The sequence below is a fragment of the Cryptomeria japonica genome, chromosome 2 (assembly GCF_030272615.1).
Source record: "Cryptomeria japonica chromosome 2, Sugi_1.0, whole genome shotgun sequence".
Classification (NCBI taxonomy): domain Eukaryota; kingdom Viridiplantae; phylum Streptophyta; class Pinopsida; order Cupressales; family Cupressaceae; genus Cryptomeria; species Cryptomeria japonica.
Genome location: NC_081406.1, coordinates 114467700 through 114756057, shown reverse-complemented (window position 1 = coordinate 114756057; position 288358 = coordinate 114467700). Strand labels below are relative to the sequence as shown.

General features: G+C 36.9%; 1 protein-coding gene across 1 annotated transcript; it reads left to right on the top strand.

Moving 5' to 3' along the window:
- Window positions 1–37876: 37876 nt before the first annotated feature.
- Window positions 37877–40367, top strand: LOC131049754 (LEAF RUST 10 DISEASE-RESISTANCE LOCUS RECEPTOR-LIKE PROTEIN KINASE-like 1.2). Its single transcript, XM_057983817.2, has 3 exons — window positions 37877–38685; window positions 38842–38871; window positions 39004–40367. The coding sequence occupies exons 1-3, from the start codon at window positions 37905–37907 to the stop codon at window positions 40173–40175; spliced, it is 1983 nt and encodes a 660-aa protein (XP_057839800.2). The 5' UTR covers window positions 37877–37904; the 3' UTR covers window positions 40176–40367.
- Window positions 40368–288358: the final 247991 nt, after the last annotated feature.

Here is a 288358-nt window from a genome sequence, read left to right as displayed (position 1 = left end):
GATCCCGAATCGCATAGCCCCGCACTCACGCTACTTGTGCCCTACAAGAGTAAAATATGATATACATGCAAGTTACTACATAATCTAATTAATGCCAATATAAATGATGAGCATGTATGTACAATAAAATACAAATGACTAGATGCAATAATATATGTACCCTAAAGATATCAAGGCCAAATGAAATGGTCGTCAAGGTGCCCTCCTAGATTTGTGTCAACTCATCCTCTATCATCAACTATTAAATAGACCATGTAAATAAACATTAGTACTTAATATTATCTAGATTATAAATATTCATTTAAAATATTAATGAACTATGAAAATGCAAATCTTACCACTACATCATCAACGTATGATGAAGGTGCCTCCTCGCCTCTAGCATGCAAGGACTCTCCAGGGTATCCTCTAGTTGCTATCATAACATCTAGTGCATCATGCATCTCATGCACCTCATAACCTACAGTGTGCGCAGGAGGATCAACAAGCTGTCCAACTGGACCCAAGCATAGGTGCCCACACATAACACAACTATGGAGCACACAAATGTGTGGAGCCGAAGAGGACGTGTCAGTGCCACCAGATGCACCATTACCATCAAAAGAAGGTTGAGCTACTGCCCCAGCCTAAGAAACCAAAAGGCTACTCAAAGAGTGAATAGCCAATAAGGTCTGTGACGCCGCCTCACAGATGATATATGGATGTTTCACTAGAGATGGGAGATCAACGGGAGGAGGGGGGACATATGGGCCCTAGACTACTCTGACTGCCCCAGGTCTATTTTGGGGCATACCTAAACCCACACCCTAGAAGGTTTGGATGTCAAAGTAGTTCACATGTTTTCCTAAAATAAACTCAGCATACAATATTTTGATGAAGTAGAAGGGGACATCAAGATTGTTGTTGGGTGATTTATTGAAAACCATCCACCAACAATCCCCAAAAAATTTCACAATATCATCATTTGTGCACCATTTAATAGAAAGTTTTGTTTTTTGGGGGTCTACGGGTTGACCAGTGCGGGGATTCACAAACAATGCGGCAATATCATCTTTGGATATCTCGAGATCCTTAATCTCCTTATAGGACAAGTCATCTGCATATTTTTCCCTCATAGAATCTTGCCACAAAAGAGCAGCATTGTGCTCCTCAGTGACGATTTCTATACTCTTTATTATGGCCATGAGGGGATCAAACATTGGGTTTAGGCGAGGGATCCTACAATAGACATCTGTAATCCCCCTCAAATGGTTCAAATTTTGTGCAATTAAATCCTAAATTGAGGGGGGGTTTGGCAAAGGAGGGTTTTGTGTAGGAGGGTTTGGTTCTTGCGGTTGTGGTTGATCAATGTTTTCACTGTTATCCCCCATTTTTTACCTAATTGAATGTAAACAATTGAATTTAGTTAACAAATTTGAACAATTTTGTATTTGATTTAAAAAAACCTAGTTTAAATGAAAAAAAACATATTTTGAATGAAAAAACAAATAAAAATTAAAAAAAAGGCAAAAAATTGAATGAAAATGATGAAAAACAATAAAAATCCTACCTTTTATTGGCTTTTTTTGCAAATTTGGGTCACGAAATTGGATATCGGGTCCAACCAGATATCAGATTTGCTTGAATTCACACAGCCCGTTGGTAAAAAATAACCCATGGGCTATCACAATCCTCTTTTATTGTCTCAGAGAAATCAGATATCTAATTTTTAGAGTTAAATTATTTTAAAATAACAATATATTATATTATATAATATAATATTATATTATATAATATAATATTATATTAAATATTATGTATTATATAATATATAATAGAATATAATATAATAATATATTATATTATATATTATATATTATATATAATATATTATTATATTATATTATATATTATATATTATATATAATATATTATTATATTATATTATATATTATATAATACATAATATATAATATAATATAATTATATAATATATATATATATATATATTATATAATATGTAATGTATAATATATTATATATAATATATTATTATATATTATATAATATATTATATCTTATATATTATATAATGTATACTGTATTATATAATATAGAATTTATTTTTTAGTTTAAAATTACCTATAAAAATCGGATATCTGATTTGCCTAGGTGTTTACCATGCCAAGGTGTACTGACACCCAGGCCAAGCAAAAAGTCAACATGGATTTTCACATTTTTAGGCGAGTAGAAAAGGCTATTTTTTCACATCGCCACTGTTTGTCCCCCCATGATCCTGCACTAACCCTATTATTTGCTTGACATTATTTTTGTGATAACACTAATTGCCAAGAGGTTTTTGGAATATTTTTTTAATAAGTATCATTTTCGAGATTATTGATTGCATATTAGTTAAGATTGACTTTTCAATAAATTTCTTAGTAGTCACCTTGGTATTCAATAACATCTTAAGATACTTGATTAGGGATTGCTTGAAGAAGAAATAGATGGCAATCAAATCATAACTAGAGAAAGATATTTTATTTCATGGAATCCCCTTAATGCATATTATAGTTACAATCTTGATTGTAATGGATAAGATGTGGGCTATCTTTATCACCTCTTGATGACTTGTTCTTTGTATTTCTTGGGTTTGAAGATGTGGACATTCTCTTAAAACTATCATGTTTGGCGTTATTTACAAATATTTCTAATAGACATGTGAAAATGCATAGACAATTGCACTTGTATACCTTCATGAGCTAAAGTATGCTTATTCGTGTGTTTGTAAGATTTCTATACATTTTGTGTAAGATTGGAAAACCTTGAAATTAGTTTCTTATGTAACAATATGCTTTTTATGTGTGAATTTTATTATTGAATTATTATTAATAAACAAGTGCTTTTGTAAGCTTATGAGTTATTTTGTGGACTTGTGGATACACATAGATTGCTGCACTTTTATTTTCTATGTGATCTCATATGCATGGATGTATAGATGTATTTTGTGTATTCAATGTGTATTATTGTTTGTTGGATGTGTCGAATATGGAGCTAAGAGAAGAGTAAGTTTCCATAGAAGAGTAAATCTCTTCTTTAACTAATTTGTCGATAGTCGACTCTAAAAGTGCTTTGGCCAAATCTTATTACTTGATCTTTTAGTACATTCTTACTTTTTGAATCACCATGTTTCACACTCTCTTCCATATCATAGCATGTCGATACATTAGTATCTTAAAATGTAGATACACTATGCTCCACTAGATTCCATCACCCTGCTACTTTCTAGCTGCTAGGCATCCTCATGCAAGTTCAATGGTTTTTCATGACATGAAGAAATTTGGGGAAGTATAATTGCTTCGTAGTTGGGTGGTAAAGAGCTCTAACAATGTTTTTGCATGTGTTGTGCTTGTGGGAAGTAGATGTCATGAGCTCCTACCAAGGGTACCATCATCTATGTAAATTATGTATTATTGCATCTAACCTTATGGTTGCTTGTAAAGGAAATAGTTCCTTATATTTGCTAATCTTGAGATTATGTACTTAGACATTGTCTTGAAATATAATTTTGTGTATCTATTCTTTTGTATATTAAACAAGTTGCTTAAATTAATGATTAATTATGTGTGTTATGTGGATTATGTTAATTTAATAATATGGAGGTCCTTGCAATCGATGAACTATTGATGAGAAACTATCTCAAGAGAGGAGGATGTCTTAAATTCTTTAAGTAAGCTTCTTTGAACCCTGTCTTCAATATTGCTCCCCAAAACATCAGCCAGGAGAATAAAAAATCAAGGGTAGAAGGGGTCCCCTTGCATGATCCACCTAGAGACCTAGAAGTGATCATAAGGGGGATCCATTGAACAAAACAAAGAACATTTGAGAGGAGAAGCAAGTCTCTATCCACTTTAATATTTTCCCTTGAAATCCAAACTGATGTGGGGAAGTGCACCAAGATGGTGTGCAAAAAGGGGGTATAAGTGGACACTTTTTTTTCTTCTGAAATCAAGTAAATATGAACTTGGAGGAGAAATTTGAGAGCCATCCACTCAAGATATGAAGATACTCAAAGAACAAATATTGTATTACTCTAAATCTAGTTTCCAAATTACTAAATTTTTTCAAAATTGGATAAGATTAAGGGTGTCAAATCCTTCATGCATGAAAAATAGGCCCTCATTTTTTTCTGAAAAACATAACATACTGTCTGACATGCGCATCAAAATAGTCATAGTTAGATTTAGTATTTTGACAAATCCTTTGGCAGAAAGATAGTTAAGAGTGAGCACTAGAAGTTGTGTATTTTTTTGTAATTTTTTGTTGAGTATTTTTTTTTTATAATTTTTTCAATCGAGCACATCCTGAAAATCAGGTACCTATTCATGCACAAAGCATAACTTGCACCAAAACAATCGAAAACACGATTTTGTTTTTTAAATTGTAAACAATCAAGTGCACTACAATAATATATAAAGTGTTTTAAATTTGGATAAGTAGATTAAAAGACATTAAAAAAATGGTACATGTATGTCTCTGAGAACTATGGAGACACTAGTAAAAGAAATTCAATAATAATATGTTATTGTTGTTCAAATTTTTAAAAAATTATATGGTTAGAAAGCTCAAAAGATGGTTGAAAATATGGTGGCAATTTTAGAAACACCCACTTGATGAAGTGTAAACCTGATGATGACAAAGTTGAGAAACCAAGTTGATAAAACAAAACACATCAAAAAGGAGGTAAATGGAAGGAAATCAAATTTCCAACCCGCAACTTTGTCATCCAGGCCTATTCACAAGCCTAAATAGTCAAAAGCGTGTATGGGCTCCCTGTACTATAAACAACGTGTACGAGGTAGTTTTAAAGCAAAACCGTGTATGGGGTGTCTTTACAATAGACAATGCATACACGGTGTTAAAGCTAAAACAATGCATACGCGCTTTTGCCCGTGTTTAAAATGTGGGTGTGTGCATACATATATGTATACATGTATAATATGTAAAATATGACATTTCATGTATATATGTATATATAATGTGTATATATATAATATATAATATATATTATATATATGTATATAATATATAATTATATATATAGGTATTTTTAAAACAAAACCGCGTATGGGGTGTCTTTACAATAGAAAACACATACATGGTGTTAAAGCTAAAATAATGCATACGCGCTTTTGCCTGTGTTTAAAATGTGGGTGTGTGCATACATATATGTATACATGTATAATATGTAAAATATGATATTTCATGCATATATGTATATATAATGTGTATATATAATATATAATATATAATATATATATAATATATAATATTATATATATTATATATATGTATATAATATATATAATTATATATTATATTATAATATATAATATATTATGTATATATACACACACATATGTGTGCATGTATGTGTATTGCCTTTTGATATTTTATGTGTATTATATGTATATGTTTATGTACGTATATTGATATATATTGTCTTTTGATATCTTATTGTATTGTATTGTATTCCTCTCTCTCTCTCTCACTCACTCTCTCTCAGGACCCCACATAACACCATGTACGATATCTCAAGGGGTCAAATGGTGTCTTAAGGGGTCATATGGTGTTGTAACATATGTGTGGCTCAATAGGACCCCACGTGACCCCTAATGACATCATGTAACATGTCTTCCTCTCCCCCCATCTCTCTCTCTCTCTCTCTCTCTCTCTCTCTCTCTCTCTCTCTCTCTCTCTTCCTTCGGATCCCACATAACACAACATAACCCTTTAGGAGCATATGATGTCCTAAGGGGTCATACGATGTCTTGAGGTGGCAAGATGAGCCATTATTACAATATAAAAAGTAGTGTCAATACTACTTACAATATTCAACACCTAAGGGGTCATATGGTGTCCTAAGGGGTCATACGGTGTTATAAGGGGTCATAGGACACCATATGACCCCTTAGAACACCATACGACCCATAACGACACCATATGATGTCTTAAGGGGTCATATAGTGTCTTAAATGGTGGTAGGACACAATATGACCCCTAAGAACACATTACATGACCCATAACAACACCTAAGGGGTCATATGGTGTCCTAAGGGGTCATAGGACATTGTATGACCCCACATAACACCACATGACCCTTTAGGAGCATATCACATCCTAAGGGGTCATACGGTATCCTAAGGTGTCAAGATGAACCATTATTACAATATAAAAAGCAATACCAATAATTTTTAAAAGAATAACAAATCAATATGCTCCCCCTCTCTCCCTTCCTCCATACCCCATTCCTCTCTCTCTTCTTCTCTCCTTCCCTTCTCTTTCTCTCTCCTTGCCCCCTTTTATCTCTCTCTCTCTCTCTCTCTCTCTCTCTCTCTCTCTCTCTCTCTCTCTCTCTCTCTCTCTCTCTCTCTCTTTCGATTCTCTCCCTCCCTCCCTCTCCCTCCCTCTCCCTTTCTCCCCCTCTCCCTCTCTCTCTCCCTCTCCCCCTCTCCCTCCCTACTCTTTCCCTTCCCCTACCCCCTTTATCTCCCTTACTTTATATTGTTGTATTGCAATTAGGTCTGCCATATAGTGGTCACCATTTGGATGAACAATAGACCTAATTGTAGCGTCGTAAATTGTATGCACTTGCTAGGGTGGTACAATTTCACACCTAGTTTAGCACCCGCCTTAGTGCATTTTACATTCTGCATTGCATTTCTCCTTAAGCACTTAATTAATCAAATTAATTAGGTCTAAGGTCCTATTTCATCGTCCTCTACATCATAAAGTTGGGCCCTTTCGCTAAAGCGTGCCCTTCGCATTTTATTCTTCCAATACACCACTTAATCAAAAACCCTAATTAAGTCCTATTTCGAACTTGGGGTCTTGGTTTCGAGGTCAAAACATCTTGAAATCACCTGTAACTTCGAGATTCTCTCTAAAATCATCATATCCGACGGCCCTGAAAATTTGGTGAAAAGTTGTCAAGACCGTCGCGCCCGGAGTGCACATGGTCCTGGACATTTTTCCTGAAATTTTGGGAGCATGATCCAATCATAAAATAAAGCTTAACCCCAAGAAATTGGTGGGATATTCAATCTCTAGGTCAGCCAAAAGACGAATTTACGATCTAGGGTTTCCTACATAAGAGCTCTCTTTCTTCATTTGAAGGGATCCGATTTTTGTTTTCAGGAACTTCATATGCAGCGAAAGAGAAGATCTTTGAAGACTTCAACAACATTCAACATCCTTCTATCAAGCATCTATCAAATTCATTCATCCACTTAGGGCTTGGAAGACATTGAAGAACAATAGGAGATTACCGACTGAAGATTGGCTTGTACTCCTCCCTTGAGGGTTGGGTATGATTTCATGTTGTTTTCATGTCTTTACATAAGCTTCAATACATCATTTATTCATGCTTTAGATCACTTTGCATCTTGATTTAGAGCATTTACATTGTCATTTACAAGCAATTAGGGTTTACTTTCTAGGTTGCTCTAGTTTGCTTTCTTGCATTTTAGGACCTTGCACACACACTAGGTCTGCACACACAATACATTTTACAAAACAACTTGGCTATTCGTGGAGGTGGAAATCACCGAAGTGGGGGTTTGACTAAGGCAAAACCCTATATAGCCACCCATACACCCTTTTTCAGATATCATTGCAGGTTTCGGGATTCGGACGACGCCGCGGGATACAGATCCAGAGAGAGAAGGTCGAGATAGCACTCTGTATCAAATTGCAGAGCAGAAGACTGGGACAGGGGCACTGGACGCCCTGGTCCTGCCAGGACAGGGGCGCTGGGCACCCTAGTCCCTGGGACAGAGGCGCTGGGCGCCCTGGTCCTCCGAACAGACAGCTTTCAGACAGCTTTCCGACAGTGTTCCAGAGTGCTGAACAGCAGTTTCCGGTGCAGTTTTCAGGACAGTGGCGCCCGCGCCCCCGTCCCGAACATTTTCAGTCCGATTTTGACTCCGGGTACACATCTGCATTCTTATTTCATCCTTGTATTTACAGCTGTTCATTGTTTAATCTCAATTCTGCAATCTTGTTATTAGTTCATACTTGTATTTTGGGATTAGGGTTTGAACTTGCATTACTTGATCTTACAATTTCAACAAGGGAATAGAAATCCTAATAGATATCCCGTGGCTCTCTCTTTCACAAAAAGAAGTAGCCAATTGTGCGATATCTCTAAGCTCTTTCGTATTCCGTAATGTGTGTCAAAAGGTAGGATTAGGGCATGATTCACCTAGTCTCGCTTTTTCCCCTACACATTTTGGTGAACCCGACGTGAATCTATCATTGCTTCCTCTTGCATTACATTTGTTAGATCTAGATCTAGATTTAGTGTGTTTTCATTTCATTTTCATTAAAAAGAAAAAGAAAAAAAAAAGTGTGTTTCTTTGCATTGTGTGTTTAAATTTTATGCAATCTTTTCAAAATGTCAGATTTTTATTTGCAAAATGTTCATGCTTTTGATGATTATTATGAGTATAGCCAAGATGAATTAGATGAAGCTTTAGATGAGTTTTTAAACCCTAAGGATGCCAAACCTTCATTTTACCAAAAACTCATAAACCTTGTTACTATGCCATTTAGGTGTGATGAGAAAGATAAGTCGAATGATTCCTCTCAAGGATACATTCCTATCAACTCTTCCCCTAAATCTAGTAACATGGTTGTTTTCAATAATCCCCTCTATGAGGAGATGTCTCCTTTTGAATCAAAAGACAAATCTTTTAACCGATATGATCATGCTTTGTTGGATGATGCTCTTGATGACTTTGTGGCTTTATCGAAATCTTTAAACAAGAACAAGACCTCTAAATTGGTTAACATGATAAACTTGAATGAACATAATAAGCCTCTCTTTGAAGTCCAAGGTCCTTCTCCTTCTCCCACCTTTCAAGTTCCTAAATCACCTCTCCTTACTGTCCAAGGAAGGTATGATCATGATTCCTTTCGTACCCCGAATAAACCAATCATCACCATGCAAGGAAGAAAACCTATGTGTCCTTACAGTTATGCTAAACAAATAACTAGAGAGAGTTATCATGCGGTTGCCCATACTTATCACACCAGAAATAATAGGCAACCTAATCCTCCTCCTGTTATTCTAGTCTCTCTTCCTAATCCTCAACCAATTCTTCCTCAAGCTCCCCGTATTTCGCAAGTTATGGGTAAGGAATATGATCTCATAGAACAACTTAAAGCTACCCCTGCTAAGATATCCCTTTGGGATTTGATTCAAACTTCTTCCGCTCATCATGGAATGTTACAAGATGCCTTGAAAGATTTGAATGTTCCTCCACCGAATACATCTAGTAATATAGCATCTTTGGTTAACTCTGTGATGAATCCTAAAGCTCAAATTGTGTTTACCCAAGATGAGTTGCCTACTAGTGAAATTCAACAACAATATGATCCCTTGATGATTGTGGTTATCATGAAAGACACTGCTATAAGACGAACACTAGTAGATAATGGCTCTAGCCTTAATGTGTGTAGCATTAATCTATTGCATAAGATGAATGTGGATACGTCTCTTATTGAGCCTGACTCTCATCCCATTCGTGGCTTTGACAATGTGGCTAAGACTTCATTAGGTATCATCACCTTACCTCTCACAGTAGGACCTGTTACTTTGCCTACTCTTATCCATGTTATGCCAGGAAATTTAACATATAACTTGTTATTAGGGAGGCCTTGGATTCACAGCATGCAAGTTGTCCCCTCTACATTGCATAGACAAGTTAAATTCGTTTATAACAATAAGACATATACTTTGATAGGTGATACTAATTTTCAAGCTTGTCTACAAACATCTAATTCTAAAGGAGATTCTTCTAAGCCATCCTCGTCTAGTGATGACTCTTTAAACAAGAAACCTATCGTTGAGTCCTCGCTCTCCGATGATCAAAATTCTTTGGATGAGTCTGGAGCTCCTGAAGAGGATCCTTCTCGACTTGAAATTACACATAAAAAGGATTTTGATCCTGAGAAGGTTCTCGCAGAGGATGATTGGGGATCTCTTGATTTTAACCCTACCTTTGTAGGTGAATATAAGGTTCCTTCTAGAGAAATTAAAGTTGAAAAGAAGGAAGAAGCTGAAAATCATAAAGTTGAAAAGAAAGAGGAAGCTAAAAATCAATCAACCTTACCTGAATCTATGAGTAATAATTTTGTGGCCGCCTCTCAAACTTCTTCTCCTCACATCTCTAATTATGAAGAGTTTGATTCTTTGTCTTATGAAAAACCACCTTCTCTTCCTGAAATGGCTGATCATTATGGTCATGGTTTTCGCATTTTTGCTAAGCATGGGTATCATGGAAAAGGTTGTGGTGCTCATGAACAAGGGATAAGAGTTCCTCTAGAGACTAATTTTCACAATTATGCCTTTGGACTTGGCTATAATCCCTGCAAACGTACTAAAGCTTCTAAAAGACCATGCATTAGTGTTAATGCTATTTCTACATCTCTATCAATGCAACACCCTGAGTATATTGATGGGGATCCTTCGGGTGACTATGCTTTGGATATCTTCCCTACCGACGATGCTTTAGCTAAGTTCTTGGGAGCCTATGACACTCTTCCTCGTTATCATCACAATAGGGGACTCCCTTATTGTTTGAACACTGAAGCCTATTTTGGAAAAGAGATTGATAATGACGAGATTGTGAAAGAATTCCCTCAATTAAAGGACACTCCTCAACAAAGTAATCTTCTCACAAGTGATACCACTGATGTTAAGATAGACCTTTGCAATAAAGAGAAAGTTATTAAAATTGGAAAATGTTTGGATGAAGAGGAACAGAAACAATATGAAGAACTATTGCATGAATTCCCTGAGATCTTTGCTTGGACATATTCTAACATGCCTGGTATAGATCCTAAGATTGTTACTCATAATATTGTCTTAGCTCCTGATGCTAAGCCCGTGAAACAAAAGATTCGAAAAATGAATCCTAAGGTGGCTCTGCTTGTTAAGGCTGAGATTGAAAAATTATTGGAGGCTGGATTTATCCGCCCTATTGACTATTCCCCATGGATTTCAAATATTGTCATTGTGGCTAAACCAGATAACAAAATAAGGATGTGTACTGACTTTCAAGATTTGAATAAAGCTTCCTTGAAAGATGATTTCCCTCTTCCAAACATTGACATGATAGTTGATTCTACGGCAGGACATGCCTTGCTATCCTTCATGGATGGTTTTTCGAGATACAATCAAATTTTTATTAACCCTCAAGATCAATTCAAAACTGCTTTCACCACTCCTTGGGGTATGTTTTGTTGGATAATGATGCCTTTTGGACTTAAAAACGCCGATGCAACTTATCAACGAGCGATGACCCTTATCTTTCATGATTATATGCATAAGATTTTAGAGGATTATGTTGATGATATTTTGGCCAAATCCTTTCTTCGCATGGATCATGTTAAAATCCTTCATCAAATCTTTGAAAGAATTCATAAATATCACATGCGCTTGAATCCCCAAAAATGTGTTTTTGGTGTGGATAGTGGAAAACTATTAGGGTTCATAGTTTCGCATCGTGGGATTGAGGTGGATACTAAGAAAATAGATGCTATTGTCAACATGCCACCTCCTAGAAATGTGTCTCAACTTAAAAGCTTACAAGGAAAGATTCAAGCTATTCGTAGGTTCGTGTCTCAGCTTGTGGATCGTACCTTTCCTTTTACTCAACTTCTTAAAAAGGATATCACTTTTCAATGGAATGAGGATTGTCAGCAAGCATTTGAAGATTTAAAAGTGTATTTGGCTAGTCCTCCTATTCTTCAACCTGCTGAACCTTCTAAACCCTTCCTTCTGTATACAGCTGCTTCCTCTCATGCTCTCGCAGCATTGTTGGCACAACATGATAAAGATGGTAAGGAATGTCTGGTTTATTACATAAGTCGTACCTTACTCGATTATGAGACCCGATATTCTGCGATAGAAAGACAATGCTTGGCCTTGGTGTTTGCGACTCAGAAATTGAGACATTATCTTTTAAATTCAGAAGTCCATGTCATGGTAAAGTTTGATCCTTTGAAGCATCTTTTCTCTAAAACTGATTTATCAGGATGTCTAGCTAAGTGGGTTATGATGTTAACTGAATTTGACCTTAAATTTGTTTCACAAAGAGCAATTAAAGGACAAGCGTTGACCAGTCACTTAGTTGAGGCCCCTTCACCTTTCTCCTTCCCTAACCCTGAGTCTTTTCCTGATGACTTCATTCTTTCTATAGAGAAAGATGAAACTTGGGAGTTATACTTTGATGGCTCTAAGTGTCGTACGGGATCGGGGGCAGGGGTTGTTCTAATTTCTCCTACAAAGAAGTCCATTCCTTTATCATATCGTCTAAATTTCCTGTGTACCAATAACATTGCTGAGTATGAGGCTCTTATAGCAGGAATAAAAGCAGCCTTAGCTCTGAATATAAAACACATACATATCTATGGAGATTCGCAATTGATTATAAGACAAGTAACAGGAATATATCAAGCAAAACAAGACAAATTATCACAATATAAAGACCTTGCTATCTCTTTATTACAAAATTTTGATTCTTATACTATGGAACCCGTTCCTCGAAAAGATAATTGACATGTGGATGCAATGGCATGTGTGGCATCTCTGGTATCTTTAGAGGACCCTGTGGTTGATCTTAAATTCGTTATTCACAACCTCATTTCTCTAGCTATTGTAGACGATTCTAGCTTGGTAACATGTTGTGATTTTATAGACTCAGATGAATGGTACTCGCATATCGTAAGATATTTGACCGATGGTACCTTTCCTGATTCCGCTAATAGGAACGCTAGGGCTAGAATCCACAAGCTGTCTGCTAGGTATATCATTCTTTCTAATGTCCTTTACCGAAGGGGTTATGATGGTCTTCTCCTTTGTTGTCTTAACAAGTTGGAAATCCCTGTTGCTCTTGAAGAGGCACATTCAGGTGCCTATGGGGGGCATTTTGGGGGCAAATCCTTGGTTCATAGATTGCTTCGTATGGGATACTATTGGCAAACTATGCTGAAGGATTCCTTTTCATTTGTTAAAAAATGTCATCAATGTCAACAACACAATAATCTAATTCATGCTCCTACCCAAGAACTTCGTTCTCAAGTAGCTTCTTGGCCTTTCTCCGCATGGGGTTTGGATCTTATCGGAAAAATCTCTCCTCCTTCATCTCAAGGACACACCTTCATTATAACCGCAACAGATTACTTTACGAAGTGGGTAGAAGCTATTCCCCTTCGCTCTACTACTGCTGAAGTGATTTGTCAATTTCTTCTAGAAAACATTATTTCTCGATTCGGGATACCTTCCACTATAATCTCAGATAATGGGACATCATTTAAGAACAAGGACGTGAAGAAATTCCTCAAGAAGTATCATATCAAACATCGATTTTCTACACCATACTATCCTCAGTCAAATGGTCAAGCCGAATCATCCAATAAGATAATTGAACAAATTCTTCGCAAAACCGTGAATAAGCATGGTAAGGATTGGAGTAACCAGCTAATCTATGCTCTTTGGGCCTACCAAATGAGTGTACGAATTGCTATGGGAACTACTCCTTATAATCTTGTTTATGGTGCTGACGCTATTATGCCCTTAGAATTAGAGATTCCATCACTTAGGGTTTCTCTCAAAGGTATAGTAGATGATGACTCTTATAGAGAACAACGACTTCAACAGCTTGAGATGCTTGATGAACAGCACATAAACGCTCTTGAGCATATTCAAGCGTATCACAAAACTCTACAACGAAGCTATAATGATAAGGTCATTCAACGTTCCTTCTCAGTAGGTGACTTAGTCCTTTATGAGAATCAGCGCAATGTGAATGCCTTACCTGCAGAAAAGGGAAAATTTAGTCCTAATTGGCTTGGACCATATATCGTTATTGAGGATTATGGATCAGGTGCTTACAAGATAGCGGATGTAGACGGTATGCCTCTTAAAGAACCTATCAATGCTATGCACTTGCGTAGATATTATGCTTAATTCTTCATTCTTCATCTATCTTTTCAATTCTTCAAACATTGGATAATATGTTAGTGTCTCTTAATTAAAGCAAAATAGAATTAAATGTTATGTTGTTTAATCTATATTGCTTCATTCCTGACAAAGCGTGTCTTCTTACTTTATGGTTTGTCTTGAATTCATTTATGTAAATTGTGAAAGATTTACATTCCATTATGCTAGCATAGTATACAGTGTCTTTATGTGTTAAGTAGAATCGTATCATGTTGTGTTTAAGTTCAGAATTAAATCACATTAGTTATATGATTCTTAGACTTAATGCATATGTCTTCATTATCATCAATGTAGTACTTGATTAAATATTTAATTAAGTCACACATGTATCAATTTAATCATGGAGCATTGAGAAATCAATCACATGGAAATTAAATTCTAAACATACATGTACATTTACCAAATGTATTAGATTTAATCAAAACAAAATATACATTGTTTTAAGCATCAAAGATAACACATTTGAGACAAAAGAGAAGCATGTATATATACATATATATATATATATATGTGTGGATCGTATACAAATATAGGTCACTGTATATCCAAAATGTGACCTCTCTTTTACATCATAAAATCATCTCCTATCCCTAGGGCTAGTGGCTGGAGAGTGTCGACTGGACGCTCCCTCCTGATCTGGCCATGAAGGTGGACCCATGGGTGTGTAGCGCGATACAGACCGTGAGTGACTCTGAGAGGAACTCCTACGATCCCTATCCATAAGGATCGCGCGATAGGTGGTAGCCTTGGCCTGAGCCGCTGCTAGATCTCGCCGTGCCTGTTGGAGGTCCTCTGATAGGACTCTCTCTCTCTGCCGCGCCTGCTGAAGGTCCTCTGATAGGACTCTCTCTCTCTCCCTCCATATATCTACCTGTACTCAGAATGGGGAAAACAAATCCTCATGCCGACCCGCATTCCCCTAAGGCCTATAGGCAATCTGTGAGGAACTGGGGATCTGTGCTATCATGAAAATGTCTGTCATTGCCTGTTGAATCAAGGAATGCCATTCCTGTACATTAGCTGTGGCAGTCGAACAGATTTTTTGTTAGTACCATTCTATATCATCAAAACATTAATCAATCAATATAAAACTACTATACTTGGATCTCCCTCACGCCAGTAGGGATCATGGTATGGTAGCATCTGTGCCTGGGCACCACTAGGCTCCCCTCACTCGAATAATCTATGCACGATGGGTGTAGGCTGGATGGTACTAGGAACAGGTCTCCGTATTGCCTCATGTTCCCCCTGTTGGGGAATAAGAGGTAGATCCAGAGCTATGGTATCGTCTTTTGAATGGTGGGGAGCTGCATCCGACTCCTCCTCATCATCTCTATCCTCCTCGTCGTCATCCTCCTCATCATCCTCATCCTCGTCCTCATCCGCATCCTCACCTGCATCCTCCTCGTCCTCCTCTCTATCTGTATCCTCCTCCTCCTCCTCGGCACTGGGTTGATCGCCTGTAGGTGGATCAGGTTCTCCCGCCTCCTCATGACCCTCTCCCTCTTCTGGCTCCTCTAACCTGGATCCCTGGTCCTCATCTTGGTCTCCATGTCTCCATGGGCATGGATAGCCTGTCGGATGATCTGGTGGAAAGTTAGGACCTGGATATGATCTCATAAACCATGAGACGTACCTGCGTTGTGCTCCAGGCTCTGCAGAGTAGTCAGTGACTACATCCTGATTAGATCCCTCTAAGTCTGTAGTCTCAATGTCATCTACCGTTGGTCTCGCTACTGCTCTAGGTCTGGGAAGGACCTGTGAGTGTCGAGTATAGATGGGCACATCGGCTGGAACACACTGCTCTAGCCCGAACTGCCTCCATACTCGGTCGAAGTAGAAAGGGACTATGATGTGTGCATATCGTCCCCATAGTAGGCGGTTCCTCTGTAGGCATGCTAACTGTCTCTCCATACCATCCCATCTGTGCATCCGTAGGTAAGGTCTCCACACTGTCACCTTGGCTGTCAATCTGTCAAAAATCACTCTCCAATATAACAAATCTCCAAATCTCCACTCGCTGGTAAGTGGATAAGCGAACACCCTAGGTCGCTCGCTCGCTGTACTCAGTGGAAAGCCGACGGGCCTGGTGCATGTGAAGTGCTCTAAAATCCATACCTACAGAAGTGTGCATGTCATCAAACTGAACCCCTGTCCGAATACATACTCCTCAAGGTTGTGATAGAGATGTGCAAGCATACTCCGACCCCAAGCATACACTCTCCTGTGTCTCTCCATCGCTGTGATACACCATGTGAGACCCCCATGCATGTGCGTCCCTTGCCCATTAGGGCAGACGGCTAGTGCTATGATGGCTATCATAAGGCATCTCAGAAGGGGTACCTCCCCTGTAGGATGTAAGATCCAGCTGACCATGATGCGACCTCTCGTCTCGCTCGGCATGACTCTCCCTATGCAATACACCTGCTCTCTCTGATGATCCTCTGCTGACCGATCAGTCGCGTATGTAACAGTCGCTCCTCTGATAGGAAGATGAAGTATACGGTACACATCCTCGAGTGTGATTGTCAACTCTCCTACTTGAAGGTGAAAAGTGCATGTGTCAGGATCCCATCGCTCCATCAATGCCATCAGCATCGCAGGATGGAACCGAATGGCTGGCATGAGGATCACATACCACAATCCCACAATCGATAGTGTGTCTCTCTCTGCCTGAGTCAGCTGTGGAATCTGATCTCGCAAACTGCGAAGAATATGTCCCGCTGTATGCTCTCTCATGTACGGGAGACCCTACAACACAAAAACATAACCGTAATCAGTACTCGATCATCAAAATCGCTAATGCAAACTGTCGAACATTGTGTGCTAGTCCTGAAACCCCTCACCAAGCCCTGATTGGGGACCATGGCGCCTTGTCAGGGACCATGGCGCCCTGTCAGGGACCATGGTGCCGTGAGGGGACCATGGCGCCCTGAAGGGACCATGGCGGCCCTGTCAGGGACCATGGCGCCCTGGGGGGACCAGGGCGCCCCACAGGGACCATGGTGCCCTGGGTGGGCCCCGGTCAGCCTTCAAGGCCCGCATACGATCACAAAAAGTCAAAGTGCGAAAAAATCAAAAGTCAAACGTTCAGTCAACTCACCTCGTCCAGTGGCTCGTCGTCGATCACGGCCTGGCACAGGATCTCGATTCTCATGGGACGCTCTGGTCGTCATGAAGGCATGATGATGGCTATGTGGGCTCCGCTGCACTGAATAGTATTCTGAAATCAACAAAGTGACAAATGTAAGTGTCACTTTCAAAGTATATACTCTCATTTGTTTATCTTCACTTTTGAAACCCTAACTTTCCTCTATCATTCATTTTATCATAACTTGAGTTTGGGAGATGCGATTTTCGATCCGTTTGTTGCATTGGAATCGTATTTTCCTTCTTTTACTCTCGGGATGTTCTAAAAAGTGCTCTGATGAAGCCTATTTAGTGAACACCCCTCATCAATACTCTCTTACACAATTTGTCGCAAGTAAACATGCTACCCTGTTTCACCTCCCTAATAAGCAAGTCGAAACAGGGGGGGGCATATAGCTACTCACAGATTTCATCACTTTCCCTAGTAAGCATTAGGTGATTTTGTGATCTAACGTGTGTTTCGTAGGGTGCGGTTCCTAACTGTGTACTGCAGATACCGCTGGGGGCTTCGTCCGACAACTTATGGATATATCCTTTTTCAAATAATGTTTACTTTTCTGTACTTTAGCTTGCATATGCACGTAGTACTCATATGACCGCTAAAGTGGGGGCTAAATGTAGCGTCGTAAATTGTACGCACTTGCTAGGGTGGTACAATTTCACACCTAGTTTAGCACCCGCCTTAGTGCATTTTACATTCTGCATTGCATTTCTCCTTAAGCACTTAATTAATCAAATTAATTAGGTCTAAGGTCCTATTTCATCGTCCTCTACATCATAAAGTTGGGCCCTTTCGCTAAAGCGTGCCCTTCGCATTTTATTCCTCCAATACACCACTTAATCAAAAACCCTAATTAAGTCCTATTTCGAACTTGGGGTCTTGGTTTCAAGGTCAAAACATCTCGAAATCACCTGTAACTTCAGGATTCTCTCTAAAATCATCATATCCGACGGCCCTGAAAATTTGGTGAAAAGTTGTCGGGACCGTGGCGCCCGGAGTGCACATGGTCCCGGACATTTTTCCCAAAATTTTGGGAGCACGATCCAATCATAAAATAAAGCTCAACCCCAAGAAATTGGTGGGATATTCAATCTCTAGGTCGGCCAAAAGACGAATTTACGATCTAGGGTTTCCTACATAAGAGCTCTCTTTCTTCATTTGAAGGGATCCGATTTTTGTTTTCAGGAACTTCATATGCAGCGAAAGAGCAGATCTTTGAAGACTTCAACAACATTCAACATCCTTCTATCAAGAATCTATCAAATTCATTCATCCACTTAGGGCTTGGAAGACATTGAAGAATAATAGGAGATTACCGACTGAAGATTGGCTTGTACTCCTCCCTTGAGGGTTGGGTATGATTTCATGTTGTTTTCATGTCTTTACATAAGCTTCAATACATCATTTATTCATGCTTTAGATCACTTTGCATCTTGATTTAGAGCATTTACATTGTCATTTACAAGCAATTAGGGTTTACTTTCTAGGTTGCTCTAGTTTGCTTTCTTGCATTTTAGGACCTTGCACACACACTAGGTCTGCACACACAATATATTTTACAAAACAACTTGGCTATTCGTGGAGGTGGAAATCACCGAAGCGGGGGTTTGACTAAGGCAAAACCCTATATAGCTGCCCATACACCGTTTTTCAGATATCATTGCAGGTTTTGGGATTCGGACGACGCCGCGGGATACAGATCCGGAGAGAGAAGGTCGAGACAGCACTCTGTATCAAATTGCAGAGCAGAAGACCGGGACAGGGGCGCTGGGTGCCCTGGTCCTGCCAGGATAGGGGCGCTGGGCGCCCTGGTCCCTGGGACAGAGGTGCTGGGCGCCCCGGTCCTCCGGACAGACAGCTTTCAGACAGCTTTTCGACAGTGTTCCAGAGTGCAGAATAGCAGTTTTCGGTGCAGTTTTCAGGACAGTGGCGCCCGCGCCCCCGTCCCGAACATTTTCAGTCCGATTTTGACTCTGGGTACACATCTGCATTCTTATTTCATCCTTGTATTTACAGCTATTCATTGTTTAATCTCAATTCTGCAATCTTGTTATTAGTTCATACTTGTATTTTGGGATTAGGGTTTGAACTTGCATTACTTGATCTTACAATTTCAACAAGGGAATAGAAATCCTAATAGATATCTCGTGGCTCTCTCTTTCACAAAAAGAAGTAGCCAATTGTGCGATATCTCTAGGCTCTTTCGTATTCCGTAATGTGTGTCAAAAGGTAGGATTAGGGCATGATTAACCTAGTCTCGCTTTTTCCCCTACACACTAATAATACCAAGGTCCAAAGTTTGAGCAGCAGAGGCCATGCTTTCCTTGATATTCTTAGCATTTGAATCAGTGTACAAAACTCATTGTGCATCATCCCTCAACCACACTCCTCCTGTTGTTGGGCTTTGGGCAATCTTTGGTAATGCACATTTTTGCTTTCCAATTTGTTCCCCTACAATTCTTAGAATACTAAGAGCCACACGACTGTGTTGTTTCCAAGCTGACGGTCTAGCTAATAGTCTCAAATAAATATTCTCACATTTTTGCAATCATGTCAAATAAATATTCACATTTTGCAGTCATGTCAAATAAATAAGAGTTCTTTAAAATATGTGTGTATAGATATTTTATTAATGATAATTAAACTTAATCTCTCTCTCTCTCTCTCTCTCTCTCTCTCTCTCTCTCTCTCTCTCTCTCTCTTTTCCATTCTCTCTCCCTCCCTCCCTTTTCCACCCTCTCTCTCCCCCTCTCCTTCCCTCCCCTTTCCATACACTCTCTCTCTCTCTCTCTCTCTCTCTCTCTCTCTCTCTCTCTCTCTCTCTCTCTCTCTCTCTTTCTCTCTCTCCCTTTTCCACCCTCTCTCTCCCTCCCTCCCTCTCCCTCCCTCTCCCTCTCCCTCTCCTGGTGAATACTAAGAGGGGGGGTGAATTAGTATACCAAAAAATACTGAACTCAAACTCTTAAACAGTTTAGCAGTTAACTAGTATAACAGATTTACTAATAAATCGGTTAAAACAAATGCAAACCAAATAGAAAATAAAACATTCACCCACAAGAGCACAATCACCATAACACAAGATATTTTGACGTGGAAACCCAAATGGGAAAAACCACGATGAGCAGAAACTCACAAGTAACTATCTACAGAATAGAAACCAGTCCGGTTAAGGTCAGACCGGATAAGGTCATACAATGTTCTTCACCAGAATAGATCCTGTTAGGAATCTAGATCTTTGTTAGGAGATGAGTCCTATTAAAGACTACCTTGTGAGAGGATTTTAGATTCATAGTTGTGAACCACCTTGTTAGAGGATTTACAAAGGCTTTGCTAGGCCTACTTGGTTAAGGGTTTCAGACTTGTCGAAGATATGAGTAATCAACAAGTAGATGATCTAGATACTAGCACAGTATGCTTGGTTAGATCCTTGATATCTCATTGTTAATGCACATTTAGCATTACTTTAATCTTCAAAATATCCACACTTTGTTTCTTCACACAGACCTAATCTTGTCTTCTATGATCGCACATACAAAACCCTCATCTTCGCCTAAAACACTAGACATGATGTCCTTATAAAGGAGTCCGATTTCATGTCGGTCCAATAGGATTACATTACAAGTTCCTAGGTTCAGTGCATCTAGACACATTTGGTAACACGACACAAAATCACCGCCAAAGTTTCGGTGGATGATAACTCATCACAAAAATACCTGTTGGTAACTCATCACAGAGTAATACCGGTTCATACATTTTACCGATTACTGGTTGTCAAAATGAAGACTAGAAAAGTGTTAACTACCGCTTTGTTCCTTCATACAGCTTTGAGTTCCTCGAACCACTTGAGGTCTTCATACTGCTTTGGGTCTTCAGTCAGTTTGTGACCGGTAAATACCTTCTACAAAACACCAATAGTCTAAAGACTATAATACATAATACCGGTTGGAACAATTATCGGTTGAGCATAACTCATACATAAAGAAAGTGATCACAAAACAAGTGTGTGTCCATCAATGACAATCACATCATCAAAAATGCCAACATCTCCCTCTCTCTATCTCCATCTCTCCCTCTCCCCCCTATCCCTCGCTCTCCCTCCCTCTCTCTCTCCCTCTCTCTCTCCCTCTCTCCCTCTCCCTCTCTCTCTCTCTCTCTCTCTATCTCCCTCTCTCCCTCTCCCCCTTCTCCCTCTCTCTCTCTCCTCCTCTCTCTCTCTCCCCCTCTCCCTTGCTCTCCCTCTCCCCCTTTCTCCCCCTCTCCCTCCCTCCATTTTCCACCCTCTCTTTCCCTTTTCCATTCTCTCTCTACCTCCCTCTTCCTCTCTCTCCCTCTCCCCCCTCACCCTCCCTCCCTCTCTCTCTCCCTCTCCCCCTCTCCCTCCTGCTCGCTTCCCCTCTCCCTCTCCCTACCCCTCTCCCTCTCCCTCCCTCCCTCCCTTTTCCTTCACATTTTCTTTACTACAAAAAGCGCATACAAGGTACTAGGACTATTAGTTCACTGGTCTACTAAACATTTTTAAGGCCTAATAGTATGTACAGGGTACCAAAAATATTAACATTGGTCTGCAAAAAAAAATGGCCCTAATAGCGTGTACGAGGTTACTAAAAAGACTGCATACACAGTATTGGGACATATACTTTTAGTTTCCCAACTGCCTCAATTGCCTCAAAAGAATTTTTTGAGGTCATTGAAGGCCTCATTGCAACTGTGTCTGCGCTTCTGTGACTGTTTTATACATAGAAGTAAGTGATTTTTTTTTGCATGATTTCAAATGATTGAATTGTTGTTCTTATTAGTTTTGTCAATGTTATTGTGATTGTTTAATAGTTTTGATTCAAAAAAGATAATGATAATTCTCAAATTTATGGTTATTTGATTGTTTATGAACTTTTATTTACATATATATGCAATATGATTCTATTTGGGACAACTGATATCAACCATGGGAAAGAACAAGCGAAGAACAATGGAACAATGAGAGGCTAAAAAGGAAAGACAAAGGCAGTGTATGAAGAAATTATGTGACATAAGAACAATGGGACAAGAAGGTATGTCATCCTCAACATCTCAATTCAATTTACCAAATGAACATAATGCACCTAATACAATTGAAGAAGAGACATTTGATTTACCATATGAACCTAATGCATTTGAAGAAGAGACCACATTGAATAATCAATTAAATGATGGACATACACCTGCTCTATTTGATGAATTGAATGCACACAATGCACCGATGTTAACACCTCCTAGAATCATTTGTAGGAAACCCAAGTATCTAATTGACATTGATGAAAATATATTGAATCCAATGCTCAATAAAATGAATGAATGAACTTGTAGGATAATGGTTAAAAGAATATGGCAAAACTATTTTTAAAACTTAAATCAAACTGCAAGATGTCAACTAATTGTTCAAATGATTAAAAATTTGAATTTTAGAGAGACAATGAAAATTCTAGGCCTAAGATCATCCTAAAAGTAACATCAAAAGAAATATTGTGAGCAATATATATGATGCATATCAAGCTATTGGTTCAAAATCATGTACTAAAGATTCTAATGTTACTCGACGTGTCATTACATCAATCATAGTGAGCAAGAAAATAAAAAAAGATCGTTTGATAAGCAAAATAAGTAAGTCATTAAACATTAGTAGAACAACATTAAGTAAAGCATTATAGAGGCGGGAAAAATAGAGGAACCTAACAATAATTCTTTTTGGGCATTCTCAGGTAGACTACCATGCAAAGACAAGGTTGTTGTTGATGCACTAAGAACATTAATTGAAAATTTTTGGCCTGACAACACAAGAGTTTTTCCCAACCAAAGAGATTTTGTTAGAAGACGAATTGGGTCTACAAATCCTAAGACACATGCCAAACACTATTTGGATATGACTCAAACAAAATTTTATGAAAGATTCCTTGATAAGTTTCCTCAAATAAGAATTTGTCAAATATTTTTTGAAATGAAAAAACTTTTTTATATTAAGATTAATCATGTACGCACCATGTGTTGTTGTAGGATGCATATTGAATTTTACATGCACTATGATATTTTTCGTCTTATTTGTTCTACTTTGCATACTAACGATGTTTTGCAAGAATGCGATATACAAGCACCTCCTAAGTTGGCAAGAGAATTTATTTCAAGTGTGCTATGTAATAGACATGATGGTTGCATTTATTATAAGATGCCTTGTTTGGAAGGTTCTTGTGCTATTTGTGGTGGTTTGCAACGTTTACCAAGATGTGTACATTTGGAGAGCACACATGAAATTGGTACGACAATAGTTTCTTTTGGAAAATACAAGACAATCACATATGGAGTTAAAGATGGAAAATATTTGAAGAGATGTGAGTTAGTGAAAAATGATATATGTATAACTGAATTTATAAAAATGTTTCAAGAGAAACTAGTTTATGAGTACATAATGCATACACATAGAGCTCGATGGTTAGATGAGAAATTAAAGTTATTTAAGGACACATTTTCTCTTAGAACCATTGTCTCTATCGTTGATTTTATTGAAAATTATATGCTACAACCACAAAATGAATTGCAATCTATGTATTATCATTCTACACAAGTTTCTATTTTTGCACGCATAACATTCATGCATGCAGATGATAGCATAGAGGAGGATAGAAAGGTTGTAAGAGAGTATCACTTCTAAATAAGTGATGATCATACTCATTCATCAGAGTTTGTACAAGGATGCTTTAAAGTTTTCTATGATAATTTAAAGGAAAGAAACATACAATACAACCGACACTTAATATGGTCAGATAATTACACCACACAATTCAAGAATGCAAGGATGTTTTATTGGTTGACAAGGATGCATATGACAAGTGGTGTACAACATTTTTGGAATTTCATTGAGGCTGGAGATGGTAAGGGAGAGCACGATGGTGTAGGTGCATGTGTAAAAAGAGCCCTAGCTAGAGAAGAATTGAATTACAAAGGTGGTGTTGAGTTGATAGATGCAAAAACAATTGTGCGATGGTGTAACTCTACGATGGGTCTAGGTAATCCAGGTACATCAATGGTTCATAGATATTTTTAAATGATCATTGAATCTAACATTGAAAACTATCTAGATTGTTGTACAGTTGCAGAATCGAGTGACATGCACTCATTTATGAGTTCAAATGCAAGTTCACTAGTAATTTATACAAGACAAATGGTATGTTTTTACTCTTAATGCATGTAATTTTTGTGGGAAGAATGTGAATCACAAGAGTGGGTTGACACATGGTCTTGTAGACCATTGGTTTCCATTGATACATATCAAATTCCCAAAGCACTACAATTGAGCTAGATAGAGACATCAATGGATTTTGACCATGTATCTGACCTAGTGGATTCAGGTGATTTTTTGAGTTATTTTTTTTGCAAGTATTCTTTTTGGTTCATTTTTTTATACATCACACTTTATTTTTGGTATTAATTATCACTTTATAAAATGTAGGTCGTGTATGCAATTGTTGCAAAAGAGAACAATGACGAAGGAACAGATTACTTTTTGTGTTGCTGTGTTGAGCCTAAAACAAAATTGACAACCACAATCATTGATGAAGAGGGTATTGAGTACCCAATAGGGTCTTTTTTCATGATAGGAACATGGCTTAGGAGATACCCTATCAAGAATTCTAATGTTTGGTTGTTCGAGGACTTTGAAACACACAAACATATTCTTCATTTCTCTAACCTTGTTGTTGCAACAAATATTCATTTGATGAAGTATCGTGGTAGACCTCATAACAAGATTTTATGGAAATTTCATGAATTTGACCACAAGGCAATACTTGACACAATACGGGTTAGAGCCGATCCTGAAGGCTCACTTGATTGATTCTACGGTTCAGAGTAGAATGATTTTGAGAATTTTGTATATATCGTCGGTGAATTGTTCTATATTCATTTTTTGTATATATAAATGCCCATGAGCTGATTTGTACATGTTTAGGGGCATAATTTTGTATATTTAAATGGCCATGAGTTGATTTGTACATGTTTTGGGGCATAATTTTGTATATTTAAATGGCCATGAGCTGATTTCTACCTATTAAGATGCCAAATTTTGTATATTAAAATGGTGATGAGCTAAATCACGCATATTTAAATGCCAAATTTTGTATAAAAGCCCATGAGATGATTTGTAACACATTTTTTTGTATATTTAAATAGCCAAGAGCTGATTTATCCATATTTAGAGGCAAAATTTTTAATAATATGTGACAATGTTTTGTGACTATGTTTTGTGACTATGTTTTGTGATTATTTTTTGTGACTATTTTTTGTGACTATGTTTTGTGAGTATGTTTTGAGTTTATGTGATGTGATAAGGTCCATCATGACCATTCTTGATAAGGTCAATCATGAGTATTCTCGATTCTTGTATAATTGTGGAAAATTATTTGAGTCATGGGAGTCATAGATTGAGTCTAGATACAATTTGAGCAAAAATTGTCATTATTCTCAAAAAAGCTGTCAAGCAACTTCTACATCGAGCCGGTAGGGTATAGATCTCGACGTTCCAATGCTTTGGGAGGCACAACAGGAGCACACCTAGCGTAAACCTGTCCACTCGAATGCGCTAGTGATGTTGGTTTGTGCACACGACGAATGGAATCAATTCTAGTCTATCTTGCAACTTTGCACTGCATGCCAATGACGATTTTTGTAGCAGGTGAAAAAATGCTACCATTTGAAAGTGGCTCCAAGTCGTCAGAAACTGAGATAGGTCATTGTAGAGGAGCCTCCCGTGACCTTGTAGGTTCAAATGGATTGATCATATGCATCCTGAATTGGGATAAATAGTCTATCAAAGTTTGATAATTTTTTGGACTCAGGGCACTTGAGAGATCGTGTCAGTAGGGTATGGCCCTCGACGTTCTGACACTTTGGGAGGCACGACAGGAGCATGGCTAGCGTAAACCTTCCTACCCAGACATTCTCATGATGTTTGTTTGTGCCCACGATGAACGAGATCAAATCTAGCCTATCTTACAACTTTGCAGTGCAGGCCATTGACGATTTTTGCAGTAGGTGAAAAAATGCTACCATTTGAAAATGGCTCCGAGTCATCAGAAACTGAGATAGGTCATTGTAGAGGAGCCTCACATGACCCTATAGGTTCAAACAGATTGATCATATGCATCCTGGATTGTGAGAATTAGTCCATCAAAGTTTGATAATTTTTTGGACTCAGGGCACTTGAGAGATCGCACCAGTAGGGTATGGCTCTCGACGTTTTGGTGCTTTGGGAGTCATGATAAGAGCATACCTAGCATAAACCTACCCACCTGAACATGCTCATGATGTTGGTTTGTGCACACGATGAACAAAATCAATTCTAGCCTATCTTGCAACTTTGACAACTTTGACAACTCTGACAACTTTGACAACAAGTGAGAAACTTTTACATCTTTTATCCAAATGAGCCCAAACTTTGACAACTTTGAGAACAACTAAGAAACTTTGACAACAATTGAGCAACTTTTACATCTTTTATCCAAATGACCCCAAACTTTCACAAATGTCTTAAAATGATCATTAATGGTCCCAAATTACCTTATTTAGATAAAACAATGGTAAAACAAGATGAGAACCAAAATTTGACCATTGCGAGCATGAGGGTGCTGTCGCACCACACACATTGATAAATATAAATGAAAGGAATCAAAAGAATCCACTGATCATTACCATGGATCAAATATGACCATTACCATTGAATTTCATATTCATTGAAACAAAGAGTTTTGTAGGGTTAATTCAATAAATTAGAAAGTTTATCAAATCATATTCCACGATTACAATGTTTTATATCATATATTTTTGTTATTTATATTTATATTCTTGATTACATAGGCAAATATTCATTTAATTTTATAAAAGGACAGCCACCAAATACAATGAATACACAATAATGAACTCAATACAAGGAGTTTTGTAGGGTTAATTCAACATTTTAGAAAGTTTATCAAATCATATTCCACGATTGAAATGTTTTATATCATAGATTTTTGTTATTTATATTCATATTGTTGATTACATAGGCAAATAATCATTTAACTTTATAAAAGGGTAGCCACCAAATACAACGAATACACAATAAGGAACTCAATACACATTTATTGGATCAAATATCAACATTTATATATATCAAAAAAGGCATGTATGCCAAGTCAATACAAGTATTACAAAAATGTGGCATATGCCATGTCCAAATCAATATACAATAAAAATATAGAATATATCTACATGTATTGGTCATTCAATGACCACAACTAACACTATATGATCCTATACTTGTGGTGGATCATCAAAATCGAGCCTCTTTGATGTATTATGTGGCTTTGTAGATGACTGCGAAACCACAATTCAAAAGACAAGTTAGAATCCTTTTGTAGAAAATAGTTCACAATTATCAACACAACTATGCATTTAACTATAATTCCTCTTCGATGTATTATGTGGCTCTGTAGATGACTGCAAAACCACAATTCAAAAGCCAAGTTAGAATCCTTTTGTAGAAAATAGTTCACAATTATCAACATAACTATGCATTTAACTATAATTTCTTTGCAATTGAAATGTAGAATACCTCATCGACTGATCTCAGATCTAATGTCTTCGCTCTCTTCTCCTTGTCAGTCTTAGGAGTTTTCTCATACACAAACTCAAAGGCTCCAAGCCAAACCGTGAAGGGGGTTATTGTAGATTAAATGTACAATTAATACGATGTACTAATATATACATTGAAAACACTAAAAATCTATAATATAGAGAACAAAAGTGTACCGAAGCCTGAGATGCTTCTCCAATAGACCAAGGAGGGCTCACCATTGATGGAGCAACTGTCGCTATTACCTATACGAAAAATGATCAAAGATTAAATATAATTAATATAATGATAAGTATTGTAGATTAAAAATAATTAATGTAATATATCAAACAAAAGTGTACCAGAGCCTGAGATGCTTCTCCAGTACACGGAGGAAGGCTCGTCGTTGATGAAGCAGCTATGGATATTTCCTGTACGAAAAAATGATAAGATTATAATTTATCACAAGTTCACTTGTACATGTGTGTATAATCATAAAATCAAGAAAATAAAGTAAGATGCATACCTCTGCCCTCTCTCGATCCTCGGACGTATCAGGTGCATTCAACATATCTACATAGCTCAATGGGCATTGTACATATAAAACAGACAAAAAACACTAATCAATCTACAAATCCCAACTAAGACAATTTCAAAATTTTCAAACAATTGTACAACTAAAAATATGTTCAATTACCTTCTTCCCACGTTTTGCCATCCTCGAGTATTTCTTTTGTTGAGGACGAGGCCTAGACATAGGTGATGGGGGGTACCCTAAAAAAACAAAATTAACGTGAGACATTATTATAAATAATATTAAACATAATTTAACAAATCTAAAATGAAATGACTTGCATATTTCATCAAAAGAATACATAAAATAAGGTGTACAAAATATGATACCGTATAGCCTTGTAGGCCAAAATCAATGGCCGAGAGCATGACATCATCAATCTGGGACATTTGGTGCCTTGACAACACCTACAAACAAAAAATTGTCAAGCATTAAAGAGAGTTAGTATATCTTGTAATTTGTTTGAATTCAAAGTGTACTATTCTATTTTAACATGTTACAAAATTTATACCTCAGACATCGAAGTTGTTGTTGCAGTAATTGTTGGAGGAATATCAAATATCGTTACTACATCCTAAAATGCCTATTATTTGTATCAATTTAAATTGATATATAAATAAAAATTCATTTACAATTACAAATTTAAGTGACTGATAAATAAAATGCTATGAATTCAAATCAGCACACCTGTGTTTGCAGATGACTGCCAAACAACATGTCGATCAACTCATCTGTCAGTGCCACATCCTCAGTTGTGCGGGTCTGACATCTACTCTCGCAAATCATGCACGAATGGGACGTGGATCCATCTGCAGTAGCCTCGTCATCCGTCCCTATGCATATCCCTGAGCAAGTGGCACACACATGCTGAATGGGCTCACTAGTGTCACCTGCAACAACTAATGGCTCATCATCTGGTACAAGAGGGTATGCTAACTGTGTCCCATTTTGGATGATCACATCAGTCAATGATGTGGCCACCTAAAGAGTTTGTATCTCCATCAAATCTTTCAAGTCTATTGGGACAGTCAAATGCATCTTGGGTTTGGGTGCTAGGGGGCAACGACTCTCTTGGGCTACTCGCCTACGAGCTCCAGGTCTATCTTGGCTAGAGCTGCTACCTCTACCATGGAACTCTCTCATGTCAAAATAATTAGGCAGCACATTGAGGACAAAATCACAGTATACTTTCCTCAAAAAATACAATGTCACCTCAAAATTATTACAAGGTGGTTCATCAAAGACCATCCATCACCTCTGCCAAAAAAGATTCTTCATCTGTAGATTGGTACACCAATGTATGGGAAACCTCTTTGCATTAAGAGGTAATGACTGACCAGTTCTAGGATCAACAAAAAGGGCACATATTTGTTGTTTTTATTTTTCACTCCCTCATATGATAACCCACTAGCTAATGTTTCTAGGCTAGTGGCGAGGGATTTATGATGCTCAAGCTCAAATGTTTTTAATTTATTAATGTCTATTTATTTTAGTTGTGTTTTTCCCTAATTCATTAAGCAATTGATCCTATGTATCAGGTGTATGGTCAAAAGGAGGAGCTGGAGTTGTATTATGTGGATTTTGTTTAGGGTTTTGAGGAGGTGCATCTTATTGTTGTTGTTGTGGATTTTCAGAATCTGGTTTGTGTAACAAAAAATAAAAAAACCTAATCAAAATAAATGAACTTAAATTCAAAATGTAAAAAATATTGAACAAATGCGAAAGAAAAACAAAAATCAAGCAAAACCAACCTTGATCCATGGCGGTTGGGTGAGAAAAGAGTGAACCCATGCACAGTTTAGAAAGAAAAGAACCCAATTATCAACTCGCGGCCACGTGAAAAGTAAAACACAATCGGCCAAACAAAAAAAAATTATTGATAGGTACCGCATACGTGCTCTTTTAGGACTTAAAACCACGTATGGGGTGCTAAGTCCTAAAGCAGCGCGTACGCAGTTTTTTTTGTAAAGGAACCCTGTACACGCTTTTGTCCCTTTAGGCTTAGGAACAACGAACCTTAGCACGTATGAGGTGATTTGAATTTTTAGTACCGTGATTGCAGTGCCTGTTTTTTCAAGTTTTTTTAGGTGTGTCCACTTTTCTACACACCATCTTTATGCACTTACCCATGTGAAACTTGAGAGGACTTCCAAGACACCATAGCATAGGCTTTGGATATATTCAACTTAAGAACCATACTTTCCTCATTGCTTTCTTTCATTGAATGAAGGGTCTTGTGAATAAGAGGGACAAAATTAGGGATTTGTCTATGAAGCATGAAGTCTTTCTAGTTCCCATGAATTGGTTTCACTAGGTAAGGATTGATTCAATCGACAAGAAGTTTGGGAAATATCCTATAAAGAGTGTTATAGAGATTAATAGGCTTGGACTCTGACATCTTGTTAACACTTATCCTCTTAGGGATGAGGACAATGAAAGTGCTATTTATCTCCTTTTAAAGGTTGATTGCAATGCCTGCCAAAATACCCTAGAGAAACTAACCAACTAACAAGGAATAGAGATAATTTTTTAATTTTAATGATCCATTACCACACATATATAACTATCATAATCTCTAACAAATGCATACATCAATTAATTAAGAACCTATGAAAATAATTAAGCAAGCAGAAATAAACTCACATCACATAGATTAACATTCCCTAGGGTATCTCAATGCTATTACTTACATAACAATAAGAACATAAACAACATCATATAACACTACCACTTCTTTCACTACATTAATCCCAATATTCATTACAACTATTATCATAGGAAAGTAGCCATTTGACTAAACCATTAGACATGCATAAGATATATTCTTCCAACATTGTTTATTTCTCACAATAACATTGATTATGTATTTAAGACATAGTAATGCTACTAATATGGAAGGTTCATTTTAAATAAGTACATCCAAATGTTCCTACTCAATAATCCCAACCACAAGATATCCATAACCTCTCTAAGCATTATCATTATCCATTTACTAATAGAAGAATTCATACAAATCTAATACATGATTCACATCTCAATAAGGTAGTTCGAGGTTCATTATCGAGGAACTCCAGGGAATTAATAATAAAGCGATCTAGAAGAATGTTGATCTTATGAAAGCTCTTTCTTAGTTTGTTTTTCTTGTGCACCTTTCTTTGGTTTGTTTTTTGTGGTTTTTTGTTTTGGGGTGAATCCCCTGAATCTGTTGCTATTTAGCAACTGGTTAGACTCTGGTTACTATGTTTAATTTTTTAATGGATTTAGGTTTCAGGACCCTATAAAACCCATTTATCTTAATCAAAAACATATGATACAAATATTACTAGTTCAAGTAAACATCATTTATTTAAAAAAGGATCCATAATCTATGTCTACAAAAATAACAATCATCCAATATTCATATCATGTCTTACAAGAGTATCTTCACCTATATACAACATCTACTACAATGATGAATCATATTCTCAAGCTACAATATTAACATCTAATGTACATATGATAGAAATGATGTTTCCAATAATAAAGATACATGATAATCCGCTCCAAGAATCCAAGCTCAAAATAAAGAGATAAAGAATCCTCATTATGCATACAAACATTGAACGAAGAGAAAATCCCAATGGAAGAAGGCATCAAACCACCCAACCATGTGGAACCAATAAGGTCCACCCATGTGCTCTAAAGAATGACAAGAGGTCCCACACACACTATAAACCCAAGTGAGAGAGAGGGAGGAAGGGATGGAAAGAGAGGGATAGACTAGAGAGAGAGAGCTTAAGTGAGAGAGGGAGGGAAGGGTTGAGGCAAAGAGAAAGACCAAGTGAGAGAGATGGACGAAGGAAGGTAGGAGTTAAGGAAAAGAGAGGGAGGAAGGTAGGGGTTGAGAGAGAGAGAGAGGAGGGGTTGATGGATAGAGATGGATATACCACTTGGAGAGAGCACAAAGGGAGAGCCTAAGTGAGAGAGGGGGGAGAGAGAGGGAGGATAAGGTAGTGGGTTGAGCAAAAGAGAGAGAGAGAGAGAGAGCCCTAACTTCATCCCTCCCTCTCTCTCACTTGGGCTCTCTCTCTCTCATTCAATCTCCCTTCCTCCCTCTTTCTCACTTGGGATCTCTCTCTCTCAACCCCTTCCTTCATCCCCCCTCTCTCTCACACATGGGCTCTCTCTCTTTGGTCTATTCCTCTCTTTTCATCAACTTCTCTCTCTCTTAGGTCTGTCTCTTTCTCTACCTCCCTCCCTCCCCTCTCTCTCTCTCTCTCAGGTCTCTCCCTCTCTTTTCCTCAACCCCTAAATTCCTCCCTCCCTCTTTCTCTCTCTTAGGTCTCTGTCTTTCCCTCCCTCCCTCTCTTTATCTTGGTCTCTCTCTCTCTCATGTCTCTCCCTTTCCCTATGAATGGGTTTAGAGAGAGAGAGAGTGCCCAAGCAAGAGAGAGAGGGAGGAATGGAAAGGGAAAGAGGAATGGAAAGAGAGAGACATATATCATGAGTGAGAGGGAGGAAGTGATGGAAAGAGATGGAGAGACTAGAGAGAGAGGAGCCCAAGAGAGAGAGAGAGGAAGGGATGAAAAGAGAGGAAGATACCAGAGGGAGAGAGAGACCAAGTGAGAGAGCATGGAAGGGAGGGGTTTATGTAGAGAGAGAGAGAGAGAGAGAGAGAGAGAGAGAGATGGAAGGAGGAAGGTAGGAGTTGAGTGAGAGAGGGGGAGAGACTTGAGAGAGAGAGGGAGAGAGAGAGGATTTGAGGAAGAGAGAGAAAGAGGGGGAATGCAAGGGAAGAGAGGGAGAGACCAGAGAGAGAAAATATTGATACGAGCACGTTGATTAGTGAAATTTGACTGTCTAAAATTTATATAAATATTCTAAAAACTAGAATCTACATTATAACTCCTAGAGATCTAAAACCACTCTCAAACATATTGCCAATAGATACATAAAATAAAATGCGACTTACACTTAAATGTTATATTTTATGTATATATTGCATTGTCGAATAGAGAGATAGAGAGAGGGATTGAAAAATTATTGATTGAATATATTTGGCGTGTACCTTATTTGTTGTGCACCATATTTGGCGCACGCCAAATGCAAAATTTGCATTTTTTGAATTTGGCACATGTCAAATTTGCCACACACTAGGGTAAAAGCACAATGTTGTGTCACACTTTTATAAAGGAAGTGGCCAACACAACTAAAATTGTCTAACTTCGATTGCATAAAGTGACATTTCTAAATTGAATTTCAAAATGATGCAAAATGATCAAATATACAAATATTAATGAAATTTATGTCTGTTATTTTTTAAAATTTTTTTGAAAAATTGACATTTTTTTATACATTCAAAGACATTTTTTATTGCTGAAATTTTTTGAAAATCAGTGGTTCTAGTCACCATCACCAAACAAAATGAAAACGAACTTATTTTTTTCTGATTTTAATTTTCCAAATAGAGGACATATATATGCAGTGTTAAAAAAAAATTTTAAAAATTGATGTATATTTTTCTTGTAATAATATTTTAAAGTCCAACATAGCTGAATTTGGTAGTTTTCATTTGGCGTCACCTTTTTTCTACTAAAATTATGATTATCAAAAAAACAATTATACCCTTTTGGAGAAGATTCTCTCATCTAGTGAAAAATATATTTTTTAAATTTTTCTAATATAATTTAATATTTTTCTTTTAATTTCTAATCATCTTCTTTTTGAACTTAGAAAAACTACTCGCAAGGTTTAATTAATAAAAAATATTAAAATTAATCAAAATACTAAAAAATTATATGTCTAGATTCATGACTTCGAGCTCTACAAAAGGGTATTTTTATTTTTGTAAAAAATATAATTTCTTGAAAAAAATTGAGCAGAAGTGAAAAGTTTAAAAAATACAGACAAAATAGGTGATTTGGTTGCCACATCACTTGCCACATAGGCAAGTTCGACCAAACTATTTTAATTTGTTTTAAAATTCTAAGCTCGAGCGCTTACAAAAATCGGGATAATGTAGCCAATAGTCCAATTGAACTGAACTCGCCGAGCTCTTGGCGTCATTTATGCACCATGCCAGCGACATGGGGCACCACGTGGTTGGGTGGTAGTCCGATCAAACTCGGTCCAGCTAAACTCAGTCCGACCAAACTACCCCCAGTTAGCCCCAAGTGTGACACAACTTCATGCTTTTGCCCACCATATTTGGTTTGCGCCAAAGTAATTGCCTTGGGAAACACCAAGCCTTTGGCTTGGATTTTCCTTAAGCATCCAACCCAAAGACTTGGATGTCCTTCTTAGGCTTGAGACATGTTTTTCATCAAACATTAAAAATTTTCTAACATTTTTGTTCGTTCTCTTCATCAAGTTTGCACGTGTTTCAATGCAAACAAAAATAAACACCATATAATTCTTTTTAAATTTTGATTATGTTAAGGTCTTCATCTCTAATTTCTTTTGTTAGCGGGTTCGTTTTTTGTCAAAAATTATGTTGTATTTTGGGCATAGATTTTTACTCATTTATCAAATTTTAAACAAATTACATTTTTAAAAACTAGACTCCATTCTACATAATTAAAAAGAATAATTGTTTTATGATTAGTTTTCACAAATTTTTGGGGTGAGCAGGCTCAAATTTTCGTTTTTCAGTATGTGTCCACTTTGAAAATTTGTAAAAATTCATATATTCATAAAAAAATTAGCTGAAAAGTCCAGCATAAACTTCAATGTGTTAGCTACTTTCTCACTAGAGCAATTTGCAAAATTTTAAAAAAAGTTAACATTTAAAGGCACCACATTTGGTGCTATGTTATGCTTTTTCGATAAAAACAAGACCAATAAATGTGGTGCCCCTTTTTGAAACCCTTGATCTCCACCATTTTTAAAACAAATTAGTAGTTTAGAAAGTAGATTCAGAGTACTTCAGCTTTTATTCTTGTTGCATCTTCAAATTTTGAGTGTACCTATCTTCAATTTCTCGTCCAAGTTCAGACTTTGTTGATTTAAAAAAAAAGTGGCATCTTAAGACCCCTTTTTGGTCCCCCATCTTTGTGCACTTACCCAAATAATTAGATAATTGTCGTAAAATTACTCCAACAATTTCAACTAATCATTATCTGATGCAGAATTTTAGTTTTACAATAACTTAACATGCAATCTATGACAAGACCATTTTGGTATTCTCTTAATCAGTAAAAAGATATAACACACACACACACACACACACACACACACACACACACACACACACACACACACACACACACACACACACACACACACACACTTTGAAGCACTCAATGGACTTTATGGTCTAGGGACTCAAATTTGAGGAAAAATGAATTATAATAGCATGATATAGTAGCACTTTTATAATTGAACAATAAAATTATATTTTATAATTTAAATCCAACTATTCTAGTTAGCCTAATAGTCGTGCATAGGGCTAGACTAACTAGTGGTCATTCATCAATGATTGCATCTCTTCAACACTAGAGGAGACTATAAGCTTTGTATGGACTTTAGCCAGAGGTAGATGTACTGGAACCATTTGATAATTGTGTAGTGTGTTTGATTATGATTTATTGTTTACAAGATCATTAAGAAGTATGTTCATATTACTATCAAATTTAGCACTTTTATGGTTACTAGAATTGCACATACACATATTTATTGTTGCATTATGAATAATGGATAATAAAGTCATGGTGTTATTGGATGCTTAGATTTATGCTAGAATGGTTCAAAGTATAATGGAATCGAATTTTTTGTTGAATATTAGCATTTGGGTGTTTGAAAGTCCTCTTAAATATATAACCATTTATTGCTAGAGAAATTCAATGTGGTAATGTGATCGGATATAAATCCATCTAAATATGGTGATGAATGTAAGCATTTGAATCTATCTTTGAAAGTCCTTAAGGAAGAAAAAGATATTGTGTGTGAATATAGCACTATTGTAAAACCCTAAATCATCCAATGATTGATTTGTGCTAGCCTAAAATTATTGACAATGATAAGGAAGTGCATGGCTTGTTCAACACTTGCCAACTTATCATGTTCATGGCTTTGCAAGGTGCTTGATATCACACAAACACATGTAGTAACCAACAAGCTCAAACATCTAATCGTCATCAATAACCCCTAGTAAAAGGAGAGCCCCATTCAATGACCTACATTGTGCCTCACTTGCCACCTCTTAAATATGTTTTCAGCTTAACCTTTTTTATTTTTAATCTTCTCTTATTCTTGTGAATTGATCCACACAAATGAAAACTTTTTTTAACATTTTTTTTAAAGATTAAAAATTTATAAAAAAAAACATATCAAAAAAATTTGAACACTTTTTCTATTACTTATGTATTCTATCCACATAATTGTTGCATAGGTCCTTCATGCAAATGCTAGTTTTTTTTAAAAGGAAACAAGGTGACCCTATTCTCACATCTTATGTGCGTATGTCCACCTCTGAGGGAAAGAAGAGGGTAGGCCTGAGGTAAAGTTTTAACTTGGTGTGATATTCCATTTGGAAAAAGGTAACATAGAATTAGGGGAATCATACCAATACCAATTACAGCTAACTTCGTGTACCCACAAATTCCAAATGGTACATCGGATTTTGACAACAAAAATTTGGTTGTCTCTACATGCGACTTAACTACTTATAGCCATTATTCTGACTTCTGGGTAGTAACGATGCATGCTATATGATCCGTTATGTGTGCAAAGGTTAAAAAGTACACATTTCAAAGTGTTGCCCAATACCTACTTAAAGATGGACGCCTCTATTCTGGCTCCAAAACGGTAGTACGGATTGACTAACACGCGTGTTAGTAGCATGTTTTACACCATCGATTTTGCAATAAACGGCTGTGATTGACTAACACGTCGCTATCACGTTGTACTAACGGTCTGTTTTGGAGCCAAAATAGCTTCAGCGCTTAAAGATGTCCCAATAACTATGCACTTAAAATTGTCAATACCTATGTACAAATGCCCTAATAGTCATGTGCTATGGATACCAATAATAGTGCACAAACGGACCAATTATGATCCAAAAATACTAAAAACTAAACAACTATTGATACATGTAAAATTTATTAATGAACTGTTATTTTTTCTTGTTTGTTAAAAATTAATAATTAAAAAATTAAGTGGACAAAGATTAACGATTATTAAAACATGGAGAATGCTTCTCTTTAAAGAGGTCATAAGTTCAAATCTTACTAGGAGGTAAGGTCTGTATACTTCGTTTGTAATGTGGTTAGGTACCTCCCTCAAAGAGTACGAGGTAGTCCCATACTGCTCTAACCCATCTGTAGACCCATAGAAAGATGACTCGACTATATAAATTTGCGAATGCACAAAGTCTAACGCGACAAAAGAAAGCGCGTAGAATTTAACGAGTGATAGAAGCCGGTAAGAAATAACTCCAAGTCCTAAATTTGTTTTTCCGACTTGAGGGGAGTCAAATTGGCGTATTGACTCCGCTACTTTTGCCATCGTCTTTCTCTGGGCTTTCCCCCACCTACTTTCTATGCTATTAAGCAGCCATTCATGCTCCCCTCTATTCCATTTCTACATGTCTCTAGTTACTCATCTAAAATATATGGACATGGAAATGGAAGGGCTACCAGCCCCCAGCTTCCTCTTTCTCGTCTTCACAGTATTCATATTGTGCCTCGCTTCTTCATCACGAGCTTGTCCAGAAGAACCCTTCCAATGTGGGGATTATTCCTTCGCACATCCTTTCGGAAGAAAGGACAGTGGCTGCGGTGACCCTGCTCTTCAGGTGGAGTGTGATGATGGACCGATGCCATTACTGAATATTAATGGGTACGACTACTACATAATGAAACCCCCCGAAGTCTATAAGAATGGGGATTCCGACCATCATATGACAATAATTGAAAAAAATGTGTGGGAGGGTAAATGCAGCCCATGGACCAGTAACCTTGCGCGGCAATCCTTGCCTACCGATCAATTTCACATTGAGGAGCAAAACATAAAGTTGGCTCTGTCGGAGCAGTGTAATGCAACGGCTAATTTCCCCCTTCTACAATGTAACGGTAGTTGGCATTACAGTTCAGATCAAGAGTCCGATTTCAGTCACGTATGTAAGCCAGAAATTATGCTGCTGGTTGAGAGCCTGCCAACAATTGTATCAGATCGAATTCCAGGGTTCCAAGTAGAATGGAATATCAGCCAAAACTGCAGTAAGTGCAGCTCGAGTGGTGGATATTGTACCCATGATCCCTTTACGACGCAGTTTTCGTGCCTCTGCAAAGGCGGCTTGTATCCAGAGAAATGTCCCGCTCGTAAGAGCACGAACTCGAATTATTTTCTAATCAATTCTAAAAAACTTAATGCTTTATAAGACGAATGAGCTGAAAAGTTAGGAATCTATATTTGAAATTTACGAAATGATTGCTTTGTAAATGTTACTCACAAGACTTGTCTGGGTGCCGTTGCAGGCAAGTCCCATTCCAAGCATATTATTCTAGGTGAGCATCCTGGCCATAAAATCTCCACTAATTTTGATCTATTTGGGCGAAGGATTCTGTTTCTCCTTACACTTCAACCTCGTTTAGTTAAAATAAGATTATCTGAGCATCTATCTGTGCATTCTACTACAGGTTGGTCCATCGGAGGCGCTGCGCTCGCAGCAGCAGCAGTGATGTTGTTCATTTATTATGTGAGAAGACGAAAAGCATCTCCCACCCGGGGAATTGGTAGCGATTTCAGCCATTATGAAGGAACCGACATAGAGAAAGACCAGAAAGGGTATATGGTAGGTCCTTTGCGCATATTCTCTTATCAGGAACTTCAACAGGCCACAAATTTCTTCGACGAGAAGAACGAGCTTGGAGATGGAGGATTTGGCGCAGTCTATCTGGGTAAACTTGAAGACGGACGGACTGTAGCAGTGAAGAGGCTTTATCAGGATAACTCTAGAAGATTTGAACAATTTATCAACGAGGTACAAATCCTATCGTCTCTTTACCATCCGAACCTTGTTCGTCTTTATGGTTGTACAAGTGCGGAGAGTCCGATTCTGCTGCTTGTTTACGAATATGTGTCGAATGGGACCCTAGCCGATCATCTGCATGGGAGCCGAAGAAACCCAAGAGGCTTGCCTTGGGAAACACGTATTAAAATTGCCCTACAAACTGCCCAGGCCTTGGCGTACCTCCACAGTATAGATCCCCCCATATTTCATAGAGATGTGAAATCCAATAACATTCTTGTGGACGAATATTTCGAGACAAAAGTTGCAGACTTTGGGCTTTCCAGATTAATGCCTGTGAATGTCACCCACGTCACAACTGCTCCGCAAGGCACTCCAGGATACGTTGACCCAGAGTACCATGAATGCTTCCAGCTTACCGAAAAGTCTGATGTCTACAGTTTTGGGGTTGTTTTGGTGGAGATCATCTCTGCCAAAGTAGCCGTGGATATAATGCGAAATAGAAACGAAATCAGTCTTGCTATTATGTTCATAGACAAGATTAGAAGAGGTGTTTTAGATGAATTGGTGGATCCTGATTTGAAGATTGAAAAAAACCATGAGGTTAAGGCCATGGTTGCTGCAGTTGCCGAATTGGCGTTTGAATGCCTTGCAGGAGAACGGGATTTGAGACCATACATGAAAGAAGTCGTTGCTCGTCTCGAACAAATCAAGGAAATGCAGCAGCAAAGCAGTGAGTCTTCCAAGCTCACGAGCATCTCACCCATGGCCTCTCCACTTTCAGCCCCAATCATGGGTTCGGAAAGGAGTGGACCATATTGGGCTCCTTTGTCTTTGTAGTTTGTATGCATGTAAGCCATACATTTTTTATGTATTCAGTTGTTTGTAAAGGTGTGAATGTGGAATATATGGGCCAATAACTGTTTCCGTATGTATGTATAGTAGAGTTCTTATTAAGTAAACTACGCATTTCAGATGTTTTGAAGATCTACCTCTTTTGAATGAATATGCCATGGAGCAACAGTGAACTTATTTGATTATTGTTTTAGAGAGTTTAAATTGAACTGAAGGAGCTTTCGACCAAGAATGCATAGAAAAACTTTTATTTGTATCGAAGCCATTAACGACCCTTATGAGAAGAGTTTGATTTGTAATATAAGACTACTTGGAGCACGAAACAGATGAAATATCTTTCATTTAATGTTAACACGGAATAATAAACTTCAATTTCAATTTCACACGAATCTATTCCACACATCCCCAAAATGAAAGGCAATAAAAGGAGCCGTACGAAGGCAGCACATACGGAGCCAAGGTCGGGACACGTCTCTTCTTTGTCCGTTTTTCATTTGGATTTAGGGGGACAAATCTTAGTGTGGTGGTAAGAACGTCGAGTCGATATTGGGCCCGGCTTTTGACAAATACTTTTGGGGTTATAAACAATACACGGCAAAAACGAAATTTTCTTGGTACTTGTCCATAGATTGGTAGGATATATACTAGAAGAAAATAGGTAGGTAGAATACCCTATAGGAAAATGTTTTAAAAGGGTGTTAAAATTAAATATAATTTATAACTTGATATTTTTAGAGTTGAGTGATAATAATAAATAAATTAAAATAGCAATGAAGTGTGTTTTTAGCTTGTTTTTATGGATTAAATTGTGTAGAATTTTGATGTCTAATGTTTCGATTCAAACTCTATGAAAAAAACAAATTACAAAGATAAAACATAATAGATATCTAAATAGATGGAGGGGGTAGGGAGCCAAGGTTGGTAGGCACAAGAAGCAAATTACAAAGATAAAACATAATAAATTAATAAGCCACAAAATAGGAGGAAAGAGAATTATTAGAAGAAAGGATGGAATTATACAAATAGAGACAACGAAAATAAATAAAATACATGAGATACAATAATTAATAAATACAACATAATTAATTAATGCCGATAGGCATTCTACAATGGCAACAAGGGGTGGAGTGAAATGGCGTGAGCATGTTAATGTTAACTTTTATTTGTAGCTTAAATTTGACAACCATTCACATGTTAAAATATTAATATTAATTATAAACTAAAGATTTTTAAATGAACACCATATAAAATAAAATATAATGTAAATAAAATATAATTTAAATATTTTTATAAGGTAAATAAAATAGTTTCAATTGATATCTATTGGCATTTCTTTAGATAGATCTATTTAAGATATCTATACTAGTTAATAAAGAAGTTATTGCTCATCTTGAAAATATCAAGGAAATGTTTAGACAACATAAAATCTTCCAATGTCATAAGCTTCCCAACTCCCCACTTTCAATATTGATATTAAGTTTAAATAAGAATGTGCAATTTTGAATTGTTTTATCTTTATAATTTATATACATATAAATCATATGATTTTTATGTATTCAATTGTTTGTCAAAATATATGAACTAGCATACCTATATTTAAGACAATTTATGCAAAAGACATCAAAAGATATCATTATAGAAGAAGTCGTTCTATTTTTCTATTATTTCGCTTAACAATTTATTATATTATTTATTGTAGTTAATATAAATCACTATTATATTATGATATTGTAATTAATATTAAATTATTATTATATGATTATATATATTTATATTATTATATTTTGATGTTCTCATAAATTCTTGACAAAATCAAAAAATTATTCAAGCTAAATTATTATTATTGCTATATTATTATATCATCGTATTTTTTAATATTATTGTTATTATTATATTACCAACATTACATTCTTATTCTTATCTTTGAAAAAAAAAAAAAAAAAATTTTTATGTACATCCATTTTCATACGATCATTATAAAAAACTTTTCAACACAATAAAATATATAAAATAATTTTTTAATTAATTAAATTATATAAAATTAAATTTTAAAAAATTCTAAATTTTCTAAAAAATATACCTATTTTATTTACATAGCCTGAAACAAACCTAAAATTATTTAATTATTATTCTCAAGTTTTCTAAATTGAATTGATAGGAGTTTTTGACCAAAAAATACGTAGACCATAGAGGTGAGAAAGACTTTGATATGCATCTCTCAAAGACCTTAACGACCTCGTGACTTGACTTCTATTTATAATTGAATAAATAGTTTAGACCCATACTAATAGACGAAATATCTCTGTAAAATAAATAATGTAGACTTCAATTTTGATTTAACATGGACTGGCATTAAAAAAGCCAACTTTAGAGCACATCGTTTCTTTATTGGAAAAGTATATTTATGTGGAAATTATGTGAGGAAGGCAATTCTGAGTGGGGCGCTAAGAACATCAAATCAATATTAAGCACAGCTTTTGAGGATTATTCTTCAACTTATCGACAAAACGTGTAGGGCATGGATGGATGTGTAGGCACTAGACCAACAATAATATAACCATACTGTCTCTTCAGACGTCAGAATGTAGTATTAATTAAAAATAAAATATAGGTTTTTATTTTTAATAAATTAATAGATATGATCAAATGTGTATTTTCAAAGGATGTCATCCAACACAATCATTTTAAGGAAATAGTAATAAAGTATGTATAAAATTAAAATGAGAGGTATTAGGGTTTTATATAATTTGAAACAAATTACATATGATAGTATATGTGAAACAATAATGATTGAGATTTTGATATTAAATTATGGATTTGAAGGTCAAGTGAACCATGATTAATTGAGTATCTTAGATAATTTATTTTAATGGTATTGATTTTCAAATCTGCAATCCATGTGTTATTGTAATAGGGACATATAGTTTCTTGGTGTTAGGTTAGAGTAATTCGCAAATGTGGTTGGGAGAATTGTCAAGAAATATAATTTAATAAGAATGTGGTTGTTTTTACAAATTTTGATAAATTTTATATGAATGTTGTTGTGTTTGCTTGTGATGTTATTCTATGGTATTGCTTTGGTAGGAATTAAGATTGTTTGATTACTATTTTGGTATACCAATAGCTTGAAAAAGATATTTGTTTGTGTAAAAAATGAAATCAACAATTAAATACACTTAATATATCTAATTCTGATCTAAACCAAACTTTAAACTAGATTGACAATTGATAAAATCTAATTAGCAAATAAACTACTCTAACAAAAAATAACCTAAAACAACAATTACACATAAACCTAAACCTACACATGGTTCTTATATGTCTAGAATAGGGATAATTTAGACGATTTATCCTTATATTATCATCCTAATTTGAGTCTATCATGAACAATAGGATCTTTTGAGGGGAGGGATTTAGATTAAAATCAAGCATCTCCTTCCAAGGTAAGATGATGGTATCTTATGGTGCTACAAAGGGACCATGATTATTGTTGTGTTGATAGATGTTGGTAAGAAAACCACATTGATTTTTAAGGTGACTACTCTAAAATGTGAGCATGGTACCATCATAGCTTGAATATTATAGGATGCTACCAAGGCAAAATGGATGGCAAGGTGGACGAAGGATGAATAGTAATTTATGTGAAAGCATAGATTAAAGAGATGTGATATGGTGGAGGTATATTGGATAGTGGATAGGTTTTGGAAGGACAAGTGGATAGATTGATGGGGAAATGAAGGTATCATAAAATGTCATTTCATTGAGGGTAACTATGACCAATAGTTGCACATAACATGATGAGTATTAAAGATTGAGAGAAGAATGCAAGGCTTTGGGTGTATGAGATTTAGATGAGAGAGTTTGGATTGTGGATTTTGGGATGTAAAGACCCAAAATAGATGTAAGATTATTAGGTTGGGGATGCTTGGATTTAGATGGAGGCTAGTGAGATCGAGATGGGAGATATGGATTTTTAGATTTGGGGATAGTGTTAGATTTTGAAGTTACAAATCTGGAGATGGATTGAAATGCTCCTTTTCATTTTGGATGTATTTTCTTACTTTATTTTTACAACCCGTTTTTTTCTTGTATTTTTATTTTGAGTGGTGGGTCAATGTGGCCATTTTTCTCGAAATTAATTTTTGGTCAAATTGTGAATTATTCTTGTATGTCGATGTATCATAACATGATGATCTTTGAATTTCTGTGGATTCTTTGCTTTAAATGTCTTATGAATTCAAATTGCTTCCAAATCTAATTGTTTGGTCCCATGGGAAGATACTATCTTGACATTCCATGAATTTAGTGGTGGCTTCATCATTTTGAAACAAGTACAATGATGAGTGCTTGTATTGATCTAGATTGGGGATTTTATGGGATGGATGGCGAAGGTTAGTGGGAAGGTTGATGAATGGATTGATGACAATAAACTCGTGAGAGGAGCAACATGAGACTTTCTTTTTTAGAAGAGGTTTACTTAGTACTCAAAGAAGTTTTCTCATCATTTTCATGAGATTTATTTAACAAAAATTATTAGCTTTTCATAATTATAAGATTTCTTTATTTTCATTTTAAGAAAAAAAATCATCTTTACAAAATAAAAATAATAATAAATAATAAAATATAAAAAAAAATCGAAGTATTTGCCTATTCAATACCCATATTTTAAAGTGACACGTCATTTCACGATTAATTGATATCTTAATTCTCACGAAAATGGAAAAGGACCTAACATCTAAATGTGGTAAATTATTTATGGTCATACCAAAATTTATTATTTAATAATAAAAAATCTGTCAAACTTAACGTGTTTGACTGTGCATTTAGACAGAGAAAAGTCTTGCTAATTCCAACATTTAGATTAAATAATAATTAGTGGTAAATAAAAGATTAAGTCAAATCAAGTGGTTGACCGGAAAGTGGGGTCGCTAAACGTTTCTGTCTCAGCCCTCAGGTATCTTTCTATTCACGTTTTCTACGCCCTCCACTTGCGCACCCAGGGGCTGAGCTTTCTTATATCAAAATTAGTTTTCCGATGAATTAGACTTAAATATTAAAATGAATTTAAAAAATACACATTTTTAAGCAATAGTGGGTGCTCTTTAAGTCTGAAAATACCTTTCTTAAATTTCAGATCTTTTTCCCACTATGAGAGTTGGGGTTTTGTCATCAATAAGGGAAAAAGAGAATCATCAACACACTCCAGACAATTAAAGATCAAGTTTGAGAGTGGGTTATCTTTCCTATACTTTGAGTTTATTTTAGATTCAAGAGGGTGTTCGAGTTTATCTTGATAGGTATTGGAATCAAATAAAATGAACAATTAATAATAACAAATAAAATACGATTGCATATTTGGCCCCAAATTTTGTCATTAGGTCAAGTAGGACTAGTTGTATTAACCCCTAGGTAGTTGATCAAAAAGTGCAAATATAATCCACATTAAATTAGTTCATTTAAAGTTCTTACAAGATACTTCTTGTAGTTAAATTAAGGATCATGAGTGCACAACATTGATTATAGTTCCTAACATAGTAATAAATGATATTATATGTTTAAAATAATAGGAAAGGTTTGGGTTTTCAAGGTTGATGTCTTGTTGGGTAACAAAATTAAATACGACCACAAAATATCACATAAGACGATGTAATTGAATATGATATTATTCAAGAATATCTATTTAATAATCCTTAGTTAAACTTACAAACATTCTCATATGACACTTAAATGACAAATATAAATTCAATTACATTGATTCAAAATGCTATGACATTTATCACATAGCTATTACATTTACCCAATCAAATATGGTGAATAAAAAATTAAAATAGTAAAAAAACCTATCATGTTTTTCTATTAAAAATCATTCAAAATCTTATAACTAGTTGTGTGCAAGAAAAGCGGGTCAATGAAACTTAAAATGTGAAAAATGTGTTCAAAGAGACTTGTCCACACACCCACAAGACTTCTTGGTGCAAGTTATGGAGTCATGAAGAATGACTCAACTTCCCAAGGTAGGTTCCATGGTTCTCTATCTCACAAGGTCCCTCAAGTCAATGCCTTTGCTCTCAGATCACTGAGCAAAGTGACTTAGGGATGACAAATGCAAGAACGAGGGATGCTTTAGATTTATTTTAGCATGAAATGCATCCTATCTATGCATGATTTTACAAATGAAGTAAACTAGATTATAAGATGACAAGATTAGTAACAATACTATCCTAACATGATATACTGGTTAATGATTTAAGCTAATGATAAAGGAAATAGTCTAAAATGTTTATTAGATTAATTCCTATTACAAAGAGAAGCTATAGATGTATTGATAAATTTGAGCATAAATGAGATATTAAAAGCTTGCATGGATCCTCAAAATGGAAGAATGAGAGCTCTATTTATAGTGAAAATAGGGCAATGGATGGTCAAGATTGAAGGAGTTAATCAAGGGTCAGGATTGAAAGTTATCAATCCATGTTTACAATTTTCACCAATGAAATGGTGACAATTGTCAACATAAGACTGCTTGAGAGGAGATGAAAGAAGCATTAAATGTTTGAGAAGACCTTATGGTTACCTTAGGAGGTAAGGGTTAAGGTTAGGTTAGGGTTATCCAATGGATAAAGCTTTTACCCAAAGGGTAAACTCTTGTGCAAAGGTTAAAGGGGTAACCATGGTCAAAGCAATGAATGCTTGATGAGACCCCTGGGTTAGAAGGAGGTTAAGTTAGTCAAAAAGTCTCTAACCATGCCACTAAGGGTTAGTTAACCATTAATGGTTTGAAGACTTTTGTGAGGCCCCACCTCGACTCAGTCTAACATTTCAGTGGTTTTTATATTGAGACTATTACGGATACTTTATTTTTATGCATTTTTGATTTAGAACTTATATGATTTCATGATTTGGATAACATTGCTATATATTGAGGATTTATTTATGTGCTTTATGATATAGAACACTACATGATTTTTGAATAGGATGAATTTGCGGTGATAAATGTCGTTATGGGATTTGCAGGACTTTACTATGATAATAGAATTATGATGCATGTTTAAGTGTGGATCAACATTATGAGAATTAGGATGAATTGCTTATGTGAAATTACTTGGATAAAAGATGTATTTAAATTGTTCAGATGTAAATTGTATGCAAGTGATGATGTGTATTATTATTCCTATGTGGATATTTGAAAGTTACTAATGTGTAAATTGAGCTACGCAAGAAGTTATCAATGTGACCATGGAAATATTACGCAGAACCAAACCTAGACCTATGTATGTTCGTAACCCAGGGTTTGTCTATTTGGAGAAACAACACCCCATTTGTGTTGTATTTTATTCGTAACAGTAAATGATGCATGTGTATTAAGTGTTATTTAATTGATTTATATAAAATCCACAAGAGAGGATTTCATGTATTAATTTGTAAAAGTGTTTTCTTGTGTCACTTGACACGTGTGGATTTAAGTTTGAAATTTTATTTTTGTCTCTTGGTGGGAAAGTGTTTAACTATAGCTTTTTCAATTAATGTAACGTGATGTCATAAATGCCTTGGGTAAAGAATCTTTGGGATGGTCAACATAGGTTTGACCCGAAAATAAACTTCAGAGGGGTTTAAAAAGGGTTAAATGGACACCTAGGGGTAGTTTAATAGGGTTTCCTAAAGCCCATAAGGTATACCTAAGGGTTAGGGGTAATTTAAGGCAAGTTTCTACTCTCGTGTGACCTTTTAAACACCCTAAAAATTGACTTTTCTAAGTTGTGCGAAAATTGAAATTAGAAGATTTGAACCTAGTTGTAAACCTTCCTTTTCGAATGAGAGTTCCCTTTCCCATTCTATCGTAACTTCCTCTTTAGTTTTTAGAAACTTGTGAGAACTCTCACAATGGGCTTTTTAAGCAAGAATTAGAAAATTTGTGGGTAATCACCCACTTTCCATTTTTGGAGACGAGAGAAATTTTGAAAAGAATAGACTAGATTTTGAATAGAGAATTTTGGCTAAGGCTAGAAGGAGAAGAATCGTGGAATTGGGCTGCTCATCCTCAACAAAACTAACCTACCTTTGGGCAGATTAAGGTTGGTTGCATTCTTCTTAAAATGACTTTCTTATTGCATGTGTTTGAAAGTAATGTTGGTGTAAAAGATTGGCTTCCTTGCATGTTCTCTTGGAAATTTCATTTGGTATTTTGTGTTATGTATTGTATGTGTTTTCGGGAGTCATCAAGACATCTTACTCTTGGGAGAGAGGAGGATCTTGTGGGTGTTAGAAGTGACATCCCTCGAGTGAGAGACTCTCATTATGAGAGCGATCATAAGGGATTTTGTGTGACCCTTGCTGCATGGCTTGTTTGTGCAATGGGGGTCATAAGGAGGGAAATAAGGCATGAATGCCTTGGGGGGCATAAGGATTTAAGGGGTTGCTATTCTTGATGTATTTGGTTTGCCATGAGGTGGCTACATGTTCTTTTTCATACTTGCAGTTCTCCTCAGGGTAACTGGTCCACTACCACCCTTAAAAAGGTCATCACCAAGGTGTGGTGCAGTGTAGCCGGGATGGGAGTGTGTTTGTATTTGTGTGCATTCTGTCCTTGGTGTTTGCATGTTTGTTTCCCATCTAGGGCTTGGTTCTCCTAGCTCGGTGGTGGCTACCAGTTAGCCTAGGCTGGGAGGTGAGCACTCCATGGTCATAGCTTTGATTTAAAATGCAGGTTGTAAGAAGAAAAGAATAGGACAAGTGGAAAGTTGCAGGAGTTATTTGTTGCAGGAAATTATTTGTAAAAGTAATTATTATTTGAAAACGTCTTCATTTATTAGAAATGAGAGACCCATTGTAAAGTGACAATAGTGTCTTTGAAATACGTTTTAAAAAGTTATAATATTTTAGTATGCTATTTATTGCAGAAAAGAAATGAGTATTCCTAAAATTGTTTTTCCAAAGTTCAAAAGAAAATTTTATATCTGATGTGTTTATGATAAATTGAATAGCAAGAAAGTTATATAATTCTTATGCGTTCAAAAGAGAAAAAAAAAGAAAAAAGAAACAAATAGATTTGAGTTGCATGCATATTATAGGCTGCATATAAATCATTTAAATTCCATTTTCTGTAAATGCATTTTAGTACATTATAGTTCTGGAAATAGTACATTTTAGATCTATACATGAAAATGCTAAACTTAGTATTTAAATATGATTATTTAAAGTATTTGCAGAAAATGAAATCAAGGATTTTATAGCCATCTCTAAGGTTTTAATTAATAAATTATAGGTTAAAATAGTTGCTATTAATTTTATTAAATATGGTCATTTGAATAGTTGCCGAAGAAATATCAAACTCTGTCATTTGTTTATTGCAGAAATAAGTCCTGTAGTTAATCAGATTTAATGGAAGTAAATAATTTATGAGCATGCGCAAAAGAAAAAAAACAAAAAACTTGCTTGTTTAAAAAAAATATAAATACAAATTCTTATATATCTAAATTTATTTCATTTAAATAAACAAAAAAAAAATATATATTGTTTAAAAAAAAAAGAAAAAAAATAAAAAACTATATAAAAAAAAGGGGTTATTAACATGGGGGAAAAAGGGCCGAAGGGCCGAAGCCACTGTGTGGACACATGGTGGTCGGCCGCGGTCTCCACTGTGTGTACACACAATGGTCGGCCCCGCGGCTTCCACTGTGTGGACACACAGTGTTGGCCCGCAGCTTCCACTATGTGGACACACAATGTCGACCGTTGCGGCTTCCACTGTGGACACACAGTGGTGCCGCGCCCGCCACTGTGTGGACGCACAGTGGTGCGGCGGGTTCCACTGTGTGGACACACAGTGGCGCCACCACCTCCCCTCCCCTTGCCGTGAGTTTCCATGGCCGTCGCCCAACCCTACCAAAGATTCCCCCCTTGCACAAAAAAAAGGGTTGAAAGAAAATAAAAACCCTAGCCGAGTAGGGCTAGGATAGATAAATAAGATGTTATCAAAAAATAAAAATAAAGAAAGAGCATTTATATAATAATAAAAGAATGTCAGGGTTTGCATGGTGGTTAAGTTTAATGTTAAAATATATTTATGAATTTTATATATATATATATATATATATATATATATATATAATTAGATATACTTTTACACATAGAGTCAAAAGGTAAGAGAATAAGACAAATTTTAAATTGTATAATTTATTAAGTGTTATAAACTATATAGGTCTTAATAAATATATGGGTTAGTAAGGGTTTTGATAGCCATAAGGATATTTTAAAGATGTTTAAAAAATATATATAATAATAATATTTTCGAGGTCTAAACATTTAGAACTTTTATAATAAATGGGGTAAAATTAATTTTGGTTATGGGGAGTTATTTAAACTTATAGGTAAGTATTCATTATAAAAAAATTTATTGGCCCTTTTGTCAAATTTAATTTAAAGCATATTTTGATTATTGATTAAGATAAACTTTTAGACATTTTAAACAAAGTACTAGGACTAATTTAATTAGTTCCTTTAAGTAGTAAATGACTTTTGGAGACTAATTCTATCTTCGTCAATTATATTTTAGGCAGATGATTTAAAATAAGTTATGGATTAAAATTGAGAAAATGATATAACATTTCTTTTAGAATTCAGCATATGATTTAAATTATTTTTGATTACTTGAGTTAGTGGTTTAAGTTAACCCAACATAGTTAAGACAAAACATGTTGGTGTTTTTCTCTATATTCGTAAATTTAATATTTAAGTTATGATTTTAAAAAAAAATTATCTCGTTCTTGCCCTAAATTTTGGGCATGACATTTTGGTATCAGAGCAAGGTTTCCACACTAGGAACCTTACTCCACTTATGTTTCGCTTTAGATTATTTAAATTATTTTTGTTAAATTGATTTTATAAGACATATAAATTTAATTGAATTAATATTATTCTAAAAGAAATTAGTTATTTATTTTACTTTATTTTCCTCTTAGGATGCCTCCAACGACGCGACAAGCTTGCAAGCGCGGAAGGGGTCCTAGGCGTGTGCGCATAGCATGCGAAGAGGTAGCGAGGGAGGAATCGTTTCCAGAAGAGAACCCAGGAGCACCTCTCGAACAACCAAATGAACCTAACTGAAACCTCTTAGAAGCAATCCAGAATCTAATTGGCATAGTTCAGGAAAGGATTCCAGTAGAGAACCCTCAGGTTAGAAATCAGGACTCTGGGAGTCATAGATCAGTTGATAGAGAATGAAGTAGGAGCCCAGCTCCTATTCTTGTAGAGAGTCAAGGTGGAAATGAGCCAGAGTCGGTGCACATACTAGGACCACCTCTAGTTGTGGAAACAGTTTATTTTGAGAGAGCTTGTCGGGATCCAGGGGATCTTATCAGGGAGGTCATGTGCCTCTAGCCACCGTCTTTTGGAGGTTTTACCGACGGGGTAGAGGCTAAGGCATGGCTTTTGAGTCTTGAGAGGTGCTTTGCGTTGTGTTCTTACAAGAGCAACCTAAAAGAATGTGTCGCAGTCCATCTGTTGAGAGGGTCAGCCTCCACCTGGTGGAGATAGGAAGAGTACAAATGCAGATTAGTTCCTGATACTCTCACTTGGGAGATTTTCACAGAAAGGTTCCAGGAGAGGTACCTATTAGAACATTTCAGACAGCGTCGTATAGACGAGTTTCACGACCTCCAACAAAAGGGCTTATTAGTAACCCAATATGAGAGAAAATTCTTTGAGTTGTTGCCTTATGTAGATTATCTAAAGGACGAGAAACTTCTCGTAAACCTCTTCATCAGAGGGTTAAATGCCGATATAGCTGGGCCAGTGAGGATGTCCGCTCCAGAGATCCTTCGGGTTGCCGTGGAGAAGGCACTGATAGCCGAGGAAATTCAGGTCAGACCATAGGACAATAGGGATCAGTTTCAGAACCGAAAGCCCACACCTCAGACTTATGGATTCCAGAAACCACATTGGAAGGGAAACAACCGAAACTCATAGGGGTTCTCCAAACCTCCTCCTCCACAACAGACACCACAGAACCAGAGGCAGAAGCCTCCACAGTATCAGTAGGGCACCAAGCCCAAGCCGTGGTAGACTCAAGGACAGAGACGAGATCAGAGAGCGCAGGTGCCATACACACCTCCGGCGAGGACTCAGCAGACTTCTAGGGGTGGGTATAGTGAATCCAGTAGGACAAGAGGACATGCTTTCTCTAGGCCTCAAGGTATCCAGTTTCAGGCATGGGGTGCTTGCTTTACATGTGGAGCCATGGGGCATATGGCGAGGGATTGCCCTTAAGGTCAGATGGCAGGGAATCAGCGGATGGCCACTTCAGAGCCGATAGTTGGTGATATGGGTAGGTCCCATAGAGTATTCGTAGCGATTGACAACTGCCAGGCTAAGCATCAGGCCATGGCCATCGAATTTGCAGGTATGATCAAAGGTAACAATGTATCTATTTTGTTTGATTCAGGAGCTACTGACTTCTTTATATCTCCATTGGTTGTGGAGCGTTGTGGCCTAGTGGCAACTAGACAGGGTGTCAGTTGGGAAGTGGAATTAGCTTCAGGGGCTAGAGTGTCAGTGGAATCAGAGGTTAGGGCATGTCAGTTGCAGATTGGCAAGACCACCACTTTAGTAGACCTTAGAGTGACACCACTTGGATCTTATGGTATCGTACTTGGCATGGATTGGCTTTATGACCACAGAGCCAAGATGGATTGCCGCTTGAAAAAGATCGAGTGTGAGGATGATCATGGTTCACCCATAGTTATCACCAGGATTCAGAGACCCATGTCTCTTCGTATGATCTCCACAATGTAGCTCAAGCGGAGCATGTGAAAGGGATGTTAGCTTTTAGCTATCACTATCAGTGATAGAGGAGAAGAGGAAGAGAATGAAACATCGCTTGATGACAATCCTATCCTTAAGGGATATTCAAATGTGTTTCCTTCAGAGTTACCTGGAATGTCGCCCCGTGGAGAGATTGACTTTCATATAGACTTGGTACCAGGAGCTGAGCCAGTTTCTAGAGAACCTTATAGGATGACCACAAACGAGCTTAATGAACTCAAAATACAGCTTAAGGAACTCCTTGAGAAGGGTCATATTCGTCCTAGCGTATCCCCTTGGGGTGCACCAGTCATCTTCATTAAGAAGAAGGACAAATCTCTTCGATTATGTATGGATTATCGACAGTTAAATAAAGTAACCATTAAGAACCGATATCCTTTGCCCAGAATTGATGATTTATTCGACCAACTTTAGGGTGCCAAAGTCTTTTCCAAAATTGATCTGAAGTCAGGATACCATCAGCTAAGAATAGTGGAGAGTGATATCCACAAGACCACATTTCGCACTAGATATGGTCACTATGAGTTCACCATAAGTTCCATTCGGTCTTACGAATGCCCCAGCTATTTTTATGAGCCTCATGATGGGGTATTCCGTACATTTCTGGACTGTTTTGTAATTGTGTTCCTTGATGACATACTGATATATTCTCAAAATGAGAAGGAGCATGAGGAGCACCTGAAACAAGTATTGTAGTGTTTGCGTGATAACCTGTTGTTTGGCAGTTTGTCAAAGTGTGCTTTCTTTCGATCAGAGGTCAAGTACCTTGGGCACGTTATTTCCAATGATGGGATCTCAGTTGACCCATCAAAGATTAGGGCTATTATGGATTGGCTAGCACCAACCAGTGTGATAGAGGTCAGGAGTTTCATAGGTTTAGCAGGATATTACCGACGTTTTGTTGAGGGATTCTCCAGAGTTGCACATCCTATTACTTCTCTTCAGCGTAAAGGGAAGAAATTTGAGTGGACAGAGAAGTGTGAGAAGGCCTTTCAGGAACTCAAGAAGGCACTTACTAGCGCTCCTATCCTTGTTGTACTAGATCCCACAGCTGACTTCATGGTTTGTACAGATGCTTCACTAGAGGGTTTAGGAGCAGTTCTTATGCAAGATGGTAGGGCTATAGCTTTCGAGTCTAGGAAACTTAAGACTCATGAACTTAATTATCCTCCTCATGACCTTGAGCTCGCAGCAGTAGTGCATGCACTTGTGAGGTGGAGACACTTCCTTTTAGGTCATCACTTCGAGTTGCATTCAGATCATCAGAGTCTTCAGTACATTTTCACTCAGCCGAACCTTAATGCACGTCAGAGGAGATGGATGGAGTTCTTGTGCGAATATGATTTTGACGTTCACTACATCAAAGGAAAGGAAAACATAGTTGCAGATGCTTTGAGTAGGAGACATCACGAGGTTTACACCATATCTATGGGCACGGATTTGAGAGACCATATACTACAGCACTTGCCAGAGGATGGATGGTATGCAGAGGTCGATCAGGTAATACGATCTCAGGTTACTCTAGAGGGGAAATATGTGGATTATTCTTTTGAGTCTGATGGACTATTACGCCACAGAGGGCACATTTATGTACCTTCCTCCGGGGGATTGCGAGAGTTCATTGTCATGGATGCTCATAGAGCTCCTTATGCAGTGCATCCCGGAGTAAAAAAGTTGCATGCTAACTTGAGGCAGTTATATCATTGGCTAGGAATGCGGTAGCTCATTGCTGAGATAGTAGCTCGATGCCTCGAGTGTCAGAGAGTAAAGGTGGAGCACCGACATCCAGGTGGGTTGCTCCAGTCTCATGCTATACTAGAGTGGAAGTGGGATACTATATCCATGGATTTCATCATTGATCTTCCTATGTCTTCTCGTCGCCATGATGCTATCTTGGTGACAGTTGACAAGTTGACCAAAGTGGCCCACTTTTCACCAGTCCGGACTACATTCACAGCACCAGCAATAGCACAGGTGTTCTTGTGAGACATTGTTAGACTTCATGGCATGCCCTGCAAGATTATTTCTGATACGAACTCCCTTTTTACTTCTTCCTTTTGGAAGTCATTACAGGTAGCTATGGGCACTAAGCTCAATTTTAGTACAGCCTATCACCCGGAAACAGATGGTCAGACAGAGAGGGTTAATCAGGTGTTAGAGGACATGCTTCACATGTACATCATGGATCATTAGACCAGGTGGGAAGAGTACCTTCCCTTAGTGGAGTTTGCCTATAACAATGGGCATCACACTTTTTTGGGGATGCCACCCTACCAGGCATTATACGACAGACCTTGCAGGACACCGTTGAGTTGGGATCGCATAGAGGACAGAGTTGCTATTGGTCCTAAGATAGTTCGGGATATGGAACAGCAGGTGAATTTTATTAGGCATCATCTTAGAGAGGCTCAGGATAGACAGAAGAAATATGCTGATGCAAAGAGGATAGATCGTAGCTACTTGGTTGGAGACAGAGTCTTCTTGAGAGTGCGACCGCATAAGAGTCCAATCCATTATGGAAAGGGTTCTAAGCTCGCACCTCGCTTTGTAGGACCTTTTGAGATTCTTGAGAGGATAGGCCCAGTCGCCTACCATTTAGCATTGCCACCTAGCCTGTCACGCATCCACGATGTGTTTCATGTATCAGTTTTGAGGAAATATATCTATGATGAATCTCATATTTTAGATTGGGATGCCTTGTAGGTGGAGTCAGACGGGCAGCTAGCTTTGGAGCTCATTCGCATTTTGGCATGCTGGACACTAGCCCTTCGAGGTCGAGAGTTGGACCAGGTTAGGGTCCAGTGGGATTGTTATGATGAGGTTACGGCTTCATGGGAGGATGCAACACGTATGAGATCATAGTACCCCCACCTCTTTGATGAACTCCAGGAGGAAGTTCATGCCTAGAGGGGAAGGGTGTGAGGCCCCACCTCGACTCAGTCTAACATTTTAGTGGTTTTTATATTGAGACTATTACGGATACTTTATTTTTATGCATTTTGGATTTAGAACTTATATGATTTTATGATTTGGATAACATTGCTATATATTGAGGATTTATTTATATGCTTTATGATATAGAACACTACATGATTTTTGAATAGGATGAATTTGCGATGATAAATGTCGTTATGGGATTTGTAGGACTTTACTATGATAATAGAATTATGATGTATGTTTAAGTGTGGATCAACATTATGAGAATTAGGATGAATTTCTTATGTGAAATTGCTTGGATAAAAGATGTATTTAAATTGTTCAGATGTAAATTGTATGCAAGTGATGATGTGTATTATTATTCCTGTGATTTATATTATATGTGGATATTCGAAAGTTACTAATGTGTAAATTGATTTGCGCAAGAAGTTATCCATGTGACCATGGAAATATTACAGAGAACCAAACCTAGACCTATGTATGTTCGTAAGCAAGGGTTTGTCTATTTGGAGAGACAACACCCCGTTTGTGTTGTATTTTATTCATAACAGTAAATGATGCATGTGTATTAAGTGTTATTTAATTGATTTATGTAAAATCCACAAGAGATGATTTCATGTATTAATTTGTAAAAGTGTTTTCTTGTGTCACTTGACATGTGTGGATTTAAGTTTGAAATTTTATTTTTGTCTCTTGGTGGGAAAGTGTTTAACTATAGCTTTTTCAATTAATGTAACATGATGTCATAAATGCCTTGGGTAAAGAATCTTTGGGATGGTCAACATAGGTTTGACCCGAAAATAAACTTCAAAGGGGTTTAAAAAGGGTTAAATGGACACCTAGGGGTAGTTTAATAGGGTTTCCTAAAGCCCATAAGGTATACCTAAGGGTTAGGGGTAATTTAAGGCAAGTTTCTACTCCCATGTGACCTTTTAGACACCCTAAAAATTGACTTTTCTAAGTTGTGCGAAAATTGAAATTAGAAGATTTGAATTTAGTTGTAAACCTTCCTTTTCGAATGAGAGTTCCCTTTCCCATTCTATCTTACCTTCCTCTTTAGTTTTTAGAAACTTGTGAGAACTCTCACAATGGGCTTCTTAAGCAAGAATTAGAAAATTTGTGGGTAATCACCCACTCTCCATTTTTGGAGACAAGAGAAATTTTGAAAAGAATAGATTAAATTTTGAATAGAGAATTTTGGCTAAGGGTAGAAGAAGAAGAACCGTGGAATTGGGCTGCTCATCCTCAATAAAACTAACCTACCTTTGGGCAAATTAAGGTTGGTTGCATTTTTCTTAAAATGGCTTTCTTATTACATGTGTTTGAAAGTAATGTTGGTGTAAAAGATTGGCTTCCATGCATGTTCTCTTGGAAATTTCATTCGGTATTTTGTGTTATGTATTGTATGTGTTTTTGGGAGTCATCAAGACATCTTACTCTTGGGAGAGAGGAGGATCTTGTGGGTGGTAGAAGTGACAACCCTCGAGTGAGAGACTCTCATTATGAGAGCGATCACAAGGGATTTTGTGTGACCCTTGCTGCATGGCTTGTTTGTGCAATGGGGGTCATAAGGAGGGAAATAAGGCATGAATGCCTTGGGGGCATAAGGATTTAAGGGGTTGCTATTCTTGATGTATTTGGTTTGCCATGAGGTGGCTACATGTTCTTTTTCATACTTGTAGTTCTCCTCAGGGTAATTGGTCCACTACCACCCTTAAAAAGGTCATCACCAAGGTGTGGTACAGTGTAGCTGGGATGGGAGTGTGTTTGTATTTGCGTGCATTCTGTCCTTGGTTTTTGCATGTTTGTTTCCCGTCTAGGGCTTGGTTCTCCAAGCTCGGGGGTGGCTACCAGTTAGCCTCAGTTGGGAGGTGAGCACTCCATGGTCATAGCTTTGATTTAAAATGCAAGTTGTCGGAAGAAAAGAATAGGACAAGTGGAAAGTTGCAGGAGTTATTTGTTGCAGGAAATTATTTGTAAAAGTAATTATTATTTGAAAATGTCCTCATTTATTAGAAATGAGAGATCCATTGTAAAGTGACAATAGTGTCTTTGAAATACGTTTTAAAAAGTTGTAATATTTTAGTATGCTATTTATTGTAGAAAAGAAATGAGTATTCCTAAAATTGTTTTTCCAAAGTTCAAAAGAAAATTTTATATCTAATGTGTTTATGATAAATTGAATAGCAAGATGTTATTTAATTCTTATACGTTCAAAAGAGAATAAAAAAAGAAAAAGAAACAAATAGATTTGAGTTGCATGCATATTATAGGCTGCATATAAATCATTTAAATTCCATTTTCTGTAAATGCATTTTAGTACATCATAGTTCTGGAAATAATACATTTTAGATCTATACATGGAAATGCTAAACTTAGTATTTAAATCTGATTATTTAAAGTATTTACAGAAAATGAAATCAAGGATTTTATAGCCATCTCTAAGGTTTTAATTAATAAATTATATGTTAAAATAGTTGTTGTTAATTTTATTAAATATGGTCATTTGAATAGTTGCCGAAGAAATATCAAACTCTGTCATTTGTTTATTGCAGAAATAAGTCCTGTAGTTAATCAAATTTAATAGAAGTAAATAATTTCTAAAGATGTTGTTCTAAGAATATTTAGTACTATTAATTTCTTTATTTTTACAGAAAGAAAGGCCATATTTAGATAGCCTAAGTAATTCCATTTGGCAACAAGGATATTAATAAAAAGGAAATAATTAAAATGACTAAACTTGAAGAAAATATCTAATATGTTTTATTTGTTCATAATAAAAATAAAATAAATGCATGAGTATAATAACCAATTTATGAGCCTACGTAAAATAAAAAATAAATAAACTTGCTTGTTTTAAAAAAATATAAATACAAATTCTTATATATCTAAATTTATTTCACTTAAATAAAAAAAAAAAAAAAATTATTTTAAAAAAAAGAAAAAAAAAAAAATCTTTATAAAAAAAAGGGGTTATTAACATGGGGGAAAAAGGGCCGAAGGGCCAAAGCCACTGTGTGGACACATAGTGGTCGGCCGCGGTCTCCACTGTGTGTACACACAGTGGTCGGCCCCGCGGCTTCCACTATGTGGACACATAGTGTCGGCCCGCGGCTTCCACTGTGTGGACACACAGTGGTGCCGTGCCCGCCATTGTGTGGACGCATAGTGGTGCGGTGGGTTCCACTGTGTGGACACATAGTGGCGCCACCGCCTCCCCTCCCCTTGTCGTGAGTTTCCATGGCTGCCGCCCAACCCTACCAAAGATTCGCCCCCTACACAAAAAAAAGGGTTGAAAGTAAATAAAAACCCTAACCGAGTAGGGCTAGGATAGAGAGAGGAATAAGATGTTATCAAAAAATAAAATAAAGAAAGAGCATTTATATAATAATAAAAGAATGTTAGTGTTTGCATGGTGGTTAAGTTTAATGTTAAAATATATTTATGAAATATATATATATATATATATATATATATATATATATATATATATATATATATATATATATAAAATTAGATATACTTTTACACATAGAGTCAAAAGGTAAGAGAATAAGACAAATTTTAGATTGTATAATTTATTAAGTGTTATATACTATATAGGTCTTAATAAATATATGGGTAGTAAGGGTTTTGATAGCCATAAGGATATTTTAAAGATGTTTAAAAAATATATATAATAATATTTTCGAGGTCTAAACATTTAGAACTTTTATAATAAATGGGGTAAAATTAATTTTGGTTATGGGGAGTTATTTAAACTTATAGGTAAGTATTCATTATAAAAATATTTATTGGCCCTTTTGTCAAATTTAATTTAAAGCATATTTTGATTATTGATTAAGATAAACTTTTAGACATTTTAAACAAAGTACTAGGACTAATTTAATTAGTTCCTTTGAGCAGTAAACGACTTTTGGAGACTAATTCTATCTTCGTCAATTATATTTTAGGGAGATGATTTAAAATAAGTTATGGATTAAAATTGAGAAAATGATATAACATTTCTTTTAGAATTCGGCATATGATTTAAATTATTTTTGATTACTTGAGTTAGTGGTTTAAGTTAACCCAACATAGTTAAGACAAAACATGGTGGTGTTTTTCTCCATATTCGTAAATTTAATATTTAAGTTATGATTTTTAAAAAAATTATCCCATTCTTGCCCTAAATTTTGGGCATGACAACTTTGGGGACAAATTTGTAAGAGTCCTTCCAAATTTGGGGGTATTCAACAAGTTAGCATGTTGAAGGCATAAATCCTTTAATGCCTTTTGAAGACTTTACTCCAAATTTGAGAAGTGACCTCCTCAAATTTACGGAAAAGGGATAATGGATGGGTTTAGGTTAATTGATTAGGATTAGATGGATTCTAGAAGAAATTAAGAATAGGGTTAGGATGCAAGTGGGAGATGTAGGAAAATGCAAGTGGATGAGGGATAATAGGATTAATTAAAATAAATTGCTTTATTTCAATTTGGTTGCAAGTTGGGAAATTAAATAAATTGGTTTTATTCAATTTGGAGTAAACTATTAATTAAATGTTAATTTAATTAAAAAGTAAGGAGAAGGGATTTAATTAAATAAAATGATTTATTCAATTAAATGACATAAAGGGCTTAAGTGAATTTAACTAAATAAATTGAATAATTTATTTAATTAAATAGAAGAATGTGGGTGATTTAATTAAATTAGATTTAACTAAATAGATGAATGAGAATAAAATGAGCATTGAATATTCATTTAGGAATATGGTCATTTTTATACGTCTACATTTTGCCCCTCTTTGAAGTGATGTGTGTGTACATGTTGATTCAAAGAAAATGATGTGTCGTCATGATTTGGTTATGATCAATGTGATGTCATGTCAAGATGTTCATGTCATGCCCCAGATTTGATAAATGATGCCCCAGATTTGATGAATGATGTTGATAATGCCCCCTCGGGAGATGAATAAAAAATTTTGAACATTTGATTTGATTTGGATAAATTTGATCAGTTTCATTGCATTGTAAAATTTTTGGCTATGTTGAATGCGGTTATTTGATTCATCTCTCGATAATGATGTTTGGTAGGGTTGTATGAGACACCATGAGCAATTTATGCATTCCTCCACGTAACCCTAATTTCGATTTACCCTATAAAAGGGAAAAAGTGATCTCTTTTTGTCTTATTTGTGCTTGTTGACCTTGGCGAAAGTGACACTTGGAGAAAAGTCAACATGTCGGTTCCCTATTCTTTGCATCAATTTGAGTGCATTCAGAGGTATCGGAGGCCCGCCATGTATGGACCACCGGTAAGTTAGCCCTTTTGACCCCTTTTGGATTTTTATTTTATTGTTTTTAGGCATGTTTTCAATTTTGTCACATGGATTTAACGGTTTATTGCGTTAGGTAAAACCCGTAGCACATACGATAAGTTCTATAGCACAGAGGGTGCACATGATAGCGCATAGGAGAGAATGGGTAGCGCATAGGTTAGACCTAGCACATAGGGTTCCTAGGGGGTCGCATGGGTAGGCATAGGTAGTGCTTAGGTGTGACCTAGTGTAGCAACGTAGGGTTACAGTGCAGGAACCGAGTAGGATAGCGCATGGGGGGTTTCAATGCTCAGGGTAGGTTAGGTGGGGCATTGGAGAAAAGGGATAGCGCGTAGGGTAAATTGGGTAGCGCTTTGATAGGACAGGGTAGCACATAGGTGTAGGCTAGCATGTAGATAGGATTTTTTAACACATGGCAGAAAAAAGTTTGGCAAAAGTGTGATTTTTGGATGAAGAAAATTGGTAGGTTGATGCCAGTTTTTGTCGGGATGGGTGCAAATTGTTAGTCTGCGTGTCTGCTGTCATTGTTTTGATAAGTTGTCCAATAGGAGTTCTGATATAACTTGATTTGATTTGCAATGTTTCAAGTTGATATGATTTTTGATCTGATGTTGATTTGATATGGATGGTGGATATGAACTTGATTTGATATGAATTGTTTCAAGTTGATATATATGTTGAACTTGAGTTGTTTTACAAGCTGCAATGGTTGTGGAACTTGAGTTGTTTTACAAGCTAATATGAATGTGAAACTTGAGTTGTGTTACAAGTTGATATGAATGTGAAACTTAAGTTGTGTTACAAGTTGATTTGATTGTGGAACTTGAGTTGTGTTACAAGCTGATATGATTTGATATGAAAATGGATTGATATGATGTGGAACTTGATTAGATTTTCAAAGTTTCAAGTTGATATGAATTTTATTTTGATATGAATTGTTTTGATGAGGAAACTAATATTGGACTTTTTTTTCTTTGTGACAGGAGTGCATTGGAGTGGTTCAATCACGAGAGCGATTTCCAAGACCGTGGTTATTTATACCACAATTGACATAGGCTGACAGGGCTATCATTGAGAGGTGTGGCCTATCCTCTTTGTTAGAGACGCCCCAATTTATTGTTAACCGGGGTTTATTGACAACATTGGTTGAGAGGTGGCATAGTGATATGAACACCTTTCATTTGGTGGCAGGCGAGATCACAGTGACGCCTGAGGATTGTTACCAGATTCTACGGATTCCTATAGTAGGTGCATTGTTACCCTATGAGAAGACTGAGGAGGGCAGGACAGAGGCACTTCGTGGAATTCTGCAGGATGATACAGTTTGCAGATACGAGATCCCTTGGCAGGAGTTCCTAGATTTGGATTACACTCCTCTACCATTAGTGTTGGCAAGATATATAGGTGGTTTCTTATGTCCCAACCGTAGGTCAAAGGGACTGGCAGTGGGATGGGGGTTGGTTCTAGAGGACATGGTGACATAGGGTCGCCGATTTGCATGGGGGTAGGCTATACTGGCCCACTTATATAGGGATCTGCATCAAGTGGTGTACTTGGGGTATAGCAGTCTATCTGCTGGAGTTACACTGCTATAGGTATGGGTGTGGGAGCATATTCCCACAGCTAGGCCACTGGTGGACAGAGATAGGCCTATTGGGTGCGCATATGCATGTGGATATCGAGGGATAGTTGTCCAGATGGGGGTTGGTTCTAGAGGACATGGTGACACAGGGTCGCCGATTTGCATGGGGGTAGGCTATGTTGGCCCACTTATATAGGGATCTGCATCAGGTGGTGTACTTGGGGTATAGCAGTCTATCCGCTAGAGTTACATTGCTATAGGTATGGGCGTGGGAGCATATTCCCACAGCTAGGCCACTGGTGGACAAGATAGGCCTATTGGGTGCGCATATGCATGTGGATATCAAGGGATAGTTGTCCAGTGTAAGCTGGGCAGACTAGAGCATTAGAGGAGAGTGCTAGATGACATTGATACGATCGTCTAGTAATCATATATAGGTTGTGAGGTATGGGCAGAGGATGGGATGGAGATGCCCTATGTATACATGTCTAGATATCTGATAGGGCGGACGCCCTTTGTTATTGAGAGATTTCTGCATAGCTAGGTGTTGCAACAGTATGGTCGATAGCAGGGGATACCATAGGGAGCATGTTTATATGCTCGACAGAGACAGGATGTTCCAGATTGGGGACCCACTATTTATAGTGCGGTGATAGTTGGGGAGTTCTTTCACTTAGCTAGTGAGATATGGGACTATGCCCCTGAGATAGTAGATGCAAGGATGACTGATGAGTTTACAACACTCTTTGTAGTGCATGCAGTGGCTAGGATATCAGATCCAGTAGAGATAATTCTCACTTTTGATGATGATGAGGATGATCATCCCAAGAGGCTAGGGAGATGGGGATAGGCTGGTGAGGAGGTGGATGAGGGAGGTGGTGATGGTGGAGGAGGTGATGGTGGAGACGGTGGAGGAGGTGGTTGAGGTCAGTGAGGGGATAGGGGGAGATTAGATCAGGGGGTAGAGGGGATAGGGGGAGATTGGATTGGGGGAGGAGAGGGGATAGGGGTGGAGATGGTGGTGACATAGTGATACGGGTTGAGAGAGTAGTGCGGTAGGCTTCAGTGGATAGAGGGAGAGGAGGTTTGGCTATTGGAGCTGGGGGCGAGGAGAGGGTTGGAGAGGTGATAGTGGCAGTGGGAGGGCATGATGATTTAGACGACCAACCCAGAGGAGGAGGTCACATGTTTTACCTCCACCAGCACCGAGAACAGGTAGAGGGACAGGGGGTACCCCTTCACAGGTACCCTTGCAGATGCGGATTCTAACGCATTGGGAGGACGAACAGATTAGATCTCTACGGTTATCAGTGCAACATTTGCAGACACAGTTGTTGGCACATCAGCGTCAGATTACTTAGCTTACCATAGAGCAGGATATAGAGATAGAGCGTCGAGGTTGAGCAGAGGAGCTTGCAGAGAGTTTGCAGAGAGCGATAGCAGGTGGCCTGATGAGAGACACCTTGAGAGAGTTGGCTTTGAGAGCCAAGGAGGTGGAGTACTACAGGAGGCATTATGAGGATGCGGTGCCCAAGGAGCATCGAGTGCCGAGTTTCATAGCATCAAGATCTAGTCGATCCTGAGAGACTAGGTCGAGGACAGAGAGCAGAGGCGTGACAGGGCCTCCTAGACAAAATCCACCTGGAGATCCAGGTGCTGGGACATCTGCAAGAAGACTGTCCCCCTCAAGAGATAGTCATACTTGAGAGACATTGTCTCCATTTTATTTTGATCATTTTGTTGTATTGGCACAGACATGACATATTTGTACATTTGATCAGTTTTGAGATATATATATGACACCATTTTCTTTGATCCTCATGTGACATGTGATGTTTGATGCTTTCTATATGATTTTTGATTTTTTTATGATGATGATGCGATGCTTTGATGTATGTGATGAATATGACGTGTTAATGCATGAGGTTTATGAGATGTATCTTGAAAATGAGATGTATGATATGATATACTGTGAGATGTATCTTGAAAATGAGATGTATGATATGATATGCTATGAGATGTATCTTGAAAATGAGATGTATGATCTGCTGATGATACTAATGCAAGATTAAAATGATATGCAACTAATTATAAAATGACATGCAACTAACTGATTTGATATGCAACTAATTGTAAAATGATATGCAACTAATTGATTTGAGCATCCTCATTTTGCATTGGTCATCCCTATATAGTCACATGTTTTTGCTTTCTTTGTAGGTATCATCATTGAGCATTTATTTGTTTGGGATATGTTGAAAATTTATACAAACATAATGGTATAATTGAACCATAATGACCTGAGAAAAATTTACATGATTTTTGAATTTGCAAGATAGCACAAGCATCAAGGTATAATTGAACTAGGACGACCTGAGTGCGGATTGTGTATAACAAGATAAGATTAAACCATTTGTATGTGCAAAGTGGAATCATGTCTTTAGTGATATGCTGTGAATCACATTTCAAGACAAGTATCTGCATAGTACAAATGATCGCCTCACAGACAAAAAATTAAAAAAATATTGGAGTCCTCACGACTTTCTCTAGCTTGAAGCATTGTTGAGAAAATGTAGAGGATCCAATAATTCAAAAAGTTTAAGTGAAAAAATAGTCAAAACTTTATGCAAGATGCAAACATTTGATACTTCAGAAAATCATCCATCATGTTTTGTGAATCCTTTAAGTGATCAATGTTTGGTTTTGTGATTGTTGATTTGTTTGTTGGATATGATGTTTTGAGTTTGCTACAAGTTTTGACGTCTTGAATTTGCTGCAAGTTCTGATTGATGCTGCCTCTAGTTGAGTTTTCCTCTTAATGTGGATATGTACAGTGATTACCAAGCCATGGTGAGATATGGTGAAAGAATATGATGAGAAACTAGGATAGTGACTACACTAAGTATGTCCTGGATGGATATTGTGATGAAAAAATGTCTGGTGATGGCCGATAGTGCTTAATTGTGGATATAACAACATGGTAGTAACAGATAGATAGAGGAGTTGTCCTTTCACAATAGCGTATGTTGCCATATTTTCACCAGTTATTTTTATTGTACCTTTTTATTTGATTTTTTCTTGATTTTTCCTTTTTTTTATTTTTTTATTTTATTTTATTTTATTTTTTTATTTTTATTTTTTTTCGTGCTTTAGATTGTTCAAGTGTAGTATTTCTTCAGATGGATGCTGTTAGTTGGTTCATCAAGCACATCTCCTTATGAAGTTGTGAGCTGATAAGCGCCTGATCCATAGGCTGATATGATGACATAGGGACCTAACCAGTTAGGGTCAAATTTCCCTTTCTTTTCCTGATCTTGCTGATTTCTAGGATTTTCCTTGAGTACTAGGTCACCAATTTTAAATGTTTTGGGAATGACCTTGTGGTTGTAGCTTTTGCACATGCGTTGTTGATATGCTTTGAGATGAGTGTAAGCATGTTGGTGTCTTTCATCTATAAGTTCGAGCTCCTACAGTCGGTTGACTTGATACTCTTCATCTAGAATTAGGCCTTTAAAAGAGACTTTGAGATGGAATTTCTACCTCCAATGGTAAAATTGCTTCTGATCCATATACCAATGAATATGGTGTAGCTCCCGTAGGTGTGCGGATGCTAGTTCTGTATGCCCAAAGTGCTGGATTGAGTTGTACATGTCAATCTTTGCTTGCATCATTCACTATTTTCTTTAAGATTTTCAATATTGTCTTGTTGGATGCTTCTGCCTGACCATTCCCCTATGGGTAGTAAGGTGTAGAGAAACGATGTTGGATTTTGAATTTTTCACATAGTTCTCGAACATCTTGGTTCTTAAAAGGTTGTCCATTATCTGTGATGATGGAACTTGGAATGCCATATCTACAGATCAGAGAATTAAGGATAAAAGAGGCTATTTTTTTTTCAGTCACTATGGTCATGGGGACCACTTCAATCCACTTGGTAAAGTATTATGTGGTAGTTATAATGAACTTGTGTCCATTTGAAGATGAAGGATGAATTTTGCCAACTAAGTCCAATTCCCACTGGCAAAAGGGCCAAGATGTTGTGAATGGTTGCAGTTCTTGTGCTGGTGCATGTATAAGATTGCCATGGATTTGGCATTTAGGTCACTTCTTTGCAAAGTGATAAGAGTCTTTTTCCATTATCAGCCAGTAATATCCCATTCTTAGAAGTTTTTAGCAAGAGTAGGACCACTTGAATGTGTGCCACAGATACCTTTGTGAAGCTCTTGTAAAGCGAAGTCAGATTCATTACGAACAAGGCAATGAAGAAGAGTACCATCTAGACCTCGATGGTACAAAGTATCAATAGTGAGAGTATAATGGGCAACTTGCCGAATAAAGTTGCTTTTTTGGTTTCGGGATAGGTCAATGGGTAGGATATTGCTCTTAAGATAGTCGTATATCGGTCCATATAATGGAGAGTCAGAACCGGTCAAGGCATAGATAACATGGGAATCAGAATGGTCATAGGCTGGGGAGAATAGTTGCTCTACCAGAAACTTGTAACGATTCTGTTGCTTTGGAATTTGCAATAGTGAAGCGATAGTAGCCATTGCATTGGTTTCTCTATTGTCCAACCTTGGTATTTTCTCGAAGGAGATGTGTACAAAATATTGTTTAAAATCATCCACCATTCGCTTGTATGGTAGCAGCTTGTCGTCCTTCATCTGGTAGTCATTGTTGATTTGATTGATGACTAGTTGTGAATCTCCATTGACTTTTAATTCTATGATTCTCCATTCCATGTCCATCTTGATGCCTATAACCAGTGCCTCATATTCAAAAACCTTATTTGTGCATGGAAACATAAGCCTATATGATCTTGGTATGGTGTGCCCTTCAGGAGTGATGAATAGAATGCCAGCACCTGAGCCATGTTGAGTATAGGATCCATCAAAGTATAAGGTCCATTGTTTGGGGGAAATAGCAAGAACATCTCTATTTGGAAATTTGATTTCCATAGGTTGTTTTCCAGGTAGTGGTGCTTCAGCCAGTTGATCTGCAATTGCTTGTCTTTTGATAGCTCGTCGCTCTGTGTACTAGATATCAAATTCACTAAGAATCATGACCCATTTAGCCAATCTACCTGTAAGAGCTGATTTATTGAGTAAATATTTGAGAGGATCAATTTTTTCTATGAGGTTGATTGTATGTGCGAGCATGTAGTGTCAGAACTTTTGAGAGGCAAATACAACAGTTAGACAAGCCTTCTCAATGAATGTATAGTTGAGTTAATATCCGTTCAATGTCCTGTTGATGTAGCATATAGCTCGTTCCTTGCCTTGTTGATCCTCTTGTGCTAATAATGCCCCCAGTGATATATATGTTGTTGAGATGTAGAGAATGAGTGGCTTCCCTGCTATTGGTGGTACTAGAGCTGGTGGGTTCATTAGATATTGCTTGATTTGATAGAATGATTTTGCACATTTGGCTTCCCATTTGAATGAGAGACTTTTATCTACTAATTGAGAGATGAATCATCTGATTGATTGGAGCCATCCTTGTAGAGATCTGAGCTGGCTGATGTTCTTTGGTGGTGGCATCTCCATTATGGCTTGTACCTTTGCTGGATCCACTTCAATACCCTTAGCTAAAACTATGTAGCCTAGTAACTTGCTTGATGTAACCCCAAAGACACAATTCTTAGGGTTGAGCATGACTTGGGATTTCTCCAATCTATCAAAAATCTTTTCCAAAATGCTTAAATGTTCTGCTTTGGTGAATGATTTAGCTAGTAAATCATCCACATAGTCCTCCATGAAGGTATGCATCATGTCATGAAAGATTGTCACCATTGCTCGTTGATAAGTTGCCCCTGCATTCTTTAAGCCAAAAGGCATGACATTCCAATAGTATGTTGCCCAGGGACAGGTAAATGTTGCTCTATCTTGATCTTCCAGGGCTATCTTGATTCGATTATAGCCTGAAAAACCATCCATTAGTGATAGCATTGCATGGCCTACTGTGAGGTCTACAATTATGTCAATACTGGGTAAAGGAAAGTCATCCTTGGGAAAGGCTTTGTTGACATCTCTAAAATCAGTACATATTCTGATACTGCCATCTAGTTTTGATACTGGTACAATATTGGAAATCCATTCAGCATAGTCGATAGGTCGAATGAATCCGACATCTAATAGTTTCTTCAGCTCAGCTTTAACCATGAGTGCCACATGTGGATTCATCTTTCGCAGTTTTTGCTTGACTGGCTTAGCTCCTGGAGCAATGGATAAGTGATGCATGATTAATTATGGATCAATCCTGGGCATATCTGCCTATGACCAAGCAAAATTGATTTGCTTTTCTTTAAAAAATTTGATAAACTCTGATCTTTCTTCCTCTGTCAAAGATTCTGCAAGGTGTATATTTTTGGCTGCTTCTATAGTACCAATGTTGATTGATTGAGTGGACTCAATCAATATGGGTGATCGCTCATGATAATGATCAGGAAGAGTGTCAAGTCTCTCATCTTTAGGTGCCTTAAAAAGGTTTTCACCCTTAGATGCGTCCTTTATTTTTATTTTTTTGTGATCTATTGCTGCCATTGATTGGTTTTCAACAGTAGATCTTTTATGTTGTTCATTTTTGCGACTGAGAGACTTGGCACTCCCCTGATTGCAAATGTCATTACTTTGTTCACTGGTAGAGTCTGTTTCTGGGTTAACGGTACACAAGTAATGGATAATGGATTCGTCATTTGGGAAAATTGGTATATCATGAGTTTCAAGTTCATCCCAGTCTATGAGGTCAGGAAAGACAAGTGGTAAGGAGTCATTAGGTGGATCAAGTTCAATTGCTATAAGTGTCAGGATGGAGGTATCATCGTGGTTGGCCTGGGTGTTAAAGAAGTTAAGGATTTCGTCGAGGTATTCGATGGTATCATCTTCTTTATAGACTTGTTCGTAATGTCGTTGCTCATTTTTCTTGGCATCATAGATATTTTGTGGACCAAATTCAAGTGGTCTAGATTCTGTGTCGTGTTCTTCTTGAGAGATGGGTGTATGACTGTCATTTGCACAAATATCTTTAGTAACATTAGATCAGCTACCCCATTCATATTCATTGGAATCAGTCTCAGAGGTATTATCCTAGATCCTAGCCGTGCTATGGACTGGTATGTTGTAGGGTGAGAACAGGTCTTTGATGATCGATACAAGTTTGATAGTTTTCTCTGATTCTATGTCAGACCCTGCTTGCACTCTTTGCATTTGTTCATATACTATCTCTCCTCGGGGAGGAATGATGTTATCAAGAGGTGATTCCTCTTTGTTAGATATTGGTTCTTGAATATGATGTGCTTGTGCAGTAGATGCTTCCTTCTTTTGTTTGATGGCCTTCTCTTGATGTTGCTTTTGTTCTTGATTTTCATGTTCTTTGCGTATTGTCTCAGCTGACTCAAATAGTGCCTCCTGCTAGGAGTCCTCCTTGTATTTCATCTTTGCTTTCCACTAAGGTTTTTGGTATTTGCTTGGTGTCTTCCTTGGTGGTAGAATATATTCATAGACCAGTCCTTTTTTGTCTTTACTGAATTGTGGAGGATCCAATGGTTCTGTGATGCCTTCCTGACGCTTGCCGATAGGTCCTTTGCCATGGTATCCCATTCATTGCATGATTAGGTAACCTTTTCCATACAGGTGTGCTGGTATAACTACCTCCATATTAGCCACTCTGTCTTCCTCCTCATCCTTGCATAGCCAACTAAGGATGTCCTTTTCCTCTGATTCATGTGGTAGAGTGCCTAGTTGGATAAATTTGCCATCAAACTTGGTGATGGGCTGTGTTGCTTGATGTATTGATGTTGAAGGCAGCCCATGAGATTTAGGTGATACTGGTAAATTGGCTAAATATAATGGCTCCAAAGAGTATTCTCCCATGCCCTGCTCTTTAATTTTCAGCTTCTATTTGAAATCCATAGATAGTGATGAAGACTTTTCTTGCTGAAGATCTGGTGCTGAGTAACTTTGTTTTTCTCTATTATGTGGAACCAAGCTGTCTTGGGTTGTCCCCATAGAATTAAAATGTTGAAAAGGATTATGATCTATTGATATAGAAATCTCCTACCCATTGCAGGGGAACTTAACACACTAATGATAAGTAGAAGGTACTACTTGCATTTCATGTATCCAAGGTCGACCCAATAAGATATTGTATGTGAGGTCTATGTCTAAGACTTGGCACATAATATCCTTTTGTATTGGTCCCACTTGAATTGGCAACATTATTGTTCCTTTGGATGATCTCTCTTTGTCATTATATGCTTTGATAGTGATCTTTTTGTGGATCAATAGATTGCTCAGAGAAGCCTAATGCACGGATAAGTTTCAAGGTACTTATATTGAGTCCAGTTGCTCCATCGTTTAATACTCTTTTGACTCAATGCTTGTAGACCAAGACTTCAATGTGGAGTGGAGTATTGTGTGGATGGCTTAATGAGATATTATCATGCTCAGAAAAAGTGAGGTTATGAGGCCCTGTCATATGAGCTACCATGGCTTGGAATTTGTCAGCATCTAGATCTTGAGGTACATTTGTTTCCAATAACGGTTGTTCCAAGATGTCTTTGTGTTTTGGTAAAAGTTTCAATAACTCCAGTATAGATATTTGAGCAAGAGTTTTGCATAGTTGACTGACTAGATCATATTGAATTTTGGGTATCGTGTTTGCCATTGACATATGCCCCTTCAAGACATATTTTTGAGCTTTGGTTGTTACGTTGATGGATTCATGTTCACGCTTGTCCTTGATTGTGATAACGTTGACTTGATTGTCCTCAGCTGATATATGATTGATGGTGTTATTGTATATGTGATTGATATGAGCTCTGTGTGTATCATTTGAGGTTGAAGCTCCATCCTTGTTGTAGTTTGGAAGAGGATTTTTAAAGGTTCCATGGTCACCATTTGTATTGAGACCATCGACTATTAAATCACCTCTATTAATCATGTCTTGAACAATGTTTTTCAATCTCATGCAATCATTTGTTTGATGTCCCTTGTTGCGATGAAAGTCACAAAAGTGTGAGTCATTCCACCAGGGTGGTTTGATTTGTGGTTCAAAGTTGTTGATTGTTGGTAATGAGAAAATTTTGTTTGCCAGGAGTTCTCTGAATGTTGACTCTAGTGATTGTCCCAGTGGTGTGTAAATGTGTTTTGGAAAGTTGTTTGCATTACCTCGTGAGTTTGGATTAGGTCCTCGATTGGCGTTATTGTTTTGGGTATTGTTGGTTTTTTTTTTGTGTTGAGTTGATCTTGATTGGTACATGGTGCATAAGTGTTACTACCTTGGTTAGCACCTTTGGGATTCTTTGTAGCTTGAGGATTACCTGATAACGCTAACATGGGTTGCTTGGATTTTGGATCATTTGATTCATTTCCTCCTTCATTTCCAGTGTTTTTGTTTCTGGTCCAAAATCTAGATTTGTCTAAGTTGTTGTTGTTTTGGTTGTTGTAATTGGATGAACTTGTTCCTTCTTTGAAAATTTTTAATGTTACTATCTTGACACATGGTACTTCTACTTGGATGCCATTTTCAATCAATTTGGCAAAAGATGATATGCATTGAAGTTTGAGTATGTAACTCATCTCACTATTCAAGTTGTCGATGAAAATCTCCATCTTTTCCTTTTCAGGCACATCTTGAGGATATCTCAAAACCATACGCCACCAACGTTGAAGGAATACCATGAATGTTTTATTGTTTTTCTGTTTGGTGTTACAGACATCTAGCATGGTGATAGTGTGCTGAATGTTATAGGAATATTGAGTTATGAATTTGCTGACTAGTTCATTGAATGATTTGACGGGGGGTGTGATTTTTGATAACCATTCCTTTGTTTTCCCTCCCAAGCTTCTTGGGAATAATGTCATCAAATAGGTGTCATCATAAGCGAATTCAAGACTCATGGTACAAAATTCCTGAACATGATCATGGGGATCTCTTTTCCCATCTTATTTGTCAAATTTCGAAATATCTGAGTTTGGGGGAAAAGGCACCATGTTTAATTGTCTGTCAAAAGGATAAGGACAAATTTTAGTTGAGAAGTACCGTACTGTTGTCCCTTGTTGCATGTCTTGCATTTTTTGTTGTAACATTTGCATTTGTTGAGAGCAGTCAAAGGTGCATTATTTTGTTGAGGGAAGAGTTCTTCCCTTGTATTAGTTCTAAGCTGAAATGGTGTGGAAGGGTATGTTTTTCTTGGGGACGTCTTGCTCAAGGATGTGTTGCTTTGGCAAGTTCTGTTCTGGTAGATTTTGGCTGTCTATGTTTTGTTCAGGGTCATGGGTTTCTTCCTCTCTTTGCCATTCTTGATATTCATAATGTCGAGATCTTGTTCTAAAAATGTCAGTGTCCAAATCTTCTGGAAGTTTAACTCCTTTTCTTGTGAGCATGAGCAGATATTTTTCTTTGTCATTTTCCATGAGCCTTTCCACAAGCCTTTGAAATGAAGCCCTTTCTTGACACTCTTCAAGGAATTCCTCAGAAATTTTGGTTCCCTCTAGATGCGGACCCTCGAAAGGATTTGATAATCTTTGATTCATGCTGGATTCTGGTTGCAGTTCACTTTGTTTGTTTTGTTGAGAGCGAGTAACAATGGGCATCTAGTAAAAACTTTTTGTGACAAAGGGAATGAACTCCTCTTCGATGTGTTGCTTAGGGGTTGGTGGTTCAAATCGAGGTATGTTGTAAGTGATGCACTCTTCGGGAAAGAAGGCTGGATTGATCTTTCCTCCTTGATTTATGCATTGATTGAATGTTGATTTTTGATAGAATGCTCTACTCCTCAATGGTTCTTTGTCAAATTGGTTGTTTTTTTCTTGAAGATACAAGCGTATATGACGAAGGAATGTACAATGAGATTTGAAGAGTTGGCTATTGATGTATAAAAACTTATTCCATTTGAAAAGTTTCAAAGAACTAGGTTGTTGTTTCCTCAACTTAGGGTTATGATAAATACTTTTTCTTCTCAGAATATGAGGATTAGTCATGCACAAGAGATCAATGGTTTCCTTTGATTTGTTTTGGATTTAGTTTAGCTTGTTTTGAAAACTCAAGTTTTACTTTATCAAAATGAAGATTTAGATGCCCCCTCATGACAAAGCATGTCAAATGATATGGAATATGAGCTTTCCCGATATGGAAACTCAATTTGACAACTTGGAGTTTTAAAGCAAGTGTGTTTTGGGATAGAAATCCGTTTGATTGAAGGAGCTATTTGATACTTGTGATGAGGTTTCCTGATTTTGATAGGAGAGATGTGTTATCTTGCGACTAGTTTTTCAGATTTTGACAACTTTGTTCGATGGAAAACTTGTTTTGAGAATAGTTTTGGATACTCTGTTTTGGTTTTCTGTTTGATGAAGTTCAGGCTGAGGAAGGAAAAATCCCGAAATTGTTTTTAAATTTTTCAAAAATGACCTTTGTTTTGCCCCCTATTTTTTCCTGGTTTTGGCTACGCGCTAAGACAGAGACACAATGCGCTACAGAAAGTCCTTAATGCGTTAGAGAAAAGACCCCATGTGCTACACTGCCCCCTATGATGCACTAACTGGATTACTTTGATTTTGTCTTGGTTCAAAAGGTTATGCGCTAATATGGGCCGCCAACGTGCAAACAGTTGATCTCTATGCACTAAATTTTGATCTCCACATGCTAAGCTAATGCTTCAACATGCCAAACTATTTTCAAAATGTGCTACTTTAAACTGCCAGTTTTGGATTTTTACAAAGTGCTAACGTTAAGCCCTAACGCACTAAGGTAAAGGTTGAATGTGCTAAAAGATGGTTTCTACATGCTAAGAGGTTGCTCTTACACGCTAAACTGCCCTGATATTTTGAATTGGTTGCTTTTCTGCAAGTTTTGCAATTTTGCTTTGAGTTTTTAGTGATGATAGATGATTCTCTGAAGTAACAAATGAAGACACAACACCAAAGAGACAACCATTTTGCTTAATTTAAACAATGAGTTTATGTTTTGCGAGGATGTGTTCAAATCCTCAATGTTTTGACAGGTTTAGATACAACATGCACTTTAGTTAGACTCTTTATTCAAGGGTCACAAGCAATATCATAGCCCACTAGTCTCGATACTCCGTCAACTCAAACAACTGTGTCACCCCCTAGGGGGCACCCATTTTTTTTGCCTTTTGCCAAAAATTAACCCAAAGTGAATTGCTTCACAATCAAGTAGTTATCTTGGGAGATATATGGTGAGCAATCTTGGTGGCAGATTCTTCCCCACCCTTGCACTATGATATTACAAATGTCTGGATACTAATTCGGATCAAAGTTTCTATGCTAAGGTTCGTAATTAGGCTTCTCGTTCGTCCGTCAGTGATAAACTCCCTCAGGAGGGTTCCCAACCTTTAGAACAAAGGCTTTATATATCTCAAGGAGACTGGGGGAAGGATAATCACTGTGCGCAACCGTTGAAAAGGACTTTCATCACTTTCCACTTTTGATTATAGTGGGTTGGAACACTTGGCTTCAAAGTCGTTTCCCACTTAGGTCATTCCCTTCACACTGGCCAAAAATGGCTTTAAGATTTTTTCAACCCCTCGGGAAGGCAGGCCTACTAAAGGATTTAATGCAATATCACTGAAAGCGTAAGAGTGGTCTGGCTTTTTGATCACCCAGTTAAGTGGAGAGCATATTCCTTCCACTTTCGAGACAAGGCAAACAAGGTTCTTTTTAACTTTTCATGGCAATAATTTGCTAAGATCTATATGGAGATGTTGCTCCAAAAAAATATGGTGTTTATTTTACTCTTTTAAAGCAATGATTTTCTGATCTATGAAAAGGAACCTGGTCAACAAAGCAAATTCGATGTTTGGTCAACAAAAGAAATCGATCAAAAGGGGAAGATCTTCCCTCTTTAGTTGTAAATGACTTTTGGACATGTGTGATTATTTACTTTGCAAAAACTTGAAGTGGATCCTTTTATGCACCAAAGGATGGTGAAGTTCTTTTTAAACACCTTGTTTGGAAAAATGGAAAAATTGCTTTGTTCTTTTTAGAGTCCAATTGAAAATTTCTCTCCTAGGAAAGCAAGAAAAGATTGTTTTTGTGGTTCTTTTTATAGCCCAAATAAGGTGAGTTCAATTTTATTTAACAAGAACTAAAAAGACTTTAAATTCTAACTAACTTAAATAAGTTAGTAAAAATTTAAACTATTTATAATTCTGAAATAACATTAAGCTCCTTCCTGCAATAAGATGTCAGAAAACCCTGTAAAATACCCACCAAAGTAGTTAGAAAAATACAGGCTTTTGTGGACTTCAACAAGTCTAAATTTAAACTAGGTTACAATTTTTATTTTTACCTTCTGTCTATGATGCGCTATAGAAAGGACTATATGTGCTACAAAACAACTGGGATGCACTATCAGACAGACTTGATGTGCTAAACTATTTTCGGAATGCGCTGCTATATTATTTTCCCGTGCCGAGACCTACATGAAAATGTTAGTAAAATTGATGCACTAAGTTATGGTCTATACGCACTAGGGAATGAGTCCCACACGCTAAACAATGAGCCATATGCGCTGGAAGATTGACTAGACACGCTAAGGGATGTTCCCTATGCGTTGATTCCTGTTTCCCGCATACTTGTAAAAGTGATTATATTTAAAAACTGATTTGATTAATGGGGTAGAGCCCCATGGTGGGCGCCATAAATGTGTGCGAGAAAAGCGTGTCAATGAAACTTAAAATGTGAAAAATGTGTTCAAAGAGACTTGTCCACACACCCACAGGACTTCTTGGTGCAAGTTATGGAGTCATGAAAAATGACTCAACTTCCCAAGGTAGGTTTCATGGTTCTCTATCCCACAAGGTCCCTCAAGCCAATGTCGTTGCTCTCAGATCACCGAGCAAAGTGACTTAGGGATGATGAATGCAAGAACGAGGGATGCTTTAGATTTATTTTAGCATGAAATGCATCCTATCTATGCATGATTTTACAAATGAAGTCAACTAGATTATAAGATGACAAGGTTAGTAACAATACTATCCTAACATGATATACTAGTTAATGATTTAAGCTAATGATAAAGGAAATAGTCTAAAATGTTTATTAGATTAATTCCTATTACAAAGAGAAGCTAGATATATTGATAAATTTGAGCATAAATGAGATATTTAAAGCTTGCATAGATCCTCAAAATGGAGGAATGAGAGCTCTATTTATAGTGAAAATAGGGCAATGGATGGTCAAGAATGAAGGAGTTAATCAAGGGTTAGGATTGAAAGTTATCAATCCATGTTTACAATTTTCACCAATGAAATGGTGACAATTGTCAACACAAGACTGCTTGAGAAGAGATGAAAGAAGCAATAAATGCTTGAGAAGACCTTATGGTTACCTTAGGAGGTAAGGGTTAAGGTTAGGTTAGGGTTATCCAATGGATAATGCTTTTACCCAAAGGGTAAACTCTTGTGCAAAGGTTAAAGGGGTAGCCATGGTCAAAGAAATGAATGCTTGATGAGACCCCTGGGTTAGGAGGTTAAGTTAGTCAAAAAGTCTCTAACCATGCCACTAAGGTTTAGTTAACCATTAATGGTTTGAAGACTTTGGGGACAAATTTGTAAGAGTCCTTCCAAATTTGGGGGTATTCAACAAGTTAGCTTGTTGAAGGCATAAAGGCTTTAATGCCTTTTGAAGACTTTACTCCAAATTTGAGAAGTGACCTCCTCAAATTTAGGGAAAAAGGGATAATGGATGGGTTTAGGTTAATTGATTAGGATCAGATGGATTCTAGAAGAAATTAGGAATAGGGTTAGGATGCAAGTGGGAGATGTAGGAAAATGCAAGTGGATGAGGGATAATAGGATTAATTAAAATAAATTGCTTTATTTCTATTTGGTTGCAAGTTTGGAAATTAAATAAATTGGATTTATTCAATTTGGAGTAAACTATTAATTAAATGTAAATTTAATTAAAAAGTAAGGAGAAGGGATTTAATTAAATAAAATGATTTATTCAATTAAATGACATAAAGGGCTTAAGTGAATTTAACTAAATAAATTGAATAATTTATTTAATTAAATAGAAGAATGTGGGTGATTTAATTAAATTAGATTTAACTAAATAGATGAATAAGAATAAAATGAACATTGAATATTCATTTAGGAATATGGTTATTTTTATACGTCTATGCTAGTATGTTAGAAATCTGAAACAAATGATTAACTAAGATTTTTCTACGAGAGAGATAAGCTATAAAACTGTAACTGAAATAAAGCAATTATAAACCCATGATGTCAAGATGATAAGATTTCATTAGGAGTTCTAGATAAAAATTGCAAAAGAATGACTGCATGCATCAATGTACATGAATGTCAACTTTTGCAAGAGCATCACAATGTAGGCAATAGAATGACAAGGGATAGATGGGTAATATCAAATATAAGTTAGAAATGGATTTTATATAGAACTAGGAAGAGGATAGAGGTGGCAAATCCAACCGATAGGGTGTGACCTCCAAGTAATCTAAAAATAGTGAGCACTCCACACTTTAATGATGGGGACACCTCAACATCTTAACCTAGTTATTAATTAATAAAATTACTTTTTTTTTTACCTAAGAAAGCTTAATAAAAGTGTAAGGAAAGCTTAGGACTAAGTAAAAACAAATAATACACTAAGAAAATAAAAACCTACACTAACATAATCAATGAGACATATCATTACAAATATATGTAGTTGTGGCTATATTTTGGTAAGTTCTTAGTTAAACTTTGATGGAAAAATGATTGGTAACTATGAAAAGATTAAAAAAATTCTACACATTTTTCTAGAAATCATGAAATGAAAAACCTTTTAAACCTTTAGAATCAATGATAAAAATCCATAAATACACCTCCAACTCTAGGCTATAAGCTACAAAAGGGAGAATGTGCAAATCTAGAATTGTAGAAATTTTTCATGGCTAATCATTGTGTTTCATCAATGTCTTGCATGTAAATTCTATTTTGAACATTGCAAGGCTATAAAAATTAAAGGAATCATTCTACACATTAATGATTTTCTAGTTTGGAGTGTCATAACAAGAATATACCCATAAAATCCACCAAATCAGCCATAGAGATAGCATGGAAGCTTGGGTTTTGCAACTTCAACCACCATAATAAATTTTGGACAAGTGTAGGAACTTATACGAGCCTTAATCATGAAAACATAAACACTAAGGTTGAAAAAAACATCAACTGTTGTGGGATGTCACCATAAAAACATATCATTAAAACCTATACTAGTCATTGTCCAAATCCACATGTGACACAACAAAAAAATTAATGAAATTTATAGTAAATTTTTCTATAATGACATGAAAATCATCCTTCTAAGATATATGTGTCATTTCATTAAATTTAGCATGGTCACATTGTAGTTCTACATTGAATCTATGTATTCTAGATAAAAATGGGTCATTTTAGGTGTGAATGAGCAAAATAAACAAAATATTAAAACCCTGAACACTTTCCTATAAATCACCATTGAAACCACTTGAATTCCATGCCAAAACTATGCTCAAGTCTCCTTAGACAATGAATAATATAGTGTTGTCTAGTTTATTATACTTTTCTTCTCATTTCAAGTCCTTTCCAATGACCATATGGCCTTGTAGGATATTATGGTGTTATAGAGGATTTTGGTGAAAATAGTGAAACTTGTTAGATCTCGAACTTCGAGAAGAAATTATGATAGAAGCCCATGGTTGAATTTTTATACTTTAGAGTTGGTTTGAAAGTCATACCTAAATGAGGTGCAAAGGGTTATAAGTATGAAGGGTCAACTCCAATAATGAAAAGACTTTAAGGATGTTAGGGTTATGGTATTAGAATGAGCCTATAAGGGGTACTCACTTGTATGAGATAGTTGAAAGTCTAACTCCAAATTATTTTTATGGAGTGATGGAGCTATGATATTTTAGGGATGAAGAAACTAAATCCTAAAATTATGGTTGGATCACAGTCCAATATTGATGGACAATGAATTTTTTGGGTGAATATGGGAAAGTTAGAGCTGGGTGAGAATGATTAGAAGCATAAAATTCAAAACACTTAGAAATTTTTTCAAAAGCCTAAACCAAAATTTCAAGAAATAATGAATAGAGAAAATTGGGTTGGGGATGACATCAACATAATGTAAATAACTATAGAACTAGGGGATCAACCAAATTTGAAGGGAGTGTATATAGATGATGAATTTTTGTGAACTTCAATTGAAAATGAAAATTCCATAGTTATAGTTCAAATGACAATTTTAGAATTATGTATTGATGATATCATCATGACATCATCTAAACAATGAATTACTTTAAAATAATGATATAGTGACTATATAATGATGATATCAATAGGTGGGCATGACATTAGAATAATGTTAGTAATGGAGTGGTTGTGAAAAAGCCCATCTAAATGGAAGTTTAGATGTGCAGTTGCAAAGTCTACTTTATTAAATGGAGCTCAAGTTTTAGATCTGTAGTGAAGATGATGTCAAGGTGATGTAATTTAGAGGAGAGAGAAAATGACTATAGCATTCCTAAAGGAAATTCTATTTGCCTTAGAGTGGGGAACTATAATTAGAAGTGAAGCTAGAGGCTTGTAGGGATTTTTTTAAAACTAATGTTTCCAATTATAATTAGCCACTAAAGTTTAATAATTGAAGTGGAGCAAAGAAAAATCTTTTTGTACTTTTCCAATTGAACCAGATGTGTAATTGAAAGGTAGTTAAGTATAGAGTTTTTGTAAAGGGAAAATAACTACAAAATAGGGTAAGTGAATTGAAGCTTAGAAAGTATAAATGAATGTGAAAGGAATTTGAATGTGTAGCATCATCAATTGTACACCCTTGATTAGGGATGTCCAATTTCACGCTTAGGTTAGCACTTGCCTTAGTGTGTTGCATTGCATTTTGCATTTTCAATGCTCCTTTAAGCATTAAATTATTAATTTAATTAAATCCAAGGTCCTTTCTCACCAATCCACATATTATAAAATTGGGCTCTTAACCCTAAATGTGCCTCTTTTTATTTCATTTTAATTAATCATAATAAAGTCTTAATTTTGATCTTCAAAGCACATTTTTGCACATCTAAACACCTTGGATTGACCCACCAAGCTAGATTTAACTTTGTAATCATGATATTTTGCATCCCTAGAAATTTGGAAAAAAGTTGGTCAGACCAGTATGACCACCGGTCCCAACTTTTTTCTCCCAGGATTTTGGGATCTTATTCTGGCAGTACTATAATGTTCAAATCTTACTTTGTATGAAATTTGATCAATTATAGGTTGGCCTGTGATCAAAATTAAAGTTAGGGTTCCATATATATAACATTTTCTTTCCTCATTTGAAGGATCCATTCTCTAGCAATTGAAGGAGACCTCTTATGAAGTGAAAGTGTAGGTTTCATGTGGAGTCTACAATCAGAAAATTCATCATTCATCAAGTCTTCATCAACATTTTTTGGAATCTTAGGAGATATTGAAGAATAATAAGGAGATCACCAACTGTTGATTGGCTTGTCCTTCTCCCTTAGGGTTGGGTATGGTCTCATGTTATTTTCATATCTCTATGCAAGTTTCATATCATTCATTTTTAAATTTACTTTATTGCTATAGATCTACATTGGGTTTGTGATTTGAAGCATTTACATTACAATCACTTAGGGTTTTTACTCCAAACATAGGGTGTAACTCTAGTTTTTCATTTTAGCTCATAGGAATCTTACAAACACATGAGATTCTAGGGCCCACACACACTTTTCAATACTTTATTGGCTATTTGTGGAGATGGAAATCACAAAAAAAGGGGTTTGAATAAGGTAAAACCCTATATAGTCACCTACACACCATTTTTCAGATCATAGATGTAGGTACAAGTTTTCATTAAACCTATGAATTCTTGGGAAGTCTCAATTAATAGGCACAGATCCAGATCTAGAATTTGGACCAAAACCTCTGAGATCAGAGCGCCAAACACCCTGATCCTAGGATGAGAGTGTCCAACACCTTGGTCCTCCTCATTCAGTTGCAAGTTTTGGCAGTTCAGGCCTAAAGCACTTCAATTTACATATTTCTAATTTTTGGTTTAATTTAGTGTTAGGGACCAAAGCACCTAGCACCTCGGTTCAGCTCAATCAGGTGCACATCAGAATTCTAATGTCAAATCTATACTCTATGTTTCAGTTTCATTCCTATATCGGTCTGTTAGTGCAATTATCTTAGCTGTTTTCATACATTTCATTAGGTTAGTTTGTTATCACTTTACATTTGACTCATTTACCTTTCATATCAGCAAAGGAATAGAAACCCTAAAAGTATTATTTGAATCAAAGTGAATCACTTCCTTAGGCTCTTTCATATTCCAATGTGTGAATGAGAGTGGGATTAGGTCCTAATCTACCCGATTCAGTTTTTATCCAAAACAAATTGTAGATTTTTGTAGAAGGAAATTGTAACTTCCATTCATATTCAACATAGTTTCATGCATACATTTTTGGCATGCCTAATGGAGCCCATGTCATGGGTCTACTAATCAAGATTTTGTATTTTTTCATTTTTCATGTTGGGAAAATTTCTTGCTATTTAGTTGAATGGGAACTACAAATGAGAAAAAGTGTTTATAAAAGGTGAATTTGTGTTTTAGACATCCTGAATCAAAAAAGTTGAATGCGTAGTACTTAGGAAAATGCACCTCCTAGATAGGAAAATCTAAACATGCTAAGGTGATTTCATACTAGGATGTATAAATTGACCTCATTTAGGAAAATGTAGTTCAAAAAAGTGAATGTGTGAAAACTAAGGTGAATGTGCAAAGATTTAGGCAAGTATGATCAGTAATAAGTCAAACCTAATGCTAATTGGCTAAATTTGCTAACAAGTAGTTTATTGGATTATTGAGGCGAATGTGTTGAGAGATAAAGTGAAACTAACCCTATGTTGACAAATGCATTACAGGACATCCTATAGATGAGTTAAGGAAGGTGAATTTGTGACTATTTGAGTGAATTGTCTCTATACATTGACAATTTTTCTCTATACATCAATGACCATGTAAGGTGTAACAAAGTTATTGTAGGTTAAATTTTCTAATTTTTTCTTTATCTTTTAGCTTACCAAAAAAATTCTTTAGGGGCTACATACCCAAACCATTATAAGTGAAAATTCACAAACATCCCTACACATCCTTGTTTATTGCGGTGTGTCCCAACCTTCTCCAAGCGAACAATCATTTTCTTTGATCACTTTTGACATCTAATCATTTTGTTGTGTAGTTTGAAATTATTTGTCAAAGATAGATCATGAAAATACTAACACCATCTTTTGCAGTTTCTTGGTCAAAGACATCCTTACTATTAATAATCTACGAACTAAAGTAGCATAGAGGGTCAATTAACTTGTGTGTTGTGTTTGGGATCACTTGAAGTTGTATGCTCTTCCCTTGCACTATTTAGCAAGATTGGGGATCAAAAGCCTTTGTTTGATCTAATTATTTTTATGTTGACCTAGTGGCATTAGCCATGCATATACTGTAAAATACCCCTAGCCCTTCAAGAGGCTAATTTGGGCTCTCGAAGTGGACACTTTGGAACCAAATCATTAGTAATAAATTGTTGTGCATGAGATATTATTGGAAAATAATAGAACAAGACTCATTTACCTTTGTTAGGAAATGTCCCCAATGCCAATAACATAAAAATCTTATTTGAGCTCCCACACAAGAACTTTGTACCCAAGCTCCTCCTTGGCCATTTTCAATATGGAGTTTAGCTATTTAAAAAGAAAATACCTCTTATAGGATTCACCTTTATCATATAGCTACAAATTACTTTATGAAATGGGTGGAAGCTATTCATCTTTGATCTACTAATGTTAAAGAAATCTATAAATTTTTCTTATTTCAAACTGCCTTCTACTCTTGTTTTTTGCTATATCATGTTGGGACCTCCAAAATTTTGTAAAATTTTGAGGGCCCATGTTGAAATTTTGTTTGTGACACTCAGAAACACCCCTACAAAATCAATCCAAGTAGCCCACTTTGAGGATCAATATTTTGACAACCCTTGATTTTCATTAGAAACTACTTGCAAAAACTTATAACCTCTTATTAAAGATGGCATATGTCCATTTTCGGCCTCCTAGGATCTGTTTTGATGAGATTTTAAAGTCCTTGTTTTGGGGTCTTGAGGTCGGTTTGCTGATTGCAATTGTCAAACTTTTTTGACTAGCCATCTTTGGAGATTTGCATTTATATGCTAGTTGAGTGTCATGTCAAACCAATCATTTTTGGTGATTTTTTGCATTTATATGCTAGTTGAGTGTCATGTCAAACCAATCATTTTTGGTGATTTTTTGCATCTTAATGAACTCCTATTTCATTTTTTATAGACCCATGAATCCGTTTGATAAGTTTTCTATGTCAAATCCATTTGCAAATTGTTCAAATTTGCTAATTGGATTGTATAAAATATGCTAAAGTAGCCCAACATTCTGATTTTTATTTCATGGTCTAACGAATTGCACATAAAATTAAATGTTCCCCATGATTCCATATTTTTTTTATCTACCTCTTTGCCAATTTGCAGCACCCCATCACCTCATTTGATATTTTTTCAAAGTCAAATCTCAAAGGACTTTACATAGGTTGGAAATCAACATTTTCAGAATTTTTAGAGAAGGCAAGTTTGGATTTTAATATTTTGCTCATGCGATCAATTCAAATCAAAACCCTTTGGACACACGCTCATGGTATTCATATGTATCATTTTTCCAAGTGACGGCTTTTGAAACAAAAGTTTGTTATTTCACAGATCAGTGTTTGGATGGGTTTTACAAGGGTTTGAAAGGTGCAGTTTTAGAGCCTAAGTTGGGAACTTTGAGGATTAAAACATTTCACCTTAGGTATCATCATGAGTAACTCTTTAGCATTTTGGATTCCTCATATAACGTTCTACAAGTGTGCTAGTTTCCAGGTTGGGGAGGTGATTTGGTTGGTTTTTGAAGCTAGTCTTGGAGGCTACTCATGTTGTTTTGATTAGAACTGAGAGGCATCAAGCGTCAAAATTAAATGATGACCTACTCAATTTTTAAATCCAATTGGCGTTCCAAAGAATTTTCAATGGCCAATTGTCCAGGAATGAATTTTTTTTTAGTCAGGCCCACTAAGGACCCGATTAATGATGAGGACTAGTAGGACCAATTGGAGCCCATTAAAAGAAATGCATATTATTTGAATCATCTTTTTTTTTTTTTTTTTTGATCGATAAAAGGCCGAAGCCCTGAAGAGTTTTTTTTATTAATATAAATAAATATTTTACAATGTGACCCCACTCGCTGTAGGCGCTGGTAGGAAAGAGCGGGGTTGAGAAAACCTCCAGCCTAGCCTGGGACCATAGGTCCTGTCCTTATACAAAATTAACATGGGCATACCCATGAATCATATCATGATGAGATTTATTAAATACAAAATTTCCGTAGGCATACCCACGGTTTGATATTCATTAAGATCTATGCTTTCATACATGGGCATACCTATGTCCCGTATATTCTCGATAAATGTTATCCTCTTGCTTTGTCGAGAAAGGTTCTTGAGTATCAGACAAGAAGTCTCCTCCTCCAAAAGTTAGCCATTATCACAATAACAAAGTGATGCATATTAATTTAAAGAGACTATTAGCCCATATAAGAAAAATGAGTTAAAAATGATAAAGAAATGATTACCTCATCAAGATATCTGAATTAGCAATGGATTGTTTATCCATTCTAATTAACTATCCACTATCTGCCCATGTTAGTAGAGAATAGAATTTAAATAATAGCAATCCTATTTTACAGAGCTCCATACTTATTCTGAAAGCCGGCTTGCCATAATGGGCCTGAATTAACATTATTACCTTACATTTATATGTGCTACCAAATAGAACTCAGTGATAATCTTTACCTTAGCTAGAATGAAAAAACATTCAACTAGATTAAATCTAGCTCTGTTCTAATAAGTAAGGAAATATAAAGATCAGAAAACACATAAGTCTTGTATAAACATATGTGTATGTAAAAGGAAGGATGCATGAATGATTACATGATAAAATTCTAAACATATATCAGTATATATATTTCAGCAATATATATAGAAATATATGTGTCTGATAAAAACAAAGCTGGAAAGACAGAGCTAGAAGATATATATATATATATATATATATATATATATATATAGCCAAATGTGTGTTTCAAATGTGAGAATAAAATAGGATATAGCTGAGGATATATAAGTCACTCTATGTATATATATAAAGATGTATATCTATATACCCAAATGATATCTCAAAGTATACAAATACCTATACTATACATTAATAGACCTATTAGACATATATTAATATATTTGAAAGCTAGAATTAGAACTAAAAAAGAAACTAATAAGCAATCATTCCATAATGTGGTTGCCGTTAGCACCTAGATTTGCTAAGGAGTCAGCTTCAGTATTACCCTCTCGGTAAGTGTGCTTGATAATTACCTCAGAAAAGGTTTCTATGATAAGATTGATTTCCTCAATTTTAGAATTCATAATCCAATTAGGAGTCTTCTTTGTGTGGATAGCATTAACGATAATTTGGGAGTCTCCTTCAATCACAACTTTGGACAAGTTTAGATTTTTATAGATTTTGAGGCCTTCCAGAGCGGCAAGGCATTCCGCCATGTTATTCGTAGTAGGCTTGATGGGGTGGGAATACTTGGAAATTGATTCTCCCTTCGAGTTCCTAATAATCCCACCGATGCCTGCCACTCCAGGATTACCCCTGGATGCTCCATCAAAATTCAGTTTTACCCAACCTTCTTCGGGGGGAACCCAAGAGCAATTAGCTCTGTCAACTTGAGTCTTTGTGCCTCCTCTGCCAAAAAGATTTGGAATGATTAAAGAGGGCCATTTAAGTCTGATCTTATTATCCCAGGATCTAAATGAATCCTCATAGCATCCTCATAGCAAAAGATATTCCGGAGTTTGCTATTGACGTTTTCCGTAATTGAGGCCTCAATTTTGTTAATTATGTTTTTCCAATCTAATTTCTGGTTAGTAAAAATTTTGCGATTATGTTCCTTCCAAATCTCCCATGCTAATATACATAGGGAAATGGTCCAGATATCCTTATAAAGATTATCTTTGTAAAGAGTAGGCCAGGCTTTTAGGAGGCTTAGTAGGTCAAACGGAAGGGCTGTCTTCCAATCTAGACATTGCTGAAGCCCATTTTGAGTGTAGGGACAGTTAAGCAACAGATGATTCACATCCTCCTCCTGACTTTCACATAAGGGGCACCTTGTAGGACCCTCAAAGCCTATCTTACGAATCCTATCTGATCTTAAAATTCTGTCCTGCAGAGCAGCCCACAGGAACATCCCAGCCTTGGGAAGACAGGCTTTGTTCCAGCATAAATTAAGGGGAATGTCTAGATTGTCCATTTTCTCATCTCGAATAATGGTTTTATAGCCATCTTTAACTGTGTATTCTCCATTATTAGAGCCAGCCCATACAAGGGAGTCAGGCCTATTTTTAATAGTGATATTCCTATCTTTTAAGATACTAAATAACTTTTGACTTTCTAGATTAAACAATATTCCTCTTGAGGTTAAATTTGTATCATAATCGTTGCTAAGGCTAATATAATCTTTAAGATAAGTACCGATGGTGTCTTTACACATTTCAATGAAATTTGGTGAGAAGCCCACTGTGTTAAGCGCCGGAAAACCTACCCAGGAATCTTCCCAGAATAAAGCTTGATTCCCAAGTCCTACATCCCAAGTGAGGAATTTGCTGATTATGCCTATAGAGTCTTTGATAAAGTTCCAAATTCGTGAACCCTTGACATGTGAATGGGCTCTAAAAATATTTATAGGGTTAGCCCCGGGAACATACTTGTGCAGTAGAATAGAAGCCCATTTTGAGTTGTATTCCTTGAAGAGTCTCCAAGCTAACTTAGCGCCTAGGGCACGGTTTTGCCAAGTAAGGTTTTTAAACCCCAGACCCCCCATAGAAATAGGTTTGCATAAGTTGTCCCATTTGATTAGGGCCAATTTCTTATCCTCAACAGAGCCTTGCCAATAGAAGTCACGCATAATCTTATCTAGGTCCCGCTTGATGTTAGTCAGGAGGGGAAGAATGGACATATGATAAGAAGGGATAGCTGACAAAACTGATGTAATCATAGTGGATCTACCAAGCTTAGTGAGCCATTTATCTTTCCAAGAGCTTTTCTTATCTTGAACCTTCGATAGTACTTGTTTCCAAAGTTTGGAAGAGTGTTGACCCTTATCCAATTCTATACCTAGATATTTACATGGAAAAGTGCCCCATTGATAACCAAGGGTATCACAGATATCCTTTTCCAAATCATGGGCCATGTTGATAAAGAAGATTTCTGATTTAAGAGGGTTAACTTGTTGGCCTGAGGCCTTCTTATATGTGTTTAGAACTGCTTTGTAGGCCATAGCCTCATTACAGTTGGCGGAACCAGGAAGAATGGTATCGTCTGCAAATTGTTGGTGAGTAACGAAAGGGATATTGTCTGCGGCTTTTAAACCTGAAATCTTGCCTTCTAACTGTTTCTTGGAGATGGTTCTACCCAGTGCTTCTGCCATGATGACATAAAGGAAGGGCGATAGTGGGTCACCTTGCTTGATACCTTGGGAAATCCCAAAATAACCTTCTGGGGTACCATTGACAAGGACCGAGATCTTGGGGGTAGATATACATATAAATACGAGGTTGATCCACTGTTTCGAGAAGCCGAAGGCTTCCAAGCATTTGCACAAAAATCTCCAGTCCACCTTATCATACGCCTTTTGGATATCTATTTTTATAAACATGCTTGGTTCTTTGGAGATTTGTGCAGTGTGTACAAGTTCTTGGGCGATGATAATGCCATCTAGGATTGACCTTTTGGCTACAAAGCCCGTTTGTTCCTCTGAGATTAAAATCGGGAGTAGAGTTTTAAGTCTATTTGCCATACATTTTGATAATATTTTATAGATAGTGTTACATAGTGAGATAGGACGAAAGTCTCCTGGGTCAATACAGTCATTTTGTTTTTTCAGTATGAGAGAGAAAAAAGTATTGTTAATTTCTGATAGAATAGCTCCAGAATTCCCGGTTGCTTCCACTGCTTGCCATATGTCAGTTCCCATGAAGTGCCAGCATTTTTGGAAAAAATCGGCCTGAAATCCATCCGGGCCTGGGGCTTTGTCAGGCTGCATTTGAAATAAGGCAGTCTTGACTTCTTCCAAAGTAAATTTGCTGTTCATCATGGTATTATCTTCATCCGAAATTAACTTAGGTATAGCCTTAATCATTTCAGACTGCTCTTGAAGGTTAACTGCTTCGAAGTTATTAAGAAGATAGTTGTAATAGTTAGTTATATGGTCTGCGATGACTTTAGGGTCTTCCGATAGTTGCCCTCTTTCATCCTTAATCTTGGTTATCCTATTAATAATTTTCCTTATATTGGTTGATTTATGAAAAAAATTAGTGTTATTATCTCCTTCCTTCAGCCAGATTTCCCTGGATTTTTGTTTCCAATATATTTCTTCTTTAAGTAAAATTGCATTATATTTAGCCATAAGTTCCTTCTCTTTAAGATAGCTCGTTTCATCCATACCCTGGTTTATGACTAAGTTATTAAGACTTTCTATCTCCTGTTCTATAAGAAGTTTTTCTTCGAAGATATTGTTGAATTTGTTCTTGTTCCATTCCAAGACTTTATTTTTAATAATTTTGAGTTTGGTTACTAGGCTATACATTTTGGATCCTTCCACTATTGTCTGGTTCCACCATTGTTCTAAGAGATTAATGAGATCCGGATCCTGAAACCACATAAATTCGAATTTGAACGGATTTCTATTGGGTTTACTGTCCTCAGTGATTGTTAGTCTAATTGGGAAGTGGTCAGATCCCACTTCTGGGAGAATCTCCGCTGACAAAAGTTGGTTAAAATTATCCGTATTACCTGAAACTAGAAATCTATCAAGTTTTTCCACGATGTGGCTAAAGACCGACCTTCTATTGTTCCAGGTGTAAGTTCCGTTGATGGTCTCAATGTTAATTAAATTATTGTCTGACACCCATTGGGTAAAATCCTTTTGTGATTGTGATATGAATTTAGAACCACCATATTTTTCATTTGTATTTAGTATAGCATTAAAATCTCCACCTAAGATGAAAGTCTCACCTCTGTTTAGGTGAAGGAAAGCTTGAACTTCCTGCCAAACTCTTCTTTTGTCTGTATTATGGATTGGACCGTAGATGTTGATTAAGGTGAATCTCAGATTTGATTTGAGGCTGCATATCCTCATAGCCATCCAGTTGCTACTGCTGCTCACGGTTGAGGAGGAAATTTTCCGGGGGTCCCATAATGCTGCTAGGCCTCTTGATGCGCCTATTGCTGGTACAAAATCTGAATTCCATAAGCCGAGTTTGTTACTTAATTTCTTACTATCTTCATTATTTAACTTAGTTTCTTGTAAGATTATAATATCAGAGTCAAAGTTTTTGAGATATCTCTTAATTAGTCTTTGCTTGTTAGGGGCGTTTAGGCCCCTAACATTCCAAGTAGTCACTCTCATTGCTCCTTGGGAAGGCTCTTCCCCTTCCTGCTATTCAGAATGTCAGATATTTTCATTTGGTTTTTCGCATTACCTGCTAAGGATCTAAGCTCTATGCACGATTTCCTTCCTCTTTTCTTCTTGACCTTGTCAATTTTGGGGGAAGAGAGGCCAGCCAAATTGGTAGCAATTCCCAGTTGTCTGTCCTCATTAGTGATACCAAAAAGACCATCCAGGATATCTACATTATCTCCAGCAGGGGAGGATGGGTCAGGAAAGTTTGTTATTGCTTCCTCATCATATTCTTTTTCTAGTTCAATACCATCTTCTTTGACCTCTAAGGCTTCATGTTCAACAGAATTAATCACATTCTCAGGGTTATTGGAAAGGTCTACCTTTTGAACCTCTATTACTTCTTGTTGCATCTCTATTGTGTCATCATTATCTTCTCTAGAGTTTCTAAGGGACATAATTTCTTGAATCAAGACTTCCTTCTGATATTCCAACTCTTCTTCATCAACAATTTCACTTATAAACAGATCCAAGAGTTCATCTGGTAGTGTTTTTCCTATGTAGTCTGTTATAATTTTGACTTCTTTAGAGCATTTTTCATCCTCCGAAGGAGATGCTTGTACTGAGTTCATAGGCGGTGTGGTAATCTGAGAACATATCAGGTCTTCCTTAGTACATAAAGTCTCCTTAGTTGGCGAGTTCATATCATTAGACAGAGCTATGGGTTCAAGGGGTAGCACATTCTCTGTTATTTCTGGAATATTTCTTTCTTTCTCAGGTGTAAGGAAACCTCCCGACTGTGCTAATTTCTGAGGATAGTCATTGTTGTTTATCAGTGGATTGCTAAGTTGGAGGGAAATTTTCATATTCGTAGGGGGAGATGATTCCATAGATATTAATTGATTGTTAGTGATTCTTGTTTCAAATGAAGGCTCGCAAGGGGGATCAGAGATAGGTTGGGGAAGAACATTTTTTGTGAAGCAATCATCTATATCAGTAAAAGTGAATCCCCCTCTATCTGAAAGAAAATAAATGTTTGCATCCTATCTTTTATCTAGAAGATTAGTTATACTCTTAAGTTCCGATAAAGCAACCATATAATTATGCTTTGATTCCAAAAAGTTGTCATTAATGATTGGATTAATGATAATTGAGTTGGCATTGAATTTTAGATGCATATGAGGAATGAACTTTCTATGAATGCTCATTTTGACAATAATTGTTTTCTCTGTTGCATTGTTTATATTATCACTAATTCTAATAAATTTGCCTAAATTGCTGCCAATAGTCTTTATAGTTTCTATGCTTGTGAGTTCAATTGGTAAATTTTTTAGTACTATAGCTTTTTCTACCTCAAAATCCTCAAGATATAGTGGGTTGAATAGGGGTCTCCATTTAGTAACAAAAAAAGATTCATGTCTATATTTCAGATCCAAGTTATCTAATATCTTCTTTTTAGTTTCTAAATTTTTGCAATCTAAGAGAAGGAAAGAATCGACAAGGTTAGAGATACTTACCTCTCTAGGGAGCATTTTAGCCAATGCTTCTGTGATATCCAAGTTGCTCGCTCCCACTCCTTTCCATCTGACAATTAAACCTACATCCTCATAGTATTTCTGCAATCTTGCTATATGGCTATCCTCTAGGGATACTTTGTTAAAGTCATTGTTAGAAAAAATATTTTTATTGTGCATGTGCATATGATTATAGTTTCTCCTGTGCGGCGGAGTATAAACAGGGGAGGAAAACTTCGATTGCAAAGTATTAGCTTTGAAGGAAATATGATTGGAAACAAACTTTAAAGACTTAACATTCTCCCACCGATGAGGAGGAGTGTAGTGCTTACCACTGATTGTAGGAGACTCCAAATTGTCTTGTGCAATATTCTCCCCTGCCCTAGCCGGCCCTTCATTGCTGGTAAGGGTTTTGGAGAAGGAAGGTGTGGTGTGGAATTGAGCTGCATTTTCATGCACTATCCGTTTAACCCTAAGATTTCCCTTGCTTCCCAAAGCCCTAGGTCGCCTATGAAAGGGGGAATACTGGCTTTTGGTTAGGGCATTCTCCTTTTTCTTTAGTAAATCAAAAGAATTCCTCAGAGGAATCTCAATCCTTTCCACCTTTTGTGATCTTGCCTTTTTATATCTTTTAATCTCTTGCCATTCGTAGTCTTTTGACCTGGCCTTCCTGGGATCCTCCTCGGACACAAAAAATCCACTTCTTCCCAAGGCAGAATGGGGTTCATTAGCACGTTTGACTGGATCAAATCTGAATTTTGGGGTCCTTTCGATCCCAGGAAGGCTCGTTTTCTGCAAAGCATATTTTGTTTTAGCAAACCTAGTGATTTGCCCATCCAAATTGCTGACAGTGAAGACTTTAGGTAGTTGAAAGCTGTCCTGTTCCGAAAATTTGCTTCTTGTGGAAGCCCTAGTTTCCCCAGGAAGCTTATTTATCCGGAGATCCTTAGCTTTGTTAACCTGAGTATCAATAGCTAACTTATCATCTTCCAAACTTCTTCGTTTTTGTTCTGCAATAAAGGGTTTCCAATGATCATAATCTGGTTGGGCTCTTACAATCCTTTGTCTGCAATCAATGTTTTTATGCCCGTAAAGCCAACATTTAGAGCAATATCCAGAGACTCCAGTATCGCTGGTGTCCTCTGCTTCCTTCTGCTTCGCATGAAACCCAAGATCAGAGCTTTTAAATGATTTATCTGCTTTGATATTATGTTTTTTTCGTGCGTTTACAGGCTTTTTTTCGCTCGCCATTATTATTTGAATCATCTTGATTTAGATAATATTGTAACTAAATTAATTCAGATAAAAAGGGGCAGGTGAAATCATTTAAATCCTTTTATTGATTTAAATGTTTGATGGTGTTGTAGACACCTAAAATTGTCTTGACTATTTAAATAAATATTTTATTTATTTACTTATTTTACCCTAAGTCTTCTATTAATTAAATAAATCTTTATTTATTTAATTAATTCATTAATCCTCTTCTAAGCCTTTCCTCATTTAAATAAATACTTTTATTTATTTAAATTGTCCTTTTCCTAAATTACATAAATATTTTGTTTATTTAATTGATCCCACTTCCTTAATTAATTAATTAATCCTCTTCTAAGCCTTTCCTCATATAAATAAATACTTTTATTTATTTAAATTGTCCTTTTCCTAAATTACATAAATATTTTATTTATTTAATTGATCACACTTCCTTTATTAATTAAACAAATTATTTATTTAATTAATTCATTAGCCTTTTCTACCCATGACACATGTCACTCATCTCTTAATTCTTCTCTTACCTACCCCCCTTTATCATTTAATTATTTCCTCTACCTACCCTTTAATCCTAACCAACCATTTATCTTTACACCTCTCAATCTTATCTCTTCATTTCTTGCAATGTTCTCTATATAAGAGGTGTAGTGTCATAAAATTGCGACCCCTGCAATTTTAACCACATTTGGGGTCCTCACCTTGGCGATGGTATCTTTTTCCCTAGCTGGGACCTATTTCTGCATTTCCACCCCTTCTCTCTTCCTCCTTTATGTCTTGTGTGTGCTCTAGACCCTATCTGGGCCCTAAAATAGGATAGGACAGTGGTGTGGCGCCCCTATCCCCACCTCTTAGGGTGGTCCTATGTGCGGGCTGCCCGATCTTGTTGGAAATTGACACTCAATTGGTTGGTTTCACTATGTTGTCATTGATGACAACATGGTATTGTGTTTCAGCTTCATGTTTTAGTTCTATGGTGTATTGACAAGCACTTCATAGATACTACACCGACACCAGTAGGACAAAAAGATTTCTTTGGTCACCGACAATACAAGCCGACATGGTTTAGTAAAGGTTATCGGTATTGGAGGTTGACATATCTTGGACCCAACATCAACAATTGATTTTGATATCTATGCATTTATGTTATCTAACCGACATGTAATTTGATATTGTAAATATCTTTGTAAGCCAACATAAGGCATGTAAAGTTGTATAGGGTATATATGACAGTTTGATAGATCATTTTTGATATAAAGATAGAAGAGACATGAGATAGGAGATAATGGATATGCGAATATAATATGATCGGAAATATATCAGAGAGATCATGTATGTGAGGAAATTCATGTAGGGGTTATTCCGGTAAAGGGTTTAGGGTTTCAGATCGGAACAAACAGAGCTCAAACTAGAATTGTATACTGGCATAAAAGATGCTATCTTAGTAGTTCACACTTCTCCAGATTATAGTATGGAATTTTATGTAGTCAGTGAGCCTCCTTTTGTGATTGAGCAGTGTGCTCTAGGCTGTAAGCCTTCCTGCAAGTGCTGGCCCCTCATATTTTGTAATATCTCTTCATATGACCAGTGGATTGATATTGTGGGTCATAAATCCCACTGTGGTTTTTCCTCTTTGAGGTTTTGCAGGTATAAATCTTTGTTTTATGGTTCTCATTTATGTGATTCGCTTATTGGTTGTTTTACTTCTTTCAATTCTATATGTACCGATATACCAGTTGGTGTATGCATGTTTTAATAAGGCTAAAAATTATCATTTTGGTATAACATTGATTCAGCCCCCCCTCTCAATGTTATTGGTTTCCAACAATTGGTATCAGAGCCTTGCGCCTTGGAGGAAGTTTAATAGCCTGAGGAAGATCTTGAAACCGGAATCCATGGATATGACTTTGGAGAAGCAACTTGAGATGGCACTTGAAGATTATGATGCTGAAAGGTTGAAGAACTTAAAGCTACATGATGAATTGAATTCTGCTAAGGAATTCATTCTTGTCCTACAAGAGAGGCTATCATTTGTTCAAGCTAGGAGGAAGGAACTTTTGCAAAGTCGAGATGATGAAGAGAAAGATGCACTTAAGGAACAATGTCAGAAATTGAGTCAGGAGAACATGGTTATGAAAAATGAAATCCAAGTTATAACTATGAGGATGTCTAAGGAGATTGAGGACAACAAGAAGAAGGAAACAAATCTTGTTGTATCCCTGAAGAGAAAATTTGAAGAATATGGTAGGTTGGTTCATGAAAATGATATGTTGAGAATTGATTTGGTACAATTACAGATTAATGAACAAGAAATTGAGAGACAAATGATAATTCTAAGAGAAGATTTAACTACTGCAAGTGAGCACAAAGAAAAATTCAAGATCAGCTTAGCACAATTTGATGAGTTATTGAAGATACAAAGATAGATTGCAGATTCTCATGGACTTGGATTTGAGAAAGGATAGAGTTTCAGTGCTGCTAATGAAGATCAAAACCATAAGGCACCAATAAGGCAATTTAATGCTTATAAATTCAATGGTCGATGTTTTGTTTGCAATAGATTTTGTCACATGGCTAGGCAATCTAGAAACAAAGCAAATCAGAACCCTGATTTTGCTCCTGATAAATGTTCTAAATGCAATAAGTTTGTTCATAAGACAAAAGATTGCAGAATGAATGTTAAATGATGTGCATGTGGAAAATTTGGACATATGGCTAATCAGTGCAGGTCAAGAAATTTCATCAATTTTAGCAAAGCAATTCAAAAGAAAAATGCTACATGCTATGCATGTAATGAGGTTGGACATATTTCTAAGTTCTATAGAAGCAAAAATCCATCGGTTAGTAATGGAGGATCAAATGAGAAAGGAAAAGAGAAGGTTAGTGAAATTCAACAAGATTATACTTAGAGATGGGTTAGAAAGACTGAAGAACAACTGTCAAATGGGAATGTCCCAGTTACTTATTCGACATAAGAGGCTGCTCCTGCACAAGCAAGGAGCTCATCTGGTAATTGAGGAAGATGCCTTAGGGGTAGGAAAAATTCATGAAGATGCTGCATATGCCTCAGGAAGAGATTCTGGAAGATGTTCCAAATATTGGAGATGATTATCTGGCATGGATATGTTGTGAGCAAGATCTGGTATCTTTGACCGACAGTCATTTATGTCAATAGAATATTAGGGTTTTTCTTGAAGGTTAAAAGGTCAAATACACCTCATTGTTAATCACCTTGCATTCTAAGTGATTTTAGAGTGATTAAGAGTGACTAAGTGTGATCAAAGGTAATTCAGAGCAGTCAGATTTCTTCTTGAGAGATCTCATCGTCGTCTAGAAGAATTTGTTGGAGGTTTTCATCGAGAGCAATCAAAAGGTATTTCTCTTTAACGTGGAAGTGGGATCATCATCCATTTATGTTTTTGTTGCAAACTTGACTGTAGTAGAGGTCAAGGACTACCCCAGGCCAATTCTCAAGTAGTATCCACATGCAACTAATCTAGAAGATTCGGTTGGAGCATTTTCACGCATTTGGGAGGGAGTTGTCTATGTAGAGGATGTTAGGGAATATATTCACTATCACATCGAGTACTTGGGAACTTAAAAACTTAAGGGAATGTATATGAGTGAGCTGATGGGAGAATATGGAAAGATCAAAATGACATTCAAGCATATTGAAGACCTATGGTTTACCAATATTCTAGATATTCTAGAGTTTGAGGATGAGATAATAAGATATGTTCTTAGAAGAGTACATGGAGAATTTATATGGCTAAAAAGACCTTACAAAATCACCAAGGAATCCATCCAGGCAATCACTAGTTTACCATCAGTTGGGTAACATCTAGACAAGAAGGTCTTAAATGATTTCATGAGAGAAATCACCGACACAACATCTGACAAAAGATCCATGAAAGTGAGCACTATCATCGACACAGACATCAAATTTGGTAGCATGGTCATCAGGTATAAGATAACTCACTCGAACCGACTAAATTTTGTTTCTAGTTCATGCATTTTGGCTGCATACAAAATGATGAGAGAGAATGTAAAATTAGATCTATGTAGTTGGATGCTTGATGAGTTGTTGATAAATCTAGGGAAGATTAAGGGTGAAAAGAAGTGTACATTCTGGTATGGCAACTTGATAGTTTTCTTGATGTTATATTTCATGAATGATACACCCAGTTCTAGTAAGAGGGAATGGGCATTTGACATCATGGTAGGGAGACAATTGAAACAATAAATTGTTGCTTTAGGAAGCCAAAGGGATGATAATGTATGGGGGTATTTTAAAGCATTCCAAAAATCTATGAGGTCTAGGGTAAGGGTACCTTATTATAAAAAGATATTCTACCGACATATGCTTTATGGTAAAGAAGGATGAGACACTCATGGAAGTAGTTAAGCCCCAAAAGATTTGGATTGAAGAAATGGGCTATGAGGTGGATGCATAGATTCTTGATGCCTATGCAAAAATGTTGATTGATGCACCAATAGATGAGGCATAGAAGCCCTATGGTACTATACAACAGAAAACTCAAGAGGTTGAAACAGAGTTCAACTAGAAGAAAAGAGAGAAACAGGAAGGAAAAGAAAGCAAATTTGTACAGAAGGTCTCAAAGGACATCAAAACACTAATTGATGTTGTCCTAGAGAAAGGCAGAAAGTGGAAGGATCCTGAAGTTCATATTGAGCCTGTTACTGAAAAATTAGAATCTGAGGATGACACACCATTAGCATTTAAGAGGGTTGTTAGGAAGAAACCAGAGGGAAAAAAAGGCAAAAGATAAGAAGCAACAGTTAGGAAGGTTACAATCAGAATACTGACACAAAAGTAAGCACCTAAAGCTACACCTACAACTACATCTGGTACTGCAAAGAGGAAGAAGAAGGATGACACTAATTTTGGTAAGGTTCCACCTAAAACTTGTGCAAAATTAGTAGATGAAATCACTAAAGATGGCATGTTGAAGAATGTTCAATTTTGCTATGATCACTTAGAGGAGGATGAACAAAGAGAGGTAGAGGAAGCAGTCCTATTATACTTGGATATTTATAAGAAAGCCTTAATAAAAATATAAAATCAAATATCGGTTGAGTTGTATAATATGTTAGATGCTAGAAGACTATCAGCTATGCAAGAGGATACACACATTAAAATTCAAGAGCTATTATCTATCTGTGTTACTATTGCTCCTGATGAAATGGAAAAGACACTTGAGGTGGCAGACAAAAAAGTTTTCAATATAAAACATAGGATAACTAGTCTGATGCTAGGAAGAGTAAATGAAATAATAAGAGAGACTCAAAAAGCATGGGTTAAATTTCTTGGAGAAAATAGGGGATTCTTTACTTCACCAGAAACCAAGATAGACACTCTAGATACCCCAGTTGAAGGAAAAGGAAAGGGGATTATGGGTACTTCACCCTAAGTTTTGAAAAATATTAAGATAGTGGAAATTGAGCCCCCAATAAATACAGATGTTGTAGCGTCCTAAAATTGCGACACTTGCAATTTCGACGGCATTTCAGTCTTCACGATGGCGACGCAACACACAACCTGAATGGAGACCCTGAAACCTGATTACGACACTGAAAACTGCATTTTCTAGCACCCTGGCCTGAACCTCCTTGCACCCTGCTGTCCCGGGAGGTGGGACCAGGGTACCCAGCGCCCTGGTCCTTCAGGACCAGGGCGCCCAGCACCCTGGTCCCCAGGACCATGGTGCCCAGCGCCCTGGTCCTTGGGTCCTATTTTGGGCCCGGTCTCCTAAGGGGTCTCGGGTCTTTTTTGTTTGCAAATTGGAAATTAAACTTTCCTGGTCGGCCTAAGGTCGGGAAAATCAATCTATCAGCCCTAATTGACAAGTATATAAACTACATTTTTCTCTCTCATTTGATATAGATGGATGAAGAGGACATATGTGTAAAAGCATGGAAACTATACTCAAGCATTCAAGCATTCAAGCATTCCTTCAAGCAATTGATCATTTCAAGTCTCCATTCAAGGCTAAGTGTTGCATTCAAGACAAGGATTCAACCATTGAAGAGGAGATCACATACAACATACTACAACAACATACAACATCTATACCTTCGCACATAAGGATACAAACATCCTTAGAACAAGGTATTAGTACTTGTTTTATAGTCATTTACATTTATAGCACTTGCTCATTTCTTGGTTAATTCCAAAACCGGGGTTTGACCTAAAGGCAAACCCCTAATCCCTAACCCCCCAATCGTCTTCGCTTTTCTGTGTCTAGGTTGCAGGTACGCGGCTGAAATTGAAGATCTGGAATCCTTGTGCAGAGACGAACAGATCCCCCTTCGTTTCGCGGATTTTTCGGAGGACCGTGGCGCTCGGGCACCATCGTCCCGACAACTTTCGCTCAAATTTGCAGGACAGCGCCGTATCGACATTTTACTACTAATTCCAGGTCCGCAGTTTCATCCTATATCCCTAACTCAGTTTATAAGTGAATCTTTCTCACTTTCTATGCATTCCTGGCTTAATTCTTCTATGCACATTCTTTACAAAAGAGGGTAGCCTTGCTTTCTTAACCCTTGAAACACATTTAGCATCCAATCTTGCATTGTGTGGGATTGGATCTTGTGGGTTTCAACCCCTCTTTTGAATGTAAAGTCTCTCCCCTAAGTGAAAACCATCAACCCTAGTGAACCTCCCTTCTCTCTCCTTGGAGTTGGAAGAGGGGAGAGCAACTAGGGTTCGATCGCGATTTTCCGCTTTACATTTTGGTGAACCCGACGTGAACATCCTTTCTGATTATTCATAGTTAGATCTAAAAATTGGATTCCTTGATTACATTTCCATGTTTGATCTTTGGCAAAATTTTAGAGGTTAATTGCATAAAAACCCTAAATTTTCTTTTTTTAAGTAATTAAACTTGCGAAATGTTTAATTGTTGATGCTTGTTTCAGATCTGCCCTTCTATTACAAATTATCAATTCATATTTGTGCTTTAATTTTGAAAATTAAGTGGTTAAGTGTCAAAACCCTAATTTTTGAAACCCTCTTGATTCAACCTTTGTTTGACAATTTCACTGATCAAAACATCTCCAAATCAGCTGTAACTTTGGATTCCGCAATAAAATCACAATATCTTTCATCCCTGAAAATTTGGAAAAAAGTTGCGAGGACCGTGTGCACTCCGAGCGCCATCGTCCCCGACATTTTTTCTGAAATTTTGGGAGCTAGATCTTACTGTATTTTCCTGCTAAAATCCAGAATTTTGGCTGATTTTATCAATTTTAACACCTTCAAAATTACAGTCAAAGTTGGTCTTGTGATTGCTTGGATTAAGGCTTCTAAACATTCAAAAATCATCGAAACTGAAATTTTGTGTCAAAATTGTGTTCTTACTGTCCTAAATCTGAAAAGTGTGTTATCATTCATTAAAAATTTTAGTGCTTTATTCAAATTCTTGCAATTTGTGACTTTTGAAATTAAGTGCTTAATTACAACAACTTTAATTTCCGCTTTCAAAATTGAATTTTGCGTGAAATTGAGTCAACTTTTGAATTTCAAAATTTGCATTGCTTTTGACATTCCCTCTAAAATCATAAAATTCAAAATTTCAGTTTCCCTCTCTTTTTCAAAATTCAAATTTTTGCATTTTTCGACAATCTTGGTAGGGTTCAATTTCGAGATTGCAACTTTAATTTGGCCTATCTATAGATCATAAAATCACTCAATTTTTTCAGATTAGCTTTAAAATCATCATACCTTTCATCCCTGCAAATTTCAAAAAAAGTTGCAAGGACCGTGTTGCACTCCGAGCGCCACGGTCCCGGACATTTTTTCCGAAATTTCGGGAGACTGTCGTGATTGCATTTAACAGCTTAAATCCAGAAGATTGGCTGATTTTACTGAAAATTGCTACCTCTAAATTCAAAAGCCCTACTTACACTATTCTCGTTAGACAAAGCCGTAGAATTAAGTCTTTCCAAGGTTTAACTACTGAGGAGATGGAACCTAATTTGAATAGCCTTTTTTAACGAGGACATGGGTAATTCTTCTAATCCTCCTAATGATGAAGAAGCTCTCCATGAGGTTTCTATAGAACAACTTTCGAAATTGGATAACCAATTTGATGATTTTCGACAATGGATGTCTCAAGAATACCCTGATAGTCAAGCTCTTCCTTTAATTGAGGGTCTAAAATGTATGCTTCAAAGTGATAAGAATGGAATTGATATTTTGCGTGGTATTGCACACATCGTGGATTCGAATGTGATGCCTATGAAGAGTTGTGCTGAAAATTTGGGTTATACACAACCTCCTACTCAAGTCAATCATTCTATTCCTTTGATGACCATGGCGCCTAGTGCCCTAGTCCCTGGGTCCTATTTTGGGCCCGGTCTCCTAAGGGGTCTCGGGTCTTTTTTGTTTGTAAATTGGAAATTAAACTTTCCTGGTCGGCCTAAGGTCGGGAAAATCAGTCTATCAGCCCTAATTGACAAGTATATAAACTACATTTTTCTCTCTCATTTGATATAGATGGATGAAGAGGACATATGTGTAAAAGCGTGGAAACTATACTCAAGCATTCAAGCATTCAAGCATTCCTTCAAGCAATTGATCATTTCAAGTCTCCATTCAAGGCTAAGTGTTGCATTCAAGACAAGGATTCAACCATTGAAGAGGAGATCACATACAACATACTACAACAACATACAACATCTATACCTTCGCACATAAGGATACAAACATCCTTAGAACAAGGTATTAGTACTTGTTTTACAGTCATTTACATTTACAGCACTTGCTCATTTCTTGGTTAATTCCAAAACCGGGGTTTGACCTAAAGGCAAACCCCTAATCCCTAACCCCCCAATCGTCTTCACTTTTCTGTGTGTAGGTTGCAGGTACGCGGCTGAAATTGAAGATCTGGAATCCTTGTGCAGAGACGAACAGATCTCCCTTCATTTCGTGGATTTTTCGGAGGACCGTGGTGCTCGGGCGCCATCGTCCCGACAACTTTCGCTCAAATTTGCAGGACAGCGCCGTATCGACATTTTACTGCTAATTCCAGGTCCGCAGCTTCATCCTATATCCCTAACTCAGTTTATAAGCGAATCTTTCTCACTTTCTATGCATTCCTAGCTTAATTCTTCTATGCACATTCTTTACAAAAGAGGGTAGCCTTGCTTTCTTAACCCTTGAAACACATTTAGCATCCAATCTTGCATTGTGTGGGATTGGATCTTGTGGGTTTCAACCCCTCTTTTGAATGTAAAGTCTCTCCCCTAAGTGAAAACCATCAACCCTAGTGAACCTCCCTTCTCTCTCCTTGGAGTTGGAAGAGGGGAGAGCAACTAGGGTTCGATCGCGATTTTCCGCTTTACAGATGTACAGACAAATATTGAGATACTGGTTAATATAGAGAGTGAACCAGCTAATATTGTGCAGGATACTAATATTGAGGATAATAATCCCCCGTATACAAATGTATAGGTTGAGGTTACTATTCATATAGAGGAACCGATAGTTACATATATTGCACTAAGTGGCAAAGCCACCAGTGCAAGTGAGGAGGTTGTAAAGGATAAATCTTTAGAAGAGAAGGCTGGGGAATCTAGCAATGAACCAGTTGTTGGTCCATCATTATTGTCAATTGACACTTTGCAGGTAGAAAAGAAAAACATCATAGAGATGAGTCCCACTGAACTGATGATGATGGCTGCACAAAAACTGATGAAGGAGGGATCTACTGATAAAGAGATTATAGAGCAATCAATCGTTGTTTTACACAGATTGGTCCTAGAGTGTAAGATTGAAAATGAAGTGAGCCCATTTAGAAAGCTTAAGGTAATCACTAAGCATATCTCAAAGGACTTTCAATCCTTATAGCAAATCTCAAACCGAAAAGTACTAGAAAGGTTTACTTAGGCTAAGAGAGCTACATTTGATCAGGTAATTGGAACTGAGAAGAAAAATATTGAGAAGAAGTTGATCCTAATAGAAAACTCTTTGAAATAATGTACAAATATATATAGGGTATGTTGTAACATTGAAATACTTACAACTAATGTGGATAAAAAGATAAAAGAGATTCAGGAGAAAATTGCAAGTATAGCTAACTCTTTTGATGGACTGATTTCATTGACTACATCAATTGATGGTCAAATTTTAATTTTGGAGAACCAAATTTCTATTCTTGAGAAGGAAAGAGACAAAATAATCAGAAGATCTAGAAGTCTGAGAGGCTTGGTGAGTCCCTGGTTGGATTTACTCAGTGTACACAAGAAAGAATACATGGATATGGTGGGAAATCCCACACTACACTAGTAAATGAAAAATATTCTTTTGCACATTTATTGAGTGGACTTGTATCTATTTCTGACACATTCAAAACCAGTTGGGATACTTATTTGGAGTTACTGGAGAAGGCTTATCCAAAAATTTTGAAATTTGTCAAGCTCCGGTAAGACATTTTGGAATATTCATTGTACAATTCTTATTCTTTGACATTACTTTTAGAATTTTTGGATTGCATTGATGTCAAAGGGGGAGTAGTATAGATGTGAAAAAGAATAAAAGGATTTGTATACATCAAGGGGAGTTATGGAGTCATGGAGTTTTGGAGATATGGAGTATTTTATATATTCAACTTAGGGGGAGTAGGTTAGGATGAAACCGACAGATGAAACCTTGACCATTTTTCACATGAGTGTTGCCATCAATGCCAAAAGGGGAGATTGTTAGAAATTGACACTCAATTGGTTGGTTTCACTATGTTGTCATTGATGGCAATATGGTATTGTGTTCTAGCTTCATGTTTTGGTTCTATGGTGTATCGATAGGCACTTCACAAATACTACACTAGCACTGATAGGACATAAGAATTTCTTTGGTCACCGACAATGCAGGTTGACATGGTTTAGTAAAGGTTATTAGTATTGGAGGCTGACATATCTTGGACCTGACATCAGCAATTGATTTTAATGTTTATGCGTTTATGTTATCTAGCCGACATGTAATTTGATATTGTAAATATCTTTGTAAGCCAACATAAGGCATGCAAAGTTGTATAGGGTATACATGACAGTTTGATAGATCATTTTTGATATAGAGATAGAAGAGACATGAGATAGGAGATAATGGATATGCGAATATAATATGATGGGAAATATATCAGAGAGATCATGTATGTGAGGAAATTCATGTAAGGGTTATTCTGGTAAAGGGTTTAGGGTTCCAAACTGGAACAAATAGAGCTCAAACCAGAATTGTATACTGGCATAGAAGATGCTATCTTAGCAGTTCACACTTCTCCGGATTGTAGTCTGGAATTTTATGTAGTCAGTGAGGCTCCTTTTGTGATTGAGTAGTGTGCTCTAGGCTATAAGACTTCTTACAAGTGTGGGCCCCTCATATTTTGTAATATCTCTTCATATTTTGTAATCCCACCGTGGTTTTTCATCTTTGAGGTTTTCCATGTATAAATCTATGTGTTTTGGCTCTCATTTATGTGATTGGCTTATTGGTTGCTTTACTTCTTTCAATTTTGTATGTACCGGTATATTGGTTGGTGTATGCATGTTTTAATAAGGCTAAAAATTATCATTCCAGTATAACACTGATTCAACCCCCCTCTCATTGTTATTGGTTTCCAACAAATCTCCTATGCATTTCTTGTCTTCGGGGTTTGTTATTCCTCTTTTTCGACCTTCAGTGGTTGAAAATTAATCCTTGAGGCATGTATAAAATTATGAAAAGAGACAGATAGAGAGAATAAGGAGAAGATACAATATTTCAAGGTCATCATCAAGCATTGAAGCATCTAAGTCTTCTTCATTCATCCATTGGAGCAACATTACAACATTCAATTGCAAGCATGTGTGTGTGTTAGGGTTTTGTCACATTACATGCCATTTCATACAACATTTGAGGTTACATTCAAGAAGCAAAGCAATCATCATCAATAAGTTGCAGATCTACAAGGTATACATCTCCATTGTTTACATTCAAGCATTTGCAATTAGTTTCTTTCTAGTTTGATTCCTCAACCGGAGTTTTTACTGAGGCAAATCCCTATCCACAACCCCCTTTCTTCTCTTTTCTATGTGTAGGTTGTAGGTGCGCAACTGTAATTGTAGGTTTGGGCTTCATTTGCAAAGATGGGAGAACCCTTTTCATTTCACAGATTTTGTGGCGGGCCATGTACATTCCTGCCACAGTCTTGACGAATTTTCTCTAAATTTGCAGGGTAGATTTGTATTGGTTTAATTAGCTTAGATTTGAAGTTACAACATGATCCCAAACTGGTAGTACCTCATTTCACTCATTTCCTCTCTTTTTCACATAGTCAACAAGTCAAATTTCTCATTTATAAAAGAGGGTTAATCACACTTCAACCACTTGCAATCCACTCAGAATTCACCTCCTCGAATTTGGATCTAGTTGATTCAACCCCTCTTTTGAATGTAAAGTTCTTCCCAAGTGAAAATCATCCTAATGGCCTCCTTTCTCTCTCCTAGGTGGGGAGTCACTAGGATCCAATTTTCCACTTTACAAGAGGATCCCCTGTCTATTATCAACCCTAACAATTACTTCAATTAAGCCTTCTTGCAATCAAGCTATCAACCACATTTCTGGTCTTTGTTGAGATCTTATGCACACATAAAATCTGAGAGGAAATATATCAATGGAAATAGGAGACAATGGAGATTGAAGCCCTATTTGACATGTGAATGGTAATATTGATTTATTTTGTTGATTTACAAGATATTAGGTATCTCTATTGGTATTGGTGGATGTTTCATTGTAAGAACTTAGATTGTTTGTGGTTGAATCTTTTTGGTTTTACAATAGCTTATCATCATCACTTTTCACCATACATAGGTGTAAAAGGGGAAAATGATATAATCATTGTTCAATGATTTAATGGGAGTCCAAGATAAATTTATTTAAAATCATTTGAAAATATTTTATATTTAATGCTAATGTTCCCTTTGGTTTCAAAAATAAAGGTGGATCCATGAAATAAGAGGAAAAATGAAATTAAAATCCCTTAAGGCTTCTATATTTCTACCTTGCATGGCATGGAAGGAAGGTGAGATGAATGTGCGGGGAAGTGGGAGAGGGGAGTATTTTTCCCTCCGTCTCACACGTTGTTGAGAACAAAGAAAGGGCGGATGCAGGCCCACAAGGAACAAGGTTTATTTCCCCGCTACCTCACAAGGGAGATCAAAACAATTGAAACAAGGCATGGGGATGCAGAAAGTAAAAGGAGTTGGGGCAACAAAATTGCAATATGGGTAAAACCCTAATTCCTCCATTATGATGCATCTTGGGTCATGAATGAAAAAAAAGGTAGTGATAAAATTTGGGAACCTTCTCATACGAAGATAGAAAAGCCACCAATGTATTTGACTCATCTTAGAATCAAGGTGCCGTCAGAACTACAGACTCTTCTGAATTCCTCAAAATAGAGATGGCATGTTGTGTGTTACGCCTTGCTCTCACTGTTGTGTAGGATATGGGAGGGTTATGTATATGTTTATATTATTTATATAAGCAAATAATGAGCACAAATGAGCTATGGGATTGGTTGTTAAATTCATGTATCAAATCTTCATCAAGGGTTTGGACGGAAAGACAAAATGCTTGCATATATCAACATTGAATTTTAGAGTTTCAAATTTGATGAAGAAGATCTTTGAGTCGGTAAATGATCCAGGTGGATATGCTAAACTAGTTTCAAATTCAATGTGGCACCTCATAGAAGTAAATCAAGATTTGGCTGGTTAAAATATTTGTTATAGGATTCAAACCCCTAACCTCTCTCACCTCCTATTTTCAATGTCGAGCATTGTATTGCGAGATCTTTGTTGCCTTATTTTAGAGGCATGTTTTATATAACAAGTAGCAATCCACATAAAGGGCATCGTAGGGGATGAAACCCCTAACTGCCTATCTCCTGCACTTGTCTCCAAACTAATTAGCTGCAATTATTTCATGATTAGTATAGGCCTTGTTTATATTTAAACAATGTAAAACTTGGAAAGGCTAAAAAAAATGCAATGCTTGTTAAATAAGCCAAAAATAGTATGTATCCCCTACTAATAATGTAAGGCTCAGGATTTAGGGGGATATATTTTTAAAAGATTATATTGTAAGCCCGAAATTATAAGGGCCATTGTTTTTAAAGCGACAGGTTTATTTTTTGAGATTTATGGATGTAATTGGGAGATGTGGGGATATTGTAAAATATTTTTGTTTAACGCCATTTTAACATGTAAAATTGTTAAAATGGGGTTAAACCTCCTCTCTTCTTTTGGTTTTTCCTCTAGAGTTGTTGACCTCCTCTCCCAACTTACCACCTCTACTACTTTTGTTGTTCTTGTCAATGGTTCTCCCTCACCCTTTTTCCAAGCTTCTAGAGGTCTAAGGCAAGGGGATCCTATTTCCCCCATCCTCTTCATTATTATGGCAGAATACTTTGGAAGGACTATGGAAAATATGGTGTTGCAAGGCTCCTTTAAGGGCCTCCAACCCTCCTTTGCTGACCTTATCTATTCCCACCAATAGTTTGTTGATGATACTATTATTATGGGGGAATCAAGTATATCAGAAGATAAAATTTTGAAGAGCACCCTTTGTAAATTTGCCTCTACTTCTAGTCAGCTTATCAATTGGGCTAAAAGCAAAGTTTTTTTCGTTAATACTCCTGAGAGAAGACAATAGAGGATCAATAGAATCCTGGAGTGTAGGATTGCTGATCTTCCTGCTACCTACCTTGGTCTCCCCATGAGCATTGTACCTCTTGATCCCTTCTAGAGTTCTCTAGTGGAAAAATTTCATAAAAAACTTGCTGGTTGGAAAGGAGCCCTTTTAAGTCAAGCTGGCAAGCTCCAACTCCTTAAGGCTACTCTTTAAAGTATTCTGATTTATGCTCTAAGTCTTTTCAGAATTCCAGTTAAGTATGCTGATGCAATCGAGAAAATTCAAAGAAGATTCCTATGATCTGGGGTTGCGGATAAGCAAAGAATGTCTTTGGTGGCTTGGGACTAGGTCTATAGGCTAAAAAGCAAAGGAGGTCTGGGCCTCAAGAGGATTCAAACCTTAAATGAAGTTCTCCTGTCCAAAAAAATTTGGAGAATGTTTCATTCAGATTCTGAATGGTGTAAAATTTGGTGAAGTAAGTACTCTCTTCTGTCGTCCTCTCTCTCCTCTTTTATCAATTTGGATCTTAGTATTAATGGATCCCACATATGGAATCATGCCTCTAAATGTAAAGAAGGTATAGCCAAAGGAGTGATCTAGAAACTAGGAAATGGTAGGAAAGTTAAATTCTGGGAGGATCCCCGGCTTTTTGATAAACCTTTGATAGACATCAATGAATGTGCCCCCCATGCTCCCTCTTGTATTAGAACATTTGGCTCCTTAGTTGTTGAGTACTGGGTTGGTAATGAATGGCAGAACATTGAAAGCATCCACCCTAGCCTTTCTAAGCTCAAGATCTATCTGTCTGCGGTCTGGCTAAATAAAGAAGATGACTCCTTGATTTGGAAACATGATCCCAAAGGTACTTTATATGTGTCCTCTATGTATTGTGTCCCTTCCCCCCCCCTTCTATCAACCCTTATTGGTCTAAAGCCTGGATTAAGGGTCTAACCTCCAAAATCAATTTTTTCTTTATGGACCATCCTCCAAAATAAGATCTTGACCCCTGACAACCCTAAAGGCAAAGGCTTTGCCCTCCATAATAGATGTGTGTTGTGCCTTCAAGAGGAAGAGTCTGTGGACCACCTTTCTCTCCACTGTTCCTTCTCATCCTCAGTTTGGGAAAGTTTTCTCAAGAGCTTTAGTATTGCTTGGGTGTTTCCTAATAACATTAGTGATCTGTTCTCCTCCTGGAATATTCAATGGACTAACTCTTTTTTGAGATGTTTGTGGCAGCTCTCTCTTCCTCACATCTTGTGGGGACTATGGAAAGAAAGAAATAACCGAATCTTCAGGGATGTCTCCCTCAATCAGGATATTGTGTTCCAAAAAATTCAATGGTCGATTTAGGAAAATATAAGGATCATTGAGGGTCCTTATTACTCGAAAAACTCACTAGAATCAAATATCTTAAGGGTATGGAAGATGAAGATCACTGATGGTCCTAATCTCAACCACAATAAAAGGCTTGAAGCTAAATGGCAAACCCCTCCTCATGGCTGGTTCAAAGTTAATTTTGACGGTGCTACCAAAGGTAACCCAGGTCCTTCAGGTTGTGGAGCTATTCCATGAGATGACATAGGAATTTGCAAGGAAATGGTTGTTGTCCCTATTGGAACCCAAACCAACCATAAAGCTGAAGCTATGGTAGCTCTTCAAGGCATCCTCCTAGCCAAAAAATGGAACTGCCCCTATCTATGGATTGAAGGGGATTCAAATAATATTATAAAGTGTCTTAAGGGGACTTCAAAACCTTCATGGTTGATTCACAACATAATCAACTCTGCTATTGACCTTATTAGCACCTTTAAAAAATGCCATATTTCCCACATCTACCGAGAGGCCAATGGCTCTGCTGACTGGGCTGCCAATGCGGCGATTAAAAGTGAGGAAATTACCACGTGGATGGGTGAACATGGACTCCGCAAAGATGTCAGGAAAATCATTAGTAATGAACGATATAGAAGCACTCCAAAGATTCTTGATGGATAGGATAATTATGAAAAGTACTAATGTGAGTACTTCAAGTTATTATAATAATGAGAAAATCACTCATTATAATATCAATGCCATTAACTCTCATGCTTTCTGGGTAAATTTTATAGTTCTGAAAAGCTCTCTGGTTAATTTTCTTTGCAAGTTTCAAAATTTGGCCGTGAGCAGTGACAACATGGGTGGAAATAGGAGGCGATATGAACCAAGTAGCTGTAAAGAATGGAAACAGAAGAAAGAAGTTTGGGGTATCCTATAGAAGGGTGGTCTCTTGATCTTCATGGAGAGACTCCATGGTCGAGATGGTATGGTTACCAGTCTTTTCTGCAAGAACTGGAAGAAGGGCATGTTAAAAATGGGCGATCAAATGGTTGAAATCAATGAAGATTTAATTGCTCAAGCCATGGGCCTCATAAGAGAAGGTTGCAACTTCTACAAAGATAGGAAGGTCAGCAAGGAAGCTATTGAAAGGTACCCAAAAACTAAGAAAGAGAAAAAATGACTAGTAAAGCTGAGCAAAACCTACTACGCGCCTAGGGCTTTTGCCAAACCCTGGCGGGAGGTCCTCTTTGTTTTAATGCATTATATCACTCTAGATGGTAGGTTTACGAAAGTTTATGGTTATCACTTTGTTCTATTGAATCACTTTAGGCACAATGATAAGGTTAATTTCCCTTATTTCTTTCTTTGTTCAATGAATGCATCCCTTAAGGCCTACAAAGAGAACCCTCTGGGTGATACTGCTATGCATCAAGGCCTAATGGTCCTAATTTATGACCATTGAAAGGCCAACCCAATTGTTCGGATGCAACCCTCTATGGATTCTGAGGATGAGATGTCTGATTCTACCTTTTTTGAGGAGGAGGAATCTGATAGTGACCCTTCAACTGACACACAGGATAGAATGGATGTCTTGGAGTATGAAAGTGGGAAGAAGAGGAAATACAACAAAACAAGACCCTCATCCTCTAAGGGCAAAAAGCCAAAAAGTAGACCCCTGATCAGCATCTCTTTGGAAGAGGACTCAAATGATTCTAAGAAGGAGAACCCTAAAGGGATACTAAAGAAGAAAACAAAAGACCATACCCAGACCCAGAAAAAGCACAAGAAGAAATAGGAGACTGGTAAGAAACCGGAAGCTTACAAGCAAGTAAGGGCCCTGGAAGTTGATCGGAGTCTAGAAAAGGAGACCATGGAAGAGACTCTTAGGGTTGCCAACACAATTTCTGCCCTCCACACCCCTAAAGAGGAATAGGTTACCCCTGGAAAAGCTGCCCCCCCCTCTGGTCCTCCTCCTGAGGGTTTGCATGGTTTCATGGAAACTATGGAGTGGCTCATTAATGGTTACAAGAAAGCTATGGATGAAAACAAAAAACTCTGCAATAGAGTTGAGTCTAGAAACCATTAATACTAGAGAAGGGAATACTATGGCCGACTATATTGAGGACCTAAAAAACACCATTGCCAAAGATGAAAACATCAGAGATGATTTCAACCCCAGGTTTGAGAAGATTGAGAAGGATTTGCTGGAAAGGAAAAGCCTTGCTGACACTAGCGATAAAACCCTCTCAGACACCGTTAGCAAAATTGGTAAAATTGAGGAGTGTCTAAAGAACATTGCTAAACAAAGCCTAAGCATCCCAAAGATCTCAACTAACAACACCCACACTCTCATTAGCAAACTAGATGATGAAAAGGAAATCTAGGACATAGACCTAGAAGCTGAAGGAACAGGGGAAGCTCAAGGTCGTAGAACTTGCACTAGAGGCAAGAGGAAGGAAAAGAAACCGAACAAGGATATGGAAGACCTGAAAGTTGTCGAGCCACCTATGATGAGCTAGTGATTAAAGCAGAGGATCTACTAAAGAAAATTACTGTGTAGTGCCTTCTCTATTTCTTTGTTGTTTTTTGTTATTTAGCTGCCCTTTCTGTTCGCTGGTCTTTTGGCCAGTCTTTTTGTATGCAGACTTTAAAGCACTAATCTTCTTGGTGCTTTTTCTCTATCTATGTTGTAAAGGTTTTGGGTCCTGAAAACCTATTTTTTAATTAATCAGAACATGTAAAATTGAATAAAAGGGGGTATGTTGTGAGTTTGAAGAGATGGAAAATTTGGTGAGATTTTGAAGAGAGAATTTTTGGAGAGCTAAGCGATTTGGAGAGTTAGTTTGTGATAGTAAATTGTTCATCTCTATGCATTGGGAGCTTAAGTCAAGCTTGTTGTACTTGTTGGAGAAGGACTTTTGTAATTCATTATTGTCCGAGGAGACATGAGGAGACTTTGTAACAATTTGAAGGCCTTGTAACCTTTTTCTGGAGCATAATCAAGGATTGGTCACTCTGTTGGAAAGGAACCCAGAGACATAGCTGTTTGGTGAACTCCATTATCAACTTGTTATTTGTCTTCTCTCTTCTTTCTCTCTTCTGTTCAATCTATCATTATTTGATTATTATGTTTATTTAAACAATTTGATTGTAATTTTAAGACCTTCATTTAATCATTGCAAAAGTTAACATCTCACGTGCAATAGTCATAGATCCTAACATCAGATCAAGTGGTATCAGAGCTTGTTTGACTAGTGTTTGCAGAGGTGGATGTTAAAGCGATCTAAGAGCTAGCAAGGTGAAGGCACACTTGTAGAGTATAATCTTGAGATCGGTAAATGAAGGATATTTCCACTAAAGATGTTAGAAATTGCAACTGAACAAGAATAGCCAGAGCTCAGTGAAAGAGACTTTCGGAAAGAATTTTTTGAAATGAAGGCTATGGTAGAAGTTCTCTACAAAGAGAGGCAAGAATGGATGAAGCATGAAAAAGGAAAGTCATTGAAGGACCATGGAGATCAAGAGGATAAAGAAAAGCAACCGAGAGGTGGTGATTCACCACCAAAAAATCCTCCATCTCATTCTCCTCCTTCTTCCCCTTCTTTTTCCTCTAATTTTATTAATCCTTTCAAGAGAACATCTAAGCCTGTAATTAAACTAGATGTAAAATTTGAATTACCTAAGTATTGTGGGGAGTTAGATGTTGAAAAGTTAGATGATTGGGTCCAAAAGGTAGAGGTGTATTGTATGATACAAGGCCTAGTAGAAGATGCCTCTAGGATCCAGTTAGCCACTCTCCGGTTGGCAGGAACAACTCTCACCTGGTGGGAGAGTAGGTCTAGGGTAGAAAGTGCTCGCCATGGTAATGTCGGTATGACTTGGATGGAATTTATTTCTGCCCTCAAGAAGCAATTCTACCCTTTAGGACATATGCAACAATTGACAATGAATTGGCAAACCTTTAGGCAAGCTAAGGGTCGGTCTATCCAGGATTACACCCATGAGTTTAGAAAATGGGCTATTGGTTTGAATGTGCCATTGTATACTCAGGATACACTGCTTAAGTAAATAAGTGGTTTGCATTCTTACCTAAGACATTCTATTTTGATGTTGAATCCTAGTAATTTGGATGAAGTCAGTGTTCAAGCCACACATCTAGAGTCCAGGGGTAAGAATTTTGACAATGATAGTTTTGTACAAAAGTCATCTAAGGTTGTAGAAACAAAAAGAGAAAAGAAGATAGCTACTGTTAAGAAAGAGTTCACATGTTTGCATTGTGACAAGAAAGGTCATGATGAAGAAAATTGTTGGCAGTTGCATCCAAAGTTGAAACCTAAGTGGGCTCAGAAACAAAAAGGTAAGGAGAAGACCACAAATGTTGTTATGGATCTTGGTTCAAAGTCTAAAGATGAAACTAAGATAACAACAATGGGTTTGAAAGGTAAGGCTCCTATTGCTAGTGTTTCCTGTGATAGTTGTGCTTCTACTTCTCAAGTTAATGATGTCCTTGAAGATAAGAAAAGAAATGAGCTTTTTCATATAAGGGTTGTTGCTAAACACACTAAAGTTGATGCACTCATAGATAGTTGATCCTAAACTAACTTAATCTCGAAAGATGTTGTAAGGAATTTGGGATTGAAAACTACTCCACATAAGAGACCTTATCAATTATGTTGGGTTTGCAAAAATAGTAAATTGCAAGTAACAAGGCAATGTACTTTAAGGTTTGCAATCTCAAGTAAGTATGTTGATAAGGTACAGTTTGATGTGGTTCCACTAGATGTTTGTGGAATAGTGTTGGGTAGCCCTTATTTGTATGATCAGACAACTATTTTGTACAGGGAATTTAATTAGTATCATTTGTTTAAAGATGGCATTAGGTATATTGTAAACTCTCACAAGGTTAAGACTAATGAGTCTTTTGCAAACAAAGGGTAGTTGAAGAGGGTGATTAATGCAAGTAAAGATTTGTCTCTTATGTCTGTCAGATCAGGTGATCCTAGGCATGAACTTGAAGAAATCAAGGCCAATCAAGATCAGATGTCGCAGGATATGCCAATGGTACATCATGAGGAGACAACAAATGAAAGCATTGATGATCCAAGTCCTCAGCTTATGGTTGAGAGTTTGGAGGTTCCCTTGGGTAAAAATGTTCCTATTGTGAAAGATAGACATCTTGCTGATTCATTCACTTTTATATCTATATTGTTACTCAGCTTAATATTAATCATTGGTTATTGTTTAGTAGTTGGAGCAGTTGATGTAGATGTTTATGAAAGTGATAGAATGATGTATGTGTTCAACAATATTGTTGTATTCTTGATTGTGGTGATGAGCCAAGTGTATAGATGGACATATGATACAAGACAAGAGGGGAGGCCATGCCCTCACTTAATTTCTAAATAGATGCAACTTTTGGAGGTCCAAAAGTTCTCCAGTGGGGAGGATTGATCCAGGAGGATATGCTCAAACTAGTTTCAAATTCCATGTGGCACCTCATACAAGTAAATCAAGATTTGGTTGGTTAAAATGTTTGTTACGGGATTTGAACCCCTAACCTCTCTCACCTCCTATTTTGTTCACCATTGTACTGCAAGATCTTTGTTTCCTTATTTTAGAGGTGTGTTTTATATAACAAGTAGCAATCCACATAAAGGGGATCCTAGGGGATGAAACCACTAACCGCCTATCTCCTGCACTTGTCTCCAAACTAATCGGTTGCGATTATTTCGTGATTAGTATAGGCCTTGTTTATATTTAAACAATGTAAAACTTGAAAAGGCTAAAAAATGCAATTCTTGTTAAATAAGCCAAAAATAATGTAAGGCTCTGGATTTAGGGGGGATATATTTTTAAAATATTATATTGTAATCCTGGAATTATAAGGGCCATTGTGTTTAAAGGGGCAGGTTTTTTTTTGGAGATTTATGGATGTAATTGGGAGATATGGGGATATTGTAAAATATTTTTATTTAACACCATTTTAACATGTAAAATTGTATAAAAGGGGGTATGTTGTGAGTTTGAAGAGATGGAAAATTTGGTGAGAGTTTGAAGAGAGAATTTTTGGAGAGCTAAGCAATTTGGAGAGTTACCTTGTGATAGTGAATTGTTCATCTCTGTGCATTGGGAGCTTGAAGTCAAGCTTGTTGTACTTGTTGGAGAAGGAATTTTGTAATTCATTATCATTCGAGGAGACATGAGGAGACTTTGTAACAATTTGAAGGCCTTGTAACCTTTTTCTGGAGCATAATCAAGGATTAGTAATTCTGTTGGAGAGGAACCCGAAGATGTAGCTGTTTGATGAACTCCATTATCAAATTGTGTTTTGTCTTCTCTCTTCTTTCTCTCTTCTATTCAATCTATCGTTATTTGATTATTATGTTTATTTAAACAATTTGATTGTAATTTTAAGACCTTCATTTAATCTTTGCAAAAGTTAACATCTCATGTGCAATAGTCATAGATCCTAACATCAGATCAGTAAATGTCTCACATCATTTCCAATTGATAGCTTTGGGTGCTTGGTATATTTCTAAAGATACCCTAGTGGTCATGACCAATGATGGATTATTTCTACCAATTAATGTTCTTTTGAGGCTTAGGGGTGGGAAAGGAGGGTTTAGATCTTTGCTTCATGAGGCAGTGACAAAAGTTTGTCAAAAGAAGACTAGTAATTTTGATGTCTGCAAAGACATGAGCAAGAGGTGGCCTAGGCATATCAATGATAAAACAAAAGTGTGTAATAAATGAACCTATGAATGTGAGAATTTCTAAATAGTATGGCCATAGGTTGCATGGGGAGAGACAAGACATGGCTACAATAACCATGAACTTGTTGAAGCAATGATATTATAAATAGAGTTAAAGATTTTCCTTATTTGATATGATGTAGACAATGTTTTGAAGTAGATTTCCCTTGTATACTAGTGCTTAGTTTTATCAAAGATGATGTACTAATTTTTTTTTCCTAGAAGCTTAAATGAAATTGTAGACACCCAAAAATTGTCCAGTCTAATTAAATAAATAAATATCTTTATTTATTTATTTAATTACTTTAGCCTAATTCTTCTATTAATTAAATAAATCTTTATTTATTTAATTAATTCATTTATCCTCTTCTAGCCTTATTTCTCATTTAAATAAATACATTTATTTATTTAAATTATCCTTTTCCTAAATTAAATAAATATCTTATTTATTTAATTATCTCACTTCTTCTATTAATTAAATAAATCTTTATTTATTTAATTAATTCATTAACCTTTTCTACCCATGACTCATGTCATTCATCTCTTAATTCATACACTACCTACCCCTTTCATTATTTTATTATTTCTTTTACCTACCCTCTAATCATAGCCAACCTCTTTTTACACCTCTCAATCTTATCCCTCCATTTCATATAGAGTCTTCTATATAAGGAGATGCTTCCTTCATTATCAAACCCTAATCATTCATCCTAATTAAGGATTCTAAGGAGACATTCTAATGAAAGATCTTAAGGACTTGACTACACTACGATCCTACTTGCAACCACATTCCGTTCTTTATTGAGCTCTTGTGCACAAAAAATATGAGAGCAAATATATCAAGCAAGATCAATGGAGATAGGAAGAATGAAGATCCAAACCCTATTGGACATGTGGTGGTATAATCTTTGTGATTCCATTTGATTTGCATTGTCTTAGGTAATCTTCATATGTTATGGTGGATCTTTCTTGACTGTTAGGCTAGGGTTTTGTGGTTGAATTCATTTAGCCTTTCAATATCGTTATTGTTGTTTCCATTTTCACCATATACATTTTGGCACGCCCGGTGGGACTCTTGTCCCTTTTGCATTTAACATCCTTGTTGCAGATTTTGTAATGTGAAGTTGCAGATCCGACGTTTTCGGCAGCATTTTGTTATTTCCGCGTCTACGTACTTTCAGATCGCATTTTTTATTTTTTGGCATGTCTGTGACATCTGGATCCGTGTCTGTGTTTTGGCAATATTTTATTTTGCAGGGTCCAGGAAAACGCGTCTATGTTGTAAAGTCACGTTTGCGCTGATTTTAGCCACGTCTATGTCCAGAAGATGCGTCTGTGTTCTGTAGCCGCGTCTGTGTCTCATAGAACCGCATTTGTGTCACCTAGTCACATCTGTGTTGAGGGTAACCACGTCTATGTTCACCTGTTTCAAAATTTTGGGTTTTCATTAATTTAGTTTTTCAGATTTTTGCATTTAGGGTTTCAGATCTGGTTTATTTTGAGCTAACATTTTCAGATCTAGGTAACAAAATTGGTGCAGCTTGTTTTGAAGGCTAAATTGTCTGGTTGAAGGCCCCTATTTTCACAAAGTCTTTTGGGTTTAAAATATACCTAACTTGTGTGCTTGCAGGAAGGGGTAATCATTTGAAACAATCCAAACTACTAACAACTCTTTTTTGCAGGTCCTTGGCAAGGGTTTTTGGATTTTTATTGTGTGCCTTATTTTCATAGACTAGCAAACACTTCAATTGGTGCACTAAAATTGAATCATTGTCTTTTGTGTCTTGAGTAATAGGCTCTTTTTGTTTAATCTTTAGAGGGCCTATCTTCCCGTGTGGTCATTAGGACTACTAGTGAGAAGAGAATGACCCAAGTGGTAGCGAGGAAAACCCACCTCTTCCGAACCACTATAAACAACTATATTCATGGTGAAAACTATGGATAACGTGTGCTGATTAGTTCATACCGACACTATGTCTCCCCATAAACCCGTTTGATCAAATTTATTTGATCAGTTGTAGGGCATAACCCCTACCGGCTGGGAGCCTTATGTATTTACAGAGCTGAAAGTGTTGCATGTATGGCCACACGAGCGGATGCCCTTACTAGCACCTTTTTGTTTTAAAAGCCCAAATCCTTCTAGTTGTTGGGGCAGGAGGTCAGACCTCTGGTAGTGGCCCACACACATACGGTTCTTAGTAGAGATACAAAGTTTGCCATGGGGAGTTTTTGTGGGGACTGATGCTTGGCTGACCCGAGAAGTGAGTGCTGAGGGTGGAGCTAGTGAGGTCAAGCATCTAAGTATCTGCTTTAAATAGCGTAGCCTCGGGAGTAAAACCCCATGTGGGATCAACAACTATTATCTTGGCTAGCCATAAGAATTGTGCTTGACTTATTTTAAACATTCAAAACATTCAAAACCAAACAGCAAAACATTGTGTCTTTTGTGTCTTCAAGTGTATGCAAAACATTTTTACATCAAACAACACACTTTTCTTGGAGTCATTTTGAGTCTAGACACTTGCAAACATTGGGTGTTCATCAACACTGTGCCCTCTTGTCACGAAACATAGTCAAACAGTCAAATTTGGTCACAACAAAACGACTTCACAGATTGGAAAAAATTGGACAAATTTTACAGAAACGCGTCTGTGTCAGACATAATAGCATCTGTGTGGTATAACCGTGTCTGTGAAGGGCAGAATCATGTCTGTGTTCCAACAGTCAACATTACACTTTGCAAAAAAAAAAAAATCTTAGAAACGCGTCTGTGCTAAACAGAGCCGCATTTGCGTCAGGAAATCGCGTCTGTGAAGTATACAGGCGCATCTATGTCCAGAATTGAAAAACTGTTATAGTCCAGCAAACAAACACAGTCAGTTTCAGAATTCTTGAGCTTCCTGGGTCATTTCTCCAGGGTTTCATTTAGCATTCAACCCGTCTTTGGGTCTCACAAAATCCATCATTGCTTCACATCTCACTTGACATTCACAATTGTCTAAACTTGAGTCAAAAGGTCACTTTCTTGTCCTCATCATTCATCATACTTTGTCAACACACTACATACAACAACACTTTGCTAAGTGGTCCCTCATCAAGGTTTCTTACCTTTGGGTCTCATTTGGTCTTACTTAGGGTCAAGGTCAACTTACCTCATCAAGAGAAACTATCCTCTCTTTGGAAGCCACACCTACTCTACTACATACATACTTGGTCTTACACTTTGGACATTGCAAGTACACTTCAGATTCATTTACATTTCATCCAACTCTTGGTCTTCCATACTCTTTCCATTTGTCATCTAGTCTCACACATCTTGGTCAATACCTAGTTCATGGTTGAAACCCGCCTTCAAAAATCTAGGAGAGAAACTAAAGAGGCTCAAGAATCTGCAAACATGAGTTCTTATGAGTATGATAATGAGATCTTTTTCAATTCTGATCATACTACATTACCTGACATGGATGCCTATAGAAACATTCCAGATGTTGAGAACATGGACACTATAAACAACAATGCTATGCATAATGACAATATGGACAACTTTTCCATACATTCAGTAGATGTGGAAGAATCCATTATGAATGCCCATTTCAATCGATTGGTTGAGGAAATAATGAGGAGGGATAGACAATACTTTTTACAAATGATGGCACAAAGTGGAGCCAAGATACCTCATGATTTTGACATGTCTCAAATAATGGAAAATCAACCTTTGCAACAACCTCACTCCAACACGGATCAAAGGAGACCTAATAGTGGAGGAAATAGAGGACCATATATGGTACCTGAATCACCATCAGCTTTGCTTCAAAAACCAGAGGTCCCACATACACATGGTCAAACATATGATACTCACCTTCGCAGGCCATTATGGAAGTCTTATGGAGAAAAATATGCTTAATCAAATATCAATGCTAAGGATCAACCAACAAAGCAATGGGATATTCAAAGGCATGCTCAAAATTTGGACACAAGGAAACCCCGTGTCAAATTTGGGGGCAATACATTAGAACATGACATGCCTGTAGAGTATGGTATACATGCACAGAATAGATATGGTGTTCCTCAACATGAATCTATACCAAGTGGTCCATATATGCAGCATCACTATAGACCTCCTCCATATGAACATGTGTATGATCAATATCATCCATATATGCAACATGCTCCTCCTCCAATGGGAACCTCAAACATAGGATATGGTCCAAGAAGTCGATCTCCACCTAAGAGAAATTTGGAGCAACAAATCATGGACTTACAAAAGAAAATGGAGGACATAAATACACCAAAGCCAACATACACAATGAGAGACATATGTCCTTATCCATTTGACAAGAGCATTCCAATGCCTCCTTTTCCTACACACTTTGTGACGCCTAAATTTGATAAGTATAGAGGAAAAGGGGATCCTAAGGCACACATAAGACAATTTTTCATAGCTTGCATTGAGGTAGCAGTAGAAGAGACATATTTGATGAGATTATTCCCATAGAGCTTAGGTGATCAAGCTATGGAATGGTTCTCCCAACTACCACCTGGAATTAAGTCATGGGGTGATCTAGCAGAGGCATTTATCCAGCATTTCTCCTACAACATAGAGACAGACATATCAGTCACTACTTTGTGCAACACCAAGCAAAAAGAGGGAGAGTATTTTGCATCATTCTTACAAAGATGGAGAAATCTAGCCAGCAGATGCTGTTGTGAAATTCCACAAAAACAAATGGTAGAAATGTTCACCCAGAATGTTAACAAAGACATTGGCTATGATCTAAGGAAAGCTTGTTTGTCCACCTTCAAGGACGTCATTGAAAAAGGCTTAGCGACAGAAAAGGTCCTCATTGAACAAGGAGTCATTAAGATATTCAAGGAAAACAAAGATGACTTTAAAGGAAAAGACAAGCCAAGATTTTGGAATAAAAACAAGAACACAGTCAATGATGGTGTTGTTGATGCCAACATAGTGTGACCCAAAGTCATCTTTTCAGGATCAAGTTCTACAAACAATCAAGTGAATACTCAAACAACTTCCAGATCATGAAGGAAGTACACTCCATTGGGAGAACCACTTGAGTCAGTTTTCAAGAAGCTAGTGGCAAACAAGGTAATCATTATTCTAGATTTTCTCCCATATGAACCAAAGGTTAAACCAAATTGGTGGAATGATGATGAGTATTGTGAATTTCATAAGAGCAAGGGTCATAAGATAGGAAATTGTCATTGATTGAAGAATATCATACAAGATCTTATTGATAGAGGTGACATTGAGATTGAGGGACACTCATCCAATCAAGAACATGAGATGTTTAAGGAACCATTCCCAAAACATGACAAGGGAAAAGCGAAAGCCATAGAGGATCAAACCAACTATACTAGAGCATCTTACAATTATGATTCAACCATCAATCACATCTCAATGGATAATTATGTCTCTACCATTATCATCAAGGACAAAGCGTCTGAGAATTCTACTCAGAGACCCAGGATTGTCCTAAAAGGTGTTGAATCTTCTTCCGAACCTACCTCTGAATGTCATGTCACAACTCATCAAGGTAAAATCACTTTGCAAGGTGCTTCAACTAAAAACACCGCTTCTTCATCAACCAAACCTGAGTATGACCTTGTAGAACAGCTAGGGAAGACACCCGCGCTTATCTCCATCCTTGAGCTATTACGCATATCTCCTGCACATAAAGCCATTCTTGACAAAATCTTGAGATATACTGCCGTTCCTACTGATCTAAACATGGACCAGTTTCAAGCCATGGTGGGATACCTTTCCATTCCACACTCCCTTACATTCACAGAAGAAGATGATGCCTTCGTAAGTCAGCCACATAATGCACCACTACACATTGAAGGCTTCATACACAAACATCGAATAAAAAGAGTCCTGATAGATGGAGGAGTAGGTCTAAACATTTGCACATTAAGCACTATTACACAATTGGGATATTTTGATAAAGCTGTGAATTCTACAAACAAAATCACCATTAAAGCATATGATGATGAAGAACGTTCATCCAAGGGCACAATCATCTTACCTCTTAGAGTTGGGCCAGCTAAAAGGGATGTGGTTTGTCAGGTCCTTGACCTTGATCTCACATACAACATACTCTTAGGACGCCCATGGATTCATGAAATGAGCGCAGTCCCATCTACATATCATCGATGCATCAAGTTTCCACACAATGGAGTTGAAGTGACCGTCAAAGCGGATCCAAATCCATTCATATATTGCAACAATTTGTGCCATAGATCGGAAATAACAATCCCAGTAAATCAAGAAGTTGTTCCATCTTCAGCATATGTGGATCCAGAATCCTTTAAAGCTTCTACATCCAAACAAATAGAGATCAAAGAAAAGTTCAAGTTTAAAGACATGGGATGTGGTGAGTATATCTTCCATGTTGACCAACTCCAACTATCTCCTAAGATATTCAGTCGACAGGAACAATCTACAAACAATTTGCAATGCCAAGGAATTGGGTGTGAACCACCTAGTGTTGTGGCTACTAAGTCTAAATGCAAATCTCCTCTAGTGGTGCAAGCATCTCTTGATATCAATAGTCCTAAGAGTGGTTCCAATGAAGAATCTATTGAGCATATCGCAACCCCTCTTGAGAACTCACATAGCTTTACCATTTCATCCACTCATTCCATTTCCACTCCACTTCTAGACTAGGATCAACAAGAATCACAAAAGCGCTTCCTAATTGGGGATCAAAAATCAAGCTATGAACAAAAAAATTTAAGTGTCACAAATAAAGAAAAATCCCTAAGTCCAAATCAAAATCAAAAGCTATTGGACTCTGCAAAAATCAAAGTCAAGGATAAAAATCCTATGAAGCAAAAAGAACAAGAGTTGATCTCCCCTAATATCAAAATAACTGGGGGCAAAAGTTCTACAATTTTAAATCAAAAAGCATACTTTTTGATCCTAAGTCTCCATCATGCTATCCTACTTTCACTTCTTTTCACAATCATAAGCCTTCATCACTCATCCACTTGTTCCACACATCCTTTCCCTTCTGGCGATACATCATGGACCTTTAATGGAGCTTCCTCGCAAGACTTTGCTATCAGTGATGCCCAAACTTCTTCAGGTGACATGCATATGGGCCTGTGTAGTCCACACACTAGTAATTCTATCTCAGTTCCTTTATCAAGGAAGACAATCACTCAAGCTACACATCATTCAGTCAAGGAACATTACAGTTACAATCATAAGGTTAAGCCTCACACATTTGAGGTGGGTGCCTTGGTTCTTAGAGAAAATCCCAAAAATCAGCAAGAGAGAGAGAAGAAGGGCAAGTTCGAACCAAATTGGCTTGGTCCTTACATCATTACAGTAGCATATGGATCTGGGGCATATCAGCTCTCAACTAAAGAAGGTGAACCTTTGGAGGATCCTATCAACAACATGCACCTTTGTAGGTTCTGCACATAGCTCTTCAGAGTATCCTAATTCAAAAAATACAAAAAAAATAAAAAATTTCAAAAATACAAAAAAAAATTATAAAACAAAAAAAAATCGTTACTTGGTGAAAACCTGGCAAACAGGCACCTTGTGACACAAAAACATTGAAAAAATAAAAAAAGTAAAGAGAAATAATTTCGTCCAACGGTGAAAACCACTTCGGTGGCACTCTGGGCAAGTACCATGGTGAAAACTGGGTCACCAGTGCCATGCGTAGAGACATTGCTCCTCCCTCCTTTAGGATTCACTTTCATGCTTTCACTTTGCACACACTCACAACCTATTCGTTCATAATAAACTTACCCATTCCCATCATGGCTTGTTATTGATCTACCCAAGATTGGTTAGCCATTCATAATAAACCTCCCTTTTTATCCCTTTCCATCCATAATAAATCAGATCCTATCTGTGGCTAAGGCAAATCCTACGTCCAGTGATGGGTGTGGAACTGAGAACATCACATGTTTCGAGGAGTACAGTTTCTTCCAGCTTCCTTTAGTCTATCCACACACAATCCGCAATAAAGCAACATTTGCTTCACAAATCCGCAATAAAGTTTCATCTTCTCCACAATAAAGTATCAGTTTCATGGATTCAATCAGTTTCAGATGAGACACATCAGCAACAATGGGCTTCAACAAATCAAATCTTTCAACAGACTCAGACAAAATTATGGTTCAGTGCTATCTATCCTTTCTGTGAAAGTAAACATTGTGACCACAATCAAATAAGACTTATACAATTGATAAGAGACACTAAACTTGAGGACTACAGTGGATGTTGGTGTCGAGTCTTGGTTTTCTTTTGATTTTATCTTTTTTTTGGTGACATGTCTTTTATCTTTTTTGGGATGTCTCTGACTAGAGATTCTATCTCCAGGATGTCTTTGACTAGAAAGGCGAGGATGGGGTATCGTCACCTATTTGTATTTGCTATCTGTGGATTGTCTCTTAGTAATGCTATGACTTGTCCAAGGATATGAGGACACTGTGAGTCTAGTGTGAACTGGGGCATTCCTTGTTTGCGACTATCTTATCTCCATGCAAACAGGTATAATGACTTTCTAGGTCGAACATATGCCTCGATTGTCATAACCTACTTGCCATAATAAAGCTCAATGATGATAATGCACATGCAGCTCTTTCACTTTCATATCTTTTATCTTCCATCCCCTTTCTTGATTGACTTCCATCGTTCTTCTCGAGTCCGCATAGCCTGGTATCACATGATTGAGTATAATGACACACCAAAAACATTTGCATTTCATGTAGTTTCACTTGCATTACCACATATAAGCATTTCATACATACATATAGATATCACAATCGCATTACATCCTACACACAACACCTATTAGTACAATTTACATTTGCATTATCATATTCATTTGCATTACATACAACTGCATTGGCATAACATTTTAAAACATAAAAAAAAAAATATATTGCATTGCATCATATACATATTTGCATCCATATCATAAGCATCACATAAGAACATCTCATCACATAGGTACACATGCATATAGCTTCCGCAAAGATGAATCATCTCATATATAATCATAAAAGTGTCATGATACAATGATGTCAAAATCATATGGCTACAAAGCACTCGCAGGTGTCTACATCATCATATAAAAATGGTACAAAACTGATACATAGGGAGCCCTCTATGGCTATGATGAACTCCCTCCCTCAGAGCCACCTAGCCTCGATGGAATCTGAGCCCTTGAAGAACCTGCCCCAAGATCATCCCTCCTGTCTCCTTTATCTGGTGGTGGTGGAGGACCCATAACCCCACCACTTGATGCCTGTCTCCTCTAGCTCCCTCCCATAGCTGTCGCTGTATGTTATGGTTTATGGAAGCTCCTCACCCACTGATCTGCTGGCACTGCACCATAGTAGAGATCTCACCAGTAGGCAATCTCCTCCCCTACCTGCAGGACATAAGCATATCTTGCCCCTGTGTCCTCCGCTGCCTGTCTCCCGACCCTCAGTGTTGTCTCAGCCTCTGTGTAGCACTGAATAGCCTGATCTCGCTCCCTCTTAGTATCTCTGAGCCTCATCCTGAGTCGATCCCTCTCCCTTTCCAGCTCCTGGATCTCATCTACTTGGCCCTGGCAGATCTCTCTCAGCTCTAGCAGCTCATCCTCCATCGGGTCAACCCCCTCCACCTCTGCCTGTGGCTCCCCCTGTACGGGTGCCTGCCCCTATGCCTGTGCCTGTACCTGTATTGGTGCATATACTGGTACCTATCTTTGTCCCTGTCCCTGCACCTATACCTGTCTGGGACTCTGTGTTGCTGGCACCTATAGCGGCAATCCACCACGACCCCTCACCACCTGAGCTTGTCTCTCCTCACCACCCTCCCTCCAAGGTGCAACCCTCCTCTCTCCAATTGCTCCCCTCCTCCTCCGTCGGCCTCTTCCCCCATCACCTCCACCATCATCATCATCCCCACCCCCATCTCCATCCAATGGCTCTCCCAGATCCGTCAACCATGGGAAGGGATTCTCTCTCCAGTATGTTGTGTACTCAACATCCATGCCGACGTCCTCAATCTTTGGCCACATGTCCTAGGGTAGAGGCATCATCTCTACCAGCTGTGTCACTACCTGATCATATGACAGTAAGGGCCCAAACTGTGCCTGATCTCTGACTATCCATGCATACAAGCCTAATCCCCAGGGCATCCTCTGAATTCGGCCAAACTATCAGCCAATCCTATCCACTAGCTACCTCTCCAGCACATACGGCATCCGCCCAATCAGATACCTACTCCGAAAGGTGTAAGAAAGCTCAACTGCATCATCCTCCCACTGCTCGCATCCCAGATATGGCCTCCATATGACCACATCAATATCATCTATCACTCGCCGCCAGTGCTCCAACCTACCAATCCGTGGCTGCGACGTGATCATATCATATAAGTGCACAAAGCTACGTCCATGTCCCCTACCTCTGAAGTGTATCAGCCTCATCACTGGCAGATGCTCGTAAGCCCATACCTGCAGCAATGTCACCACGCAGCCCAATCCCACTGATCCGTGGTACACAAACTGATGCAGCTCATAATAGAGGTGTGCTAGCACACATGGTCCCTAGGCATACTTGGTGTGCTGCGTCACTAGTGTCTCCAGTGCTCCTCCCCAACCCATAGCCAACCCCCATGTCGCCCTATCTAGACATAGGAACCCACTGATAACTCCTCCCAGCACCGCCAGTAGTGCTAATTATGTCTATTTCATCATGTCCCATACCACATATCTAGCCCTCATCTCTAGTCCTAGATCCTGAAACACTTGTCTCAGGGCCTCCCTATCTCCATCTCGATCATACGGAATCAGCTCCCCATCGATCGGTATCCGTAGAATCCTGTATACATCCTCCAAGGTGACTGTCATCTCCCCCATCATCAAATGAAAAGTGCAAGTCTCAGAGTGCCATCTCTCCGCCAGCGCAGTCAACAGTCCCATGTTCGCCCGAAACTCAGGCACATACAGAACATGTCTCAATCCCATAGCCTCGATAGCAGCTCACTCCTCGGCTGTCAGCTCAGGTCGCAATCTCTGAGTCAATGGGAATCTCTCTCGTGACTCCAGCATAGGCAAATACTCCTGTAGTCACACAAATCAATCATCTCAGTCCTAGTGACACTCACTGTTCATCACAAAGTGTTGCTTCTATCCTAGTGGTACTCCTTGTTCATCACAAAGTACTATGTGTTTGGCACTCCCTGTTCATCACAAAGTGCTGCTCACATTTGCACTCACTATTCATCACAAAGTGTTGCTCATATTTTAGTACGCCCTGTTCATCACAAAGTACTATATCTTGGTACTCACTGTTCATCACAAAGTGCCTTGATCTATCTTATCCTAGGGCCTCTGCTTGAGTGAATCCTCTTGAGTAGTTTCCTAATTGGCAACGTATGTTCTATCACAGAATTGTCAATCCTAGCCTTATTTGTTATCCTAGTCTTCCCTAGAGGACCTGCTTGAGTGTATCCTCTGAACAACTTATCCAATCGATAGCGTATGTTCATCACAGAACTATCGATTTGACCTAGAAAACACAAATTCACATTTTTGGACACAAATGCATTTTCCTAACATAAACGCGCATTTATTACATTACCTAGTATGCATTAATAACAAAAATAAATGCATCAAAATATAAGGAGGTTTTGTGGTACTTACCGGTTCTCCTGCCTCTGCTGGCCTCTGGAATCGGCGAACACGGTCGAATCTATGAATGAAGGCCATCGCTACTGACTACTACTGCTCTATTTTCGCTCTGCACTCTGCTCTTGTGGATGTGTAGATGACAATGAGGATGTATTTTCCCCCATGGTCTATCTTATAGACTACCCCTAGCCTTCGTTTCTCGAGTCAGTCTTCTTTATCTTGTGACTTTGCCACTTTATCTGGTCAGTCCATTCTAGCCTTTCTTTCTTATCGAGAGATTGTCTATGATCTTTCCAGACATTTTCATCCAATCTCTCGACGGGGCATATCATTCCCATCTTGGGGCAACTTTGTATCAGTTCATATTATCTTCTTTGAAACAACGCGACAAGCCGCATTGTCTCAAAGAGGGGCAAAATGTAGACACCTAAAATTGTCATGTCTAATTAAATAAATACCTTTATTTATTTAATTACTTTAGCCTAATCCTTCTATTAATTAAATAAATCTTTATTTATTTAATTAATTCATTTATCCTCTTCTAGCCTTATTTCTCATTTAAATAAATACATTTATTTATTTAAATTATCCTTTTTCTAAATTAAATAAATATCTTATTTATTTAATTGATCCCACTCCTTCTATTAATTAAATAAATCTTTATTTATTTAATTAATTCATTAACCTTTTCTACCCATGACACATGTCATTCATCTCTTAATTCATACACTACCTACCCCTTTCATTATTTTATTATTTCTTTTACCTACCCTCTAATCATAGTCGACCTCCTTTTACACCTCTCAATCTTGTCCCTCCATTTCATATAGTGTCTTCTATATAAGGAGATGCTTTCTTCATTATCAAACCCTAATCAATCATTCTAATCAATCATCCTAACTACTTGATCAATTGACTACACTACGATCCTACTTGCAACCACATTCCGTTCTTTGTTGAGCTCTTGTGCACATAAAATCTGAGAGCAAATATATCAAGCAAGATCAATGTAGATAGGAAGAATGGAGATCAAAACCCTATTGGACATGTGATGGTATAATCTTTGTGATTTCGTTTGATTTGCATTGTCTTAGGTAATCTTCATATGTTATGGTGGATCTTTTTTGTTGTTAGGCTAGGGTTTTGTGGTTGAATTCATTTAGCCTTTCAATATCGTTATTATTGTTATCCATTTTCACCATATACAGAAATAATTCCCATGTGCCCTTTACTCACAATGTTGATCACGTTGTCATGCTGTAGAAAGTGCATATTGCTATTATTTCAAAATAGTTTTTTTATCCATGCAATGCGATGGCATTGAAGCATATTCATATTTAGAATTATGCAGCTTATGGATCTAATTGGTGATGCAAGAAATAAAGTAAATAATCTCATAGCTTAAGGCAATTTGATTTGGGTAGAAGGTGTGATGTTTGTTCTTACAAGAAAGTAGATTTTAGTATTGTGTAACATAGAGAATGATTTTGGTGCTTAGGGTATCTTAACAAAATCAATGTCAAATACCTTCAAATGTAATTAAATTTTCCCATGAGAGCAAAAGTTAAGGAGTGAAAATATTTTCACAAGAAGCTGAGTAGAGGTGAAAATAATTTCACATCATTTTTTAATCAAAGGGACATTTACTTTCACTCGAGGTAAATGTGTAAAAGAAATATTATTTTTCTCTTACCAAGATGAATTATCTTCTTATATCATTATTAAAGCACAAATATAATGCAATAGGGCATGTCTTTTTACTAGGATGAAACTTGTTCTCAAAAAGTGCTCAGTGAAGGCATTATGAGTGTTTAATGTGAAGGAAATATTAGAGGGAAAAGGCATAATGTGTAGTACCTAAAATTGAGTGGTTGCTATGGGAAAGTTAATTTAATTATAATTGAAAAGGTAATAATATAAAATTAATGTTGCTAGTGAATGTGTGGAAGGTTCTTTACCAACATAAGGGTGCAAGTTGTAGTTAAATAATTTTCACTAGTTCATTATTTTCACTTAGGGATGAAATATTTTTACAAAAGATGCTAAATAGGTGGAATCACCTAAGGATGAGATGTTGTAGGAGGGGATTATTTTCATTTTGAGGTGAGGTGTTTTATTTCAACGTGATGGGTTGCATTATGGTAAATATGAAATGTTCTACATGGAAAATGGAGCTTCATTTTCTTCTAGCATGCAATGTACATCTATTTATCATTTTTCCATCACACTTGAGGTATGTTTTGCATCATAGATAAAATGTGCGAAAAATGACAAAATAGAGAAGCCACTAAAAAGGATAAGATTTATATTTTTGTTCAAAGAAAAAGTGTAGACCATAGATAGAGAAAAGAGAGTTATATGAAAAAGGAATAACCAAGCAAAGACAAAGGACATGATTTATAAAAGAGCAGAATTAGTTGTTGAAGACAAAGAAACAAATGTGTTGAATAGGATAGGTCTTTAGTCAGAGGCAAGGAAGAAATTTGTAAACATGTTGGAGTTTTTCTCAAGCCGCCAAGTGTCTCAAGTAGGTACAAGGATGCAGATTAAAGAGGAATGAAAAAGATAAATTTCAGATTTAGATTTGAAGATCAAGGAGTGAAGAGGATGTCATGTGTCATGATTAGGTTTATTTTAGGGTTTTCCTCTTTGTCTTTTTATTCTTCTCTTCTCCTCATTTTGAGTGATTTTTTATGTAATTTTCTACAAGCAAGGCTTGTATGTATAGTTCTAGAATGGGAGTGGTTAAGATGATATTATCAACATATAGCTATTTTACTATTTTGAATAGTTTGTAACTAGATTGTAAGCAAGTAAAAGAGTTTTTTGTATCTTTCTCCAACATGTATATGTTAGGTCCCAGAGACAACTGAGAGAAGGCGGGGGGGTGAATCAGTTGTCAAATAAATTCAAACCAAAAATAGTTTAACCAACTTAATGCTTAATACTGGTAAACCTGTCTTATATGTCGGTAGACAGTTTTATCAATTAATTGTAATACCGGTAAGGATTAATGCATGAAACAAAAAGACAAAGTCGTCCACAACACATAACACCAATATTTGTACGTGGAAACCCTGTAAGGGGAAAAACCACAGTGGTAAACCTTACCCACAATCAGATGATACTACTGCAGATAGTAAATGTATACAAATGGAGTCTGCACATGGAGAAAGGCTAAGCACCTAGAGCTCACTACTCAAACACAAAATAGGAGTCACACTGACTAAAATTGGATGGTTAAATCCAATAAGGATGTACTGCTCAAATTAGCATCTTTCTATGCTAGATTTAGTACTGGTGTAGTTCTGATTTTCTTCATGAAACCCTCCTTCAACCTTCAAATGATGTCTGGGTGTATAGCTCTGCTTATTCTCGCATATACCTTCACACAATCCTTTTTTGCATTCCACATCCGATCTTACAAATAAGATTTTACATTTATACCATAACCTAAGACCAATTTTAGTAGGTCAGCTCTAAAGGATATTACAATAAAATCAATTTACAATTAAAACAATATCTGATGCAATAACTGATACAACATGTCGGCTAGATGCATTTACAACAATAATAAAACATCTCCATAGTGTGTTGTGCTGATCTGGAAAAGATAAGCCTATCGGTGTGTAACCTGGACCTATTTGCTGGTAACAACAAATATGCAAATATGAATATACCAATAAAAAAATCTTCAAGATGAAGTGTCCAAACAATGTCTTCGACATAACCAAGTGTTTTCCATGCCATTCCAAGTGCCGATGAGCATTATATCCTGCTAGTGTACCAAATACCAGTGACTGTGCATAAGTCATTTGCTTTGCTGGTGAATATTGCTAATCTTCCAAAGTGCCAGAGTTGATAAGTGTTAGTAGGTGTTGACATCAATGACAAAACCATACCAAAATACCAACAATCTCCCCCTTTGGCATTGATGGCAACATAAGATGGAAAAACCATCAAAGTGCCAAAACAGAAATGTCAAATACCAAAAACCAACAATCTCCAAAAGAGATCATAACCATAAATCAAAATATAGATATAGAGAGTAACATTCTCTGTCCCCAATGAATAATCTCTCCCCAAAAGATAATGTGTTTTTCCATAACAATCTCTCCCCCTTTGACATCAAATGCTAAAGTAAAAAAAACATTTTTCAGATACAAAATACCAACCAATTCAGTATACCAACTACTCCCCTTGAAAAGTAGCTTCCTCATCAAAGCCGGAGTAAAAGATTTCTTTGTTAATTCTGCCAGTTGATGACAATCATCAACTTCCTAAGTCTCTACCGGTGGGGATATGACCCCAAGCTGATCTCTGAGATATTCAAAAGTTTCTTTAGGTAGAGGTTTAGTGAAAATATCTGCAATCTGCTCTTTAGTGTTCATATAAACCAGTTTTATTTCTTTTGCTTCAACATTTTCCTTTAGAAAATTCAGTTTGATAGAAACATGTTTGGTTTTAGAATGTAATACTGGATTCTTAGATATATCAATTGCTATAGTGTTATCACAATAGATAGTAATAGGTTCCTTATATTTTACCTTTATGTCCTTGGACATTTGCTTAAGCCATAATACTTGTGTACAGTTAGTTGCTGCTGCAACATATTCTGATTCTGTTGTTGATAAAGATGTACAACTTTGTTTCTTACTCAACCAAGAAATTAATCTGCTTCCAAGAAAAAATGCTCCGTCGGTGGTGCTTTTTCTATCATCCAAATCTCCTGCCCAATTTGCATCTGTGTATGCACATAATTCAAATTTTTCATCTCTAGGATACCATAGTCCAAGATTTGTAGTGCCTTGTAAGTACTGAAAAATCTTTTTTATAGCTGATTCATGATTTTCTCTAGGATTACTCTAAAATCTTGAAACAATACATGATTCTGTTGTTGATAAAGATGTACAACTTTGTTTCTTACTCAACCAAGAAATTAATCTGCTTCCAAGAGAAAATGCTCCATCGGTGGTGCTTTTTCTATCATCCAAATATCCTGCCCAATTTGCATCTGTATATGCACATAATTCAAATTTTTCATCTCTAGGATACCATAGTCCAAGATTTGTAGTGCCTTGTAAGTACCGGAAAATCTTTTTTATAGTTGATTCATGATTTTCTCTAGGATTACTCTGAAATCTTGAAACAATACATACTGCATTCATGATATCAGGTCTGGTTTGTGTCAAATACAGTAAATCTCCTATCATAGATTTGTACCTAGTCGGATTAACAGGTGTAGATTCATCCCTTAGTGATCATTTGTCATTTGTAGTCATAGGTGTGCTTATCGGTTTAGAGTTCTCCATCCCAAATTTCTTTAGTAACTCTTTCAAGTACTTGGATTGACTCAAGAATATACCTTTATCAATTTGAGAAATCTACAATCCTAAAAAATAATTTTATTTCTCCAATCATAAACATTTCAAATTCTTGTTGCATTTCAATAGAAAAGTCTTTACATAATCCATCTTCTCCTCCAAATATTATATCATCAACAAAAACTTCTATAACCAAGATGTCATCATTAGTCACTTTGTAATATAAATTGTTGTCAGCATTACCTTTAGAAAAACCAATCTTCAAAAGATACTTATCCAATTTTGCATACCAAGCTCTTGGAGCTTGCTTCAGTCCATACAAAGATTTCCTTAACCTGCAAACTATATCTTTGTTATCTGTCAAAGAAAATCCATCAAGTTGTTCAATGTAAACTTCTTCCTCAAGATCTCCATTTAGAAATGCACATTTAATATCCATTTGATATACTTTGTAGTTCTTGTGTACTGCAAAAGCCAAAAATAATCTATCTGCCTCAATTCTAGATACCAGTGCAAAGGTTTCATTATAATCAATTCCTTCTTTTTGAGAATATCCCTTACACACTAGTCTTGCTTCATTTCTAATTACCTTCCCATATTCATTAAGTTTGTTTCTAAATACCCATTTGGTTCCAATCACATTTTTGTCTCTAGGTCGGGGAACTAATGTCCAAGTGTTATTCTTCTCAATTTGCTCTAATTCTTCTTCCATATCTTTTATCTAGTGTTCATCTTCACATGCCTCATTAATAGATGATAGTTCAATTTGAGAAATAAGACATACCTCTTCATTTGCCAATCTTCCTCTTGTCATAGCTCCTTTATACTTGTTTCCAATTATCTGATCTTCAGAATGATTTAGTCTTACATACAGAGGTGTCTTTGTGTGTTGTTGTTCCTTAGTTACAGTGGAATTTTTAGATGATACTGGGGTAACTAGATCTTCATTTTGTACCGGTGGGTTCAGTGTAGGTTCATTTGTCAGAATTTATATTGCTAGTTCAGAGTCTATATACCTTGAAGTTCATCTGAATTGTTCATCAATCTTCACATTTATACTCTCAACAATTTTCTGCAATCTTTTGTTAAAACATCTATATGCCTTACTTTTAGATGAATAACAAAGAAATATTCCTTCATCACTTCTAGGATCAAATTTACCAATATACTCATCTCTTCTGATATAACATTTGCTTCCAAATATTCTAAAATATTTAAGAGTAGGAGTAATACCAAACCATAGTTCATGAGGGGTGTTACCAGTTTCACCTTTGATGTGAACTTTGTTGAATGTATAGACCGGTGTACTTACTACTTCTCTCCAATATACATGTGGTAGGTTTGATTTTGATAACATACTTCTGGCTGCATCCAAGATAGTTCTATTTTTCCTTTCTACAAATCCATTCTACTGTGGTCTCTAAGGTGGTGATAGCTGTCTTCTAATTCCATTCACTTTATAGAATGCATTAAATTCCTTAGATGTAAATTTTCCTCCTTGATCTGATCTTAGACATTTGATTTTCTTATTGGTTTCATTTTCTACCATTTCTGTGAACAATTTGAACTTTCCAAGTGCTTCTGATTTTTCTATGAGAAAAGTAACCCAACACATTCTTGAATAGTCATCAATGATTAGCATGAAATATCTATCACTTTGTAAACTTTTAGTTCTAGCTTGACCACATAAATCAGTATGAATTAAGTCAAGAGCATTATTGGATTTTTTTGGAATACTTTTGAAAGTAGTTCTAATTTGTTTTCCAAATTGACATTCCTTACATACCGAATTGTGAGGCTTAATAATCTTAGGTAGATCTCTAACTGCCTTAGTAGTACTGATTTTTACCATGCAATCAAAATTTACATGATAGAGTTGTTGCCATTATGTGAACTGATATGAGGACATAATGACATTGTGTGTTGTCATTGATGTCAATATGATGAAGAGAAGAAGAACCAGTATAACACTATGAATTGGCATTCATTGTGAACCAACATTTGTGCCAAAGTGAAGTGGTGTGTTTGTTTAAAGATGAACTGGCATAAGGTTATGGGAACCGACACATGGAAGAAGTGTATGACTACCGGTTGGTGGTCTCAACTTCAGGGTTTCCGGTTGGAGTTCTCCAAGCCTGTCTGGCTCAACCGGTGACTTTGTGTGATGAGTTAGCATGGTAACAATGAATAGATCATGTTGACACACAAGCCTTGTGCGCGTGAAGGATCTTGCATGAAGGAGATTGTTCCTATCTACCTCGGGAATGTGCGAATTTTGTAAATGGTGATAACGTGTGATGGGTTATCAGCCACCATGAAATCGATGGAAAATGAACGATGGAGAATGTCTTGATATTGGATCAAGACTGTTGCATTTAATGCAGTATGCTCAATGGTCAAGATTGAACCATTTGAATTCCTTAACCTAATAGGTTTTAGGGTTTAGGGTTTATGCTACCGACCTGTCTATTGTCCTATAAGGTCGATGCTATGATTCTTCCAGAGGTTGTTGGCAAAAGTTGTGTGTGTGTATCTAAGAGAAGAGATATGTGATTCTTACCAGACCAAAGGAGAGAAGTCATATCTCTAGAGTGTAAGTACAGAAGGTGAAGAGGAGCTTAAGCGGATCTGCATTGGCATTGAGTGCTATTATCAGGTCATTGATATACTTGTTGATCTTTAACCACCTCAATAGTTGTGAAATCCCCTAACAGGGTAGCCTTAACCGACTTGTTGAAAATCCTTTAACAAGGTAACTCAAAGCTACTGAGTCATTGATATCCTTTAGCTATTGAGTTCTTGAAATCCTCTACCAAGGTAACCTTTAACAGGGTTTAACCCTTAATCGAGTATTGTAGCCATCCCTTAACCGGGTGATCCCTAACAGGATTGGTTCCTAACAGAACCTATTGTATCTATTTTTAACTGGACAAGGCTCCTAACAGAGTGAACTTCTAAAGAGTTCAAAAACAAGATTGTGAGTATTCATTCCCATCGTGGTTTTTCCCAGTTGGGTTTCCACGTGAAAAATATGTGTGTCAAGTGTGATGTTTTCTTCATGTGATGATTATGATTATTTTCTATTAAGTGGTGATGCATGTTGATCTTGCTATGATATATACATCTGTGATGGTAGATTACCTGCTCATGCATTAGGGTGAAGTGGAAATGAGGTGTTAGATTTTATGAGAAGATAAGTGTCAACCGGTCTATGCTTGTCTTAGTTATTCTGGGTTTTGCTGGTTGAACTTTGTTGAAGGACTGGTGTTACTGTTTGTCTGTCAATGCACAACGTCTGCTAACAAAATAGTTTAAGTTTGTGTTTTTGTTTGTATTGAGTCACCCCCCCCTCTCAGTACTAGTTTGGTACTAGTTATTCATCATTAAGTTATCAATTGGTATTAGAGCATCCTCTAGGTCCTCTATGCTATAAGCTTAACCGCTTGAGGTAAAGATCCCAGTCTAATGATGAAGAGGGAAGGTCCAAATTTTAATAGAGAAAACTTCAGTATATGGAAAGACAAAATGAAGATATTCATCAGAAGCATGGGTGCTCAACATTGGACCTATGTTGAGAATGCCTATGTTGCCTCTACCGATACTCTCATCGATGACCTAGAGGGAGAAATGCAGGAGAATGGGCAAGTCATGGAAGCCCTAATTAGTAGTTTATCTGACATTGAGTTCATTGATGTCCAAGATAAGGTAAATCCCAAAGAGGTATGGGATACTCTTGAAAATATCTATGGTGGTGATGAGCATGTAAAACAAGCTAAGGAAGAAAGCATTAGAGGGAAGTTTGAAGACATGCAGATGGTTGAAGGTGAGACCATTCAACAGTATGGTATAAGAATCAAAACTATTGTTGGAGATATCAAGAGTGTAGGTGGTAAAATGGAAGATTCCATTGTGGTAAGCAAAGTCCTGAGATCCCTATTACTGGTCTATGCAATAAGGGTTGCTACTATTGAGGAGCTGAGATCAATAGACAAGACTAAGGTATCCCTAGACTCCATCATTGCAAAGTTGACAACTTATGAGCTAAATAGTTTTGATGGTAGTGTTCCAAAGATTGAATCACCTTTTAAAGCTTCTGCTGTACCATCCAGAAAAAGAAAAGAAGCAAGCACCAGTGCTGAAACAAGACAAGGCAGAGTAATGGATGATGAGGAATTTCTAATGGAGTTTGAAGCTCTTCTTGTAAGGAAACTACCTAAAGGAACCGGTAAATACAGAGGTAAGCTTCCTTTGAAATGTTTTTCTTGCAACCAAATAGGACATATTGTTGTGAACTATCCTAATGGTGATAACAAGGACAAACTAGAAAGGTTCAAGAAATTCAAAGGAGGAAACCGGAGAAACTATTTTGTGGTAGTTGATGAAGGTGTCATAGATGAGGAATTAGAGGATGAAGAAAATGAAGACATTGTGTTCGCTGCTGTCAAAGAAGATGTGTCAGACAAGAAGGCTCTTGTCTCCCAGTTTGATAATTCCAATGAGTGGATCATTGACAGTGGTTGTTCTCACCATATGGCTGGTGACCGGGGCAAGTTTCTATCCTTGGAAGAATATGATGGTGGTGTGGTTCGCTTTGGAAATGATGCACCATGCATGGTCAAAGGCAGAGGGTCCATCTCTCTGAATGGAAAGAGTAGTGCTAACAATGTATATTGGGTTGATGGTCTCAGACACAACCTTCTGAGTGTTGCCTAGCTGAATGATAGTGGTCTCACTCTGGAATTCAGGAATGGAGTGTACAAAATCAAAGGAAATAATGGTGAACTGGTGGCCACCGGCATGCAGAACAAAGGTAACTTATTTTAGTTGAATGCAAATATAAGTACATGTCTTATGGCTAAATTTGATTATAGGTGGATATGGCATAGGAGACTCTATCATGTAAATTTTGATAACATTGTGAAGGCTAGTAAGATCAAGGCAGTTAGAGGGTTGTCGGTGCTAAGAAAAATGGATAATACCTTGTGTAGGGAGTGTCAATTGGGGAAAATGTCTTCCTCAGCCTTTAAAGGTAAACCTTTCACTGCTGACAATTTGCTTGATCTTGTACATACTGAATTGTGTGGTCCTATGAAAACTAGAAGTGTGTAGGGTGATAGGTGCTTGATGATTCTCACTGATGACTTCTCAAGAATGATGTGGGTCACATTCTTGAAAGATAAGTCTAAATCTTTTGGGAAGTTCAAAGCTTTTAGAGCATTAGTGGAGAAGAAAAGCGGTAAAAGGATCAAGTGCCTGGGAACTAATCAAGGAGGGGAATTCACTTTCGGTGAATTCAACAAGTACTGTGAAGAATACAACATCAAGAGGCAACTATCTGCTCCCCAGAGTCCACAACAAAATGGCCTAGCAAAGAGGAATAACTGGATTATGGTTGAAGCATCTAGAACCATGTTTATTCAAGGAAAGGTAGCTCACACTTTTTGGAGAGAAGTGGTGAGCACAACAATCTACACAATGAACCAGGTACTCATCAAGAAAGGTAAGGATAAAATGCCTTTTGAGTATTGGACCGGTAAGGCACCTGTTGTTAGTTACTTTAGAGTATTTGGTAGAAAATGTTACATCAAGAGGAGTGAACACCAGAGTAAGTTTGATACAAAATGTGATGAGGGATCTGTTAAGACCATTCCTCAGTATGTTAAGCTGAATCATGATCCTAACCAGATCATAGGAGATAAGGATGTTGGAATCCTTAAAAGAAGAAAGGTTAGAGAAAGCTCATGTTTGGTCTTTGAATTTGAGCCTAAGACATTCAAAGAGGCACATAAAGATGAAGACTGGATCAAGGCAATGGAAGAGGAACTTGACCAGATAGAGAAAAATGGTACATGGTCTTTGGTACTTAGACCGGAGCATAAAAATGTCATTGGTACCAAATGGGTTTTCAGAAATAAGCTAAATGAGGATGGCAAGGTGATTAGAAACAAAGCCAGACTGGTGTGTAAAGGGTATGCCCAAGAAGAAGGAGAAGACTATGGAGAAACTTTTGCACTAGTAGCCAGATTGGAAGGAGTTCGTATGCTTCTTGCATATGCAGCCTTTAAAGGATTTAAAGTATATCAAATGGATGTAAAATCTGCATTCCTAAATGGTGTACTTGAAGAGGAGGTGTATATAGAGCAATCCGATGGGTTTTCCCTACCTGAAGATAGTGACATGATGTGTAGGTTACATAAAGCCTTATATGGTCTAAAGCAGGCACTTAGAGCATGGTATGAACATCTGCACTCCCATCTTGTGAAAATTGGATTTGAGAGAACAAGTGAAGATAGTAATATCTACTTGAAAACTAAAGGAGATTAGATTCTAATTTGTGTGGTATTTGTTGATGACATTATCTTTGGTGGAGATGACAAGATGAGTCATGAGTTTGTAGATGAGATGAAGAAGGAGTTTGAGATGTCACTCATAGGGGAAATTAAGTTCTTCATTGGACTGCAGATTCAACAGATGAAATATGGAATCTTTATCACTCAGTCCAAGTATGTCAAAGAGGTGTTGAAGACCTTTGGCATGGAAGATAGAAAACCGATTGGTACACCAATGGTGACCGGTTGTAAACTATCCAAAGAAGATGACTCAACATTGGTTGATGAGAAGGAATACCGATCCATGATTGGTAAGTTGGATTATGTAGTGCACAATAGACCAGATATTGTACATGCAGTTGGCATTACTGCAAGGTTCCAGAAAAGTCCAAGAGAATCTCACTTGGTTGTAGTCAAGCGGATTCTTAGGTATCTAAAGGGAACAGTTGACTATGGATTGTGGTACCCATATAGCAATGATTTCAACCTAAAAGTATTTACAGATGCTGACTAGGCAGGTAATGTGGATGACCAAAAGAGCACAACCAGTGGTGCATTCTTTCTCAGTGGTAGACTAATCTCATGGATGAGTAAGAAGCAGAGCTGTATCTCCTAGTCTATAGCGGAAGCAGAGTATGTTGCAGCTTTCATGAATTGCACTCAGACAATCTGGATGAAGCATGTATTAAATGGCTTCAAAGTTCCTGTATCTGAACCAGTAAGCATATTTTGTGATAACACAAATGCTATCAATATTTCAAAGAACCCAGTTTTACATTCTAGGACCAAGCACTTTGAGCTTAAATATCATTTCTTGAGGGAAAAGGTTCAGAACAAAGAGATTGGACTGGAACATGTTTCCAGTAAGGAGCAGTTAGCAGACATATTCACCAAGCCTCTACCAAAGACTACATTTATGTACTTAAGAGGTGAATTAGGGGTTCTACCCCTTCAGGAGGTGAACTAAAAGTATTTTCTCCACATCAGTCAGGCATTGCACCGGTCATTTCTTTTTGGACTAATGTGTTGAAGGATGCTACTCCTTAGGGGGAGCAACATAATGGAACAGGGAAGCTTGTGCCTCCACTTTGGCATTGTTGTCAAAGGGGGAGAAGATGTGAAGTGGAAAAGATATCTATAGAAATTGGGGGAGAAGATGTGAAGCAGAGAGATATCTTTGTATATTTCCATCAATGATAAGGGGGAAATTGTTGGCATTATGTGAACCGATATGAGGACATAATGACATTGTGTGTTGTCATTGATGCCAATATGATGAAGAGAAGAAGAACCAGTATAACACTGTGAACCGACTTTCACTGTGAACTGTCATTTGTGCCAAAGTGAAGTGGTGTGTTTGTTTAAAGATGAACCGACATAAGGTTATGGGAACCAACACATGGAAGCGGTGTATGACTACTGGTTGGTGGTCTCAACTTTAGGGTTTCTGGTTGGAGTGCTTCAAGCCTATGTGGCTCAACCGGTGACTTTGTGTGATGAGTTAGCATCATAACAATGAACAAATTATGTTGACACGTAAGCCTTATGTGTGTGAAGGATCTTGCATGAAGGAGATTGTTCCTATCTACCTCGGGAATGCACAAAGTTTGTAAATGGTGATAACGTGTGATGGGTTATCAGCTGCCATGCAATCGGTGGAAAATGAACGATGGAGAATGTCTTGAGATTGGATCAAGACTGTTGCATTTAATGCAGTATGCTCAACGGTCAGGATTGAATCATTTGAATTCCTTAACCTAACAAGTTTTAGGGTTTAGGGTTTATGCTATCAACCTGTCTGTTGTCCTATAAGGTTGATGTTGTGATTCTTCTAGAGGTTGTTGGAAAAATTTGTGTGTGTGTATCTAAGAGAAGAGATATGTGATTCTTGCCAGACCAAAGGAATGAAGTCATATCTGCAGAGTATAAGTGTAGAAGGTGAAGAGGAGCTTAAGCAGATCTGCATTGGCATTGAGTGCTATTATCAGGTCATTGATATACCTATTGATCTTTAACCACCTCAACAGTTGTGAATTCCCCTAACAGGGTAGCCTTAACTAGCTTGTTGAAAATCCTATAATAAGGTAACTCAAAGCTACTGAGTCATTGATATCCTTTAGCTATTGAGTTCTTGAAATCCTCTAACAAGATAACCTTTAACAGGGTTTAACCCTTAACCGGGTATTGTAGCCATCCCTTAACTGGGTGATCCCTAATAGGATCAGTTCCTAACCGAACCTATTGTATCTATCTTTAACTGGACAAGGCTCCTAACAGAGCGGACTTCTAAAGAGTTCAAAAATAAGCTTGTGGGTATTCATTCCCACCGTGATTTTTCCCAGTTGGGTTTCCACGTGAAAAATATGTGTGTCAAGTGTGATGTTTTCTTCATGTGATGATTATGATTGTTTTCTGTTAAGCGGTGATGCATGTTGATCTTGTTGTGATATGTACATTTGGGATGGTAGATTATCTACTCATGCATTAGGGTGAAGTGGAAATGAGGTGTTAGATTTTATGAGAAGATAAGTGTCAACCAGTCTATGCTTGTCTCAGTTATTTTGGGTTTTGCTGGTTGAACTTTGTTGAAGGACCGATGTTACTGTTTGTCTGTCAATGCACAATGTCTGCTGACAAACTGGTTTAAGTTTGTGTTTTTGTTTGTACTAATTCACCCCCCCCTCTCAGTACCGATTTGGTACTAGTTGTTCATCATTAAGTTATCAAGAGTCTCTTATACCATAGACAACTTTCCTCAATATGTGCAATCAAGCATGTCTTTTCACTATTATTCAAATGAAAGATATTACCTCTGGTTTGATTACTAGTTGTAATTTCTAAACCAGTTCTATTCATGGTTTTGCATTTTCCATTTTTGAATTGTAACTGAAATCCTTTCTCAACTAATTGACCAACACTCAAAAGATTATGCTTTAAACCTTCAACATAGTAAACATTGTTAGTATTATGCTTACCATCAAGAGATATTGTACCTTTACCTTTGATCAAACAATCTTTATCATCTCCAAATCTTACTAGACCTCCATTATAATCCTGAAAAGTCAAGAATTTACTTTTATCACTAGTCATATGATTTGAGCATCCTGAATCAATGATCCATTCATCCTTAACTTCAACTTTAGCTGCCAAGGCCTGTTCTACTGGTTGAGTAGTATGTGCCAGTAGATCTTCTGTTATAGCAACAAAAACCCATCCATTGTCTATCGGATCCTCATCAGAATCATCAGTCACTCCTTCATTAACAAGATAACAAGATTTGTCTTTATTCTTCTTAAATCTGTATCTCTGATAATCAGGGTTAGGCTTGTATGTTCTTCTAGCTTCTTCTCTTAGTCTAGCATGTCTATCAGGGCATCTTGAAGCCATATGACCAATCTTATTATAGTTAAAACATTTAAAGGGTGCTTTACCTTCATACTTACTTCCAACTAGACCTTTAGGCATTTTTCTTGCAAATAGTGCTTCAAGTTCTTCAAGTTCTTCATTTTCTCTCCTGCTTTCTTCAAGTTCTCTTGCATAAAAGGCTTTCCAATTAGACTTGTCAAATGATGGTGCAGATGATGTAGATGCTTTAAAAGATAAATCAATCTTTATAGTAGCAATAGGACCAAATTCCTCAATTTCAAAAGCTAAATGTTTTCCAATCAATGTATCCCTAGTTACTGATGTATTAGGCATTGTTCTTAACTCATTTATAGCAGTAACTTTCATTTTATATGTCAGTGGAAATCCTCTTAAAACTTTTGAAATAATTTTATCTTCACTTAAAGTTCCTCCACAACATTTAATACCCAAAACAATTTCATTTACTCTTTCCATAAAAGCATAAATCCTTTCATCTTCTTCCATTTTCAGATTTTCATACTTGACCCAGAAGCTTTCAAGTTTTGCAATTTTGATTGTGGAATCTACTTCATTCAGTGTTTCCAAATGATCCCAAATAGCTTTAGTTGTAGACCTATATGATAATCCCATGATTTGTTGATCTGATAATGCGCTCAAAAGTGCTTCTCTTGCTTTGCAATCATTTTCCTCATCTTTAGTCAAGTTAGGTGGATTAGGCTGATTCTGAGTAGGAGTAGTATAGCCATTCTTTGTAACATCCCAAATGTCCTTTCCAATGCAATTTAGATGTGTCTCCATTATGATCTTCCATATGTCGTAGTTGGTTCCATCAAGTTTAGGACTATCCTTCCTAAAATAGTTAGTAGACATTGGATATCCTCAAGCTATTAAACTTCTGCAAAAGAGGACTAGGCTCTGATACCAATTGTTAGGTCCTAGATACAACTAAGAGGGGGGGGGCGGGTGTGAATCAATTGTCAAATAAATTCAAACCAAAAATAGTTTAACCAACTTAATGCTTAATACCAGTAAACTAGTCTTATATGTTGGTAGATAGTTTTATCAATTAATTTCTATACTGGTAAGGATTAATGCATGAAACAAAAAGATAAAGTCATCCACAACACATAACACCAATATTTGTATGTGGAAACCCTGTAAGGGGAAAAACCATGGTAGGAAACCTTACCCACAATCAGATGATACTACTGTAGATAGTAAGTGTATACAAATAGGGTCTACACATGCAGAAAGGCCAAGCACCTAGAGCTCACTACTCAAACACAAAATATGAGTCACACTGACTATAATTGGATGGTTAAATCCAATAAGGATGTACTGCTCAAATTAGCATCTTTCTATGCTGGATTCAATACCAGTGTAGTTTTGATTGTCTTCACAAAACCCTCCTTCAACCTTCAAATGATGTTTGCATGTATAGCTCTTCTTATTCTCGCATATACCTCCACACAATCCTTTTTCGCATTCCACATCCGATCTTACAAATAAGATTTTACATTTATACCATAACCTAAGACCAATTTTAGTAGGTCGGCTCTAATGGATATTACAATAAAATCAATTTATAATTAAAACAATATCCAATGCAATAACCGATACAAATTATCGGCTAGATGCATTTACAACAGTAATAAATCATCTCCATAGTGTGTCATGCTGATCTGGAAAAGATAAGCCTGCCAGTGTGTAACCTGGACCTATTTGCCGGTAACAACAAATATGCAAATATGAATATACCATTAAAAAAATCTTCAAGACAAAGTGTCCAAATGATGTCTTTGACATAACCAAGTGTCGGTGAACATTATATCCTGCCAATGTACCAGATACCGGTGACTGTGCATAAGTCATTTGCTGTGTCGGTGAATATTGTTGATCTTCCAAAGTGCCAGAGTTGATAAGTGTTAGTTGGTGTTGACATTAATGACAAAACCATACCAAAATACCAATAGTATAATCACTATTTTATGAAATGAATGATTAAGGATCCTTTATTTGTCCTAGCAAGTTCAAGTGTTTGTCTTGGTTTTTACTTCTCTTCAGGAAAGAGATTAATTTGCTTGTAACAGGTCAAAGAAATGATGTTGTGTGCATCAAGGATTACCAAGAATGACTGCAACAAAAGCAAAATGGAGGACATTAATGTAATGCATTAGTGTTATGAACTAATTGGTTAGGATTTAATCTATTTGGGTAGAATTCTTGAATGTTGTAGGTTGACTATGTTTCCCTAAGGAAGGCACTGGTTATGGAGTTTGCATCCAGTTTTTCAAAATCACAAATATTCTCAAGATATCATTTTCATTATATTGTAGGAGTTAGTGTTATATTAAGAACCATTCCCAAGTGTTGAGTGAATGTTAGCATACCAAGATTATAGCCAGATCCAAGGTGTGTAGAGCTTCCTTGGTATATTTTTATTGGGAAGTATCTACTGTAATGTGCAATACCATGAGTATAAAGTGTAATGAGTCATTTGGGCATTGTCAAAGTATAACTGCCTTTGTCTCTCAGAGCCAGAAGTGCAAGAGATTTCGTTCTTGTGACTAAATCTCGTTCGTTGGCCAAATCCAACCTTGAACCCAAGAATAAGAAGTAGCTATCCTTTAGGGTTTGGGGATATGTTGATTTTAGAACCAACATGTCACATCATTTAAGAACAAAGAATTAAATAATTTCTTAGATAAATTGTAATGTGGTGAAATATTAGGGTTTCACCCAATGATGAAATAAAACCCTTGATTTTTTCTTAGGGACCAATTACATAAGGGAAAGAGGAATTTGATAGAACTGACCTTAATAGATCTAGATTCCGATTAGATTCCAAGGAATTTAGATGTGCCTCTTCTTTCCCTTTAATTTGAATTGATTTGATTAATAATGTTAAAATAAGGGTAAAAGTGTGTAAATTAAAGCAATTGTACATAAATACTGAGCTACAATCGTCAAATATAGAAATGAACATGGATATGAGCAATATGTGAGTGTTTGAATTTGTTCCCAAAAGGTTGTCCTAAATTTTCAAAACCAAAATCCTTGTCACTCTATTCCTTCAAATTTTTAGTCATCTAAAAAGGAACCTGTTTGCCTCTATGAATAAAAATGATCCTAAGAATTGTAACTCTATTCCTATTCTTGCGAACAGTGGCGTATAGGAAATTTGTTGGGAATAGGGGTTTGCCTTAGGTCAAACCTTGTTTTTGGAATTGTGGTGGTGGGAAAAGTGAGATTGGGTGACTAGGACCTAATCCTACTTTTTCCAACACATTGGGAATATGAAAGATCCTAGGGAGATAGCTCACTTTGGCTACTTCTTGTGAGAAAGAGAGAGCCAAGTATTACCTCTTAGGGTTTCTATTCCTCTTGTTGAAAATGATGAGAAAAACTAGGGTTTGAATGATCAACTAGATTAGGAGATAAAGAATGAAGCATAAATGAACTTGGAATTGCACAAACTTGTAGATTTGAAATTGAGATAATAAAAGTATGAAAGGGAGAGGATTCAAGATGTGTACCTCATGCTACAAATTGACCAAAATTGACCTAGACCAAGATGCCATGCCACTGTCCTATTTTTGCAAATAGGAGGTTGCAACTGAAAGACTGAAAATCTGATGACCTGAAGTTGCAACCTGCTAAAAATCACTACAAAGAAAAGGGAACACAGAACCACACCACTATCTTGGGTAGGACAAGGGGGCCATGCCCCTATACCAAGTAGATTAGGGAAGATCTAATGATTCTGGGTGGTTCTTGTGCCTTTTGCTGAGCGGAAAGTGCCTTTGGGTACTTGTTTCTGCACCTGCATCTGAAAAGGGAAGGTTTGGGTGGCCATATAGGGTTTTTCCTTAGTCAAACCCCTATGTTGGTGATTTCCACCTCCATAAATAGTCGATAATGTACTGAAAATGTGTGTGCTAGAACCTTATGTGTATGCAAGATCCTAAAATGAAAGTAAATAATCTAGAGAAACCCTAAAGAGTAAACCCTAATTGCTTGTAATTGACAAAGTAAATGCTCTAAATCAATGATGCAAAGTGATCTAAAGAATGAATGTAAATATGAAAATTTATGTAAATAAGCTCATACAAAGACATGAAAATAACATGAAATCATACCAATCCCCAAGGGAGAGATATTGCCACTAGATCTCCTATTACTCTTCAATGTCTTCAAGGCTCCTAATTGATGATGAATTCTTGATGAAATTTTGTTGAATGTTGTTGAATGTTGTTGAAGACTCCACATAGGCTTCTCTTTCACTACATAGAAGGCTCCTTATGCTTGCTTTGCTAAAACCTCCTTTAGAGTAGATAGATCTTAGTTGCCTTCAAATGAAGAAAGAGAGCTCTTATGTATGAAACCCTAGATCTTAATTTCGACTTAATTCCACCTTTAGGCTGACCTAGGAATTGAATTTCTTGTCAATATTTTAGGGTTAAGCATTATAATATCATAGAATTATGCTCCCAAAATTTTGGGAAAAAACTCGAGGACCGTGGCGGGAAGGCACATGGTCCAACCAACTTTTCACCAAATTTTTTAGGGCCATTAGATATGATGATATTAGAGCGAATCCAAAAGTTACAGCTTATGTCAAGGTGTTTTGATATGCAAAACTGGGCCTTAAAGGTTGAAATAGGACATAATTAGTGTTTATGATTAAATGATTTATTAGAGAAATAAAATAAAAAGGAGAACACTTAGGGTAAAGGGCCCAATTTTATGATGTATGAAGTGATGAAATAGGACTTAATATTTAATTAAATTAATTAATTAAATGCTTAAAGGGAAATTATAATGCAAGATGCAAGCACACTAAGGCAGGTGCTAACCTTAGTGTGAAATTGTACTACCCTAGCAAGGGTGTACAATTTACAACACTACATTTAGCCCCCACTTTAGCGTCCATATGACACCACGTGCATATGCAAGATAAAGTACATAAAAGTAAACATTCATAAAAAAGGATATATCTACAAGTTGTCGGATGAAGCCCCCATCGGTATCTGCAGTACACAATTAGGATCCGCACCCTACAAAATCACATGTTAGATAAAACCACCAAATCACCTAAATGCTTACTAAGGAAGGTGATGAAAATTCAAGGGTAGATGTATGCCCCCCCTACTTTGGCTTGCTAATTTTAGTGAGTTGAAATGGGGTATCATGTTTACCACATCTAATTGTGAAAGAAGATTGATGACAAATGCTCATAAGAATATTTGATATAAGATCAAAAATTAATGGAGAATCATTCGGTAAGAAAGAGAACTAAGCCTCAATTCAAAAACAATAAAGAGTGTAAGGATTTGAGAGCTCTCTAACACAAGATGAATGATTTAAATGGAAATAAATGCAAAAAGAAGGAAGAAGAGATAGAAAGCATGAATACACACTTTGGTGATCCATGAGAAGAGAAAAGGAACCATGGAAATATCACCCCTAAAACTAGGTGATCCATGGAGAGAAGGATGTGGAAAACTAGCCCCCAGAGTCTATCTGGGTGATCCATGTAAGGGAGAGAGTGAGAAAACTGTTAGCTACACTCAAACTCGTGCACATGTGTACAAGTAGAACAAGGATACCTACGCTTGACACCAAGAAGATATCTATCATGCAACAATGCCATAAATCCAAGAAAGAGAGGGAATACTCTTCAAGCAAGGATAAGATAGTTGAAAAGAGATATCTTTCTATATAAGTGTATAGGAGATCCTTGGAGGAGAAGAGATCTTTGTTCAAAAGACATCTACCTTCAAGATGAGCTGTCTTAAACAAATATAACATCTTCTATAATGAATGAATGCAAGAGATTTGAAAAGAGCAAAGTATTGAGATGACATCAAAGAGAGATTATTTGTAACAACACTCTTCTAAAAGAAGGAAGGAGATCCTCATAAGGGATATGCACGTGCACAAAATAGAAGGGTTTATTATAAAAGATACTACTTAATGAAGAAAATAAATTGATGAATGATCAAAGACTTCAAACACAAAGGAGGAGGTCCCAATTAAGGATATGTACATAATATCCCCATTAGGGATGCTTCTTCCAATATGAGAGAAGGAATTTAAATATGAATACACCTCTACAATCAATACGAAATAATTATAGAAGACACTAATTCACAAAGGGGAAATTCTAATCTTAAGGAGAGATGTTTGAAATCACTCTTACCCCCATATATAGGGAGAAGAGATGAGATAGAAATAGGCTATTATGTTGCTTCCAAAAGTATGATTTCATATGAAATTGTACCATCATGAATGACAATGAGCCCCTAGTAAGTAAGCAACCAATGTCACATAATGATGAGAAACATAATAGCCATTAATGTTACTTAAAGACATGATAGATTGAATGAGGTATTTGAATATGACATGTTAAATACTCTAGTATAAGTGAGATTAAAAACATGTATAAAATGATGAATGTTAAAAAGTCTTTAGAAAGAGAAGTTTATAGGAGAAGAATAGGCCACTAAGTCATACTTTTCTTGCACACAAGAAATCTTAGAAGAGGGATAAGTATAATTCATTATAGCCTTATTCATAGAAGAAGGGATTTTAGAATGAGTAGAAGATAGAGTCTCATAAGGGAGATTAGAAATCTCTTGAGGCGAGTCATAAAGAGATTTGTTCATCACCAAGATTTCCTTATGAGGGGAATGAGTGTTGAAAGAAGTAGGAGATGATTTAATTGAGGTGAGGTCATCATCACTACTAAATATAGAATTCACATTGAGATATGGTCTTTTAGATGCTTTGGTGGACTTAGAAGGGTTATATCCAAGTCCAAATGAGGCTTCATGTGTATTACGTTCTAAAGGAACTTTAATTCCTTGTTCATTTGCGCCACAACCATTTCCATCATAGCCAATCTTAACTAAAATGTGAAAACCAAGACCATAAAGGGATGTCAAATCAGAAGGAGATTGTGATGCCTCATAGGTCTTAGTGCTATATGAATTAGAGGAAGGATTTGAAGAATCATTTGAATTAGAAGTAGCCACAAAATGGTTACTTAGTTGTTTAGACAAGGTGGGTTGCTCTTTGGGTTCCTCCTTAGATTTCTCCTTCTTAGTATTAGATCCATTACAAGGTACCCTATATTCTCCTATAAAAGTAGGGGTAAATTCTAGAGATCCCCAATCATAATTTGTGATCACTTCTTCGAGAGAAAATAGATCCTTGGTAGGAGATTCCAATTGAGTAGGAGAATCAGGAATACTGGAAGGAACAAAATCATTAAAAGAAGTAGATGCATTTGAAGAAGAAGAAGGATTGGAAGAAGAATGGGAAGTAGTTGAACAAGAAGATCCATATTTTAATGCTTCTTAAAGTTTGGTATTAGCTAACAAGGTGTAGGCCTCATTATTATAAATTATTTGACTTACCTATGCAAAGTTGAGGGGACAACTTGCATGCTATAAATCCAAGGTCTCCCTAATAGAAGGTTGTATGTCAAATTACCAGGCATAACATGAATGGGTGTAGGTAACACAGTAGGACCTACCTTAATAGGCAAGGCTATGACACCTAGACATTATTTAGCCACATTATCAAAACCTCGAATAGTAAGAGAAGAAGGTTTGATGAGAGAATGATCCACTTTAATCTTATCCAATAAGTTTGCACCACAAAAATTAAGGCCAGACCAATTGTCCACAAGGGTTTGCCTTATAGCACTATCATGGATAATAACCACAATCATAAGAGGATCATATTGATTTTGGATTTCAGGAGAAGGTAACTCATCTTGTGTGAATATAATTTGAGCTTTGGATTTATTTGTAGGATCAATCAAGGCAGACATGTTATTAGGTGTCACTATAGGTGGGACATCTAAGTTTTTCAAAGCATCTTGTAACATACCATGATAAGAAGGTGAAGTTTGAACCAAATCCCAAATAGAAATCTTGGAAGGAGTATCTTTAAGTTGTTCAATGAGATCATACTCCTTGCTAAGATCTAGTATATGAGGTTCTTGTGAAAGAATAGGTTGAGAGAGAGAAAGTGAAGTTGGGATAATCGGAGGAGGACTAGGTTGCCTATTGTTTCTTGTGTTGTATATATGAGCAACCACATGATAACTCTCTCCAGTGATTTTATTAGCATACTCATAAGGGCTCTTAGTAGGATAAAATCCTTGCAAAGTAATAATAGATTTCTTAGGAGTGTAGAAACAATCATTAGCATAACCACCTTGAACCACTAAGATAAGCTTACATGGGGAATTTTGAGGACAAGCACCTTGAATTGTGAAGAGGGTTTTATTAGGCATTTAATTCACATCTATAAAATTTATTGAATATGGTTTAGGAATATCAAAGGTGTCCTTAGAAGAAGAATGAATAAGATTGTTGGAAGAATTGTTGATAGTCTCTCTTTGAACTAAAATGTTATCATAGATAAGATAAATTTTAGGAGGGAGACTAGGGGTAGGCATTGATGTTTTAGGAGGAAAATTATTAGTAGGAAAGGTCATATCATCCTCTATCACCAAAGGATCTACATGGGGAATAAACTCTCTAGGAGAAGGATCAATATTACTCTTTAAAGTCTCACCTTTGAGAGGGAGATCTTTGAAATAGATGTTAACCATCTTATCTTGAACTAGGGTATCCTTATGAGTAGAACCAAGTTGAGGAGAGGGAGATGCTTTATTTTTAGAGGGAGAATGATTGAGATTCATTGAAGCTGAGATGTTATCAAGGGAGTTATGAATCATGATTTTATCCCCTTTGGCTAGGGTTCTCTCATGGGGGAGAGAATAATCAACACCTTCTTCTAATGGTTCATATCAAATAGTGAGGTCATTAGAAAAAGTATTAGAAATATCTTGCACAAAGATGTCCTTATTGTTATTGCCAATTTTAGGAGAAGCGATAACATTGTTCATTAATTCTCCATCCTTAGGAAGGATAGCATCAATATATGTTTTTACATGGTCTTCTTGCCTCAAAATGTGTTCAATAGGATCTTTAGGGGAGAGACCATTAAGTAAATTGGTCATGGTTTCATCTTCTTTCTCTAAGGAATCTTTAGGGGTAAGACAAACTTTAGGAGAAGGGAAAGCATTTCTCATTAATGGATCATCTCTAGTGGGAATTTTGTTGAAGTCAAAAGAGGAGATGACATCATTAGGACAAGTAGGGACAATGCCATCTTCTTGCACAAAATGAACCTCATGAGGGGAGTACTCTTTAGGAAGGAGATGAATATCTTTCTCCAAAGATTCATGCTTAGGAAGGAGATCTTTGGAAGAAGTGCTCATAACCTCTTGTTGTATTAACATGCCCCCATTGGTAAAACCAAATTTAGGAGAAGATAAGTCAATGTCAATAAATACCTTTTCACTTAGAGAGGTATCATCTAGGGAAGGTAAGGTAACATTAAGAAAGGTGTTTATGATATAATCCTCTTCCTCTACGATAGCTAGATGGGAAGGGCACATTTTAGGAGAATTGTCTCAATCTCTCTTCAAATCTTCATCCTTAGAGCATGAGATAGTTTTGAAGGGATTGGTAACAACTCTTTTAGGCACTAAAATGTTGTCATAGATAGGAAGAGGTTATTTAAGAGAGAAAAATTGAAACACGGAAAGCTAACCCATTATCACATTTAGGAAATGAATGCATCATGACAAAAAAATTCCTCTTTCAAATGACAAAATATACAAAATAGAAGGGAATGTTCAATTTTAACCAATGAAAGAACTCTAAATGATGATTTATAAAAATTAAATTTATGAGTGAAATGTGTTCTTAAATCAGATCTGAAATTAATGATCCAAATTAAGCTATTCACAAGTTCAATTTTAAATTGAAAAAATTAGGGTTTTAGCAAAATTAACCTCTAAATTTTGGAATTTGTAAGGAATTGAAACTTGTAAATGTAAATTTGAATTTGAAATAGAAAAGAAAACTCAGATCTAAGAACATAAATCAGAATTAAAGACGGTTGGATTCACGTCGGGTTCACCAAAATGTGGTGGTGGGAAAAGCGATATTGGGTGACTAGGACCTAATCCTACTTTTGCCAACACATTGGGAATACGAAAGAGCCTAGGGAGATAGCTCACTTTGGATATTTATTGTGAGAAAAAGAGAGCCAAGGATTACCTCTTAAGGTTTCTATTCCTCTTGTTGCAAATGATGAGAAAAACTAGGGTTTGAATGATCAACTAGATTAGGAGATAAAGAATGAAGCATAAATGAACTCGGAATTGCACAAACTTGCAGATCTAAAACTAAGATAATGAAAGTATGAAAGGGATAGGATTATGTATGTGTAATTGATGCTCCAAATTGACCAAAACTGACCTAGACCAAGGTGCCACGCCATTGTCCTATTTCTACAGACAGGAAGCTACAACTAAAAGACTACAAATCTGATGACCTGAAGCTGCAACCTACTAAAAATCACTGCAAAGTAGAGGGACCATAGCACCACACAACTATCCTAGGAAGGAAAAGGGTAGCATATCCCTATCGTAGGAAGATTAAGGAAGATCTGATGATTATGGGTGGTTCTTGTGCCTTTTGCTGAGCTGAAAGTGCCTTCGGGTACCTATTTCTGCACCTGCAACAGAAAAGGGAAGGTTTGGGTGGCTATATAGGTTTTTTCCTTAGTCAAAACCTTGTGTTAGTGATTTCCACCTCCACAAATAGCTGATAGTGTACTGAAAATGTGTGTGTTAGGACCTTATGTGTATGCAAGATCCTAAAATGAAAGTAAACATTCTAAAGTAACCCTAAAGAGTAAACCCTAATTGCTTGTAATTGAAAAAGTAAATGCTCTAAATAAATGATGAAAAGTGATCTAAATAATGAATGTAAATATGAAAATTGATGTAAATAAGCTCATACAAAGACATGAAAATAACATGAAATCATACCAATCCCTAAGGGAGAGATATTGCCACTAGATCTCCTATTTCTCTTCAATGTCTTGAAGGATCCTAATTGATGACGAATGATTGATGAAATGTTGTTGAATGTTGTTGAAGAATCCACATAGGCTTCTCTTTCACTAGATAGAAGGGTCCTTATACTTGCTTTGCTGAAAACTCCCTTAGATTAGATAGATCCTAGTTGTCGTCAAATTAAGAAAGAGAGCTCTGATGTATGAAACCCTAGATCTTAATTTTGACTTAATTCCGCCTTTAGGATGACCTATAAATTGAATTTCACACCAATATTTTGGGGGTTAAACATTATAATATCATATAATTGTGCTCCCAAAATTTTGAGAAAAAAAGTCGAGGATCGTGGCGGGAACGCACATGGTTTGACCAAATTTTCACCAAATTTTTAGGGTCATTAGTTATTATGATATTAGAGTGAATCCCAAAGTCACAGATGATTTTGAGGTGTTTTGATATGCAAAATTGGGCCTTAAAGGTTGAAATAGGATGTAATTAGGGTTTATGATTAAATTATTTATTGGAGGAATAAAATAAAAAGGGGTGCACTTAGGGTAAAGGGCCCACTTTTATGATGTATGAAGTGATGAAATAGGACTTTAGATTTAATTAAATTAATTAATTAAATTCTTAAAGGGAAATTATAATGCAAGATGCAAACACACTAAGGCAGGTGCTAACCTAAGTGTGAAATTGTACCACCCTAACAAGGGTGTACAATTTACAACACTACAGGAATTAACCATAACATAGAAATGAAATGTAAATGAAGTGATGTAATCGAAGTGATTTCATTTTGAGGAAAATGCTAAAAAATGTCTGAAACACTAATGTTATACCTTTTTATGAAGTTTGTTTGTCTTTACAAGGAATTAGGCTTTCATGTAATGTCATCTCCAATGCTTGAAAGAAGATTTATTACTTTCTCACTTGAATTTAAATGCTTGATTTCTTGATGGATGTGTGATAGATGATTGAATGAATATCAAAATGAGAGGAGTGAACCTTATTTTATACATGCTAGTCAAAAAACAACTTAATTTTTTGACATGAGCTGACATGGGATCAGGATTCCAACTCATTTTGAATAAGAATTAAGAGGCCCCTAATTGGGCCTTGATTGGAATGACCAGAGTGCTAGTGCTCTGATCTTGACCAATTAGGGATACAAAAAATTGGGGGAGAAAGTGTGTATGTTAAAAAAGTTGAGTTTGGTGTATCGTGTGAGCAGAATCAGGACTCCAATTAGGTCTTGAGAGATGAATGCCAAGGTGATGGCCCAAATAAGGACAAAATAACAAGGGAGTACAATTTAGGATTCTACACTCTAAACAATTATTCTAACTTTACCAAGCTATGGTTTGTACTCGTTAAATACCAGCATACAATGACCTAGTTTGGAGAATCTTCTTTGAACTCACATAATGATACGTTCAAAGGTGCATCTTCTATAAGGGTATAAAAAGAATAAAGTTGTGGCAAATGTTATCATTGTGATTCAGACTACTAAGACATCTATGCAAAAACCATAATAGAATCAGGTATTTAGAAAGCTATCCAATTCCTATTTGAGTGTAATGCAAAATCTTTTAAAGGATAATCTTATAAATCTTCTTGAGATTTAACCACAAGTTCCTAACCACAAACCATGCACTCAATGGTATTATAGAATCCTAAATTGTGCTCCCTTATAATTTTGACTGCATTTAGATCCTCACCTTAGTGTTTGTGCCCCTAAGCCTGATGAGGACCTAATTCTACTCATATCATGCAAATATGACTTCATATTGACCATGTGCATCATCCAAAACCCTTGTCCTGGCCCCAAAATTGGGCAGAAGGAAGGAATTGCGCCTTGGTCCCCAATAGGACCAAGGAAACATGCCTTGGTCCTCCTAATTAGGGCCCCTTGGTAATTTAAAAATTGAGTGATAAATCCAGCCCTGTGTCAGCTCATGTCAGAAAATTAATATATTTTTCTACTCAAAAGTTGTTGGCAAAAGTTTGCCTATACCCTAGGTTTTGCCGTCGTCTTTCAATTTTTGTGTTTTAGTTCATTTCATGATCAAGGTTCATTTTGGGAAAGTTAGTTCTATGGTTATTTGTATCCTTGTCTTTAAATGCAAGGTCGGCGGTTTGTAAAATGTGTACCTTATTGAACTTGTGTGCACCTATTTGAACCAGCATGAACTGCCTTGTACTTTTTGTTTTCATTTAAATCAGTTATTTCTCCTTTCTTTTCAATATAGTTGATAGTCTTTCTTGATAAATACATAAACATGGTTGAACATGTGTGAGCTGACTTGAACCTTTATGTTCAATAGGTTCGCAGGGTTGAATAAGGGTATGCTATGATTCATTTTGGATGCCCAGGACTCTTGTTTCAAAGACAATAGTTGGTGCTGACTTTTCAAGCCACATGATTGGATGTTTGTAATCGTGGAAAGTTAAGTTAATGACATGCGTCAAGACAGTTGTAATAAGTGGAATGAGTGAGGTGACAAAAGTTAAGAGATTATATTTAATGCTTGTCATATCAAAATCTTTGGCATGTGTGAGGTAGATTTGTTTCTCAATGAATTTAAACTTGATATATGGCACCATTATAAGCGATGATTTTACCAACAACTCTGTCAGTTTTTGATAAGGCGCTTGAGGTGGCGAGAGGTAAAAATTTTCTGAAGCATAGGGATTTCAGGAATTTGTTGACACAAGGTGATTTTAGTTCTTCCATTTTCCTGTTGGCTTTTACTTCTGGTTTGTTTCCTTCCTGAGGAACTGTATTTTAAGGACTAAGTTTGTGAAAGTGAAGTTTGCATTTCATTTATTCAGAAATGCTGCTAGTCTAGAATGTGTGCATCTTGAATTCAGTGACAGTGCCTTAAGATATTTCAACATGGGTGACCTCTTAGAGAGGTTAAAGAGTCAAATGTCAGAACCATTCATGACTGAGATATCAAATAGTGGTTTGGTGGAAGCTGCAGTCTTTCCTTTAGTGATCATTTGTCTAGAATTGGTGAAGGAATGCATCAATAGGTTTGATATTAGACACCAGTGTATAAGGAAAGATGATGGTCAGGTCTTGTTAGTAGTAAACCAAGAAACAATCATCTCAGTATTTAGAATTCCTGAGAGGGATGCATACTCTGAATTTACCCCATCTCTCTTTGTTACAAGATTTCATGAGAAGTCAGACAAGCATAGAAATGTTATTTCTAGAAGCTTGTTGATTAAACCTCAGAGAGGGGGTTCTTGCTTACCAAAATCCTTGAATAGAGTTTATATGAAACCCTACCTTAGGGATTTGATAGTTTTGTTCCATAAGGTTGAGGGAGCGGCTGATTCTTATCTGTTCATGAAATGGATGTATCATTTCATCCAAGTCATCTTAGAAGGAGCCTACTACATCGATTGGGGAGAGGTTATTGCAGAAGAGCTCCAGGATCAGTTGAAACAAGCGCAGTTCGGGGATAAGGATTTCTCCATGTCTTCATATCTTATATATTGTCTGGCATGCATAAAAGAATGACAAGGAGTACCTTGAGCCCCAGTGTATGAAGGAATTTGAATTTTTGAATTCTATCCCTGTTTTCAGAGTGAAAAAGCTTTGGAAAAATATAGGCAGGTTCATGATGTTTTTACTAGAAAAATGTTTGCAAAATCGACAAGAAATCTGGAAAGAAGGATTTCTAAAGAGGCTCAACAATTAATTAGAGTATACGAGAGCTACTATATTCAGTATTCCCACTTCACTTACCTTCAGGTGGGTGGTTTTAAGGAGGCACCCATGAAATTGCCTCGGTATGCTTTTGATTGTTTTGTGTTAGCAGAGCTTTATAGACAATTGACTCATGAGATTAAAAAGTATGCATATTTAAGTGATTGTGAAGCCCTCTTTCCCCTTGAATTAGGTTCTTTTTTCTTGCAAGTCATTTACAGATGCAACCAATGTTGGAGTTGATTTAAAGAATTTCAATTTTGGTTTCTATCAAGCTAGAAATAGTTTTGATAACAAACTCTTTGTTGTTTAGAACTTTAAATGAGGAAAAAGTTATGCTCCTTTTCCCCATTTGGAAGATTTTTGGGAGGACTATAAAGATGAGTTTGAAGTCAGGTTAACAGACTATAGAATATTGAGGATCCAACAAATTATTGATTGGAAGTTGGAGGTGAATTTTGAGGGGGTTACAGATCATGACAAAGATGTCCTTGATCCTGAATTTGATAGAATTGAATCAAAGCCTTTAGATGAGATAAGTTGGATTAAGTATGAAAAGGATGACATTGATGTCAGGACAATAACTATGATTCATAGAACCATACATTGGCTTTCTAGAATGAGATGATTGGATGCTCAAAGTTCAGAATCACAAATGATTAAACAAGTTCTTTTTAGGGCTCCTGATGCTAACATTTCTGAAAATATTTGTCTTGCAGGAATAGAAACAAAAAACAAGAAAATTTCTCACCATAAGAAACCCACCTCTACAAATAAAGAGGCTATTAGATCACCTATTTCTATTCATGTGACTAGATCAAGGGCCAAAATAGGTTTGAGAAAACTATAGGTTGCATAACACTTTATTGATCTAGACCTGAGCGAAGATGGTGAGAAGGATAAGTTGCTAGAAGAAAGTAACTTGTCAAAGATGGATTACTTCAATGACAATATTGATCTGGATTTTGGTGAAAACCTTGACACTTCTCTTGGTTTTAAAGAAAAGACTCAGGAGAAGTCTTTAATCCTAAAGGATTCTATTGTTAGTTCTCCCCAATGGGTAGTGTCTTCTATAAACAAAAGGAAAAATATTGCTCCCATCGCCTTGCCAATTGGTGATGTTGAGAGTAAGTATGTGATGAAAACACCTCAACCAAAAAGGGAAAAGGCCATTACAAGGTTAGGGATTGATGATAAAATAGGTAAATGGATGGCGGAGGTTGCGAAGCCAAAGGTTGATGGAGAAGAATCTGAGCTTTCTGTTGATAGTTACCATGTGGAGAAAGTAGAGCTTGGAGTTGCTGATAGGGATACAGATAACCATCACTTTGAAGTTTTCACAAAATGCATGTTAACCTGATCACAAAAGGATGGGAAGGATAAGAAGGAGTTGGAACAGATGATCAGAGTGCTGGCGGGTTACATTGATGCGATTAGTGTTGTATCTTCTTCTCCTAAGCTGTTAGCTCAAGCTTCCCAATGTTTTGATCCCACATCACCTGCAAGTCAAAAGTTATTGAGTCAGATCCAAAGGGGAAAGACCATTGCATCTATTTTTGATGATTGGGTGAATGGAGTCATTAATGATGGTTGAAAATTTATTTGAGAATCCAGAAAAGTGTTTGATGAAGCCTCACTATCAATAGCACACATTCAGTCACAGGTTAAAATGTGGAAGACTGAAGAAACCAAATGGAAGTTTGCCTATTTACAGATTTATGAAATTCAAAGGTATGGAGTGGCTAAGTTTTTGACTGAAAAATCACTTAAAATAGTTGATGAATCACTCCTATTCACTGGTAAGCGAAATATTGATTAGAGTAATGCAACACTTAAGATAGGATGTGTGGAATTCATCAAGTGGGAGAAAGAATTAAAGGGAATATGTCAAAATTTGGCAATTGAATTAAGACATATTCCTACCACTTATGTCTGGGGTGATGGCCAAGTAGAAAAGAACATGAATGCAATTGTAGAACTTTTCTGTGATGCTATGAATGAAGTTAAGTAGAATGTAGCACCCATGATAACTGATTTCACAAAGGTTTCTAGAGTTGAAGCTGTATTATAGATTTATGTAGATCAGTTACCTAACTACGTGGATAAAATTAAGAAGATCTGGCTAGAGAAAGAGGCATGGAAATAGAGGATGACATCTGTTCAAATTCTCAATGTTCCATCTTTACAGGAGTTCATCACGGCATACAATGAATGGAAGGTAGCGCTAAATGTGAATTTCGAGGATGGTACAACCCAAAGATCCCCAATGCCTAGTTAGGATTTGTTTTCATTTCTGAGGATGTGTCCTCTTTTATCTTGCTCAAAAGGACTTGTTCTGTTATTTATAGTTATATTTTCAAACTATTTCTGTTGGTAATTGTTTACCACAAAAAATTACTCAGTAAGGGTAAAAACAAACAATTGATGTTATTTAAGGAAGGTTTTGAAATTGAAGAGGGGTTTGGATTTTTGGAGGAATCCAGAAGGTTTTGGGTTTATTACTGTTTGTTGTATGTTTCTTTCAAAAAGGTGATCATGTTGAATAGTTATTTATCTTTGCATGAATGGAGAAAATAGATATTGGCTGAAAGACTTGAATCTATGTGTTCAATCTTGAGAATTTTCCTCTTTGTGGGTTTAATTATCACTTAATCATATCTTTTTATGGGAATGATTTATCTAAGAAATAACATTATCTAGCAATACCGATTTACCAGTTCCTTGTTTATGTGAAGTCTGAAATCTGTGAAACTATGTTTTCACGATCCAAGAAAATATTTACATATGTTATGTTCATTGCATGTTTATGAATGAATGTATTGCCTTACTGCTTTCTGGTTAAAAGTGGGCATAAATTTATATTGGATAATTCATTGAATATTATATAAGGGAGTTGTACCTATTTTAAAATTTAGAGGGAAAAGAAAAACTGTGTTTTTTCCCAATTTGTTAGTTTACAATTGTGACTTCGTGAGGGCATGGAGTTTAATTGAATAAAAATCAAAGAAGCATAATTATTAACTAACATATTTTTTGTCGACTCTGTTGGGGAGTGGAATTGATTATTGTCTTTGCATAAGATGGTCGCCTTTTTTTATATTTCTATGAAATGTTAGGAAATGGTGTTACCTTATGAAGGTTTCTTACCAGTGCTGCAACCAAATCTTAACTGGATACAAGAAGAGCAGGGTAATATTATTTTAGAGTTAGATACATTGGCTTGGAGGAGTAGGTGTATCCAAGCTGAGTATGTGTGGATTAGTCTATTTCTTGAAGAAGAGGAAGGACAAGAAAATCATCCATTGTTAGTGCTTGAGAGAGTAGTGGTTCCGAGGGTTTTCTATGTACAAAATCGTGTTGTTCAAAATCAAAATCCTAGATGCTTGATTTCATGAGTTCTTTTTAAGTTTTATTCCTCATAGGATTTTGCTATTTACATTGGAATCTAAACCTTATACTCGTTCACAAAGGAGAGAAGGCTGGGTGGATCCCATATTTCAAGAATTACAAAACTTTCATTTTTCAAATCCCTCTCCCTCACGTAGAGCTAGGAGTAGACCCGCATCTCCTCCTCCAAAGAAAGCCACATCTCCAATTTGCCAAGCTTTAACCTTGCATGGTATAGTTTTTCCAGTTGTAATAAACTTTCAACAAGTAACTCACCAAATTGCTAATAATACATGGGGAGTTGCAGTGGGACCTTTGAATCTTGCAGCAAATAGCAATCTTCCTAAAGGGGTGAGGATGTATTACCCAAGTTTAGTGGAGATGGTAAAATTTTATTTGATGAACATTTGAATGCCTTTAATGTGGCATGTGGGATATTAGTCATGCATCATGAGGATGTAGCTGTGAGATTGTTTGTTCAAACACTAGTTGATGGTGCAGCTAACTAGTTCTACCACTTGCCACATGGTGTAATAACAACATGGGATGATATTAAAACTTGGATTGAAAATAAATATAGGACTGTAGAGGATGATCATACCTTGTTAGTCTAGTTAACTCAAATGAAGAAAGAAATACATGAACCAATGAGAGAATTTGTGGCCAAATACAACAAATTAATTCAAAAGATTCCTGTTGGCAAAAGACCAAATGATGAGAACCAGAAGATTCTGAATGCAGTGGCCCCAGATATAGGTTTTCATCTTAGAAGAAGTCACATAGTGGATTTGACAGCGACACAGAATGGAGCAATAAGTTTAGAGGATGACTTAATAACTACTGGAAAATGGAGGAAAGATGTACAAACTCCCAACATGCAACCATCCACATCCTCACACCCTGTGATACAACTCCTTATGAATGATGTAATTGCTCTTAAAAGACAATTACCAAAGACTAATCCAACATACCAACAACCCTATCAGTATATTGGGAGAAGGAAATTTAATCAGCCCAATTCAGGTAGGTTACCCCAATTACCTATAGCTCAACCAAGTTAGCCATTGAAGCCCCACCTAGACAAACAAGTATGTGTGTATTTCTTTTGACAACTAACCATGATGGAGCTAATTTTCCTAACATGCAAAGGTATTTGCAAATGGAAGCTACCAAAGATACTTTAGGGGAGATGACAGCAAAAGAGAGAACTTCTAGAGTGCCTGGTGACTCTCAAACTTACTTCCTTGAATATGATTCAGATTCTGAATGAGGAGGTGATATATTGGTTACTTTGGAGGATCCTCTTGTGCTATTTTGATGAGGAATCAAAAGGAAACTAAGACACCATTTATAATGGTTTCTTCTATCAACTTAGCCTATGAAAAAGAGAAGTCGACTCAAAAGACTCTTGAGGATCCGAAGTCTTTCGATGTTAAAATTCTTCCAAGAGGTTCTTCTCCTTGTACTTTCCTGTCTTCTTCATTTGATATTGTTGAATTCTGTAAAGCATCTACTATTTAGATATCTCCTACAAAATATTTGAGATTAAATCCAAAGGAGCTAGATAAGTTGGTTAAATATGTTAGGGATGGGAGCCAGGAATACACCTATGACCCAAAACTTGTTTTAGAAAGTTCCGTGAGTATTGAATTACCTTTTCATGATTATAGTTCACAAGATGAATCCAAATCTACTTAGGGAGTTTTAGGTGAACCTTCTCAGGCTTGTGAAGACAAACCCAATCCTTTCTATGTCTCACTACTTCTCAATGGTCATAAACTGAGCAACTGTATTATTGGTTCAGGTGCCTCTGGTAATATTATGCCCTCATTTGTAGCTAAAGCTTTAGGGTTAACTTTGACTAAAAATTTTGGGAGATGCTAGTCAATGGATGGTAAACAGGTTCCGCTCATGGGCCAAGTTAAGGACGTTCAGGTTGTGTTGGCAGCCTATCCTGATAAAAGATTGAAATTAACAATATTAGTAGTTGATATACCCGCTAGCTATGGTATGCTTCTTACTAGAATATTTTGTAAAGATCTTGGAGCAAGAATTAAGATGGATTGGTCTGAGGTAGTTATCCTGGTTGGTAAAAAGAGAGTTAAGTTGGAGCCTGAGGTCAAGAACAAATTTATAGTCTTCCCTTCAAATAATCCAAAGGCTTAGATATTGTTTGAGGAGACCGAGTTTGGAAATTATCCCATTCTTTTAGCTAATGAGAAATAGGAGAAGGAGGAGTCAGATATTACTAATGATAGCCTATGGACCATGGAGTTTGATGAAAGTTGTGCTAGCTCCGGTTTGGGTGTAGGTGTGGTTCTAATTTCTTCACAAGGTGATATTATTCCTTTTTTTTAAAATTGGATTTTAAGAATACCAATAATACAACGGAATATGAAGCATTATTATTGGGTATTTCAGAGGCTAAAAATAAGGGTATTAAGTTGTTAAGAGTGAAGGGTGATGTTGAGTTAATAGTGAAATAGGTTAGAAATGTCTTTTCAGTTAAGAATGAAAGATTGAAACACTACAGGAATAGGGTGTGGGATGAAATAGAATTCTTTGATGCCTTTTCAATCGAAGCCGTACCTAGGGAACAAAATACCAAAGTTGATTCTCTAGCCATTTCCGCCTCACTTTTATTGCCTCATCTAGATTTTAAGGAAGATAGATATAGGGTGGAGATGATTTACCGACCAAGTGTTCCTGACAACGTTTAGAACTAGCAGGTTTTTGAGGGAGATGCATAGATAAGGAATTTTTTGGAGTGTGTGCTATCTTTTATTCACTCTTATTTTGAAGGTTCTAAGGATGTGTGTATAGAATTTAGTCCTGATCTTGGGATTAAAGTAGACAAAGATGTTATATAGCTCAAGGGAAATAAGATCCCAAAAGGCCTGGTCACTCTAGAGAGGTTTTTCTCTTGGAATGATGTGTTTACTGGTAGTAAGAAGATTGTGAATAAAGAAGATGGAAAAGGAGAATGTGAGAAACTAAGCATTGGGAGTGAGGAAGATCCAAAATGGATCACTATTGGTAAATGTTGCAATTTGGAGGAAAAACATAAACTTATAGAACTTCTTAGGGAATATATTGATGTATTCGTCTGGTGTTATGATGACTTAAAGGAGTTTAGAAATGGGCGTTTTCAACATCAGATTCCTTTGAAGCCTGGTGCTACTCCATTTAGACAGAAGTTGAGAAATTTCAATCCAATGGTTGCTAAGGCAATTTTCAAGGAGGTTGATAAAAATGCTAAAGGGAAGGATAATTTATCCTATACATCATTCCACATGGGTGGCAAACATAGTTCCACTAAGGAAAAATAATGGTGAGATCAAAATCTATGTAGATTTTAGGAACTTGAATCAAGAAAGTTTAAAGGACAATTATGCTCTGCCCAATATGGATCATATCTTGCAGAGTGTTGCTAGTTCAAAAATAATCTCAATGCTGGACGGGTTTTTGGGCTACAACCAGACTGGAGTTGATAAATAAGAGAAACATAAGACTTCATTCATAACCCCATGAGGAAATTTTGCATATAATAGAATGCCTTTTGGTCTAATTAATGTAGGTGCAACTTTTCAAAGGGCAATGGAATCTTCTTTCAGAGATTTCAGAGACAAGATCATAGTGATTTATTTAGATGATCTGCTAGTATTTTAAAAAGAAAGGAAGAATCATCTTAGAGATTTGAGACTAGTCTTTCAACATTGCAGAGATCATGGAATTTCTCTAAACTCGAAGAAGTCAATTTTCTGTGTTACATAGGGAAAAATATTAGGGAATATAGTTTTGAAAGAAGGAATTAAGATTGATCTTGAATGGGTTAAGGAAATTCAACATCTCAGTTTGCCATCAAACTGGAATGGGGTAAGATCATTTTTCGGGCAAGTAAATTTCTTAAGAAGATTTGTTCCTGACTTTGCAGAACTTACAATGCACATTGTTGGGTTGTGTTGGTATTTTGGATGTATTGCACTAATTTTGTCATTGATGTCAACACTTGTCAATACCTTTCAACACTTGGATATTCTTGGTTATGTTCACCGGCATGCTCAGTGACTTATGCACAGTCACTGGTATCTGGTTCACCGATAGGATATATTGTTCACTGACACTAAGGATGACTTGGAATATACTTGGTTATGTGGAAGACATTGTTTGGACACTTTATTTTGGTGATTTGGTCATTGATCTAATCGGGTTTGCATATTTGTTGTTACTAGCAAATAGGTCTAGGTTATGCACTGACAAGCGTTATCCATTCTAGATCAGCACAACACGTTATGGAGATGATTTGTTATTATTGTAAATGCATTAAGCCAACATAATACATCACATATTGATTCATTTGTAATTGATTTTATTGTAATATCTTTAGTGAGCTAACCTACACATTTGTTCTTAGGTTTTGGTATAAATGTAAGATCTCATTTGTGAGATTATGAAGTGAGAGTGAAAAAGGGAATATAATAAGGTATATGTGAATATAAGCAGAGCTATACACGTAGACATCATTTAAGATTCAAGGAGGATTTGAAGAAGGAAAACATAGCTTAAATGGTATTGAATCCAACATATGAAGATGTTATTTTGAGTAGTAGATTATCATTGGATTTAACCATCCAATTGTAGTCAGTGTGACTCCCATTTTGTGATTGAGCAGTGAGCTCTAGGTAGTTGGCCTTTCTGCATGTGCAGACACCATATTGTACACACATACTATCTGCAGTAGTATCATCTGATTGTGGGTAAGGTTTCCCACCGTGGTTTTTCCCCTTACAGGGTTTCCACGTACAAATATCTGTATTATAGGTTGTGGATGTTATTTTCCTTTCTGTTTCATGCATTAAACTTTACCAGCATTGCAATTAACTATTAAAACTATTTACCGACATAAAGTTTGGTTTACCGATATTATGCATTATGTTTGGTTAAGTTAGTTCTGGTTTGAAATTATTTGACAATTGATTCACCCCCCCCTCTTAGTTATCTCCGAGACCTAACAATTGGTATTAGAGCTTAGTCCTCTTTTTGCAGAAGTTTAACAACTTGAGGAGATCCTATGTTGACTAACTATTTAAGGAAGGACAGTCAAAAACTTGATAGAACTAATGATGGGATATGGAAGATCAGAATGGAGAGACATCTGAATTGCATTGGAAAAGACATATGGGATGTTACAAAGAATGGCTATGTTGGTCCTACTCAAAGTCAATTGGATCCACCAACCTTGGATAAAGATGAAGAGAATGATTGCAAAGTAAGAGAAGCACTTTTGAGCGTATTGTCAAATCAACAAATCATGGGATTATCAGATAGATCTACTACTAAGCTATTTGGGACAAATTGGAAACATTGAATGAAGGTGATACTATAGTCAAAATTGCAAAATTAGAATGCTTCCGAGTCAGGTATGAAAATCTGAAAATGGAAGAAGATGAAAGGATTTATGCTTTGATGGAAAGAGTAAATGAAATTGTTTTGGGTATACAATGTTGTGGAGGATCCTTAAGTGAAGATGAAATTGTTTCTAAAGTTTTAAGAGAATTTCCACCGACATATAAAATGAAAGTGACTACTATAAATGAATTGAGAACAATGCCTAATGCATCAGTATCTAGAGATACTTTGGTTGGAAAACTTTCAGCTTTTGAACTTGAGGAATTTGGTCCTGTTGCTACAATTAAGACAGATTTAGCTTTCAAAGCATCTTCATCATCTGCAGCATCATCGTCATCATCTGAAAAAATTGATTGGAAAGCCTTATATGCAAGAGAACTTGAAGAAATCAGAAAAGAGAATGAAGAATTGGAAGAACTTGAAGCACTATTTGCAAGGAAAATGCCTAAAGGTCCAGTTGGAAGTAAGTATGAAGGTAAAGCACCATTTAAATGTTTTAACTGTAATAAAATTGGTCATATGGCATCTAGGTGTTCTGATAGACATACAAGGTTGAAAGAAGAAGTTAAAAGAACATATAAGCCTAATCCTAAATATCAAAGATACAAATTTAAGAATAATAGAGACAGGTCATGTTACTATGCTGATGAAGGAGTTACTGATGATTCTGATGAAGAACCGATAGACAATGGATGGGTTTTTGTTTCTATAACAGAAGATCAACCGACACCTACTGTTCAACCGATAGAGCAGGCCCTGGCAGCTAAAATTGAAGACAAAGATGAATGGATCATTGATTCTAGATGTTCACATCATATGACTGGTGATAAAAGTAAATTCTTAACTTTTCAGGAATACAATGGAGGTCTAGTAAGATTTAGGGATGATAAAGCTTGTTTGATCAAAGGAAAAGGCACTATATATTTTGATGGTAAGCACAATACTAATAATGTTTACTATGTTGAAGGTTTGAAGCATAATCTTTTAAGCGTTGTTTAATTAGTGGAAAAAGGATTTCAGTTACAATTCAAGAATGGTAAATGCAAGATCATGAACAGAACTGGCTTGGAAATTGCAACCAGTAATCAGGCTAGAGGTAATATCTTTCATTTGAACAACAATGAGAAAGCATGCTTGATTGCACATATTGATGAAAGTTGGTTATGGCATAAGAGACTTTGTCATGTTAATTTTGATTGCATGTGAAAATCAGTACAACTAAGGTAGTAAGGGATTTACCTAAGATTGTTAAACTTCACAATCCAGTATGTAAGGAATGTCAATTTGGAAAGCAAGTTAGAGAAACTTTTAAGAGTATTCTAGAAAAATCCAATAATGTTCTTGACTTAATTCACATTGATTTATGTGGTCCAACAAGAACTAGAAGTTTCCAAGGAGATAGATATTTTATGCTAATCATTGATGACTATTCTAGAATGCGTTGGGTTACTTTTCACAGGGAGAAATCAAAAGCTTTTGGGAAATTCAAACTATTCAAGGTGATGGTAGAGAATGAAATCAGTAAGAAAATCAAATGTTTGAGATCAGATCAAGGAGGTGAATTCACATCTAAGGAATTTAATACCTTCTTTGAAGTGAATGGAATTAGGAGATAGCTATCAGCACCCTAGACACCCCAGTAGAATGGAGTTGTGGAAAGAAAGAACAAAACTATTCCGGATGCAGCTAGAAGTATGTTATCAGAAGAAAATTTACCTCATGTATATTGGAGAGAAGTAGTGAGTACAATAGTTTACACATTCAACAAAGTTCACATCAAAGGTGAAATCGGTAAGACCCCTCATGAACTATGGTTTGGTAATACTCCTACTCTTAAATATTTTAGAATATATGGAAGTAAATTTTATATTAGAAGAGATGAGAATATTGGAAAATTTGATCTTAGAAATGATGAAGGAATATTTCTTGGTTATTCATCTAAGAGCAAGGCATATAGATGTTTTAACAAGAGATTGCAAAAAATTGTTGAGAGTACAAATGTGAAGATTGATGAATAGTTTAGAGGTAATTCAAGGTACATGAACTCTAAACCGACAATAGAGATAATATCAAATGAATCTACAATAAGTACATCGATACAGAATGTTAATCCAGTCACACCAACATTATCTAAAAATTCCACAGTGACTGAAGAACAACGGGAAGTAAAAACACCCCGGTATGTAAGATTGAATCACTCTGGAAAATAGATAATTGGGAACAAGTATCAAGGTATTATGACTAGAGGAAGATTGGAAAATGAAGAGGTATGTTTAATTTCTCAAATTAAACCAACATCAGTTAATGAGGCGTGTGAAGATAAACATTGGATTAAAGCTATGGAAGATGAATTGGAATAAATTGAAAAGAATAACACATGGACATTGGTTCCCTGACCTAAAAACAAAAATGTAATTGGAACTAAATGGGTATTAAAAAATAAACTCCATGAAGATGGTAAGGTAATTAGAAACAAAGCAAGACTAGTGTGTAAGGGATATTCTCAGAAAGAAGGAATTGATTATAATGAAACCTTTGCACCAGTAGCTAGAATTGAGGCAGTCAGATTATTCTTAGCTTTTGCAGCACATAAGAACTATAAAGTATATCAAATGGATGTTAAATGTGCATTTCTGCATGGTGATCTTGAAGAAGAAGTTTACATTAAACAACTTGATGGATTTTGATTGACAAATGACTAAGATATGGTTTGCAGGTTAAGGAAAGCTTTATATGGATTAAAGCAACCTCCTAGAGCTTGGTATGCTAGACTAGACAAATATCTTTTGAAGATTAGTTACACTAAAGGTAATACTGACAACAACTTATACTACAAAGTGACTAATGATGACATCTTGGTTACAAAAGTTTTTGTTGATGATATAATCTTTGGAGGAGAAGATGAATTGTGTAAAGACTTTTCTAAAAAGATGCAGGAAGAATTTGAAATGCCTATGATTGGGGAGATAAATTTCTTTTTAGGATTGTAGATTTCATAGACTAATAAAGGTATATTCATAAATCAATCAAAGTAATTGAAGGAATTACTAAATAAATTTGGCATGGAAAACTTTAAACCGGTAAGTACACCTATGACTACAACTGATAAACTATCATTGAAAGATCAACCAACACATGTTAATCCGACAAGATACAAGTCTATGATAGGAGGTTTACTGTATTTGACACAAACAAGACCTGATATTATGTGTAGTCACATAAATCTATACATTTTAATTAAATGAATATTTGATATTTATTTGATTAAAAATCCACTAACCATCACTTAATTAAATTAATATTTAATTAATTCATCTTCAAACATTCTTATCCTCTTTTTCTCTCTTCTTCTCCGCTTGCTTCTTTCCTTCCTCCTATTTGTCCTCAATTTCCTTTTGTCTATCTACCTATTCTGCCTGCTTCTCCTATCCTGTTTCTTCTGCTGGAGTTCCCTGAGCAACATCCTCTCCATCCAGAGCATCAACATCAATAGTGTTAATAGGTTCAACAACTGGATTTCCTTCATCATCAAACACTTCATCCGGTTTTGTCACTACCGGTTCTTGTGCAGCCTTCTCAATATCTTGAAGCACTTTATGTGTATGAACCACTGTAGTCATATGTAGATGAGTGTCTTTTTCCACATCATCTATTCATCATTTCTAACAACCAGAGTCTTCTTTTTCTGGTAAAAAAGAGTCCTTTATTTTGGTTGATGATATCAAATAATTTTGAATTGGACAGGTCAGGAAAGTATTGAGCAAAAACTTTTTCCCTCATTTCCTGTTCTTTTTCTATGGCAATGCGGCATTTATTATCTAGGGACTTATACAAAGAATCTGGTGTCTCAGATCTAATTTTTGAGGGCGACCAATCATTAGCACATAAATATTGAATGATTACATTTTCGATAGCTTCTTTTTCATCATGATTGAAATCATCAAAACAATCAATCAAATCATTCAGTAGTTTTCTCCTAATATTTTTGATGGTTCTTTGACAATGTGTCAAAGGTTTGTAGGAGGAGATGTCAATATTTACCGGTGCTGATGATGTCGGTTCATTCTTTGTCTTTTTCTTTGCTTGCCTTGTCTTCTTAGGCTTTTCCTCAGACACAGTTTCTTTTGAGTCTGGTGAGGCATTCCTTGTCTTCCTCTTCCTCTCAAAGACTTTTGTAGGTGCCGCTTCCAGTTTCTTCTTCGCAGGTGACCACTTGGTCACTTTGGGACTGGCTGTTGTTACCGATGCAGATGCAGAAGGCACTGCCTTTCCTTTCTTTGTAGGGGACTCTACAACCAATGCAACCCTTTCTAGATAGGTGTCGATTCTCTTTGCCTTGGGATCTAGGGGTGAGGCAATTAAGGTAGATGCATACCCGTCCAGCATATCATACATCACCTCATAGCCCATAGGCTCCACCTCTTCCTGTCTAGGCTCAACGGCCTCCATTATGCATTTATCAACATTGATGATAAAGCAGATATCATCTTCATACTTCTTGACTATGTCACTAGATATCCTCATCCTTTTGCTCATTTTGCCTCTGAACTCATCAAAGTACCTGTTTAGAACATTAGGATAGCTAGTTCCGACTACTTGCAGACTTTCTTTAATCTGCTTGGTGACTGGTTGGTCCCCGGACCACTGGATGTCTCCCACCCCTAGGAAGTAACCCTAGAAATAAATAATAAACCAACCAATAGCTGACCAAACTTGAACTTCAATGCATTATCTTGTTTGATTGATTTTAAATTTAACAGGAGTTGCCTTTGCATACCAATGCAGAGGTCGAATGATGCATCTTCCTTAATCATTTGCTAAGCGGCATTTACTGCTGCAGTAGATACAGAGTTAATTCTACTGGCTAAGAATGTCTGGTATCCAATTACCATGCACGCATACTTCACGAGGTCATCCTTGATGGAATTAACAGTCATTCCTCGTGAGTCACTCACTGAACCGGTGAGCTTGGACATCTCCATTTTACTGACCTTTCTTAGGGCTAGAACTTCCCTTGTATTGCAGAAACCGGTGATAGCATGAATAGCTTGAGGAGTGATATCATGTGTTCTCTCCAGGTACATCTTGTCACCATGAACTCTACTCTGAATGATCCTAATATGGTCATCTGTGAAATCCTCCAGAAAGTAGATGACATTGTGGAGTTTCTTCTTCTCCAAAATGCTATACTCTATTTTTATCTTTTTATCCTTTCCACAAAATAAACCTAGCTGTGATGGATTGCTAAGGACCCTAGTTCTTCAATCTTACAATCTATATAATCTGAAATTCCCCCTTCTACTATAACCCCATCGGGTACTTGTGACGAAGCATTATATTTTGACTTTCTTCAAATGAAATCCATAGAGTCGACAGCTAAACTAGAACTATCATGAGATGTGGAAGCCATGACAAAATAGAAAGCTCAAAAAATATCTTTCAAAACATGAGAATTTAGGGCTTTGCAAATTCTACTTGGCCTTCCACTTCTTCAGTTGCACAATCACTACTTTGTGGTCTTCACTTTGACTATTTGCAATTTAAATTTGAATCTCCTTCGTGGTTTCTCAATCTCTCAGAATCGCAGCACAAATCTCCTTGTCTTCACTGTGCTCTTTGAAAAATTTCTTCGCTTTGAAAAAGATAAGTGAGAAATGATTTCAAAAACCCTTTTAAACAGGTTTCTCACCTACCGCAATTAATGCTCCACTATTAGGGTGTAAACCCTAATTTGCCTTTTACCATTTCCGGTCTTCCATTATAAGATAGGTACCACACACTGGTTAAGGTCTTTTACTAGTGTAAACTGGGGGTTTGAAACATTTTGCCATTTGCTCCCCCTAAGCTTTTCTGATGCTTAGTTTGTCGGTTCTAATATTTCCACACTAGGTGCAGAAACCCAGTTCTTCTTGTAACACCACTGGTTTCTTCTTCCATGTTTTGTTCATATCCGATTGAATAGTGTCAATATCAATCTTTCCTTCTGGAGTGACCAGTATATCATCAGATATTTTCTTTCTACTTCTGCAAAATCTGGCAATATGACCCGGTCTATTGCAGTGATAGCAGACTAATCCAAGTGCTCTCCAATGTCCATTTTTGACGTTGTCATTCTTCCTCCTACATGTTGTAGCAGTGTGACCATGACCATGACAAATCCAATAGTTTTCTCTCCATCCGGTTGCCGCTTGATAGCCACCGCTACTTGATTGATGATTATAGGTACTAAACCAGTTGGGATTCCGATTCACAAAGGATTTTGGACCAACTCCTTGATTCCTCTGAGGATACCTTCCAGTGTTGTGCATGACAGAATTGCATTCAAATGCTCTATGCCCATACTTGTTGCATGCATAACAGTTACCATTGAATCTATTGGGTCTAGGCTTATCATTTAAAAAATAAGGAAAATTATTATAGGCTTTGCTCCTACACACATTAGCAGTAGGTCCTTCTTTAAGGAAGTTAAGGCAAATAGGTTTGAAGTTTTGTTTACCTTTACCTTTGAATGTCAATTGCTTCTTTGATGCTTCAGCATTTGCACCAGAGGTCTCACCTTCCTCATGACCAGAATAACCAAGTCTATCAATATTCTTGACAGGTTTGGCAGATTCAAGCTTTTGCTCTAGCTTGATAGTACTCTTGTTGAACTTAGCAAGTATTTTCTTTGACTTAGAGAGTTCCTTGGAAATTGTACCATTTGTTTCCATTAGGTTTTCATTCTTAGAGATGGCTATGTTCAGTTCTCCTTGCATGTCTTCCTTTTCCACTTTGCTCGCATGGAGTTGAGCGCTTAGAGCACTGATCTCTTGCTTCAACTTGGAGATCTCATGATCTTTGTCCTTCACTAGATCTTCAACCTTCCTCTGAGTTTCAAGCTCTTGACACATTCGGATAGTCAATCCTTCCAACTCCTTTCTCAGGTTGGAATTTGATTCATTCATCTTTTCTACTTCTTGAATTAGGGCTTCCACTGTCCTCTTCTACCTTCTTCTTTTCCACTTCTTTTCTCTTTTCCTCTTCCTTATCCTCCTTTGCCTTCTTCTTCGCCGCTTCCTTCTACTTCTCCTCTGTCTTATCTTCCTCTTTATTCTTCTTTTCTGCTTCCTTTCACTTCTCTTCTTCCTTTCTCTTCTTCTCATCCTCTTCCTCTTTCTTCTTCTTTGCATCTTCCTGTTTCTTTTTCTCTTCACCTGCTTTTCTCTTTTCCTCCTCTTTCCTTTTCTTCTCTTCTTCATCCTGCTTCTTTTTCTCCTCTTCATCCTTCTTCTTATCTTCTTCATCCTTCTTCTTTTTCTCCTCTTCATCCTTCTTCTTTTTCTCCTCTTCATCCTTCTTCTTTTTCTCCTCTTCATCCTTCTTATTCTTATGTTCTTCATCCTTCTTTTTATCTTCTTCATCCTTTTTCTTCTTATCTTCTTCATCCTTCTTTTTATCTTCTTCATTCTTCCTCTTCTTATCTTCTTCATCCTTCTTCTTTTTATCTTCTTCATCCTTCCTCTTCTCCTCTTCTGCTCTCTTCTTCTCTACTTGCTTCTTTGCTTCCTCCTATTTGTCCTCAGTTTCCTTTTGCTTATCTACCTATTCTGCCTGCTTCTCCTATCCTGTTGCTTCTGCTGGAGTTCCTTGAGCAACATCCTCCCCATCTAGAGCATCAACATCAATAGTGTTGATAGGTTCAATAACTGGATTTCCTTCTTCATCAAACACTTCATCTAGTTTTGTCACTGCCGGTTCTTGTGGAGCCTTCTTGAAATCTTGAAGCGCTTTATGTGTATGAACCGCTGTAGTCATATGCAGATGAGTGTCTTTTTCCACATCATCTATTCTTCCTTCTAACAACTAGAGTCTTCTTTTTCTGGTAAAGAAGAGTCCTTTATTTTGGTTGATGACATCAAATAATTCTGAATTGGATAGGTCAGGAAAGTATTGAGCAAAAACTTTTTCCCTCATTCCCAGTTCTTTTTCTATGGCAATGTACCATTTATTATCTAGGGACTTATACAAAGAATCCGATGTCTCAGATCTAATTTCTGAGGGCGACTGGTCATTAGCACATAAATATTGAATGATTTCATTTTCAATAGCTTCTTTTTCATCATCATTGAAATCATCAAAACAATCAATCAAATCATTTAGCAGTTTTCTCTTAATATTTTTGATGGTTCTTTGACAATGTGTCAAAGGTTTGTAGGAGGAGATGTCAATATTTATCGGTGCCGATGATGCTGATTCATTCTTTGTCTTCTTCTTTCTTGCCTTGTCTTCTTAGGCTTTTCCTCAGACATAGTTTCTTCTGAGTCTAGTGAGGCATTCCTTGTCTTCCTCTTCCTCTCAAAGACTTTTGCAGGTGCCACTTCTGGTTTCTTCTTCGTAGGTGATCGCTTGGTAACTTTGGGACTGGCTGTCGTTACTGGTGTAGATGCAGAAGGCATTGCCTTTCCTTTCTTTGTAGGGGACTCTACAACCGGTGCAACCCTTTCTAGATAGGTGTTGGTTCTCTTTGCCTTGGGATCTAGGGGTGAGGCAATTAGGGTAGATGCATACCCATCTAGCATATAGTACATCACCTCATAGCCCATAGGCTCCACCTCTTCCTGTCTAGGCTAAACGACCTCCATTATGCATTGACCAACATTGATGATAAAGTAGATATTATCTTCATACTTCTTGACTATGTCACTGGATATCCTCATCCTTAGGCTCATTTTGCCTCTAAACTCATCAAAGTACCTATTCAGAACATTAGGATAGCCGGTTTTGACTGCTTGTAGACTTTCTTTGATCTGCTTGGTGACTGGTTGGTCTGCAGACCACTAGATGTCTCCCACCCTTGGGAAGTAACCCTGGAAATAAAAGAATAAACTGACCAATAGCTGACCAAAATTGAACTTCAATGCATTATCCTGTTTGATTGATTTTAAATTTAACAGGAGTTGCCTTTGCATTCCGATGCAGAGGTCGAATGATGCATCTTCTTTAATCATTCGGTAAGCAACATTTACCGCTGCAACAGATACGGAGTTAATTATGTTGGTTGATAACATTCGGTATCCAATTACCATGCACACATACTTCACAAGGTCATCCTTGATGGAATTAATAGTCATTCCTCATGAGTCGCTCATTGAACTGGTGAGCTTGGACATCTCCATTTTACTGACCTTTCTTAGGGTTGGAACTTTGCCTATATTGCAGAAACCGGTGGCAGCATGAATAGCTTGAGGAGTGATATCATGTGTTCTCTCTAGGTACATCTTGTCACCATGAACTCTTCTCAGAATGATCCTAATATGGTCATCTATGAAATCCTCTAGAAAGTAGACGACATTGTGGAGTTTCTTCTTCTCCAAAATGCTATACTTTGTTTTTATCTTTTTATCCTTTCCACAACATAAACCTAGCCATGAATGGATTGCTAAGGACCCTAGCTCTTCAATATTACAATCTATATAATCTGAAATTCCCTCTTCTACTATAACCCCAGCCGGTACTTGTGACAAAGCATTATATTTCAACTTTCTTCAAATGAAATCCTTAGAGTCGATAGCTGCACTAGAACTATCATGAGATGCGGAAGCCATGACAAAACAGAAAGCTCAAAAAATACCTTTCGAAACATGATAATTTAGGGCTTTGCAAATTCTACTTGGCCTTCCACTTCTTCGGTTGCACAATCACCACTTTGACCATTTGCAATTTTAATTTGAATCTCCTTTGTGGTTCCTCAATCTCTCAGAATCACAGCACAAATCTCCTTTTCTTCGCTTTGCTCTTTGAAAAATTTCTTCGCTTTGAAAAAGATAAGTGAGAAATGATTTCAAAAACCCTTTTAAATAGGTTCCTCCCCTATCGTAATTAATGCTCCACTATTAGGGCGTAAACCCAAATTTGCCTTTTACCATTTCTGGTCTTCCATTATGAGATAGGTACCACATGCCGGTTAAGGTCTTTTATCAGTGTAAACCGGGGGTTTGAGACATTTTGTCATTTGCTCCCCCTAAGCTTTTTTGATGCTTAGGTTGCCGATTCTGATATTTCCACACTAGGTGCAGAAACTGGTTCTTCTTGTAATACCACTGGTTTCTTCTTCCATGTTTTGTTCATATCCGATTGAATAGTGTCAATATCAATCTTTCCTTCTAGAGTGACCGGTATATCATCAGATATATTCTTTCTACTTCTACAAAATATAGCAATATGACCCAGTCTGTTGTAGTGATATTAGACTAATCCAGGTGCTCTCCAAGGTCCATTATTCATGTTGCCATTCTTCCTCCTGCATGTTGCAGCAGTGTGACCATGACCATTACAATTCCAATAGTTTGCTCTCCATTCGGTTGCCGCTTGATAGCCACAGCTACCTAATTGATGATTATAGGTACTAAACCAGTTGGGATTCCGGTTCACAAAGGATTCTGGACCAACTCCTTGATTCCTTTGAGGATACCTTCCGGTGTTGTGCATGACAGACCTGCATTCAAATGCTCTATGCCCATACTTGTTGCATGCATAACAGTTACCATTGAATCTATTGGGTCTAGGCTTATCATTTAAAAAATAAAGAAAATTATTATAGGCTTTGCTCCTACACACATTGGCAGTATGTCCTTCTTTAAGGCAGTTTAAGCAAACAGGTTTTAAGTTTTGCTTACTTTTACCTTTGAATGTCGGTTGCTTCTTTGATGCTTCAGCATTTGCACCAGATGTCTCACCTTCCTCATGACCAGAATAACCAAGTCCATCACTAGTCTTGACAGGTTTGGCAGATTCAAGCTTTTTCTCTAGCTTGACAGTACTCTTGTTGAACTTAGCAAGTATTTCCTTTAACTCAGAGAGTTCCTTGGAAATAGCAGCATTTGTTTCCATCAGGTTTTCATTCTCAGAGATGGCTATGTTCAGTTCTCCTTGCATGTCTTCCTTTTCCACTTTGCTTGCATGGAGTTAAGCAGTTAGAGCACTGATCTCTTGCTTCAACTTGGAGATCTCATGATCTTTGTCCTTTACCAGATCTTCAGCCTTCCTCCGGGTCTCAAGCTCTTGACACATTCAGATAGTTAGTCCTTCCAACTCCTTTCTTAGGTTGGAATTTGATTCATTCAGCTTTTCTACTTCTTGAATTAGGGCTTCCATATTCGCTTCATCAAAAGAACTATTTTTAGATAACTCCATTAGTTTCTCAGCATGTTCTCTCCTTTTTGCCTGAGAGGCTTTATATTTTACCATAAGCTCATCATAGGCTTGCTCAGACTGAGTGAGCCGATGAGTAAGTTCCCTCAATGTGTATTCCCCCATATCTCTTTCCAAGTGGTTAAACTTATAAAAATATTGGCTCTGATACCAATTGATGAATACTAAGAGGGGGGGGGTGAATTAGTATGCCAAAAATCTTTGCACTTACACACTTTGCAAGACTAACAGTAAACCGGTAAAATAGTTTAGCAAACAAACGAGTTAGCAAACATGCAAACCAAATAGCAAATAATGCATTCACCCACAAAATCACAAACACCATAACACAAGAGATTTTGATGTGGAAACCCAAAAGGGAAAAACCATGGTGAGATAGAACTCACAAGTAACTATTTGTAGAATAGGAACCAGACCGGTTAAGGACAGACCGGTTAAAGTCTTACAATGTTCTTTACCAGAACAGATCCTGTTAGGAACCTCAATCTCTGTTAGGAGATAAGTCCGATTAAAGACTACCTGGCTAGAGGATTTTAGATCCACAGATGTGAACCACCTTGTTAGAGGATTTTACAAAGGCTACTCTGAGCCTACCTGGTTAAGGGCTTCAGACTTGTCAAAGAGGTGAGTAATCAACAAGTATATGATCTAGCAAATAGCACAGATTTCTTGGTTAGATCCTTGATAGCTCATTCCTTATGCTTTCCAGCATTACTTTAGTCTTCTACACATTCAGACTCTCTCTAACCCATTAACCACCCTAAACCCTAGCAACAACATTGACCATAAGAACAACAACGTAAAACCCTAGACATGATGTCCTTATAAAGGAATCTTATTTCATGTCAGTCCAATAGGATTACAATACAATTCCCTAGGTTCAATGTATCTACATATATTTTGGTAACACGACACAAAAAAGCACTGTTAAAGTGTAAGCACTGTTAAAGTGTCAGCACTGTCAAACAATCGGTGGATGGTAACTCATCACAAAATGTCGATTGGTAACTCATCATAGAGTATTACCGGTTCATACAAAATACCAGTTGCCAGTTTAACAAAGTGAAGACTGGAAAAATGTGTTATGCCACTTTGATCCCTCATACCGCTTGAGATCCACAAACCGCTTGGGGTCGACATGCCACTTCAGACCGGTAAACACATTCTGTAAAACACCAATAGTCTAAAGACTATAATACAACATACCGGTTGGAACAAATACAGATTGAGCTCTAACTCATACATATAAAGGGGATCTCAATGCAAGTGTGTGTCCATCAATGACAATCATAACATAATCATCAAAAATGCCAACATAAACCCCTTCTAGATTCTTCTAACACCTTCCTAAATAACCTAATCCATCTCCTAATTATTGTCACAATCCTAAGCAACTTGAAGTCACTTCTCAAAGACTCTAAAGTCTTTGAAAAGCATTTAATGCTTTATGTGTTCAACAAGCTAACCTCTAAAGTCTTCTAAACCACTAATGGCTCTTACATGACAATTTAAGGTTAACCCTTAACTCAACCCTCATGTGACTCATGTGTTTCCTCAAGCATTTATTGCTTTGACCATGGTTATCCCTTTAACCTTTGCACAAGAATTTATCCATTGGATAAAAGCTTTATTCTTTGAATAAAGAATTTATCCATTCAACCCAACCTTGACCTTATCTCCCAAGTTAAATCTCAGGTTATGTCAAGAATTTAATGCTTATTCCCTCTCCTCTAAACCCCTCTCATGTTGACACTTGTCATCCTAGGATTGGGTTGAGAGCGCTCACATGGATTGAATATCATTCAATCTTGACTTTTGTTGAGATTACTCAATCTCAACCATCCATTGCTCCATTTTTCCTATAAATAGATCTCACATTCCTCATTTTCAAATCCTCAAGCATTTAGCATTCTTAGCCATGATCCTTAAAACTTGTATGCGCTTTTGTATATATTCTAGTGCTTTTGTCTTTTTATTAGCGCTTTTATTTAGGTTTTAGCGCTTTTGTCCTGCTGTATAAATATCGTGCTTTAGCACTTTTGTCCATACTTTCGCACGTTTGTGTTAAGTAGCGCTTCTGTTTTCACACAGAGTAGCGCTATTGTAACAGAACGTTTTAAAAAAGGCCTTGTAACCGATAAAATTATTTTTCTTAGGCTTGTGGGAGGCAAAATATACATGGAATATACTTTAAGTTATATTCCATATATATTGTCAGGATGTTTGAGAGGGGTTTCAGACCTCTAGGAGTTGTAATGCAAAATCTAGTTTTTGGAAGATCCTCCAAATTTCAGACTTAGTCAAATTTTAGGGCATTTCAGGATTAGGATTGTAAAATTTGTAACCAAGATCAGAATTTAAGCTTGTGTAAGCCCACACTAACATTTGATCACTGATTGTGTGCAGGTTCTAATCTTTTTTTGTGCAGGTGAAGGAGTTAGTTTAGAGGCTTTAAGTTTCTTTTTTTTACTTTCTTTCAACAAAAGTTGGTTAAAAAGAATCCACTCTCCCTTCTTGTACAAGTTAAAATAAACCTCACATTTTATTTTGGAGTGCATAAAATGAACCTCAAACTTGTTTTTGGTGCTTAAAAGAAAATTCATCTTTCTTTATTGCAAGGTAAAAAGAACAACTTCAAATTTGCTTTCATTGCAAGTTAGGATACACTCTATTTTTTGTCCTTAAAACAAGACAAGACAAATTTTCTTTCTTGCATCAAACTAAACAATTCACAATCAACACTTCAATTTTTGGTGCAAGTAAAAAGAACAATCAACTTGTCTCATTTTGCAAAAATGATTTATTTCATGCATACGTGTTTCAATTTTAGTTGACTAGGATTTCAAATTCCTAGTTTACTCAAACATATTCCCTTTGAAGTTAAAAAGAACATCCTGGCTGTTCGAGCAACATCTCCAATTAGATAGAAAATCATTGCCATGACAAGTTAAAATGAACAAGTGTATTTTGTGTTTGGCACACTTGTGCAAAAGAGTTTGTTGAGTGGTCCTACTTCTAACACACACTATCCTCTCCCTTGACTTTAGTGGTCCTAGGTTCAAGAGAAAAGTGTTAGTAACACTCAAGTTTTATCTTTTTAAGAGAGGCCTGCCAAGAGATCGATCACTCTTGGGAATGACCTCATGCGGTAAATCCTTTGAGCTGCTATAGAAATTAGGTGAAAGTGAAAGCTGTAGCCTTGGGTATAGTTGTTCCTACAGTGTAACTTGCTGAAAGGACAAATTGGCCCCACCACAAGTTACAAGGCTCTTAAGTGAGTCACTACAGAATGAACTTATGTCCAAAAACATCGAACATTACTAAAAACCTTTAAGTAGTAGCCCACCCATTTTATTGATTGAGGATAGTTGTGATAAATTCAGTGCAAGAGCATAGATGGTTTTGCTCCCAAGATACTCACCATACATATTTCTTTGAGTAGAAACATAGCTTTTTGAAAGGTTACTTGTAGCCCGATAAAAGTGGTGACTCCCCCATCATAAGGATCATCTATTTGTTATGCTCGTGCAAGACTTAGTATATCACATCCTACTTGCCACGGCGGGATTCATAAGGTATGTAGTACCAAAGTCGAAGAAATATCAAGATGTGGGCTGAATTTATTGCAACTGGCCATTTGACCTTAGGGATAAAAAGTGATTGAAGTGTTTTTGTTTTGAGTCAAGACCAGTGCAAATTGAGCTGACTTTAGGCTTTGGAAAACACCTTAAAATACATCTAAAGGAAAGGGTCATACAAAGTCCAAGGATTGGGTTGATCTAGACCCACACCTATTTGTTCCTTTTTGAGGCAACATTCTTGGGTTTGTGTGCTTGCTTTGTTTTCTTATCAAAGAAAAAGAAAAAATCAGTTCCAAAAACAAGTATTCATCCAACACAAACATTTTTCATAGACTAACAAAGGATCAAAATCAAAAGAGCGAGAGTATCAAACTATATGACCATTCTTCACATCTTGAGAAAGAAGAATCTTCGTCAACACATCAACTTGAAGAAAAAACCATTGAGCTCAAAGGCTCTTATCAAAAAGAGGAAATTCTTCTATCTTAATAGATAAATCTTTGTCTCTAATAGAGCTTTTCTACGTCACATGCGTCTCTATCTTCAAGGGAAATCAAACTAGTTTGATCAAGAATCATTAAACCATCGAGCTTTTATGCAATATCGCACTAGGTTATCACAAAAACAAAGGAGGCAAGATCAATCCTGACTTCTTTTCAGATATTTGCATCACATATAACGTAGCTTGGGAAGAACCACCAACTCTAGAAAGAGAAGAAGAAGAATGTGTCCCATATGTGACACAAATGTTTTATTGAAGTTAAACATTTCATCCATTCCCACATTCACATCATCACTCCATTTCAACTCTCAAAACATTAAGAGGTTCTTGTCCTAAGTTCTATTTCGACATTGCTTGAATCAAACACATAAACATCACTTTTTAGAGTGTCTCTACATCTAGGATAAACGCATCCTAAGAGGCATCTCTACTCAGGTTAAAACTATTCTATGAGTGAATCCTCTCATTACTAGGTAGTTAAGTTTGTAACACATCTCAGATTTCTCTAAACCTTCCCACATCAAACCTTGTCAAACACAACAAGCAATTCAAAAAAGAACTTTGGTCTCATCTATCTTTAAGTGATAGAGATCCATATGCAAAACACCACACCAACCATAAATCTCTCATTTCATCAACAACTCATCATCATTTTCACCCAACTTCAACAAAAACTTATAAACAAAATGGCTCATACCTGATCACGGTCTAGACAACACGAAATTGAGGAAGAAGAGGAGGAAAATATCAATGAATTCCAAGAAGCCCTTGGAGGAAACGCAAATGATGAAAATACAAGTACTCCTACCCCTGCGACAATAGAAAGGGCACAATAGAACCCTCTCTTTAATAGGCTATTTGACGAAATACTCAGGAGCAATGCTGATGCTCACTTTTTAAGACTTGCTCAAGAAGGAGCCAAACTACCCTCTGACTTTGATGTTGCACAAATAAGGCAAGCATCAAAATGACAAAGTCACCATGAGGAAGAAAGAGGTAGAGATCCCATCAAATACAACCTTCATCAAGGTAATCCACCACCTCCTCCTCCTCCAAATGAAATAGAGATATTGTAGAAACAAGTTGAAAATCTCACCCAACAACTTCGTAGTGGTGTTAAAACTAAATAATTTTCACTCGATGACATTTGTCCCTATCCCTTTGATAGGAATCTTCATATGCCACCTTTTCCATGAGGGTTTGAAACACCCAAGTTTGAAAAGTATAGAGGAAAAGGAGATCCTTGTGATCATGTTAGAGAATTCCATTTAGCTTGCCTCGAAGTGGCATACGAGGATACGTACCTCATGCACCTTTTTCCCCAAAGCTTGGGAGGAGCAACCAGGTGCAGGAGCACCCTGAGCATAGTGAGTTCAAGGGGTCGTCTGATGATACAGGACATTGGAGGAAGCTAATGAGACCTATGAGGTCATTTTTAAATTTAAATGGGCCATTAGTGCCAATCAATGTAATGAAAAGATGAAAAGATGTAAAATTGTCAAAATTGGCAAAATAGGCCTAAAAAGGCTAAAATTGGGTTTTGAGGGTAGAATAGATAAATATGATGAATAAATGATGTAATAATGTTTAAAAGGTCATTTAATGACTATTTGACTAGTTTTGGGTGATTAGATTTCAAATTGTCAAGTTGACAAATGAAATTGTCAATCTTGACAACTTTTGAGCAACTTTTGAGCAACTTTTGTTGCAAAATGTTGCAAAAATGCAAAAAAGGGTAGTTATAGGTGGTTATTAGTTACATTTCAGCCTTAGAAGGCTTGGAGAACTATAAATGACGTAATTAATCCATTTTGAGGGAGATATTGGATGTGGAGGTTGAGATTTAAGAAGTGGAGCAATAAAATTGTATTTTTCCCTGTATTTTCTCAGTTGTCAACGTATGAAAGACTGAAATTTGTTCATTTGAAAATTGAAATGCATTTGTTTGATTAATTTATCTTACTAGGATGAAAGTAAAATGAACTAACAGTACTTTGGTTTTTATTTGGTGTAATTTTATTATCATTTGTGGAAGATATTGACATTTGTTTCAAAACTGTCAAAACCCTTACTAGGGCATCCAGTGGCCTCATTAATGTAATAAATTTTGTTTAGATGTTTTTCCAAACCCCATTCTGGGTAGGGATGAGGGTAAGGATTTATTTTACCTGTCCATGGTATGTGCAAGGTTCCATGATGGATTTGGCACGTGCTTCATGAAGGTTTCAGACTGAAAAAATAGTCAAATTTGGGGTGTGACTGCAATAGTCTTGATGAGAGGGCAATATCTCATCGCTGAACCGTTGGATCTTCTTAAAGTTTGGATATGTTGTTGATAGTTAAGTTTGGAATAATCTCATTGAAGTGATTGAGTAAATAATGTTTTGTTCAAAAGTTATATATCTTTGAGTATGGGTCTATCAAAAAGGACAGCAAGAAGGTATATTTTGTTTATTTAGTTTTAAAGTTGTGTTTAATGGTTCAGTGGAGTATGTATGGAAATGGATAGAGCCTAAGGGGATGTGTGAGTGTCTTGAGTACATTGGGAATGTGTGAAACCAAAGGGAGAGAGTTTTTGTGAGTTTTTTTGGTCAACAAATATTGTCATTTATGCTTTTGACTGTCCTAAAACAGTGAGACAGTGTGTTGGAAGTGTTATTCTAGTATGTGGAGAGTAGGGGATCATAGGTGATGTGTTTAACCAATGAGAGGTCTTGAAGAATGAGTTGTGTGGGTGTGGGTAAGATTCCTTAGGTGTTTGGGTAAGATCCTCCTACCCTCTGCACCAAGTGGTATTAGAGCAAGGAAGTAGATCCTTGCAAAGGAGATATTGAAGGTTGAGAGATAGGAGTTATAGCCATCATGGAAGAAGAGGAAGGAAGGAGGGCAAGGTATGTTTAGAGGCTTCCTATATTTAGAACACAATGCAAGTGCAGGGGTAAGGTATGTAAGGTTGTAGTTGATAGTGGGTCCTTTAAAAACATACTCTCAATAGAAATGGTTGAAAAGTTGGACCTACCAAAGGCACCTCATGAGACACCTTACAAAGAATATGGGTTAAGTGATGATCAATGGATTGATGTTAAAGAACAAGCATATGTTTCTTTCAATATTGGTTTATATTATGATGTTATCCAATATGATGTTATGCCTTTGAGTTATTGTCATTTGATATTGGGAAGAGAATGGCAATCTGATAGGTTTGCCCTACATGATGGTTACAGAAATACATACAACATCAACAAGGATGGGGAGAAGTTTGTATTGAATCCATTGAAGGATGATGGGGTATCTTGGGGGATGTCAGGAAGGATAGGTTTGATTGGAAAGATAGAGTTCCTAAGGAAAAAGGAACATGAAGATGAAGATAAAGAGCAAGTTCAGGATTGGTTGATGAAGGGTGATGGTGCAATGGAGCAGACAACCATCAAGAGTATAAACATGCATGAAGTTGGGGCAGAAATTACAACAAAGAAGGTGGATGAAGATGCCAAGGTTGAGGTAAGTTTTCCATTGGAAGGACAAGAGCACAAGGTGCAACAGATAAGTGTTGAATATGATGGTGAACCTAAGGATAAAGAGGTTCAAAATGTTGAGAAAGAGATGGAAGACAAAGGTACTGGTGAAGAAACCAAAGAATCAAGTCTTGGAGGGCTTGAAGTTGAGGAAATGATTCTAATTGGAACTATGATATGTCCATTGAGAATGGGAGAGGGTATAGGGCACAAAGATACCCCTAAGACATCAAGGTGTGTGGATAATGAAGTGGCAAGAGAGTTGAGTGATAGTTTGGTGTGCCAAGGAGAATGGCATGAGGATGAGGTTGTAGTAGATACAGTAGTTGAACCTGATTTATGGCAAGAGTTTGAAGCCATAGTTGAAGAATGGGAGAAGTTTGGTGATGTTTCTAAAGCTCAAGAGGAAGAAGCCTTGGAAATGAAGATTGAGAGTGGGATAGAGGTCCAAGAAGAGGCTCAAATGGTGGAAATTTTTTCTCCAAGGATGGAGATATTGATGCATGATGTTGTTTCTATTTTTTCTAATTCCTTTGTTTTAGGTATGCAAGGATACTTTATTGATAACCATGTGGAAATGATCAATAATGATGGTGTAGGTGCTTGACCAAAGTACCAAATGGAGGAGCTAAGGTGAAAGAAGCCACCAAGGCATGGACTAATTTTGTTTGTAGGGTACAAGAAGATGGTACCAATGAATTGGAAGATTAGAAAGAGAAGGAAGCCATTAAAGGGGACCTTGAATTCTTTTGTCCCTGGGAGTATGGTGTAGGAGCACCCTGAGCATAGTGAGTTCAAGGGGTCATATGATGATATATGGCATTGGAGGAAGCTAATGAGACCTATGAGGTCATTTTTAAATGTAAATGGGCCATTAGTGCCAATCAATGTAATGAAAAGATGAAAAGATGTAAAATTGTCAAAATTGGCAAAATAGGCCTAAAAAGGCTAAAATTGGGTTTTGAGAGTAGAATAGATAAATGAGATGAATAAATGATGTAATAATGTTTAAAAGGTCATTTAATGAATATTTGAGTAGTTTGGGGTGATTAGATTTCAAATTGTCAAGTTGACAAATGAAATTGTCAATCTTGACAACTTTTGAGCAACTTTTGTTGCAAAATGTTGCAAAAATGCAAAAAAGGGTAGTTATAGGTGGTTATTAGTTAGATTTCGGCCTTAGAAGGATTTGAGAACTATAAAATGATGTAATTAATCCATTTTGAGGGAGATATTGGATGTGGAGGTTGAGATTTGAGAAGTGGAGCAATAAAATAATATTTTTCCTTGTATTTTCTCAGTTTTCAATGTATGACAGACTGAAATTTGTTTATTTCCAAATTGACATGCATTTGGTTGATTAATTTATCTTACTGGGATGAAATTTAAATGAACTAAGAGTAATTTGGTTTTTATTTGGTGCAATTTCATTATCATTTGTGGAAGATATTGACATTTGTTTCAAAACTGTCAAAACCCTTACTAGGGCATCTTGTGGCCTCATAAATGTAATAAATTTTGTTTAGATGTTTTTCCAAACCCCATTTTGGGCAGGGATGAGGGTAAGGATATATTTTAGCTATCCATGGTGTGTGCAGGGTTCCATGATGGATTTGGCACATGCTTCATGAAGGTTTCAGATTGAAAAAATAGTTAGATTTGGGGTGTGACTGCAATAGTCTTGATGCGAGGGCAATATATCATCACTGAACTGTTGGATCTTCTTAAATTTTGGATATGTTGTTGATGGTTAAGTTTGGAATAATCTCACTAAAGCGATTGAATAAATAATGGTTTGTTCAAAAGTTATAGATCTCTGAGTATGGGTCTATCAAAAGGGGTAGTAAGAAGGTATATTTTGTTTATTTAGTTTCAAAGTTATGTTTAATGGTTCAGTGGAGTATGTATGGAAATGGATAGAGCCTAAGGGGATGCATTAGTGTCTTGAGTACATTGGGAATGTTTGAAACCAAAGGGAGATATTTTTATGAGTTTTTTGGTCCACAAATATTGTCATTTATGCTTTGACTATCCTAAAACAGTAAGACAGTGTGCTGGGGGTGTTATTCTAGTATGTGGAGAGTAGGGGATCAGAGGTGATGTGTTTAACCAATGAGAGGTCTTGAAGAATGAGTTGTGTGGGTGTGGGTAATATTCCTTAGGTGTTTGGGTAAGATCCTCCTACCCTCTGCACCACAACCACATCATGGTTTTCCTGATTACCAAGTGGCATTAGGACAATTGAAGAACTCATCCTGAAGTTCCTGGCACATTACTCACACAACATTGAATGTGATATCACCATGGCTGATCTATGTAACACTAAACAAAAACCAGGTGAACTATTTTTAGTTTTTCTGCAATGATTGTGTCAAATGTCTAGGAGACGTTCTCTTCAATTACCTAAACAAGAACTACTGGAAATATTTATTTCCAACTTAAACGAAGAAATAGAATTTCACCTAGATGTCAAAGACATAGATTCTTTCAATGACATGATCACCAAATGCTTAAAATGTGAGTGGGCTCTCATCAAGAAAGGACTTATCAAAATTGACAATGAGCCAAAGGATGGCCCTCATCCATGCTTCAATAGTGACAAGCCAAACTTCTGGAACAAAAATAAAAATATCATCACCGACGGGGTTGTGGATGCAAGAACTATCAAAAGTGCACAACCTATGGTTTGATTGCAGGATAGAACCCCCCACCCAAGAATAACATAGTTTCTCCTCCAAATCAAGGCCACATCACATCTCAAGATGAACCTAAACAATGTCAGCAAAATTTTAAACCAAAGGGAACATACACTCCCTTAGGGGAACCCATCAAAACAGTGTTACATCAGTTGGTTTCTCAAAATCTGGTAACCTTACCCAAAACATCAAATTATGAACCTCAAGTCAAACCTTCATGGTGGAGGGATACTAAACATTGCGATTTCCATCAAGGGAAAGGGCATAAGACAAGAAATTATCACAAATTGAAAGATCTTATTCAAGATTTTATTGACCGAGGTTAAATCAAAATTGAAGGACATGACCCAAAAACAACAAACAATGATCATCTCATGTTAAAAAATCCACTTCCATCACAAGATCAAAGGGGTCCTTCCACTTCAGGGAGAAACACAGACACCACTAATTATATGCTAGCATCATATAATTACACTCTGAATCACCTATACGAGGCCAATGAACAAATTGCAACTATTACTATCAAAAATCCCAGCTCCACTTGCAATGTTGTTACATATCTTGGCAAGATTTCCATAAAAGCAGCTCCACAAGGCACCACATCTATCCCAAAGTAGTATAACTTTGTGGACCAATTAGATAAAATGCCTGCACTGATATCTATCTTAGAGCTATTGCGCCTATCTCTATCTCATAAAACAATCTTGGATCAAGCTCTCCAAGAGGCATCAGTTCCTGCAAACCTAAATACAAATCAGTTCCAAGCCATGGTTAGAAATCTAAGGTCATGACCTTGTCTCACTTTCTCTGAAAGTGACAACACATCCTTCTAGCAACCTCATAACACCTCACTCCACATAGAAGGGTTTATCGATCAGCATAGGATCAAGTGAGTCTTGATCAACAATGGAGCAGGCCTGAATATTTGTACACTACAATTAGTCACAGCTTTGGGATATGCAATTGAATCAGTGGATCCCCGCAAGAAGATCACAATCAAAGCTTATGATGATGCAGAGCGTTCATCCAAAGGAGCTTTTGTGCTACCAATCTGAGTGGGTCCTGTGGTGAAACACATCATCTGTCAAGTCCTCAACCTTCCTTTGCCATACAATTTGTTGTTAGGAAGACCTTGGATACACGCCATGCAAGTCATTCCATCCACTTACCATCAGTGTATCAAGTTCCCACATAATGGTGTAGAAATCATGATCTTGGGTGATGCAAACCCCTTTGCATATTTTTATAACATAAGTCATCAACCAGAGATTACCATTCCCAACAATAGAGAAGCCATCTCCTCCATGTCATACATAAGTCTAGCCTCTCTTTCTAGTTCAAACACCACTATACCCAAGCAAGAGAAGCTCAAGATGAAAATAACAGAGGAAGGTCCTGGAGAATACAATCTAAGCCAACTCTTTTGTGTTGGACAAATGCCCACTTCTCCTAAAACACATGGCAAACCTCAAACAGGTACTCTAAACATCATTGGTCAAACTAGCATGTACATTGACACCTTTCATCCTTGGAAGAATCAAGAAGAGGAAACCAAAGATGAAGAATTAGCAGAATGGATCTATAAAGATCCTATAACCACTGACATTCCGCAAGCTAAACTTCCCACAGATCAATATGGCAAAGGTCTTCTCATTATGCAAAGAATGGGATATGATGGTCAAAGTGCTTTAGGGCATTGTAAGCAAGGGCAACATGAGCCACTACAGCCGAAATTAAAACCCAAAGATAAAATAGGCTTAGGATTTCAAAAGGAGATCCTTCCTAAGCTTAGATTCAAAGGGAAACCCAGCAAACCACAATATCAACCTACTACGAAGAGGCCGCCTTTGATTATAAAAGGAGCACCCAAAAACATAGCAACGGCCCCATTGAGGCTAAAAATCCCAAAAAAACCACCTGCAATGCCAGTCATCCTATCAATCGAACCAGCAACACCATCAGTAGTGGCAATAACATCAATAGTCCCCTTAGCAACAACAACTATATTAGAATTCCTAGCAGCATCGACAACACTGGCAATTCCAGCAGCAACAGCAGATTCAACACTACCGATACTCCCAGTATCAGATTCATTGATCCCCATAATTCTCCCTGCAGCACCGACCATTTCATCTACAAAGGTACATCAACCGATCACACCTGCAGTGTTTAACTCAAAAGATATCCCAGTCTGGTACAGTAATCAACTACTAGAAAGTGACTCAGAGAATTGACTCGCATGAGTGGGAATTTGATTCGGTACAACTTAATACTTTAGATGAGGAAGACACATAACTACCTCCACCCCACAAAGACATCCCTATTTATGGAGAAGCACAGATAAAGACCTCCTGGGTTCCTAAACTGGAAACTTCTTCCACAGACCCTACATCACATCCTACGCTTGATTCTAACAAGGAGAGTACCATCAACGAACTTCACCACAACATCTTAACCTTCACTAACACATCTAACACACTCGACCTAATTGATGAGGTAATGCCCATTATCCATTCTAAACTCATTGAATGGAACCAACCTAATTCCCCATGTCTTGACCATTTCCAAAATGATGAGGTGATCATTGACTTCTTGGACTTACGGGTTAACATACCGAGCGAGGATCACAAAGCTTGATTCACCATAGAACTTAATAGTGCAACATACTTTGGGGCAGATGCCAAATCTTTCAGCTGCAAAAGTATAAAAATAAAACATGGATCTTCCAGTGAAAACCACATTGTGGAACTGTTTGATCCCACAAAAGTAAAAAGAAAGAGCGTATCCAATGGTGAAAACCTCTCTGAGGTGCCTAAGGATGAAAAGTTTGACATCCTTCCCTCTAGTACATGGTAGGAACGATCAATGATTCTTATTGAAGAGACAAAAGAATACAATGTGGGGAGTCCTGAAACTCCTCACCACATACATCTAGCATCTCTTTTGACTCCAGAGGAACAGCCTCAGTTTGTCAAATTCTTCTAGAGGCATCAGATTAACTTTGCATGGTCATATGCAGACATGCCTAGTCTTGATCTAGATTTAGTCATGCATCACCTCAAAATAGCAGAAGGAGCCAAGCCTGTCAAACAAAAGCTTCATAAGATGCATCCCCAAATTGTAGTACTAGTCAAAGCAGAACTTAAGAAACTGTTGGATGTTGGTTTTATTAGACCAATTGATTATGCATATTGGATATCCAATATTGTGCCTATCGGAAAACCAAATGGGGGCATCCGTATTTGTACTGACTTCAGAGATCTAAACAAGGCATGTCCTAAAGATGACTTCCCCCTACCAAATATCGACGTCATAGTAGACCTAACAATAGGACATGTCACGCTTTCACTCATGGATGGCTTTTTAGGGTACAATTAGATAAAGATCGCACTAGAGGATCAACATAAGACAACTTTCATATGTCCATGGGGCACATACTGTTGGAATGTAATACCTTTTGGTTTAAAGAATGCAGGAGCGACCTATCAACGAGCAATGACCACTATCTTCCATGATATGATGCATACCATAATGGAAGATTATGTTGATGACTTACTAGCAAAATCACTCACAAGAGAAGGCCATCTGGACATATTAGAGAAAATATTTGATAGACTAGAACAATATCATGTTTGACTCAACCCAAAGAAATGTGTCTTTGGAGTAACCTCTGGGAAACTTCTAGGATACATTATCTCAAGTAAAGGCATTGACGTCAATCTAGCAAAGGTCAAAGAAATCATGGACATGCCACCACCAAAGAACATCAGTCAGCTAAAGACACTACAAGGGCAGCTTCAATCTATCTGTAGATTCATTACACAACTAGCAGATAAATGTCACCCATTTACACACCTGCTACACAAAAATATCTGCTTTCAGTGGGATACTAGATGCCAGCAAGCATTCCAGATGCTTAAAGATTATCTCATGCATACATCATTATTGATCCCACCACATCCAAGTAGACCTCTATTGCTCTATTTTTAGCAACAAGTATAGCATTGGGTGTACTATTGGCACAACATAATGCAGAAGGGAAAAAGTGTGCTGTTTACTACATCTCTCGCATGCTGGTTGGCTATGAACTCAATTACATCAATTACACCAATATTGAGTGAGCTTGCCTAGCAGTAATCTTGGCAGCCACTAAACTGAGGCACTATCTATTGACACATAAAGTATAGCTCATTGCAAAGATTGATCCACTCAAGTACTTACTCAACAAAGCAGCATTGATAGGCCGTTTGACCAAATGGGTGATGATTCTCGGTGAATTTGATATCAAGTATGTGGACCGTAAGGCTATCAAAGGACAAGTTATTGCAGATCAGTTGGCTGATGCACCCCTCACAAGTGATCGTCTTCTCATTTCCAATTTTCTAGATGAAGAGATCTTCATTATTACAACAACACAACCATGGAAACTATACTTTGATGGTTCATACACTAGGCATGGCTTGAGGGTAGGTATTTTGTTTATCACACCTCAAGGTGACAACATCCCAAAGTCTTACAAGCTTACATTTCCATGCACAAACAACATAGCAGAATATGAGGCCTTGATCACAAGACTCAGGATAGCCATAAAATGGAAGTTACAAGAACTGCAAGTATATGGCGACTCCCAACTGGTCATTTGACAAGCAACTGATGAATATCAGACCAAAGATGATAAACTCATGCCATATAAACAAATGGTGGATAGTTTAAAGGCATCATTTACTAGTATCACCTTTGAGTAGATACCTTAGAACCAGAATCAAGCTGTTGATGCTATGGCTACTATTGGATCTCTTCTAGATCTTCTGAAAAATTCAACATGCTATGAGTTCTTGGTTGAATAGCTTTGGATTCCTGCTTATGATATCCCCGAATCTAAGATGATATGTTGCCTTGTTGGTTCTGAATACCCATGGTATGGTGAGTTTTACATCTACCTCCATGATCACACACTTCCTCCTAACCAATCGAATAACCAACGTAAAACCTTCATTCACCAAACCACTCGATATACCATTATTGTTGAAACCCTATACCGACGCAGTCTTGATGGTACTCTCCTTCGATGTCTAGAACAAGATGAGATAACAAAGGCCTTGGAAGAGGTACATGAAATAATTTATGGAACTCATGAAAGTGGCCCGTCACTAGCCAAGAAGATCATATGTGTTGGATACTATTGGCCATCCATGGAAAAACACTCCTACTACTTTGTTAGAAAGTGCAAAAAATGCCAAGTTCATGGAGACCTGATACATGCACCAGCACAGAAATTGCAACCAATCACAACACCATGGCCCTTTTGTCAATGGGGACTTGACCTTGTGGGTAAAATCCATCCATCTTCATCCAATGACCACAAATTCATTATTACCATCACCGAATACTTCACAAAATGGATTGAAGCTATTCCACTTATCCGAGTCACCGACAAGTAGATCGCCTCATTCATCCTTAATTACATCATCTGCTGGTATGGTGTACCCATGTCCATCATCACAGATAATGGTCTCCCTTTCAAAAATCAGGATGTCCATGAACTCTATGAGAAGTTTCACATCCAACACTACTTTTCCACTCCCCATTACCCACAAGGGAATGGTTAGGCCGAAGCATCAAATAAGAACATATTAAGAATCCTCAAGAAGGAAATCAATGATGCTGGCCATGACTGGCATGTTCAATTAAATCCAGCACTATGGGCGTATCAAACTAGTATTCAAACCCCACAGGCACAACTCCTTACTCACTGGTCTATGGTGCAGAAGCCATCCTTCCTATTGAGGTTGAGATACCATCTCTATGGGTTTCCTTGCATAATTTGGTAGATGATGAATCATATAGAGTATCACGTCTTCAGGACTTAGAGATACTTGATGAGAAATGACAAGCTGCATACAATCATCTCAAAGCCTATCAGCAGCGCATGAGCAGAAGCTACAATCACTGAGTTAGACCTCATACATTTGAGGTAGGTGATCTTATTCTTCGAGAGAATTGTTGTAACCAACCCAACCGAGAACATCAGGGAAATTTTGAATCAAACTGGCTGGGTCCATATGTTATCACTGCTGTATTTGGGTCTGGGGCATATTAGTTGGCTACTTCAGAAGGAGAACTGCTAGCAGATCCAATCAATAGCATGCACCTCAAAAGGTTTAATACATAAGCTATATAGAGCATCGGGCTCCCATACACACTAGAAAAACACCAAAAACATTCAGAAAAATGTCTTGAAGAAAATACAGAAACATCAAAATAGTAAAGAAAAATCATGCATCCAAATGGTGAACAACCACTCCGGTGGCACCTTGGGTAAGTGCGATGGTGAAAACCTGGCAAACAGGCACCACTCATAAAGGCTATGGCTCCATTGTCTTTTAGGCTTGTTGTGATCACATTCATTACATACACACATCCATCCATCCAAACCATGGCTTGTTATTGATCTGCAATTAAGAAAGTACTTCATGCGTGTTGCATCCCGCTTTTTCATAGTCATGTCTAAAACTGGGGGCAATGCCCTTAACATATTGATGGAAGTGGATTCTACATTACTTGTGATTCGTCGGGTTCTTCATTCGAAAATGTCTCACAAAATATCAAAAACATTGGAAAACTATCTCACAAAATCCAAAAACATCAGAAAACATCGAAAATAAAAAACATGGCAACACATTGTACATACTCATCTAAGTAGATACCAAACAAACATTGAAAAAAATACTCGCATGATGATCACTTATCAAATCGACCAAAAAATTAACATCAACACGCAAACTATCTTAATAAGGATGCATCCTTCCTTACAAAAACAAAGACACAATAACGTTTTCTTTGACAAGAAAATTTTGTTTAAGCTATCAAATACTTGGTTGATTTGTAGGTTATCCATTCATTTATATATATCAAGTTCCTACACTACTTCGGGATATCCATGAGTGATTAGAGTGTTCGTGTTGGTTCCTAAGCATTGTTTGTATGTCTTCTGTGAATTATTCTGATGAAGTTCTGGGACATGTACTAATGGTGTCTACATGGTAAGTTCACTAAGTTACGTGATCTTATGCGAAAATACAGTCATGGATCACTATGACTTACTGACTACAACATATACCTCGACCATATGAGCATGAACCATTATCCAGGATCCATATTCTTTATTCATTAAAATATGGTTTTTGCCTATAGGTACAATGCTCTTTCTTTGGTTCCTCCTACCTCATCCAAGCTCGATAAAGATTTTATCTTATTATGGTATGAACTTGTCTCAGAATATGACTGACCCAAGATCAAGGAGGACATTCTAAGTCATGCATGAAAGGAGATGATCCCTGTCTATTCCACAAGCAATACTCAGGTCAACTTGACCCATTATATCAAGTTGCTTGTATTAACTTGCTAAATCAAAATCCATGTAAGCAATACTCAGGTCATCTTGAATCATTATGTCAAGTTGCTTGTATTTTCTTATAACATTTTAAATCTCAATGATGAAAATAAAGCACTATGGATCGACATTTCATCTCATCTATTTATATTGCATTCTGTTGCATATCACCCATCCATTTACTCATTCATTATTCATAAGCATGGTTTTGTATACAAGTATGAACAGAGATGAACAGTTGTGGAAAATTGAGTTGGTCTTGGATATAATCATGACAGAGTTCTTTGATACATCATCAGTGCATCATGCAAAGTTTAAACAACCTTGCATTTATCTATCATAATCACATCATCATTTCATTCCATTTAGTTGCATTTACTACATATAGTTCATTATCATATACTTGCATATAGTTTTATTCAAAAAATTTAGCCATTAATTAGCGTGCATTTAATATCATTTAGATGCATTTACTACATATAGTTCATTCTCATTTACTTGCATTAGTATTATTATATCATTTCATTATTGCACTCATGACATTTAGATTCATTTATATGATAAATTGTCCTTATTTGCATTTACTACCATGATTAGCCATTACAAATGCATTCATTTAGTACCATTTAAGATTCATTAAGAAACCATCCATTATCCTGTTAATTGTATTAAGGTGCAGTTATTCATTAAACCATGAGTTGCATCATCATCACATTATCATTTTTACTTCATCATATTTTGACATTTAGAATCATAAAAACCATTTGCCTCAAAACATTGGTTCATACATTACACATATGCATTCATTTAGAAATCATCATTTAAACATTTGTACTTTACATTTGTTTATCCATGTTACATTCATTTTTAACCATCTAGATGCATAACCATAAATAAATCTTTCATTCAAAGCATTACATTAACATTATTTGCATATTATTATCTCATCATTGTATCAATATAAAGTACAAGATACTATCTATACCATCATAATCATCATTTTATTATGCATACATAACCATCATGGCATTACATACATAAGACATTCCATCCCAAAACATCAATGCACACATATATCAACCTACATCCACATGTTAGCATCCAACATCATACAACTTGCATATAAGCATCATGTAAGAGTAAAACATCATAAAACATGCATATAGGAATCATCTCATAAACACATACATATAGCAAGTACAACTATACATCTAAGTGTAACTCATAAGATCATCATCCTGCATAAAATTCATACATATCAACATGCATGTCATCACAAAATATGGAATCTCCTTATATATATCATCTCATGTATCAGTGTACAATAAAGTCCAAAAAATTGGCTACCAAGAGCCATCCAAAGTATAGCCCAAAATGACAATATCAAAATATACAAAATGCTCTCTCAGATGCCACTCTGACCAGATGTTGCACCACCATCACCACCTACTCCCCAACTAGACCCTGTATCACCTGATCTATCTCTCAGTGGAGGACCCATCACACCCCCACTAGCTCCTGCATCACTTGATCTATCTCTCCATGGAGGACCCATCACACCCCCACTGCTCTGCAGCCTCTGCAATTGCTCTAATTTGGCCTACTGCATTTGGGAATAGCTTAGTGCTCGCTGACTAGCTGGCACCACCTGCTCATATAACCCCCACCAATACTCTATCTCTGTCTGTGCTTGCCGGATCTCCATCATCACCTCCCCAATAGGACCCTGTGCTCCTACTCCCACCCGGACTCTCTCCTGAGGCTCTACTAATCTCTCCACTGCATCATCCCTCTCCCATAGCACTATAGCTAGCTCTGACTCTCGTGCAAACAGCTACACATCTTTAGCTGCCACCTCAGCCTACAAATCCTCTATACGAGTCTACAAATATCCTATCATATGATCCCACAAATATCCCCCTGTAGCTCCCTCCCCCATATCCATAGGTGCCTCTCTAGTGGTTGCCTCTCCCATGGCCCCCTCTGTCTCCATAGGTGCCTGTCCCTCACCTGCATCCCTGCCACCTAGTCTCATGCCTCCCTATATCAAAGGTCCCTGAGATAGCCGCAATGGCTGCCCACCTCTCCCTCTCTGTTGAAATCAACCACCACCGCCATGTCCACCTCCGAATCCATCGCCTCCTCCAAAACCCCCAACCTCTCCTCCTCCTCCTCCTTCATCCCCACCATCACCATCCCCTCTCGCTTGTCCACCTACTACTCCACGACCTCTTCTCCTCCTTCATCTCCATCCCCTATCCTCAAACTCTGGAATCAGCTATGTGGAATCTGATATCCACGAAATAGGATGTGCTGCCATATATTGCGTGTACTCCTCTGACACCCCAACATCTACTACCCTCGACCTCATCTGCCATGGTCTTGCCTGCAATGTGCGGAACTCTGCCAATGCCTAATCATAGGGTAACACCGGTCCCCACAGACACCTCTCTTGCACTACCTGTGCATACACTCCTAAACCACTAGGAAATCCCTGTCTCCACCAAAACTGTCTCAACACCCTACCCGGCAACTGTCTCTCCACATTGTAGGTTGTCCTACCAATGAGGTACCGTGTCATGAACATATATGGAAAGGCCTCTACATCATCCTCCCATGGCTCACACTCAATATATGGTCTCCAGATCACTGTATCCAGATCATCTAGTGCCCGCCGCCACCACTCTAACTTCCCCAGGTGGGGCTGACTCATCATCCCTCCATACATCTATACATAGGGCTGATCCACTGCTTGGAATCTCAAGCTGACTAGTCAGGTAACTGATAAATGCTCCCATGCCCAAATATGAAGTAGTGTGATACCCACTCCCAAGGAGCCCATCCTTCGATATGCTACCTCATGTAACTCCCGATATAAGTGCGATAGCACGCACGGTCGCCATGCAAACCGGGTCCCCTCTATTATCATCTACTCGATCACCTGCCCCCAACCAACAACAAGTCCATGCGAGCATCTATCTGGACACAACAGTCCCCCAATAATCCCTAATAACACTGCTAGTAATGGCTCATACAATGCAGCTATGTTCTCTCAAGCTATCGACCCATCATCAATATAAACATCCTCCTCAAAAAATCTTTGCACTTCTAGGGTCCCCCACGCTCGATCATAACTCACTAGCTCTCCTCGAATAGGAATGTGCAGGATGCATCATACATCCTCCAGAGTCACTGTCATCTCTCCCAGTGCTAAGTGAAATGCACATGTCTCACTATGCCACCGCTCTGCCAATGTTGTAATCAAACCGTGATTCATCCGAATCACGGGCATATACATCACATCAAATAGGCATGTAGCTGCAATGTAATCCACCTTGGCCTCTGTCAACCAATCGCACAACACCTATGTGGTGGGATGCCTCTCGCGCAATTGTAAGACTCGTAGATCCTCCTGCACACATGCGTCAATCATCATCATCAATTGTTTTGTTTCAAACTTTCTTAAGTTTAAACCTAGACTATCAACAGATACTTTGATCAAGTATTTTTGAGTCTCAATAGGTAAGCAATCATGGCACACCTAGACTTCAACAGACATTTATCCTAATGACCTAAGTCTTATCAGGGCTGCTATGGTTCAAAACAACTCTAAACTTATCTCTCTATCCATCCATCATTGGCATTAGGAGATTTTTGTTCACACAAACTAGGGCATCTATTTTCCTACAAAAAGGCACTATCTTGCACACAAAAGCGCTAATCTCCTAACAAAATCGCTCAATCAACTAGGCAATAGCGCTCAAACAACAATAGTGCTATATTGGCCATGCAATAGTGCTACCTAACCACAAAAGTGCTCAATAAACTATCCAATAGTGCTAAACAAGAGAAAGCGCTAAAACTACTATGCAATAGCGCTACATTTGCAAAAGTGCTAAAACTACTATGCAATAGTGCCATAGCAAACATAGTTTAGCGCTATTGTCTTGACTCAACTTGGACCTAGCTAAAAACATATTAAAAATGCACAAAAATAAAAAATTCAAATTCACATACTACTAGTCCGTAGTCGTCTGGCCGCTGAAATCAACGGACTCAGTCTAAACGGTGCTCTGCTATGGGAACCAGCATCCTGATTGCTCCTTGCTCTTCCAAAAAGTCACTATTAGAGCTAAAATTTCACTATGGACGTGAATGCAAATGAGCCTATTTTCACCCCTTTCTCCCCATATAAACCCTTCGCCATAACCCTAATTTCTCGCTCACCGCTGTGGTCTCTGTGAACTTCCCGAGCTTCTCATTTCTCCATTTTATCTACGATTTCTTCTATTTTTCACTAGCATTGCTAACTTCTTCTCTTCTATCACTCTGCCAATTTTCACTCTTTTTCGAGAGATCGCCTGATTTTTTGAAATTTTTTGGCCCATCTCTCGAGGGGGCATACCACCCACTAAATTAACATTTTATGGGGCATTTCTTCACACCTATTTTTCTTTCTTTGAAATGACGCGATAAACTGCACCGTCTCAAAGAGGGGCAAATGTAGTCACATAAATCTGTCCATTTTAATTAAATGAATATTTGATATTTATTTGATTAAAAATCCACTAGCCATCAATTAATTAAATTAATATTTAATTAATTCATCTTCAAACATTCTCCTATTAATTAAATAAATTATTCAATTTATTTTAATTAATTCATTAAATGAAATTCACAATCATTTAAATGAATAAATCCTATTTATTCAATTTAATCCCCTTTCTTCTTTCAAATAAATTAAAGAAAATATTTATTTAAATCATTAAATCGCCCCCACTTGCATTTTCCTATAAATGCAACTTGCACACATTTATTGAAATAAATGAATTTTAATTTTAATAAAATCCTATTTTCCCTCACCCACCAAACCCACTTGCACTCCTAAACCCCTTCTAGATTCTTCTAACCCCTTCCTAATTAACCTAATCCATCCCCTAATTATTGTCACAATCCTAAGCAACTTGAAGTCACTTCTCAAAGACTCCAAAGTCTTTGAAAAATATTTAATGCTTTATGTGTTCAACAAGCTAACCTCTAAAGTCTTCTAAACCACTAATGGCTCTTACATGACTATTTATGGTTAACTCTTAACTCAACCCTCATGTGACTCATGTGTCTCCTCAAGCATTTATTACTTTGACCATGGTTATCCCTTTAATCTTTGCACAAGAATTTATCCACTAGATAAAAGCTTTATTCTTTGAATAAAGAATTTATCCATTCAACCCAACCTTGACCTTAACTCCCAGGTTAACTCTCAGGTTATGTCAAGCATTTAATGCTTATTCTCTCTCCTCTAAACCCCTCTCATGTTGACACTTGTCATCTTTGGATTGGGTTGAAAGCCCTCACATGGATTGAATATCATTCAATCCTGACCTTTGTTGAGATTACTCAATCTCAACCATCCATTGCTCCATTTTTCTTATAAATAGAGCTCACATTCCTCATTTTCTAATCCTCAAGCATTTAACATTCTTAGCCATGATCCTAAAAACTTATATGCATTTAACCTATAGTGAATTTTAGAGAGCATTTAGCATAAATCACATATATTGTCATTTTGGACTAAAATAAATCTTAGTTCATTTTCATACCATGTCTAATTAAGTTTGTTTTACACTTGCATAGCATAGTTAAAACATTTCAATCTTGAACCTCCATAAGCATTCATAGTGCAAAAAGCTGCTAAGAGCTATACTAATTTGGAACTTGGAGAGGAGATGAATAAAGGAGAAGGAGCTAAGAGCATGTTAAAAGACATTTGGAGATGTCTTGTGGTATTTACTTCCATAGTTAAATTCTTTATCATGTTTTTAGTCTCTTTTGATACGCCTGCTTAGATTAATCTTTGGCTAAATAACACTAACTTTGATCTTGGTTTCTTGTTGTTTTTGTGTGTTATATGACCACAGGTTCTAGTCTAACCTTTGTCCATTTTGCAGAGCATCATTATGAATGTAGTATGTATTGTTTCAAGATTTCAAAGTAATCCTAAAGAAAATCATTAATCAGCAGTGAAAAGGATATTTCGGTATCTACAAGGCACAACAAATCTTGGTTTATGGTATCCTAAAGATGAAAATTTTGATTTATATGCATACACAGATGCAAATTGGGCATGAGATGTAGATGAGAAAAAGAGAACCACCGGTGGAGCATTCTTTCTTGGTAGAAGATTAATTTCTTGGTTGAGCAAGAAATAGAGTTGCACATCTTTCTCAACAATAGAATCAGAATATGTTACAACAACAACTAATTGTACCCAGATATTATGGATTAAGAAAACATTGAAGGACATAAAGGTAAAATGAAAAGAACCTATAATCAGTTACTGTGATAATATGGCAGCAATTGATATATCTAATAATCTGGTATTTCACTCAAAAACTAAACATGTTTCTATCAAATTCAATTTTCTGAAAGAGAATGTTGAAGCAAAAGAAGTGAAATTGGTTTATGTGAATACTAAAGAGCAGATTGCAGATATTTTTACTAAGCCTTTTCCTAAGGAAACTTTTGAATATCTTAGAGAGTATCTTGGGGTTATACCCCCATCAGTAGAGACTTAGATAGTTGATGCTTGGCATCAAACCGATAGAATTAGTAGAGGGTTCTTTTTTTTGGCTTTGATGAGGAGAGATACATCTCAGGGGGAGTAGTTGGATAAATTGAAAAGTTGGTATTTTGTAATGAGTTCTATGAATTGTTTGAATCTAGTTTTTGTATTCCTTTGACATTTGATGTCAAAGGGGGAGAGATATCTATAAAAAAACACACTATGGAGAGATTATTCATTGGGGGAGAGATTGTTTGTCTCTGTAGCTATATTTTCATTTCTGGTTAATGATCTCTTTGGGAGATTGTTGGTTTTTGGTTTTTTGCATTTATGTTTTGGCACTTAGATGGTTTTTCCATCTTGTGTTGCCATCAATGCCAAAGGGGGAGATTGTTAGTATTTTGGATGTATTGCACTGGTTTTGTGATTGATGTCAACACTTGTCAATACCTTTCAACACTTGGAGATTCTTGGTTATGTTCACCGGCATGTTCAGTGACTTATACACAATCACCAATATCTGGTTCACTGGTAGGATATATTGTTCACCAACATTAAGGATGACTTGGATAATACTTGGTTATGTGGAAGACATTGTTTGGACACTTTGTTTTGGTGATTTGGTCATTGATCTAATTGGGTTTGCATATTTGTTGTTACTGGCAAATAGGTCTAGTTTATGCACCGACAAGCATTATCCATTCCAGATCAGTATGACACATTATGGAGATGATTTGTTATTATTGTAAATTCATTAAGTCGACATAATGCATCACATATTGATTCATTTGTAATTGATTTTATTGTAATATCTTTAGTGATCTGACCTACACATTTGGTCTTAGGTTTTGGTATAAATGTAAGATCTCATTTGTGAGATTATGAAGTGAGAGTGAAAAAGGGAATATAATAAGGTATATGCGAATATAAGTAGAGTTATAAACGTAGACATCATTTAAGATTCAAGGAGGATTTGAAGAAGGCAAACAGAACTTAACCAGTACTGAATCCAGCATATCATGATGTTATTTTGAGCAGTACATTGTCATTGGATTTAACCATCCAATTGTAGTCAGTGTGACTCCCATTTTGTGATTGAGCAGTGAGCTCTAGGCAGTTGGCCTTTCTGCATGTGCAGACACCATATTGTACACACATACTATCTACAGTAGTATCATCTGATTGTGGGTAAGGTTTCCCACTGTGGTTTCCCCTTACAGGGTTTCCACGTACAAATATTTGTGTTATGTGTTGTGGGTGTTATTTGCCTTTCGGTTTCATGCATTAAACTTTACTGACATTGCAATTAACTATTAAAACTGTTTACTGGCATAAAGTTTGGTTTACTGGTATTATGCATTAAGTTTGGTTAAGTTAGTGTTGGTTTGAAATTAATTGACGACTAATTCACCCCCCCCTCTCAGTTGTCTTTGGGACCTAACAGGTTGATGAGAAAAAAAAATCCTTTCAAATGGATTGAAGAGGATATGGAAGCATTTGAAAGAGTTAAAAGTTCAGTTGCTAAGGCTCCTACTCTTATCAATCCAAATTTAAAAAAATATTTTATTGTGTATTGCTATGCATTAGAGCACACAATGTCTAGGATCCTATTGTAAAAAGATGATGCATGAGTTGAAGCACCTATTACATTTATGAGTGTTCCTCTCAAGAAACACGAGCTTAATTATTCACTTTTTGAAAAGAAAGATTTCACAGTTATTAAGGTTGTGAAGAAATTCAGATATTACTTTCTGCACTCTCATTCTCTATGGTATTCATTCTAGATACTGCGATTCAGAGCATCTTAACCCAGCAAGAAGTTGGACTTAATAAGAGGGCTACATGGGTGACCAAAATTCAAGAGTATTATATAGATATATGTCCTACAAAATTGGTGAGAGGTAAGGGATTGTCCAAATTGATTGCAAAAAACAATGTAGAAAAAGAGGAAGAATTTCCATTAACCTTGTTTGTTGGTTTACAAGCCCCCTAGTTTTCTGATGTAGCATATTATTTGACTTATGTTAGCTGTCCGAGGAATCTCTCTATTAAAGAGAAAATGAATCTTAAACTTAAGGAAAAATAATATGTAATCTGGAAGGATATTTTGTATAAGAAGGGCTTAGATGGTACTTATTTGCGATGTGTAGATAAAGAGCAACAACAAAAGTTATTGCATGCATATCATAATGAGGCCTGCAGTGGACATTTTTCCTCAACTGTTACTGCATTTAAAATTCTTTGAAGTTGTTTCTATCAGTTTGGCATGTTCAGGGATGCATATAGATGGGTTGCAGAATGTGAAAAGTGTAAGATGTTTACTGGGAGACCTCAATTAGTGGCTCTTCCTTTGAAGCCAGTTGTTGTAGAGGAACCTTTTAAGCAATGGGGTCTTGATTTTATTAGTCTAGTGAATCCTTCATTAAGTGTAGGGCATTCATACATATTGACAACAACCGATTATTTTACCAAATGGGTCGAGGCTATACCAACCAAGAGAACAACCACAGAGGTGGTTTGTGATTTTTTGAAGAACAACATATTGGTTCCTTTTAGTGTGCCACAAAGAATAGTGATAGATAATGCTTCATATTTTACTTCTCAGGAGTTAATGATGTTTTGGTATGATCATGGCATATCTTGAGTGCATTCATCTGATTACTATCCATAGGGAAATGGTTAGGCTGAGTCAAGTAATAAAAACTTGGTCAATATAAAGAAAATATTGGTTGATGAGAATACAAAAACCTAGCATAAACATCTTTATGAATCTCTGTGGGCTGATCGGATAACTCCAAAGAGAGAAATTGGTATGGCACCCTTTGAATTAGTATATGAGATTGGAGCCCAAGTGACGTTGCCATTGGAATTGGTTGCTTCCGAACTTTAGATCAAGATTGAGGATCAACTCTTCAACGATTCTATTGAGAAGCAGATTATGTATCTCACCAAGTTAGAGGAGGAAAGAGTATAATTGGTTGACAAAATAACTCTGCATCAAGCTCATGTCAAACAAATATTTAACAAAAAGGCAAAGCCTCAGAAGTTCATGGAGGGTGACGAGGTCCTTTTGTGGGATAAGCGTAGGGAGCCAAAAGGTGCACATGGAAAATTTGATTCTCTATGGAAGGGCCCCTTCAAGATTCATTAGGTACTAGGACCAAATTATTTAAAGCTCTCATATTCTAATGGTGTGATCTTTCCCTTGTCATACAATGGGCAAGATCTCAAGCTTTATAGGTTCTGAAGCTGTTCGTCCTTTGTATATAGTTTTTGTTGTTTCTTTTTGTTTTTGTCTTGTTTTTGTGTTTGTTTATCCCTTCCTTAGTTTTAGTTATGCAGAACCATAGTTTCAAGTTCTCTATATTTAAGGCATGAAATCCAGTCTCCAGTCAGAGCTGATGTTGGCAAAAGTTTGCTTATATCCTAGGTTTTGTCATCGTCTTTCAATTTTTGTGTTCTAGTTCATGTCATGATCAAGGTTCATTTTGGGAAAGTTAGTTCTATGGTAATTTCTATCCTTGTATTTAAATGTAAGGTCGACAGTTTGTAAAATGTGTACCTTATTGAACTTGTGTGAACCTATTTGAACCATCATGAATTTCCTTGAACTTTTTGTTTTTGTTCAAATTGGTTATTTCTCCTTTCTTTTCAACATAGTCGGGAGTCTTTCTTGATAAATACATAAACATGGTTGAACATGTGTGAACTTACTTGAACCTTTATGTTTAATGGGTTCGTGGGGTTAAATAAGGGTATATTATGATTCATTTTGAATGCCTAAGACTCTTCTTTCAAAGACAATAGCTAACACCGACTCTTTCAAGGCACATGATTGGATGTTTGTAATCATGGAAAGTTAAGTTAATGACATGCGTCAAAATAGTTGCAATGAGTGGAATGAGTGAGGTGACAGAAGTTAAGAGATTGCATTTAATGCTTGTCATATCAAAATCTTTGGCATATGTGAGGCAAATTTGTTTCTCAATGAATTTAAACTTGATATATGGAACCATTATAAGAGATGATTTTACCAACAACTCATCCAGTTTTTTATCAGGTGCTGGAGGTGGAAAGAGGTAAAAAATTTTACAAGCACAGGGATTTCAAGAATTTGTTGGCACAAGGTGAGTTCAGTTCTTCCATTTTCCCTGTTGGCTTTTACTTCTGGTTTTTTTCCTACTTGAGGAATTGTATTTTAATGGCTGAGTTAGTGAAAGTGAAGTCTGCATTTCATTTATTCGAAAATGCTGCTAGTCTAGAATATGTGCATCCTGAATTCAGTTACACTGCCCTAAGAGATTTTAACATGGGTGATCTCTTAGAGAGGTTAAAGAGTCAAATGTCAGAACCATTCATGATTGACATAGAAAATAGTTGTTTGGTGGAAGTTGTAGCCTTTCCTTTAGCGATCATTTGTCCAAACTTGGTGAGGGAATGCATCAATAGGTTTGGTATTAGACACCAGTGTATAAGGAAAGATGAAGGTGAGGTTTGTTAGGCCCAATATGGAAAGCTAATGTACTGAGAGGGGAGGGGTAAATCAGTACTTCAAAACCTTTCTTGAATAATAACCTTACTATTATGCATAAAGATAATAGTGCAGTAACATAAAATAAAGTTAAAACAAACCGATAACAATCATACATGATTCACTCCATAAAACATATATTTTGGTCATGCAGAAACTCTTGGTTAGAGAAAAAAACTACGGTGGGGATGGCACCCACAACTTCACTATTGCAATAATAAAGATTGCTCGGTTAGAGCTACATTTAGCTATTTCTGATAGCTTACCCTGTTAGGAGTAATAAGATCTGTTAGATCTACCTTACTAAAGGATTTCACAACACTATATAAATGTTGCACCTGGTTAGAGGATTTACAATTTATAGTCTTGGTTAGAGTCTTTTACCCTGTTAAAGGTATCTCTTTCAACTTCAAAATATTACAATAAGACTTTACAAATATCTGCAACTTTACATCTGAAATGTTATAGTAGATTCTATGTGCTCAGAATAAGATTACCTAGCTTGAAGCATACCTCGGCAACCCATATTGTAACTCGGTAAACCCTTCTGTTTACTCTGTTCTTTGACTGTTCACTGATAACCTTCTCAGTGACCTCTTTGTGTCTCTGTAACAGTCTTCCTTCATACATACACACACATACACTCATACACTTTCATTTCTCTCTTCCCATGGTGTATAAATAGATTTCTTATAGCGGTGATCTAATTCATTGCTTCAATCTTACAAAAAATATTCCTCAAATGAATAACTAAACAAAATATTTCATTGGTTAGATTGACCTTGCAATCATACACAATCTTCTAGTGCAATTTCTAATGTAATAACGGTTAGATGTGCCTCGATCTTGTAACACGTTTTCATGTGCATGTCCAGGTTCAATGTATCTGGTAAAACATTTCACTCAGTGAATATTAACTCAGTGAGTTAATTTTACTGCTTGGTAGCCATGAAACAATACTCGGTAAACAGCTCGATGAATACTGCATTCTATGATTGCTTTCTTCTGTAACCGACTAGACTGTTCATACTTCTGTGTGTGTACCGACTGCATGAATCGGTAATACTAACCAACTAGAATATATAGTATGACTTTGAATATAAAACTAATGACAATTTGATAAGTAGTAACAATCTCCCCTTTTGACATTAGTTGAGATGTTTGACAAAAACTACTTTCAAAGTCATAACTCAAAAACTATATATTTGCAAAATGACTACACTCGTCAATATATACAATAGTCAATGAAATAGTATATGCAGATATACTCCCCTTGTCATTATTTTGTATATAACTCTGAATTTTGCATGTTTGGTTTTGTTATGTGCTTGTGCTTTGAATGCTCTGTATATTCTGCTCGGTATACTCCCCTTGTATACAATACTCAAAACTATGTTACCAAAACTATATCACTCTCCAAATATAGTATTACTCCCCCTTTTTGACAAACATCAAAAACTTAATTTCCATCCGGAGGTGGTAACTAATCAAAAATAGACTTATTCTTGGTCCGGGCGTCGGTGAGGGTGACTAAGAGTGAATCCTTTAGACTCTCCATTAATGAATTTTGTGCTTGAATATCAGCTAAGAGTGATATTAAGCCATCAAGAATGCTTCCCTCTTGTGTGGTTGATAGGCATGTAGCTCTGTTGATCATGTCTGAAGGGTCATTATGTCCATCCTGATTTTATGCTCTTCATTCCTGAGCTCTAACTATTGCACCATGAGCTGTTGAAGCTTTGTATAAAAATTTTGAACTAAATTAGGCTTGGTGGTCAACTTAGTTGAGAGATCAGTGATCTCTTTCTCAATTGCATCAGCTTTATTTTTGATATCTTTAATGAATAAGGAAAATGTACACAATTTCTAGAATAAATAAACAATATGCTTGAGTTTAGGGGACAACTCAACAATGAATTTGACAAGCTTTACCTTGCCAACAACAATGGATTTTCGTACTTCCTCTATCATTTTAGCAGTTAGCTCCTTGTCTTTTAGTTTGCTCAAGTATTCGGATGCATCTACTCTAGATGTCTCAATCTGATTTAGGAGTTCATCCAATCGAATATGGATGGCTGCATCGATTGATACTGTAGCTGAAGGTAGCATTTCTGTTAGTAGTGTCTTAACCTTCTGAAGTACTTTATTCTTCTTTTGTATGGCCAGTTGCTTCTCCTGTTCGGCCTTTTCTTTGCATAGTTCACCGAATTCAGTGAGTGCTTGCCCTTTCAATTTGGAGATGTCTACATTGGGCAACACTATCGGTTTAGACAAGTCAAATTTGAAACTATTCTTTCTCACCTTCCTTTATTTTCCTTTGGTCGATGGCACTAAGACAAGTTCTTGTGAGGCTTGCTAATCCTCAGTAGGGTGCTCGGTAGATGCAACACTTTGGTCGGTTCTTGTTGTAGTTGTAGTGCCCTTTAGTGTCTTGGTGCTAGGGGTCTTAGCTGTAACATTTGCAGTGCTCGACGGTGCTTGAGACGTCTGATCTTTGGTTGTATCTTCTACTGCTTTAGATTTGTTACCTTTAGTGCCTTGCTCTGTGTCCTTGGGAGCTTCAGTTGAGATAGGTGGCTTCACCGGTGGATAAGGTTGAACTTGTTCTAAGATAGATTCACTAGATACAAGTTTTGCTTAGGTAGTGCCTTCAATCATTTCCTATTTTGGTGCTGCTTCATCCATTACATCTTCATCAATTTGAATAGTGTCAACTGGGTCTGGACCTTGCTCGATGACATCAACAATTTCAATTTGAGATTGTTCACCGACATCCTTCTGTTTGAAGATCTCCTGCCACTTGGCTTTTGTCTCATTCTCCACATCTATGTATAGCCCATTCATCAATTTTAAGGCTCTCTATTTGACAAGAGATTTAGAATTGTATGTGGTCAAATGCTCCTTGATTTATGCTATAGACATATCAGGAAATAGATGGACTAGACTTCTTTCTCTTATTTGTCTCTCTGAGTCCATTGCATATTTCCATTTGTTATCAATATGTAAGTATAATTCACTCGGAAGTGACTTTGCTAGTTCTAATGGAGCTAGCCGAAACTTTAGAAGTGTACAGATGATAGCTTCTTCAATTTGTCGTTTCTCATCATTATTCCTAGTCTCATACTTAACATATCTAAATCCTGCAAATCCACCATACTCTTTAAGATGGGAACAAAAGTTTTCTACACTATGAATATTTACCTTTTTGCTTTTCACAATCTGAAATTTATTTGCATCATCAGATTCTGTATCACTTGACTCTTTTTCCAAAATGAGTCTCCGTGTAGATTTCTTATAGGTCTTGGTTACCTTGGGTGTAGTAACACTCTTTTGTTTCTTACTTGGTGATGCAGCTGATGCTCTAGTGTTGGGTCTCTTTGTTGGTGGAATCGGTAGGGCCTTTGAAATGTCCTGTTTCTTTCTTTTCAGAACTTTACCCTTAGGCAACTCTGTACTTAATGTTATTGCTACCTCTTGAGCTTCTGATTCCTCTTCAGTAATGGCAAGATTGCCTTTGATAGGTGTAGAGGAGGATTCTTCTCCAAATTTCTTAGATAAAACCTTTATCATTTTTGTAGCTTTTCTTGTAGCCTTAGGTACTACAATGCTCATTTTTACTTTTTCCTTCACCTCTTCATAGGTTCCATACCTTAGTTCAGTTGCATGCCTTGGCAATGATAAATAGGCATCAATTTGCTGCTATGTAATATCATAATCAATCTCATAACCTATTGGTTGCAACGATTGAGTCCTCGGTTCAACAACATTCACATAACAATAATCAGTGTCTACCTCAAAACATATATTATCCTTGTATTTTTCTACCAGCTATGGTGGAATCTGGTACCTATTGTGCATTTTCTCTTGGAACTTGCTGAAGTAATCATCCATGATATCATTAAAGTTATCACCTAACTTCTTGATGAAGTCATTGATCTGATGGGTGATAGGTCAGTGTAGCTCCCATACCACTTTACCGACTGAGGGAAAGAACTTCTCAAAGTAGAAAAACATGCATACGAGAAGTGAACCAAACTTTAGTGTATTTTTCGAGTTGTTCTTCTTCGGCTTCCTTATTGTGTTCAGGTTCTCAAACAAATTCTTCAGTAAAACTTCACACAAGTCTACTTTCATTCCCTTCTTCATTATTTTGTAGGCCAGGTCAACTGTAGCACATGGTACACTGTTTTCCCTTGCAGATTGGAAGAAACGGTAACCAATTACTCTAATTGCAAACTTGAGTTCTGCATTAGTGACATTATTCAATTTTAGTCCTTAGTAATCAGATTCTACTCCAGTTAGACTGATTATCTCTTTTTGTGATATCATTTTCTATGCTCGTGAATGATCATAGATAGGATACTCGGTGATCAGATGAATGATTTCCTTAGTGATCTTAAATGGTTTCTCTTGTAGCCACATGAAATCATCATGTACTCTACTCAATACAAACTTAACCCACTAGGGTTTGAACACATGGGGATAGACTAGGGCTTCAGCTAATCCCTTGATTTTGATATGCTCAAATTTGCTATCTAGTTTGCCATCAATGCAAAGTTCATCATATGTGTCACTAATCTTGACATGACCGAGTTCCTCAACACGGCATTTGGTGAAGAATCTAACATCTTCTACTAACAAGACTCAATCCGGGATGAGTGAAAATGCAGTTTTGTCATCTAATTCAGAGGCAACTTTGGGAGTTAAAGAATATTTTAGCGAGGGTTTCTCCACATTTTTGACAACTATGGGTTCTTGGATCTTGGGTGCCATTGTAGGTTTCGGGTAAGATTTAACAAATTATCCTTAGGGTTTACAAATGACTGATGCTTCACAGTCGGTAGACAATAGCAATTTGACTAGATCAGAAACTAGCTTAACAGTGTGAATAGATTTGATGTAAATACCTCGAAGTTCGCTCTGAATGAAGTTTGATCACTTTGATTCGCTCTACTTTGCTTCACGAAAACTTGGTGAATGAAAATGACCGCGAAAACACTTTTAAGTACTCAAAAATACCTTATCAGACTCCGTGCAAGTTAGGTCAAGACATTAAATGCACTCGGTTCACCTTTTACCAATTGACTCCTTTTTTTGTTTTAACCAAGTAACCAAATTTCCTTTATTAACCGACTTGACAGGTTTCCTATAAAGTATTATAAACTGACTAATTGCTTCTTAACTATGCAAATTTTGAATTTTGTACATAATAGAATAGGGATTGTTATGATTTAACCTTTAGAGAATGCAATCCCTTCATACCTTTTCCTGACTAATTTGAAATAGGTGCACCTAACTCGGTAGGTAAGGTGCATTCTTCATCTGATATAATTTCCTTCTTTTTCCAAATCATCTTGAATTTTTCTTTTTTCTCTTCAGTGTCTCTTCTAGGTTGATCTCTGCAATCTCCAGCTAAATGTCCAACTTTGTGACAATGAAAACATGCCATACCAGGATTTCTCCATGATCTTCGGTTGTTCATTCCAAACCTTATAAAATAGTTGGCACTAATAGGTCCATATCTTCCACAACATTTGCACCATATCCTTGTATTGCAATCCCATGGTACTGCTGCATATTGTTGGTAAGGATCTGTGTGAGTTTGGTAACCTCTAGTGTTTGCTCGGTGTGGATACCGCATGTAGTTCTTTTGCTTAGACCAGCACTTCTCGGTACTATGTCCATATCTATTGCAGTTTCTACAAAACCCTTTGACTTTTGCCTTTTGATAGTTGTTAACAGACTTTGTCCTACATTGATTAGATGTGTGACCATATTTATTGCAATTGTAACAATTTCCATTGGACTTAGTGATATTCGGTTGCTTACCTTTTCTGATCTGGCATATGTTGGCAGTATGACCTTGATTTCCACAGTAGTAGCAAATAGGCTTCTTCCTTTTGATGTTATTCCTGTTTCCAGCTTGTTTTGATGATTCTCCTCTCTCGGTAGTATGAATTCCTTTCTCGGTTGATTCTTTTCCTTTGTAATCAAGTCCTACATCTTTATAGGGTTGTCTTGTATTCAGTTGCTCATCCAACATCTTTGATGCTTCATAACTTTTCTCCAATGTTTCTTTGGATTTCTTCTCTGTTTCAAGTTCACCAGTCAACCTTGATACTTCAAGTTTCAATGATTGATTTTCATCATTCTTTAGAATTGCTTCATGATGTGCATAACCTAGTTGATCTGTCATATTTTGTTGAATACCAGTTAGCCTTATGATTTCATCATCCTTATCATATACTAGAGCTTCAAGTTGTTGTTTCTCTCTTTGTAGATCTCTTGCTTTATCCTCAGCTATCCTTAATGCATCTAGATTTTTAGTGATCTGTGTACTGAAATGTTCATGTTCCCTTTTCATTGCTTTTAGTTGATCAACCAATGCATTGCCCTTTTCTTTCAACATTCCAATCATTTCTTCAGTCTCTTGAGATATACTATTCTTAGATGATGTCTCGATTTGTTCCACTAACTCTTGAGAATCTTGCAAGTCATCAAATAATTACTTCTCCTTACTTTCAGAGATTTTTGCATTTGCCTTTGCATGTCTGCAATCACTTGATTTGCATTATCCAGCTCTTCTTGTAGATACACAATCCTCTGAGATTATTTGTAGGCTTCCATTGATAAGATCTTTCTCTTTAGGTAGTTAAACCCTTTTCCAAGATTCAAGCTTTAATACCAATTGTTAGGCCCAATATGGAAAGCTAATGTACTGAGAGAGGAGGGGTGAATCAGTACTTCAAAACCTTTCTTGAATAATAACCTTACTATTATGCATAAACATAATAATGCAGTAACATAAAATAAAGTTAAAACAAATAGATAACAATCATACATGATTCACTCCATAACACATATATTTTGGTCATGCAGAAACTCTTGGTTAGAGAGAAAAACTATGGTGGGGATGGCACCCACAACTTCACTACTACAATAATAAAGATTGCTCAGTTAGAGCTACATTTAGCTATTTCTGATAGCTTACCCTGTTAGGAGTAACAAGATTTGTTAGATCTACCTTACTAAAGGATTTCACAACACTATATAAATGATGCACCTGGTTAGAGGATTTACAATTTATAGACTTTGTTAGAGTCTTTTACCCTGTTAAAGGTATCTCTTTCAACTTCAAAATATTACAATAAGACTTTACAAATATCTGCAACTTTACATCTGAAATGTTATAGAAAATTCTATGTGCTCAGAATAAGATTACCTAGCTTGTAGCATACCTCGGTAACCCATATTGTAACTTGGTAAACCCTTCTGTTTACTCTGTTCTTTGACTGTTCACTGATAACCTTCTCGGTGACCTCTTTGTGTCTCTGTAACAGTCTTCCTTCATACATACACACACATACACTCATACACTTTCCTTTCTCTCTTCCCATGGTGTATAAATAGATTTCTTACAGCGATGATCTAATTCATTGCTTCAATCTTACAAAAAAGATTCCTCAAATGAATAACTAAACAAAATATTTCATTGGTTAGATTGACCTTGCAATCATACACAATCTTCTAGTGCAATTTCCAATGTAATAACAGTTAGATGTGCCTCGATCTTGTAGCACATTTTCATGTGCATGTCCAGGTTCAATGTATTTGGTAAAACATTTCACTCGGTGAATATCAACTCGGTGAGTTAACTTTACTGCTCGGTAGCCATGAAACAATACTCGGTAAACAACTCGATGAATACTGTGTTCTGTGACTGCTTTCTTTTGCAACCGACTAGACTGTTCATACTGACTTCTCTATGTGTACCGACTGCATGATTTGGTAATACTAACCGACTAGAATATATAGTATGACTTTGAATATAAAACTAATGGCAATTTGATAAGTAGTAACAAGGTCTTGTTAGCAGTAAACCAAGAAACAATTGTCTCAGTATTTAGAATTCCTCAGAGGGATGCATACTCTGAATTTACCCCTTCTGTCTCTGTTAGAAGATTTCATGAGAAGACAGACATGCATAGAAATGCTATTGTTAGAAGTTGGTTGATTAAACCTCAGAGAGGTAGTTCTCACTTACTGAAATCCTTGAATAGAGATCATGTGAAACCCTACATTAGGGATTTGATAGTTTTGTTGCATAAGGTTAAGGGAGTGGCTGATTCTTATCTGTTCATGGAATGGATATATCATTTCATCCAAGTCATCTTAGAGGGACCCTACTACATTGATTGGGGAGAGGTTATTGTGGAAGTGCTCTAGGATCAATTGAAACAAGCACGGTTCAGGGATAAGGATTTCTACATGTATTCATATCTTATATATTTTCTAGCATGCACAAAAGAATGCGAAGGAGTACCTTGAGCCCTAGTGTTTGAAGGAATCCGAGTTTTTGAATTCTATCCTTATTTTCAGAGTGAAAAGGCTTTGGAAAACTATAGGCAATTTCATGATGTTTTTATTGGAAGAATGTTTGCAAAATTGATAGGAAATTTGGAAAGAAGGATTTTTGAAGAGGCTCAACAATTAATCAGAGTATACGAGAGCTACTATATTTAGTATTCCCACTTCACTTACCTTCAGGTTGGTGGTTATGAGGAGGCACCCATGAAATTGCCTCAGTATGCTTTTGATTGTTTTGTATTAGCAGAGCTTTGTAGACAATTGGCTCATGTGATTAAAAAGTATGTAGATTTAAGTGATTGTGAAGCCCTCTTTTTCCTTGAGTTAGGTTCTTTTTCTTGCAAGTCACTTGCAGATGCAACCAGTATTGGAGTTGATTTAACAATTTCAATTTTGGTTTCTATCAAGCTAGAAATAGTTTTGATAATAAACTCTTTGTTGTTCAGAACTTTAACTTAGGAAAAAGTTATGCTCCTTCTGCCCATTTGGAAGATTTTTGGGAGGACTGTAAAGATGAGTTTGAAATCAGGTTAATAGGCTATAGCAGATTGAGGATCCAATAGATTATTGATTTGATGCTGGAGGTGAATGTTGAGGGGGTTACAGATCATGACAAAGATGTCCTTGATCTTGAATTTGATAGAATTGAATCAAAGCCTTTAGATGAGATAAGTTGGATTGAGTATGAAAAGGATGACATCGATGTCAGGGAAATAACCATGATTCAAAGAACCATATATTGGCTTTCTAGAATGAGACGATTGGATGCTCAAAGTTCAGAATCACAAATGATTAAACAACTTTTTTTTAGGGCTCCTGATGCTATTTCTAAAAATATTTGTTTTGCAGGAACAAAAATAAAAACCAAGAAATTTTATCACCATAAGAAACCCACCTCTACAGCTAAAGAGGCTATTAGATCACCTGTTTCTATTCGTGTGACTAGATCAAGGGCCAAAAATGGTTTGAGCAAACTGCAGGTCACAAAACACTTTATTGGTCTAGACCCAAGTGAAGAAGGTGAGAAGGATAAGTTTGCAGAAGAAAGTAACTTGTCAAAGATGGATCACTTTAGTTACAATATTGATCTAGATTTTGGTGAAAACCTTGATACTTCTCTTGGTTTTAAAGAACAGACTTAGGAGAAGTCTTTAATCCTAAAGGATTCTGTTGTTAGTTCTCCCCAATGGGTAGTGTCTTCTGTAAACAAAAGGAAAAATATTGCTTCCATCGCCTTGCCAATTGGCGATGTTGTGAGTAAGTATGTGATGAAAACACCTCAACCAAAAAGGGAAAAAGCCATGACAAGGCTAGGGATTGATGATAAAATAGGTAAATGGATGGCAGAGGTTGCAAAGCCAAAGGTTGATGGAGAAGAATCTGAGCTTTCTATCGATAGTTACCACATGGAGAAAGTAGAGCTTGGAATTGCTAACAGGGATAGAAATAACCATCACTTTGAATTTTCTACAAAATACATGCTAACTCGATCACAAAAGGATAGGAAGGATAAGAAGGAGCTGAAATAGACGATCAAAGTGCTGGCGGATTACATTGATGTGATCAGTGGTGTATCTTCTTCTCCTAAGCTATTAGCTCAATCTTCCCAATGTTTTGATCCCACAATACCTACTAGTCAAAATTTATTGAGTCAAATCCAAAGCGGAAAGGCCATCGCAGCTATTTTTGACGATTGGATGAAGGGAGTCATTAATGACGGTTGAAAATTTATTCGAGAATCCAGAAAAGTGTTTGATGAAGCCTCACTGTGAATAGAAGACATTCAGTCATAGGTTAAAATGTTGGAGAGTGAAGAAACCAAATGGACGTTTACTTCTTTATAGATTTATGAAATTCAAAGGTATGGAGTGGCTAAGTTTCTGACTGAAAAATCACTTAAAATTGTTGATGAATCACTCTTGTTCACTGGTAAGCGCAATATTGATTGGAGTAATGCAACACTCAAGATAGGATGTGTGGAATTCATCAAGTTGGAGAAATAATTAAAGGGAATATGTCAAAATTTGGCAACTGAATTAAGACATATTCATAGCACTTATGTCTGGGGCGATGGCCAAGTAGTAAAGAATATGAATGCAGTTGTAGAACTTTTTTGTGATGCTATAAATGAAGTTAAGAAGAATGCAACACCCATGACAGTTGATTTCACAAAGTTTGCTAGAGTTGAAGCTGTATTATACATTTACGCAGATTAGTTACCTAACTACATGGATAAAATCAAGAAGATCCAGCTAGAGAAGGAGGCATGGAAACAAAGGATGACATCTGTTAAAATTCCCAATGTTATATCTTTTCAAGAGTTCATCTTGACGTACAAGGAATGGAAGGCGATGGTGAATGTGAATACCGAGGATGGTGCAGCTCAAAAATCCCCTATGCCTAGTTAGGATTTGTTTTCATTTACGAGGACGTGTCCTCTTTTATCTCGCTCAAATGGACTTGTTCTGTTATTTACAGCTATATTTTCAAACTATATCTGTTGGTAAATATTTACCACACAAAATTACTCAGTAAGGGTAAAAACAAACAATTGATGTTATTTAAGGAAGGTTTTGAAACTGAAGAGGGGTTCGTATTTTTGGAGGAATCTAGAAGGTTTTGGGTTTATTACTATTTGTTTTATGTTTCTTTCAGAAAGATAATCATGTTGAATCATTATTTATCTTTGAATGAATGAAGAAAACATATATTGGTTGAAAGACTTGAATTCGTGTGTTCAATATTGAGAATTTGCCTCTTTGTGGGTTTAATTATCACTGAATCATATCTATTTATTTGAATGATTTATCTAGAAAGAACATTATCTAGCAATACTGATTTACCAATTCCTTGTTTATGTGAAGTCTGAAATCTGTGAAACTGTGTTTTCATGATCAAATGAAATATTTACGTATGTTATGTTCATTGCATGTTTATGAATGAATGTATTGGCTTACTTCTTTTTGGTTAAAAGTGGGCATAAATTTATATTGAATAATTCATTGAATATTATATAAGAGAGCTATACCTGTTTTAAAATTGAGAGGGAAAAGAAAAACTGTGTTTTTTCCCAATTTGTTAGTTTACAATTGTGACTTCGTGAGCGCATGGAGTTTAATTGAATAAAAATCAAAGAAGCATAATATGTTAACTAACAAAAGTGTAGCGTCCTAAAATTGCGACACTTGCAATTTCGATTGCATTTCGGTCTTCACGATGGTGACGCAACACGCAACCTGAATGGAGACCCTGAAACTTGCTCACGACACTGAAAACTGCATTTTTCAAGCACCTTGGCCTGAACCTCCTTGCACCCTGCTGTCCCGGGAGGTGGGACCAGAGCGCCTAGCGCCCTGGTCCTTCAGGACCAGGGCACCCAGCGCCCTGGTCCCCAGGACCATGGCGCCCAGCGCCCTGGTCCCTGGGTCCTATTTTGGGCCCAGTCTCCTAAGGGGTCTCGGGTCTTTTTGTTTGCAAATTGGAAATTAAATTTCCTGGTCGGCCTAAGGTCGGGAAAATCAGTCTATCAGCCATAATTGACAAGTATATAAACTACATTTTCCTCTTTCATTCGACATGATGGAAAAGGCGTGGAAACTATACTCAAGCATTCAAGCATTCAAGCATTCCTTCAAGCAATTGATCATTTCAAGTCTCCATTCAAGGCTAAGTGTTGCATTCAAGACAAGGATTCAACCATTGAAGAGGAGATCACATACTACATGCTACAACATACAACATACAACATCTAAACCTTCGCACATAAGGATACAAACATCCTTAGAACAAGGTATTAGTACTTGTTTTACATACATCTACATTTACGGCACTTGCTCATTTCTTGGTTAATTCCAAAACCGGGGTTTGACCTAAAGGCAAACCCCTAATCCCTAACCCCCCAATCGTCTTCGCTTTTCTATGTGTAGGTTGTAGGTACGCGGCTGAAATTGAAGATCTGGAATCCTTGTGCAGAGACGAACAGATCCCCCTTCGTTTCGCAGATTTTTCGGAGGACCGTGGCGCCGGGCGCCATCGTCCTGACAACTTTTGCTCAAATTTGCAGGACAGCGCCGTATCGACATTTTACTACTAATTCCAGGTCCGCAGCTTCATACTGTATTCCTATCTCAGTTTATAAGCGAATCTTTATCACTTTCTATGCATGCTTAGCTTAATTCTCCTATCAACATTCTTTACGAAAGAGGGTAGCCTTGCTGTCTTAACCCTTGAAACACATTTAGCATCCAATCTCGCATTGCGTGGGATTGGATCTTGTGGGTTTCAACCCCTCTTTTGAATGTAAAGTCTCTCCCCTAAGTGAAAACCATCGAATCCTAGCGAACCTCCCTTCTCTCTCCTCGGAGTTGGAAGAGGGGAGAACAACTAGGGTTCGATCGCGATTTTTCGCTTTACATTTTGGTGAACCCGACGTGAACATCCTTTCTAATTTTTCATGCTTAGATCTAAAAAAATTGATTACATTTCCATGTTTGATCTTTTGCAAAATTTTAGAGGTGATTGCATAAAAACCCTAAATTTTCTTTTTAGTAATTGAACCTGCGAAATGTCTAAATGTTAATGCCTGTTTCAGATCTGCCCTTCTATTACAAATTTTCAATTCATATTTGTGCTTTAATTCTGAAAATTAAGTGGTTAAATGTCAAAACCCTAATTTTTGAAACCCTCTTGATTCAACCTTTGTCCAACAATTTCACTGATCAAAACATCTTTAAATCAGTTGTAACTTTGGATTCCGCAATAAAATCACAATATCTTTCATCCCTGAAAATTTGGAAAAAAGTTGCGAGGACCGTGGCGCCGAGCGCCATCGTCCCCGACATTTTTTCCGAAATTTCGGGAGCGAGATCTTACTGTATTTTCCTGCTAAAATCCAGAATTTTGGCTGATTTTATCAATTTTAACACCTTCAAAATAACAGTCAAAGTTGGTCTTGTGATTGCTTGGATTAAGGCTTCTAAACATTTAAAAATCATTGAAATTGAAATTTTGTGTCAAAATTGTGTTCTTACTGTCCTAAATCTGAAAAGTGTGTTATCATTCATTAAAAATTTCAGTGCTTTATTCAAATTCTTGCATTTTGTGACTTTTGAAATTAAGTGCTTAATTACAACAACTTTGATTTCCGCTTTCAAAATTGAATTTTGTGTGAAATTGAGTCAATTTTCAAATTTCAAAATTTGCATTGCTCTTGACATTCCCTCTAAAATCATAAAATTCAAAATTTCAGTTTCCCTCTCTTTTTCAAAATTCAAATTTTTGCATTTTTCGACAATCTTGATAAGGTTTAATTTTGAGATTACAACTTTAATTTGGCCTATCTACAGATCGTAAAATCACTCAATTTTTTCAGATTAGCTCTAAAATCATCATACCTTTCATCCCTGCAAATTTCGAAAAAAGTTGCAAGGACCGTGTTGCACTCCGGGCGCCACGGTCTCAGACATTTTTTCTGAAATTTCGGGAGACTGTTGTGATTGCATTTAACAGCTTAAATCCAGAAGATTGGCTGATTTTACTGAAAATTGCTACCTCTAAATTCAAAATCTTCTCTCTCTTTCTAGTGCATGAGTTTTACAACAATAAGTCCTACTTACACTATTCCCGTTAGACGAAGCCATAGAATTAAGTCTTTCCGAGGTTCAACTACTGAGGAGATGGAACCTAATTTGAATAGCCTTTTTAACGAGGACATGGGTAATTCCTCTAATCCTCCTAATGATGAAGAAGCTCTCCATGAGGTTTTTGAAGAACAACTTTCGAAATTGGATAACCAATTTGATGATTTTCAACAATGGATGTCTCAAGAATACCCTAATAGTCAAGCTCTTCCTTTAATTGAGGGTCTAAAATGTATGCTTCAAAGTGATAAGAATGGAATTGATATTTTGCGTGGTATTGCACACATTGTGGATTCGAATGTGATGCCTATGAAGAGTTGTGCTGAAAATTTAGGTTATACACAACCTCCTACTCAAGTCAATCATTCTATTCCTTTGACAACTCCTATTGCTAGTATACCTACCTTTACATCAAACATCATGGCTACTTCTATACAAGATATTCCTCCCGTGATTACTAGTCATGGGGGCAACCCTTCTTCTTCAATTAACCCTCTTCCTTCATTCAATCCGACTTCTTCATTCATTCCTTCAATGAGTGTCCCTATTATATCTCCACAAATGAACATGATGCAAGGGGGCAATTCATTTAACCATTCCATCCCTCCTTGTAGTATTCCTCCTGTCCAATCATCTCCTATGACTAATTAACAATCTTGCACAAACTGTCTCTTCTTTACAGCAACAAATTGCCTCTATGAATCAATCTAAGTTTAGTGTGCCCACATTTGATGTTGTGAGCCCACTTTCTCTTGACATTGTTCGAGCTATCCCTCCTAAACATGTTGAAATCCCGCATTTGGAACTTTATAATGGTAAAGGAGATCCTCTAACACATGTTAAGACTTTTCAAACAATATGTACTGATTTTGCTTATGACCAAAGGTTGCTTGCAAAACTACTCACTAGAACATTAAGAGACAAAGCCCTACAATGGTATTGCTCGTTGCCTTCTTATTCTATTACTTCTTTCGAACAACTTGCAAATGCTTTCATTCAACAATTTCAAAACAATATAAGTCCTAAAGTTACTTTGATTGATTTAATGCATTGTAAACAAGGTGTTAAAGAAAAAGTGACTGATTTCATTGGTAGATATAAGCATTTGTATGCTCAAATTTCTTTTCCAATGCCTGACAATGATATTCAAAGAATCTTTATTTCTAATTTACAAAAAGATATTCGAGACAAACTTCTGTTTTCTGAGTTTACTTCTTTCCAACAGTTGTGTGCAACTCTTCACAATTATCAACTGACTGTGAGTCAAATGGAACAATCACATCCTATGGCTCCGAGTGATAAGGGTGATAGCAATCAACAACCATTTGGGAAGTTTAAACCGAACAAAGATTCCATCAAATTCAATGAAAACATCATCAACAACAATGTGAATGCAGCATCAGGTGTGCCTCCTATTTCTAAATTTTTCAAGAAAGAAAGAAAGTATACTCCTTTGAATGAATCATTGCATGGTATTATGAATAAGTTATTGGAACAAAATGTGCTTACTCTTCCTCCTATAAGACAAATTGATCCTGCAAAGATTACTTCACCTTATTTTGATAACAAAGCTTTTTGTCAATTTCACCGTCAACCTGGGCATGATACTGAAAAATGTTTTTCTTTAAAGGGTAAAATTCAAGATTTGATTGATAATAATACTATCTCTGTTTCTGGAGTGAATGATAAAGGCAACACATCTGTAGCTCCTCCTAACCAAAATCTTTAGATTTTCACTGATCCATTGCCTTCTCATACCTCTAATGCAATTGAGGCTAATGATTCCTCTCTCTCATCTGATGGTCTTGTGTCTATGACTCCGAATGTGATTAACTTTGTAGAGCAGCAAGAAATCCCTAAAGAACCTTCCATCACATTTGATTCCAGTGAAACCATTAGGGCACCTGATGGTCCTTTATACATAGTTGCAAAAGTTAAGAATATACCTTGCCGTGGAGTGCTTATTGATTCTTCGTGCATGATTAATGTTATTACTGAAGAATTTCTTTTTAGTTTGCAATTGAATCAAGTGATATATGACAAAATAGATGTGATTGTGAAACTATTTGATGCATTTTCTTCTCCTGCAATTGGTTCTATTACATTGCCTATTGAGGTCCATAATAAATCTCTTGATGTGAACTTTGCTATTATTCCATCTTCCGAACAATTTTGTGTGAAGCTTGGCTATCCTTGGCTATCTTCCATGAAAGCTACTGCTTCTCCTATCCACAAGTGTTTGAAATTTCCCCATAATGGTGAAGTTGTTACTGTCAATCATAGTCTCTTTAAACCAGCTAAAAGAACCTCTAGTGTTCCTATTGATTACTTTTGGCCTAAACAATTCCAATCTCTTCCTCTGCGAAGTGATCATCTTTTCAAATCTTATCAAAAGTGGAAAACAGATATGATCCTATCTCTAAGTGAACCTAGAGCACCTAAACTTGATATTCCTATCATTCTTGAGAAGGAAGTTCTTCCTTTGAAAGATAAAACTAATGTCTTTCCTCAAGAAGATTCTCAACCCATTCCTATGGATGTGACTATGTCTATGCCTAATAAACTTCCTAAGAGTGGACCTATACCTCCTCGTCATGATGGACTTGGTCTTCTCCCTAAACCAAAGATTCCTCCTTTATATGGAGCAGTTCCTCCTTCTTTTTATAGAGAGAAGAGACCTTCTTCTTCTCCTATTATCTAGCCTAAGAGACCACAACCTAAACACCCAAGTGCTAAGGATGAGAACATTCCTCCTCCTCAGTCTTCTCCACTTCCTACTAAGACTAGATGAAATCATTCTGCACGTGAACGCCGACAAAAGTGTCATCTTAGAGCTCAAGCAGCTGCTTCTCAAACTTTGCAATCTCCCAAAACACCTTCAACAAGCATTATTCCATTTTCTCCTCAGCCGGAAATTGAGCCGAAATCTCCTAAACATAAGATGCATGATGGTCTTGATCCGGTGCGAGTTAAAGATCCTATTTTTATAAATCTTGATGATGATATAGATGAAAATGTTATGCATGATGAAAATATTACTCCTCTTGCTTCTGATAGTGAATATGAACTTGTTGATATTGATAACCATTTATCTAATGAATTTTCTAAAGCACTTATCCTAGCTCCTAGACAAGAACAATGTGGCTCGGAACATGAACATAGCCCTTGTTTGGATCTTGTGATAGCTCCATCTGCTATGTTGGATGTTCCTCCTCTAGCGTGTTCCCTGCCTTCCCGAAACATTGATCAGCAAGATCGGGGGGTAGATGACATGCTAGACTAGTTACATTAGCATAGCAGATTCTCTCCCCCTCTCTTTTGTTACTTCTTCTATATGTTACTCTCATTCTTCTATTTGTTGTCCTTAGTGTTGTCTACTTGAGGACGATGCAAAGCACTGAGATCTCTCGATCTCTCTCATGTTGACTCAAAAGACACATGTGTTCCCTTCTTCTAGGTGACCTTCCTTGATTGGGGAATGAAGAACAATTATGCATACATACATATGATATACATGAATTATCATACAGCATACTGACCTCGAGGAAAGCGAAGTCACCTTGTGCTTTGTGTTTTGTGTCTATTATCCTTGGGCTTATCTCACACTTGGGGGCTAAATCCTTGCAATAACGTGCTCCTTTCCTTTCTCATTTCTTATATGTATCACTACCTTAAAGCAATCACCCCCGGTGAGGCGTGTGCGATCGCTTTAACGTAGGGGGGCATACATCCCGTTCATATCTTTTCAAGATACTTGAAAATTTCTTGGCAAATTTAGCCTTGCCTTGAAAATTTTTGATATCTTTATTGCATGACTCATAGTGAGGGAGCCTTACTACTGACAGTCATGGTTCTCCCTCGTGATCTTCCCTTTTACTTTGTCAATCGAAGTCGTAAGATCCTTAGTCCACTGGGGGCTTGGTGTATCTTGCCTCCTTGACGTGGTGAAAGTCTTTTAATATTGTTTCCTTGTACTTTACCGGAAGTATGAGCATACATACTCCCGCTAAAGTGGGGGCTAAATGTAGCGTCCTAAAATTGTGACACTTGCAATTTCGACTGCATTTCGGTCTTCACGATGGCGACGCAACACGCAACCTGAATGGAGACCCTGAAACTTGCTCACGACACTGAAAACTGCATTTTTCAAGCACCTTGGCCTGAACCTCCTTGCACCCTGCTGTCCCGGGAGGTGGGACCAGAGCGCCCAGCGCCCTGGTCCTTCAGGACCAGGGTGCCCAGCGCCCTGGTCCCCAGGACCATGGCGCCCAGCGCCCTGGTCCCTGGGTCCTCTTTTGGGCCCGGTCTCCTAAGGGGTCTTGGGTCTTTTTGTTTGCAAATTGGAAATTAACTTTCCTGGTCGGCCTAAGGTCGGGAAAATCAGTCTATCAGCCCTAATTGACAAGTATATAAACTACATTTTCCTCTTTCATTCGACATGATGGAAAAGGCATGGAAACTATACTCAAGCATTCAAGCATTCAAGCATTCCTTCAAGCAATTGATCATTTCAAGTCTCCATTCAAGGCTAAGTGTTGCATTCAAGACAAGGATTCAACCATTGAAGAGGAGATCACATACTACATGCTACAACATACAACATACAACATCTAAACCTTCGCACATAAGGATACAAACATCCTTAGAACAAGGTATTAGTACTTGTTTTACATACATCTACATTTACAGCACTTGCTCATTTCTTGGTTAATTCCAAAACCGGGGTTTGACCTAAAGGCAAACCCCTAATCCCTAATCCCCCAATCGTCTTCGCTTTTCTGTGTGTAGGTTGCAGGTACGCGGCTGAAATTGAAGATCTGGAATCCTTGTGCAGAGACGAACAGATCCCCCTTCGTTTCGCGGATTTTTCGGAGGACCGTGGCGCCAGGCGCCATCGTCTTGACAACTTTTGCTCAAATTTGCAGGATAGCGCCGTATCGACATTTTACTACTAATTCCAGGTCCGCAGCTTCATACTGTATTCCTATCTCAGTTTATAAGCGAATCTTTATCACTTTCTATGCATGCTTAGCTTAATTCTCCTATCAACATTCTTTACGAAAGAGGGTAGCCTTGCTGTCTTAACCCTTGAAACACATTTAGCATCCAATCTCGCATTGCGTGGGATTAGATCTTGTGGGTTTCAACCCCTCTTTTGAATGTAAAGTCTCTCCCCTAAGTGAAAACCATCGAATCCTAGCGAACCTCCCTTCTCTCTCCTCGGAGTTGGAAGAGGGGAGAACAACTAGGGTTCGTTCGCGATTTTCCGCTTTACAAAAAGTATAAAAGTAAGTTTTCCCCTCCGATTTGATGATCACATACATATCCGTAAATCATATTGGTGAATTAATTTAAGTGATCAAGAATTCAAATTCAAGTGAGAAAGCAATCAGTCTTCTCTCAAGCATTGGAGCAACAATAGGGTCAAGATTCAAGCATTAGAGTTGACATTCATGTTCCATGTTATTGAAGACTTCATGAAACCCTAATTTTGTGTGGAGACAAATAAAACTTCACAAGGATGTATATCATTTGTGTTTTCAGTCATTATTCAACATCTCCCTCAGAAGAAGAACATTTCCATTACTCCAATTCAATTATGTTTCATTTCTATTTCATGGTTGATTCCATAACCTAGGTTTGACTTTGGCAAACCCCTATTCCCAACTTATTTTACCTTCTTTGTGTGTGCAGGAAATAGACACGAAGTTGTGATCTTCAGAATAAACATTATTTATTGTGATGAATCGATCCCCCATTGGAGTGCAAAAATTTTAGAAGACCAGGGCTACGGTCACCACGACTCAGATATTTTAGGTGTTCTTTTGGGGAATAGGTCTTAATTTGCTTACATTACTCAGATCTAGGTTTGTGACTCAATATCACAACTATAGCTTACTGTTTATGCATTTCTACTTCAATTTTCAACACTTTTACCCTAATTTCAACAATTCAACTTACAAAAGAGGGTTTATTAATTCAAGTCATCAACCCCCCACCCCCAATCCAATAAAAATTCCTAGTCCTAATCCTTACTGGTTTGTGACTAGATCTATTGGATTGGAACACCCTTTTGAATGTAATGGTCCCTAAGTCATAAAATTAATGGTTTTCACCCTTCTTGTGGTGGAAACCATAATTTTTCACCATTACAGGTATGATGGTTCCAAATTATATTTGTATCATAGTGTTCTTGAACATGACACAAAGTGTTATATCCATCTTAGACATCTAGTCCAAGATCATACAGACAATGGTGCTATCTGGGTCGGTGAATGTGAACAAAAAACTAACAAGTCTATTGACAAAACAAATAGTGAGCTCCAGATCTATACTGATCCTTTCCCACCTCATTCATGAAACTATATCTCTACATCATTAAACCCTTAAGAAAGTGGCACCTCATATGTTAACATGGTCATATCACTTTGATCTTGCCCCTAGATAGAGGACAAAGAAAAATGATAGATATTTTACATTTTTTAATGCTCCTTTGAGGATATTTCTTTGATATACATCCTAGATAAAATAAACTATCACACTTTTACAGGTGTGATAGTCAATCCCACATGCTAAGAAGATGTCATTACAAAGGAGGCTCTATTTATAAATAGTTAGATAGGGCAAGATATGATGAGTTTTGTGCCTTTGTTTGCATGCATGATAAGTTGTCCATTCCTCCTTAGGGTAACACCATCTTGTTGGTCCTTATGGGACCGAAGGCGATGTTGAGTACATTTGTTGTTGTATACACCTAAAAATGACTAGAGATAACTAAATAAATATTCATTATTTATTTAATGGCTTCATTCTTCTATCAATAAATAAATTGAATAATTTATTTATTTGATTCACATGTCATATTCTTCTAAATCAATTTATTAATCAAATATTTATTATCTAATTAAATTTCATCATTTCTTCTTAAGTTCATCTTGATTAAATAATTCTAAATTATTTAATTAATCATCTAGTCTAAGTCCAATACTAATTCCACATCATTTCCTCTTCCATGTCATCATGCCATGTCATCACCAAGTGGCTAAGAAAATTAAATATTTTTAACATTTAATTCTTCAATTATCCTCAATATCATCTATAGTTAATAGGATGAGAAGGCTTATGTGTCCTTCTACTTCCCATATTTTGTCTCACACCCCTACATCTTAGAGGGTGATTTTTTCCACATCATCTTGGTCAAAGTAACTCATTTATGTTGGGAAAATGGTGTCTCAACCTTGCATTTACATGAGGTTATTGTTTGTAGTAAGCTTTTATTTCAGCATGAAATAGTGTGAAATTCTCTTCAAAGCTTCTAGTTGGCTAGATGAGCATGCCGGTAAATTTTCATCACAAGATCACAACTAGTTTTGAATATATTTTAGTTTTCATTTTTGGAGGGTGCAATGAAAAGTTTAAAATTAATTTTGAGGACTTTAGAGGCTTTGAAATGTCCTGAAAAGTGGGTGTAAATGGCGTATCAGTTTGTGAGGTGATAGAGCACTTTTCAAGCTTTCCAGCGCTTGAAATGGTTCATCAATCAGACACACGGTTCACAAGTCATGGCCTCCAAAAGTTTGGACTCCTGAAATAGGAAATTTAAATTGCATCGAACACATAAATGAGTTGTAAAAGGGAGGAACACATGTTGATGTGTGTTTTGACATATCATAGTGCATCTAGAATGGAGATAAGGTTAGCTCTACTTTATTGGATGGTTTTAGCCCATGGTTTGTAATACTATTTGGCAGTTTCTTGTATTGTATCTCCTATATATGAGGTGCATGAGATAGAGGTTGTGTGTAAGAGTCTTATGGCTATTGAGCTACCTCTAATTCTCTAATTGGTGGTACTCTATGTTAGTAATTGACACTCATTCGGTGAATTTTGGTGCATAGATAATGGTTTAGGGTTGTCATTGATGGAAACTCTTCATGAAAATCCTATCCAGTAGTCATGGTTTTTGGTAACTGATGGAGATAGTGATCTAGTAATCTGTCTCTGATATTTTAGGATAAGTAGACCAATTTTGATTGTGTTGGCATTATACACTCAGATAAGAATAGTTGATGTTGTCATTGATGGCAACCAACTGGTAACATGGTTCATCACCTACTGGCACTGATAGTCACTACAAAGGTTATTCACATCAGCATCTAGTTACACCAGCATCAGATTATACCAGATGCCGGTATAATCTGCTGCCAGTGTAACTGGATGCCAGTGTGAATAACCTTTGTAGTGACTACCATTTAGGGTTCGAATATTTAAGGAACATGTCCATGAATGTCATCTCTGACAAACATGGGGTAGTTAAACTAGAGCACAAGGTTATTGAAGATTTAGGGTTCAATAACATCCTCCATATGCTAGAATTCTTTGATGAAACCATCTACTATGTTCTTAGTAGGGTTCACGGTGAATTTATGTGGTTAAACTCAATATTTAAGATCACTAAGGAAGCTATAAGAGTTTTTACTGGTCTACCCTCAACTGACACTAGGCCTGATAAGAAAAAGAAAATTCCAAACAAGGAAATTATGAGCTTAACCGATGCTACATATGACAACATATCACTTAGAGTCAATGATATAACAGATAACAATGTTAAATTTGCAAGTATGGTCATTGGTTATAGAGTTTCTCATACTAACAAACTGAATTTTGTATCTAGTTTATGCATTCATACTGCCTATGAGATGATTATGAATAATGCTAAAATTGACATCTGTGAATGGATGAAAGATGAACTGTTAGATAATTTGAATAAGATCAAAGGAGATAAGAAGGGAACCTTTAAATTTGGAAATCTAATTATGGGTTTAATGCTTTACTTCTCAAAAGAGATTCCTGGTATTGGACATATGGATTTTTCCTATGACATCTCTATTGGAAAACAGATAAAGGAGGCAATTACTAACATGGGATTTGATAGTGACAAATTGGTAAAAGAGTATTTCAAAGATTTTCAAGAAAAAATGGGACAAAGGGAAAGGATTCCTCAAATCATTATAGACAAGTATGATAAACAAATATGCTTTGTTGTGAAAAGAGATGAAATATGGATGGAGGTAGTTAGACCTAGAACTATCTGGATAATAGAGATGGGCTATGAGGTAGATTCTCACATCTTGGATTCATATGCTAAAAAACTCCTAGATGCTTGACCGGAACTGACAGAAGAAATGTTTGGAAATGCATAAACTATTGAGAAAGGTGTTGAAGTTAAGAACTAGAGGAAGGTAAGAGAGAAATTTATGAAAGATGCTTCAAAATTTGTAAAAGATGTTATAGAAGGATTAATGAATCTTGGTGGTATTGCTGCAAGTGTAAAAGAAAGCAAATTAGAATAGGAACTGGTAGCACATATCTCTCCTGTGGCTACCTCATTTGATACTGACAGTGATAGGGCAGCTGAATTCAAGATAGTGGACAAAAAGAAAAGAAAATCCTCACCAACACCTGCTCCATGTCTTAAGAAATCAAGAACACTCAGAAAGAAACAACAGGCTATGAGAGAGCCCACTATTCTAATGAAGAAAGTCACACCAAAGAAGAAATCTAAAGAAAAGGAGCCAGATACTATTTCATTGGAAGAAATGGTAAATTAAATCACTCAAGATGGTAATCTTAGTAATGTTAATAAATTTTATCATTCTTTTAAGGATACAGATAAGGATACTATAGAAGAAAGAATTATTTTGTATCTAGATATATACAAAAAGGTCCTTATTGAGTTTTTGGATGTTCTCCTTAATGATTTATACTTAAGACTTGAAGCAAAGAGAATGTCTATTATGGAGTTAAACAAGAAATTGAAGGTAGAAACTCTATTATCTGTGTATCCTATTAATTCCAAGCAGCAAATTGATGACCTTATATCTGAAGCTAATAGAACTATTTTTGTGAGTGGTCTCTGACAAGTTATTCTTATGATTGATAGAGTAAAAGAAATTATAGATGAAACAATGGATAAATGGGATATATTTTTTGTTGAGAAGGAGAAGAAAGAAGAGAAATATAGACAGAAACTGATAAATCATTTACAAAAGTGTATCAGAAGACAGATAAAGGTAAAGACAAGATTGGCAGTGTACATGATATCATAGTTAAGGACAACTTACTGCCACCGACATAGGACACCCCTCCAATAATTTGAGAGGCACGAGAACAAACAAATAGTCAACCTAAAGAAGAGTAGGTAGAGGAAGTAACAAAATATGACATTAATCTAGAGTTAGATATTATTTTTACCATGAATGTGGATACTCAGGATTTTAATATTTTATTGGATAAGGAAACTATAGAGGTAAAGAAAGATGAAGCTACAAATGTTGAGGTCTCTGAGTTACCGGTCAACACTATTGACTCTCAGCTTAACACTGAAATATCGGTAGAAGCAGAAACTGGAAAAGAAACAGGGCATGAACATAATATATCTAAACATGCAGATAGTAAGGTTGAAAATAATAATGAGGATAAGAATTAAGATAAGAAGGAAGAAAAAGTGGACAAAGAAGAAGTGGTTAAGGCAATTGGACATGTATCTGGAGAAGAGAAGAAAGTTATTGCAAATCCTAGCACTTCTACTATGGATTATAGACCAATGAATGTTACAGATGTACTTTTAGATTCAACAAAGAGGATTACAGAATGCAATGCCTTATTATTTAAGGCCATTGATGATACTTTAGCAATTTTTCAAATGATTGCACCAACATGTAAAGTTGATCATATTGATGGATCTATATGTAAATTGGACACTTTGTCCAAATTCATTGCTTATAACATTCAAACTATGGATAAAATAAATGAAGAGATCGTTAAGGAAAGAGTGAATGAGGAGAAAGATGAATTCTTTGACAGGACAATAAAAGACTGTACAGGACATATTGATTCATTTTTACCGACACTAAATTCCACCATTATGGAATACAAAGAGTTGTATAGGGAAGCATGTAAGCCTCACCATCTAACCAAGGATATTGATAAGGAAATAAGGAAAACACAAAAGGAAATTGATGATATAGCTGATAATATGATTGGTTCTTCGAAACTTACTTTAGTTTTGGATCAGGAAATGGCAGCCTATGAAGAAAAGATTGAGAAATTGGAAAGGGAGAAAGCAAGGCTAAGAATGAAAACCCGGGAGTTGAAGAACAAGCTTGGTCCTAGATTGGACAACTTATTAACACACCAGAATGAGTTTTCTAAAGTGACTATTCAAGGAGAAAGATCACCGAAGAAACAAATGCATTATCTCACTGCTATGGTCCAGTAGACTGAGACCATAATTTCTGATAGTACTATGTTTTTGCAAGGTCCTAACTTAGTTTTGGCAGACATTTTCCAGATTGTACATAACTGACTACAAGTTTCTAGGTAAATTTTGAATATTTTTTATTATTTTGACATCGTTTATCATTGATGTCAAAGGCGGAGCAGTGGCCTATGAGAAAAATGTATAAAAGGAGATAATTTTCTCATGGGGACCACACTTAGTTTTTGGACTTCATTTTGGATATTAGTTTTTGGATTTTTCTTATGAGTGTTGCCATCAATGCCAAAGGTGGAGATTGTTGGCATTATACACTCAGATGAGAAAAGTTGATGTCATTGATGGCAACCAATTGGTAACATAGTTCATAGGTTATACTGGCAGTAGACTTCACCTACTGACACCGACAGTCACTACAAAGGTTATTCACACTAGCATCTAGTTACACCGGCAGGAGATTATACTAGCATCCAGAGCCGACATGAAATTAATTTTGTTTATATGAAATGTTATGTACTGTAATATTATATTTGTATAGCTGACATGATGCATTGTAAAGACTCATATATGTATGAGATCTTGTAGGTCATTTTGGAATGTAAGTAATGAGGTAATGAATGTAAGTGGTATATGAGAGCGAATAACTGTATATGCATTTTGATGTAATTATGTTATGAGTGAATAAGCAATAGAGCAGAGCAAAGCAAGGTTTATGGTAGAGGTATCTAATAGAGCTTAAATTGGTAGGGAATCCAGCATTGTAGATGCCATTTTGAGAAGTACATTGTTATTGGATTTAACCATCCAATTGTGTTGTTAGTGGGACTCCATTTTGTGTTGAGCAGTGAACTCTAGGCAATTAGCCTTCCTCCATGTGCAGGCCCCTATTGTACAAGTAATATTTATTCATATTGGCCAGTGAGTAAATATTGTGGGTCACAAATCCCACCGAGGTTTTTCCCCTACCAGGTTTCCTCATTAAAATATCTGTGTTATGGTGTGCATTGATGCTTATTCTTTTGTTTCTCTTTATTGCATTATTATTTTCTTACTGGTTTATTAATCTGGGTTATAAAGTTGCAAACAAGTTTAAATATTTCATCTACCAATTAGACATTGATTCACCCCCTCCCTCTCAGTGTCTTTGAGACTGTCCTAGCATCTAACATGTTGAAAAGATTTTTGGTGATTGTGGTGTTAAGTTTCATGCATGGGATGATAGGGCCGACTTGTAGAAATAATTTTATATCATTTGATGGATCCAAATATGTTTTGGTAATCTGGTCTAAGTTGACACCTAGTTAAATATTATATTGCATATTGTGTTGGCCAACTTGATGAATGTTTTATTTTGTGGTTGTGGATATATAAGACAAGTGTAGAAGGTCTTTTGGATATAGTAATGAGAGATTTATAATTGAGAAACCTTTTTGGTGCAATTTCATGTGCGCTTTCTTGAGCTGATGGCTAACTGAGAAGTAGAGAAGAGAAGAGTTGCAGAGATGTTACAGTTAGACTTATTGCACTTAACCAAAAATTATCAAGGCATAGTTTGATGCTATTTTGGAGTTCATTCATTGTAGTTATCATTGTAATTGATCTGTAAGTCAGCGATACTTCCACGTTGTAATTGAACCTTTGGTTCTAGGAAATGTAATATTTATGTACTCTTGATGATAGTATATAAATATTGTGGGTTCCAATCCCACTATGGTTTTTCCCTTTCCGAGTTTCCATGTAAAAATCTTGGTGTTATGATTTTTTGGTTGATTATCTTGTGTTTTTGCATTTGCTTCTGATGGTTTGAGAATAAGTTTGAAAATTCCTTTACTGGTAGAACATTGGTCCAGCCCCCCCTCTTAGTGTTCCTTGATTCCAACAATTGGTATCAGAGCCTAGTTCCTCCAAGAAATCCTAACCGCTTGAGAAATATCTAGGAGATTGAATCAATGGATTCTGATTTATAGAGACATCTTTGTATGGCACTTGAGGATCTTGATGTAGCAAGAAATGAAATAAGTTCCTTACATAGAAACTCGAATGCAGCTGAAGACTTCATTAATGATTTGAAAGATCAAGTGAACACTTCAAGAGACAAGAGGAAAGAGCTGATGGACAAATTGAAGGAGAAAGAAGAACTAAGTATGGAGAATCAAGACAAGTCTGATGAGTGTGAAAAGCTTGCTAGAGAGAATGATGTATTGAAGAATGAGATGCAATCCATTATAATGAAGTTGACTAAGGATATTGTAGACTGGAAGAAGAATAAAGAAATTTTGACTCAATCATTTAAGGACAAAGTAGATGAATGCTTCAAGATCACTAATGAGAATGGTCAGTTGAAGCTTGAGTTGATACAATCAAGAAATAATGGTCAAAACTTGAGAGACAAATTGTTGCCCTAAGAGATGAACTTGCTACTACAAATGAATACAAATAAAAATTCAATGCTAGCTCAAAAAGGCTTGATGAGATGCTGGAAAGTTAGAGACATGGAAAAGATATGAGAAAGGAAAATCCTTCAGTTCTGGATAGAGCAATGCAAAACCTAATTATAAGATGAGAAAGTCCTTTGGTAAGATAACCTAATGCCCATAAATTAAATGGTAGTTGTTTTACTTGCAATAAATTTGGTCATATGGCAAATCAATACAAAATTAGGATGAATAATGGAATGAACAACATTAACAATGGTCCTACCTTTACTAGTTAGTGTTTTATATGAATAATTTTGGTCACAAGTCAAATATGTGCAGAGCAGTAATGAACAATTTTCGGAACATGAGATGTTATGCTTGTGGGATGTTTGGACATATCTCTAACCAATCTAGGATGAGACCAAATCAGATGAATTTTAGACCTATGCAAAGAAATGTTGTTTGTCATGCATGCAAAAAAACTGATCACATTGCAAAGTATTGCATAAGAAAAAATAATGCTTCGGTAAACAAAGACAAATTAGATGAGAAAGGAAAATAAAAATTAGAAGAGATCAAGAACAAGCATGAGAAGACGTGGCTTATAAAATATTAGTCCAAGCTAGATAGTGGATCTACACCTGAATCTGATGTAGGATCTTCATCCGGTAACTAAGGCTTTTGGCCTTAGGGGGAGGCATCTTCATGCACAATATTACATAACCCCCTGGAGAGATATATGATTGATCAAGGTTGATTGTAGATGTTTGGAGATGGTTATCTGGAATCCTTCATGTCAATATTTGAATTTGGTGAGTTGGTTTATGTTGAACAGGGCATCCGATTGAACTTTATCAGTGCATTTATGTCAACTTAAAATTAGGGTTTGCAAAGTTAAAAAGGGCATAATGTGAATAATTTATCACATTGCAAGCAAAGAGTTGAAGCAAGATAGCAAGGTGAACCAAATTTCAAGGTAATCAAAAGCTTAAGGTGATCCAACAAAAGACCATTGTGTAGAAGTAAAAATTATTTACAAAAGCGTATTTCAAACCCTAAAATTCTTGAAATGACATCTTCTTTTAATACACCTTTGGTAGTAGAGGTTTCCAAATGTGCAAGGCCACAATTTAAGCAACATCCATTTAAGTCTGTTGAGGATGATCCAAATAGTTCTTTCTCATCTATTCCATACAAAGTTTTGCATGTTGATGATGTGAGGGCATACATTAATTGTACTATTGAGGAAACTGGGAATAAGGACATCTTAACCCTGTATATTGACCATATAATGGATAAAGTTGGAAATCCCAAGTTGGAATATTCTCAGTTGCAGAGGAAGGGTTTCACACAGTTTGTTCACTTTCCAAAATTCGATGAGGATGAATGGGTGAGGTACATTTTGAGCCTTGTGCATGATGAATTTATCTGGCTGGACAAACCATACAAGATAACCAAGCAATCACATATCTAAATCAAACCGGTGGAAAACCTAATCTGAGAAAGGTAATAAAACCAATCGTTACAAAGCTAACTGATACACAATTTGACAATAGATCTATAACCATTGTTGATATCCTAGAGCATGATGTGAGATTTGCTTCCATGATCATTAGCTATAAAGTTTACCAGTCTAGCAGAATGAATTATGTTTTCAGTACAATAATTTATGCAATGTATCAGATGGTGAAAGAGGACATGCAATATGATCTATGTTCAATCTTTCTTGAAGAGCTTCTTAACAATTTGAAGAAGATTAAATGTGATAAGAAGCATGTTTCTAAATTTGGTTCTCTAATTATTTGTCTTGCACTTTACTTCATGAATGAGATCCCCAACATAGACAAAGTCCAATGGGCTTATGACTTACAAGTGTCTTCTGAGATCAAGCAAGGAATACAAAGATTGGGAAACAAAGAAAATTAGACAACTGCCCTATGGAGCTTCTTTAAAACCTTCCAAGGAAAAATGAAGAATAGAGTAAGAATTCCTAAGGAAGTGGTAGAAAAATATGATGACACTACTTGTTTCATGGTGGAAAAAGACCAGTGCTAGATGGAGACACTAGAAACTAGGATAGTGTGGATAATATCAATGGGTTATGAGGTTGATGCTTAAACTCTTGAGGGATATGCACAACACCTTCTGAGAAAACTGGGAGACCCACAAGAAGAGAAATTTGGCACTTTCAAGGAGAAAGACATTGAATTGCACACAAAATTCACTCACCAGGAAAGAAAGAGAAAAGTAACAAAGATGGCAAAGGTAGTGGCTGAGTAAATGGATTTCACCAAAGATGAATTAAGAAGGCTAAGGAGAAAGTAGAGACTAGATCTAACAAGCCCAAGACTGAACCAGTTCCCTCCCAAGAAAAGCCTAAGGAGAATAAGTCTTCTCCCACTCTGGAAAAGTCATCTATTGCACAAAGCTCATCCAGAAAAAGAGTATTGAAGAAAAAGAAGAAGCTGAAGAGAACTTATGTAGTTGTATCCCCTTTTTATTCTAAGACTGAGTCAGATGAGGACGCAGAGAAAGAAAAGAATAAAGGTGAATTTAACAAGGTAATGAGGAAACCTCAATCTGGTGGTGAGAAAAGAAAGAAGACAAAACCAGAACCCTCTCTAACTGATAGACCTAAAAGAGGAAGGGTAAGAACATAATTTGATAAGGACCTTGAATCTGATAAGGTATAAGGTAAATATACCTTTATTCCTCCATTAAATGCAAAATAACTAATTGATGAAATTATAAGGATGGTAATCTTAATAATATCAGTGTATACTATGATAATTTTGATGAAAATGCAAAAAGGGAAGTTGTAGAAGTTGTTGTGTTGCATTTACATAACTTCAACAAGTCTTTAATTGAGTTAGAACATAGTATTCCCAAATATTTGTATAATATTATTGATTCTAGGAGACTAACAACAAGAATATTAGATAAAGAAATGATAGAACATGAATTGATAAACATCAGTGCTTGCATATCTCAAGAAGAGGTTGATAGATTTATGGAGTTGACCAACCGGGAGGAATTCAGAAGCAAAACCAGAGTGAACAAGCTTATGGTTGGCAGGGTTGAAGAAGTAAGAAAAGGAACTAAAGAAATATGAAAAAGGTTCTTAAAGGTCAATCAAGTGTCAATTAAGGATGATGAATCTCAAAGGGATGATACCTCTCATCTGATAGACCAGACCCATTCAACCCTTGAGACAACAGATAGTCAAAAGCCTCCAGTTGATCATCCAAAGATAGTAGGAATGAAAGGGGAAGAGGTCCAAGAGACACCCCAAGATATTACTACACTAAGTGGTGACACCGGTGAACTAGGAAAGGATAAAGAAGGAAAGGTTGCAGAAAGAGAAGAGACAGGGAAGGATAAAGCATAGGATAAGATAGAGGAGAAGGGTGAGTAGAAAAATAACAATGTCTCAGTAGTCACATCAATTGACACTCCTAAGGACAAAGGGAAAATAATTCTCTCACAAATATTTATAAATTTTGATAAACCTCTTGATATTGGACAAATGTCCTTAGAAGAAAGGCTAATGGTAGCAATAACAATCCAAGCTCAAGTTAGTTAGGACTTGGTGAAATCTAAGAATGAGGATAAGAAGTTGATTGAGATGTCTATAGGTATTTTGTAGAAGGTAGTACCAGAAGTGAAACTAGATCCAAACTTCAATCCCTTTGGTAATCTCTTACAATTAATTAGCAATATCAATTCCTATTTTGAATCATTAGAGAAGGCAACCACCAAGAAAGTATTAGACAAATTCAAGGAGGTGAGAATGTAGACCTTCCAAAAAATGATTGAGGATGATAGAGTTAGATTAAATAAAGGATTGTAGACTATTTTTAAAGCACTAAGTGAAGGAGGAAAGATATATAAGTCATGCCTTTCACTATCCAAATTCACTTTAGATATTGATAAGTAGTTAAGTGTTTCCCAGGGCAATCTTGACAGTATATCTCAGTCATTTGATTCTAATGTTGCCCTTGCTAGCAGTATAGAAGGTCAGGTGATGGATCTTACTGATCAAATATCAAGCCTTAATTTAGAAAATGAGAGAACTCTGAGGTGAGCTGGTGAGCTCCAGAACCTTATTTCTCCCCAGATGGACACCATGTTGAGCAACAAAGTTCATTATTTGAAGACAATGGCTCAACCAATTTTATCTAAATTGAAGGATGTAGAGATATATTCCTATGTTTTTAGTCCTTTCATCACAGTTTTGGATAACTTTCAAAGTGGGTGGGATTGTTAGGATAACTGGTGGAAAATTGAGAGAGGGGGTGAATCAGTTGTCAACAAATTATGAAACTTTAAGCACTGAAAACCTTTTATCGGAATGCATAAACCAAATACCAAAATATCAGATATATCAATTAAACATAAATATAAGTCAGAATCCAAATACCATGCATCCACAACACATAACATCAATATTTGTACATGGAAAAACCTGGTAAAGGGAAAAACCAAGGTGGGAAACCCTACCCATAGTTAGATGATACTTATGTAGCAAGTATGTGATTACAATAGAGGGGCTCACACATGCAGGTAGGCACACTACTTAGAGCAGACTTCTCATCACAAAGGAGCCTCACTGACTACAAGAAATTCTCTAGACTACAATCCAAAAAGAAGAGTGAACTGCAAGAATAGCATCTCCTATGCCTAGGTACAGTTTCGATTAAGTTTAATACCGGAGGTCTTAAACCTCTTACACAAACCCAATTTGATCACCTATGATCGACCAAAACCTCTACATATGAATACAATTTTATTTGCACATAGATAATCCCATAACCATAATCCCATCCTATGATCTACAAAGAGATCTTACATCATATTTATACAAACTCGGGACCTAAACAATTAGGTTAGCCACCTAAAAGATAATACAATAAATCCATTACATAAAACCACAAGCTAATGATAACCCAAGTCAACCTGAGGCTGAAACAACATTATCCAATCACTAAATCCAACTGATAACGCATAGGGAGCATCTACCAATATGTTACACAAACCGGTCCATATCCTAACAGAATAACACTGAACCTAAAATAGGTCACCATAAGCCAAATGCAACACCACCTATCAACTGGAAAATGGACATGATAACCGTCAGCATCCTAAGAACCTTCTAGAAGCTGCACCAACAACACTTAACAAATCCATCAAAAGATCTTCAAGAAATCTCTGCCAATAAAACCCTTACCGATAACCAAAAGGCTTACTAGAACATATGATAACTTCTGAATCACCAAATCTTGAACCAACTGAATGAGATACGCATCTCAATGACCAAACCAATTCCACCAATCAGAACATGCAAAAGATTGGTCTCCTGATCAACATCACAATCCCACTACTCTACTGGAACTTAGTAGACAACCATCAATGCAACACATGATCAATTCCTCCAAATTGCCAACAATGTCCCCCTTTGGCATTGATGGTAGCACTAGATGCAAAAAACATCCAAGTGCCAAGAAATGCAAAATAAGTCTCCCCAATGGAAGACATCCAACAAATGATATATCAATGACTCTCTGAACCAATTAAGCAAACCATGGACCTAAACCAAACTCCCCCTTTGACTGATATCTTTGTTAAGCTCTATTTTTCACATGTATATCTCTCCCCTTTTGACATCAATACTAGAAATATGACATAAACATCAAAGAAAAACCATAGATCCCTTGAACCACATAACTAACTACTCCCCCTGAGTAGTAGCACCAACACATCGATCCAGAATGTATAATAGCTCTGATAAATGCATACCAAACTGATTCCAATCAACATCACTTAAGTCTCTATTGGAGGGGCAGAGACCCCCAATTTGCCTCTAAAGTACTAAAATGATTCCCTGGACAAAGGTTTGTTGAAGATGTTTGTAATTTTGTCTTTAGTGTTCACATAAACCAATCTGACTTCATTTGCTTCTACCTTTTCCTTCAAAAAGTTATACTTGATTGATATGTGCTTTGTCTTAGAATGAAATATCAGATTATTTTATATGTCAATAGCTGCAGAGTTATCACAATGAATAACTATTGGTTCATCACAGTCTATCCTTATGCCTTTCAACATTTGCTTCATCCATAGAATTTGTGTACAGTTAGTAGCAACAACTATAAGCATTCTACACTCTAATGAGAATATGGTTGATATTGTCATTGATGGCAACCAACTGGTAACAGGTTCTACACATACACCAGCATCGTAGACATCATACACTGGTAGGCATCGACACTAGTAGGCCCATTCACCGACATCCAGATTACATCGACAATGAAGTATACCGACACTCAGGCCGACATGTGATAAATTTTGTTTATATGAATTGTATTGTAAATGTAATTATTTATTTGTAAGCCAACATGATGTATAGTAAAGACTCATATATGTATGAGATCTTATAGGTTATTTTGATATAGTTGATGGGAGAATATAGATGATAGATAAGACAATGAAAGGTTTTGGTTAAGGTATATGACTGAGCTTAAACTGGTACTGAACCAGGCTTTAGAGTTGCTATTTTGAGCAGTACATTGTATTGGATTTAATTATCCATCTTGTAGTCAGTGAGACTCTTCTATTGAGAAGTGGGCTCTAGGCTATTGGCCTTCCTACATTTGGGGGCCCTTATTGTAAGTAATATTTATTCATATTGGTCAGTGAGTAAAGATTGTGGGTCACAAATCCCATCGAGGTATTTCCTACATCGGGTTTCCCTGCTAAAATATCTTGTGTTATGGTGTGCACTTATGATGTCTCTGTTATTTCTATTTGCTGCATTATTTCTTGTTTACTGGTACATTGATTTGGGTTGAAAATTTATAAATAAGTTTAAATATTCCTTTAACCGATTAGACACTGAGTCACCCACCCCCCCCACCCTGCCCTGCTCAATGTATTTGGGACTATCATTGCATCTAACAATTGGTATCAATGCCTGGTCCTCTATTTTCAAAAGCCTAACAACTTGAGGAAGATTCTGAAATCGGTACCAATGGAGATTTTGAGAAAATAGTTGGAAGGAGCTCTTGAATATTTTGATGCATAAAAATTGAAGAATATCAAACTTAAAGATGATCTGAGGATTGCACAGGAATTCATTAAAGGACTTCAAGAGAACCTAGTTATAGCACAAACCAAGAGGAAGGAACTTCATGAGAAAATGCAGAAAGATGACGATGAAAAAGAATCTCTTAGAGATATTGCAGAGAAGTTGAGGCAAGAGAACAATAACATGAGGAATGAAATGCAAGATTTAACCATGAGGCTATGTAAGGATATTGAAGATATGAAGAAGAATGAAGAAGACTTGACTAGGAGATTTAATGATGGAGCAAATGAAAGTTTGAGACTTTGTCATGAAAATGATATGCTAAAGACAGATTTGATTCACATGCAACATGATAAAGATGAGCTTAGGAGATAAGTTGGGATTCTAGAAAATTAGTTGATCACTACAAATGAACACAGACAAATTCAAAATTTTTTTAGAAAGGCTTGATGACATGCTGAAAAGACAAAAGCCTGATGGAGATACAATTGGACTTAGATTTGAATGTGGAGAAAGTTTCGGGATTGCAAACAATCAAGATCACAGTAAACCGGTAAGACAACCTAATTCTTATAAATTTAATGGGAAATGTTTCAATTGCAACAAATATGGTCATAGAGAAAATCAGTGCAGATTTAGAAATAATCAGAATACAAACTTACCCACCAGTCAATGTTCCAAATGCAATAAAGTTGGTCATAATTCAGAGAATTGCAGAATGAATGTGAAATGTTATGTTTGTGGTAGATTTGGACATTTATCTATTCAATGTAGAACGCAAACCAGTCAAGGATATGGAAAGGATATTCAGAGGAATAATGTAACTTGTTATGCATGTAACAAGATTGGACATATTACAAAATTTTGTAGAAACAAGACTACACCAATGAACAATAAAGGATCTAATGAGAAGGGAAAAGAAAAAATAAATGAAATAAAGCAAGAATTTTCAAAACAACAAATTAAGAAGAGAGATCAGAGAGTTGATGAATATATCTCTGCACTGGTAGAATAGAGTAACCCTCCACTGGTAGGAGATTCTTCATCTAACTAAGGAATAATCCTTAGAGGGTATGACAACAAGATAAAAATCATGCATTCTACCCTCGGTTGATGGTGAGAAGACACATTTCTTCTTTACTGGCAGATATGTTAAGATTTCACTTAACTGGCAAGTATTTAATGTAGTAGTTGGAGAACATTTTGGTTATAAACCATCAAAAAAACCCCATTTCAAACCATCGAGCATCCAAGCATTCAAAGTGTGTGAAAATTGAACAAAGGCATTTAAAGGCGAAGCAGCAAGGTGTTTTTCAGGCATTCAAGGATTTCAAGCAAGAGGTATTTATTTAAGTATCATGGCATCTTCATCTTCTACACCTGAGTTTATTGTAAACCCTACTATGGTAGAGAATATTAAGCGCCCTAGACCTATATTTAAAATCATCCTTGAAATTGCCAAGCAAGATGATTCTATCGGAGCTTTTTCAAAAATTCTGAAAGGAGTCACTTTTGTCAAAGACTCGATAATTTACATTCACTGCAACATAGAGAATTTAGGGATTGATGACTTAAAGAACATCTACAATTATGTTATTATTGATGAACAAGGTTTGGTTATACCAGAGCACAAGATTGTAGGAGACCTAAGATTTGTTGAAATTCTAAACATACCTGAATTTCCAGAGGAGGTAGTTCGTCTTGTATTGAGAAGAGTTCATGGAGAGTTTATGTGGCTAGACTCTATTTTTGAAATCTCAAAGGAAGCAATCAAGGCAGTTACTGGTTTACCCTCAACCAGTAGTAGGTCTGACAAAACAAAGAAGATACCTAACAAGGGTGTTATGGATTTAACTGGAGATACATTTTCCAATAGATCTCTTAGGGTTAATGACATTATTGATGCAAATGTGAGATATGTGAGAATGGTACTTGGATATAGAGTAACTCATGCAAATAGATTAAACTTTGTTTCCAGCTTATGTATTTGTAGCATCGGAATTAGGAATCATCAAAAGAAAGATAAAATGTAATAAATCATTTCACAAAAGCTCACATGCAATGATCTAATCCTAAGCACACTCAATAGAGACATGAAATCAAAAGCATACAAAACTAAATATCATGCAAACTAGATAACCAATTGGATGCTTCTTCCATGCGGCTCCATTGTTCTTCTTTCCTCTTCAAATGGATTTGTGGATCTCACCTACAAGTGCACATACAATTGAAAGCAAGATTGATGAAAAGTTCAAGAGTGCTAGAAGCATAAGTTCATTAGTTTGATTAGGGATTCAGGATTATTGAAGAAAAATCATCCAATTTATAGAGAAATTGGAGAAATGAACAAATTAGCATGATCCAACTCAAATGGAAATTGCAAATCAATTATGTCAATTATGACAAATTATGACAAATTGCTATGCAAAAAGTTTATGACAATTTATGACAATTTTATGACAAATTCTATGACAAATTTCTATGTCAAGAATTTATGACAATTTATGACAAATTCTATGACAAATTTCTATGTCAAGAATTTATGACAATTTATGACAAATTTCTATGCCATTTCCATAAATTTAGGAGAGAAATAGGTGGAAATTGAATTTGGAATTAAGAAATTAGGAAATTAGAAATTAGTGAATTAATCAATAATTTTTCATTTATTAATTAATTCACTCACAAAGAGGAATAATTAGCCAATTAAATGAATATTTAATTGTAATGAGAAAACTTAGGATAAATAAGTAATTTATTAATCCTAAAGGAAGAAATGACGCACAAGGTTAAATGATTAAATCATGAAACCCTAGAAGGTGAATTAGCAATGCGAGGATGACAATTAGGTCCTGATTGAAGATAATTAATGTCGATCATGATTTTGAATTGATAACTGACCAATGCGATAAACAATTTGATTGAGAAATGCGCCAATTGACGAGGAACAATGACAAATTGATCCAAATTGACATAATTGAGACAGACAACGATTGATGACAAATCGGTCGCAAAATGACAAGAATCGATGACAAAATAGATTGCAAGACGACAAGATTGCACATGACAGCGATCGATGACAAATCGATCGTAAAACGACAAGATTGATAAACCGATCGCCAGATGACAAATCGATCGCAAAATGACAAGATTGCACATGACAACGATCGATGACAAATCGATCGTAAAACGACAAGACTGATAAATCGATCGCCAGATGATAAGATTGAAAAGAGGACAAAACCCTAATTAGGATTGACGATGTCCAAAATGATAAAATTGATGATAAGATTGATAAGAGGACAAAACCCTAATTAGGATTGACGATGTCCAAAATGATGACAAATGAATACGCACATTGATGCGACAGGATAAAATCGATCAAAACCATGACTGGATAGTGTTGTCGACAAGACCAAATTCGAGAGTGAGATGATTGGAGAATGTAGAAGAATGACTCGATGCTCACAAATGATAAAAATCAAGTGCATGACATAGGAGAAATGTTAATGCGATGCAAAAACCTAAAATGAGGCAATGCATAAATGTTAAAGTATGACCTCGCAAGCGTTGACCATTTTTGGGTGTCTACAGTATTCATAATGCATATGAGATGGTTAAGAAAAATGCTAAAACTAATATCTATGAATAGCTTAAGGATGAACTGATTGATAACCTAAAAAAGATTAAGGGTGACAAGAAGGGGACATTCCATTTTGGTAACCTACTTGTGTGTTTGATGTTGTACTTCACCAAAGAGATACTCGAAATTGATCATAAGGACTTTGGATATGACATCTTGGTAGGCAAAAAAATCAAGGAAGCTATCACTGGTATGGGCTCTAATAGTGTCAACATAATAGCAGACTACAAAAACTTCCAAACTAAGATGAAATCTAGAGAAAGGATACCGTAAAGCATTATTGACAAGTATGATAAGAAAATTTGTTTTGTAATCAAATGTGATGAAACATGGAAGGAAGTTGTTACTCCTAGAACTATTTGGATAACAAAAATGGGTTATGAAGTTGATCTGAATGTAATTGAAGCTTATGCTAAGACACTTCTTGATGCACCAAGGGAAGCATCTGAATAAATCTTTGGTAGTGCTAAGAATATTGAGAGTGCTATTTTAATGCAAAAACAAAGAAAAAGAAGAGAAAAATTTAACAAAGATGCATCCAAGATGGCTAAAGAGGTTAAGGAAAATGTAATTAACTTGAGTGGTATATCTGCTAGTGAACTGAAAGGATTGGAACCGGTAGCTCATGTTTCACCAGTTGTCACTTCTTCGGATGCAGATAGTGGAAAAGTAGTTGAGTTCAAAAGAGTTGAAAGGAGGAAGAGGAAACCCTCACCGATACCTTCTCCTTAACATAAAAAGGCAAGGAAATTGAGGAAGAAACAACAGGTTGTAAGGGAACCTAAGAAAAAGCTAACACCAAAGAAGAAACAACCTAAGACACCAGATACCTTTACACCGGAGGAACTGGTAAATGAGATAACACAAGATGGTAATCTTTGCAATGTAAATAAATATTATCATTCTTACATGGACTCTGACAAGGAGACTATAGAGGCTAGTATTATTTTACATCTAGACATCTATAAGAGAGTTTTGACTGAGGTTGTCGATGTTTTGCCTAATGATCTTTATCTGAGACTTGAGGCTAAACGAATGTTAGAGATGGAATTGGACAAAAAGTTAAAGGTTGAAGCATTATTGGCTATTCACTCTGTAAATTCCAGAGAGGAGATTGATGAATTGATTTTTGAAGCAAATCGGTCAGTTTTTGTGAGTTGACACTGACAAGTTAGCTTAATGGCTAGGAGAGTAAAAGAGATTGTTGATGAAACTATAGACAAATGGGATATCTTTTTTGTTGAAAAAGAAAAGAAAGAGGAAAGGGAGAGACAGAAAATGGACAAATCTTTTACGAAGGTATATGAAAAGGACAAAGGTAAAATAAAAATTGGTAGTGTACCTTTTATAAGGGTCATAGATAACATTTCTCCACCAGCACAGGACACCCCTCCAATAAATTCAGAGATACCGGTACATTCAGACAATCAACCAGATAAGGAGACTGAAGAAGTAACACATGATGATACTAACCCAGATTCTAAGATTCTTTTTACTATGAATATAGACACAACATATTAACATTGTTGTGGATAAAGAGACTGTAGAGGTTAAGACTATTGATGCTACAAACATTGAGATCTCTGAGTCACCAGCACACACTATTGACTCTCAGAACATTGAGATACCGACAGAGGCTAAGGTAACTAACACTGAGAAATTAGAGACTGAGAAACTGATAGATCCAAAAGTACTTACATAGAAAGAAAAACTGGAAGAAGCAGAGGTAATAACATAGACAAAGAAACAAACAAAAATGTAAATAAAGAGGAACCAATTGATGGAAAAAAGGAAGAAATTATTAAGGCAATTGGGGAAGTATCTGTTGAAAGGAAATCTATTGCAAATCCAAGCGCATCCACTAGAGAATTCAGACCTACTAAGGTAACAGATTTTCTATTGGGTTCAAATAAGAGGATAACAGATTGCAATGCCTTAAAATTTAAGGCTATTGATGACACATTACCTATCTTGAAGATGATTGCACCAACCTGTAAGATAGATCATATTGAGGATTCTTTAGGTAAATTGGATGCATTGTCTAAATTTATTGTTGAAAATTTTCTAACTATGGATAATGTGAATGAGGAAACTGTTAAGGAAAGAGTAGACAAAGAGAAAGGTGAATTCTTTGAGAAAACTATCAAAGACTGTACTGAGCACATGGTCACTATTACTGGTACTTAACTCAACAATTTTGGAATATATGGAGCTATATACAGAAGCTTGCAAGCCTCACCACTTGACTGAAGATATTGCTGAGGAAATTAAGAAGACATAGAAGGAAATAGATGACATTGCAGATAATATGATAGGTTCTTCAGAACTTACATCTTTTCTTGATCAAGAGATGACAGTTTATGAACAAAAGAAAGAAGATCTTGAGAAGGAGAAAGTAAGGTTAAAGGCCCGAGAACTGAAAAGAAAAATTGGTCCAAGATTGGAGAGTCTTATTACTTAGCGGGTTGAGCTATCAAAGGCAACAAATCAAGTAGAACGGTCACCGGAGCAGCAAATGCATTATCTGATAGGGATGATCCAGCAGACAAAAACCATTATCTCTAACAGTAATAGATTCATGCAAAGCCTGAATCTACTTTTGGCAGATATCTTTCAAATTGTAAGCAACCATTTTCAGGCTACAAGGTAGAAATTTTGTACTCTTTGACTATTTTTGACATCCTTTGTCATTGATGCCAAAGGGGGAGTAGTATGGAGAAAAATGCATAGAGGAGATCACTTGCTCAGGGGGATGCATAGAGGAGATCACTTGCTTAGGGGAGCACACTATTTTTTTGGATAACAATTTTGGATTTTTCTCATGAGTGTTGCCATCAATGCCAAATGGGAGATTGTTGGCATTCTACAATCTAATGAGAATATGGTTGATGTTGTCATTGATGGCAACCAACTGGTAATAGGTTCTACACATACACCAGCATCGCAGACATCATACACCGGCAGGCACCAACACCAGCACCGACAGGCGCATTCATCAGCATCCAAATTATAGTGACAATGAAGAAAACCGACACTAAAGCCAACACGTGATGAGTTTTGTTTATATGAATTGTCTTGTAAATGTAATTAATTATTTGTAAGCTGACTTGATGTATTGTAAAGACTCATATATGTATGAGATCTTATAGGTCATTTTTATATAGTTTATAGGAGAATATAGATGATAGATAAGACAACGAAAGGTTTTGGTTAAGGTATATGAGTGAGCTTAAACCGGTACTGAACCAGGCATTAGAGATGCTATTTTGTGCAGTACTATTAGACACAATGCACCATTGAGAAGGGGGGGTGAATCACTGGTTCTCAAATCTCTTTTTCTTTTGTAGTCCTTTGTGAGAATATGGGTTGATAGATTTAACTGAATGCAGACTTACCAGTTATGGAGAAGACTAACTAAAATCCAAACACACTCACAAGGGGACATCACATAACACTAGTATATATGAGGAAAACCCAATGTGGTAAAAAACTCAGTAAGAAATGTTGCTATAGTCTACTACTCCAATCCAACCTCACAATAAAACACAGTTATAAATTTTAGGGCACCAACCCAAGGAGCACCAACCCTTGACTTTTAGGGCACCAACCCAAGGAGCTACAACCCCTAATAGATTTATGGGCTACAACCCAAAGGAGCTCCAACCTCTCCACCAAGCTACAACTCACTGTTCTTAATGAAAACCTCAAATACATAAGTTGTCATCATGTTACAAGTGAATCTTGCAACCTTATCAAATATCTTACTCTGTCGGTGAAGTACCTTCTCTCCTTTACCAACTCACAGTTTTTCCTGCTCTGCTCCTGCTTCTTCTCTACTAGATTTGCACCTTACTCTGTGCACTTCACCGATTTCACAATCTGTTGGTGTAATGACTACCAGTTCTTCTCTCCAATCGGTTGAAAGCTTCAACCAGGTTCACTCTCCCTCTCTTCTAGATGCTCGTTAAGCACTCAACTGATCTTGTCTCTACTTACAGAAGTCTACCACTTTGCAACAACACAATATTCTCTCTATTCAACAACAACAAATAATCTCTTTGGCCATCATAATTATAACTAGGTTTTCTCGCCAAAGCCTAATTCAAAATCTAGGTAGTTAGGGTTTTGTCACCTTCATTGAGGAAAACCAAATCCAATCAGATATTCCTCACATCCACTTGCACAAGTCCACCATCAATGCACCTTCTAGAACATGTCTTCCTTCTTCAACAACCTGCAAGTAATTTTTCAGCGTGCATCTTGGTCAATCGCCATTAATAGCATGATGGGTTGCTTCAACTACTACAATCTACTTGATCAGTCTATCCTCGATCCTTTCTTGTTCATTTAATCTCAAGCCATGCACTTTTGCATCTTCACCTCGAGCTTCACAGTTTCCTTTAAATTCAACCAATTCTACACCTACCCCGTCAGTGTACATTCCATCTTCATCGGATGCAAGTTTGCCACATTGACTCCATGTGGCATCTTAGTCGACCAGCTCTGCCAGTTTGACTCTTCATGTTGGTCCTTACAAGATCACCGACCAAACATTCTACCAGTATGTCCTTTCTATCGGTTTACTAATCTTGTCGTTATCTCACATTCTACTGGTTCACTCTTCATGTCTGTACTTTGTTGAACTACTGGTGGAACACCGCAACCAGTCTTCAAACATGACACACCTAAGAATGCACATTCCCATCTAGTGCGAATTCTTCTGCATCTACACCTTTTCCATATTACCAGTGGACTTACTTACCAGTTATCATTCTTGATGCCATGATATCCTCAACCTTCACAAGACTCCATGTTTAGTTGGGTCAGATTCCTCTATTTGCATCTTCTTAGCCTTTCCCTTCTCCGTGATCAAATCTGTTCATTCCTCTATTGGTTTGTCAAGGTGACAAACACTTCACACTTCCTCTGTATTGGCATCCCAACATGCCTTCTATGTCAATCCAATGTATAACCCTGATCTCATGCACTTAAGGCATTCTCTCTAATCACCGGTAGATCCGATGTGAACCTTCAAACACCTACCTTTTCCTCATCTACCTTATCTCAAGGGACTATGATGCACACATTTCATAATGTGAGATAATCTCCACTTACCAGTGGAGTGACACTTTGTCATCTGCTCATGTGAGTTCCTTGTTTGTGCAACATATCTTCAAATAGGCACCTATGATCCGATGTAGACATACTCACTATTTAGTCATTGCTTCTCATGATGCCTGCAACTTCAAATGGTGGGAGTCCTACTATTCTGCATCATCACAACATACTGGTGACCTGTTCAATCTTCTCTTTTGATGTTGATGTGATTTAGATAACATTCTGCCTCTTCGTCACAAGCAACTACTCAAACATCTCTCTTTCTCATCACACAGGTCAAGCACTAACTCATTTACTAGTGACTCCTAAGGTCATCTTCATTTCCTTAAGGATGTTCAGCAACGCAAGATGATATCCAAGTTATCACATCATGTACTCCTCCACAATAGTGTTCCACATACATCTCTTCTACCGGTGGTCAACCCATACCAGTTGACATCAATGATAACACAATGCCAACAATCTCCCCCTTTGGCATTGATGTCAAAACATATAGTATCCGGCATACTATATAGTATTTCTCCCCCTTTACTGTGGTCCATGGATTCACATGCATGTAGTATGTGGTATACTATAGAATCCTTCTCCAACTTTGACACCAATGGCAAAGAGAACTATCAAGATATTATTTCTCTTTGTATGTACCAGTCATTGACAAAATACTTTCTCCCCTTTTATCTTCATTCGATGCAACTCCTCCTTTGATACCACTTGTTATCTAGTCACTAGATGCTACATCCTCTCACCAACAACAACTTATTCATGTTCTTATCTACTTTTATTTAAGGTGTGAATGATCTGATCAATATGTGACTCCCCCTAAGACCTCTATCTCCTTTAAACTATAGGAGATATTGCTTGTGCATTAAATGCACAATGCCAGTCCATGATCCTCTTTTCCTGCTTCTTCCTCCATGTCTTCTTGGTCTCACTTTTCTTCCCCTTTTCATTCTAGGGAGAAGGTTTCTTCTTCTCCTTCTCATAGGTCCTTTCTCTATAGATGGTGGTGTAGTGACATACAACATTCATGATTTAGGAACCTTCTAACATGTCAGTTTACTCTTCCTTTTCGAACCAAGCCATTTTGGCTGGTTGCCAGTTTCCTTTAATTCCTTGGTTGTGCAAGAACATTTCTCCTCTTGTTCCAAGTCGGTCTATTCTACTCATATCCTCTGTAGCTTCTCTCATACTAAGCATGATTGGTCCTTCGGTTGCCATAGGACTGCAAGTTCTTCCTCCTATAATCATAACTTCTATGACCAGGTCTATTGCAGTTATAACATATGACATTAGCAATACCGAGAGAGGGGGTATGCATGCTTCTACCCTTAGATGCATTATGATCATATGCATGAAGTCTATATCCATCTGATTTATTATACCTAGGAAGCATACTCTACCTATTCTTAGACCTTATTTTACACTCTTCTTCTCTATGGCCATAATGTTTAAATAAAAAACAATAACCAAAGAGAGGAGGCTTATTACTTACAAATTGATTTTGCCAAATATGAGGTGATGTTACCGGTTTGGCATCTGCATTTCTGCTTCTCCAGGGATGGATCCATGGTAGTCCATTTTCTATAGATCTTCCATTTGATCTCTTATTCTACCATGCTTGTCTTGACTTGGTGGCAACATCATTTCTTTCTCTTCTACTAGTAAAAGGTCCTCTCCTATTCATGCTATCGGTAGCAGTTTCTTTCCTCATCTTCCCTTTTCCTTTCTGATATGCATTATTTCTCCATGCAACACCATTATTCATCCTCAGCTTGAGCTTATCTTGACATTTCTCAAGTTCTTTCCTGAGGAACTCCATTTCAACTATTATCTGTTGATGCTCTTTATCCTTTGTTTCTAGCTCAACCTCTAGGTCTTTGCACCTACATTCCTTGGTGTCCAAGACTACTTTCAAATCATCAATCAATCTTTTTGTCTCTTCTAGTTGAGTGGTCAATAAGCCAACCTTTTGGTTTGATACCTCAAGGTAGGTTTTGAACTGGCTGCAATCCTCATGAACTAATCTTTTGTAGTTTCTAAAATCATTTCTAACATTTTGAAGCTCTTCTAGAGAACTTACCAATTCACACTCAAGATCTACTTTTGCATCTTCTTCTTCTTCATCGTCACTTCCTGTAGACACCCAAAATTGTCATGTCTAATTAAATAAATATTTTATTTATTTAATTATCTAAGCCTAATTCTTCTATTAATTAAATAAATCTTTATTTATTTAATTAATTCATTTTATCCTCTTCTAGCCTTATTTCTCATTTAAATAAATACATTTATTTATTTAAATTATCATTTTCCTAAATTAAATAAATATTTTATTTATTTAATTGATCTCATTTCTTCTATTAATTAAATAAATCTTTATTTATTTAATTAATTCATTAGCTTTTTCTACCTATGACACATGTCAATCATCTCTTAATTTCTATACTACCGACCTCTTTTATTATTTTATTATTTCTTCTACCTACCCTCTAATCCTAGCCGACCTCCTTTTTACACCTCTCAATCTTATCCCTCCATTTCATATTGTGTCTTCTATATAAGGAGATGCTTCCTTCATTATCAAACCCTAATGAGCTAACAACTTAATCATTTGACTATACTACGATCCTACTTGCAACCACATTCCGTTCTTTGTTGAGCTCTTGTGCACATAAAATCTGAGAGCAAATATATCAAGCAAGATCAATGGAAATAGGAAGAATGGAGATCAAAAAACCCTATTAAACATGTGATGGTATCATCTTTGTGATTTTGTTTTATTTACATTGTCTTAGGTAATCTTCATATGTTATGGTGGATCTTTGTTATTGTTAGGCTAGGGTTTTGTGGTTGAATTCATTTAGCCTTTCAATTTTGTTATTATTGTTATCCATTTTCACCATATACATTTTGGCACGCCCGATGGGACACTTGTCCCTTTGCATTTAACCCCCTTGTTGCAGGTCTTGTGTTTTTGAAGTTGCAGGTCGAACATTTTCGGCAGCATTTTTGGTATTTTCGCGTCTGCGCACTTTCGGATCGCATTTTTGATTTTCTGGCACGTCTAAGACAGCTGGATCCGCGTCTATGTTTTGGTCATATTTCATTTTGCAGGTTCCAGGGAGGTGCGTCTGTGTTACTAAAACGCGTCTGTGTCATTTTCACTTGTGTCTGCGTACAGAAAGCGCATCTATGGTTTTTAATTGCGTTTGTGTCTCATAGAACCGCGTTTCTATTTCGGAGTCGCGTCTGCATAGGCGGTAATCGCGTCTGTGTATTGCCTGTTTCAAAATTTTGGAAATTTTATTGATTCGGTTTTCGGATTTTGCATTTAGGGTTTCAGATCTGGTTTATTTTTTGGACTAACATTTTCAGATCTAGCTAACACAATTGGTGCAGCTTGCCTTGGAAGCTAAATCATTTGGTTGAAGGCCCCTATTTTCACAAAGTCTTTTGGGTTTTAAAATTTACCTAACTTGTGTGTTTGCAGGAAGGGGTGATTATTTCAAACAACCCAAACTACTAACAACTCTTTGTTGCAGGTCCTTGGCAAGAGTTTTTGACTTTTATTGTGTGCCTTGTTTTCATAGACTAGCAAACACTTCCATTGGTGCACTAAAATTGAATCATTGTCTTTTGTGTCTTGAGCAATAGGCTCTTTTTGTTTAATCTTTAGAGGGCCTGTCTTCCCGTGTGGTCATTAGGACTACTAGTGAGAAGAGAACGACCCAAGTGGTAGCAAGGAAAACCCACCTCTTCCGAACCACTATAATCAAATGTATTCATGGTGAAAACTATGAATAACGTGTGCTAATTAGTTCATACCAACACTATGTCTCCCCATAAACCCATTTGATCAAATTTATTTGATCATTTGTAGGGTGTAACCCCTACCGGCTGGGAGCCTTCTGTATTTACAGAGCTGAAAGTGCCGCATGTATGGCCACATGAGCGGATGCCCTTACTAGCACCTTTTTGTTTTAGAAGCCCAAATCCTTCTAGTTGTTGGGGCAGGAGGTCGGACCTCTGGTAGCAGCCCACACACATACGGTTCTTAATAGAGATACAAAGTTCGCCATGGGGAGTTTTCATGGGGACTGATGCTTGGCTGACCCAAGAAGTGAGTGCCGAGGGTGGAGCCGGTGAGGTCAAGCATCTAAGTATCCGCTCTAAATAGCGTAGCCTCGGGGGTAAAATCCTATGTGGGATCAACAACTATTGTCTTGGCCAGCCATAAGAATTGTGCTTGACTTCTTTTAAACATTCAAACATTCAAGACCAAACAGCAAAACATTGTGTCTTTTGTGTCTTCAAGTGTATGCAAAATAATTTTACATCAAACAACACACTTTTTTGAGTCATTTTGGAGTCTAGACACTTGCAAACATTGGGTCCTCATCAACATTGTGTCCTCTTGTCACGAAAAAATAGTCAAACATTCAGATTTGGTCACAACACAAACGACTTCACAGATTGGAAAAAATTGCACAAAGTTTACAGAAACGTGTCTGTGTCTGTTTTAACTGCGTCTGAGTCATCTAAACGTGTCTGTGAAGGGCAGAATAGCGTCTATGTTTATAACAGTGTCTGTGTTGAATAGAAACACGTCTGAGTCGGATAACCACATCTGTGTAGTATACAGGCGCGTCTGTGTTCAAAATTACAAGAAAAATTCACAGTCCAACAAACAAAAGGAAATCAGTTTCGGAATTCTTGAGCTTCCTAGGTTGTTTCTTCAGGTTCATCTAGCATTCAACCTATCTTTGGGTCTCACACAGTCCATCATTGCTTCACATCTCATTTTACATTCACAATTGTCTAAACTTGGGTCAAAAGGTCACTTGCTTGTCCTCATCATACTTTGTCAACACACTATATACAACAACACTTTGCTAAGTGGTCCCTCATCAAGGTTTCTTACCTTTGGGTCTCATTTGGTCTTACTTAGAGTCAAGGTCAACTTACCTTATCAAGAGAAACTATCCTCTCTTTGGAAGTCACACCTACTCTACTACATACATACTTGGTCTTACACTTTGGACATTTGCAAGTACACCTCAGATTCATTTACATTCCATCCAACTCTTGGTCTTCCATACTTTTTCCATTTTCATCTAGTCTTACACATCTTGGTCAATACCTAGTTCATGGTTGAAACCCGTCTTCAAAAATCTAGGAGAGAAACTAAAGAGGCTCAAGAGTCCGCAAACATGAGTTCTTATGAGTATGACAACAATTTATTTTTCAATACTGATCACACTACATTGCCTGACATGGATGTCTATAGAAACATTCCACATGTGGAGAACACAGACACTACAAAAAACAATGTTACACATAATGACAATTTGGACAACTTATCAATACATTCAGTAGATGTGGAAGAATCCATTATGAATCCCCATTTCAATCGATTGGTTGAGGAAATAATGAGGAGGGATAGACAATACTTCTTACAAATGATGGCACAAAGTGGAGCCAAGATACCTCATGATTTTGACATGTCTCAAATTATGGAAAATCGACCTTTGCAACAAACTCACTCCAACATGGATCAAAGGAGACCTAATAGTGGAGGAAATAGAGGACCACATATGGTACCTGAATCACCATCATCTTTGCTTCAAAAACCAGAGGTCCCACATACACATGGTCAAGTATATGATACTCACCTTCGCAAACCATTATGGAAGTCTTATGCAGACAGATATGCTCAATCACATACTCAAGCTATGGATCAACCAAAACAATTGGATATTCAAAGGCATGCTCAAAATTTGGACACAAGGAAACCCCGTGTCAAATTTGGGGGCAACACAATAGAACATGACATGCCTGTAGAATATGGTATACATGCACAAAATAGATATGGTGTTCCTCAACATGAATCTATACCAAGTGGTCCATATAGGCAACATCACTATAGACCTCCTCCATATGAACATGTGTATGATTAATATCATCCATATATGCAATATGCTCCTCCTCCAATTGGTGCCTCAAACATGGGGTATGCTTCAAGAAGTCGATCTCCACCTAAGAGCAATTTGGAGCAACAAATCAGAGACTTACAAAAGAAAATGGAGGACATAAATACACCAAAGCCAACATACACAATGAGAGACATATGTCCTTATCCATTCAACAAGAGCATTCCAATGCCTCCATTTCCTACACACTTTGTGATGCCTAAATTTGATAAGTATAGAGGAAAAGGGGATCCTAAGGCACACATAAGACAATTTTTCACAGCTTGCATTGAAGTAGCTTCAGAAGAGACATATTTGATGAGATTATTCCCACAAAGCTTACGTGATCAAGCTATGAAATGGTTCTCCCAACTCCCACCTGGTATTAAGTCATGGGGTGACTTAGCAGAGGCATTTATTCAACATTTCTCATACAATATAGAGACAGACATATCGGTCACTACTTTACGCAACACCAAGCAAAAAGAGGGAGAGTCTTTTGCATCATTTTTACAAAGATGGAGAAATCTAGCCAGCAGATGCTCTTGTGAAATTCCACAAAAACAAATGGTAGAGATGTTCACAGAAAACATTAACAAGGACATTGGTTATGATCTAAGGAAAGCTTGTTTGTCCACCTTCAAGGATGTTATTGAAAAAGGCTTAGCAACGGAAAAGGTTCTAATTGAACAAGGAGTCATTAAGATATTCAAGGAGAACAAAGATGACTTTAAAGGAAAAGACAAGCCAAGATTTTGGAATAAAAACAAGAACACAGTCAATGATGGTGTTGTTGATGCCAATACAGTGCGACCCAAATTCATCTTTTCGGGATCAAGTTCTACAAACAATCAAGTGAATACTCAAACAACTTCTAGATCATGAAGGAAGTACACTCCATTGAGAGAACCACTTGAGTCAGTCTTCAAAAAGCTTGTGGCAAACAAAGTGATCATAGTTCCATATTTTCCTCCATATGAACCAAAGGTCAAACCAAATTGGTGGAATGATGATGAGTATTGTGAATTTCATAAGAGCAAGGGTCATAAAACAGGAAATTGTCATCGACTGAAGAATATCATACAAGATCTCACTGATAGAGGTGACATTGAGATTGAGGGACACTCATCCAATCAAGAACATGAGATGTTTAAGGACCCATTCCCAAAGCACGACAAGGGAAAAGCTAAAGTCACAGATGATCAAGCCAACTATACTAGAGCACCTTACAACTATGATTCAACTATCAATCATATCTCGATGGACAATAATATCTCTACTATTACCATCAAGAACAAAAACCCTGAGAATCCTCCTCAGCAACCCAAGATTGTCCTAAGAGGTGTTGGATCTTCGTCCGAACCTACTTCTGAATGTCATGTTACAACCCGTCGAGGTAAAATTACTTTTCTAGGTGCCTCAACTAAAAACACCACTTCTTCATCAACCAAACCTGAGTATGACCTTGTAGAATAGTTAGGGAAGACACCCGCGCTCATCTCCATCCTTGAGCTCTTACGTATATCCCCCACTCATAAAGCTATTCTTGACAAAATCTTGAGAGATACTGTTGTTCCTACTGATCTGAACGTGGACCAGTTTCAAGCCATGGTGGGATACCTTTCCATTCCACACTCCCTTACTTTCACAAAAGCTGATGATGCCTCTATAAGTCAGCCACATAATGCACCATTACACATTGAAGCCTTCATACACAAACATAAAATCAAATGAGTCCTGATAGATGGAGGAGCAGGTCTAAACATTTGTACATTGAGCACTATTAAACAATTGGGATATTCTGACAAATCTATGAATTCTACAAACAAAATTACCATCAAGGCATACGATGATGAAGAGCGTTCATCCAAGGGCACAGTCACCTTACCTTTCAGAGTTGGGCCCGTTACAAAGGATGTGGTTTTTCAGGTCCTTGATCTAGATCTCACATACAACATACTCTTGGGACGTCCATAGATTCATGAGATGAGCGCAGTCCCTTCTACATATCATCAATGTATCAAGTTTCCACACAATGGAGTTGAAGTAACCGTCAAAGCGGATCCAAATCCATTCATATATTGCAACAATCTGCAACCTCAATCAGAAATAACAATACCAGTTAATCGACAAGCTATTCCTTCATCAGCATATGTGGATCCAAAATCCTTGAAAGCTTATACATCAAAGAAAATAGAACTAAAAGAAAAGTTAAAGATTAAAGACATGGGATGTGGTGAGTATATCTTTCATGTTGATCAACTCCCACTATCTCCTAAGGTATTCAGTCAACAGGAACAACCTACAAATAATTTGCAATGCCAAGGAATTGGGTGTGAACCACCTAGTGTTGTGGCTACTAAGTCTGAATGCAAATCTCCTCTAGTGGTGCAAGCAACTCTTGATATCAATAGTCCTAAGAGTGGTTCCAACAAAGAATCTATTGAATGTATCGCCAACCCTCTTGAGAACTCACATAGCCTTACCATTTCATCCACACATTCTATTTCCACTCCTCTTCCAGACTTGGATCAACAAGAATCACAAAAGCCCTCACTCATTGGGGATCAAAAATCAAGCTTTGAAAAGAAGAATCTAAAAGTCAAAAATAAAGAAAAGTCCTCCAGTCCAAATCAAAATCAAAAGCTATTGGACTCTGCAAAAATCAAAGTAAAGGATAAAAATCCTATGAAGCAAAAAGAGAAAGAGTTGATCTCCCCTAATATCAAAATAACTGGGGGCAAAAGTTCTACAATTTTAAGTCAAAAAGCATACTTGTTGATCCTAAGTCTCCATCATGCTATCCTACTTTCACTTCTTTTCACAGTCATAAGCCTTCATAACTCATCCACTTGTTCCACACATCCATTCCCTTCTAGTGATACATCATGGACCTTTAATGGAGCTTCCTCGAAGGACTTTGTTATTAGGGATGCCCAAGTTTCTTTAGGTGACATGCATATGGGCAAACGTAGTCCACACACTAGTAATTCTATCTCAGTTTCTTCATCAAGGAAGATAGTCACTCAAGCTACACATCATTCAGTCAAGGAACAATGCAGCTACAATCACAAGGTCAAGCCTCGTATATTTTAGGTAGGTGACTTGGTTCTCAGAGAAAACCCCAAGAATCAGCAAGACAAAGAGAAGAAGGGCAAGTTCGAACCAAATTGGCTTGGTCCTTACATCGTTACAGTAGCATATGGATCTGGGGCATATCAGCTCTCAACTATAGAAGGTGAGCCTTTGGAGGATCCTATCAATAGCATGCACCTTCGCAGGTTCTACACATAGCTCTTCAGAATATCCTAATTCAAAAATACAAAAAAAAAATCAAAAAATTTCAAAAATACAAAAAAAAAATCAAAAAAATTTCAAAAATACAAAAAAATTCAAAAAATTCAAAAATACAAAAAAAATCATAAAAACAAAAAAATCGTTACTTGGTGAAAACCTGGCAAACAGGCGCTTTGTGACAACAAAAAAATTGAAAAAATCAAAAAAGTAAAGAGAAATAATTTCGTCCAACGATGAAAACCACTTTAGTGGCGCCCTGGGCAAGTACCATGGTGAAAACTGGGTCACCAGCACCATGCGTAGAGACATGGCTCCTCCCTCCTTCAGGATTCTCTTTCATCACTTCACTCTACACATACTCACAACCAATTCATCCATAATAAACTTACTCATTCCCATCATGGCTTGTTATTGATCTACCCAAGATTGGTTAGCCATTCATAATAAACCTTCCTTTCCCCCCATAATAAATCAGATCCTATCTGTGGCTGCAGCAAATCCTATGTCTAGTGATGGGTGTGGAACTAAGAACATCACATGTTTTGAGGAGTACAGTTTCTTCCAGCTTCCTTCAGTCTATCCGCACACAATCCGCAATAAAGCAACATTTGCATCACAGATCCGCAATAAAGTTTCATCTTCTCTGCAATAAAGTATCAGCTTCATGGATTCGGTCAGTTTCAGATGAGACACAGCAGCAACAATGAGCTTCAACAAATCAAATCTTTTAATAGACTCAAACAACATATGGTTCAGTGCTATCTATCCTTTTTGTGAAAGTAAACATTGTGACCACAATCAAATAAGACTTATACAAGTGACAAGAGACACTAAACTTGAGGACTACAGTGGATGTTGGTGTCGAGTCTTGGTTTTCTTTTGATTTCATCTCTTTTGGTGATATGTATTTTAGCTTTTCCAGGATGTCTCTGACTAGAGATTCTATCTCCAGGATGTCTTTGACAGAAAGGAGAGGATGGGGTATCGTCGCCTATTTTTGTTTGCTGTCTATGGATTGTCTCTTAGTAATGCTATGACTTGTCCAAGGATATGAGGACACTGTGAGTCTAGTATGAACTGGGGTATTCCTTGTTTGTGACTGTCTTATCTCCATGCAAACAGGTACAATGACTTTCTGGGTCGAACATATGCCTCGATTGTCATAACCTACTTGCGATAATAAAGCTCAATGATGATAACGCACAAGAAGCTCTTTCACATTCATATCTTTTGTCTTTCATCCCCCTTTCTTGATTGACTTCCATCATCCTTCTTGAGTCCGCGTAGCCTACTATCACATGACTGAGTATAATGACACACCAAAAACATTTGCATTTCATGAAGTTTGCACCTGCATTTCCACATATAAGCATTTCATACATACATATAGATATCACAACTGCATCACATCCTGCACACAACACCTGTTAGCACAATTTTCATCTACATTACATACATTTACATTTGCATCATGCATCACATATACAACATAAAAGAACAAAATATATTGCATTGCATCATGTACATATTTGCATCCATATCATAAACATACATCATGAAACATCTCATCACCTAGGTACACATGCATATAGCTGCCGCAAAAATGAATCATCTCATATATATAATCAAAAGTGTCATGATACAATGATGTCAAAAAAATCATATGGCTACAATCACCCGTAGGTGTCTACATCATCATACAAAAATGGTACAATACTGATACATAGGGATCCCTCTAAGGCTATGATGAACTCCCTCCCTTGGAGCCACCTGGCCTTGACAGAATCTGAGCCCCTGAAGGACCCGCCCAGGATCATCCTGCCTGTCCCCTCTATCTAGTGGTGGTGGAGGACCCATAACCCCACCACTCGATGTCTATCTCCTCCGGCTCCCTCCTGTAGCTGTTGCTGTCTGTGATGGTCTATGGAAGCTCCTCACCCACTGATCTGCTGGCACTGCACCATAATAGAGGTCCCGCCAGTAGGCAATCTCCTCTCCTACCTATAGGACATATGCATAGCCTGCCCCTATGTCCTCCACCGCCTGTCTCCTTGCCCTCAGCGCTGTCTCAACCTCTGGGTAGCACTGAATCACCTGATCTCTCTCCCGCTCAGTATCCCTGAGCCTCGTCCTGAGCCAATCCCTCTCCCTCTCCAGCTCCTGTATCTCATCTGCCTGGCCCTGGCAGATCTCTCTCAGCTCAATCAACTCATCCTCCTCTAGGTCAGCCCCCTCTGCCTTTGCTTGTGGCTCCCCCTCTGCAGGTGCCTGCCCCTATACCTATACCTGTACTGGTGCCTGTACGGGTACTTGTCTCTATACATGCCTCTGTTCCTGTACCTGTCTCCGTCCCTGCTCTTGTGCCTGTACTAGCACCTGTCCCTATCTCTGTACCTATGCTCTGGGACCCTGTGCTATTGGTACCTATAGGGGCAATCCACCGTGACCCCTCACCACTTGAGCCTATCTCTCCTATCCACCCTCCCTCCAAGGAGCAACCTTCCTCTCCCCAACTACTCCTCTCCTCCTCCATCAGCCTCTGCCCCCATCACCTCGACCATCATCATCATCGTCCCCACCTCCATCTCCCTCTAGTAGCTCTCCTAGATCTATCAATCGGGGGAATGGATGCTCTGCCCAATATGCTGTATACTCAGCATCCATCCCGGCGTCCTCGATCTCCGGCCACATATCGCAGGGTAGGGGCACCATCTCTGCCAGCTGTGTGACTGCCTGATCATATGACAGTAAGGGCCCAAACTGTGCCTGATCCCTAACTGTGCGGGCATACATGCCCGAGTCCCGTGGCATCCTCTGGATCCTGTCATACTGCCTGCACACCCTGTCCACCAGCTGTCTCTCTAACACATAGGGCATCCACCCAATCAGGTACCTGCTCCGAAAGGTGTAGGACAGCTCCACTGCATCATCCTCCCACTTCTCATAGCCTAGATATGGTCTCCATATGACCACATCAATGTCATCGATCACCTGCCGCCAATGCTCCAACCTACCAATCCACGGCTATGATGTGATCATATCATATAAGTGTACAAAGCTGCGTCTGTGACCCCTACCCCTAAAGTGTATCGGTCGGGTAATCGGCAGATGCTCATAGGCCCATACCTGTAGTAGTGTCACTCCACAGCCCAATCCCACTAACCCATGATAAACAAACTGATGAAGCTCGTAATACAAATGGGCCAGAACACATGGTCCCTAGGCATATCTAGTGTGCTGTGTCACCAGTGTCTCCAGTGCTCCCCCCCAGCCCATAGCCAATCCCCGTGTTTCCCTGTCTAGACATAGGAAGCCACTGATAGCTCCTCTAATCACTGTCAGCAATGCTAACCCTGTGGTTGTCATGCTGTCCCATGCCATGTGTCCTGCCCTCATCTCTAATCCAGGATCCTGAAACACCCGTCTCAATGCCTCCCGATCTCCATCACGATCATATGGAATCAAATCTCCATCAATCGGTATCTGCAGAATCCTGTAGACATCCTCAAGGGTGACTGTCATCTCACCCATCGACAAATGGAAGGTGCACGTCTCAAAGTGCCATCTCTCAGCAAGCACAGTCAGCAAACCCATGTTTGCCCAAAACTTAGGCACATACAATACATGTCTCAGACCCATCTCCTCAATGGTAGCTCTGTCTCCAACCGACAACTCAGGTCACAACCTCTACGTCGACGGGAATCTCTCCCATGACTCCAGCTTCGGCAAGTACTCCTGTAGTCAAACAAATCAAATCATGTCAGTCATAGTGGCATTCACTATTTTTCACAAAATGCTACTAATTATCTAAATGCACATAGCTATTTATCCTAGTGACACTCACTGTTCATCACAAAGTGTTACTATCTATCCTAGTAGTACTCCCTGTTCATCACAAAGTACTACGTGTGTGACACTCACTGTTCATCACAAAGTGTTACTCACACTTGCACTCCTTGTTCATCACAAAGTGCTGCTCATACTTTGGGCACTCCCTGTTCATCACAAAGTACTCTATCTTGGTACTCACTATTCATCACAAAGTGCCTTGATCTATCCTAGTCTTCCCTAGAGGACTTGCTTGAGTGTATCCTCTCAGCAGCTTATCCAATCGATAGCGTATGTTCATCACAGAACTATCGATTTGACCTTGAAGACATATTGCACTACTTGACATGCATTTATGACAACAATAAATGCATCAAAGTACAAGGAGGTTTTGTGGTACTTACTAGATCTCCTGCCTCTGCTGGCCTCTAGAATCGGCGAACACAGTCGAATCTGTGAGCCATTGCCATCGCTGCTGACTGCTGCTGCTCTATCTCACTCTACACTTTAATCTCTTGGATGTGTAGATGACAATGAGGATGTATTTTCCCCCGTGGTCTATCTTATAGCCTACCCTAGCCCTCACCCTTGTTTTCTGAGTCAGTCTTCATTATCCCGTGACTTTGTCACTTTATCCGGTCAATCCATTCTATCCTTTCTTTCTTATCGAGAGATTGTCTGCAATCTTTTCAGACATTTTCATCCAATCTCTCGAGGGGGCATATCATTCCCATCTTGGGGCAACTCTGTATCAGTCCATATTATCTTCTTTGAAACAACGCGACAAGCCGCATTGTCTCAAAGAGGGGCAAAATGTAGACACCCAAAATTGTCATGTCTAATTAAATAAATATTTTATTTATTTAATTTTCTAAGCCTAATTCTTCTATTAATTAAATAAATATTTATTTATTTAATTAATTCATTTTATCCTCTTCTAGCCTTATTTCTCATTTAAATAAATACATTTATTTATTTAAATTATCATTTTCTTAAATTAAATAAATATTTTATTTATTTAATTGATCTCATTTCTTCTATTAATTAAATAAATCTTTATTTATTTAATTAATTCATTAGCTTTTTCTACCTATGACACATGTCATTCATCTCTTAATTCCTACACTACCTACCTCTTTTATTATTTTATTATTTCTTCTACCTACCCTCTAATCCTAGCCGACCTCCTTTTTACACCTCTCAATCTTATCCCTCCATTTCATATTGTGTCTTCTATATAAGGAGATGCTTCCTTCATTATCAAACCCTAATGAGCTAACAACTTAATCATTTGACTATACTACGATCCTACTTGCAACCACATTTCGTTCTTTGTTGAGCTCTTGTGCACATAAAATCTGAGAGCAAATATATCAAGCAAGATCAATGGAGATAGGAAGAATGGAGATCAAAAAACCCTATTGGACATGTGATGGTATCATCTTTGTGATTTTGTTTTATTTACATTGTCTTAGGTAATCTTCATATGTTATGGTGGATCTTTGTTATTGTTAGGCTAGGGTTTTGTGGTTGAATTCATTTAGCCTTTCAATTTTGTTATTATTGTTATCCATTTTCACCATAAACACTTCCAAATTTATCTTGTCAGCTAAATCTATTTGCATTATCTCCTTTTGATGTGTGACCCTCAATGTCTATCTCATGGGCAATGAAAAGATGAGTCTCCTTATCAACATTGTAGCTGCAGCTATCTGAACTACTTTTGTCACTTGCACACAAATCCGTTGTGAAGTTCTTCTCACTCTCACAAGTTGATTCAGTGGTGTAGGGCTCATTTTCATATAGCTTCTTCAGTCTATCCCATTGACTCTTTTCCGATTTGCATCTATCTACCTATGAGGAAACATTACCGATGAGCCCACTGACTATGGACTTCATGGCTTCTTCATTACATATGTATTTTCTTTCATCTTTAGATCCGGAGGGAGGATTGACATACCTAGGAAGATCATTAACAATTACCATCCACACATCATACCCTAGGGAAGATAGAAAGACTTCCATTCTACAACTCCATACAACATAGTTTGAACCATCAAACATTGGAGTAGGGATTGACACAAAATAGACCATTGTGTCCTTAAGCCAAAATATACCCAAGTTGGAAAAAGCTCATCTAGCTGGGAACCTATGCTCTGATACCAATTTTTAGACACATTGCACCACTGAGAGGGGGAGGGGGTGAATCAATGGTTCTCAAATCTATTTTTATTTTGTAGTCCTTTGTGAGCATACGGGTTGATAGATTTAATTAAATGCAGACTTACCTGTTATGGAGAAGACTAACGGAAATCCAAACACACTCACAAGGGGACATCACATAACACCAGTATATATAAGGAAAACCCAATGTGGGAAAAACCTCAATGAGAAATGTTGTTGGGGTCTACTACTCCAATCCAACCTCACAGTAAAACATAGTTACAAAATTTAGGGCACCAACCCAAGGAGCTACAACCCCTAACAGATTTATGGGCCACAACCCAAAGGAGATCCAACCCCTGCACAAGGCTACAACTTTGTGTTCATAATGCAAACTTCAAATACATAAGTTATCATCATGTTAAAAGTGAATCGTGCAACCTTATCAAATATCTTACTTTGTCGGTGAAGTACCTTCTCTCCTTTATCGACTTACACTTTTTCCTATTCTACACCTGCTGCTTCTTTGCTAGAATTGCACCCTACTCAGTGCACTTCACTAGTTTCACACTCTACTGGTGTAATGACTACTGGTTCTTCTCTCCAACCAGTTGAAAGCTTCAACTAGATGCTCATTAAGCACTCAGCTGATCTTATCTCTGCTTGTAGAAGTCTACCATTTTTCAATAGCACAATATTCTCTCTATTCAGCAGCAACAAATAATTTCTTTGGCCTTCATACTTATAACCAGGTTTTCCCACCAAGACTAATTCAAAATCCAGGTGGTTAGGATTTCATCACCTTCATCGAGGCATACCAAATCCAATTAGATCTTCCTGACATCCACCTACACAAGTCCACCATCAATGCACCTTCTAGAACATGTCTTCCTTCTTCAGTAACCTGCAAACAATTTGTCAGCATGCATCTTGGTCAATTTCCATTAATGGCATGATGGGTTGCTTCAACTACTTTGATCTACTTGATTAGTCTATCCTTGATCCTTTCTTGTCCATTTAATCTTGACCCATGCACTTCTGCAACTTCACCTCAAGCTTCGCAATTTGTTTTAAAGTCAACTAGCTCTACAACTACCCCGTTGGTGTATATTCCATCTTCATCCGATGCAAGTTCACCATGTTGACTCCATGTGGCATCCTAGTCAACGAGCTCTGCCACTTTGACTCTTCATGTCGGTCCTTACAAGATCACTGACTAAACATTCTACCGGTTCCTCCTTTCTATCGGTTTACTAAACCTGCCATCATCTCACATTCTATCAGTTCACTCTTCATGTCTGCACTCTACTGAACTACCGGGGGAACACCACAACTAGTCTTCAGACATGACACACCTAAGCATGCACATTCCCATCTAGTGGGAAGTCTTTTGCATCTGCACCTTTTCCATATTACTAGTGGACTTACCGATTATCACTCTTAATGACACGATGTCCTCAAACTTCACAAGACTCCATCTTTAGTCAGGTCAAATTTCTATGTTTGCATCTTCTTAGCCTTTCCTTTCTCCATGATCAAATCTGTTCATTCCTCTATTGGTTTGTCAAGGTGACAAACACTTTAGACTTCCTTTAGACTTCAACATGCCTTCTCTGTCGATCTAGTGCATAACCCTATTCTCATGCACTTAAGGCATTCTCTCTGATCACCAATAGATCCAGTGTGAACCTTCAAACACCTGCCTTTTCCTCATCTACCTTATCTCAAGGGACTATGATGCATGCAATGCATAATGTGAGATAAGATGAACTTATCATTGGAGTGATGCTTTGTCATCTACTCATGTGAGTTCCCTGTTTGTGCAACATATCTTCAAACAGGCACATGTGATCTGATGTGGACACACTCACTATTTATTCATTTCTTCTCATGATACCTGCATCTTCAAACGTTGGGAGTCCTTCTATTCTGCATCATCACAATTAATTACAAAATATGTTTATACAAAATTCTTGTCGGCCAGGGTATCGGTATTCTTCCTTTTTGTGCCAGTGTTTTGTATGCCGGTGTAGAGTCTGCCGGTGCCGGTTTCTATTGGTATCACATGATTGTAAGGTTGCTATCAATGACAATACCTTCAATCACCTACAATTTCTCTTTGGAGTGTGCATTTGCCAACACTATTAAATATTTTAGAATTTTTGGAAGTAAATAATATATCAAAAGGGATGATTCAATTGGGAAGTTTGATCCTAGATGTGATGAAGGGATATTTCTTGGATATTCAATTCAAAGAAAAGCATATAGATGTTATGACATAAGATTACACAAAATTGTGGAGAGCACAAATGTGAAAGTGGATGAGTAATACAAAAATCAATATATATCATATGATAGGGAACCGACAGTGGAAATGATCATAACTGAACCGGCAATGCCTCAACTAGTACAAGACACTAAGACATTTACACCAACACAATCAGAAAATTCAACTGTGACTAATGATCAGAACATTGAACCTAAAGTTCAAAAGACACCAAGGTATGTAGGGTTAAATCATTCTGAAGTTCAAATCATTGGAGATAGGAACAAGCGAGTTATGACAAGAAGAAGACTAGAAAATGAAGAGGTATGTCTTATTTCTCAAATTAAACTGACATCTGTTTGTAGGCACCTAAAAATGGTCAACGCTTGCGAAGTCATACTTTAACATTTGCGCATTGCCTCATTTTAGGTTTTTGCGTCGCATTAACATTTCTCCTATGTCACGCACTTGGTCTTTATCATTTGCGAACATCGAGTCATTCTTCTACATTCTTCAATCATCTCGTCCTCAAATTTGGTCTTGTTGACAACACTATCCAGTCATGATTTTGATCGATTTTATCTTGTTGCATCAATGTGCGTGCTAATTTGTCATCATTTTGGACATCATCAATCCTAATTAGGGTTTTGTCCTCTTATAAATCTTATCATCAATCTTATCATTTTGGACATCATCAATCCTAATTAGGGTTTTGTCCTCTTTTCAATCTTGTCATCATGCGATCGATTTGTCATCGATCGTTGTCACTTTTCAATTTTGTCATTTTGCGATCAATTTTTCATCGATCGTGGTCATTTTCAATCTTGTCGTCTTGCAGTCCATTTTGTCATCGATTCTTGTCCTCTTGTCGATCTTGTCATTTTGCGATCGATTTGTCATCAATCATTATCTATCTCAATTATGTCAATTTGGATCAATTTGCCATTGTTCCTCGTCAATTGGCGCATTTTCTCAATCAAATCATTTATCACATTGGTCATTTATCAATCCAAAATCAAATCAAATCAAATCAAGACCTAATTCATCTTCTAGGGTTTCATGATTTAATCATTTAACCTTGTTTGTCATTTTCTTCCTTTAGGATTAATAAATTACTTATTTATTCTACGTCTTCTCATTACAATTAAATATTCATTTAATTGGCTAATTATTCCTTTTGTGAATGAATTAATAAATGAAATTATTGATTAATTCACTAATTTCTAATTTCCATCAATTTCTTAATTCCTAAATTCTTAATTCTCTAATTTCCTAATTTTCTAATTTCTTAATTTCAATTTCCTCCAATTTCTCTCCTAAATTCATGGGAATGACATAGAAATTTGTCATAATTTGTCATAAATTGTCATAAATCCTTGCATAGCAATTTGTCATAGACATGTCATAATTTTCTATTCTTGATTTGAATTTCCATTTGAATCACTTTCATGCTAATTTGTTCATCTCTCCAATTCTTCTATAAATTGGATGATCTTCATCAATCAAGGCTAATAATTTGTAATTGGTAATTACTTTGTCGAAATAATCACCTTGTCAAAACAATCATATTTCAAGTACTCTTGCACCATAATCAATATCCATCTTGCTTTCAATTGTGTGTGTGCACTTGTAGGTGAGATCCACAATCCAACCATTTGAAGAGGAAAGAAGAACAATGGAGCCGCATGAAGGAGCATTCAAGTCATGTCTATGGTTTGCATAATCTTTTGTTTTTGAATGCTTTTATCTCATGTCTCTATTGAATGTGCTTAGGATAGATTCATTTCATTCTAGTTTTGTGATTGGGCTAATGATTAGTTTTTTATATTTGCTTGTGATGATTTCCTATTTCCTAACGTACACTGTTATTGAAGCTTATAAAGATAAAAATTGGTTAAAGGCTATGGAAGATGAATTAGATCAGATAGAGAAGAATGAGTCTTGGACTTTAGTTCCCCGACCTAAAAATAAGAATGTTACTAGAACTAAATGGGTTTTTAGTAATAAACTAAATGTGGATGGTCAAGTTGTAAGAAACAAGGCTAGACTGGTTTGTAAAGGATATTCTCAAATGGAAGGAATTGATTATGGTGAGACATTTGCACATGTAGCTAGAATTGAAGCTGTTAGACTATCTCTTGCCTATGCATCTTATAAGAACTATAAGATCTATTAAATGGATGTTAAATGTGCATTTTTGAATGGTTAACTTGAAGAAGAGGTATACATTGAGAATCATGATGGATTTTCATTGACAGATGATAAATATATGGTTTGAAGGTTAAGGAAAACATTATATGGATTGAAACAAGCTCCTAGAGCTTGGTATGCAAGGTTAGATAAATAGCTTTTGAAGATTGGTTTTACTAAAGGCTGTGCCAATAGCAATTTATATTATAAGATTATTGATGATTATATTCTGATTATTGAAGTATTTCTTGATGATATCATTTTTGGAGGTGAAGATAAATTGTGCATGGAATTCCCTAATAATAAGAAGAATGAATTTGAAATGTCCATGATTGGTGAGATGAGATTTTTCTTAGGTTTGCAGATAACTCAAACTAACAAAGGCATCTTTATCTGTCAAATTAAGTATCTAAGGGAATTGTTGAAGAAGTTTGGTATGGATAATATCAAACCGGTAAGTACTCCTATGGTGACAAGTGAGAAATTGTCTATCAAAGACACATCTGCACCGATGAATCTGACAAGGTATAAGTCTATGATTGGTGGCTTTTTATATCTAACTCAGACTAGACTAGATATTATGAATGTAGTAAGTATTGTTTCAAGATATCAAAGTAATCCTAAAGAAAATCATGAATGTGCAGTAAAGAGGATATTCTGGTATTTGCAAGGAAAAATAGAATATGGCTTATGGTATTCTAGAGAGGATAACTTCACTTTATGTGCATATACAAATTCAGATTAGGTAGGAGATACTAATGATAGGAAGAGAACTTCTGGTGGAGCTCTCTTTCTTGGAAAGAAATTGGTTTCAAGGATCAACAAAAATAGTCATGCATTTCTTTATCTACTGTAGAAGCCGAATATGTTGCAGCAACAACTAATTGCACTCGTCTTGTGGATGAAACAAATGTTGAAGGATATCAAGGTAAATTGTAGTGAACTAGTAGTTATCTATTGTGATAACTCTATAGCTATTGACATGTGTAGACACCTAAAAATGGTCAACGCTTGCGGAATCATATTTTAACATTTGCGCATTGCCTCATTTTAGGTTTTTGCATCACATTAACATTTCTCCTATGTCATGCACTTGGTTTTTATCATTTGCGAGCATCAAGTCATTCTTCTACATTCTTCATTCATCTCGTCTTTGAATTTGGTCTTGTCAACAATAATCTTCAGTCATGATTTTGGTCGATCTTTGTCCTTGTCAATCTTGTCATATTGCAATCGATTCATCATCGATCCTTGTCCTTTTCAATCATGTCAATTTGGTCAATCTGTCATTGATTTTTGTCAATCAATCTTAATCAAATCATTTATCAACACTGGTCATTTATCAATTCAAAATCATGATCGAATTGATATCAACTATCCTTTGTCAAGACCTAATTGTCATCTTTGCATTGCTAATCCATCTCTTTAGGGTTTCATGATTTAATCATTTAACCTAATTTGTCATTTCTCTCTCTAGGATTAATAAATTATTTATTTATCCTAAGTCTTCTCATTGCAATTAAATGTTCATTTAATTGGCTAATTATTCCTCTTTTGTGAATTAATTAATAAATGAGAAATTATTAATTAATTTACCTATTTTTCATCAATTTCCTAATTTCCAAGTCTTTATTTCCAATTTAATTTTCTAATTTCTCCTAAATGTCTATTTCTATTTCAAAATCTTGTCATAAATCCTTGCATAGCAATTTGTCATAAATTGTCATAAATTGTCATAAATCCTTGCATAGCAATTTGTCATAGACATGTCATAATTTTGCTATTCTTGATTTGAATTTCCATTCGAATCACTATCATGCTAATTTGTTCATCTATCCAATTCTTCTATAAATTGGATGATTTTTCTTCAATCAAATCCCTAGCCGCTAATAACTAATAATCCCTAATCAGACTATCGAATTTACGCTTCTAGTACTCTTGAGCTTTTCATCAATGTCAATCTTGCTTTCAATTGTATGTGCACTTGTAGGTGAGATCCACAATCCAACCATTTGAAGAGGAAAGAAGAACAATGGAGCCGCATGGAAGGAGCATTCAAATCATCATCCAGTTTGCATAATCTTTGCTTTTGAATGTTTCATTTAATGTCTCTATTGAATGTGTTTTAGGATAGGTTCATTTGCAATGAGTGCTCTTATGATTGAGTTATCATGTCTAGTCTTTTGATCTACTTGTTTTGATGATTTCCTATTTCCTACCTTACATTAATTGGTGAACCCGATGTGAGTACTAACCTTCTAACCCCTTTACTATGTTTTGGAGTGCTTCTAAGTTGATTTTGCAGGTCAAAAACCCAAAAACAAGGTCGTGCAGGGTATTCTGGAGACTTCTGCGCTTGTGTGAAGCATCTTGCACCTATGTCATGCATCTTGCGCCTATGTATGCAACATTCTACGCTTGTGTTAGACATCTTGCACCTGTGTCATGAGTTCTGCGCTTGTGTAAAGTCCAGAACAGAGGTGAAAAATGCAGTGTTTACTTGAAATTTTTGGTGTTTTTGCATTCTATTTTTTGTGCTTTGGATTTTGGTACTAATTATTTGTGCAGAATCTTGGCATACGCATGGAAAAGACTATAAATCAAACTACTAACATGTGTTATGCAAAATCGATGGTCAAAGACAACAAATCAAACCTCTAACTTGGGTTTTGCAGGTTGCCTTGGAGAAACAACCAAACTTTTGTGTTTGTGATTTTTAATTAGGCACTTAGTGATTTTTAAATAGGTTGGAATAAACTTTTGTTTTCTTTGATTGTTAAGTATGACATTGGAGTAGGAGAGTATGCTCTCATCCTTCTTAGGGTGATCAGAAATCCAGATCTTTGATACCATGCTTGTGTTGATTGAGTGTCTCCTTTAGAGGGCCTGCCTTCCCGACCACTTTGCTTTTGCAAGCAAGTGATAATCGTGAGAAGGGAACAACCCAAAGTGAGTACGGCTAGAATTCCTTGGCATTCTAACTCACTATAAAAAAATACCTGATGGGCGAAAGCTTTGAAGGAAGTGCTACGTGGGAATTGCAGTTACTTGGGAAGTGATGACCCTTGAACTCTTTCTCATATCAACATCTAAGTAGGGCCTCTTGGTCTAAATCGTGCCTACGCGACTACATTTGTTTGGTATCTTGATGGGCTTAATGTCTCAATCATGCTTGTGTGATATCAAGGAGTAATGCTTAACAAAAATCCTTACTAAACACCTTGTTTTTAGAGGCCCAAAACCCTTCTAGTTGCTTGAGAAGGACAAATTCAGATACTTGGAAGAGATACTAAGTTCGCCATGGGGAGATTTCCATGGGGACTGATGCTTGGCTGCCCTGAGAAGTGAGTGCCATGGAGGGGAGCCTGTGGGGTCAAGCATCTATGTATTCTCCTTGAATCTCATAATGAGTCTACCTCTCAAGTACCTAATGTCTTTGCCTACCATAAGAAATGTGGAAATGAGCATGATTGTCTTGAGTCTAAGCTGAAATCTCTTGTATTCTTTGCTTGTCAAAAGTTGAATTGTATCCCATTTCAAAAGCAAAACAAATTGATCTAACATAAGATTAAGCACAAGAGTATTTCATCCAACAAAGTTCAAATTCAACACATCTTCCAACATGATTATCAAACATTGTTCAAAATCTTGTCTTAACATTCATGTCACTTGCATTTAGGTTCATCCTAGGTTGCATTTTGCAAAATTCATTGTCAAGTACCAAGGATAGATTTCACCTAAGTCATACTCCTTTCAATAGGGGTCATCCATTTGCATGTGTCCTCTTGCATTAAAGTCATACCATTGTCATACATTGCATACCCTAAGTCTCTTCATTAAGCTTAAGTCATTATCATATCATATTAATTGTCCCTTTGCATATAGTGTCAAAGCTAGGTTTTGTCATACTTGAGTAATCCAAATCTTTGATAAACCCTAAGTCATTGTTAAGAAGTCTAGACCTTATCAGACCTTTTGTCCTTTTGTCATCAATGTCATTTCATCAAACCTAGCTTAGTATCCAAGCATATAGGGGAGACATAGCCATCTTGTCCTTTTGTCACTTAGTCCTTTTGTCCTTTGAGGTCTAGACATCATTTCAATTTCCTAAAGGTCTCTTTTAGATTTGCATTTCAAAAGTTTGTCAAAATCTTCAAAAACACCAAAAACATAGGTTGCACTCTTGCCATAGATTGCATTTTCATCAGTTTAGTTTGCATTTAGTTGCATATCATATATTATCCTTGAAAAATTCCAAAAATATTGCATTTGCATAAGTGACATGTCTATTGAAACAAGGTTCCAAGTGCCAATGATACAACAAAGTTTGACATATCAACCGACAATGCAATTACAATTCTATCCCACCCAACAACAAGGCAATATCGATCAAACTCTTTATGATGAAACAAGTCTCCAAATACAAAAGTTAGAGGAGAAGCTAACTCAAGAAAATGAGATATTGGAACAAAGAGTGAAAAACATTCAGAAGAATAGATCACAAACATCCAAAATGTTTCAAAAATTTCAAGGTCGTAATCCAAATATTGAGCCAATTGATGTAAGATCTCTTCTTGAACGATCAGACATACCAGCTCTCCTCTCCCAAATAGAGATGATGAAACAATTTCAAGAAAAGAGACAACATCAATTTCAACATTATGTGCCTCCACAACAAGAACAAGAAGGTGTTTACTATCAATCAGATTTTCAACCATCACAACCAATGGTTCAACAGTTCGAACATTTCCAACAAACACAACCAATGGTCCAATTTCAACAATATGTCCAACCAACTATACAATGTCAAAAAATAGTCCAACCAATGGTGGAATATCAACAAGTTAAATCAACATATCAATGTCAACAACTGCCACCAGACATTCAAAAACAAAGGTTGCAACATGCACCAAGCCGAATTTTGAACATGTCAAACCAAAATGATCAACATCTAGTCCAATATCAAAACATGACATCAAACCAAGACCAAATTTTTGCCAAACAAGTTCAAATTCCAGATACAACCATGTCAAAACCTAAAAAGAAAGGCGACTTTTTTGCAAGGCTCTTGAGGAAACTACCAAGTGAGTTTATTGAGGAAGATCAAGATAATACACTTATGTCTAGCAATGCCTCATCCCTCAATAAACAAATTGACTCTCCAATGGCATCTATCCCTATACCTTTAGAAGTTTCACAAGAACCTTCCATATTGTCCTCATCAAACAATACACCCAAGGATGCAATTATCCAAGAGCTATCCATAATTGATTGCCAAGATAATCCAATTCATGATGCACATCCTTGTCATGTTTCAGAAATACAAGACCCAATGCCACCATGCACTTTATTGCCATTATCTGTTTTAGAGGACCCCATTCCAAGTCCCTCTTCCTCATGTTCAAGCATTGATTCCTTGCCAGAATCCTTCACGAATGTTCAAAGTGCATTTCCTTCATGCTAAAACATTGATTCATTGTCAGAATCCTCCATGCATATCCAAAGTCCAACCTCATGTCAAGAGGATAACTTAGAGTGTGAAGAAATGAGTCCTAAAACAGATCAAGATCAAGATTCTGAAACCTTATCATCTCATCCAATTGTTGACCAGGACCCCATCTTCCTAGAAACTCATGATGATTCTCCTATTCTTGTCCATCCTATCCAAAGTCCTATTGACATTCCACTCCCCAAGCAAGATCAAGATATTCTAGTCCATCCAATCCCAAACGATCCCATTCCATTTCATGAACACGATGTCCTTTCAAATCCCATTGACATTCCACTTCCTAAACAAGATCAAGATATCCCTTCCATTCTTTCTAATGATCCCATTGAAAGTCAAGAGCAAAGCACCTTTAAAGAAGATTCCAATGATCTTCCTCCTTGTCAAGATCAAATCATTCCTTCAGATCCTCCACAAGATCCACTTGTCCCTCCATCTCCATGTCCTAATCCCGTATATCCACTCCAAGATCGCATTTCTTTTGACGATCCCATTATTTCTCCCATTCCATCTCTTGAAGAGCCTATCATTGAACCATGTCCACTACACAATCCTAGTCCCCCTCATGATCCTAATCCCCCTCATGATTCTAACGTGTCAGTGCAAGATGTTCATGAACCCTTGACATGCATAATGGGTTCTTCCACTTTGGTGAAATCCGATCCACTTCAAGATCTCATTATTTCTCTCATATCATATCCACCTCATAATGGACTCATGTCTTCTTCCCAAAGAAAAGAGTATCCTACAAGTCAATATATTCATAAAGGAAAAGGGGTAGACCTTCACAAGCAAGAACCCCTTCATATCAAAGAGTATACTAATGGTCATGGCTACAGAGCTCACACTCAAGGCATTGGTATCCCTTCAAAGTCAAAATCCAAATGTCCACCTTCCCCATCACGCTTCCATCCATTCTAGGTCCCTATATCCCTCCATCTCCTATGCAACATCAGCAAAGGCACACATCTTGGAGAGCTTTCCATCAATCCCATAGGCCTCCATATCATTCCCATCCACACCAACATTCATTCCCTCTTCCAAGCAATTTGGATGCCAAGCATAAAGGTCATAAGTCTAGAAATCCACATGTATTCAAGGATCAACATGTCCAATCTAATCGACATGTCAAAACAAAGAGCAATATGATCTATAGAGAAAAGGAAATATCCAAAAGGCCACAAAGGCCCACTGAGCAAAATAAAGCAAAGTCAAAATATATATGGGTTCCTAAATCCCTTGTGCAAGCAATGCACTCCAAGGAACCACAAAAGCATGAAAAATCAAAAACCATGTGGATCCCTAAGAAGCTCCTTGAAGCACAAAAGGAAACATCCAACTTGGCCTCCAAAATTGTTGTTCCTCCATCCAAACCTTCCAAGTCTATTTCTCCACCACCTTCTTCATCCGTTTTGGGCCCTTATGTCCCAAAATCACTACCCTTTCCTTCATCTAAATCTCAATATCCAAAATCCATTTTTCCTCCATCAGTCCATCACCCCTCAAGGTGTGTGCCAATGTCAATCTTGCCTTAGTTTCATCTCTTTTTCCATGTCCTCATCCCACCAACATCTTTGAGCATACTTTTAAAGGTCATGGTCCATTTTCTTTCAAGGCTACTATCCAAACAAAAAAAGATGCTTGAGTCCTTCTTCCATCCCATATCGTGTGTCCATCTTCTCTTGAAAAAGTCAAAAAACAAAAATAAAAAAGTGAAAAAAAAAAGACAAAAGAAAAAAAAAAGTAAAGCAAAAATAATTCGTCCACTAGTGAAAACCTGGCAAACAGGCGCCTTGGGCAAGTACCATGATGAAAACCTGGCAAACAGGGGTCATGCATAATTTATGAACTTCTTGCACACCACACTTGGGGGCAGGTTTCCTCCTTCATATCCTATTGCCCTTTATTATCTTATCATACCATGTCATTACCCTTCATATCCTATTGTCCCTCATGTCCAATTTCCCTTTCCACCTTTGATCTTGACAAGGCTGATGATCTTCATGAGCATCACGCATCTTGTTTGCAGCTTTTAGTCTATCATAGCTTTTGGCCATTTATCCATTTGCTTATTATACCCTTTCATCCATATTCCCGATCTTATTGCAACCTTCAGTCCATGTCCCTTATCCATTCTTGGTCTTGCTTATCCTATCCATATCTTATCACTATCCATACACTCTTTTTTTGTCTCTTGATCTTGATCTGACATAAGGACACAAAATTTAAACATGGTTTCAAAACACCTCTTGACATGTCCCTCAAGCCATGTTCTTGCTTTACATTGTCATATCCAATTTCTTGTCCCATCACGCAATAGCCCTTGGAAATTGCATCCATATTGTCTCCATAATAAAAGGCCTTTGTCTTCCTTCTATCCACCATCATTTCAGCAAGCCTATTTATTCACCTATCATATTCCTTGCCTTGCTAGACACTAGGGGCAAAATCATAAAAAATTGAAAAATGTCATGAAAAAATTCATAAAAATTCAAATAATGTCTTGAAAAAATTCATAAAAATCAAATAAAGTCCTGAAAAAAACAAAAAAAAAATTGTAAAACTCAAAAAACAAAAACAAACATTTTGCAATAAAGTATTCCTTTTGTGCATAAGACAAGTCACTGAGCATACACCCAACGACAATCAATCCAACACTGTGCTTTCCTGAAATCATGCTTTAACCAAATGAACTTTTCAATCAAATCAAACATTCAAACTGATCCAAACTGTCATATCAATCGAATATTGGCATCAAAATCATTTGTCGTTGTTCCTACTATCATGGGTCTTATACAGGGTGTGGTATACTCGAAACCAGACTGTGTCCTGTCTTAGACGGGGTACCGCATTTCCTGAAACCAGACAACATGATCGTCCTATTAGCACTTTCAACTTTTGACAATGAAGATCAAGATGTTTGTTTGATTTGCTTGAATTTGTGTGTCTTATCTTTTTATTGATTTATCTTTGGCTTCGATCATGTTCCTATGTTGCTCAATGATGTCACTGAGTGATTTAGAGTGACCGGGATGGCTCATGATCCCTTTCTTTTTTATTATGATTGTCATTTGTCTGTGATGTGTCTGTCTTTTGCAAAAAGGGTTGCATTTCAGCTCTGGCCTTCAATGCCATGATGCTACGCATCCATTTTGCTACATAAAAATAAAGGTTCTCACCTACAAAGTGCATTACTGAAAGCAATTTTTTCATCATCTCTGACTGTCCTCTATCTCATTTCTTCTTAATAACATTTCTTCCGTCAGTCTGGATAGTGAGTTCGGTCTAGTGCTCCAATCTCCACTCCATATGCTGCATCCTGCATTCATTGGTTAGTACATTTGCATTCCATCACATATTACATCAAGCATTTTATCCATTTCATTTCATAAATACATCAAAAATACATAAAAATACATCCATACATGTTCATAACCAAGTACATAAGTCATCCATATATAGCAAAATAACTACAAATCATAACACATTGCATCCCATCATATCAATGCATATCACATATCATAATAATATCAGAGTACAAAATTGGACTATCTGTCCTAAGTATGGCCCGCAGGATGACGACAACATGTCAAACTACATAATGTCCATTGTCTGTCATATGGAGCACGTGCCTCTGTCACTGGGTGCTCCCTCTGTCCTCCTCATCCCTGCCATGTCTCACGGATGATGTCCCTCCTGGTCCTGGCTGTGGTGGTCTCATAGGTCCACTCACTCCTATGCTGCTCAATGACCTCTGAGAGCGTGACCTGCTCTCTGTCCTTGATCGTGCCCGATATGAAGGTGCTCTCTGCTCCGGTGGAACTGCACTCTCATATAGTGTCCTCCAATACAGTCTCTCCTCTCCAGTCTCTACCAGCATCTGTGCCATCTCCCATGCACTGGCATCCCTAATCGACCCAATGAACTCAGAGACTCTCTATCCCTCTCGTTGTGCCTGAGCTATTGTTGTATCTCGTTCTGTCCTCAAAATGGCATTCTATCTCTCCAATGTCGCAATATAGTCCTGCTGACTCGCTATGGTAGCCCTACACATATCCATCTCCTCTGTCCTAGCTGTCTCCAGCTCTATAGGAGTATCCTGCAATGTCTCCTGATCAGCTGAGTTTGGCTCATCATCATCCTCCCCACCATCATCTCCATCATCGTCCTCCCCACCATCATCCCCATCTCCCTCATCCTCGTCTTCATCATCATCATCTCCGTCATCATCCTCCCCATCATCATCTCCCCCATCTCCATCATCCTCATCATCCTTGTCATCCTCCTCGTCCTCATCATCTCCCTCCTCTCCTATGAGTGGGAAGTCCTCCTGTCTCCTCGGTATTGGAATGTCAGGATCAGTCAAAGGCACTAGCCGTTGTGGTGCAAACCAAATCTCATACTCCTCTGTCGTCCCAACATCTACCACATCTGACCACCACTCCCACTGTCTCTGTTGTCACTGTGCAAAGTTGGCATATGCTATGTGTGGCTGAATCATACTCCCCCACTGACTCGTCTCTCTGTGAGATCGAGCAAAGCATGCCGTCCTCCTAGGTACATCCTGTCGCTCTCCAAACTGTCGTCTGACCCTCTCTAGCAGGTACAACTCAATCACTCTCTGGCGGTTCACTGGTCGCCCAATCAAGTACCTCTCCTATCTGCAATATGGTAACTCATCGATATCATCTGACCATCCGGGGCAATCTCGATATGGCCTCCATATGAACTCTGTCAGTCTGTCCAGCTCATGTCGCCAGTACAATATGTATCCAAAAGGACCCTGTCTCAGTGCTCCCCCATAGCTATACACATATGGTCGGTGTGGTACAACCTGTCTCTCTGTAATCGGTCGACATATGGCTATGTGCTCAAATGCCCATACCTATAGCAATGTGACTCCACAGCTCAGAGTCTGCACTCCCTGATACGCTATCTGATGCAGCTGAAAATAGAGCATAGCCAGTACACATGGTCCCCACGCGTACACTGTCCCCTCTGTTGCCATCCACTCTAGCACCCTTCCCCAGCTAATAGGGAATCCATGTCCTCGTCTATCACTTGCTAGAAGACATGCTATCACAACTGCTATCACCACATATCGTCGGTCATACTCGGAAGCCATGCTCTCCCAGTCGATCTCCCTCTCGACAATGTCCAGATCATCTGCGTCACACTCAAATAGCCTGCATAACACATCTCTCCCTGTCACTGGGTCATACTCTATCATCTCCCCATGTATCGGAATGCGGAGGATGCGCCATACATCCTCTAGAGTCACCGTCACCTCTCCAATTCCCAAATGGAATGAGGAGGTCTCCGAGTGCCATCGCTCTGCCAATGTAGTAAGAAATCCTATGTTTGCCCTAATCTCGGGCATGTATGTGATGTAATATATCCCTAGTCCTGCTAATGTGTCTCTCTCTGTGCTCTAGAGTCTATGTCGTAGCATGAAGCAGTCTGGTCGATTCTCTCGTGTGATCAACGGATACTGTCGACTCTGCATCACAATCGGGGCATCTTTTTGTTAGTTTTAAGGTTTGCTCCTATGGGTTGCATTTCCTCATTTTCATGTCCAAATCAGGGTGTTTTTCATCTACATTGACCTATCCTACCCTTCTCCCCCCTTTTCAGGTCATTTGAATGCAGTTTTGAATCAAAAGTAAGTCATTTATGCACTCTTGCGCCTGTGTCAAAGAACCTGTGCCTGTGTCAGGTAAATTGCACTTGTGTCTTCCTACACAAGTGCAGAAGACATGACACAAGTGCAGAATTAGACTACACAAGCGCAGAAGTCCCCTTTTGCATCCCCTATGGGCCCCGCAATGTCCCGCAAATGCGTCAAATTCATCAAATTGAAAACATGGGTTTTTGAGATACATACCGCTGCTCCTACGTCCTCTGATCGTCTGAATGTGCGTACACATTCTCCAAGGTGATCCGCCATTGGAATGTTCGCCATCTCTCTAAAAGTGTCCTTGTCCAGAGCAACAAATCCTCTTCTTGGGCTAGTGCAAATGAGCAAATTTCACTCTCTTTGCTTCATTTATAGCTCTTTGTCAGTGCATAGATGGACGTGCATCCTCTCCATCTTATGTTGATCACGGTCTTGTGCACCTTAAATTGCTTGTCCTTCATGCATCCGATCTCCGATTGTCAGTCCGTTCGATCCTATCATTTTTATCGACCAATTGGCCTCTTTCCTGCATGTTTCCGGCCAATTCTTCGAGGGGGCATGCATATGTCATTGTTATTGTCTAGGGCATTTTCATTATTGTTCTTTGAAATAATGCTTAAAATCGCATTGTCTCAAAGAGGGGCAAAATGTAGACACCTAAAAATGGTCAACGCTTGCGGAATCATATTTTAACATTTGCGCATTGCCTCATTTTAGGTTTTTGCATCACATTAACATTTCTCCTATGTCACGCACTTGGTTTTTATCATTTGTGAACATCGAGTCATTCTTCTACATTCTTCATTCATCTCGTCTTCGAATTTGGTCTTGTCGACAATAATCTTCAGTCATGATTTTGGTCGATCTTTGTCCTTATCAATCTTGTCATATTGCAATCGATTCGTCATCGATCCTTGTCCTTTTCAATCATGTCAATTTGGTCAATTTGTCATTGATTTTTGTCAATCAATCTTAATCAAATCATTTATCAACACTGGTCATTTATCAATTCAAAATCATGATCGAATCGATATCAACTATCCTTTGTCAAGACCTAATTGTCATCTTTGCATTGCTAATCCATCTCTTTAGGGTTTCATGATTTAATCATTTAACCTAATTTGTCATTTCTCTCTCTAGGATTAATAAATTATTTATTTATCCTAAGTCTTCTCATTGCAATTAAATGTTCATTTAATTGGCTAATTATTCCTCTTTTGTGAATTAATTAATAAATGAGAAATTATTAATTAATTTACCTATTTTTCATCAATTTCCTAATTTCCAAGTCATTATTTCCAATTTAATTTTCTAATTTCTCCTAAATGTCTATTTCTATTTCAAAATCTTGTCATAAATCCTTGCATAGCAATTTGTCATAAATTGTCATAAATTGTCATAAATCCTTGCATAGCAATTTGTCATAGACATGTCATAATTTTGCTATTCTTGATTTGAATTTCCATTCGAATCACTATCATGCTAATTTGTTCATCTATCCAATTCTTCTATAAATTGGATGATTTTTCTTCAATCAAATCCCTAGCTGCTAATAACTAATAATCCCTAATCAGACTATCGAATTTATGCTTCTAGTACTCTTGAGCTTTTCATCAATGTCAATCTTGCTTTCAATTGTATGTGCACTTGTAGGTGAGATCCACAATCCAACCATTTGAAGAGGAAAGAAGAACAATGGAGCCGCATGGAAGGAGCATTCAAATCATCATCCAGTTTGCATAATCTTTTCTTTTGAATGTTTCATTTAATGTCTCTATTGAATGTGTTTTAGGATAGGTTCATTTGCAATGAGTGCTCTTATGATTGAGTTATCATGTCTAGTGTTTTGATCTACTTGTTTTTGATGATTTCCTAATTCTGATGCTACAACATGTTTAAAAATCCGGTATTTCATGCTAAGACTAAGCACATATTAATAAAATATAACTTTTTGAAGGACAAGGTGGAAGAAAAGGAATTCAAACTGGTTTATGTGAACACTAAATAGTAGATTGCAGATATATTTACTAAACCACTGTCTAAGGAATCATTTGAGTATTTGAGAGGTAGGTTAGGGGTATCTACCCCTCTGGCAGAAACTTAATTGATGGGGTAGTCCATCAGTCCGGTATGCATCATCAACTTTATCATTTTCTTCGGGTTGATGTAGTGGTGCTACTACTCAAGAGAAGTAGTTAGCTTTGAGATTCATAGGATTTTGATATCTATGTCATATCTTTGGCATTGATGTTAAAGGGGGAGAGTTATATGTGTAAAATAATGTTTATGGGAGAGAGGTTCAGATCAGTTTCAGATTGGACTGCACTCCTCAAGGGGAGTTGCTGGGATTTTTCAGTTTTTCATTGTTATATCTTCTATGAGAAATGTTTGGCACTTCTTGGCACTTAGATGTTTTCTTTTTCACATCTAATGTTTCCATCAATTCCAAAGGGGGAGATTGTTGGTAATATGGAGGAATTGATTATGTGTTGCATTGATGTTTTGTCATTGATGTCAACACTGGCTGTTATGGTTGGTTACCGGCAGATAGGTTTTGGTTACGGGTAGAATAACTAGTGTTACTAGTAGGGGTTTAAGGTTTAATTGGCAGAGCTTTTATTGGGAATCTTTGACAAAAAGCATAAGTGGTGTTGGTGTGGCTTCTAGATGGAATTCAAGATGTAGAAGGTGATCCTTGATCATGCCTTGACTAATTGATGACATCTCTTTGGCGTGGTGGACCCAGATTAGGTCCAGTACCTATCTAGGTTATGGACCGGTATCATATTAGTGTATTCTATACACATTACCGGGATGATTTATGGATTGGTTAATGTTGTTTTGATCTCAAGCCGACAAGGCATATCGTTGTAATATGGATATATGTAATGATCTTATTGTAATATCTTTTAGGTGCGAACCTAATTGGTTTAGGCCTTAGGGTTTGTATAAATTGATGTAAAATCTCATTATAGATCATGGTATGGAATGAAATATGTTCTTGGTTGTGGAATAAAATATGATATGTGAAGGAGATTTTGTCAATCATAGGTGATCAAATTGGGTTTGAGTAAGAGGTCAAAGGCCTCTGGTATTGAGCTTAACTGAGACTATAATCAAGCATGGTAGATGCTATCTCTAGTAGTTCATTCTTCTGGATTATTGTCCAATTATCTTAAGGTGGTTATAACCTCTCTGTAGTCAGTGAGACTCCTTTTTAATGAGAAGTACACTCTAGGTAGTGTACCTTCTTTCTTGTGCAGGCCCCTTATTGTATCACATACTTTCTATAGAAGTATCATCTGACTGTGGGTAGGATTCCTACCATGGTTTTTCCCTTTACTGGGATTCCACGTACAAATCATGGTGTTATGTGGTATGGTTTCATTGTGCTAATTCTCTATTTTATTCTTGAGTTTTATTACTTATCGGTATTTGTTTCTGCTATTATGGTATTCCATGTTTATGTGCTCCAGTTAAAGTTTATAAAGTGGTTTGATTAATATAACTTGTTGACAACTGATTCTCCCCCCCCCCCCCCCCCCCGCATCTCAGTTGTCCACTAGCTATGCTAACACTTGCTTCAATCCATTTAAAGCTTTCCTCAATCTACAAACCATGTTTTTGTCATCTCAAAGTGAAAATCCATCAATTTGCTCAATGTAGACTTCCTCTTCAAGATCTCCATTCAAAAATGCACACTTAACATCCATCTAATAAACCTTGTATTTCTTATGGGCAGCATAAGGAAGAAATAATCTCACAGCTTCAATCCTTGCTAATAGAGAAAAATTTTCATCATAATCAATTCCTTCCTTCTGAGAATATCCTTTATAGACCAATCTAGCCTTGTTCCTCACAACTTGTCCATCTTCATTTAATTTATTCTTAAAAACCCATTTAGTTCGAATAACATTCTTATTTTTATGTCGAGGAATTAAAGTCCATGTGTTGTTCTTTTCCATCTGATCCAATTCCTCTTCAATATCTTTCATCCAACATTCATCCATACATGCCTCAACTACTGATGCTAGTTCAATTTGAGAAATTAAGCATACCTCTTTAGCTACCAACCTTCTTTTTTTCTCTTGTCTCTAATGATTTGATCTTCTGAATGATTCAACCTTACATACCTGGGAGTCTTCTGACTTTTTGTTTCTCTACTCTGATCTTTAGTTACAATTGAATTTTATGATACTTTCGAGGTAATTGGTTCAACATTTTGTTTTGGTGTAGGCACTACCAGACTAGTTATGATCATTTCCATTTTTGGTTCTCTCTCATAAGTTCTGATTTGACCTATTTACTGCTTATCCACCTTGACATTAGCGCTCTCCACATTTCTCTGTAATATTTTGTTATAACATCTATATGATTTCCTTTCATTTGAATAAACAAGAAATATCCCTTCATCACATCTAATATCAAACTTTCTATTGGAATCATCTCTTTTGATATAGCACTTACTACCAAATATTTTGAAATACTTAATTGTAGGTGTATGACCAAACCATAACTCATAGGGTGTCTTACCAATATCTGCTTTGATGTGAACTTTGTTGGATGTGTATATCATTGTTCTCACAAATTCTCTCTAATAGATATGAGGAAAATTAGCTTCCATCGTCATATTTCTAGCTACATCCAAGATGGTTATGTTCTTTCTTTCCACAACACCATTCTGCTGAGGTGTCCAAGGTGCAGACAACTATCTCCATATGTCATGTTTCTCACAGTAACTGTTAAACTCATTGGATGTGAATTCTCCACCCTGACTAGATCTTAAGCATTTATCTTCAACCCTATCTCTATCTCAACTATAGCTTTAAAGATCTTGAACTTTTCAAAGGCTTCATATTTCTCCCTTAGAAAAGAAACCCACATCATTCTAGAATAATCATCAATGATTAGCATGAAATATCTATCACCCTAAAAGCTTCTTATTCTAGTAGGACCACACAAATAAGTATAAATAAGATCAATAATATCATTAGATTTGTCTTGTATACTCTTAAAACAAGTTCTGACTTGCTTACCCATTTGACATTCCTTACATACCAGATTATAAGGCTTCACAATCTTAGGTGTATCTCTAACTACTTTGGTTGAACTAATCTTTACAATGCAATAAAAATTCACATGACACAACCTCTTATGCCATAGCCAAATCTCATCAATATGTGCAATCAAACATGTCTTCTCACTGGAGTTCAAATGAAAGATGTTACCTTTAGTTTGAGTACCGATTGCAATCTCTAATCCAGATTTGTTGATAATTTTGCATTTCCATCCTTGATCTATAATTGAAATCTCTTATCCACCAATTATCCTACACTCAAAATATTATGCCTTAAACCTTCTACATAATAGACATTATCAGTGTTATGCTTACCATCCAATGATATAGTTCCTCTTCCTCTGATCATGCATGCTTTGTCATCTCCAAATCTAACTAGACCTCCATCCAATTCTTGCAAAGATAGAAACTTCCTTTTATCTCCAATTGTATGATGTGAACATCCACTTTCTATCACCCATTAATCCTTGTCTTCAAATTTAGTAGCAAGGGCCTTCTCTTCATTTTGAATAGCAGGTTCTAGAGCATCTTCCTTGATAGCTAAGAATACCCATTCCTTTCCATTGCCGAATCCACTAGCTAGATGTTTTGCTAGTTCATCATCAGAATCATTAGTCACACCTTCCTCATCAACATAGTAGCATGATTTGTCTTTGTTCCTCTTGTACTTATGCTTGTTTTGATATTCATGGTTAGCCTTAAAAGATCTTCTCTCTTTTTCTTCAAATCTTGAATTCCTTTTAGGACATCTAGATGCAAAATGACCTATCTTATTACATGAAAAACATTTGAAAGGTGATTTTCTTTCATACTTACTTTCTATTGGACCTTTAGGTACCCTTCTAGCAAATAGGGCTTCAAGTTTTTCAAGCTCTTCATCTTCTTTCTTCATATCCTCTAGTTCCTTCGCATATAGTTATTTTCAATCATTCTTGTCGGTTGATGATGTAGATGCCTTGAATGCATAATCTATCTTTGCAGCTCCTTGAGGACCAAATTCTTCAAGCTCAAAAGAAAATAACTTTCCAACCAAAATATCCCCATTGACAAAAGTGTTAGACATTTTTCTTAGCTCATCGATTGTAGTAGCCTTCATTTTGTAAGTCGGTGGAAAATCTCTCAATACTTTAGAAACAATCTCATCTTTGCTAAGAGATCCACCACAACATTGAATTCCCAAGACAATTTCATTGACTCTTTCAATAAAAGAAACAATTCTTTCATCTTCCTCCATTCTCAGGTTCTCATATCTCACCTAGTAACCATCAAGTTTAGCAATTTTAACAGTAGGGTCACTTTCATTTAGAGTCTCCAACTTATTCCATATAGCTTTTGCAGATGATTTGTCTGTTAATCCCATTATTTACTGATCTAAAAGGGCACTCAAAAGGGCTTCTCTAGTTTTGTAGTCATTTTCAATGTTCTTATCCAAGTCTTTCGGAGGAGGATTGCCAAATGTTGGATCATAAGGAGTATAGCCTTTCTCGGTGATCTCCCAAATCTCTTTGCTAAGAAAACTCAAATGAATCTCCATATGAAGATTCCATATTCTGGAATTTTTTCCTCAAAGATTAGGGTTGTCCTTCTGGTAAGCAATTGAAGTTGAATGATTATTCACCATAGGATCTTCCTCAAGTAGTTAAGCTTCTGCAAAGATGACCAAATTTTGATACCAACTGTTAGGATGATTGGTTGATAACTGAGAGCAGGGGGGTGGGGGGTGGGGTGAATCAGTTGTCACCAGATTATGAAACTTTAAGAACTTAAACCTTTTACCAAAATGAATAAACCAAATACTAGAATAGCAGATATATCAATTAAACATAAACATAAGTCATAATCTAAATATCATGCATCAACAACACATAACACCAATAATTGTCTGTGGAAAACCCGGTAAATGGAAAAACCATGACGGGAAACCCTACCCACAACCAGATGATACTTTTGTAGAAAGTATGTGATTATAGTAGAGGGGCCTACACATGTAGGAAGGCACACTTCCTAGAGCACACTGCTCATCACAAAGGAGCCTCACTAACTACAAGAAAATATCCAAACCACAATTCGGATAGAAGAGTGAACTATAAGAATAAGATCTCCTATGCCTGAGTACAGTTCCGATTAAGCTCAATATCGGAGGTCTTAAACCTCTTACACAAATTTGATCACCTATGATTGACCAAAACCTCTACATATGATTACAACTTTATTCACACATAGATAATTCCATGACTATAATCTGGTGCATGAGTACCTCATCAACAAGAAAATCATGGCTCTGAGGATGAATAATAGGATCATAGTGGTTCTTTTAATGTCTTATGTTTATGCAAGTTTCATGTTTTTAATAAAGACCCCACCATGTAAACCCATGTCACTAATTAGGCAACTTGATAAGCCAATTGGGACAATGTGGTCAATAGGGGTAGTAGAATGTTTATTTTTGGGTTTGTTAGGATTTTAGGATGTTTTAGGAGTGTTTGGTTGATCCAAGTGTGAGGATCCCAACCTTAGAGAGTTTGACAATATTTTATGCAAAATTGTAACTTTTGAAAATGCAACTTTTGAGTACAAAAGTGCACCTTTTCAAAATGCAGTTGGGGGAAGCCTTTCAATGGATCCAACCTCCTCCAAATTTGGTTGGAAACCATTGGAGAGTTGTATAAAACTTTTGTACATGATTCCCAAGGTTAGTTGTGGTTGTGATTTGAATTTTTGATGAAAT

Coding starts and splice junctions, on each gene's coding strand:
- LOC131049754 (XM_057983817.2), top strand. CDS start 37,905: ATGCTATTAAGCAGCCATTCATGCTCCCCTCTATTCCATTTCTACATG. Junction 38,686..38,841: donor TCCAGAGAAATGTCCCGCTC/GTAAGAGCACGA, acceptor GTGCCGTTGCAG/GCAAGTCCCATTCCAAGCAT. Junction 38,872..39,003: donor TTCCAAGCATATTATTCTAG/GTGAGCATCCTG, acceptor ATTCTACTACAG/GTTGGTCCATCGGAGGCGCT.